At 49.8% G+C, this 252217-nt stretch overlaps 10 protein-coding genes across 21 annotated transcripts; 7 read left to right on the top strand and 3 right to left on the bottom strand.

Annotated features, from left to right (window-relative positions):
• Positions 1–1151: 1151 nt before the first annotated feature.
• Positions 1152–12150, top strand: NAGPA (N-acetylglucosamine-1-phosphodiester alpha-N-acetylglucosaminidase). The gene is made up of 12 exons (XM_082772221.1): positions 1152–1495; positions 1631–2116; positions 4609–4748; positions 5298–5406; positions 5708–5836; positions 6682–6890; positions 7919–7966; positions 8380–8508; positions 9669–9800; positions 9992–10052; positions 10552–10797; positions 11559–12150. Exons 1-11 carry the CDS (start codon positions 1365–1367, stop codon positions 10754–10756), a joined length of 1779 nt encoding a protein of 592 aa, XP_082628347.1. The 5' UTR covers positions 1152–1364; the 3' UTR covers positions 10757–10797; positions 11559–12150.
• A 2320-nt stretch (positions 12151–14470) lies between these two features.
• Positions 14471–52497, bottom strand: SEC14L5 (SEC14 like lipid binding 5). Of its 3 annotated transcripts, XM_082772220.1 has the most exons (17): positions 52372–52469; positions 50005–50108; positions 48019–48094; positions 33130–33279; positions 32884–33015; positions 30952–31080; positions 30037–30256; positions 28130–28242; positions 23066–23255; positions 22330–22418; positions 21747–21817; positions 20886–21057; positions 20110–20244; positions 19581–19718; positions 19226–19471; positions 18631–18809; positions 14471–17481 (listed from the first exon to the last, which is right to left on the bottom strand). In XM_082772220.1, the coding sequence occupies exons 3-17, from the start codon at positions 48079–48081 to the stop codon at positions 17376–17378; spliced, it is 2133 nt and encodes a 710-aa protein (XP_082628346.1). In that variant the 5' UTR covers positions 48082–48094; positions 50005–50108; positions 52372–52469; the 3' UTR covers positions 14471–17375. The 3 variants fall into 3 exon arrangements, with proteins under 3 accessions (XP_082628346.1, XP_082628344.1, XP_082628345.1); XM_082772218.1 differs by lacking the exon at positions 50005–50108 and having other exon boundaries at positions 52372–52497; XM_082772219.1 differs by lacking the exons at positions 50005–50108; positions 52372–52469 and adding an exon at positions 49250–49322.
• A 5962-nt stretch (positions 52498–58459) lies between these two features.
• Positions 58460–98569, bottom strand: LOC309883806 (syntaxin-binding protein 4-like; the record flags this gene model as incomplete). The annotated part of the gene is made up of 22 exons (XM_082772187.1): positions 58460–59244; positions 60040–60097; positions 61377–61507; positions 62452–62501; positions 63676–63792; positions 64106–64294; positions 64521–64586; positions 65090–65182; positions 65805–65932; positions 66892–66988; positions 69157–69254; positions 71398–71470; positions 73103–73256; positions 73676–73782; positions 73975–74116; positions 76460–76580; positions 77323–77408; positions 83785–83859; positions 84259–84328; positions 85052–85147; positions 88792–88865; positions 98502–98569. 22 exons carry the CDS (start codon positions 98567–98569, stop codon positions 59139–59141), a joined length of 2199 nt encoding a protein of 732 aa, XP_082628313.1. The 3' UTR covers positions 58460–59138.
• Positions 98570–105023: 6454 nt separating this feature from the next.
• On the top strand, positions 105024–127810 carry PPL (periplakin). Its single transcript, XM_082772453.1, has 22 exons — positions 105024–105195; positions 111577–111676; positions 111905–112059; positions 112449–112569; positions 113034–113159; positions 113363–113404; positions 113512–113673; positions 114620–114727; positions 115140–115235; positions 116126–116248; positions 116914–117060; positions 117542–117693; positions 117969–118066; positions 118644–118801; positions 119560–119738; positions 119820–119958; positions 120846–121039; positions 121626–121776; positions 122074–122157; positions 122599–122715; positions 123417–123509; positions 124140–127810. The coding sequence occupies exons 1-22, from the start codon at positions 105134–105136 to the stop codon at positions 126822–126824; spliced, it is 5292 nt and encodes a 1763-aa protein (XP_082628579.1). The 5' UTR covers positions 105024–105133; the 3' UTR covers positions 126825–127810.
• Positions 127811–128615: 805 nt separating this feature from the next.
• UBN1 (ubinuclein 1) lies at positions 128616–153499 on the bottom strand. The gene is made up of 18 exons (XM_082772402.1): positions 153476–153499; positions 152793–153204; positions 151275–151361; positions 150661–150756; positions 150233–150367; positions 149466–149569; positions 147249–147684; positions 144537–144607; positions 143105–143234; positions 142765–142883; positions 142148–142273; positions 141044–141187; positions 138079–138129; positions 136878–136920; positions 135304–136533; positions 133974–134226; positions 133561–133650; positions 128616–131050 (listed from the first exon to the last, which is right to left on the bottom strand). The coding sequence occupies exons 2-18, from the start codon at positions 153030–153032 to the stop codon at positions 130998–131000; spliced, it is 3408 nt and encodes a 1135-aa protein (XP_082628528.1). The 5' UTR covers positions 153033–153204; positions 153476–153499; the 3' UTR covers positions 128616–130997.
• Positions 153500–157286: 3787 nt separating this feature from the next.
• On the top strand, positions 157287–186481 carry TBC1D24 (TBC1 domain family member 24). Of its 6 annotated transcripts, none has more exons than XM_082772103.1 (10): positions 157287–157364; positions 160526–160561; positions 166679–166911; positions 168648–169680; positions 171600–171617; positions 176093–176251; positions 177210–177273; positions 180060–180155; positions 180586–180820; positions 182184–186481. In XM_082772103.1, exons 4-10 carry the CDS (start codon positions 168722–168724, stop codon positions 182336–182338), a joined length of 1686 nt encoding a protein of 561 aa, XP_082628229.1. In that variant the 5' UTR covers positions 157287–157364; positions 160526–160561; positions 166679–166911; positions 168648–168721; the 3' UTR covers positions 182339–186481. The 6 variants fall into 6 exon arrangements, with proteins under 6 accessions (XP_082628229.1, XP_082628228.1, XP_082628233.1 ...); XM_082772102.1 differs by having other exon boundaries at positions 157287–157367; XM_082772107.1 differs by lacking the exon at positions 171600–171617 and having other exon boundaries at positions 157287–157367.
• Positions 186482–194665: 8184 nt separating this feature from the next.
• ATP6V0C (ATPase H+ transporting V0 subunit c) lies at positions 194666–205237 on the top strand. The gene is made up of 3 exons (XM_082772101.1): positions 194666–194915; positions 203357–203540; positions 204407–205237. The coding sequence occupies exons 1-3, from the start codon at positions 194840–194842 to the stop codon at positions 204609–204611; spliced, it is 465 nt and encodes a 154-aa protein (XP_082628227.1). The 5' UTR covers positions 194666–194839; the 3' UTR covers positions 204612–205237.
• Positions 205238–211390: 6153 nt separating this feature from the next.
• AMDHD2 (amidohydrolase domain containing 2) lies at positions 211391–219370 on the top strand. The gene is made up of 11 exons (XM_082772385.1): positions 211391–211713; positions 211861–211997; positions 212770–212909; positions 213301–213355; positions 213751–213963; positions 215016–215104; positions 215340–215484; positions 215741–215848; positions 216536–216604; positions 217200–217301; positions 217697–219370. The coding sequence occupies exons 1-11, from the start codon at positions 211631–211633 to the stop codon at positions 217783–217785; spliced, it is 1230 nt and encodes a 409-aa protein (XP_082628511.1). The 5' UTR covers positions 211391–211630; the 3' UTR covers positions 217786–219370.
• A 400-nt stretch (positions 219371–219770) lies between these two features.
• On the top strand, positions 219771–227110 carry LOC309883804 (UPF0488 protein C8orf33 homolog). Of its 4 annotated transcripts, none has more exons than XM_082772184.1 (7): positions 219771–219913; positions 220956–221033; positions 222379–222511; positions 222697–223433; positions 224915–225005; positions 225129–225275; positions 225412–227110. In XM_082772184.1, exons 3-7 carry the CDS (start codon positions 222499–222501, stop codon positions 225606–225608), a joined length of 1185 nt encoding a protein of 394 aa, XP_082628310.1. In that variant the 5' UTR covers positions 219771–219913; positions 220956–221033; positions 222379–222498; the 3' UTR covers positions 225609–227110. The 4 variants fall into 4 exon arrangements, with proteins under 4 accessions (XP_082628310.1, XP_082628308.1, XP_082628309.1 ...); XM_082772182.1 differs by having other exon boundaries at positions 222376–222511; XM_082772183.1 differs by lacking the exon at positions 220956–221033 and having other exon boundaries at positions 222376–222511.
• A 1319-nt stretch (positions 227111–228429) lies between these two features.
• On the top strand, positions 228430–251150 carry LOC309883780 (uncharacterized protein). Of its 2 annotated transcripts, XM_082772134.1 has the most exons (5): positions 228430–229691; positions 242366–242414; positions 244947–245037; positions 247783–247833; positions 248958–251150. In XM_082772134.1, exons 1-4 carry the CDS (start codon positions 229323–229325, stop codon positions 247820–247822), a joined length of 549 nt encoding a protein of 182 aa, XP_082628260.1. In that variant the 5' UTR covers positions 228430–229322; the 3' UTR covers positions 247823–247833; positions 248958–251150. The 2 variants fall into 2 exon arrangements, 1 of the variants encoding a protein (XP_082628260.1); XR_014318515.1 differs by lacking the exons at positions 242366–242414; positions 244947–245037.
• Positions 251151–252217: the final 1067 nt, after the last annotated feature.

Raw genomic sequence — 252217 nt, 5'->3', positions numbered from 1 at the left:
CTTTTACCCTTCTGATTCTCTCTGCAATCCCACTGGGGAAGAGCAAGCGAGTGGATGTGTGGGGTTCAGCTGCCTACCAGGGTTAAGCCACAACAGCACCAAATGCCTTCAACATCTGCATCCCACCGGGTTCTAACACATGTGTGTAATGAACAATTTTCTGTGACTTTGAGTTTGCTGATCCCTCTTTGCTGATGGAAACGCAGATGCCAAGAGCGGACAGAAGCCTACAGACAGAAACATTTGCTGTTTTATCTTGCCAAGGCAAGATGAAAAATCATTGTTAGAGCTGTGTTAAGAATCATAGAATCACAGAATCATAGAATTGTTTACAGAATCACAGAATCGCAGAATGACTGAGGTTGGAAGAGACACGTGAAGACCATCTACTCCAACCCCCTGCTGAGCAGGATCACCTGGAGCACGTTACACAGGATGGCATTAGGTTGAAAAGACCTGCAAGACCATCAAGTCCAACCATTAACACTGCCAAGTCTACTGCTAGCCCGTGTCCCTCAGCACCAAATCTCTGTGTCTTTGGAACACTTGCAGGGATGGAGACCCAACCACTTCCCCGTGCAGCCTGTTCCAATCTCACCGAGAGAGGGAGTTAGGAGAATACAATAAATCACTGACCTTTTAGAAAAGAATTTACTAACTTTTAGAAAAGGGGGAACTGAGAGAGAAAGTTAGGGGAATCTTATCAAGTAGAGGTAGAGTGACAGACAGCATGGAACCAGGATGCTCAAATTAATTATAGCAAGAAGCCTTGGGCCCGTTTACCAAGGTCAGTCTCCTAACAAGAGTGTGAGCCTGTCTTAAGAAACTGGTCCTGCGGATGGACAAGAGCCAAGGAGCAACTGAGTCTGTGCAGAGACAAGAGGTCAAGGAGCAGTGATGAGAAAGAGTCACCAACCTTCATCCCCACCACCCCCGATGACTGCTACCAGAACACACTGTGCAGTGCAGATGGGAGGAGCTTATGGAAATGACTCCTTGGGACTAATTTTAATACGGAGCAGGGACAGGTTATGAATATGTATAGGCGTAGTGTGAAACTTCATGCATATGTGACTCCTTGCTGCATATAACCAAGGCAAGTTTCCACGCCAGGAGCGCACCACGTTGTCGGGACCGCCCCCGTGCTGCCGGCACACACCGCTCCTCCTGTACCGCTTACTGACCGGGGAGCCCTTCTCCGCAAGTCCTCGCACCCCTTCAGTGACGGATCTTCCCTTAATCCCCCACCCCGGTGCACCCCGAGGCCGTTTCCTCTCCTCTCGCCGTTGCCCCTCCCGCGGCAGCGCCGTCCCCGGGCCCTCCGCGCCGCCAGGGGCCGCGCTGCCGCCGGGCGCCCCCCGAAGATGGCGGCCGGGGCCGGGGCCGGGGCCGGGGCTGCGGGCGGGGACCGCGGGCGGCGGCGGGCGCTGGGCCGGGCGCTGGCGGCGGCGGCGCTGGCGGCGCTGGGCTGGCTGCAGGCGGCGCTCGGCCACGGGTGAGTGGCGGCCCCGCCGCGCTCCGGGACCGGGAGGAGCGGGGATGGAGGGGAGGGGACGGAAAGCGGCGGAGCCCGGGCTGCGAGCCGAGCCGAGCCGAGCCGAGCCGTAACGCCCGGGCGCTGTCGTTGCAGGGCTGCCCCCGGCCCCCGCCTGCTGCAGCCGTACCCGGCGGGGCGGCACGGCCCCCGCCACCCGCACCGCGCGGTCCGGGACTGCCAGCCCCTGCGGCACGGCAACGCCACGCACGAGGCATGGCCCGCGGACAGCAGCAGCCAGCTCCCCGTGGCCACCACCAGGCCCTTCGTCTCCTACGTGCCCTCGGAGGGCGACGACCGCCGGGTGGTCTACGGGCACTTCACCTTCGTCAGGAACCCCCGCAGGACCGTCTCGGTGCTGGAGCCCGGCGGAGAGGGCGGCTGCCGGGCTCGTCGCAGAGCCCCCGTGGAGGAGACGGCGAGGCTGGGCGGGTGCCTGGTGGCCCAGAACGGCGGCTACTTCGACATGGAGACGGGCGAGTGCCTGGGGAACGTGGTGAGCGACGGCAGGCTGGTGAGGAATGCCCACGGCCTGCAGAACGCCCAGTTCGGCATCCGCAAGGACGGCACCATGGTGTTTGGGTGAGGACGGGGCTGGCTGCGGGGTGGGAGCGCTGCCCAGGCACTGCCTCTGTGGCCTCTCGTGGTTATCACAGAATGGGAGATCCTTACGGGGCTGTGCTCCATGAGGTTAGGGATGTCCTGCCTGCAACCCACTGAGCTCCCACAGACCCTGTTGGCTTCCTCTCCTCATCCTGTGTGTGGCTGCTCTTCACAGGAAAAACGTGTCTTACTGTTCAGTGGAAATCCTGACATCTCCTGCAGTGCCCGTGTTCCGCTGCGTTGCCCTTCCTGAGGTACCGGGGTAGTTAAAGCCCCTTATGAGCGCCAGGGCCTGTGAACACGAAGCTTCTCCCAGTTGTCTGAAGAAGGCCTCATCCTCCATTTCCCAACCGGGCAGGATGAGGCAGGCACCCCCCATGACATCCCCTTGTCACACTGCCGGTGCTCTAATCCCGACCTGTAAGGTCTCACCCTAAGGTCTCTGCTAGCTTGTGCTCGGTGCCTAGGCAGAGCTCCGGGCGTTCCTGCTGCTCTCTCCTGTGAAGGGTTGCTGTGCCCCACTTCTGCTGCCTTCCCCGGGTTCAGTCTTATCCTGAGGAGCCGCTATCCAGCATTCCAGTCGCGCTATCCCACAGTCTCTGTGATCCCAACAAAGCTCTAGCCCTGCAGCTGCACTGGCCTCCAGTTCCCTATTTTGTGCATTTAGCAGTTTCACATAGGCACCCGTTCTGATTCCCCAGGAAAGGGGTGAAAACTTCTCCTATGAGTCCTCTCGGCACTTCCTTCTTTGTGTGCATATGGTTTAGATCCCCTTCAGGCTTTTTAATTTTTTTTGTTATAAGGGCTTTTGTCCATGTCAGCCTGCAGCCATTGCCAAGCTGATCTATCTCTTCCTTGCTCGACGGGGCTATCATCTTCTCGCTGCATCGTTCCTGGTGTAAGGCTCTCCTCACCGGGCTGGCCAGCCTCTATAAAAACTGCTGTTGCCTCACTTGGTCAGCTGGGTGCCATCTCTGCCTGTCAGTGCTCAGAGAGGGTCCTGTTGTTGTAAAAGCCACGTTCCTGCTGCCAGTAGCAGCTGTGCTACCACTTAGGCTTGGTTTCGCAGAGCTTGCAGCCCCTTTCCTGCTGTAGGGCACTGACCCTGCTCCATTGGTGCAGAGCTGTGGGAGCAGGAAGAGCTCCCTCCCTCCTGGTGCCAGCACTGAGTCTTCCAGCCTTCGTCAGCGCAGGGTTTGCCAGCCCGGTGAGCAGATTCTGGGTGCTCCTAGTGGCATGGAGGCTTCAGTTCCTGCAGGTTGTTGTCTGTCCATCTCTCTCTCATCACCCCAGCTGCTGTGCAGCGTGCTGCCCTCCTCCTGTAGCTCTTTGTCCTGGCAGCACAGCTTCTCAACCAGTCCATGCCAGGACAGGGAGAGGCACCCGGTGTCCCCACAGCCTGAGGCTGCAGCGTTGCATTCCCCCTCCACAGCTCAGAGTGAATCCAGGTGCCCGCTGTGCCAGGGCTGGTTGGTGCAGGAGCTGCGCCCTGTGGTGTCCCTGCGTCTGCCCGGGTGTGCTGCTCTCGGGGAGCTTCTGGCAGTAATTTGGACTGTCAGGGCCGTGGGAAGTAGTCCACAGCTCTCACACCGTGCTGTGGTCAGCAGGACAGCGCTGGGCACGCCGTAACCCCCAGCCTCGCAGAGATGTTCCCTCCACCACTTAGACTGGGGTTAGGCAACCGCAGGCTTTACAAGCCGACAGCTGGCTATGCTCGTGGTGGTGTGCAGTTTGATCAGCTGTGTTCATTTTGGATTCTCTTCCTGTCCTTAAAGGGATTTCTTTCTGCCTGTTTTCTATTCAGGTATTTTCAGTTTCACTTTTTTACAAAATGGGATGCTTTATTCGGCTACAATCACACACTAAAACACCAAAAGCTAAGCGTCCAGCTCCCACAGGACATGTCTGGAACATGTGCAGCAATTAGTTTTACATCAAAAGCTGTCAGAGCTTACAATGAGAGTACAGCTGCTCAGCTTCAGCCTTTGCAGCTGTTCTGTGGGTTGCAAACACCAGCCAGCATCAGATTTTGATGAACCAGCTGTGGCTCAGCACCCTGATTTCTGAGAGAAGCCTGTCCCTTGGGAAGCATCCCGGTGACACACGGTGCCTGAGCTGTTAGGGGTGCTCCCACAGACCCCTGAGCACTTGCCAATGGCTCTGCTCTCATGTTCTGCCAGCTGCTTTCTGCCCTTTTTATCCTGCCTCGGGTCCGCTGGCCACGTTGGTGGCAGGAGCCGCGTTGTGCACAGCGGCCTGGGGCAGTCAGATCACCCACAGGGGCCGTGTAGCACTAGAGGGCTGCCGAAGGGACGCTCTGCACTGCTTGGCTGCTCGTGTTGGAGGCAGCCAACAGCCACTCAGCCACCTCTTCCCCTTCTCCCTGCCTCCGGAGCCCTCTGGCAGCAGCAGCAGCTTTTACCTAACGCTGCCGTGACTGGGGGTAACTCCTCCTGCTCTCTCTTTCCTAGTTACCTGTCCGAGGAAGATGTTCTGGACCAAGCAAACCCTTTTATTCAGCTTGTGAGTGGAGTGGTTTGGCTCCTGAGAGACGGGGAAGTGTACGTCGGGCAGAGTCAGAAGGCTGAGTGTGATGAAACTCAGACCACAGGTGAATACCGTAAAGCTTCAGCCTGGGCATGGATTGTCTTGATGAGGCTGTTGGAAGGCGGTGGGAGCTCTGGGAGCTGTTGTCTAGTTGCAGTATTTGCTGCTCACTTAAGAGGGCAACATCTTTTCTGTGCTGCTTTACCCGAGTGTGTGGCAGCTGCGGTACGAGTGCCGCAGTCTGCAAGGCAGGGCTGTGCTTGCCTGTTCGGTGCTATCGAAGAGAATTTGCTAAGGACTGTGAGAAGTGGTAGCACGTCTGGTGTTAATGCTTGTCCAGAGAAACTCAAAGCAGGTGCCTCCTGTAGGACATGAATACTACAGGCTTCTGTGTCCCCTTCCTTTGTCCCTGTGCCAGGCAGAAACCTGACAAGAGTGTTTCTAGGCATGTTATTCCTAGATGACTCGGATAAACAAGAGGAACCTGGGCTGTGTTCTCATTGTGTTTCAGTTTAGCTGTGCCCCTTGCTGGGAGCTGTTTTGCAGGCAGATGTGTCTCAACAGCCCGTCCTGTCACCCAGCTGGTGGATCAATTATTTCCTCTCCTGCACAGGAACCTTCGAGAAGTTCATCAATGTGATATCAGCCAGGACTGCGGTTGGACATAACAGTCAAGGGCAGCTGGTCTTGGTTCACGTGGATGGACAGACGGAATCCAGAGGGTAAGGCCAGGGCTAGGGTGGGCCCTCAGGGGAGGTGCAAATTCACTCTAAATTCTGTCACTAGAGCTGGAGGGACTCTGCAGCTGCCACTGACGTGTTCTAAGGCAGAGAGCTGCAGAATTGAAGAGGTCATTTGAAGGCACTGCCTGCTGGTTTGGTGCTAGAAGGGCAGAGCCACGGGGTGCTACCTTCAGGCAGCGAGTGGGATGGGAGAGCTGCCGAGGAGAGGGGCCGAGCTTCTGGCACAGCAGTACCAGGTTGGAGGGCGTGAATGAGCAGTGACAACCGTGTGCTTTTGCAGGCTCAACCTCTGGGAAATGGCTGACTTCCTGAAGCAGCAGGGAATCATCAATGCGATCAACCTGGATGGTGGAGGGTCTGCAACACTAGTCCTAAATGGGACCCTCGCAAGCTACCCGTCAGAGCACTGGTAGGTGCTGGCTGCATGGGAAACTGCGCAGCCCCCGTTAGCGTGCAGAGCTTGGTCCTGTCCCTCTGCTCTGCTGGGGATTCAGTCCTAGCACTGCTGGGAGTTCACAGTGTAAAGGCAAGTGGCAGGTTTCCTGGGAGAGTGACTCTAAATTTAAAGCAATTAGTAACTACCTGTATTTTCCACTTCGTCATCTAGGATTAAAGTTTAGCTGTTTTCAGATGTGCAGCAAAGCTGTGTGAGGTGATGGAGTGGCCTCACATAGGAACTGGGTCTGAAAGCAGCTCTTGACTGAGGAATTTGCAGTTGCATGTTGACCCCAATTTGCAGAGATCTGTCAATAGCTTATTACTATGGAAGAGAAATGCTGACCTGCAGACCCTGCTCTGCCTCGTGTCAGGGTACCTAAAGAATAATTTATGTTAGATTTAGGTTTTTAGCTGTTTGACTGCAAACATGAAGTGATTGAAAATTCTGTTTGCTGTCTGGCAGTTGAAAGCCAAGTCTTGCTATTACTGCAGTGATGTCCCTCACTTAAAGGCGATAATGTTCTGATAAAGGCATATTGAACACAAAAGTTAGGAAAGCAAGGACTACTTACAAAGAGGCTTTGCTTACATGTTGCTTTTTTGTAATTCTGTATTTGAAATGACTCCTGTCCATTAGGAGTTAATACTGATGTAAAACGCTGACCCAAATCTAAATTTATATTTTTCCATTACTGACATTCTCCTTTGCCAGTGTGAATTGGGATGAAAATCTGTGGTTGTTACCAGCCGGTTTCATGTAGGGCTGGGAGCAGCAAAATGCTTGTACACCTTATGGGATCCATCTTCTGTCCCCAGCTCCTTTGACAACATGTGGCGTTGCCCTCGGAGCATCTCGACCATCGTGTGCATCCACGAGCCCGCCTGCGAGCCCCCGGACTGCAACGGTCACGGGGACTGCGTGCAAGGGGAGTGCCGCTGCGCGGGGGACTTCTGGAGAGGCCCAGCCTGTGACACGTTGGACTGCGGCCCTTCCAACTGCAGCCTGCACGGCACCTGCACGGCCTGTGAGTCACCGTGGCACTCAGGGGGTGGCACTCAGGGGGACGGGGCTGAATCGCTCACCTGGTCAGAGCAGTCATGCTCGCTGTAGTACAGCTGTCACATCCAGAGTCCCTTCCCATCGTGGGCTGAAGGGCTGATGCCATTTGCCAGCAGCAGCAGCTGCTTCCCTCCCAGCAGAGGCTGCCCGTGTCTGGGTGCCCAGGCTTCTGGTGCCGCAGGTGCCAATCCCCCTGCCCTGGCTTTGCGAGCCTCCACCCTGGCCATACCTTGTGGTGCACGGAGCTGTTCTTCCCCTTCCCTCTGGGCTGGAGGCAGTCAGAGCACACTGCCTCTAGGGAACAGCAGCACTGCCAAGCTGGGACTCAGATTTGGAAGCTAGAGCTGTAATAGGGCTTCACTTCAAACTCTGTCTCAGATTCCCTTTTTGCCCCCTGGGCTTGTGCTCCTGGTTTTCTTTGTAAATGAGATGTCGGAAAGGGCAGCATGTTACACTGCATGACAAATAATGCAGCTGAGTTCTGCCCCCTCCTTTTGTTGTTCCTTCCCCCCCCATTTAGTTACCCCACATCTCAGTTGTTACAAGTGCAATTGCTACTCTTCTGTAAACCGGTCTTGAAACCAGCAACTGCTGTAACGCACAGCCCTCAGCTTCTGCTCTTCTATACCTGCTCAGTCCATTTCTCTTCTACTTCCCTGGTTTAACTCACAGCCCAGTTTGCACCAGTGAAATGACTGGGCAGAGCCCACTGGGTGCAGGTGTTGCCAGTAGCTGACCCAGAGTTCATATCTCAAAATCCAATCAAGCAGGAGGTGTTGGGGAACTGCTGTGTGGGGCAGGTGTAATGGGTGGGGTTCGTACCTGACCTCTTTGTGAGTTCAAAATACCTCATCTGTGGGTTCCCTGGCAGAGGCAGCCCGATCTCACGTTAAGAGGCCACCCCAAGAAGCAGAGGCTCCTAATTTTGAGTTCCTGCAATTTCGAAGTATTTCTGTGTTGTTGTTAATGTCTGTTCTGTTTGTATTTGCACAGCTGGATGCCTGTGTGATGCTGGCTGGGTTGGCAGCAACTGCAGTGAAGGTAACACTGATTTCTACTCTATTCTAATTCTTTGTAGTCATCAGGAGGATAGCCTGAACTGCTTCCTCGGGGGCTGGCTGCCTGCAGTAGGGGGGAGGTCCCTAATACTCTTTCCAAGAGAGAGTAGCAAAGGGTGAGGCTACAGCACGCTCTCCTTTTTTGTCAGTGTGAGCTTAACTGCAGCCTGAGACTCTTCAGATGGGGTTGGTGTGAAGCCCTTTGCAAACTGCCCTTTTCCTGCCACTTGGAGTCACGGTCCCCGGGTGAGACATGCTGCTCCTTGGGCAAGGCACAGACTTTTTTCTGAGCAGCCATCAACATCCTGGGCCAGTGAATGCTCCGGGATGTAACATGGGGTGAGACTGTCACAAACACTTGTAAAGCCTGATGCCATCTCTGCTTGTCTCCTGCAGCTTGTGCAAGTGGTTTCTACGGGGATGCTTGCACCCAGAAGTGCCAGTGCCAGAACGGTGGCTCGTGTGAGCCCGTGCACGGAGCCTGCTCTTGCCCAGCTGGGTACTATGGCACCAGCTGTGAGCACGGTAAGGGCTGCTCTGGAAAACAGCCTGGGCTGGGGAGAGGCCTTTTTTGTTGTATTTGAGCCACCTCATGTAGGCAATTTAAGTGTGAACTCTGCTGAACAGCATTAGGCCTCAGCTTCACAGCTGGAACACAACCTGCTAGCTCTTAAGGGCTCGTCTGTCCTACCTGAATTGACTAAAAAGAAAAGGAACAGAGAGGAGACATTTTCTTCATCATTAGACAACTGTAGATCCCTGTTCAGTCTCTGCCCAGAAAAGCTGCATTGCTTTTTTGTGTGTATAGCACAAATAGCGCCTGCCCTTCCCTTGGAGGTGCTGCACCAGGCCCTGCCCACAGGTCACGCTTTGGGTGATCCAAGTCAGGGACTGTGAAAGGCTCTAAAGGTCCCTGCTGGCTCCTGGCCTTGGAATTCCAGCTGTGCTTGTGCTGGTGATAACTGAGCTGGCAACATGCTCAGTTGTGTAACTGCAATTTTTCTGAAGTACTGGAGGCTCCTGCCTGAACAGCCTGCTCTGCTGCCAGGACAAGTTAATTGCAGCGTGGGTGTAAACTTGTGTGCGCAGTTACTTCAGTGAGGCTTTGTTCTCAGCCTAAGAACGCTCAGCTAGCCTGAGCCCTGTTTTACAAAAACCTCCTCCTAGAAGTAAGCAAAATAACAGTCATTAACTTTGAGTTCAGCACTTTCAAGCTGATGGAGAACGCAGAGTGGGGAGGTAGAACAGCTTTGTCAGGCTGCAGGAAGTGTGGGGGCTTTGAAGCTGACTATTCAGCACAACTGAAGAGCCTGCTGGCTGCCTGTGCTCACACAGAGGTACCTCCTTCCCTTTAGGAACTGGCCACTGCCCCCCACCACCTTTGCTTATGAGCCAAACAGCAGACCCGTAGCTCAAAGGTGGCAGGGAGAAAAGTGCATTGAAAGCAACAATGCTGGAGCCTGCTGTGGTGCCAGAAGCACTATGAATGCCTCATCTGCTATGTGCAGGGGCTGAGCCTCTCTTACAGCTAAGAGTGTGTCCCTGGTTCCTGGCACCCAGCTGGTGCAGCTGAAACAGGCACAACTGAGCTGGGGGCTAGGGGGAGCTGCAGGGTGACAGGCTGGATGGGTTCTGAACACACACAGCTCTGATAACAACCAGCTTCTTTGTGATACTTTTCCTAGCATGCCCCATGGGCTGGTATGGGCCCAACTGCCAGCAGCTCTGTGCCTGTGAACACGCCTGTCCCTGCGACCGAGAGACGGGCAGCTGTAACATCACCTACGACTCGGAAGTACAGGACCAGCTAAACAAAGGTACCTCTGAGTGCACTGGAGTGGATTATTATTATTATTTTTTTTTTTTAAGTATGTGCCAAAGTTGCTCTTCCAACTCATGTTCTGTTTGCTTAGTCAACAGGCTTGCATTTCTATTACCTTAGCTAAGCTTATCCTTGTTCACTGCAATTTTAACCCCTCGCTAACTTTCTTTCCTCTTTGTTTTCCAGCTGGGCAGTGTTTGGCTTCCCACAATAAGGAAAAGAGCAAAGAAAAATTCTCTCTGTCAGAGTAAGTGTGTAATACTGGTCACGAGTATACACACACACACAGTAATGTAAGGCAAAGCACCAAAACCTCGTTGTAAGACAAGTGCTGAGCTGAAGCCACCATCAGTGACAGTTCGTGAGCTGAGCCCAGTGCCCAGCAGCTCGCACAAACAACCAGCCACCTTTCCTCTCCCACTGACACACTGTGCCCAGCAGAAGGGCAGGGACAGATCCTCCACCAGAGCTCGGCTTTGGTAGTATTACTGAAGCTACAGCCTCTCTGCAGGCACTTTGGTCGTGCACTAACTGAGGGCAAAGCCAGAACCACCCATTAGCTCTGGCTGCCATAGCAGCCTTTCAGAGCCTTGCACAGAGCCTGCTCTCACCTGCCTGAGAGCACAACTGTAAGCTTGAGATGACAGAGAAGGGAGTACAAACCTTGAGAAATCATTTGCACACAGGGAGCACGTGGGAGTGGGTCAGGAGATGTTGCTTATGTGGATTTTTCTTTCATCTGATAGAAGAACCTGGATCTCCCTGACCTCTGTCTTGGCTCTGCTTCTTGTGATTAGCACCATGGGAAACATAGGCTTCTTTCTCAAGGCCAGATCAGAGAGGCAACGTGAAAGTGATGATTATCTCTATCACCCCCTGATGGAGATGAATGGAGAAGCCAGTCATACCTCCACATCTGCTGCCTGTGAGACAGAAGATACTCAGGAATAAATTCAGACACTCTGTTAGAGTCCCAGATGAGAAAAGAAGAGGTATGGTACTCTGCATTTCGGAACTGACTGTTACATTCTGACTAGACCTAGAGTGTAAAACCGCTGACAAACCCAAGACGCTTTTGTCTGAGGAACACCCTTGCTTCTTTGCTCAGTCCTGCTGAGTCCTAGCTTCCCTCCCCTCCCCAGCTGCTCTGGCTGGAGCAGATGGGATTGCATCTGGGATTTGGGGTCCCTAGCTGCCATCAGTGGATGCAGGGTGCAAGCAGCAGACCAGCTTCCACACACACAAGGCAATTCCACAGCTGCAGCAGAAATGAAGCCAAGGGTATTTCAGAAAGGTCCTTTCTCACACAGTGATGTAGTCTGTCAGTATTTTTAAGATACAAAATGAAATGCATGTTACCTCTAGCATAAAGACAGGCTTAAAGATAATTTGGTCTGTAACTGTCTGCATTTCCCTTCTAAGTTCAGACTTTCATCCAAAAATGAAAAGTTGTTTTAAAATGTTAGAACAGGTGCAGCACATGGTAAAACCACAGCATTTTTCTTCCTGGCCCCAGTGGTAGGCTCAAAGGCTGACACACAGACAGGGCTGTGGCTTTCTTGCACCTGACTTTCTTACCTGCCCTATGCTGACAGCAGGGCCAGAGCGTTTTCTTACTGAACCCCTAGTCCTAGGACTAATCTAGCAGGTGCTTCACAAGCACTGAATTTCCAATAGGTTCTTATTGTGTAGCAACACGACGAGTCAATGCTGGTTGAAAAGCCTCATTCCTGTGTTCTCTCCTACCTCCCAGGAGCAGCCTGCTCTGCTCAGCTGCACGGCCCAGCCGGCAAGGTACCACAGCCTCAAGCTCTCACCTGGGGAAAAGAAGAGGAGGCAGCAGCCTGAGCAAGACACTCCTGAGCTGTGCACTGGGCTCACCCTACCCCAGCCCGTTCAGCGTGTGCTTTCCCACCACCGGGCTGCCCTCAGCCAGCGGTACAGTCCCTCCAGCAGCCTTGCTCCTGGCTGCCAGAACTGCCCGTCCCTCCTCAGAGGGGATGGCAGCCATCAGGGGCTGGGGCCATGATCGGTACTTCAAGCAACCCAAGATCCTGAACATCTCAGCTGGAAACTGGATGTTTTTATTTGAACATGTAATTGCACACTGAATTAATATGAGTTTGCTTCCATGTGAGGGGAAACTAGCCTTTAACATGCTACTTTAATGCTGCAAATTGGGTTTTTAAAGCCTGTCTGAGCCTGAATGTTTTTAAGCACTCTATTTTTATCTCTTCAAGCAAAGAATATGTAATTTTTGTGCCACTGCTGGCATCAAATCAACCTGTAAACTGAAGATTCTATTATTTTTTTATTTACAGAAGACAATTTGCCACTTGAATAAAGTCAATTAGTAATAATTGCCTGAAATGGGAATTCTTGATGCTCAGCTGCAGAAGGCAGAAATGATCCTTGCCCAGTTAATCTCAGTGGGCCATTCAAAGCCATGGAGCCCTCTTCATTTTCAATAACTATCTATATTGCAGGATTATGTGTACTGGCTTACTTTGTGGTATAACCATAAACAACAAATGGTGGTTCTACAGGAAAAAGTAAAAAACATTTTAGTTATTTAAAATTTTAAAATAACTGGATACAAATAAGACTTACCTTTGTTTCTGTGGGTACTTAACTAGAGTAGCATGTGCTAAAATTTTCAGAATTTACCTCAAATTTGAAGAGTTGAATTTCATCAAATAATTAGACGTGTTCTTTTGAGTTTTGTTTTTAATTTCCAACATACAGAAATGTACAGCTTCTACCAGAACCTACAAATACGATAACTAAGTACATTTTTAGTATCAGATTTGTTGTCAGGTAACACATTACAAAGCACTCTGCATTTTGCTAGTGTGCTCTTCAAGAATGCTTTTTTGTTGGCTGAGAAAAATCAGGACCTCAGTACATAAAAACAGACAGGTAGGGGGAGAGAAAGGAAGACACTGCTTGCTAAGAATGTTAATGCCCATTTAATTTCTATGTAGCTAATAGCTTGGAAATGGATGTCAATGTCATTAAAAGCCAATGCATGTCACACAATACCAATTTAGCCTTCCAAAAGAGAAATAATTAGGTATAAGATTCATCACAATCGAGTGCTGGAAGAATGTTAAAGCTAATAGCATGCAAGAATCTGACAAATGCATGTCAATTTTAGTCCTTAGAGTCTAATAGCTCAGCTTCTTCCATTATTTGGCTCACAGTAGAAATGCTTCAGATGTTAAAGAAGTACAAGCTAGTAAAATATATTTTGAAACCAGATTTCTCTGCCTCTAACAAGCTGGAATTTGCTACCGCGTCAATACCCAACAGCTTTCACACCTGAGCTGAATGGTCAAGTTGGGCTCACCAGGCCCTACCAGTTCGGAGCTGCTCTAAGTGTTACAGCTTTCAGATGACTAGTTTATGGCATTTTCAGAATCTTTAATGAAGGAACCAAAGATGTCAAAAATAATTCAGGCCTTCTCCAAAGCTCAAAGCATGAACCAGAGGGTTGTACCACTTACTATAAAGAGCTGACCAAAGAATGCAAAACTCAACAGTATTTCAGTTATTTAGTTAAATTTGAATTTATAAATTCTCATTAAGCTGATTTTTCCCCCATTACTGAAAAATGTGATACAACCAAACTGGCTAACCACAAGTCTGACATGAATAAGGCTGCGTCTGAAATTGCAGCAAACACATCTGTGCAGCCAAAGCGACTGCAGTAACTCAATTTCCTCAGGGCAATCAGGATTACTCTCTGCCCCCCAAAATCAAGGGCTCAGGAAGCCATGAAACAACGTGGACCTGCACTAAGTGCCTTCCTGCTGACGATGTAATAGCATGTGGCATGCCGGTTTTCAGCCTCACCCTTGGCACGCACAAAGTGGTAAAGAAACCAGCAATGCTGCTTTTGCATCCTGCTGGACTAGAGTCTCCTGCAGTCCTTTCACAAGACCAAGCTACCTGAAACACCAAAACATTTAGCCAAAACGCCTCAGTCACTGTATTTCAGCTTTGCCCTGAACAACAACGTCTGTCTTTAGCGCGATCTATGTGCTCTGTCTGTCCTTAGTCCTACTGGGACAGAAGCTAGTTAAACAGCAGGGCAGGGCAAGCCTGGAGAAATTGCTAAGAATAGAGGTTTCACATATGGCCATATTTAGTTGTAAACGACGGCGCAGCACTGTGTGCCAACATCACCTACAGCGCTGTCTCTCTCGAGACCTTGCATCACACGTTACACATGGCAACAGCCCTCTGAGGTAGGCATTATTTTCTGCATGTGGAATATCTGAAACAGGGGAAAGCCCTCGTTTACTGAGGAATTTAATTGTTCAGCACCCACCTCGTTACCTGAACACAGCCCAAGCTGACCGCACTGAAGAACAGCCGCAGGGGTGCTGCTGAGGAGCAGGGGGTCCTTGCTGCACCTCCAGCTCAGTGCCCAAAGCTGGAGAACGCTTTCAGGGTCCTGGCTTATGAGAATTACAAGGAGCCACTGTGAGCAGAACCCAGAACTCCTCTTGGTCTCAACTCACGAGAGACTGCTGTGAAGGAAACAGAGCATCTTCTTTTCTAAAGCCTACTGTTTTTTTCTTTTCTTTTTTTTTTCTTTTTTTTTTTTCTTTTAAGAAGAAAAAGGGGTTTTAGAAAAAATCTGCTTCTCTTGCATCTGCAATTCACAAAGCCAGTTAAAAAAAAAAACCAGAAACAGAAACACAGCACAGTAGCCATAACAGAAGGAAGGGAACTACAGCCTGGATGTTATGTCAGCATTCAGGGGAAAGAGAGGACAAAAATCCATATTGGATTATTTTAATCTTTAGCTAAGTAAATTGGTAGGTGAAATAATCCAGGCAATTTTGCTTGAAATTGTCAATGGAGAGATCACAAACTGCTTCTCAAGCAGATTTGTGCAGCAATTTCCTGTGGGACAGGAGCAATACTACCAAATGAAAAGCTATTTCTTGTGTCCACAGAGCCAGCAGGAGGGAGCTCTCTGCAGGAGCAGCCCCTCATCTCTTCTTGGCTCATTCAGAGACCTGCCAGAATGCACCAAGTTCTAGATGCCTCCCCAGCAAGTGCTAAGCACCTAAACCTTTCACTGGTGGGAGGAGAACAGCACATGCCATGTTTTAAGATTAAGAGAACCCAGTGCAATGGGAAAGATTCTTAATCAGAGGAAAACAGCGGAAACACTAGAAACAGGAATGTTACCACCATGGGACGTGACAAAATCAAGTAAGAACCAAGCCATAAAAAGATGAAATCCTGGAACAGCCCAGGGAAGGAAGGGCTGGGTTTGTTCATGCTGCTTTAGGAACCAGTTTGAAACTGCATTTCTAGCACCAGAAATTATTATTTCTGCAGGATTTTACATTAAGGATACACGCATGCATTTTAATTCCAGGACTCTTGATTTTCCAGAGCAAAGGTAGAACTTCTCCCTCTTTGTGTTAAACTACAAGTATGCTGAAATATCAAAAATTGGATCACCCGGGAGAAATGGTAAAGCCTACAGAACAACTGGGGAATTCCCTGCAACCAGAACTTTCCTAGGGCCTGCATAACTAAGTTACCTGTTCCACTTTCACACTGAGATGCAAGGTGGGGGACTAATTTCCTCAGTTCTGTTCCTTTAAAAAAAAAAAAAAAAAAAAAAAAGCAGCTTACAGAGGCGCATCAACTTCATCTTTTGTTCCAGTTATTGGGATGCTTTTCTCCTTTTTCAGTGCCTGGTGCTTCAAAATCAGCAATTAAATAAAGAAGCAGGATTAGAAGGAATTACTTTACATATATGTTCTCCTTACCTGCACACATTTATCAACCTCAATATAAGCTTGGTGAGAGGATTGTATTGAGTAGCATGGTCATGGATACTTGAATGGCTGTGCTGGCAAAGAAACTACACCTCCACTGCAAGTTGGGCTTCAATCCTGCCCCAGCCCCACAACCATCTGCACTGTTGCCCAGCTTTGGAACTGGACACACATTTAGTTCAGGCCAGCCTGAGCGATCCGTGCAGCGGTCACCTCCAGCTGGTAGGGATGGGGTCTCTGCACAGCACTGCTGGGTCCCAGAGCAGACATCGGTCTGCATCACAAGTCCCACGTGTCTGCTAATTGCAAATATCGCCTAAGTGCAACTCAGTATTTGACACCTTTTTTTTTTTTTTCTGCCTAAACAAAAACACAACTTCTCTGCTACCCACCCCGATAAATCCATCGCCAGCACCTTTCCTGTGTCTGTTCTCTAGCATAATCAGTGGAGATTTCTGACAAACACTGTAGTTTTGGCATGTCATGACTGTCATGAAGATGCACCATCTTCTCACAACTCGCAAATGTAATGCAATAATCACTTCTTAATCCTAGGAAACATCCATGTAGAGCCCCAAAAGCTTTGGACTCTAACTTGACCTTGCAGGAAAAGATGACACAGCCCTTATCCCTAGTGCGATGTATGATACAGCCCTTTACACAAGAATATCCGGCAGTCACAAAAATTAGAAGTAGAAAGATTCTTGGGAGTGAAGACAATCAGTAATTCCTTTCTAAAAGGGAGTTTGTCTCACTAAAAAAAGTGATTGGATTTAATAAATACTCACTTTTCAAATTATAAATAAGTTAAAAATTAACTTAAAATAAGCTAGTATTTGAATAAATATGTTTCAGTAAGTGCTTAAATACATACATGCTTTTCTTCTGAAGTTTTCAAGTTAGCTCACATTATAAAGACTTCTTTAATACTGCCATAAAACTTTGTGCCTTCAGGAAATAAAATATTGCTTTTCTTAGCCCTTTATAATTTGATTCAGTTCCCATCTACTCTGATGAGATGGGTCAGATCTACCTATTATTGCTTGTAAACCTGAGGAGGAAGGATAAATAGTCTATCTTTAAGAAAGATGCTGCTTACTTGAGGCAGGTTCTCTGCCTATACTTTCTAGAAAACAGTTTTGATTTTTGTGTCTCAGTGGGTTAAAAAAATCCAACACATTTCCTAATAGCATCCTGTCAGATCGGAAGAGGTTTTAGGTTTGACCTGGAACTAGTTTCTAAAATATCCTATCTGTATTAAGGTATTTACAGTTTGCTTCAAGTCCCTGCACCTGAAATGCCCGCTTTACTTTCTGATGGGTAAGTGGTACCCTGGGCACCCAGAAAACTAGATTAATTTTGCTACACGTGAATAATCTAGTCCTACAGATCAATCAGATAAGGCAACATCAGTCTCCTCTACCACACACAGGAAAAGGACTGATTGGAAAGAGCCCTTTAGAGTTCAGTAATAACGTGGGTTCATGCAAACTGACATTCATCCAAAAACATGACCTATGAAAAAGACTACTGGAGAAGTAGGCATCTGATACAGAAGTACTACACCTGCCATGTGAGTGCTAAGTCTTTGTCAAGAACAGCTCCCAGAAGTCACTCGCTGTCCAGCAGCTGCTGCCTGTGATCACACGAACGACTGCCTCAAGGCTCAGCCCCTGCAGGCTCTTTGGTTTGGTGCACAGAGCAGCTCTGGGGCAGCCAGGAAGCCCTGAGTGGTTTTTCCTTGTGGCGTAGCCTTGTCCTTGCTATCTGGAAAGATGGGAGCTGCTCTGGGACTGGTTCGAAGATGTTGTGGCTCCACTCAGCTGGGAAAACCCGCTGTTGCAAGATTCCAGGCTTGACATGGATCCCCTGGGATGGGACAAAACAGATGTGCTTGTTAAGGCAGGCAGCTATTTCATGGATAACTTTATACGTCTGACAGGAGATAAACCTGCTCTTTATAACGCTTACAAAAGTATTTTATTTTGTCCCATCGTTTTCATTGTGGTCTCTAAGAATCTCAAGGTTCCTCTGTGTCACAAGGAAAAGTTATCACAGACATCATTTTGCTAGCAAAAGGCATTATGACTTGCTTCTTGCAGTAAACATCAGAGTACAATGCATCTGGTCTCTCTGTAGGGCTGCACACACAGGTGCTGAGCAGAAAGGAAAATGAGAGAGCATTCCAAACACAGCACAGCTCAGTGAATGCAGCCACTGCAGCCAACCTGGGACCTCCAGCCTGCTAAGCATCAGAATCACAGCTCCAGCACCATTCAGTCTTAGTCTGCAGTCACAGCTGTGGTGAATTGAGGCTGTGTTGGCAGGATCTGAAGACTGTTTCCAATGCAGTTTATGCAGGTAGGGCAAGGAGGAGCAGGTTTGAGTGACTGGAGTCAGGAATTTTCTGCTACTCTGAGTCAACAGGGTCTGGCCAGGCCACATTCTCAAGGTGACCTGCTCATCTGCAAGCCTGGTCTACCTAACCCTTCCTCTGGCTCCTAGGAAAGTACTTGTGAAGTATTCAAATTACTGGCTGATCTGAGAAGTACTTTTTGCATTAAAGGAGACTAGAGGCTACCCTGCAGAGGTTGATGTACACACTTATTGAGAAAGCATGCTTCAAGTCACAACAGACATCTTTGTCAAATGCCAAATGAGATATGAATGACATAGTTAAGTTACTCAAAAAGTATCAAAAAGTTAATCAGCCAAGCACCTCCCTCACTTCAAGTAGCTGTAATCAAGAACTGAAGCACAAATTCTACTGGTGGAGATCCAGCCAGCGGCCAGACATCCAGCAAAGAGGAACCTGCTACAAAAGAGAAACCTTATTACCCACCGCACTAAAGGAGACTCTTTCCATGTAATACCACCAAGTTGGTGTCCATCTAACTTCTTATCAATGAAATATGCACCCTATAGAGGTCACTGGTATCTGCACGTTTAAAGTCACACTCAGTCCTCTCATACGGCTTCTCTATTGCAGGTTGTACAGTAACACACACGTAAACCTACCTGAAGTCCTTGGATGCAAGCACTTCATAGTAGTATATAAGCTTGCACTTATGACTGGAAACTTGCAGAGAGGCAAGAACATCATCCACCCGAGGGAGGCTAGTGCCGGAACAGGGCAGAGGACCATGCATTTTCCACTGGAGAATGTAAAAGCCGGGCCAACGAGTCACATGAGATCCCTGGAAGGAAAAGAGCACTCCCAAGTGATTACCAGGCATCTTATGAAATAACTGAATGACTTGACAAAAGTCAAAAGAAACTACTGACCTGGAGGTGCGTACATCATTCAATTCATTTTACATACCTCAGCCACAGCTCTGTAATCCTAGGTGTGTTTTTTTCTTTTTCATTTTTAATGTTATCTTCAATTAGCTTTTTATCACAGCTTATGGAATCTCTTTCCAATGGCTCAGTCTAAACCAGAACTGCCGTAGCAGTCATTTTCACAGGGAATTCAGAGAATGATTACCACAGCAACCGCTTCCAAGCTAGACATGATTTCCCATCCCATCGATTCCTTCCCCTCCCCACCACCAGATCATTTTGGAGCATACTAGGATTGTAAGACCCATGCCAGGGCCCAAACACATCTGACCTGGATGCTCTCTCCTTCCCGACAAACCAGCGGAGATTCCATACGACTGTAATCCACGCCAAGGACCCACGTCTTATCAATGAGCTGCACGTTGTCCCCAGCAGTAGAGGTACTTGGTAACGTGGCTTCTTTATGACTTGTTTCAGGAGCTCGTTTGGAGTGGAAGAGGCTGAACACCACATCTCCCTTCAGGATGTCAAAGTCCCAAGTGATCACAGACTCCCCTTCCAAAATCTCCACGACTATCTAAAAAGGAAATACAACAAGCACGAAGTAAAACATCAGGCATTCAGATGGCAGTCAGCATCTTCCTACCTGCTCTACAAACACGCTTTTTCCCTACAAAGGTTTGTACCTCATGTGGAGCTCCTCTGAGGACGCTCGCAGAATGATAGATAGTTTCTGTCCATAACCGGATGTGATCTGCATTTTCTGTCTCTTCATCTGTTTGATAAAGTGACTTAGGAACGAGCCCACCTTCCGGAACAGTACACTAGGAGAGAGAGAGACACAAATAAAAGAGAGTTCATATTAATCCAGGGGTTAAAGTACTGAGTCAGCTGAACTCCTGCCAGCTGTTGGACACTGAGGATAGGCACCTTAACTTCGTATAAGGTTTCACAGTGGGGCTAAGTTTTACTTGAACTATGATCATTTCTCTAATCAGTCTTAGAGAAATTGAAAAACTTACCACTCACTTTACTGAAAAAGTTACCTGTACAATGGTTTGTGGTAACCAGAGCAGCGCTACCCCAACCAGAACAGAAATTCAAGAGTCTTTCAGAAGGAAGCAGGAGGCTGGTGGGGTGTGTGTGTAGGAAGAGGGGATTTGAGGGAGCTTGACCATTGCAGATTTCACCTGCACAACAGGAAGGAAAACTCACCATGCAGTCTCCTCCCAGGAAGTCTGGGATCACCTCTTTGTCCACATAATCTACCAGCCCTCCTGGACCCTGGTAGTTATTCCCACTGTAAATAAGGAACTTCTGCCTTGTGTTCTCATTGATAAATGGACTGACCTGCAGTAAGTAGACAGAGGACATAACTGTCACCAAGTGAAGTTAGAGGTAATGTTGAGATACAAACTAGAAGACTGGAAGGCCTCATCAGTAGGAACACAGGCCAGCAGCAGGGTGGGGCTCTGCAACTCTGAAGTGCTCTCCCAAAGTAAGGGATAACAAATAAAATACTATATCCCCTGACATTTTCTGCTTCAGATGAAATAAGTTTGCAGTCATCACGTAACACACTAACCTCACGAGAAATTTATCAAGCACATTCTTACATTGCTATAACTGTCAGCAAGCACTAGGAAGAACCATATTCATTACTTTTCTCTTCAGTATCCTCCAACATAAGATTAAAAGAATCATCTTTTCCCATGAACATGAAAACCCACCCACCACAGGTTACCACTACTGCACCAGGATGAACAGTTTGGGTCCCAAGTCCTGCCCTGGTAGAATGACAACCACAGGATCAAATACACAGCCTGCTCTGTAGCAAAGCTGTTGCCTTTTCAGACCAGGTACAAGCTGCTTGGTAGCTTGTACCTTTTTCACTCCCTAACCCTTTGAATAAGCAGAACTTACGATTACTGGATGATTGCTATTTGTATGTGTACAACTGCTTATGATCCTGCAGTCCAGATTTCACTCACCAGAGTCCAGAGTACAGGAAAGACCCTGGGTGCTCGCACTATGAGGAGTCTGCCCAGAGTTTCGGGGTAGTTGTCCTCTACAACCTCAATGATTCGAAGCAGGGCCTTAACTCCAGGCCGCCAGAGATGCCGCATATTTAGGCCTTCCAAGTCCACCAGACATGTCCAGGATCTAAAATAAACATGAAGAAAAAGACCAGTCAGAATCTTTCTTACACAGTGGCTGCTTAAGAGCCACAAAACTTTTCAGTAACATCGTGGCTTTAGCAAGATCTAAAGGCAGCTGAGATTTTTATTTTATTTTAATTTTATTTTTTTTTGGAGATTTCCCTCATTGGCTAAATGAGGGAAGCAAGCAGTTCCAGTAAAGAGTAGATCTCTACTCAGGCAGCACACAGCCTGAATCCAGTGAGCTTCCAAGTACACTGGATCCAAGAAAAAAAAGATAAAACAGATATTCAACCTTGAAGGTAAAAGCTATCAGTGTGGAAGAGAGTGAAGGTATACAGACACATTGCTAAAAAAAAAATATTAAAAAGTATATTTTAAGGTTCTGGATTAAAATCACTACTACAGCAAGGTTAAATTCATCTGAAGGGGGACAGAAAAAAAAAAAAAACAAAAAAAAAAACAGAAGAAAGGAGCAATACTTGTTTTCAAATGAAGCTGTAGAATTTATCTGCATTTAAGTCTGCTATACAAGATACCCCAAAGCCCAAACAAGAACAGCCTGTAAGACATGCACAACACTGCTCTCTGCAGTTTAAACCTAAGAACATCATCTAAAACCTTCACAGAATCATCATCTTCACTACATTCATTCCAACTTGGTAAGAATACAAGAAAACTGACTATACTAACGTGATGGGGCGGCCAAATAGGTTGGTGTTTTCCTCACACCTCTTTTGTCCTTCCTCATTAATTGACAAAACCTGAAATTAAAGACAGTATAGACTGGGATTAGCCTGAATGTGACTGAGGAAGAAAGGAGAAACCCAAAAACCTGTAAAAATACGCACCCCAGAAATATACCAGTTTGAGAACTTGCAGTGTGCAAAACAGTAAGTCTCTATGTGTTTGGAAGAAAAAAAAAACAAAACTTCTTTACTGACAAGTTATGCTGGACATACAAGGTAGAGATGTTGACAATCTACAGTGAAGTATAAGAGCCTCAAGGTCAAATGTTATTAGCTAAGCTGCATGGAAAATGGTCATGGAAAGCTTACTGTTGAACTGCAAACTATCAGAGAACATCCTTCTGGCCCATTTGTATGATTATAAAAATTTCACTTCTGTATCCACAGGAAGACAGAGAAGCTAGGACATGCCAAAGACACTAAGCCAAAGGTATAACGCAGGTAGATTGCTGCTGCACTACAGCAAGACTTCTAAACACCCCAAGGGAAATACAGTTCCTCAAGTGAGAAATTAATGTAGATCTTACATGTCGCAGCAGTGATTCTTCTCCCAGGGCTTTCACCAAACCCTTTGTGTCCATCTGGCCAAGCCGAAGAATGTAAAGTGGTCGTCCATCTTCAAAACAAACAATAAGGGTTTAAAAACAATAACAGAACTTGAAATGCCCAGAGATGTAAAGGTCTTCAGTGCATGCAGGAAAGCAGTATGCACGTGATTATCCTAACATGCCTGTTGTGAGCAGGGATGTGTCATATCCCTGCAAGAGAAACTGTTTAATGGGCTGCTAGGACCATTGACTAGACAAAGAGTGTCCCGAGTGATAAGACACTGTTTTTGTTTTTGGTCATTGGTATTCTCAATTTAGTGAGGCCAAAGAGCAACACAACCAGAATGTCTAGAGCTAGAATCTGCCCTCACATCAAGCACAGGAGGAGAAGCTTCCACTGCAGACAGAGCCATGTAGTCTCCCAGGCTGTCACTCTAGTACCTTTTACAAATGCCACATTAAATATTTCAACAGGATAAAAATCACATCCAAAGCCCATCCTATCAAGGATATGCTGCTTTGCACTAGTTCTAGTCTGCCTGATTTGTGCACAGAAAATACGGTAACTACAGCAATAGAGAATGGCTTTTTACAGATGTTACAACTCCTTTGTTAATGTTTAAAGCATCAATACAATCTTCTCCAAAAACAGACAGGTTACTTATAAGGTCTCATAATGCAGCCACATTGTAGAATCAGTGTAAGTGATTCAAACCTCTGTCTTGATAATGCCATCCTCCAGTGTAGTATTCATCTAGGAGGGCTGGGGGTCTCCAGGACTGTAGGATGTAATCCACCTGGTATTGCTTTCTCCAGGACAGCGACTGACAGAGCATTTCTCGAGCTTTGTCAATGTTGAAGTCACGAGCCCGTAGAAATCGAAGGATATGCTCATCTTTGGGGATCTGAGAGAAAAGAGAAATTGTAAGGATCAGGACTTGTACCACTGCTCCATGAAGCCTGCAGAGCACGCACCGGTTTTAAGACAAAGATCAAACATACTTTCCTTCTCCCTCCCTAATCCAACCCAATGCAGCAGATAGTGATAGGAGCATGAAAGCAGTGACTAATTCATAGAATCATAGAATTCACGTCCCTTTGAGAGAGATGGGCTTATTAATTTATCAGAGCATTGCACATGCACACACACAGCCTGTGAGAATCCCCTGCATTAAGCAAGCTGATGGCCAGAAGCCCCAGCAAACTCCGGGCTGGCTAAAGTTTCCCTCAGCTACCTGTCCACAAGGACAAACAAAACACTGAATGGAAGTAATACAGCTGCAAGCTTACCTTCCTGTGGGGCAAATTAGCAAAGGGTGAAAAGCATTTGTAGGTAACACATTAACCAAATTAAGCACGTGCTGTTTGGAGGTGGGTCACCACTGTACAGTCTTCTAGTGATCACCCACTAGCACCACATTTGAGGCCTCTTCTCTGCTTTGCTGCTGGTGTTGTTTGAACAGAAAAGCTTTTGACTCCTTCCACAGGCTCACCCCATCCCGTTTCACTAACTCTTACCAAAAGAAACAAATCACTCAAAGTCACAATATACCCCCTCCCAGTTACTCATCCCAACACATTCAGGTCAGTAATTCTAGCACCACAGGCACAAAACCCTTCCCAAACCACAGCTGCAGAATGGATTACTCCAACCTCCTTCCAAATCCCTTATCCTTTTCCCTTAGCTGAAAACCAAAAGGAAACCAGGCGGTACCACTAGGTAGCAGGCAGTATAACAATAATTAACGGATCTCAGAAAATTGCCAAATCTGACTAAAAGCTTGTCAGGTGTGAAAACGGATGGATTCTAGTTGCATGTACTGTTGATTTCTCTTCTCAGTCCCTTCACCCCAACTCCCCCAAAAGTATTTGGCCTCATTTGCTACATCAAGTTTCCATTAAAAATTTAAGTTCTGTAGGGCTAGAATAGTCTCCGGAGCGTCTGTACCGTGCTTAGCACAATGCCAGCCATCTGAGCCCTGCTGTAACACAAAAAAGCGTGCGTTCAGGAGTCAAAGCTCTTTTGTTTGCTCACTGACAGGCTCATGAAAACAGAGAGCAAAGAAGAAAGCAAAGCTGCCAGCAGCGTTTCACAGGCTGATATGAAGCTGCAAGGGTTACTACGAACTGATTCTGTATAAAGGTGGGTAGAGCTCAGGCAGCCTAGAGCCAAGCCTAGAAGAGGAGATGGGAGCTCAGCGGTGGACTTGTCAGTACTAGGTCAGAGGTTGGACTAGGCAATCTTAGTGGTCTTTTCCAATTTGAATGATTCTATGGTGAATGCTGTTCAGCACAATGCTCTATTTCAAACACTTTGCAAAACTGCGTTTGTATGTCATTGAGAGAAAAGGGGCATCTTTTCCAAATAGGATCTCAGATGTATTTAGAAGAACATCCCCCAAATTTTCTGCATCATTGTAAAATTAAAGACAGCAGAATTTTCCTTGGATAATTGACATTTGCATTTCTGCTGTTCAGAGAAAGCCATTACTCACAAGACAACAGACAAAAAAACCTTCTGTAACAGTCCTGCAAATCCTATAAGAGGAAGGAGAAGGGTTGGCAGTTACACAGACAGGTTTCTTACTTTCAGTGGTTTTCAAACCCAGTCTGCACATAACTACAGGTAAGAGGCAAATTCAGCACTTATGGAACAGAGGTAGGGATCTCTGAGGGGACTTAGCCTACTCATGATAGAATTAGTCTCTTAATTATCTTTGGCCAACCAAAGCAGCAACTCCCACCTGCAAGAAAACAAAGTTTTAATTTCAGCCTTTTGTTTTACTTACTAGCAAATTTATACATACTGATCCATATGGCACAAAGCTATTCATTAATAGCTTTAAGTAACTGCATTTTTAACACTATTTGAAGATTGTGTCTTCAAATATTCAGGTTTTTTTTTTTTTTTTTTTTTAGAGCAATGATAAATCTGATTATGGGAAGGGACAAGGATCCAGATAGTGAAATAAAAAGATAGAAGAGGACAAAAATAAGAATAGACAGCTTCCAAGAAACAGGAGATCTACAAATACTTTTTGATAGAGCAGTAAGAAAATCTCTGCTCCAAATTAAAAAAAACAGGATGTCACAGCATGATAACAGCCTCTCCAGAGAAACTGCAAATGATGTAGGACGAGCTCCTGATTCTGTATTATTCTAACAGGCAATCTGTGATTTAAGAGAAGCACACAGGTGAGCAGGAAGGGGGTTTAAGAAAAAGCATAAATAGCCAGCAGGATCCTTCCCACTTGTTCAAGACCTCGTGGGGAACAAAGCCTACACAAAGGGTACAAGGCAGCTGCCGGCTGTCACAAAGAGCACTCAGCAATCAGCTGTACCTTGCTGAGGTACCGAACTCAACAAGCAGCTGTCAGGAGGAACAAGAGCTTGTGCAGTTCATGGAGCTCCAAGCTCCCCGAGAGGCTATTGTTTCACTTTACTCATGTGCTGTCGCTTTACCTTTTCCAGCTTCCATTCCTCAGCCTCTAAGAGGGGAAAAAAACACCCACAGAACAGAACAGGCAAACATTTAGAACATGCTTTGTCCATTTGAAACCGAGACCCTTTTAGATCACAGGCATGGATAAAGTCTCACAGTTGCTCTCATCTACGGCTCATTTTCAGCTGGATACCCAATAGCTGAGATATCTCCTACCAATCACACAGAAGTCCATGCTGTTTTACTAGACAGGTCACTGTAGACCTGAAAAAAACGTGTCCTATATTTCAGAGCACAGCTATGCCTGGGGATCCCTGCCCTTTGTTTTGTGTCTGCTTGTTGCCAATTCCCTTTCATCTGACAGCAGGTTGAACTGGGGGGAGACACAGATCACAACCAATATTTAGTAGAGCAGTAGTTAATTAAAGTTGTTATTAGCAGATGATAATTCACACAGATCACTCACACACTCGCAGTTACCTGGCTGGTTGGGACACCAACCCCAGCTGTTTACTGAGAGGCAGAGCATCCTATCAATGTGCTACCAACTTGCAGGTAGGTGTTCAGACAGTCCCTTAAGGGGTCCTTTGTTCTACTGTGTGTGTATATACACACATACATATCTATACATTCATTCCCATAGTCTTTGATGATATCAACCACCAGTCTCCTGGACATGGCCCACGTTATACAACCTGCTGTTGATGCTGCCATATTCCAGCGGCCTTAGATTTGACAGGTGCTTGCTGTTCTGAATGTATCAGCTCTCACAGACTGAACAGCATTGCTAGTCCATGGAGACTTTCAGATACTCAGACTTTCACACTACCTCAACTGTTCTTCTGTCTTTTGGTTAAACTGTTTTTCCATTCACAGGTACAAACAAAACCCATAAGCACGCTCACACAAAGGGATTTTGTGGCACACTGGATTCAACAATTTTTTTTTTTATTTTCTACGTGGGTGAGAGACAGGAGTCTTTTCAAAAGAAAACAGGGCCTTAATATCATGCTTAAATTCCCCATACTCAGATGAAATATGCTCTCTTTGCTTTGAGAAAGACACAGCAAAGCATTCAGAAGTGCTGGCAAAGCTCCTTGTAAACAATTGCTTCTCTTGGAAAGGCCAATTTGAAAAAATAAAGTCTTCCAAAGCCCATAAATGCAGAGTGGCACCTAACCCATTCTGTGTGACTGACTGAGTAGTTATCCTTTAGGCCAGAAAGCTATTACTACTGAAATCTCATCTAGCTGTACTCCATTTTTAAGGGGGATCACTTGCTCCAACTATCTTTTTCCTGTTTTCCCCTTTTCCTATGGGCTCATTATCTACTCTGCCCACCCAATTACTCTGTTGCTATTCTTGGTCCTTTCTTCCTTACCACACAATCTCTCTGCATCAGTAAAATCTGTGGTTACACCTCTCTAAAGACATTCAAGCTGCTCTGGGTCTTTTCTCAGCCACATGCCCCTTATTGTCTTGCCCAATACAGGGACCCCCTTTTGACTGAGAGGAGCCCAAGCAGCTGCTGAACATTACAGCTGCAGCAGAGATGCATCTACCCTACAACAGCCATGCTGCTTTTTTCAGGTAAAAACAAGTTTTCACCTATACTAGGTGGCCAATTCTAGCTGTAGACACCTCAATCCAGTGACCTCAGCTCCTCTATTTTAGAGGCTTACACAACATACCTCACACCACAAGGTGAGATGGTCTCTGCGTCCTGAATTCCGTGTGGTTTTGAAATCGTACATTTTGATAGAGGAGATTAAAACAAGATCAGAACAAATTCTGCTCAGAAGAATTCAGCCCCTGGCTGTACAAGCTGACACAACCTGCCTGACACAACACGCAGAGCAGACTGCTGACACGCAGTAACAGAGCTAGGTGTTACCAACTGCCTCACTGATCAGCATCTGAAGACGAAGGGAGAGGGGCTGCACGATCAGCACAGCTAGCCGCATCTCCCACCCCACCCTGCAGGGCCTGGGGATGCAATGCACCCACACCGGCCGGTCTGGACAACCAAGCCCTGATCAGTGCCTACTCAAATACTCAGCTGAGCCACCGTGCTCTGATACCACAGTGCAGCCTTTGCAGTACTGACAGCACTGCAGCTGTACAGCTGTAGTTCATGATGCTGCTGGATCCTGCTGCGAGATCACACAGGCTGTTCTCCACCCCATGCCTTTTACTCAACCTTGCCAAAACAGTCAAGTCTCAACACACAGATTATCCATGACCCTGAGTTTTACTGTAGGCCTTGAAGGCAAAACAAGCTATAAGAACAACTGCATTCAGGCTTCCGAAGGGGTGCTCTCTGCTCTATCTACCCACCTTGCCTTTGTGCGTTTCTTGAAGCCACTGACGAAGACGGATCAAGCAACTCTCTTGCATTGGAGTCAGCTGGCCCAGATATCGCTCAATGTAATCAGCATCCAATTTGTCAGCTGGAGGAAGAAAAAAGAGCAATTCAGAGGAGACTTGGCATAGCCAAAAAGGAGATAGGCAGTTATTTCTACACATCAGGTTGCTTATGACTTGCACCGGAAAAGCACGAATGCCCTCATTTTAGCTGCCTGAGGGAAGCAAGCAAGCGAGTCTCATGGTGATTAGGGCATAAGGACACAGACGGTGTGTGAGGAATCAAAGCCAGATCGCTCCACTTGTCTCTCAGAACACTGATTTCATTCAACCCTGACTACTCCAGCAGGAGCTTTTAAAGAAATATTGTGAGCTCTGGCACTCATCTCATTAAACACTCCAAGGCCTGGGTACTTAAATCCCCCCATGTCCTAAAGATCTCACTCACAATTTCAGTGACAAGAGGCTAAAAGGCAGCTATCTGAAAATTGAAATGTTATTCTGCTTATGGACACCAGAGGGAAAGGGAGAATAATGTTAACATTTCCAACAGCAAGGGTGGTTTTTGGCATGAGGATGCCCAGTGCGTACCAGTAGCTCAAGGTTCCTCCAGCTCTGAGAGACAAAGGACAAGGGCTTTGAGCCTGCCAGCATTCAGCGATAGCCACAGATGTGCTGTCCAAGGTTTATAAGTGCAGATAAGGCTTGTATGTGCAGATGCCAGGAAGGACAAGATGGCACCCAAAAGGGAGCAGCACAGGCCAGTGGCTGTGCTGGAGGCATGCAAGCACATGAGAAGGGCTGGGAGGAGGACCTCTGAGCTAGCTCTGCCTCATGCAGGATTTTTTGGTTTTGTTCTTTTTTTGCAGCAGATACCATTACGTGCAGAATAAGGACTGGACACCCACAGGATACGCTGCTTCTGACTGATAATACAGAAATTATACTTGGTAAGCACTACACACCCCCACAGAATCCACAGAGCTAGCAAGCTGAGGAGCAGACGCAGGGAAGTATATTCAAGTTCGTGAAGTGATTAAAGCAGAAATAGAGCTACGTTCCTCTTCTGCTAGACAGGATCTGCCACTCTTAGATTAACTTTAATCTCAAAGCACAGAAGCATTTCTCGTACTCAGCTTCCCTATGGATTTGTATCCTGTTTACAGAGGAATTCCAATAGAGAGAAGTCACAAGAGAAGGCCCAGTGAGACTAGAGCCCTGGAAGGTTCCAAATGCCAAGCTTTTTCTCTGAGTTACCTTCAGCTAAAGAAGCGCTGTCTGCTTCTGAGAAATAACAACTATTTCCAATATCACCAATCTGAATCAAAAGGCTCTCCTTTTTCTGTCAGAGAAGAACCTTTAGTTTAGAAGATATCTTTTTGTGTGTTGATTTGGTGATAAAGTTTGTTTCAGACATTTTGGGTGAGAAACGAGTTAGGCAATATCATTCCATGCATTTGTCTTGGATTAATATGGGGAGAAAAACAACAAAACCAACCCTCAAAAACATTCATTTTGAAACAGACAAAGTATTTAACTACGAAGTCACTTACACTGTACTCATGATACCTTTAAATTTCTCCAATTTAAAGTATAAAATGTTTTCAAGATCAGACCAAGCTGATTTTTTTTCTGAACTCAAAAAATACCCGTACTGCCTATACAGTTTTTCTTGGCTTTTCAGTCTGGGAGGGGAAAAAAAAAACAACTCAATTGTTTGTTATTTTCTTGAAGAAAGAAAATAATTTTCTCTCCTCCCCACCAGCAACCCAGAAGAAAAGTCTCATGCCAAGAAAATAAAAATAAAAATAAACTCATTAGTCAGTGATGCTCGAGGCATTTAGATCGCCAGCAGCTGCTACTGCCAGGACACTGCATACCATCGGGGCTGACAGCCTCTGCTGGAGGGCAGGAGCTGCCAGTTTGCTCTTTGGTAGTTCCCCGAGCTCCAGTCTCAATGGGCACAGCATCAGCATCGTATCCAACTGCTGGTGCTTGCTCAGCCGCCTGTCCACACACAGCAGGAGGTGTCCAGCGAGGGATGAATGTGATCCCTTGGGAGATCAGCTCCTTCAGGTAATGCTCAATCACTTCCTTGCCCTGAAAGGGGAAAAGCTCACATTAGGAAAAATGCCCCATCTCCTTGAAACCAGCAAGGTGCAGCAGGGTCTTCCTCAGGCTAGATGACTAATGGTGGTAAACAGAATGGAAAGAGTCGTCTCCTCCCACGTGCATGAACCTGTTGGAGAAATTTCAGAATGAAAGCACTGTACAAACAGTGAATTACAGCACTGGCCAGGTGCATTGCAATGCAGTGGATGCAACCACCTTTATGACATTTTTATCCTGTTTTCCTGCTACCTATCAGCCAGCCACACTACTCCTCTGCAGCCCAGGGGAAACAGCCACCAAAATAAGTACCTCTCCCACAAGAGGCTGGAGAGGCAGCGTGCTGACTTTTACCCAGAACTTTCTCTTCCTGCATGAGAACAGTGTCCTCAGTGTCTGAGGAGCCTGGCACCACAGCATCCACTGCAATCCTCCTCTGGCACAGCCTGCTCCTTCTCCTGCACAGAAACATTTCAGTGAACAGATTGTTTTTGCTCACCACACACTGTTTTTTTCTTTGTTTGTTCTACTGAGCAATTTCTGAGACATAAGAGAGGATATAAAACTCCAGCAGGTCTATTTTACAGAAAAGAAAACTGAGGCACACAGAGCAGGCTTTTTTTTTTTTTTTTTTTTTTTTTTTTTTTTTTTTTTTTTTAAATAGCACAAAGGGAAGCTGGTCTTACCCTCTTGATGTTTGAAGTGTACTGTTTCATGGCAATTTTTTCCACTGTGCTTTCAAAGCCAAAAAATGACTTGATGTCGAGAGATGCAGACTGTTCAAAGCAAGTCCACTCTTCATTCTCAGGGTGAACCTAAGCCCAAAGACATACGCAGGGTTGGATGGTAGCAGGTACCTCACATTATGGCAGGGCCATTGCCCTAGTAATGAATAAGCTGTTTAATCTCCAGAGCTATGGAGGGAAGGGTCAAAAGAATCTTCCTACAGGGCACTGACAGACCCACATCTAACAGTCTGACTAATTCTTCCAGTGTAACAGAAACGGGTCATGAACTGGACTTGTGAACTTTTGTGCTTAGAGAAGTGGTCTTCACACACACAAGGAAAACAAGCTTAAAACCCAGCACACCTGAACAGTAACATTACCAGCAGAAGCTCTACTAAAACAGCTATATATATATATATATATATATATATATAAATATATACATTTTTTCTGGTTTTGGACTGGGAACTCAGCCACTGAAAGTCAGTTTTACTCCCCAAAACACGCATGGCAGACTTGGGAGTTCCACTGTCGGTTCAATGTTCCCCTTCCCCTGGGTTACCCCTACATATGGTTACAATCTACAAAATTGTAGACTTCTAAACTTAACCCTTTTCTGAGGGGCCCTCTTCTCTGTAGGTGCTGCTGTTCACAAACTGGCACGAAAAAAAAATCCAGTCCACTCTTAAATATACAGTGAGCTCTATAAAGGACAAATCCTCCAGGGAAAAATACTAAGCAGCTGCAAGAGAAGGATCAAATTTCTACAAGTTGCCTGAGAGAGCATTGCAGAAAAGGAAAGATGAGAATAAACCTGCTTCCGGTGCATTCTGGCAGGGAAAAGGGAACTGGTAAAAATAGAGCAGAGAACCATCTTGAGGATGCAGACAGCTAGCTCCTGCTCTGTTCCAGGAAAGCACTACCCTCAAAGCCCAGCTGTTAACGTTTCCTTCCGAGGGACTCAAACCGGAGGCAACACAGCCAAAATCAGCAAGTGTGAGTGTCTGAGCAATTCCTGAGTTGACCTGGCATTGATTCAGAACTGTCAGTGCCTTCCACAATGATGGAAGTTTGATTTCCTATCATTTTGGGGAAGCCCCATGTAGCCACCAACTGATCTATGGCTCAGGACCTTTCCCCCCACCCAAAATGGGAATAACTTCTAAATTATTTGCCTTGCTTGAAACAGAAGCTACTTACAAGTTTTGCTTACTCCCAAGAAGCTGAGCTGTTATCCAGTTGCCAAGAGGGCAGGTAAGTAACAGGATCTGGACTTTTGTTTAGGGAACAAAAACCACTATCTGATTGCTTCCAGAAACAGGTGAAGCTATTTAATGGTGACTGATCCCTAATAGCACAATTAGGATGAAATGACACACTGTTGCTGAAGATACCGCCATAAAGCAAGACATCCCAGGCCATAAATAACACTCAAGACCTTTCCCCAGATATTTAGGGCAAGAAGATCATGATAAGATGCTAAAACTTTGACTTACTTGCTGGCAAGAAGTTAATTACCAGACTTCTCTGGCAATTTAGGTTTCCTCTTAAACATCCAGATCTAAATATATGTCCAAGCTCCAGAAAATTTTTAGCAACCTGAATTTCAAGCTGAAAAACTCAGGGAACACTGTCAATTCTGAAGCACCAGCCATCTTTTCTACTCTCACTCTAGGGCTTAACACTCCAAACACAGAGTCAGTCAATTTTAGGAAGTTTCTCAAGCCCCACAAAAGCACTGGAAGAGGCTCTCTAAAACCTAGTGGCCTTACAGTATCTGACTGTTGTGTTGCAGCCCAGTGTTCAAATTCACTCAAACAATTTCACCCTGTATGTTAGCACATGACTTTCAACACCTTCTTCACAGGCAAACAGAAAAAAGGCACTTACTGAGTAGCTGCACGTCTCAAGGACGACAACACGGTTGGCAAAAGTCTCATTGTGGGCTTCAATGCGGAGAGTCCGCTCTTTCCAGTTCACTGTGTTTTTCTGTATGAAGAAAACATACTCCACGCCTGCAATCTGAGAAGGATGAAGAACCAAATATATTTAAAAAATGGAGAGAAAGGACAGCCTTAGGAATCAGTAACAATCTGAGCCAGCCAACAACATCTCCACCCCTTATGTTCAACTTGCCTTCTTTAGCAGCCTGGGAGCATCCACATTCAGTTTACAGCTCCGTTCAATGATATGTATAGCTCCATCGTCACTCTTGGATTCGTGCAGGATTTCACTCCCTAGGAAGACTGGAATCTCCGGACATGTAGGAAAGCGCTTTTCATATGCCTGGAAGTGAAAACCGTGTAAGTTGCATCTCCTGGCCAGATAAACTTTAACTCTCTGAATTACTTAATTCCCTTACAGTAAGAGTCCAACAGATGTCTTTCTTCTCTGAGAAAAAGGGAGGTAAGTTAAATCAAAACACATGTAAACAAAGCTGGCACCCACTTGTGTCAGTCATCTTGCTAAGCACATCTTAACATTTCTTTCTCAAATGAAGTGGAAATAAAAGCCTATCATTAAAAAGTAGTGGGAAGGCAATCCTAACTTGAACACTAGGTATCAAATCTTCAGTGATCATAAGCAAGTCCAACTATGCTGATTTCTGCTAGTTAAAGACCCAGAGATGACAGAAGTCAAGTCAGATATATTGCCTGTATGAAGAAGCTATTTAAAATATTTAATACTCCTGTGCCCTAAAAATGTGACGTGTTTTGTTTAATGGTTCTAGCAGCTCCAAACTACCAAGGGTAAGAACACCAATTATTGGCTACTCATTTGCCTTGATCTATCCATTTCTAAAGTAATTCTGTTCCTGGTTCTGAAACCCTCCTTGATTTAATTGACTCACATCCATCTGAAACCTTTTATCCAAAGGTTCTTTAATAGCTCTAGCAAAAACAAAAAACAGTTTTCTATCGTACTTGCAGCAAATTAAGTTAACTTGCATAAACGTTACCTATTGTTCCTCCTCTTCCCCAACTTCTCTCTGCTTAGGAATCTCCTTATATGGCACGACTTTTGCAGGATGGAATATTTTACTTTGATTTAGAAAAAATGCCTTGCCTGTTGAACTGCTATCCTAAATGTAGAATTGAAGCAATACTGGTAGAAGCTGTAGAAGCAGCCCAGGATTCAGCTACAGCTGTGACTGGAGGAGAACCTGTGGTCTCTTTCCATGGCATTATCAACAGAGCTGGATCATTTTGGTCCTAAGATCTTTGATCATTCCACAGACGATGGAATAACCTCTATGAACTGCTGCCATCTTCCCATCTTCTGTAAGATGCAACTGTGTTATACAGCATGTAATTCTCTCATGAGTATTTATATTTTTATCTACCATACATGAAAAAAGCATTAACATGATAATGATTGAGATTGGCTCAGTTGTCAGCACACAGAGAACACAATGGGCACACTCTGGGGTGGCTGCATTCTCTATTACCATAGCACTCTGAAAGGCTGATTGCCCCAGTATGCATTCATGTACCCTGGTTCTGGGAATAATACCTGCTCTTAAAATAGCTCAGGCACTTAAGGACACATTCCACATCTCCTGATCCTAGACCTCTGAACAGAACAGAAGTTATTTAAGATTACCCAATCATGATAAAAGTACAAGCAAAATACTAGCTGAAGTTCTGGCCATAAACAAAGTACATACATATTTAAAATATCCTCTCCAATACACCAAGTAATATTCTGCTTCCTTTGCCATATCTGCTGAAGATCTTTCTCTGCATCTGTGAGACCTCCACCAGTGCTTTTCCCTTCTGATCTCCAGAAAAATGAAAGCTCTTTAGGTGAATATAAAACTTCCCATAGCAAGTGACTGTTTCCAACACCAGTCCAACTGGCTCCACGCAATGAAAGCAAACCCCGTGCTCTAAGGAGCTTAACTGGTTATGATGGAAATTCAGACGGACAAGATGGATGCTGGGCCCTGCCAAAGGATGCTTCCAGCTATCTGCTCCTGGTGTTCTGCCCTTCCATCACGGGTCAGAAAGGTGCACCCCTTATCACCTGCTCCCCAGTGCCTGCAGTCACCAGCACATTGATCTGCTCTGGCCAAATTCATACTTCCTACTTCTACTTCTGCATGCCTTCTCCCAACTTCCCATCCTCTGCACGCCTGCTATCCCAAGGTCAGTCTTTACCCTCTTTTCTAGCATGCAAAACGAGAGTCTCTTCAGGCCGCCCAGATGACCCATTTTTCATCACTAGAGTCTATTCATACAGTGAAAGCTGTAAACACTTTTGTAGGCCACTGAGATACCAGAACATTTGGCAACTCGTTTTCAGTGACTGGAACTGAAACCTCCTTACGCGTGCCATTAAAGAAGTGTTGCTGAAAACCCCAGCCTACGAGGAGGCTGCCCCAGTTAACCCCATAATTTTGGGAACAGCAGCTAGTGCAGAGGCTAGAAAACATCTCGAGCACCAGGAGCTGACGTGGGAAGGGTTCAGGACTGTCGGGCCATCCAGAAGAGCCCTCATACTGCCCGCGGGGCCTACCACCTCCATCCACAGTCCAGCTCCTTGCCACCTCAGCTGGTGGCTGCGGGCACATGGGTGCCACGGGGTGGTGCAGCACTAACCCTAAGAAACAAGGGCTGGGCCAGCACCACACATTCCTGCAGGTCAGTGGTAAGGCTGGCCAAGGTTTTCTTGCCCCAGATATTCCAGATTTCTCACAAATTTAAGAAATGCAAAGCAGCTGGATTGGAAGAAAGGCTCAGGTATGGTGATCTCAGCTTCTCTTCCTCCAGTCTTTCAGGGCTGTGGCTGTGCCACAGACACGTGGGAAGGTACATGCGGAGAACCAAGAGATGTTTTCCCACTAGGACAGCAAACAATCAAAGCACGGATAACCTCCAAAGGCCTCACTGCAGCAGTTTCACCAAGAACACAGAGCTGCAAGTGCCTCCTTGCCACTGAAAGACCATTATGGCAAATTGAAAGCTCCACAGAACACCTTTGAATCCAGGCACCTCTGGCTCTCTTTGAAGGATGAGGCCACTGGTTTCAACACACAGCTGTCACTTCTTCCACCAGGTATGCACTTGATCCCGCTGAAGACAAGCTTCCCAGTAAACCATCATTAAATCCAGCAAAACCAAAATCAGGCCAACTATTAACACAGTGCAGTCAGTCCCTGTCTCAGCTGAACATCTGGAGAATGAAAAAAGGTCAGGGAACAGACATCCATGCCGAGCCCTGGTGATATAACTAATTTAACAGTGCAAACCCATCACCTGCATAGGTAGAACATGCCCATGTTTGAGAATGAATCCCCTTTACACATTGATATTAAGTCCTTTGCTAATCTTCTTTGCACAACAACAACTCTAAAAATACAACAGGCCAAAGATGCCTGAGATCACGTGAAGGACAGCTGAAGCACCATGCTTCAGTCGCAAAACTTACACTGTTAACATGCTGAATCTTTCACCACTGAAGAGAGTGAGCTACCAAGAAAGAACTCCATCTCTGGCACCCAGCATCTTCTCAGCAAAATCAGCATCCATACACAACAGTATGTTTCTGCTCCAGCAGAGAAGTTGAAGGAAATCAAAGACATAGAAATATCTTAATTTTTTCTGGCAAGTACCAGAACTGGTCATTATTTTCTCCTCCTCCACAGTTGTGCAGAGTGCGAGGTGAATGACAGAAGATCATTCTGTGAAAGGCACAGAAGACTTATTATTAGCTTGTTTTAATACCTCAGCTGCTGAGCTGCCCGCGCGTGCTCTTGCCTTCTTGCTGCTATAACTCTGTGCTGACTTGTGTATCGGAGCTGTAACTTGTCTTTCCCTTCTTTGCTGAGGGAATTACAGCAGTATTGTGCCACTACTTTTTCCTAAGTGCATGCCCACTATATTTCTTTAAGACAGCCACCCCGATGACTTAAGTCTTGAACAGCAGCAAGTATATATTAAAAAAAAAAAAAAAAAAAAAAAGGCTCAGTGAAGCCATTCCCTCCCCTCTAAATCCTTCTGGGATTAGCGTTGATAGGCAGAACTAGTGAGCATTTTGCGTACCTCCTGCAAATCCTCCCACCCAGTCGAGCCAGCACATCAGCCCATCAGCCTGAATCCTGACTTGGGCTCCTTTTCTGGCACAATCACTCTCTTCTGTTGACTCCACACCAGACTGGGCTGAAGAAAGTCCCCAGGCACAGCCACAGGAGCTGTCTAGGCAAGCCAGAGCACAGCACACACCTGGTAATCCAAGCAAACTCCCTCAGCATCCCAGTTTACAGTAATTCTTTTTTTTACAGGTTCAGATTAGGACATTCTCCTAACCCCCGAAACAACCACTTCACAAGAGCTGGTGGATCAGGCCCACTGATGTCCTACTCTAAATCAAGCTGTTTTCTTCCAGTTTTCTTGCAGAACTGTTTCAAAAACAGTGCAACGCTGCTCTTCCGTAGTGGACTGTATATATAATCCAACCATTCAAGTGTCATTTAAACCATTGTAGTCGCCTTCATCAGATTGAAATTACACATCATTAAATTTCACAAGAGGCTTGGTAAAGCAAAGGAATTTGGGATCTGTTTGAACTCTCATATTATGGGACCAATGGTGTGGCAGACAAAAATCACCTTCATAGTTTTTGTCATGAGAAGAGAACCTATGAGAACAACCCAAAGAAGTCACACTTAAGCGTCCTGAAGTGTTGGGCAAATACTCAACAACCAGTATAAAAAAAAGCATCTGTGAAAACAGATTGCCCTGGAGGTCAGCTGGACACCAAACGAGAACAAGTTACACATGAAAACAAGCATTAAAATCAAAAAACAACATTCTAAAGCCTCACCACCACAGAGAGAAGGGGAAATTTCCATTCTGGACTTCACTGGACTAATCCCCTCCTCCAGAGCATGTCCTCCACCTTTCTAGCACCAAGGTGTTAGAGACACCAACAGTGCAAGCACTGCTGCTCCCCTCTCCGGTTTAATCTCCAGTAGGTTGACAATGGCTATATCACTGCTGTTTCCTTTGTGATCCAGAGTACTACAGCACATAGCCAGAGGGTTAGATCTTTCATAACAGCTACTCCTGTTTCTCCTCTGCAGGTTTCAACAACCTTTTAGCAAGTGACCTTGAAATCAATTATACAACAGAGGCCTTAGGAATCAAAAACAACAGGAAGTCCAAGCACTGAATTACTGCATGAAACGAAACACCTTAGAAAACAAACTCTCCTGCACACCAACAGGCTCTTGCTAGTTTCTTCCAGCCCAGAGCCTGCTAGGCCCAGAGCAGTTCCCATGTGCTCCAGAACCACACAGCTGTTGTTAGATCTGGTTTCTTACCTTAATATCCTAAAGGAAACATTATCCTCTTAGTTTAGGAAAGAAAACTGAGGTGGATTACACAAGAAGTCAGGAGCAGGGTGTATACAAAGCTCTGACTTTCTCCCCACACCAGGCACCTCATAGAGCAGTGACTCTTCAGGCTTCTTGGCCATACACACCAAAGAGGTGACTGGTTTGGTTCCTCCCTATCAGCAGGCAAGCCTTTAGCAGAGTAAATAAAATGCTTGCGTGCTAAATGCTGCTGTCCACAAAATCATACAGGAACATATCGAGTTATGTTGGAATAGCAGTTGGCAGGAAGATGTGCATCTTCTACTTGATAACTGGTGCTCTACACTGGCTAAATGGCTGTCTTTTTTATTTTATTTTATTTTTTAAAAACTGGTGGGACTCCTTAGTGACAGCTTCATGGATATCTGCTCTTTCAGATTCAGGCAAGAGCACAGAATTGGAAAAACCACAGACTGACTCTTGTAGGCCAAGCTGAATTCAAGAGGGATCTTCAAGAATATAAAACCTCAGCTACTGGGGAAAATTATGTGGTATAGAATGCATGAAGGAACTAAGCTTTTATCCACTTGATGAAGACAGAACCTGCCACAGTCAATACCAAATGAATAGGTTACAAGTAAAAGATTTCCTCCTTGCATTAAGACCTAAAACACTTCAAACTTTCATGATCAGGGTTTACATTTGTATTACTGAGGTTCCTCAACATCATGTTGCAGCCATGTACAGTTTGCCAGGATAAAGTAAGAAAACGTGCATCTATGTTCAGATGAATGGGGAAAGAGAAGAAGACGTGACATCAAGCTTTGATCTACACGCTTTGATCTACAGGTGTCCAGATTACCATCCTTTTGAAAAGAAATGCCAAGAGCAAGATAAGACCCCTTGTCACTTCTAATTTGAGCAGCTCTAATGGTACATAATTATCTCTCTCCAGATTCAGGTATTTTCAGATTATTGCCTTCTAGTAGAAAAAGCAATGATTTCATACAACAAACCATCCTACTACTTAGCCTAAGTGCTGGAAGGAAAACAAAGGTCTGTCTGGTGAATACACACACAATAATCCATTTGCTTCTTAATCGCTAGAACAGATATGTGCTTCTTGCGAGCTACAGGCAGCACAAAAATCCCACAACACATGGAAACAACTGGGGGGATCAAATGGATATTTGGGGTACAGAAATGTGCTGAAGTCAGGGGAAAGGGGACCTCCCTTTGAAGAGGTGTAGAGCATCTGCAAAGTAGCATAAAAATCTTTTGGGGCTGATAGAAAGCAATTTTGCTAGAAAGAAATTTGCCACAAGTCCACTGGACCACAGTTACCCAGGCTATGAACATTGGCCCAGTGTTCTGTTTCCCTGGACTACAGCCAATGGTTTGCCTCATTTCTTCAGATTTTGCTGAAAGAAACAATTCAGGGAGCAGCAGCTGTCCATTACAATACAGACACAACCGAGTGACATGGCAAACCTACCGAAACCAGGACACACATTGCAGCTGCACAAAGCTCGCTTGGGAAATTACCACCGTGCCCGACCTCCTGTCTGAGGAGGAGCAATATCCCATTGCTATTCTGCTATAGTGTTCTCCTCTGCTTACCAGGGAAGAAGGTTGGTGGTGGAGCACTTCAAGTCACAAAGAGCACAATGCACTGGCCTTTACAAACAGCCATGGAAGCAACGCCTTATCCAGGAATTCTTGCTAGCTGGCTGGACACGTTTGCCATAGCCCATTGTGGAAAGAGACAGATAGACTGAGCTAGGAAGGCAAGGAAGCAGACATCTCGGGTGACTAACACCTTAAAGAGCAAAGCAGAACAATCAAGTGTTACATCACACGCACGCTGCTCAGTGAATCACCCCAAATCAAAAAGGCTGGCTCGCAAAGCGATGCCTAATGGCTGGCAGGGCACTCTGTTGTTGCCAGAAGCTTCTGTAAGAATTTACATATATCAGCCATAATTCAGAGTCAAACTTGGACAGGTCATCATGCTTAACAATTAAAAAATTGCTGGCTGGGATTTAACAGTTCTAAATTTTCTCACCTATTTTAGTCCCTGCTCAAGAGTTTTAACTTCTGTACTTACACATTCAGAAGACAGAAGGGTCTTCTTGACACTGCTGTAATACAAGACAGTGGTGACACCTCTATCTGTGCTGTCCCCTTGTGCTATGCTGCAGTGCCATTGAACGACAGCTTAGTTTACAGACTGTGCTCATCAAATTAAGCTTGAGAAACCACTCATTCTTCTTCAAGGCAATAAGCCTCCATGTTGCAGTGGGAGAAGTTGATTAAACAAAAGAGGGACTACCCTGTTCAGATTCCTTGAATGATCGAATTACTTAAGTCATCTCTCCAAACCCAAGCATGGTGCCAGCACCATCCGTTCCTGTGCCATTCTTGCCAAGCAGACAGAGCCTTAGCACTGGCAGTGCAGATTTATCAAAGTGGACTTGCGTGACCCCCTCAACACACACTAAGCAGGCCAGGGTACACGGATGTTGCCAGCGGTTCTCCAGAAATCCAAATAAACTCTTCTTCCACTCGCTTCCAGCAGCTGTGGTATACAGCATTCACCATTCTCTATTTGCTCAAGGGGAAATGTCCCACACCATAATCTCAAGAGAAATGTCAGCTCTTTAAGTCAGCCTGACTATTGCTCACTCTCAGCCTGCTTAATAACAGGAGGAGGTGGTGGCAGGGCACAGGGACTGAACAAATGAATACAGCTGTGAAGAATCATCCCAGCTGACACAGGAATCATTACTTTCAGAATTCTTTTGCCAAATGCTTCTCAGCAGTAAGATGAGGGGATATTTATAGTGCATCTTGACAGCATGGCTTCAAACCATCAAGTCACACTCAAGCATCGTGTCTTGAGTCAACACTAGATCCTCTGTAAGCACATAAAATGTTAACCCAGTAACTCCTGACAGTCACAACAAACCTACCTTCAGAACACAGCCAAAAAAAAAGGGAAGGAAAGCTGCCTTCCTTTAAAACATTGGCATGGACCATAGTTAGAGACAGACCATCCAGATCCAAAGATGATTTTGCCTGCACTCGATAGGCAAGCACTATGTACCTAACCATCCTGCTACAGTGAGTACATTTATCTTGAGAGGGGGGTATCCATTTCTTACTGACTGCCCAGATGGCTGTCGGGACATTTCATGGCATATACGACAGGGACTGAGCATCAAAGAGCAACTATTTAAAAATATTTCCCACCTTGCACTTTTCTCAATCTCTAGGGTACCATCAACCAGAAATACTGTTTCCAACACTATCTGAAATCTGTGTCATTATCTATGGCAGCAGATTCAAAGGAGCCTTTGAGCACTGGGCACTCAGGCTACAGACTGCAAAGCTCTACCACGTGTTACCCGCAGCTACCCAAGGACACAGTGGGTAGCAGGCCGTTGCAGGCACTCCCACGGATGCTGTGCCTAGAGCTCCCCTCCAATCTTTTCAGCTCCTCTGCACAGCCCGCTGATCAGCTGCACCATCGCCATGGCTTCAGAGGGATGCCAGCTGCCAGAAGCCGCTCTGCACTCCCTGCAGCAAGCGCTCTTCTTTTTCCAGAGTTCACGCTTGAAAGCGGAGGCTACAAACTGGCATCACAGATTTTGGTTAAGATTCTACTTTTCTTTATTTAAATCAGCCTGTGGTGTTGCTGGATTAATGACAGTGTCTTGGAGCTCCAGATGGGGAGTCTGTAATTACAATTAAATATATAGGAAATCCCAGTGTATTCTGTGGTGCATCTGTGCTGCAGGCACTGTAAGACATTGCACTGTAGTTGACAGCCAGTCTGCACATCTGATGTGGCAGAGATGGCAGCAGCCTTTCTGAGACCTGGATGGGCTGCGAAGACACACATTGAACTTGTCACACTAAACAAACCCTCAGAGCTAGCATGATTCTTGCGAGACATCATTCTGCTTGTACGTTATACTGGTAACCAACGTGTACTGCAAGCTGTTTGGGCCACATTGTGGTGTCTACCTGGCACAACGATTCTGTAAGAGAATCACAGCATCAGTCAGTGAAATACTGAACCCTTTAAGACACCACAGCATTAGAGAGCAGAGCATCAACAATGTATTAGGATATAAACCATCTCTTTATACACTCGATGTGCTAAATGCGACAAGAGAACAGTCATTATATAACGCTACTTAAAGATCTAGCATCTTTAATGCAACACATTCATACTGAAAAGGTACAAATAAAAATAATTTCAAAAAGGTGTATGGAAAGGAATGGTAGCCATCAGGACCTTAATGGCTAGAACATTCGTACAACATTCAGTTTCCCCCCCACCCTTAATCCTGACAGCTAAAACAGCAAGGAGCTGCTTTCAATTAGGCAGCGTACACAAGCCTCCCATCACTGTTGGCACTAAAGAATACCAGAAAGTGAAATAAAGAATGATGCATTTTGGTTTTAGTTGTACTGGATGTTTGATTCTTGCACATTACTGTGGGCCAGACCTTCAACTGGTGCGAATGAGCAAAGCTTCAGTGGCTGCAAAGCATCTTTGCCAACCTGTAGATAGTCAGTGTGGACAAAGCTGAACTGCTGGTGGATTATTTGGGGGCAAGAGCAAAGACCCCTGCCAGACCCAGTAAGTATCAGCAAGACTGGCCCAGCAGGGTTGGGGTTGTGAGAAAAACATCCTACACAAGGACCACAGATGATTGCTTTTGACGGGCCATGACCCTGTGCTAGAGGATGAGAGTAAAGATGATGGAGAAGGAAAGTTTCTGCTACTGATTCCATGTGAAATGGTTTCTGAGACTAAAACTGCAACTTTTGCAGCCTGCACTAAAATCACCAGCCAGCCAACACTCAAACCATACTAAGAAGTAACAGAAGCATACGCCATCGTGGTTCCCTTAACTTGACCTGGAATTCTTTATTTTTCAGGTAAGATAAATTAAATGTAAAGAATGCTTCATTGCCACTAAAACTAGAAGACAAGCACAGAGCTGCTTGGAAGTACACGTGGCTAGACAACCAAGTTTCTACATGCAGACCAACACAGAAGGGAGATCAGGAGCTGCCACCTAACAGATTAACTTGAGAGATACCTGAGATAGCAAATGTCTGTGTGACAAACGCACTCACTGCTCTCCCATCCAAAACTAATGCTACACGCAGCTTTGTTGGAGACAGCAGCAGATGAGCCCTAGATGGAAGGGCACCACTCAACCTGTAGGATAAACACACCACTGCTGTCCACGAGCACGTTTTCCAGAGAGCAGGTTCTCAGCTGCTCGCATGTCCACACGTGCCGTGGTAGCCCCAAGAAACGAGGCCATACAGAAGGGAGCACTGACTTGCACCATGGGGCTCAAGAGCAGTTTGGTCCTAAGCACAGACCACAACTGGTGTAATGAGAGCAGATGCTACTGCCAGCTTCCAAACACGATCTTCGTTCTGTCTTTTCAAAACCATGACATTTTCAGTAAGAGTAATAAGCTACTCAAAGGTTGTAAACACAAAGCTGATATCCTGTATGCTTGAAGTGTGAATGTCAGATTACATGCGTACACCCACATATATACATACATACGGCCTTTTAGCTCTTAAATAAACCCAGTCTTTAACCTAGGAGTGTTCTGTGTTTTGCAGAGCTTTCATTTCACAGAAAAGATAGAATCTGAGATAATGAAGTGATAAAAGTGTGATTCGGTTGAGGCTGTAAAGTCTGCCAGCAGAACGTTACCTTTCCAGGACCTGCATCTTGCACTGTTCCCTTGGCAAACCACTGTGCAGAAAGAGCCCTCGCTCTGAGCAGAAACCATAGCCTGAATATGAAGTGCATCATAGATGAGGCAAGAGGAACAAATAATTGACAGAAGTGCTGTCGTGAAGCTTGTCATTTACAGCACTATTATGGCGATTCAAACTATACAGCAAGTGCAAGACCACATAAGAGTGGGCAGGTATTCCAGATCTGTAGCATTAGGAACTATCCTAAGCAAAATTAGGGTATGCTACAAAGTATTGAAAACCAGCAGTGTAATGGGCTGAGTGCAATACTAAAATTAATAAGAAAGAAATCCTACTGCTTTCAAAGTCTTAAGCTACCTTACCTGACCTAATAATTCATTGGCAACAAATATGAGAAATGCAATCTCTCTTAGCCTTGTTTCCTGTACAACTATGCATTTTAGACTTGCTCGCACAAATCAAACTCATCTCCACATGTCAGCGAGGGCTCACAACAATTTGCATCATCCAGATTAAGTTAACACTCATGAGCTATATGGCAGAAATACTTCTCCTTTTGGATCTTTCCCTCTTTATAAAATTCTAGTATAAAACGTTTAACATTAAAATTAGAACTACTACCCCAAGAAAACAAAGTGTGTTACACTTAGGGATTTTTCTGGCTCTAAAATGAAATCTGAGAAACACGCAAATTCAAACCTGCTGATCTAATTGAGGATAAGACAAGATCAAGTCCAAAGATGTGTGGACAGCCCTTTTGACAGAACAGCTCCATTTAAAATGAGAAACAATAGGGGAAAAAAAAAGAAAATGGAAATGAAAAACATGACAAGCTAACAAAACGTATCATGAGTCAAGGTACTTTTCAAGTATAAAGGATGAAGATGTCAGGCACTGGTTATAATTTGAAGAGCACAATGCTTGTGATCGTTTAACGCAAGTGCAGATTAGGAACAAAGCACACAAAAATGACTTCTGTGAATGACAGATGTGAAAGGATCATCCTTTGTTTAAGAAGAAGAGAAGAGTCTTCCAGTAAGAGGAAGAAAAAAAGGTTCAGAACTCCTGAATGACCGGGAGACTCATTAGGCTGATTCCTCTTTATTTTCTTAGATGCACAAGACTGGCAAAGATAGCAAGAAGGGGAATGCAGTCTGAAGGACTTGGAAGACGTGTCAAATCTGCTGCCTGCAAATGCCCAAATGCAAGCTGCAGAAGGGTTAGTAACCAGCAAATGCAAATGTAAATCCATAGCCAATTATCCAGAGATACACAATAACACAGGTATTAACAAGTAAAAGCACTGGCTCTCCTGTCATGCACAGCCCCATGCTGTCTAGAGGATGAGCTGCACATACGTGCACCCTGAACAAGCCCCAGCAAGATAAATCATGTTCCTGATGGCAGGGCTCAACAAAAGGCATGGGAAATGCTATGCGTTTTAAGGGCAGGATGCAATGAATCATTTGGCTGCAACCACCTTATTTCTCAGAACCTCACAACTGAACGAAGCACACGCAGGCTGTTTACTACAGCAGTGCCCCAACGTCAGAGGCTCTGGGGGAAGAACACTTTTCCTAACAAACACTACTTAGCTCACAACACACCCTGTGCAGACCACCAGAAGCACGACCCTCCCGTTACACAGATCAAGCACAAACACCATCAGGTTGAAGAGTGCATGGGGACCCAGAAAATAAGGAGGTGAGCTGAGTTTCCCCACACCATCTTTGCTCTCTTGCCATTAACCACGTTATGACAGCACAGCACTCCAAAGGTTCGCAGGAAGCATTTGAGGGGAAAAGATGAAAGCAGCTGAATGTAAGGTTCCCAGCACCGAGGAAGCTGCTGTCAGATTTCTGGTGAGGCAGATTAACAGCAATGCCATGTGCCGAGGAGCAAAACAGCTTCACTGCACGCCCACACTCCCTGCAAAACTTCCAGCAACTGACAGCTAGCACCTGACAGCTCTGAAATCTGCACTGCCTCCACACAAAGGGAAGACTCCATCCAAACACATCTAATACAATAACGAAGGCTGCATCCAGTTCAGCCAGTGTGGACTGCCACTAGATTCAACCACTCTTTAGAGTTTTTATAATGCCAGTCTGCATAATAAAGCAGATCCTGCTGCAGACATGTGATTGTCACAGGAGATTAGAGTGGGACTAAGGGGTCTATACTCAGTATCCTACACTACCACAGTCCTTTGGGTGACCTTGGACAAGTAACTTAATCTTTATAAAGACGACTAATAACTTTGCTAAAGTAACAGGAATTTGAGTTTCTGTACTCCTCACAGATGACATTTACAATTCCATCTTTGAAATCCCAGGGAATTTTACATTCTGTCATGCTGAAAAACCGGGAGCAAATAAAACTAAACCACTTGAAAAATAAACCCATCAAACCCTGGCATTTTGCTAACAAGCTTACAAAGGATTTGTCTAGAGACAGCCCTCCTGTATTAGCAGCCAATCTATCGAGGGGCATCTGGTGTTAGGGTTATCCTGCTAAGACGGACAGTGAGAACATGGAGAGGTATACACAGAGCAGTCTACCAGCATCTCCGTAACAAGTACTGGTATCTTATTCTAACACAGAACGCACTGGGAGAGCAAAAAGCACAGCCAGAATAGTTTCACTAAGATGAACATCAGCCCCAGCTGCAGCACTTCTAGAGCATGTGGCTGGCAGAGCTGCTAGCAGACACGGCAAACTTGGACAGGACTGGAAAGAGAAAAAAGGGGAGGAAACTGTGGTGTGGGAGCCCACCTGTCAGAAAGGAAGCATTTACTTTGATAACCAGGTAGCATTAAAGTGAACAGCACCTGCTCCCAGCTGAGAGACAGCTGCTGCCTTTGGGATATGTTATTCACACTTAGGACCGAGCAAAGAATCTCTCTTCCAGTTTTAACTATTGAATTTGAAGACTAGAGACTGTTTTGGATAGAAAAAAATCTTATTGCACTTATTTCCCAGGAACCCAAAAGAGGCAACACTGTCAAAAGGAACACAATGTGTTACACCAGGCTCTCCTTTCCATTCAGGGGAATGATTTCAGATACCCACAGGCTATACCTTCCTCTCTTCAAAACGGGATTCCTAGAAGACCAAAGAAAACTGGTATCCTTGCTCAGCAGGGAAGAAAAAAAAAGTGTCAAATACTAAGGCCCAGGGATCCATGCTCAGTGCAGCCCTTGAATTGCAAGGAGCAACCTTTCTGAAGTATATTTGACTCACAAACGAAAGAACGGTAGAAAAGTCCAAAACTTTAAATGCCACTGAAATCGTACCAAAGGAAGCTGCCATGGTCATGTAGCTTTCTGCACAACTAACCAGAAAACTACAGCCCTCGAGCCCCTTCTGGAAATCACAAATCTTGGAGATCTCTCCCAACATTTCAGTGATGAGGTGAACAGGGAAGAACAATACGGAAGACCTTTTCCAAAGATTTCTAGTTTTTAAATCAAATCAGGAAGCTCATTGATTTAGAATGGATTTCTTCAATACATAAATCCTACAATACTGACTGGGTTCAGAACTAGGGAGATTCTGAACAGAATGGCATTTGGTGATAATGTAAAGGTATCTGGCAACAAACTGGCCACATCTACCTGAACATCACAATTTTTTCCTTTTGTGTGAAAGATCAATTACAATAGTGGTTTTTTTGTTGTTGTTGCTTTCTCCAGTGACTAAAGTGTTTCTATTAAAATATTGAGATATAGATTATATAAAAAATATCTATAAAAATAATTCTTATTTTTCACAGAAAAATAAGAAGGGACAAAAGACTGAGAGCTAAGCCTCTGTTCCTGCAATGTACCCACATAAGGTTGCCACAAGGATACGCTGGCCAAAACTGCAGTTCCCCACCTCCCACTGGCCTGAGCTTGCAGCCCGTAACAGCTGGAGAAGTAAAAGTGCTGAGCGTTACTCACTGCCATGACGAGCTCAAAAGGATATTTGTAGACTCGAACTGGGGACTGGTACTTCTGCACCATTTTTACCACACACCTGTAAGACAAATAAAATTGGAGAATTTCAGATCCCTCACATCGAACACCACAATACATTGCAGCAGCTTGCACAACCGGACCTTATGAGAAACCTTAACTCTCCTGCAAGCAGGAGGAGGAGACACACTGGGTGGATGGGCTGCCCAGCCTCACTTTGCAGGTTGGTGGCAGACAGAGAAACAAAAGCCCCAGCACTGCATCCCACGGGCAGCAGCATCCTTTGCTGCTTCCCAGCACTACTGCAGTGACTTTGACAAACAAAACTTCAAATAACTAAAGCACAAACCAGAGGTGCAAAGCCAAGACCAGTTATGCTCTGGAGAAGGAAGCCTCTCTTTGGGGCCTTGCAGAAGCTAAACGGCAATTTTTCTCCTCCTTTCCCTTTTCTGCATTATGTGTGATATCATTATGCAAAATCCCTTTTGTTGAAAGTTTCCACGGCTTCCCGTATCTTGGCATTTTAAATGCTTTTATGCACAAAGTAGCATTCAGCTGTTTTAACCCGCTAAGAGAAAGGAAAAGGAAACAGCATGCTTAGAGAACACGCCTGACGCTAAGCTGGCAATCACATCCCACTGCCTGGATGCCCACTGCTTCCAGCTGAACCAAGGCAATAACTGCATGCATGGAAACAATTCAGTTCTCGGCATTTCATTTCTCCTAGCCACCCCTCACTGTTCTCATCAGGATTCCTCCCTCATACTCTTCTGCTGGGGTTTTAACCCTCCAATATGCATCAGTAACAAGCATCTCAAGGAAGTACATAAGTACAAATAACCTATAGGCTGCTTTCTGCAACTCCTTTAGGGTCCCTTCCACTGCTCCCATTAATGCCATCTACAAAATCCAAAACGCAAGAGGCCAGACAGCTGGTTTGAGACGCTGTGCTGCTTCCACCCCACTCAAATTCCACTGCTGAGCAGACACAGCCCTTGGCAACATGACGCAGTGTGGCACTGAACTCGACAGTCCGAGCATAAGACAACTTATCCCTGACATTTAAAGCCAAAAACCGGAGGTGAAATATGACTTAAAAGGCAAATGGCAGTAGATTCTCCTCCAGTAAGACTGCTACAAAATGCTATTATACACTAGAATCTAAGCATTAAGCAAGGGAGAGAGGGAAAAGAGGCTTTAAAAAAAGTTTGGGTACCTGAGAATGGGGAATGTTTGTAGAAGCAGGGTCTCACAAGCAGACAGTTACTCTGCAGAGGATCGCGTTACCCAAGCAGCACCGATCGGCACTCGCTGGGTCTCTGGGAGTCTTACCAATACCAAGCCGGTCCGTGCAGAACAAATAAATGCGGAGAGAAAGCATCAGCACAGCATCCACCTCCAACTGAAGCGAGCGGAGCAGGGGCAAGCAAACACCCAGGAAGCCCGGGCTGCTATCACGTATCAGATACCCGAGCCAAGAGAGGCACGGGGCACCTTGTAACGCAACGCTGTAATATGATTATGTAAGCGCGATACCTACGCTGTGCGGGAACCTTCTGAGTAAGTGCAAATATAGCAAGAGAAGCCTTGTCACAGGTATTTAGCTGTCATCTCGCTCCCCGTTCTGACCTCGCCTGCTAAACTGGGAACTCCGGCAGCACTGCAGGAAGGGGTCAGAGAGTGGGGCAGGAAAAAGCCTCAGAACAGCCCAGAGCCACCCTCAGCCTGGAAACGGAGTCGCCAGCAGCGGGCCAGCAGGGTGGCACAAGCTGTCCTTGCACAGCCTTAACCACGCTGCTTGGCCCGTGCTGTTCCTCCAGCAGCTGCAGTACCGAACTGCCCCAGGTTTACCACCCCATGCTTCTCCAGCCGAGGGAGGTCTGAGCAAAGGGGTCAGTGAAAATTACACCCCAAAAAATAATGGAAGAAAGACAGCTGATAACTCATGCCTGCCCTAGAAGCCTTCCATACCTTAGGAAAGGTGCACTGGCAGACCTCCTATGCTCTCTCCTCAAAACAGAGCTGTGAGACAGTCATTCTGCTTCTCAAAGCAGGAGGGACCCTAGCTATAACTCCTAGAGGAAAAAAAAAATAAATAAAAAGGCAATGAAAGTGTGGAAGTTTGCCACCCCGTGCACAGGGATACAGGTAGATGATTAGCAGTGAAAATGACATAAGATTTTCAGGTGCTCCCAGTGGGTAGATGAGTCAGACTCGCTAAAGACACGCTTCTTCCTAGAGCTTTTAGATCTGAAAGGAAGATATGTTTTAAAAGTCATTTTGAGTACTTCACTGAGATGATGAGCAGGTACGTTCAGCCACCTTGCAGAGAAGGCCAAAAAGCAGCTATGCAACTACAGAATACATCTGCTCCTTAAACGTCCATCCTGCCACTCCAGCCTCCCCAGCAGCCCAGGCCACCTGTTCTGTATTTACACCTGGCTAAAAGCACTGTTAGGAAACGTGGCTCAGCTAAAGAGCAGTGACTCCGTGAACCACAGCCCCATCACTTCCAACCGTCAGTCCACACCTAGAGGCAGACCTGTGCCACACACTGGGCAGCACCAAGGAAGATCACGGTCTCAGCCAGCCGAGCCCAGCACAGTTTGGAAAACTCAGGCTGGAGCAGTCAATGCACGGAAACAACGCATCTAACCCACCTTCACCCACCTCAATTAGACACTTGTAGTGTCTCTAGTGCTTCAGATATTGCCCACCTGGACACACAGGACAGCGGCAGCGACCCCACTTCACAGAGCATCCTGTGACACTGTGACAGCGATGCCAGCAGCACGGGGACTCGGCAGCCTGGGGCTCCCCGCAGAGCCCAGCTGGCCCACATGCCCCTTTCGCTACAGCCCATGCAGCAATTCACAGATGAACCAAACCCTAGAAGGCAGCGAGTTAATTATAAGCTTGAGATGCACCAGCTGGCATTGCACCAGGGGAAGGAAGGCACGGATGGGAAGGACACAGCCCCTGACCGCACACACATTTCCCTGCTGTAACTGTGGCAGCATTTCGGGGAAAAGGTGAGTTTCTAACATAGCACGCGAAGCCATCGCTACGAGTTAGCTAAGCCTGAAGACTGGGAGGGCTCCCATGAGGAACACGCACCACAACACACGCAGCTGAGGGAGGAGAGGCAGTGCCATAAGCTGCATGCTTCCACTTTATTTAGAATCATCCACTATGCACCTGAGGGATTTTCCATATGCTTAACTTTTATTCTGTTATTTGCAAGGGAAGCATACTTGACAGAGTATGGCCAAATGGTTGGCTGGAAATGACAAACTGGGTTTATATATTAAATATATGTAAAACCCCGAATCAAGCCCCCAACCCCTGCTTCTCACCAAGGCTACTACGAGGTCATTCAGCTCCTTCCACATTAGGACCGCCTGTTGGATGCTGAAATTCAGCAGCCAGGGACTTCACTAACTTCTCCCATCCATGGTGGCTTCTTTTCAGGTGGAGAACAACTCAGTAGGGTTGTTGTGGTTGTTTAGTTTTTTGTGTGCGTGTGTGTTGTTTTTCTCGTTGTTGTTGAGGGTTTTGTTTGTTCGCTTTGAAAAAAACCCTGCTGAAAATAGCAAGGGTTCCAGACTTCCTCAAATTGTATTCTGACATGCGAAAGGCAGCCGCAGCACCCAGCTGAGTTGACATTTACAGTTAGAGAAGTGGGGCTCAGTGGGGCTGTAGCCTTTTACCCCCCGCTTCTCGAGCAACACTGCGAGGAAGGCGTGCGTGACACCTCTGTGCCTTGGCTGCCTCTCGCTTCGGTGGGTGCTGTCACCGCACCTTGTACCACAGCGGCTGTGATACGAGACGGCAGCAAGCTGCAGGATGGCTGTGGGAGCTCTTTGGCATGAGAGTAAGTTCTGCCCTTTGCAGCTTGAACCAGGGAAGCAGAACACGGAGCTGTGCTGTGGTACGCTTCCACTGCCTTTTAGAAGCCAGCACCTCCTCGGACAGGACCTCACCTTGCTGCCCCCCTTGCTGCTGCGGGGCCGAAGCAGCACGAGGGCTGCGCACCAGCAGCCTGGGCACCTCGCAGGGCAGCCCGGAGCCCTGCCAGTGGCTACGGCCAAGCACAGGCAAGGCGAGCATCCGAGGCGCACCCGCTCGTTGCTCACAGCACACCGAGGAGCGGCACCTTCGGCCGGGCAGGGGCGAAGGGAAGGGATGAGCGGCGGGCGCCCCGCTCCCGGAGCGCTGTGAAGTTGGCCGCCCCCTCCGCGCACGCAGCGGATCCGCTTCGAGCCCGGCACCTCCGCACCTCCCCCCCGCCCCCCCCAGCGGCCGCCCGGCATCGGCATCGGCATCGCCCCCGCTTACCGGCGGTCCCCCGGCGGTCCCGGCGCTGCCCGCAGCGCTACCGGCCCCGGCTGGCGGCGGCCTCCCGGCCCCGGGCGGGGCTGCGCGGCGGCGGCGGGGCTGCGCCCCTCGGGGAGGCTCCGTGGCCCCGGGGGGGCGGGCGGGGCAGGGCCGGCATCTTGGGGCGGGGCGGGGCGGGCGGCTCCGGGGCTGCCTCCCACCCGCGGGCGGCTGCGGCCCCGCTCCCCGCCCGGCGCCGGCACCGAGGGACCGAGCGCGGCCGCGCCCCGGCCCCAGCCCCAGCCCCCACCTCCCCCTCGCGGCCCCGCCCCGCCGCGCGGCGCCGCAGAGCGCTGTCCATTGTGCTGCGCCCGGCCCCGCCCGTTCGGCCCCGCCCGTTCGGCCCCGCCCGTTCGGCCCCGCCCGTTCGGCCCCGCCCGTTCGGCCCCGCCCGTTCGGCCCCGCCCCCTCGCCGTGGCCCCGGGTTTCTCTTCCCCTCACGCCCCATTAAGGCTCGGGGCTGTGCGGTGCCCAGTGAGGGGTGTGCGCAGGGAGCCTGCCCTGAGCTGAGGGCAGTGGCCGCACGCTGTGGGCTGTACGGTCACGGTGCTGTGGGGGTGCGTTTGTAGCCTCCCTCATGCCCCAGGGCTGTGTGCTCAGAGCTAACATCCCCAGGGCTGGTTTCGCCCTGAGTTAAATGGTGCTCAGCCAAGTGCCCGTGGGCTCCGTTCCCACCTCCCAGCCTCTTTTCCTCAGTTGTTGCACACGAGGAGGCGTTCTGCCATGACCCTTGGGGAGGCTGCACACAGTGAGGGGCACCACGTACTGGGGTGCCTCAGGCACGGCACAGCTAGCAGGACAGCATGGCACAGGGGTGCTTGTCCCGCCCTGCTCTGCCTGGTGTGGCCTCACCTTGAGCACTGTGTGCAGGGTTGGGCTCCATGATGTGGGAGGGATGTAAAACTGTTAGTGAGTGTCAAAGGAGGGCTAAAACATGGTGAAAGGCCTACAGAGCAAGACCTGTGAGGAGCAGCTGAGGTCCCTGGGTTTGCTCAGCCCAGAGCAGAGCAGGCCGAGGGGAGGCCTCATGGCGGCCTGCAGCTCCCTCAGGAGGGGAGCGGAGGGGCAGGCACTGAGCTCTGCTCTCTGGGGACAGCAACAGGACCCGAGAGGATGGCATGGAGCTGGGACAGGGGAGGGTCAGGCTGGGGGTTAGGGAAAGGTTCTGCACCCAGAGGTGGTCAGGCACTGGGACAGGCTCTCCAGGTCACAGCACTGAGCTGCTGGAGTTCAAGAAGCATTTGGATAGCACTGTCAAACATTGGGTCTAGTTTTTGGGTGGTCCTGTGTGGAGCCAGGAGTTGGATTCGATGATCCCTGCGTGTCCCTTCCAACTTGGTGCCACGCTGGGATGGCAGCAGCAGCTGCTGAGCAGGCACTTGGTCCTGGAGCAGGAGTGCAGGGCACCCAGAAGTGGAGGAGAGGATGTGGGAGACCATCCCAGGAATGTTTTGCACCTTCAGAAACCTCCTTTCAAGATCTCCCAAGGGACCAGCTGACACTTTGCAGATGTTACTAAAAACATCTCATCACATGTTTCTTTTCCTGCCTCCTTATCACTTCTAGCTGTAGAGCATCCCCTTATCTGGGCAGGCATTTCAGGAAGCTGCAGACCTATTTCTGATCAGTAATGTTTCCTGAAGCATTCTACTGTCTCAAGCTGGGGGGACCAGCCTGACACTGCTCTGTAAACAAAGATCCCACAGAGCCCTCAAATGGCAGAAGGCTCTGAAAGCTGCAGCCAGAGCAGCCAGCATCTCCTAGGGGCCTGTGCAGAAGGTCTGGGCATTGAAAGCCACAGAAGTCTTGGATAACTTTATAAAGTTATCCAAGACCTGTGACATCTACCTTCACTTTATGCTTTCATAAAGCTTTCCCATTCAGGATGTCACATGTTCAGAGAAATGGTATTCCTCTTCCACCTCTATTACTGTCAAATTTCCTTAGAGAAAACAGAGGAAACAAACAAACAAAAACCACAAACAAGTAACCAAACAAAAAATCTCCATTATTTCCACCCTCTTTCTACAACACCCCTGCCCATTGCTACTTCGTGGCTTAATAGCAGGGCATGTATGTTCTAGCCATAAAAACAGGTCAAGATTTCGGAGAGTAACTTCCTGCCCTCTCCCCTGCTGGGCAGCCTTAACTAGAATTCTGTTTTTCCAATGTGTGTTTGTCTCCTGGTGCTAGAAGGTCACCTTGGCATTTTGCAGTTTTGGTAGGCTACCTTTCTTCCAACATAGAGGCAAATCTCTGTTGGCATTCCTAAGTGCCCCGAAGCCTCCGCATGCCAGCTTGCCACCCTTTTACCTGCAGGGACGGGCTGCCTGCCTCAAGGGCTGGCATTCAGCCCTCAGTATTTCTCATGGGAGCTGCTCAGATAGAAGTTCTCACCCTCCAGCAGCCCAGCCCTGCCAGTCTCTGCGGTTAGAAATAAGAATGTCCCCCAGGAAGGATGTCTGGTCTGTAGATACCGTTCAGCCTCCACTTCTGCCATTACCGAGGGCTTTTCACTGCAAATTCTCTCTTCCTCTAAACTTTCCTGCCTCATCTGTGGGAGTAAGTTGGAAAAAAAAAAAATAAAAACTCAGCAGAAATTCAAATGAGGAGGTGCATTGTGTGAGGAAAAGAAGAATTTGCAGGGATTGTTTGTGGTATTGTTATTCCTATTTACTTTATTATGAAAGCAGCTGGTCTCTGAAGGAGCTGCAAAGGAGGTTTATGGCAGTGGTCTGCCTGGGAGGGGCTGGCTTAGACCACGGGTTACATGCAGGAGAAAGATCATGAAAAAGTGGCATATGACGGACAGCCCAGCCCTTTCTGCATTGGCGCACTAAGTTGCTTTCTAGCCCTCATTCACATGTGTTTAACAACCCTTAGAAAATCAGCATTGTTTAAACATTAAAGTGTCTCTTTAAAAATTCAGCAGCGAAGTTCACCTGTTTTTTAGAGCCATATTTACAGCAGTGTGGAAGTGCATCTCCCCTCTCTAGAACTGGGCTTCTGTCCAGCCCGTGTCACTGAGTGGAGTGAAAGAGGAGGCTCAGCAGCCTCCAGTGCTGGGCACCACCACGCCAGCCTCCCCAGCGGTGCTCAGAGTCAGCCTTCACCTTGCCGTGGGAAGCACATCTCTGCAGAGATGTCTTTTAGCACTTAGCCTGGCTCTGTTTCACAAAAACCAAGCAGAACTTGGGCATGTTGTTTTCAGAGTCAGCAGAAGTTAACATCTTGAGGCTTTATACACTAAAAGCACAGATCAGCAGGACATCATAGCACACCAGTTTCCAGATCCCTTTGTGCCACAGGGTCAAGCCCCATATTCTGTGGGGCCCTAGGGCTTTTCCTTCCTTATGCCACTCACATAAGCTGATGCTGCCAGCCCCATTTCTGTCTGGTGCAAAACTGGGATGAAATGTGCTGCCCAAGGTCATGAAGTGAGGTGGCAGAGATCACTGGCAGAGATGAAACAGGAGATCTAATGAGCTCCAGTCCAGCACATCTTACAGCAGATTCAGTTACCTTACCCATCAGACTGCAGATAAACGGTGTACTAATGGCTCTCAGCTACATTCACCTTTCAAGATACTGCCTAGGTGGCCAGCTGCCCAACCTCCCCTTTTTCTGTAGCTGTTAAAATAGATGGTCAGATCTAGTTTGGGCTTATTTCATTAGGGAACAAGGGCTCCCAACTGCTGGCCCACCCTTGGGTAAGAACTGAACTTCTGCTTAACATAAGAAAAATGCAAAATAAAACCATCACATCAGGGATATTTAACACCCAGAGCTTCCAGAGTAACAGCTGACCCCACTGATATTCTTTAGGTCCATCTTTATGAGTTTATACACTTGCAGTGTATTGAATGTAGTCTGTTAGGTCTATGTACAGGGACAGCTTACATTTCCCCTACTGGTTTATAAAATACTTGCCAGTTTACATTTTAACCACTCAGTAAGATCTGATACCATGCAGGAATCGTTTTTATCAATACTCCTCCTCACTGTTCGGTCATACTGGTGTCCTCTTCCACAGATACAGCATGCTGTGACTGCAGTAGATCTGCAGAACCTTACAAGCAAGTTATAATATTGCAAATGAAGAAAGAATTCAGCTTTCTAAGAGTACCAGACAAGTCCTATGTAAATAAGACGAATCCTGTTTAAATGACACATTCTGTGACTTCCCTTCCTGTGCTTTATTCCTTTCCATGTTTCCTTTTTGCCTCTTGGTAGCTCTGTGAAGAGGTGTCACCCCGCTACTTGCTGAGTTCTGCCTGATCACACTTGCCTAGGAGTAAAGCATGACACAGGTTTGTTATTCTGGGTCACCGAAATCAGCATCACCTCCAGGAGCACAGCTCTCGTCACATCTTAGCTTTCAACATTTCTCTGAAAAGGTAGCAGTTAGCAACAACGCTATTAATAGGAGTTTGGAAAGATTTCTGTGCTTGAAGCAATGGCAAAAGGAACGTGGTGAGTTCAAAGGAAATAATGGAAAGCAGCTAAACTGTATGGCTGCTTTGCCAAGCACACTCGATGCCAGGATCTCTAGTGGCCGATAGGAACATGGGTGACTTCTTTTCCAAAGAGATTGCCAGTAGGCTGTGGACACAGGATTATCTGGGCTTTGTAAAAGGTTAATATCTTCACAGCTCTTTTGCTAGCAGACAGCTGAGGATACACAAAATGCCCTGGGTCAGCTTCACACTGTTCCCAACCTTTGCCATGTGTGAGCATCAACTGCATTATGTTTGGGCTATGTCAGGCTTACCTCTGCAAGGCCAAAACTCAGCACAAAAATTTTATACAAAATCTTCTTTCTTGGGTGATTAAAACATGAATCACTTGACTATGGAAGGAGCATCAAGTACATTCTCTTTCAGACCACAAAACTGAGCCCTGCTGGGACAGGATTGTTCCCACCAGGCTGGGCGGTTCCAGCCCTCAGCTCAATACTCATATTTTGGGAAAATCCCATGATCATTGGGATCAGTAGCAAAATTCCTGTTGAGTTCCACAAAACTAAGGTTAGGCCTAAATAACTCTGTTTTTCCCATAACTTGCTTCTTTCCCACTAGGTTTCTCAGGTGCCGTTGGGTGTATGTAATGACACAACACAGCTGAAGACCTGCTACTTCCGAAAATCTCGTTTGTGCTGTGCTCTGGCAAGCATGGTGAGCAGTGGCTGGAGACATCACCCTGGAACGGAGCCTCCAGCCAAACTTTTGCAGCTTTTGAAGACATGTTGCTATCAGCAGATCAGTATCTGCCACACAAACCCCAGGGGAACTGGAGATGCTTTTCCAGAGACAGGGTAGACCAAACTGGTGAGACTGGGTTTGGCTCTGTGCACCTCTTACCTGTCTTCTTGCAGCTTTGCCCTACCTGTACAACATGGGATGAGAACAAGGCCGTAGGGGCTGAACCCACAGGTAACACCAGTAATCGCTACCGTTCCACTGAAAAAGAGCACTGGGGAACAAGCTGTTAACCACAGGCTATCCTAAAAGATTCATATCCTTTAAAAACATCTCCTTCCTGGGAATATTCTTGTGAATGGTCCAAAGAATTATGTTCCCTTTTAAAAGACGTCCTATAATTTATTTTCTGAAGCATTTCTTCAAAAGATTTAATAAATCATGAGCCATTATATCAAATTTGACCAAAATTTCAGACTAGTTAGTTATGTGACTGTGAGATTCCATCACACAGGTAATGTTTTAGCAGTGAGGTGATAAGAGTATAGTAGATATTAACATTTTAGGCTATAAAGGACCCACATGCCTTGAACTCCCACAAAGGAAAGCTGAAGTAATTGTAAAGAGTCCTGTGTAAGAGCTAGAATGCATCCCATTTTCCTGCAACTTCTAAATGCACTTTGCTGTCAGCTGCCAGAGTAAGAGGGAATTAGAAATGGGTATTCCGCTCAGAGGCACTGGACACAGGGACTGCAATCAGAACCCAGCTCAGAAAGCCAACACCTTGCAAGCAGTGTGATCATTTTATTTGCCAGACCTTGTGTTTGCCTCAGATCTCTACCGCATTCTTTGCTAACCACATACAAGCTTGCATCGCACGTATCTAATTTCCAAGTGATGCCGCGGGCCGTTACTGAAGTCTGTTCACTGTGTCCTTCCCGGCGCTGCGGGGAGCGCTCGGTGTTCGGCAGAACGTGGGCACCAGTAGCACGCAGCCATCTCCAGCAGCTAGCTGGGACGGTGCTTTCCAGTTCAAGCACTGAAGCTGAGATAAGCTATACAAAAAGAATGAAAAGAGAAGTACCTATCCTGAGACAGCTAGGACACTACAGATTAAGCTGCTTTGATTATAGTCACTAAATGTACTTTGGTTTTTCGTATGAAATACCAAAAGGAATCTGAGTCCCTTGGGTAAGTCCATGCTCCTCTTACTACCCAGGATCCAAGCTCTAAAAGGCTGCCAGTGAAATCCAGGCCTGTGTAACCTCTTGAGAATATTTTTTTTCTATAAAGCTGCAAAACCAAGAGCAAATAGCCTTGTACAATAGCTCAGAGGTAGACGCGCAGGGGAGGATGCTGAAAAAGTCTTGGGCGGTTAGTCAGGAAGAATCAGTCTTGCATTAGAAAGCTTGTTTCTCTCTCTGCTTTGCCTGGAAGCTGAAGCACCCATTTCGTGTCCTTGCCATGTCCCAGTGCAGCAGCCGCGTTACAAGCGGTCGCAGATCTGAGCACGAGCAGGTCACGGGAGATCTATGTCGGCTTCTCAGGCAGCTCCTTGGTGGGACTCGGTGACTGCGGCTGGTCAGCCTTGTTCTGGCTCGGAGGGGGGGGCCACGTGGTCTTCTGATGAAGATGGCTGAAACAGAAATGTATGCTTCTGTAAACTGGGGGAGGGATACAGAAGATAACATGAAGACAAGACTCGTCATTGAGTAGAGAAGAGAGGCAGCCATGGATCTCTCACGGCTCTTTGATTGTACTGGCCGTCTGTTTTGCCTGAAAACGCTTTTCCTGACTTGAAATGAAGGCTTGCAAATGTCTGCTTTATAGCTAACAAACCCTGCCTGCAGATTCTAAGGTTCAGTTAAGGCAATCAGCTAAGACAGTGGTCAAGCCTCAAAGGTATACTCTTTCAGCAGATATTTTCAGGGCATGGCTCTGTTAAACATAATTCACTTAAGAGGTTTCAGAAACAATCTTAGAAGACTGGAGACCCAAACAGAGCCGTGCTTGTCCCACTCTCCTGGGCTTGGACCTCATGGCATCCTAACACCATGACAAAAAAGTCTAACACATTCATTGAGGATTTTTCCCATGCTGAGAACTCAGTGGTCTTGAAAAGTGCCAGTTAGACAAGCCACAGAACCATAAATTCCCATCTGGCCTGAAGAAAAAAAAATCACACTTTAGAAAACAAAACAAAGATCCACGAATTCACACTGTACTTCATTGTGCTGGGCAGGAAGGCTCTTGCTGTCTAGGAAATGACTTCTTTCTCTGACATGACCATCTGGAGGCCTTGACTAGATTATCTGGTTAAAGGTTGTCAAGCAAAAAATTTGATTAAAAAAAAAAAAAAAAAAAAAAAAAAAACACACACAGGAATTCTTATTGTGTCAAAATTACAGAGCAAGACAGTTTTGACACCTACTCCTTGTAATTTGGGATTCCTTCAGCAGGCAGGCACTGGTCCCTGTCACATGGCGAAGCTGCAAATGTAAGCACACAACCAAGTGAAGGGTTAGAAAACACACCCAGTGCAAGTATCACAGCTACATTATGATAACATGCATTTAAATAATGCAGACACACTGGAAATGCTGACACATTCATCTATTAGGTTTAATCCTTATAGGCTACAATTATTTTCCTCGTGTCTTGTGTTCTGAGAAGTGGCAACGCTGGACTGCAGCGCAGGAAAGGCCACGGCAGTATGGCTGGGTGATGAAGAGCATCAAAGAGTAAAGGCTGGGCATATATTAGGGGTTGTACGTTCATCCTGTGATGAGAAGAAGGAGAAGATAAGCTCTTCTTTTGCAGTGAAAGAGACAAGTGGGGTCGAATAACTGCTGCAAGAAACGCTTATGGCTCACAGAATAATCTGAGAATCCCAGACTGGGAGGTTATTCATACTGCCATGGATGCTATGTGCCTGATTTCCTCCCATCCACAGCCACGGGAGTGGGAGGCTGCCTAGGCTGATGGATTTGTACACCAAGGAAACGGGGAGATTACCATGCCCCTCTGCTCAGCGCTGCTGCTCTCGTACCTGGATGGTGAATGCAGGTTTGGATCCCCAGTTCAAAGCTATTGAGAAGCTGGATAAGGGCCAGCAAAGGCAGCCCTAGGGCTCATAACCTGCAAGGGGAGCTTGGGGAGGGCTGAGGAAGCCTGGCAAAGGGGAGGCTGAACGGCAGTCTTGCACCACCCGCTCCTACTTCAAGGGCAATTACAAAGACGTTGGAGCCAAACTCTTGCTGGCAATGCAGACAACATAACTGGGGGCAACAGCCACAGATCGCACCTTGGGGAGTTCAGACTAGACGTTAGGAAAATCTGTTTCTACATGGAGCATAATGCAGCTCGGGAACACATTATCCAGAGAGGCTGTCAAGATGCGGCTGGCTAAAAACCACTGTAGATCTAATCTAGTGTGGGTGATGGTCCTACAAGGAGCAGATTTGACTATTGTTCTCCAGCAGTCCCTTTCGTAGCGTTTCTGTGATTCTTTAAACCATTCCTCTTAGTTTCTCCTGGGTAAATGCCTTTCCTCTGGCCCTTTTGACTCCTTATACCATGAGTCTACTTGTCAGATTCAACTACGAGTCGTATGGGAACATCTCAGCATGAGAGAATTAGGAGGCTTCTTGGGAGGCTTAGCTGGTATAGCAAACAAGTACGGAGGGTGGCAGAAGCTGTAAATAACACTAAGCAAGCATCCTTCAGACTTGCTTGGATTCAGGTTGCTCTAGTTAGTTTAGTGCTTACCATCCTTGTTGGAGAGGATTGGTGCTAGCAGTTCTTTAGCTTCTGACAGCAAGAGGTCAACAAGATCTGAAGATGGAAGAGATGTATCTGAGACTGCGTCTGTTTTATCCTCTTCTGTTTCACTGTTGACTCTTATAAATATGGAAAGTGCCATCAATACTTCTATCATGGAACAGTCATTGAAAATCCTGGCCAGCTTCTTCTGAAGGATACTCTACGTAAATTCTGTGCATTCAGAGGGGAATTGCATCTCGATCTCACGGCATCACTGAAGAGTCTATTTTAGGCACACTTGCATTGTTGTGTTAGACAGAAATATAAGATATACTATCAACGTTTTTTGATTGTTTGTTTGTTTTTAGAATTTCTATTTCTTTTTAGAATTCTTCAAATTTTTTTTTTCTTTCATTATCACAGAAATAACCATCTTGGAAACCTAACCATTAAAAAAATTGTTTTCCCTTACCATCATTCTTAAAAATCAGCATTTTTTAAGAGTCAAGTCATTATCAACAATACTGTGACTTTTCAACAAATCAACCAATTTTACAAAAACAAACGAAATACCACCAGAGTTCTCACAACAGAGTTCTGATACAGTTTTTGCAAGTGATAGGAGATAGTTTGAAGGGGAGTCCAAAATCCTGAACTTTACTTCTGTAACCAGTCATGTAGTTAAGAGTTGTGTTAGTTCTTTGCTTACACTATTAGTTTCTGTAACTGCTGACAAACAAGGCCATGGTCCTAAAGCCAAAGACTGACTTCTAGTAGGAAAAGCAGGTGAGTCACAACTCTGCTTCTTTGAAACAGCTTGCTTAGGGGCTCTGCTAACAAGAGCAGCTTAATCAAAGGAGTGCTTCACCTACTCATTCCCCAGAACAGCCTGAAACAGAGGTGAAATGTTCCCAAATACCAATTGACCTGTAACATCCTGATCATCTTTTCCCAATAGTTTCATTCCCAAAGTGACAGTATTTTTAGAAACTCTAGGCAGGTTATGTGTGAATCACCTTCCCCTGAGAAAGGTCAGGAAAGGAAATGTTCCTGTTTGCAGTTCCCAGAAGCCATCTCCTACCTTTTCTCATCTGGTAAATGACTGGGTGTGCTCAAGACCTTGTGAACGTTCTGCCATAAAAGAAAAAAAAAAGGGGGGGAAAAAAAGGTTTCAAACTTGTAGGAATGAATAATTCCTGAGAACAAACCTCATGGATTTTTGCTGCTGATCAGATTTAATATGACAGTAATCAGCTTCTGCTTATTCATTGCCCTTGAAGCGAATATCTCAAGGCCTTTTGCAACACAGGCAACATGCACAGCCTATGCAAATATACAGACACATCTGAGTTATGCATTTTAATACCAACATTAAAGTATACCAAATGCACCATAAAAATACTCTTCCAAAGAATAGTTTTGCACGCTACATTTCAGCAACTCCATGGTTTCTGGATTGTACTTGCACATGTAATGTCTCATAATGGTTAGTGAATGCTCAATCACTACTGAGCGGTGTATAAAAAGAAGACATTTTATCCCAGTAGCCAAAATCCTGTGATGTTTGCCCCGAGGACCAAGCCAAATCCATTTGCAAAGTCCAGCCCCAGACTGCATACACCCCAGTGAACACGCCTAGTGCTGGGGGTCTAGAGGCATTTTAATTCTTCCTTCTCTGAGGCAGGGGGCACAGAAGCCATGCTTCCTTTCTCTCCACTGTTTTCTATTGATCTCAAGATCTCCTGGGACAGGTTACTAGTAGCTGTAGCAGATACCAGAATCCTAGTGCTTCCCATGCCAGCCAGTTTACTAACTACATAAGCTTTGTACAGGCAATAAAGTGGAAGAACAGACAATTAAAAGGCTAAAGCAATTCTGTATGTAATTTTGCAGGAAATCTAGGTGAGGGGAAAGCACTGAAAGAGCAAAACTACTCCTTGAGTTCACATTGGCTGTGCAGGGAAGCAACTGGCCAGCCAAAGGGAAGGACAAAATGCACGATTTTGACTGTCGTGTCCAGAGGAGTTCCCGGAGCAGCAGGGAAGGGTCGGTGAGCTGGGGACAGCAGAGCCACAGGGCAAAAGCTGCACCACACTGTTTACATGGCTCATGGGTAAAGGAACATGCATGAGCTTGTTCCCTGGTTTCTCCTAACCAACAGACAGTGCCTTGTTAGCATGAGAAAGAATAAAAATAAATAAATTTCTTGCTTCTGGACCAGGAAATCAGTTGGACTTGCAAAATCCTTGTTAAGGTAAGAGGCCACAGTGCTGCCACCAGCACCAAAGGCAGCTGAGTACATCACCTGCACAAACAGGAGCAGTTTCCTATTGCAGATCTCCAGGCGCTTCCGTGAGACTTCTGATTTCCGTAACTGGCCGTCAGCCAGGGACAACTGTCTTTTCAGTTCCAGGATGTCCTCCTAAGACAGGGCCAGAGAAGAACAAAAAGGAGATGATGACACTCCAGCCTTGGCTTTTGGAAACATCATCTTACGGCATTTGCTACAAGCAGAAAACCACAGTCCTCTTGGAATGGCTGGTGGTAATCGCACAAACTATAACACATACCCAAAGACTGTGCTGGCCTTGTTGTCATACACGACAAATAACATATATGCTACGGTCATTTTCACCTTTAAATGAAGGAGATAGAACCCCCAGAAGAAGGGTCAGCAGGGTAGGCTTTTTCCCCTCCCACCGGTCTTTTCTTCACAGACGCAGAGGTTGCATTACCTCTATTTCAGCCACATGTTTTGCTTTCTTCCCTGCCAGCTGCATCTTCAGTTCTGCAATTTCGGCTTCCAGCAAGTGGATCACTTCCTCGTAGTCCTGCTCTGCGCTGTGAGCCTGCCTCTGCACAACCTCAGCCATCTGCAGCTTGCTGTGCAGCGTTCGGTTCTCGGAGAGGAAGCCCAGGGCTTTCTGGAAGCAGCGAGAAGTTGCGGTGTATGCGCCACGTCCCCCTTGGCCGCCAAGCACCAAACCCACCCTGGCAGCCTCTGTGTCCCAGGGGTGGGTCCCAGCTGGAGGCTGGGACACAGGCAGGAAGAGCCCCCACAGCTCAGCCTTTCCAGGTCAGGGACAGCCTGAGGGTGTTGAATTAAAACCAACATCATGAGACACATCCAACAACCAGCTCTGCACTAACCTGGTTCAGCCGCTGAAGCTCATCTTCCATTGACTTCTTACTGTTTTCCACCTCTTTCAGGAGAGCCTAGGGAAAATATTGTCACCAGATTAGAAGCAACAAGCAACAGGACATCCTCTAGAAGATGCCCTGCTCTTTCAGCTCCTACCCCCAGAGCAATACAGATGGCAGCAGCCACGTGTGCTCTTGCCCTGTTGCTGCACTTGGTGGGCTGCGACCTGCATGTGTGCAGGGTCCCCGCTGCACCCAACCACAGTGCTGGCAGCTGTGCAGTCAGGTGCATCTGTCAGCCATGGGCTTGAATTATTTGCATTATAAGGTGTCACAGCTTTAAATGTACTTCCTCAGTCTCAAAAAAAAAAAAAAAATAGTGGCTGCATACTCTTTAAGTTATAAGCTTTTGTTTGAGCTTGAGAGAAAGCTGGAGGTAAGGAGAGGAGTGGGTGGGAGCCTGCTTGGTGCAGAGGAGACCCCTCAGCAAGGACAGGCCACCCCACAGCCTCCCATATGACCAGAGAGTGCCAGCAGAAGGCACCAGCTGAGGGGTCTGTGGGGAGGAGAGGATCCACCTTTAGCCGTCGGACTTCTTGCCGCAGGTCCGTCATCTCCAGCTGCAGCTGCTCCAGCTCCTCGCTGCCGTTGCAGCTGAGCGAGTCGAGGGTCTGTGGGCCAGAAGGCAGCGTTAGCACCACTCGTGTGCTACCAAAACCATGGGGTAGATTGCAGACCTGCTAGATCGCAGGTGTACTGCTTTCCATACCCAGAATAACTATTAATCTTGGTAAAGGTGTTGGCATTTTTAGGATTGGAAGGCACACTGAATAATTCAGCTGAAGGATTCCCTCCCCTCACCCACCAGAATTTCTGCCTCTGATCCCTGACATAGCTGGAATAGCTGTGCTGCAGTGAATTTTCATTTTGAGCCAAGTGAAGTTAGTTGGGATTGATTAATTATGGCTAATTCTCCTGCATCACTCTGAGTGACATAGGCTGTTTCCTTCACATCACCCCATAGGTGGTGGTGTTGCTTTATTAAAACAGAGGACTCTTTTACATAATTTCCTATAATAAGAATGATTATGGGATCCTTCTCCCTTCTTTGTATAACTCAAGAACAACCAGAACATGAGAATATAGCTTTTCCCTTAGAATCCCATGAATTTATGTATCAAGAAAAATAGTGTTCTAAGCAACGCTGCACACCTGCCCCTGCACAGCCCCACAAAAATCTGCTTCCCCCGGGGACGGTGCAGCCAGGGCTGCCTGAGAGCCAGTCCAACTCACTGGGGAGTGAAACGCCGACGTGTCCAGCAGAGTGGCCACCTCATGCTGGGTGAAGAGCACAGAGCTGGAATCCAGGCCGGCCTCATCCAGCTCGTCCTGCATCACGTCCCTGAGCGCTTGGAGGAGATCTGCGAGAAAGAGGTGGCTTTTGCAGGGAGGGGAGAGAAAAGCACTGCTTTGGGGGGAGAAAATGCCATAGGTTTGGGGAAATCCCGACCGACAGGCAGAGCAAGTTTAGAGATACCAAAGAATCTTCTCTCAGTTCTTTGATGGTCCCAGCAAGCTTAAGTAAGTTCACTGAATGAGAGAATCACAGAATGCTTTGGGTGGGAAGGGACCTTAAAGCCCATCTGGTTCCAACCCCCTGCCATGGGCAGGGGCACCTCGCAGCACACCAGGTCGCTCAAAGCCCCATCCAGCCTGGCCTCGGGCACTGCCAGGGATGGGGCATCCACAGCTCCTCTGGGCAGCCTGGGCCAGTGCCTCACCACCCTCATAGGGAAGAATTTCTTCCTAATACCTAATCTAAATGTACCCTCTTTTACTTTAAAGCCATTGCTCCTACATTGCTGATAACCATTACCAGACCGTTTTTTTTTTTTTTTTTTAATAGTGAAAAAATGTCAAATTGAAAAAAAAATTGTACTTCTAAATAACAAACCAAACAAACAAAAGACAACCTCCCCCACATATTTGCAGTTTTCACTGTTGTTCTCAGAGTTCTAAAATTTCAATCCCTAGCGCCATTTCTCTGACCCATGTCACCCACCTGCCTGCTGGCATTTCTCATATTTTTGACTTAAACCAAACAATCCAAATCAATGGCTTCAGCACTGCAGGGGGGTATTAAATGGACAAGTCTGAACATCAGGATTTGTTCTGTATGGAGGAGAGCCTCGTGCAAGGGGCCGCATGGGACACACGCAGCCTGCACCGAGGACGGGAGGTGTTTGTGACTTCCCCTAACTGCCTGTGAGCAGTGCCCAGCAGGGAGCTTCTGGCCGAGCTGCTGCCTTTCAGCAGGTGCCTCTCAGCCATCAGGAAAGCTGCACAACAGCTCAGAGCCTGCTGGCAGCTGCCTGCTCACCTCCATAGGCCACCGTCCCCTGCGAGTCTGTGGTCAAAGTTTGCCGTAGCTGCCTCTTCTTCTCCTCTGTCACCTCCAAACCGAGGTACTGCAGAACCTGCAGCAGGAACAATGAACGTTTAATAAAAATAATAAAAATAACTGCATGAAAAACACCGCTGGGAAAGCACTGCTGTGGAGTAGAAAGCAATGCTTTCTCCTGGAAGCGACTCTGCAGGCATCACCTGCTGGAGGAGCAGGCTTGGGCTGGACTTCCAGGCTCTCCTTTCCCACAGCTGCACAGAAATGCCTGTTCCTGAAGCCAGGGACACGTTCGTGGCCCTCCAAGAACATTTTGTACAGGCGGCAAACAGATTTGCAGCTATTACAAATGGGCAGGAGCTTTATCAAAGCCTGTGGAGCTGCAGCAATGCTCAGCTGCCAGGAGCTCGGCCTCTCTTCTTTCTGCCGAGGAACCGTGCTTGGGACCGAGCAGATAAAAGCTGTTCACGGGGTATTTCCTGCGGCAACGGGAGACATTCAAACATTTTGTCTCTCACTGTACCTTTTGCTCCCTTACTATGCATGATGCGCTGACTTCTGATACGTATCAACTCAGCCCCTGGGCGCTGCACAGAAGTGGCTAAACCTGTGCAAACGCCACTTGGTGCCGGCGGCAGCAAGGAAAAGGCTTTAAAAGCCAATGTCAGGCTCGGCAGAGAACCTGGGAACGGGCCAAAGCTAAAGGTAGAGCTCTTTCCCTCAGCTGCCGCAGGCTGCACCCACAGCTCCCCCTCGCAGGGGTCCCCCCTGTGTGTCACCCCCCACCCAGGCCCAGGGAAGGGAAGGGAAGGGAAGGGAAGGGAAGGGAAGGGAAGGGAAGGGAAGGGAAGGGAAGGGAAGGGAAGGGAAGGGAAGGGAAGGGAAGGGAAGGGAAGGGAAGGGAAGGGAAGGGAAGGGAAGGGAAGGGAAGGGAAGGGAAGGGAAGGGAAGGGAAGGGAAGGGAAGGGAAGGGAAGGGAAGGGAAGGGAACCGCCGCAGGGTGGCAGCAGATGCCCGCCTGTGCCCCGCACCGGGCCGTGGCCGTGCCCCCGCTCCCCCAAAGCCGGCAGCACCCCGGGGTGGGGGTACCCCACGCACCCCACAGCCAGAGCGGGGAGCGCGGCCCCCTGCGGGTGCTCTGCCTTTCACCGGGGCTTTGGGTGAGCAAGTGGGCAGCTCTGCTCCTGCCCTCGGACGGTGCCCTCGCAGTGAGTTCTCCTCCAAAAGCTGGCAGCCCTGCCTGGAGCCCAGCACTGCGGCCACCCCCGGGAGCCTTCGGCCTCTCCTCTGCCCGAGGTCACCCAGCAGTGAGAGCAGAGCCGGGGGCTGGGGGGCTGCTGCCCCCCCAGAGCTCCCCGCATACACGGTGCAGCCCCCGGGGCTTCTGAGCTGCCTGCAGCACCCACAGGTGGCCGAGGGGAGCCGTAACTCCCCCAGACACCCCTCGATGCCACGGTGGGGATGTTTCACTACGCCCTGTTCTCCCTTTGGAGTTCCTGAGGCTGGACACATCCTCCAGCAAACTCAGCTGAGACTTGGTGATAAACACAGCTTGGGCTCAGCTGCGATGCCTCTGTCTCAATGATTAGATGCAGTAACTGCAGCGTGTGAGCAGCGTGATTCCAGGAGGGAAATCAGTGCTCAGGGCACTGCACAAGGAGCCCCTGCAGCCCCCAGCACGGCCCGGCTGGCCTCATGGCGAGGAACTGGGCAGCAGCAGGCCCTGCTCGGTGTAGGGCACCGTGCACAAATTAGAGCACCGAGCAAGTGCAGTAGCTTTATTCAGCCAGGCTGATTCCCTTGGACTATTTCTATTCAGTTTTGCACTTTGTAATCCCTCCGGAAAGCAAGTGACCCAGTGACCCCAATGCTAATACCTGGCGCTGCCCTCCCACGCTCCACTGAGCCACTGGGGCAAGTGGAAAGGTCTCGACCTGTTCCTGGCTCAGGCCTCCAGCAGGACCCAGCACCCCGGGCTGCCTGCGGGTGCTGCTCCACCAGCGAGACCCCCGGGGGTCCCGGTCTCTTTGTGGGGGCACAGCCACAGCAGGGGCAGTCACAACCCAACAGACAGCCACCCCTGCTGGCGCACAGACCCCCAGGTCCTTCGTCTGGTGAACACGCTGCACATTGCTCCCCAGTGCCCTCCTCCTGGCCTTCCTTGGTGGCCCCGCAGCTCTTCCACGGCAAAAACAAGGCAAGGAGACCACTGGGGGAGCACCCTGAGGAGAAGAGGCCACTCACCAGGTCCAGCTTGCCGTCCTTGAGGCGGATGTGGGGGTCCAGCGCTACTCTGGGCTTGGTGCCTGCAGCCACCCCCTGGCTGGGGGCTGAAGTGGGCGCTGAAAAGCCAGGAGGAAATATTAATGGAAGAGTACTTGGGTAAAGGAAAGAGGGCAATTTGGGGCAGAATATATCTGCATAAAATACATTTCTGTGCAACAGAGCAAAATCAAAGAGCAGGATATTTTTTAAATCCGCGCCTGGAAGCCCAAAGCAGGCCACCATGGAAAAGACTGGACACTGGGGGAAAGACAAACCCATGCTGAAACTGGGCTTCCTCCTGGCTTAAAATGGGGAGTTTCACCTGGGGACCTAGGAATGCCGAAAGGCCACTGTGGAAATTTCCAGTCAAGTTTTTTGGGGTCTTGGAGTCTGTACTTAAGGTGATCTATTTAAAAGAAAACATAAATCTGCTTCTATCCTGTCTACTTTAATTGATTGAGCAAAACTGAAAGCCAAGTAGCAACATCTTAGAAAATACAGCCTTGGCCTTTCACAACACCTGTGGAATAGAGAACTGAAGCATTAAGAGCAATGAGGAAAAACATTGGTGCAAGACTTCTTCCCTCCCTGAGACTGCGAAAAGCCTTGAACCCTTTTCCCCAGCTGTTGGGGCAGATTATTGGGGTAGGAGCTGCATGCACTGCGAGCCACAGAGGGAGCCTGCAACAAGCACAGCTGCAAGGTTTTGGTGAGGGGAGGAAGGGCAGCTGCTGCACGGGCTGAAGGCTGTTACAAGAGGGGAAGAACCAGGTGCTGACAGCTGGCTCCTCCTTGCTGTCGCTGCCCTCAGAGCTCGGTGGTGCAAAGTGCAAATCCCACTGCCATGCCCTGGTGCTTGTGCTCCTCCATCCCTGGAGGAAACCTGCAATTAAGTCACGTCCATAACAAACCGTGCCATGCCCTGGGAAAAGGGCTGGCTCTGGAGGTACGGGACGGCTCCGCTCACCCAGCAGCCACCAGCCCAGCACAATCCCTCCCTCTTTGTGCCAGTGGCACAGGACTGGCCCAAGGATCAACTCCTTTCCCCTGCTTGGGTTCTGCTCTACAGCCTGGGACCCCCAGTCCTGCTGAATGAGCCTGCCTCTGGCCCACCCCAGCACCTCTCACCCTCCTTGGCCGCCGGGCAGGAGCACGGTGAGCAGCAGTGAGGTGCTGCAGACGCGTAATCCTCCTAATCCTGGCATTCATCCGCTCTGCTAATGCCAGCAGCTGGGAAGCAGGAAGAGGTAATAAATGGGGCTGCTGGATTGGCCACCAACACTTCGCTCCCCACGTTCAAGGGCAGAGCTGTTACCCTTCAGTGCATGGCTAATCAGGATTAGATCCACGAGGCTCTGCTGTCAGCTCTGGGCACACAGATATCCAGGGCATCCGCTGGGCACCCACCGACAGGCAGTCCCTGGCCCAGGCTCCAAGCCTGGCTGCTGCTCTTTCAAAGCCGGCTGTCTGCTTTCATGGATGACAACACCGACACAAAGCCTCCCCAGCATCTCACATTAAAACAACAACCCAAAAAAAAAAGTGTAATAAAATCCCTCAGCTAAGTCAGGAAGCAATTAGATCATTGCTATATTGCCTCAGTGGCCCAGGGCCCATCACTGGGTGCTCTGGCTGTCTGTCGGTGGTGGCCACCTAAAAGCCTCCCTGAAACCAAGGCTTGCTGGGGACTCACTGACATGGTAAGGAAGATCCTCCAGGCAGAAGCAATGACATCTATAAACAATTTTCCAGTTTGAACAACTGAGAACAACCTTAATGCCTGTACAATGCCTGGGGCTGCCATGCACAGTACAACCATCAGGAACTCACTTTTTTCCATACTGTGTCTCCAAGGGCCCCTCGTTCCCAGCAGATGGGAACGTTATATGCAAGGAGACCTGCTGGATCTTTGCACATGGACAAAGATGCTGCTGCAAATGAACTACACACTGAGCATGGAAAAAGTGCTGTTTCCTATTTCCAGTCCTCCAAATACCTTAGTAAAGAATTTTGCTATTATTAACCAACATGGACATAGTTATTACCTGTTGAGTAAACCACCTTCCCTCTCTCCCAGTGGGATGAATGTCATAACCGCACCATTAGATTCCACCAAAGTGGTATAAATACTGATCAAAATTAATTTCAGCATCCTCAGCACTGAGGAGCCAAGGCTGTGTTAGCTGCCTATACAGACAGAACCACTAGCAGGACTCTTACCTGAGACAGTAAGCTCTGGTGGGCAAATGTCTGGTGACAAAGAAGGCACAGGAAAATGATTTTCATGTCTATTCTAGAAAAAAGAAGACAAAAGGACACAGAATCTAAGCAGAAACTGTTGGTGTAAATATAGAGCAGAGCACAGGAGATCAGGAGAGAGCAACCCAACTGGCCTGCAGGAAGCAAGAGCACCCCATGTCCCCGTCCTGGCTCAGGGACAGGCCAAAAGAGGCTCTCAAGGGACTTCCCGCAGCTCTGGGTGCAGGTCTGTCCCTGAGCCAGCTCCAGATATCTGGCAGACAGAAAACCTGAGTTCATTGTTACTCTGAGAGCACAGGTGAGTTTGACTTTGTGAGCTCTATCTGTAGAGGTCCTCTCTAAACCTCTGTGTCCAAAACACCAGTGAGTTCCTGGTTCTGACCATGGCCAGTTGAGTTATTTACCGAAAACACCTCATTATCAGAATGAGAATGACTGGAAGCAGAGATGGGTGCCCACCCTTTCTGAAGTACCAGGTCATGGGCTGAAGCACAAGTGAAAGGGGAAAAGGGTCACAGTGTAGATAAACTGAGCCCACTGAGACAGTGTGTCCATAGCTGGAATCTCAGAAAGAGAGGCACGGAGCTGATGCTGAGGACAGACGGGTGGATAACATGGGAACCTAAACATTCTTTCCCTGATGTGGAGCCCTGACCTCAGTACAAGTTAAATTCTTCAACAACAAAGTGAGGAAAGGAAAAATTTAATTCCAGTCAGCTGTGTGATTTCGTATAGGTACACAGCACTACACAAACACACCTTTCTGCTGGATGATGAACAATCTCTCCATACTACTCACATATACATGTATATGAGTAGCCTATGTATGTATAGGCTAAGGCTGACTTTCATAAACATGTCTGCAGCCTGGCACACCCAAAGGCAACATGTACTTGCCATTTCTGCAAGTCAGTGTCTTCACAGGGTCTGGAAAGAAAAACCTTTTTTGGAATGATGCTTGTACAAAAGCAAACTCCATCCAGCCTTGTCCTATGGAAGCTTATGGGGAAAAGGGCAGAACACACACCAGGCATTGCAGCAATCCAGGAAATGAATGACAAAGGCACGAAACCCGATCACAGGCCTAAATTATTGTGGGAGTTGTGTGGTTAAATCCTGTCTCACCACGCACAGCTCAAGCCCTCGCCTCTGCAAACACAACATGGAGCTAGGCTACACAGGAAGAATGAGCCTGTCTTATCATTAGGCTGGTGAGGAGCAGACACGGGCTGCTCAGGAATGCTGTGGATTCATCCTCATCAGAGGTCTTTAAGAACAAAGAGTCATTCCTGCCTTTGGGTAGGAGACTAGATCAAACCGACTCCTGCGATCCCTTCCAGCCCTGTGGCTGTGTTGAATGAGATGCAGGTTGCTATCCACAGATTATTTTTTTTAACCTGAAACGTCTGAAACGTCTGAATGCAGGCCCTGGAGATGAAACTCCTGTCATTTAGCTCCACCGATTCTTCGCTGTCTCAAACCCAGGACAGAAAAAACTGTATTTCAGATTTAAAACACCTGGCTGTAAAATGAGGCGACATTCATCAACATTGCAGACTTTCCACAGCCCAGAAAGACTACTACAGGGTCCCTAAAAAAGAGTTTTCTGATCAAAGAGAGATCACAGGACTCATGTCTGTGGTCTTAGACATGAATTTCAGCCTACCTCTGGGGACCTCACGTGGACCTTCAGTCTGCAGGAACTCAGACCATTTCCCACAGCCTTTGGCGGTGGCGACGGGATGTTGTTATGAACTGACAGTCCGGGATGTAACCGTCCCCGTCCAGGAATAAAGGCCACTTCTGTGTTTCCCTCGTGTCTTAAATGAACAATAAATACAGGACATTTGATTAACCAAGAAAGTATAACTTAAATTTGCAAAATGTTCATTCCCACGGTTCTTTCTCCAGGACAATCTCACTTAAGGCCATGGAACCTGCACCAGCATGGCTGGATTACCACCAGCCGGGTTGCTTGTTTGGACTTCAGCTCTTTTGTGGAACTCTGGTAGACAGTGATAGCAGATGTATGTGAGGACCAGAACAATGTGAAGGTCTTCATTACGCTTCAGGATGATCCAGGCATTCAACATTTCCTCGTATCACAGCCATCTCAAAGTGCCATTCAAAACTAACATGCCTCGTGCCTCCTGAAGCGAAACTTTGGTATGACACAAAGGGTTTCTGCCTAAGATTCAACATCACTGTGATGATGACAGGAAATACACTACACGCCTACCTGAATTTGGCTTTTGTAATGATTTTTCTGGCCTCTTCAAGTGTGCTGCCCACCAGGGAATCTCTATTGATAGCAATTAGTTGGTCACCAGGTCGGAGCCGGCCATCCTAAACAAAGAGGGAGAAAGTCAGAGCACTGGAAATGAATATCCCTCTGCCCTACACCTTCTGCAACAAAAATCTTTGTTAGTCCATATAATGCATTATTCATCTATTCTTAGAAAAGCTGCTTCAGAAGAACTACAACTTCTAGGAGAAGTCCCCATTGCAAAGTCACTGGGGGTTTCTCCACTGACTTACCTTGTAACAGTCACCATCTGGCATAAGCTCTTGAATGTAAACCATGGGACCATCAGGTCTGTTGGATCCACCACTGATTGTCAGCCCTAAGCCAGAAGACTTTGCTATAGAAATGCTCTGGATTCCTGATTCAGTAGAGTAGCTGCAAGGGAGAGACGTTAGCAGGTGACTCGAGGTGACCTGGTTTATTTTGCCATATCTCTGAGCAATCTCTCCTTGATTTTCTTTCCCTGTATGATCTTCCTAATTTCTCCTAGTCTTTTTTGCCTCTGCATATCTTCTTCCACCCAACCTGTGAAGGAGAAGGTGAGGGCTACAGTTTCTTAGCAGACATTGTTTGTCATTAGGAAGATAATTGGCTTGCTTAATCCCAAATGTTGGGGAATACTTGTTTTCATTTAGGAAATAAGAAAGAAGAAACTAAAGTCTTAGCTAGTATATATTTGGCATCCTTGTCTCTACAACAAAAGGAAAAAAAAGGGCTGATGTAGTTATTATTCCAAACCCAGCCTAAATCACCAGAGAGCAATTTACAGATTGGTCAACTATTAAATAGCCAATAGCAAAAGTCAAAGTGAAGCTCAGGGTACACAGCTGACTTTTCATTTCAACCACGGTTTGGACTCAAAACATTGCAAAATGCCCTGAGAATCAAGCCTGTAAACTTCCTTATAACAATAACTACCACACTGAGATCTACTTTTATGGCAGTGGCACAAATGCCTCACCCAGCCAAGGCCGTGCTGAGAATGGGGCAAGAGCGAGGAAATTGGAGCCTGCCCCAAGGAGCTGCCTGCTGAGCAGGACCCAGCAGGGCACTGAGATGGTGACTGCTCGTGACTGTGAAGGGAGGGGGAGCTGGCACTTACAGCAAGAGTTTGTGGGCACCGGGATTTTACTGACACCCTGCGGACTGGGGGAGCGACTGGGCGGCACCACACCAGGGAGGCTTTGGGAAGGATTCGGTTGTGTCTGAAGGTCATTAAGCCTTTTCTTTGTTATGAGCCAGGTGCAGGTGGCATCTCTCCTTTTCAGTTTATCTCCACAGCAGCCACTCACCAAGCGATCTGCGGTTTCTGGTCCTCTGTGTGTCAGCTGGTAGCTTCAGACACAAAGATATTCCTGGGCATTGCTGGCACAGAGCTGCCCCGTGCTGCTCAGCAGTGCCATCCCCAGCGCTCAGCACCCCAGCGAAAGAGCGGTGTGCTGCCCGTGCCCTGCCACACCGACAGCAGGCCACGCATTTATGCACCATGTGTCTTAGGCTTATTAAAAAACAGAAATACGGACCCCCCCGGAGGGGGTTAACCATAGAGCGAGGATGCCTGATTTATCCAAACCAGCTGCCAAGGAGATGAGCTGGCCTCTCCTCCGTAAGGGTCTCTCACTCTGTGCAAGCAGCTTAAACCTCTGGTGCCAAATATTTGTCCTTTGCAAATCCCTAATAAAGAGCTGATATTTAGCAAGAGGATTTACTGGTTCTGCAGCGAGGCCTGATTCTCTTTAGCAGAGCCTTGGCTTGTTTACACTGGCAAAGGAAGAGAAGCTGTGGGCCCTGGCGATGAATGGTCCCAGCTCCAGTGCCGTTAACACCCTTCACGTCGTCCCTCTTGCAAAGGGCAACCCCGCGCACCCTGGAGATGAGACTCTGTGGAAAACAAGCTCTGCCTGCCCAAACCTCTGACCCTGCGAAATATGAAAGGGCTGGATGACCACATGAAAACACATACTTCATGAGCCATGGTGTCTCCAGGCAGCCACGGCTCACACCAACGCAAAGGGCATCGGGAAACGTGCTCCTGAGTCACCTTCTGGTGGCACCAGTGACCTTGCAAAGGCACCCAGCTCATGGTGTGATCTGTGGAGGTGGGGGAGCACCGTCTCTGCAGCTGGTGGCATAAAGCCATGTTGCAGAGGGCAGGGAGAGGAGCAGCTGCGTGGCTGACCACCACCCGCACACACCGACTGTCCCAGAGGGGGAGTTTTCCGCTTTTGGGGGGCGGGCTTATCCATCACAGCAAACTGCTGCTGTGATGAGGACACACAGGGGACACTCTGGAGCAGACACATTAACAGTGAGCCATTGTGTTGATGCCATGGTATAGAAGAGGTAAGGATGATCAAAGCAGTCCTTCAGACCAGTATTCACTGTTTTTCTCCCTAAGACATTGTTAAGACATTTGGTGGCATCTTCCTAACAGACCAGTGGTCTGGAACACCTCGCTGTTTGCCACACACACAAACTCCTTAAAGAGGACACGTTTTAGAGGGGCACCCCCTGCTTTATGAAGAGCAAAAATTCGGAAGCCAAGCACAGAAAGGGCCCAACAATTGGCTACTAGCTGCTCACCAAACCTGTTGGATACAAGCCTTTGACAAAGCGCGACAGGCAGCTTGCCTTGCTGGCTGCTGAGGGCAGGTCTCAGCAATTCCTGGGGCACGACACCGCGGCACAAGGGGGCCCGGCCGGCACGGCTGTACGTACTGCGTGTGGGGTGTGTGCGCTGGGTTGCCGATGAAGGGGCCATGGGAGCTGGCCGGGCTCAGCAGCAGCGGGCTCTGGGAGCGCGAGGAGGAGCCTGAGGATGTGCTTTCCAGGTATCGACCTGAACAGCAAGGTCAGAGTCAGTCCAGAGAGCATGCACACTCCAGCACCACCCTCCTGCTCTGCTCTGCCATCAACAGCTGACACCGGCTTCCTAGCTTTTTGGGGAAAGACCATGTGTGAAAGGCATCAGCATGTAATTCACGGAGAGGACACCATTAGCATCCTCAGCACATGTCCAGCACATTGCCACCCCTCTGCCACAGGGGAAGGGCTGGCAGCTTTCTGGGTTGCTGACCCAGACCTTCTTTCCCCATGCACAGGTGCTTTGGCATTCTGGTATCTGGCTTAGGTTAACCTTGTTGTGTCTCACTAAGCATTTCCCTTTTTTAAATGAAAATAATGATAATCAAATGAACGATAGCTGAAATGCTTTGAAATGCACTGTAGAAAGCTGCATCTGCAGAGATGGGTATTGCTGGCAGCCCTGTATGTTAAAGTGGAGTCTGGGTATCTGGAAGTCTGTTCTGGCCCCAGCTCAATTCTCCCTAAATTCCCCAGGTGGATGCTGGCTCACTGCCTCGCTCTGCGCAGGCACTACCAGCCGTGTTGGCTGCTCCATGCCTGTAAATGCACTCAATGCTTTCAGTAAAGAGCAGGACATTGCTTCCTTCAACCCAAACCAAATTAAATCAAATCAGAACTCCTTCAAAATAACAGTGGGATAAAGAAAACTCTCTTGGCAGTGGGATAAAGGGGGTTTCGGTTTTCCCCAAGCACCTCCACCAGTGACCAGTACTCACTGCTGCCATGCAGCACTGGTGAGCTCCGTGCAGAGCCGGTGTTGCTCTGGGAGCCAAACTTCTCCAGCAGCTCTGAGAACTCTCTCCTGGAAAGGAAAACACGGGATGGTCACCAGCTGCTGCACAAAACCATTCCCCACCCCACTGTGTGACAGCAGCGCCTTGATGGCTGTGACTTATTACTGAGTCTGTAGGGCTGGCTCCCTCCAGCAATGGGGAGCAGACTGGAGCTTTCTCACGCCTGAACCCTGCAATCTCAACAGGTTGTGCAAGGCTTAAGGTCAATGATCAATCTCATGACTGAGGATGCTGAACCAGCAGAGACATGCTAAGTTTACAGATACTGAGAGCAGAGGGTCTTCTTAGTAAATTCAAGTACAGGGAGGAGTCACAGAATCACAGAATATCTCAAGTTGGAACAGACACACAAGGATCATTGAGTCCAACTGCTGGCTCCACACAGGACCACCTGAAAAAAACAAACACGATGTCTGACAGCATTGTCCAAATGCTTGTTGAACTCCAGCAGCTCGGTGCTGTGACCACATCCCTGGAGAGCCTGTCCCAGTGCCTGACCACCTCTGGGTGCAGAACCTTTCCCTAACCCCCAGCCTGACCCTCCCCTGTCCCAGCTCCATGCCGTTCCCTCGGGTCCTGTCGCTGTCCCCAGAGAGCAGAGCTCAGTGCCTGCCCCTCCGCTCCCCTCCTGAGGGAGCTGCAGGCCGCCATGAGGCCTCCCCTCAGCCTGCTCTGCTCTGGGCTGAACAAACCCAGGGACCTCAGCTGCTCCTCGTATGCCTTCCTCTCTAGACTCTTCACCATCTTTGTAGCCCGCATTTGCTCAGTCTCTAACAATTTTATGTACATTTGATAATGTGGTGCCCAAACCTGCATTCAGGACTCAAAGTGAGGCCACACCAGCACAGAAGAGAGTGGGAACGGTGGCCCACAAAAGTTTAGCATTATCCCTCTGTCTTGATGTAACCCCCCTGCTTCATATATTACCTCACGGCAAAGGAGCCACATCCACAACATCTGGAAGCTGCTGTGATACTCAGGAGCTTTCATTAATGCTTTGCTCCCAGGTTGAGTTTGATTACCGTGTAACAACCCAGAGGTGTTTAGTCCTCCCTAAGCCGTAATCACTAGCACACAAGAGGTGTTGCTTCACGACCTTCCTCACCAAGTGAAACACGCCGAGTTCTTAAGCCATTAAGAACCACCATTAGCCATGCTTACCAGCTCCTGCATCATTTCTGTAATCCTTCTTTGAGCTGCTGTGAGCCTCTCACATCCGTTTGGATGAGGAGGCACGGAAAGGGGATGCCACGGTCAAGCACCAGCCTCACGCGCCCATCCCTGCCATGCTGGCTCTTTGGGCAATGCAGCTACCACTCCTCTGCATATGTGCAGCCCTCTCCCTTCATAACCCAACGCTTCCAAATCAAGCCAACCTTCAGGCAGAGAAGTCCCAAGGATGACTAATTTCTTACAGGTGTCATTACGGGAGAGACCCTGAAATTGCTGCTTCTCTGGCAGCAGCAGCATTAGCTGTCCACTTTGAAGGCAGGCGGGAATTCCCATGGGAAGGTGCCCTGTCGATGCCACAGCCACATGAAAAGCCTGGCTACGAGGGCTAGCTCTCACGCTTGACAGTCGGTCAAGCCCAGGACAAACCTGCAGGAAACCAGCCGCAGCAGTTTCCTCACTGAGGAGCCTGCTACTGCACACCAGCAGACATTGTGTCATCTGCATACTTTACTGGGACAGATGTTATATATTATTGGCTAGATTAGAGTCAACAATATTAAATGATGAGTGAATCATCAGCTCCTTGGGTTCCTGCTGGAAGTGCTCTCAGTAATTTACGTCTTCCCATTTGCAACCAGCTCATTAACTAACTTCAAAGAATTATGCCTGCCTTATCTAATATTGCCATCAAATGTATGCCTTATTTATTCGATTTAATGCTAATTTTAAATCCATGTATCACACAACACTTAGTGGAATGCCTTGGTGAATCCAAATATTTTGCATTGACATTGTTGTCTCTATCAACTAAACCTATGTCCTTAAAAAAAGACAACAGCTTTGTTCAAAAACCCCACCATCTACAAAGATATTCCAGCTGACAGCTTCATAGCACTAGACACTGGAATATGTCTGAGCACTGGAAAAAAATTAAGCTTAGAAAGATCCCATAGCAATAGGGTGCAGTTTCCTGTCCCATGGTTTCCTTGGGTTAAGACTTGGATGGCTCATCAGAGTTTTCCCAATTTGCCAGTGAAATTTCTACAGGTCATTCAGACTCCCATTTCACTGGTAACTCACGTGGTGATGGAGTTATCCCTCCATAACCTATTGCAATGGCAGGGCTGACTTGCTGGAAGCTAATACGTTATTTCCAGTGATTACCTAGCCATCCGCAGCTGGGTTTTTGTTTTGGGCTGGGTGTTTCTGTGGTCATCTATTGTTACATTTTCCACAGATAATAATTCGTCAGAGCATGGAACAGGTTATGAACTTAAAACAATGGTTAAAAAATTCTTAGTCAATGCAAATGCAACTAGTCCAGCAGCTCCTGTGTTCTTTAACCCTGCTAAACAATGCAGCCCCAATCACCAACCCATGCTGTCAAACCTTTTGCTACAAGCAAGGGCAGGCAAGGCTTGGGCATTCTTTGTTGTTGTTTATTTTGAGTTGTTAAGGTCATCCACAAAGCGAGGCAGCGTTCATCATTGTTTGCTGCGCACCGCGACTGCTCGGCGAGGGACAGGGTGATGACCTGCGTCACACGCTGCCCTTCTGGCTCCTGCTTTGTTGGTCAATACTGCAAGCAACAATTCCACCGAGGACATAAACACATGACTAACTTGAAGCTTATCCCAGCAGCAAGCAAGACACTTTCTGGTGTGAATCTCCCAAGAATTAATTTTGTGCTCAGTGTTGTATTTGAAGGAATTTGCGAATGGGCAGATGATGCCCAAACATTACTGATTAATGAACAAGTGCACTGGAAGAATGCTAACAAGCTTTGCTTTGTGCTTTCAGACGCTAAGAGACTTCAGAAGTCATCTTTAATATTTAAAATTTGTCCCTTATTAAAATATTCTGAATTCTCAGGTCTCTACAAGTCTAAAATGCCCAGCTTTATTTCAAAAAAAAAAAAAAAAAAAAAAGTCATGGGGCTGTATAAGTCAGAAAGTTCATCTTGACAATCCCTTCTCCAGCTCTTTTTCATTAAAGTAAAACAGTGCAAGGGCTGGAGCATCCCTGCAGCAGAGCTCAGCCCTGCGGTGTAGGGTCAGATAATGGGGCTTGCCAGCAGTAGCCAGCTGCGGCCGACTTTGCTACAGATTAAGCAGTAGGAGGGGGTCAATCTTCCTGCAGAATATTGTTGTTTTATCTCATAATACCTTTTTGTCCTGCCCTTTTGTTCTTGGGAGAACAAAGGGCGAGTCTGACATCAAAGGTTATGCGACAGCACCGCGTCTGGAAACCTCAGCCCTGTACCGCGGCTGGGGAGAGAGGAGCCTGTGACACCGGGTGAATTAATAGCGTGCCTCAATAAACAAAGCCTGCAGGGCAGCGGGAACCCCGAACCCCAACCACTGCAAGCCTGATGCAAGCAGCAAGCGCAGCAGAGGCAGATTTTCTCACACCCAGCCCACAGCAGATGCATCGTTTACAGCTCCTGGGTGGGCGACACTCCACAGTGGTGGCCACAGGCACGGAGCCTGAGCCCATTCCTCCTCTGCACCCCAACACCGCTGCTGGGCTGGACTTTGCCATAAATGCCTGGGAAGCAGCAACCTGCACACGTGCATCACAGCTCAGGGGTGAGTGGGTCCAGGTTTTCTCTCCAGGAACAGCTAAAGACCCAAGGATACTAGGCCTGCAGGAGTCAGTGCTCGAACAAAGCAGGCGCTGAAGCTGCTTCCTATCTGTGGTGGCCCATGGACGTCACCCAAAGTGACACAGCAGCATTGCTTCGCTGGCTGGATGAAGGGATTGCCTTGCACCAGGCTGGGCAACAGCTTCAGGAACTGCCTCTTCCTGCATATCAGCTGTGTGCTTGCACACAGGCAACCTTCCTTGACTTCTTTGGGTGCAGGATTATGAATTGGCAATGTTGCAATGATTGTACGTGTAGATGTATGATTAATGCAGCAGCCCAGTTTTGACAAGATGACTGTGCGTGCCGTGCACAGATGCGTGATAAAATGCTAAATACGTTGCGAGTGCGAGGAGGTGCAGCGCAGGCAGGCTTTCTCACAGCGACAAACCTGAAAGACCAGGACAATATCTGCGCAGCCCATGGAAACAAGGCACTATTGTAACTTTCAGGCTGAGAATGAATAAACAATAATTACGCGTATGCAATAAAATTATCCTCATTAGCCAAAGATGAGCACAGATGAAATCGGATCTTCCAAACCCAGCGTGTCCAGCTCTGAATCTGAATTTTCTGCTTTAAGCCCTAGCATTACTGCAGCGCTCTGCAGCATGTCTGATGTGCCAGGCTGAAAGCATGCATCTTATACATGCCAGGACTGAGTTCCATTAACAGCACAGGTAATTGGGGCCTATAATTAACATCAGGGACAAATAATAGCCTTTATAAGTCAAATTCACCCAAGGGCAACCACAACAAAATGCTACTCAGCTGAGTCATTGGGAAAATTGGCAGGCAGGGTGAATCTTCTTCCAAACCCAGAGCCATCGCCTTTCCTCCCCAGCGTGCCTTGTCCACATGGGGCTCATGCAGAAAACCTGCACACAAACAGCTGCCAGGAGGCTGGATCGTGCCCAGCACCCTGGGCAGGGGGCTGTCTGCTCACCCACCTGCTGGAAAGATGGCCTGGCATCATAAAATAAAGACAAACATAAGGGGGAAAAAAAGAAAGAAAAAGAAAAAAAAAAAAAAAAGAGAGAGAGAGAGAGAGAGAGGAAAAAAAAAAAAAAAAAAAAGTAAAAAAAAAAAAAGTAAAAGAAAAAAAAAAAAGTAAGAAAAAAAAAAAGTAGGAAGCAGAAAAATCCTTCCTCCTTTTTCCACAGCCCTTCATCCTGGAAATATGTATTCATGTATTAAAGGCTGCCAGAAGATTGGGTAAGTAAAATCTCTGCAAATCTTAATAATAATAATAATAATAAACTCATTACTTCTCCACTGTCCCTCCAGGTAACCTTCTGCAGATTTAACAGATAAGCAAATGGAGGCCAAGCAAATTGCTGAAGGTCTGCTGGTCCTCGGTCAGGTTCTGTGCTGCCTTGCAGGGAGGCTGGGGGCTGCCAACGGATGCACGTGAGCCACAGCCGCAGCCAAAGCCACGCGTGCAGATATTTTAACAACCATCTGTTGCAGTTTAAGATGTTGGGAGGTGAGGTCGAGGTGCCTGAGCAGCTTGGAGCAGGCAGACACAGGTGAAGGCAGGACGCCAGGCGAGCAGCGAGCTGTGCGTCCTTCCTCACGCCAGAGCTGGGCGACCTGCTGGCTTCACCCAGAACTTCCTCAGCAGCTGCTAAGGGACTCACAGCTAATATAATAATTTGAGATGCAATTTCCACTTGAAGAGCACAATATGGGTAGGTAAAAAGCATCATTAATACCAAATACTTCTTCCACCAGAATATTACTGCGTTAAAATGAGCCTCATCCCTGTCATTACAGTACGCTCACCAGCCCGCTAAGGCAGTGACGCTCCACAGCTATTGGTGGATAAGAAATGAAACCATCATCCCCGACCCTAACGGGATGCAGGTACATTGAGCAAGTGACCGCAGGATCTGCAGCCACCCACGGCAGCACCAAGCCTCACGCCACCAGCCCTCCCACCCACCACGGCGCCTGGGCTTCACCCACTCTCATTTCAGTGGTTCCTGGTGCACCTCAGCTTTCCAGAGGTGTGCTTCTAGCCAAAGGAGGAGGGGAGATCCAGCACATTGCAGCGAGTCTCCCTGGGGATGGGAGCATCTAATCCCATACCTTAGCTTCCACAACCCTGCCCTCTCCTGTGAGAACATCATTGTCCCACAGCTAACTCCAGCCACGACCAAACTGAACACTTTTCTTCTCCTTTCAATGCCCCCAACCACCTCTGAAGAAAGCAAGACCTTACAGGGAGCAACCACCCATCTTCCCTAGGAGGAAGAAATCCATATAAGGCAGCTTGAAGGAGACCTTATCTCCCATCTAGCTGGAAAAGAAAGGGAAGATCCTGCTGTCTCTGCACATCTCCATCCAGAGCTTTATGTAGGACATGATAAGCCATAGGCAACTCAACACCACCCAGCAGTGCTGAAGGAGCCTTCCCATGCCTGTGCCACCCTAGGCCAAAGACCCTTGGCCACGTCTGTCTCCACCATGGGCTTTGAGCCCGGTCAGCTCAAACGCTGTCCAGTTGTAGAGGTGCCAATGAGTGCCACCACCACCACCACCCTTCCCGGTGTGAGAAGCCTTACCTGGCATCATCGTCACGGGCTATAAGAAGGCGCATGTGGCTGGTGGCTGACGCCGTCCGCAGGATGTCCACGGCCCTGCAGGACAAGAACACAACGTGTCAACGCCAAGGGGCTTTTTTTTGGGGTGGGGACCATTACTGGGCTGGATGGCTGTGGGGCAACCCTTGCTGTTAGTGTGCAGCCTTAGCACACTGTGTGGCGGTGCAACGCGTAGCGCCCTATTTAAGAGAAGGTTTCTCACAGATACAGGTGGGTTTGCTGCTCTGTTTTCAGAGAGAAACTTCTCATCGATAATTTCATCAATAATTTCCATGTTGGCCCTTGCAAACAGTGCTGGATGCAGAAACCCTTTGTTTGCACCAGGGCACAGACAAAGCAACACCCCAGTATCCTCCATTCAACCTGCGGCCCAAACCACTTCACAGAATTATACAAAACCGAGAGGAATGCGAGATTTCCGTCCGGATACGGTACCTCTCGCTGGTAACCCCAATTAGGGAATCTCCATTGACCTCCAGGATCTGGTCTCCTGGCTGCAGGCGCCCTAGAAAAGAAAACTAATGGATAAAAACTGCAGAAAATACAGCTTGGAGGGACTTGGAGAGGTTGGGCTGTTCCTGCCTTTGCCCAGAGACAGGATGAAATATGCATGGGTTGTTCTGAGATGCTCATCAGACCTGTTTTTCAAGATGTCCGTAGATGAAGTATCTACCACGGCCCTGAACACACTCTGCCAACGTCAGAGGCCTCCCATGCTATAGGAAGTTACAAAAGTAAACACAAAAATACCATAAAACTTCTGCTTCATTCAGTTTGAGGTCAGGTAGGAAAAACCACGAGTGGTTCCACCTGCTCTGGATTTATTTTTTCTTCATCAGATGGAAAAATAATGTTGTAACATTTGGAAAAAAAAAAAAAAAAAAAGGCTTAAGTTCCAGAAGGTGAACTCTGCGGACCCTTGCCTAATGCCTGCTGGTAAGTCGCTTTGGGGCTGCACGCGATCCTGTGCGGCTGCTGCAGGCAGCAGAGCGCAGCGAGCTCTTTGTGCAGCAGGGATGGAGCTGGGGTTAAAGCCACAAAGCAATCCTCTAAGTGCTGTGGAGCCCAGGGGCAATGCAGCCCTTCATCATTACAGTGATTATCACAGTAAAAACCAGCCCCGCTGCTGGAAAATCTGGGAGGAAGCACCCAAATGCCCCAAAAAGCAATGTATGGAAGTACCCTGTCTTCTGGCTTTTCTGCTGATCCCCCTCCATGTTTCACTCACCGTCAGCATAAGCAACACCCCCTGGCAGGATCCTCTTGACATAGACTCCATATTCTTCTCCGGTGAGCTCCTTGATGCCGCCGATCACCTTAATACCTGGGGGAGGAGAAACGCCCGTGGCACAAAGGCACGAACCAGGCAGATTTGGGATCTAAGGCTTGTTGTAAACCGCTTTTGTGGCAGGTCCTGCGTGCCTCCTGTGCTACACCCGCGGCAGAAACAGGACGAGGCTGCTGACGCAGCACAGAGGCCAGAAACATCTGATAACACCTGCTCCGTGTTACAGTGATGGAGAACAAGCTTTGGGGAACGCATGGGCAGGGAGTGACTGCCTTCCCACAACCCAAAAAATTCATCGTTTGCACTTAAATTGGTCCGTGCTGGGAAAGGAGGCAATTCTGCTGGAGAAGCTTCAGCTGCCATGATGAGCCCCATTAGAAGTTGTTGTGGGAAGGCGATGCTCCACTACATCCCCTGCAGCAGCCACTTCTGAGCACCATCTGAGCAGCTCAGAGGCAGGGATGTCCCTTGGTGCCCTGCAGCTCCCCAAACTCCATGGGTGCCTTCACCAGGGGCTGGCACCACACGGCTGTGTCCCTGCTGCCGTGCATAAGCTGGCTGGGAAAGGCGCAAGAGACTTATTTGCCCGCTGTCATTAAATCCCACTTCGAGGATGCAGGCTGCAGACAGAAGGATTAAAAAGCCTGGCTTTAATTAACAAATCTCTCCCGGGACCCGCCAGTCAGGCATTTTGCTGCTGTGGCTGGGAGGGCAGGCTGAGGACAGTTGGCACCGCACTGGGGACATGCCCCAGGGCTGGCCCTAGCTCAGGACCACTGGGGACAGTGGCACAATCTCCATCCGCTGCTCCCCTTCCAATATAACCTAAGCCCTGCACTAAGGACTCCTGTTGTTTTCAGCTATCCTAGGGAAAGGCCTTGTCTCTCAAGTTGCCTCGTGTTAAACTCACTGAGGCGGGTGGCAGAGAGCCCCCGGGATGAGGATCGCAGCGGGAGGGCCCAGGGGCCCTGCACCACGAGCACAGGCCCTGCACAAGGCACAGCCCCAGCAGCTCCCCCAGTGCATGAAGGGGTGAGGAGTGATGGCGTGGGTCAGGCACATCCCTTGAAGGTCTGCACCTCAGGGGGGGGCCAGCAGGGACAGCACCCAACAGCACCGTGACGTCTGTCGGTGCCGGTCTCCTGGGCATCAAGTGAATAATGACTCATTTCCCTTTTGTGTCCGCACATCAATTGTAATAATGGCTTAATATAGCTGAAGTATCTACAAATCCTCCTTCATCCCCAACAATGTCAGGAGAAAATCCGATCTTGTTATTAAAATCAGCGATTACTCACAGCATCGCTCCCAGCCACACTCAAACTTTGACAGGGGGGACAAAACCAACGAGCTCCTTCTCTCCCCTGTTGGCAATCCCGGCAGGCACTGCTGCTTGCACCGGGAGTGCCCCTGGGTGCAGAGGTGGTGTGGGGCAGTGGGACCGTGGGTGACAGCACTGCCCTGTCCCCCATCCCCTGCTGGTGCCCACGGGGGTACAGGCTCAGGCTGTTTGCTGCAGTCCAGAGCAGGCACCTGTCTGTTGTCTGCTTCTCCTTGGGGTTTTGTCTGGGAGTTCCACAGCTCGGGTAGCGTTCCTGGGAGCCTTCCTATTTTATAAATGCCTGTTTCGATTGAATTTATATCTGGGACCCAGTTTAGGTAAATAACGGCTCTTTAATTATCACAGCATCAAAGTCCCAGTATAATGCGTATTAAGTCATACTTAGGGCCAGATAATCTAGCCTATTTTGGATCCCTCTCTTTAATCTTTCCTTTCTGGCAGAGGTCCTGGTGCTGATGCTGATGTCTCCACTCATTTCTCTTTTGCAGAATAAAGGTTTACAGGGAAATTCCAGGTGGGAATGCAATTTGCACCAGCCAAGACGGAGTTTTCTTTGGATTCCTAGCAATAGTATAAGTTTCCCCAAGATCCTTGAGCTTCCCTGCTACATCTAATCCTGCTCCCACTAATGCCGGTGTCACAGTTCTCAACTTCTCAGCCCTATAATCTCACCTGCTCCCGGCTCGCCGGGCGGCTCTGTGCCACGGGTCAGGGGTCTCCCAGCTAATCTGGTTGTTTAGCCCAAATGCCATCATCCCCACGGCTCCTGGGGTGCCAGGCATGTAGGCAGCACAGGTTCTGATCCCAAACTCTCCTCCTCCCAGCTCCACCACCCTCACACTGAAATTTGCCTGCTGGGGGATGCTGTCCCCGCCAGCACAGTGCCGTGGTCCCAGCGGTCTGCACGCAGTGAGGCTGCCCGCTTTGCGCCTAAGCCAGCAATGTTCAATTACATTTCCCGTAATCCCTCTGTTGATCCTGCAGCCCCAGCCAGCTCTCTCTGTCTGGAGGAAGGGACAGATTGCAGGTGAATCTCTCTCTGCCTTGTCCTAAGGAGATGAAGGTCAAGATAATGGGATCCTGGCGTTTCTGAGAAACACTCCTTCATCAGCACTTCATCAGCCCTTTGACGGCTATTCTTTAATTCCAAGCTCCATTCTGGGAGCCGCCAGGTAACCCCTTTGAACTCCTGCCCAGGTCCACTTGTGGGTTTCCACACCAAACCACGGAGAAGCAGAGCCAGGGCCAAACGCTGACCTGCCTCACCAGCCCCGAGCAGACTGATTCTGCCCTGCCAAGCACCCGCAGCTGGGTGGAAGAAGCTGGCACCAGGCATAGGTGCTCACAGAGGAACCTTTTTTCCAGAATGTGTTTGTGCCTTCCTGCATCATTGTGCCTTCCTGCAGCATGGTTCAAGACCCAGCAGAGGTCTGAGAGACCCTGCAGAGACCCTCAGGCACCAGCAGCTGGAGAGGAGCTGTGCAGGGACCCAGCGGAGCAGCTTGTGGGGGGCTGTGACCAGTCCTTAATGAGCCAATCTAACCCCACAGCTAAAATCCCATCAACTCAGCCACAACTGCTTCCTGAGATTAAAATATTCAGAGAGCAAAGGAGCTTCCCCAAGTTCCCATGGGCCTTATGAGTGGGTGATCAGAAGAGAGCCAGGGAACTGCAGCATAGAGCCCCGTTAGCCAAGAGCTGGGAGCAGCCGCTAATTAACGAGTGGTGCCAGGAAACCTGAACTTGTTTCTCTGGGGAGGAGGAATTCCTGGGACAGGCCCCCAGGTGGTCACCCAGATGGTTATGACCCTCCTCTCTGTGCTTTGACGTCCGGTGCCCTACCAAGTTTGGCTGACTCACTCTGTGCTCGTGCTCTTACTGTGGGCCAGGGTTTCCGATGGGATCCCACCTGCCCTCATAGAGCCCAGGCCCCAGGAAGGCTCTAGCACCTGGCAGGGGCTTTCTGGGAGCCAGGACACCAGCACGGGCTTGGGAAGTGTACGGGATTTGTTTTGTTAAGCTGGAGAAGACAGCAAGATCTGCAGAAAGCTCTGAAAAGCCTTCCCCTCCACCCTGCTCAGCCCCAGCTCCAGGTTCCCGTGCAGCCCTCAGCACTGCAGCTGCTCATCACCAGCAGGAATTAATTGGGATTTTGACCTTATTTGAACCCCCCAGCTGTGAAAGGTTCTATCAGAAGCTCAGCACAGGCAGACACAAGAACTGGTATTCCCATGAGAAATCGGACTTCAGACAGAGGACAGATCAGGACACGGACCCTGGGGATGTGCGGGATGCTGGAACTTCCCCCAGTGTGGGCATCAGGGGGCTCAGGACTCACCCAGCCCGTTGGCACAGTCGTAGAAGTCAAAGCAATGCATGGTTCGATCCATCCCGTACGGTCCCATGAGTGTCCTGGGGGAGAGAGGAGAGGCATCTTCCTGAAGTGGGTGATGACAAAGAGCTGTCCACCTGCGTGCCAGCGCCGCCTCCGGCCCCGCAGGGCTACCTGGAGGTTCGGGCTGAGAGTCAGGGCTGCGTGTTAAGCCCACCCTGGCAAAAAGCATCCCCCCTGCCACCCCCCCAGGGTTTATACAGATAACCGAGAGAATATGTGCAGGGCTGGACATCATCCTCCCCACCCAGCAAAGCTGATGGACCTGCCTGCGATTCATTACCCCAGATTAACAGGGCCGGACAGCTGTCCAGCTGGGTGGAAGTGAGATCAGGGCTAGGACCAATGTCCCGGGAATAAACCCGTTTCACAGACACAAACAGCCCGTAATGAAGAAAAACAGGCCACATCTACTCCAAGTGCTCTGTACCACATGCGGGGTGGCCCACGGGGAGGCAGGGACCATTTTCCACATCTCCATCCCGCCAGAACTGGGGATCTACGGCCTGGCCCCAAGTTTCTGCCCTGCCAGGCTGAGGGTGGGAGCTTCTCCCAAAGTGGGCAGGAGAGCAACCCAAACCTTCGCTTCCCCCACGCCAAGTCACATCCCAGCTGCTGTTTTAGCCAGTCTCCCTCCACTCCCTTCTATTGATTTTTAAATCTGGTTTAATAGAACCCAGCTTTGGGGAAGCCCCACTCCAGGCATCGCTCCTCCTCCACAGGGTCGCCCCAGGAGGACCAGAAGACCTTGGCACGACAAGCCCAGAGACAGGCAGGGGTCTCCCAAAACACTCTTCATTCTGGAATTTAATTTGCAAGAGGAAAAAGAGTTTCTGAACCAAGATCAGGTCCCAGATCTTCACTGGGTGCAGCTGAGAAGGGACGATGAAGCAGGGCAAGATGCATTCCTCCGAGCACAGCAAAATGGGATGGAACCTCACAGACTGCTCTTACCAGCCATACAAACACCACTCACAACATCCAACCATGGGCCGTAACGCCCACCTCTGCAGCTCGGGCTGGAAGCTTTTTATCCATGTTACAAACCACCCCCCTCGATATTCCCACATTTCAGCTGTTCAGGACACAAGACAGCCATACGGCCCCACTGCTTTGCCAGAAAATGGTGTTTGGGGTTTCCAGGGAGCCAGCCCAGCCTGGCCCCAGCCACCCCCTGGGATTTTCAGCATGAATCTCAAGGAAAACTCTACCATGAGCAAAGAGAAACAGCTCAAACTGGGCTGAAAGGCAGGGCGAGGGTAGAGGCGGCAGCGAAGCAGGTGCCTACCGGTGCCACCAAACCTTGTCCTCCATCCCACGAGCCCCAGCCCTGTGCTGGGGGGAAGCCTGGGACCCCCCCACATCCCCACCCTGGCCCTCTACGTGCTGTCACCTGCTGATGATGATGGCTCCCTTGTAGAGCACGGAGACAGCAGGCATCTTGCTGGCAGCGGCAGCCCAGCCCGGCCGCCCCGATTTGGCAGGAATCCGTCAAAATGATGCGAAACGGGGAGGGCGGGGGTCACGTGGTCGCCCCGTATGCATGTTAATTCCACCCAACATTAACACAGATCAGCTAAAAACATCTCCAACTTTAGATTAAAGCTTATGCAAGCCAAGCAGAGCCAATGCTGCCCATTGCGAGCGCCTTCCTGAGCACAGGGGCAGTGAGCTGCCCCAGCCCCCTGGAGGGCTCCCCACACAGAATTAAAACAATGGGATCGTTGTCTGGGTACATCCTATTGTTCATCTTCTGGGAACATCCCCTCCAGGGCTGAAAGGCAGTGATCAGCGCAGGACACGCATCCTTGGCATCCCTAAAGACTTAAAATCCCTGGCGAAGCTTTGGAAGCAATAACAGACTGTAGCACTCAGGGGTTTAGTTGTGTTTTTTTTTTTTTTTTTTCCTTTGCATCTTTTCCAGCCCACAGCATTTCCTGCTTAACGCGAGGCGAGTTGAGCTGTTCCGCTGGCCATCAGGAGGTCAGAAGCAGGACCTGCCCTTAAACAGCCTCTTCTGCCCCGTTTCCCCTTGTGCCCCCAGCCACAGCGGGGTGACCCCAGAGGTGGGACATGGCATCGTGTCCTCCTGGGCCACGAGCACCAGGTTGGGTGGGACAGCACACGTCCCGCACCCTGGGACAGCCCAACTCCATTAATGGGGTCACCCCACAGCATCTCTGCACGCTCCAGGCCACCCTCGTTAATTGGACCAGACCTTAATAACTGAACATCGGTGCACACCAGTCCAGCTCATCCGTGGACCCGATACAGATGTGTTTGCTTAGGGCTGCAGACTCTGCCAGATGTTTGTTTGGACACGGTGCTTTGGATGTTACTTCTCCCCCACACGAAGATGAATCTGATGGGCAGGAGCCCTCACTGGGGCCTCGTGCTGCCTTGCCCAGGGTCAGGGAACTTGCAGAACAATAACCGTGAAAGGCTCTCCTGTGTTTTAATTGCTGTTTTACTTTTGTTTTTTAAATTACTTCCATCTTGGGGAGTTTATATGAAACATTAAAAATTCAGAGCAGACCTTCAGCTGCCAAAGCACTCTAGAAATCTAATTTCTTTATCCAAGTTTTGCTCTTGCAGCTAAAGGATGTCTACTGGACACCAAACACAGCCACCTCTGGTGTTTGCTCACAGGCACCCCTCCAGGGCAAGGTGCTCGCCCCACACCTGTGAAAAGGCTTCAGCCAGAGGGACCAGGAGCAGAGGGGCCGAAGCACAGCACTGCTTCCCAGTCTGCCACAGGGCCAGGGACTGGGAGCCCCACTGGGCTCCCCAGCGATGCCCTCACATCACCCCTCAGACCAGGCCCGGGGTACAGAACACCCAAGGGTGTGCTCCACAGGGGTCTCCTTGCACCCTGCTGCTCAGAAGGGCACCAGCCCACCCATCCCACCAAGGTCCACGTGCCTGTCTCTGACCCTAAAGCATTCGGCCTAGGACAGCCAGGTTTTGTGGCAGGGCAGACACGTGAATTCAGCTCCTTGCAGCACTGCCGCCCTGCGTCCAGGCCTGTTCCCTGTCCATGGGGAGCTGTCCCACACCTTAGGAGGTCTTTGGAGACTTCTCTAATGAATTAATTCACAGAATTAACCCCTTGGCTCACAGTCTGAACTGTCCCAAATCAATGCTGACGAGGCAAAGGGGTGGCACAGGGGGCAGTGCCTGCAGCGCTGAGCAGACCCCTGTGTGTGCACGTGTTTGGGGCTGGGATGCTCAGCAGCTTCACGACCAAATCCTTCAGCAGCCATCACCAGACCGCCCAGTGCCACCAGCAGCACCCAAAGCCACCCCCCTCCTTCCCAAAACATCGCACCAGCTGGGCTGGGCACCACAATGAGCTGCAGCCCGACCAGGGCTCAGTTTTATCTCCAAGCCCTCAGGCCCTCACTTTCTCCAAAACAGGCTGGTGCTGGGAAAATCAGCAGACTCTGGTGCTGCTCCTGCTGGTTAACATCTGTCCTATCTAGAGGAGAAGTCAACCCTAAACCACAACAGAATAGCTTCAAAAGTTTTTTTAGTTTAAAGCTTTTGCTCCCATTCAGGAAAGATTTATAAGCCACGTGCAGCGTGCCCCAAGGTCCTGATCCTGCCCCATATCACTGGTGCTGAAGGCAAACACCCCGCTGACAAAGGGAACGCACCCTCAGCTCAGACCCAGCTGGGCATCCCAGAACAGCCCAGGCTTCTCATCCCAGGAAGAACTCACATTTCTCAATAAGCAGGTGAATGGAAGGAGCACGAATTCAGTACAAACCAACATCGCAGGGCCAGACAGCCTACAAACGTGTGCTTTACGTCCACATTTTAGTCTACTGCTAGAAAAAGTGAGTTTTGGTGGCATTGATTATTGCTATATAAAAGCTTTTTGCTAATAACAATAATAATAATATCCAAAGCTGAGTGAAGATACATCCATCAGCTTTAATTAACGCTTACTTGCGTGCAGGAGTGGCTGAAGCAAAGTGGAAGCAACAATAAGGCTTCCAGAGCAGAGCCACAAGACAAAAAACACCGAGGGCAAAACCCAGCACAAGTCAGGCATGTTCCTGAGGCATTTTTCTAACAGGTGACGATGGGGAGGGCTGGGGAGAAGCACAGGACACAGCCTCAGCTGTGAGAGCCCTGTCCCAGGCGGTGCCACCACCTCCTGTGGGGACAAGGACACAAAGGACGGGCTGGCTGCGCCCTGCACCTTCCCCAACACCTCCAGCTCTCACACCTTCTCCAAGGCATCTGGGGAGGGAAAAAAAAAAAAAAAAAAAAAAAAAGAGGGGAGGAGGATCGCTGCACAGAGCACAATGATCAGCAGAAGCAGCTTGTCCTCATCATGCAAGCCTCTCTGTGCCCCTCCTGCCCAGACTACAAGAGAACAGCACCTACAGGGACCAAGCGCCTCTGGACTTCCAGGTTTTGATGCCACCAGCTCCTCGACTTTCAAGGCAGACCTTTTAGGGCCCTTCATGAAGGCAGGCTCTGTGGGAAGGACGTCCTCTCTCTTCTGCTTCTCTCCATCCTCAGTTTTCTTGACAGCACATTTTAAGTTTTAAAGTCCTTGGATTTTTTCCCAAATCCCAGTGATGTAACCCACCCTGTGCCTGGCCCAGCAGCATGCTGCCAGAGGGGAGCGAGCTGCCTCGAGGGCCTCCCTCTGCTGCCCGGGGCAGATTTCAGCCCTGTCACTGCAGAAAACAGCATTAGGATCTGCAAGATGGAAGGGGTGGGTTGGGGATGCAACAAAACCAATGAGAATTTCTTTTCCATCTACTGGAAACTCACGAACAGATGCCATCCTCTGCTGTGTGTTACCCACCTCTCCTCTGCAGTTTGAGGAGGACCTTCTGGAGCACCAGCACACGGGCACTGAGCCCCTTCCACATTTCTCCCTTCTGCCTCCTCCCTTCCCTGCCCAGCACGAGCACCAGGAGGACACAAGGTGGCAGGAGGGGCAGAAGGGAGCAGGATGTGGGCAGTGGGACCCTAAACCTGGGCTGCAGCCACCCCGTCCTGCGGCCAGGTCAGCCCGGGGACAGGACAAGGAGAGGGCACGAAGGTGCCAGACCTGGGGACAGGTCACCGAGCCAGCAGGGAGCCTCGCTGCAGGGCTTAGCAGAGGGACGGGATCCGAGCAGGTTTGTGTGGGTGGGAATTAAAGAGGTGGGAATTAAAGAGAGGCAGAAAGCTGTCCTTCAGCAGCAGCAAAGTCCGAGGGCTTCAGGAGGCAGCAGTAAGAAGGTCTGACATGGGAGAGGGCAGCCCGTGGTGGGATCCATGTCCCACCAAGCCCAGGAGCCACCGTGGGAGCGAGGGATGCTCGGGCAGCTCCCCAGAGAGGTGCTATCAGGCTCTTGCTTAATGAAGATCCAACATTTGTTTCATGACAAAACAACATTAGCGTGGGCTGAAGAGGAGCTTGCATCTGATTAGACAACAACCACATTGCTTACAGGATCGGCTACAAAGTGGTGATAACAAATCAAACAAAAAGAGATAATCAGCTGCTGTAAAGTTGAGAAGCAATCGCACGCTGCCCACCGTCACAGCATCGCCCACGCCATTTCCATAAATATTGCCCCTGGAGCTGTTTTGAGCAAACTCAAAGAAATCAGGGATGTTCACAGGCAAGCCTGAACAGAAACACGCTGCCGAAGTTACTGGTGGAGAAGTGCCCAACCTCCCCAGCTGCAAGCAGCCCCCGGTGCTGGGTGTCCCCCTGGCGCTGGGTGCCCCCGCCACCCAAGGCAGGAGCCTCCCCGCTGGGTGCCCAGCTCGGCCCCAAACAGTCTGAGATCCAGCCAGCAGCTAAAAACCCCAGTGCTCTGAAACAGCAGACTGGGAGGAAGCTGGAGGTGCTTTGGGAGCTGCAGCGTTCCACGAAGACATGCTTGTGACCAAAAGGGTGAAGAATTTCCTCAATGGCAGGGCTCACATGGGTCCATGCAGTGTCCCAGCTGGGGCTGTGGTGCCCCCATGGCGCACCGGGAGGGCAGTGACAGGTCCCAGTGCCCCAGGGACCTGCAGCCCCCTGTGAGGCACCACACAGCCCCCAGCCACCCACCAGCACTGGGAGGATGCTGTAGGGCTGCTGCGAGCTCAGCGTGCTGACACAGCTCCCCAGGCCCGGGTTTCACACCAACCTCCCCATCCCATTGCCCAGCAGACCCCAGGGCTCCTCCATCCCCTGCCCCAAGGCACAGAGCAGGGAGGTGGTCCTGGGGGGCTTGCCCAGCCCAGTGGTGCTGGGTCACCAGTCACCAGGCCCAGCCCTGTTGGAATCAAAGCCTGGCTGTTTGTCCAGTGATGGCGAAGCAAGCAGTTCCTAAAACCAAGAATGTTTCACTGCTTGATCCCTCTGCCCGCTGAAGGAAGAGCCTTAAGCCCAGGCAGGACGCGTTGCCTCAGCCTTAGAGGAGGAAAACCCCCGTCCCCCAGGGGGATATAACCAGCAGCAGCCCCCATCCCGAGGGCAGATGGAGGGGCAGCTCCCCTGCTAGCCCAGCTTCTCAGGTCTTCAGCTGCTTCTGCCACCCTCCCCTGAACTTCACCCCACTCATCCGCACCCTTCTTGGCCAGCGGGTTTCTTTTCAGCACGGGGGACTCATCTCGGTGAACTCTCCCTGATGTTCCCCTCTATGGGCAGGGGCTTCCAGAGGGAGCTGGCCCCACCTGAAGACAAGCAGCGAGGCAGTGCAGGTGGGGCATTTTGGGGGGATGCTCCTCTCCCTGAGCACGTGTAGCCCCCTGTGTGAGGCACGGCTGCCAGGCACCACCAGGACAGACCCTGCGCTTGGCTCCATCTGACGAGGAGAACATCCCCGGGGCTCCCACCCAGGGGTTGTTTGCAGGCTTGAAGAGGCCAGAAGGACTCAACCACGGGCCGAGCTCCCCCCATGGCCATGCAGCTTGCCCCGTGCTGCTTCAAAGCGCTTCGGTGGAGGGAAGGGCAAAAAGGTCTCTCTAATTACCACGTCCTGCAGCAATTAGGGAGAGGCCGTTCCAGGCAGCAGCCAGGTCCCGCCTGGTCTGGTGAAGCTTCCTGGGGACGATGTTTGTGTCGGGGCCTCCCGGCACCTGCCCCAGCCCCCAGGCACTGGCCGGCCAGCGGGATGCATGCCACGAGGCTGCAACGAGCTCACCCCGCTGTCGCTGCAGCAGGCGTGGCGGTGGCACCCCGCCTGCCTTCCTCTTCCTCACCACCCACGGGACAAGGATGTGCTGCTCCCCTGGATGGGAGCACGGGGATTTGTGCTGCAAAGCACAGCCTGGGCCTGAGGAGCAGCTCACCACCCCAAACCCACACGCTCACAGGAGGTCACGAGCCCTGCTGCATCTCAACACACTGAATTTCATCAGAGGAGGAAAAAAAAAAAAACAAGGTTTGCCCAAGCTTCAGCTGGAAGGCAAAGCGGAGGCCAGCGGGAACCCTTCAGCCACTCCACTGCAGGCAAATGGGACCTGCAAAGGGTTAACAGGATTATGAGCCTCCCTGCCTTGCTAAATCCCCTCGGTCATAGGATTGGACTGGTTGTAAACTTATTAGCAGGGGAAGGATGCTGGTGGCCGAGCAGGCGGTGGAGCACTGCCACCCCCCCCCCCACCCCGGTGCAGAGGAGAGGGGAATGAATTGGGGAAGGACGGCAGGAAACCAGCCCGAGGGAACCCCAACGCACCCCCAAGACAGGAGAGAGAAATAAAGAGGGGAGGGAAGCAGCTGGCTGCTGAGAGACGGGAAAGCAAAGCCTTTGGGGAGAGATTCCCGGTGCGGGTCATGCCACCGAGCCTGGACTGCAACAGATGCTGGAGGAGATGCAGCCCTGGCAGCTCCGTGCTGCCAACAGCAGCTTGCAGAGGGCTTGGCTCCATCCTCGAGCATCCCCGTGGTCAAACACAAAGCCTGATCCTGCACAAAACACCTTCAGCAGGGCTTTCTTACAGCCCCTCGCATCCCCTGGAGAAACAAAGAGAGGTGGGAGATGCCGGCAGCATCAGCACCAGGTCAGGGAGCTGAGAGAGGAGCTGCCGGGGCCGCCACCGCACCGGCTGACGTCCCACCACCACACCATGTGTATCAAATCCCTATTCCAAACTCCGCAAAATTAATCTTTTAATCAGCGGCCATATTTATCGGTGGGCTGGGGAGGTGTTATCTCCCCGCCATCTGCTCGCTGCAGAGCCCAACAGCCCAGCCCCGGCCCCACGCAGCCGGAGCTCGCCGCACGCAGGGTCCGGCCCCACGCACAGCTCCCCATGGCCAGGGGCACGAAGCTGGGGAAGGTTTGGACCCAGACCCCAATGAAGGAGCAGATTTCTCATGGAGAAGACAGCTTTTGATTGAAGAAAAATAATAATAATAATAATAATAATAATTTTGATCTTGATGGGCAGCCCCACAGAGCCGGGGGTGCTGTGGGACGGGGGAGCTGTGCTGCCCTGAGCTCCCCACCCTACTGCAGCCCCACTGCTTCTGAACCCAGGGGTGGCACCAAGCCGGCAGCGCTTCCCCAGACTCACCCTGCAAGGTCAAGCCCGTCCCATGTTACCACTTTCCATCCAGCAACGGATTCTGCCTTTTCTACACCCAAAAGCAGCAGGGAAGCATCAGCTCCCGCACAATGCCCCAGGGAGCCTCATGGGGGAGAAGGAGCCATCACCCCAAGGCGCTGCCCTCACCAGCCCACCCACGTCCCCCACGGGGTGCTGCCACCCCACGCACCCCCCAGCACCCCTCATCCCTCACCTCAATAACCTCCTTCAGCAGGAGACGGCTCGTGCCCCAGAAACATCCACGGTCCCAGTTGCCTGCAGGCTCTCCATCCCCACGGGGGACGCCTGGGCTCGGCCAGCCCGAGAAGCCTCCACGGGAGCTCGGGGTGGCCCCAAGAGCCCAGCGAGTCCCTGCTGGTCTGGATCCGGCCCACTGACCCCCCAGTTAATCGGCTAAAGCCGCTCGCTCTGAACCCTGGCCCTGGCTGCAGCGGCGCTCCCGCCGGCTCCCGGCTGCCCTACATAGACATCTGCAGCCGCCAGCTCCCGGCCCCCGCACCCAGCCCAGCACCAGGCTCAGATCCTGCTCCTGCCGCCTGCCCGGAGCCCCTGCCCCTTTTCCTGGGGGGCTGGAGGGAGAACACTGCAGCTCTGCCCCCTCCACACAACATTTGGGGCTGTTGCAGCCACCCCCAGCCCTGCCCTGCCCCTGCCACCGGTGCTGACCTGCCCCACGGGACGGGCGCGCTCCCTCCAAGCCCAGCACCACAGGTACAGAGAGGAAGCATCTGGGTGGGAAACCCCAGTGCTAGGGCTGCAACACGAGCATGAGCATCCACAGGCAGCCCTGGGTGCTCCCCCCCAGCTGCTGCATGCAAAATAAATCCCCTCCCTGCCCTCACCTGGTGCCGGCCTCACCTGGTGCTGGCTGCTGGGTGCCCAGGGGCAGCATCACCCCTGGGTGCTGAGGCTCTGGTCCTGCCCTAGCCCCATGGCTTCAGGATCCCCCCGCAACCCTCTGCCCTGCGGAGAGGGACTCCCTCCACCAAAATAAATGGAATGAAACCCTAAAAAGCCACGAGGTCACCGAGCACATCCCTGCGTGGGCTTAACACCGCTCCCTAAAACCAGTGAGCCAACCAGCGCGGCCCGGTGCTTACCAGTAGATGAGGGAAAGCCCATCGAAGCGCTCCAGGTCACGGCCAGGGGGCTGCAGGTAGGACATCATCCGGGGCCCTAGGGCTGCCGCTGCCGGCTCCCGCTGCCCGGGGCCATGGGCTCAGAGCGCGGGCGGCCGGGCGCTCGGCGCGGCTCCCAGCTGCCGCCAGCCACATCTAATCCCAGCGGGCGGCCATGTGATCGCCCCTCTGCCTGCTCCCCCCTGATAAACCCCGCTGATGCCTCTCACTCCCCTGCCCACGGTGGCTGCTGCTGCTGCTGCCAGGAGCTCTGAGCCCCCCCGAGGGGTCCCCAGGGGCTGAGGTGCTCAGCGTGGCATGGGGTGGCACGGCATGGCATGGCACAGCACGGCACGGCATGGAGAGCATCTCCACGAGCAGCAGAAGCACAGGGTGGGTGCCAGGACCCCTGTGCTGCAGAAGCCGGGCAGGATGCATTTTGCTGCCCCCCACCCCAGCTCGCTGCCCCTTTCGCTGCTCGCTGGGCCACGCAGTCATTGTAATTTCACTGCTGGCACCCGGTGTTTCACACGGTGCTCAGCGCGCCGAGCGCCTTAAAGCCGATTGTCAGCGTCCCTGAGCTGCATGAGGACTGGACAAATGTGTGCACCCAGCACCTCCTTCCAAACTGCCAAAAAAATAAATAAATAACAATACCTATGTTATTCGGGGCACAATTGTTGCGTGTTTTGTCCCCCCGTTAAAGGTTGTTGGGTTGTAACTGAGGAAGCAAACACCCGGGGACTGGAAGGAAGAGGCAGAGAAGACCCAGATGAGCCTCCCCGTGCCACCTGATGCTCATGCAGGTATTTTGTTCCCCTCCCTTCAGCAGGGAGGCGCAGCCAGCCCAGCCCAGGGCAGCGTGGGCCGGGACCAGGCGAGTCCTGGGGCTGGGAAACGCGGCTGCTGGTCCCTGGGGACAGCCTGCGGGTGCTGCTCTCGGGTGCTATCGAAGCAGCCCGGAAGAAGACGGTGAATTAAAGGCTTGTCCCGCTCAGCATCCTTTTCGGGTGACTGTGCAGGATGTGCCCGAGCCAAAAGCTTTCTTGCCTGACAGCTCCCGGCTCGGGGACAGGTGCCCTGGCAGGGTGCATCCCCCGCCCAGGACAGCCGCCACTGCCAGGGCTTTGTCACCGTGCACCCGTGTGGGTGGGAGGCCGGTGGGGTGCCCTGGGTTACACCCACAGGGGAAACCTCCCCGAAGTTTCTGGGTGAGAGGCGCCACGCCTGGCACCGAAATGTGCCCGGTGCCCTGCGTCCCTGCCTGGCAGGCAGTGTCCCCAGCGGGATGTGGTGTCACCCTGACACTGGCCCTGCTGCCCCCCTCCACTGCTCCCCAGATCCTGCAGCCAGGAGTTGGAAGGAGAAGCTTTTGGTAAAATAAAAAATAATTAAAAAATAAAAATAATAATAATAATAAAAAAAAAAAAAAACACATGCCAGTCCATGAGAAGTTCAAAGAACTGTCTTCTTCTGGGCTGCTCACTGCCAACCCAACCTGGCAATGCTTAAAACCTGCCCTGGGATTTTCCACTCTGCCCAGGGCCATCCCTCTGCAACACTTCCCCAGGCTGGCAGGGACATCCTGGGGACAGTCCCCTTGCACTGGCTGGGACATCTTGGGGACAGTCCCCTTGTGCTGGCTGGGACATCCCGGGTTCAGTCCCCTTCCCACCAGCCAAGTCGGGCTTTGCTCCAAGCCTCACACAGCCCCACATGCAGCGGGCAGACAGATGGACTCTGACCCTACAAACCAGTATGGGCAGCGGTGGGCACCCAGGGAACAGCCGTGCCACCATCGGGGTTCGCTTGAGGTCCTCGACCTCCCCAGCCCGGGGACCCCAGGCGGGGCGTGGGGTGAGCAGCCGCTCCCAGGGCTGTCGCAATTTGGGGCCGGGCGGTGCCGGGCATGCTCCCCGGGACCGGTTCCTGCAGCTGGGAGGGGATGGGCGATGGCAGCAGGGTTTGCCGAAACCGCTCGGAGCGCGGTTCGGCGGGCGGGCGCAGCGGGTGTCGGGGTGCTGCGGCCACTCGGGGCCGGGCTGGCCTCCCCAACTCGCCCGTCGGGATTGTCAAAGGCAGCGTCACCCCCCTGTGACAGCACCCAGAGCCCGTGGGGACGGCGACACCACCGAGGTCCTGTCCTGGTGCCAGTGGTCCAAGGCAGCCGGTGTCCTGGGGCAGCACCTCCACCTGCCTCCTCGCAGGGTGCCCGCAGTGGTGCCCCAGGGATGCACCCCACCCACGGCCCCCCCAAAACGTGCCGGGGAGCAAGGTGCTGCCCTGCCCCGTCCACCCAGCACTTCCTCGGTGGCGGAAGCTGAGCATTATCTCCCTCGCCCATCAGAGGCAGCTGCTCGTGGGTGCACCCTGTGTGCACAGATGCAAACGTTACACCCCGGAAATTCCTGGCTTTTACATCTAAGGCCTGACCTTTCCAGCATCTTCTCCAGGGCTCAGAGGCACAGGGCTCACCCCTGGGGTCCAGGGCTGCAGCACCACACAGAGGGGACACAAGGGACCCCACACACGGAGTCATTTCCCCTCCTCTCCCCCCGATCCCCATGCATCCCCCTCTGAGGCCACAACCCAGTGCAGAAGCCCCCAGCCCCTCCTCAGAGCCCGCTTGGTGCCTGGCACGGGTGGCACCGGCACCCTCTGGTCCCCCTGCACCCAAAGCCACCCCCCCAATGTGCTCGGGTGACAAGGTGGGTCCCTTGCTCCTTTCCGAGAGGGCGAGGAAGAGACGAATTTAATTTATTCCCTGCTGCATTTTCAAGCCAAATGAGTCAGAGCCACAGCTACACACGCTGCTTTGTTTTTCTTGGCTGATAGCATTTGCTTTTGATTCATGTTTGTTCAATATTTAACTCTCGTGGTGACACTTGGGCTCAAACCAGAAAAAGCCACTTCCCAGCACCACCCACGCTGCCAGGGCAGGAGCTCTGCTTCACACGGGAGCGATGCACTTGTTTCATTTCATTTGCTTCTTGCAGCTTGGTAAATCCCCGAGCTTGCTCCTGCGGGCACCACAGCAGCTCGGGGCCGCGAGCCCCACGGGAGGCTCAGAGCAGCGGGGCTAGGGAGCGATTTTGGAGCAAAAGCGGCCTCCAAGGGGGCTGAGCGAGGTTTCGTCCCGTGCTGGGCCAGTGAGGAACGGGACCGGCCGCATTCCTGCCCAGGTGGGAGCCGGCAGGAGGGAGCAGCACGGAGGTGTCCTGGTGCCCTGCAACCCCGCACGGGAACTCCCTGCAAGCCCACAGACACAAAATGGCTCGGCTGGCTCCCCCGAGCAGGGCTGTCAAAAATTTCCACCCAGAAAATAAACGAGGTTTTTGGCTGATCCAAATTTTTGTTTTGTTCCACCGAGTGCCTCAGCTTTTGGAAGAAATTTCCAAATATTTTGGCCCCTACCTCCTCATCCTAAGCAAAGTCCTTCAGCCTTGGAGAAAACTCTGCATTGGGAAACACCACCAAAAAGCCCCCCAGGGCTGAGCACCTCAATGGGGGAGCTGGGTCCCCAGAATGCCTCAGAACCACAGGATGTGCTGGGGCCACACAAACTTTTGGGGTGCACAGGGAGGGAGAAGCCACTGTCATGATGCTTCACTGCTGGCTTGAACCCCCTGAGACCCAATCCTTTCCCAAATTACCCATGGGTGTGCTTGCATGGCATGGGGTAGGATGGGGTGAAATGGGCTGGGACAGGCAGCCCTGGCACTGGTGTGTCAGCAGGGGACCAGACAGCGGCAGCCAGGAGCCGCCTGTCCCAGCCAAGCCCCACTTTCGGGGGGCTGGTGCCCACCCCCCACCCTCATCTGGGGCTGGCGGTGCCAGGCACGGCACAGGGTGGAGAGGCGAGGGCTCGGCAGGGCGTGGGAGCCGCTCCGGAAAAGGGCTTGCCAAAAAATGCAATCGCATTGCACAAAACGTGCTCCTCTCCCGCTCCCCTCCCGCGGCGGTGGCTCAGGAGCTTCTCACCCCGGTTAAATCGATAGTGCCACGCCGCTGCCCCCACCGCGGCGCTCGGAGCACGTTTCAACCCGCCCCGCGGCACAGCAGGGACCAAGCCCTGTCCCCAGCTCCTTGATGCTTGAGGGGTTTTGGGGGATTTTCCTTTTTCTGCCTTTTGCTCTCACCAGGACCCTGGGGCACTCCAAAGCCTTCCTGAGCACGAGCACATTCCCGGTGTCCCTCTTTGGCACCACCAGCTCCGATTTTGTCCTACTGGTGTCACCTGCAGCTAACACTGGGAGCTGGTGGGGCACGGGGCTCAGCAGGGGCCAGTGCATCAGCCGAGCAGCAGAAGGGCTCGTTAGCAAAATGAACACTGCATTTTGGTGGGCAAAAAGCCTCAGGGGGATGAAACCTTGGCACGGGGGGTGCTGTGCTTGGGCAGCCCATGCTGTGCCTGGCACCATCCGGAGGCAGCGTGCAGCGGGCACGGCAGCGGGCACATTGTGTGTCCCCACCGGCAGAGCTCGGTCCAAGGCATCCAAAAAGATTGCTGGAGCTGCGAGCACCCCAATCTGCGGGTCTCACGTGAAGCTCAGCTCTGCCAGGCCCAGGCGAGTGGCGCGGGCAGAGGGCAGAGCAGTGGGCTGGGAGCCCGTCCCCCCCACGCGCCGTGCGGTGCGGCTTTGTGCAGCACCTCTGATCCCGAGCCAGCACCGAGGCAAAACACCGGGGCAGTTTACACAAGCCCCAGCTTTCCACTCCGGCGGAGTTTCTCGCCGCCCGCCGTTTCACCGAGCAGCTGCAATTTTGCAGCTCTCAAGGGCATTCGCACACAAAAATGAGCCACGCCAGAGATGTGGGGAGATTAGGAGGATTAGTGCTGCGGAGCTGGCGCAGGAGGCGAGGAGGAGGCGCAGTGCAAAAACCCTCCGGTAGGCAAAGGGATTTCCCTGGAAGCCCCCGGCTCTGCTGAGGGTGTCGGAGCCCTCGTGGGTTAAGGACACCCTCGGTTTAAGACCAAGGGGTCTCCAGGGGGCTCGCAGCTGGGAGAGGAGTGACCGCTCCCCGTGTAGATGCATCGCTGCATGATGGCAGGGGTGCACGAGCACCAGAAATCATCTCGAGAGCAAATAAAGGCAGGCAGGACTTCATGTAGTTAAATACAAGCTGGAGGACGGGGTGACTGCCACCTCTCCTCCCCCTTAGTTAGGGGTGGGAGCTGGGGCAGGGGACCTGGGCACTGCCTGGCTGGGCACAGGGATGGTCCCAGCCTCCGAACAAACCACAGAGCGACCCGCAGCACTTGGCAAATCCCCCCAACATATTAAAAATTAAAAATAAATAGGGAAATCCTGATCTGCTCCTTGGTGCAGGTAGGTTCTTCTCCAGGCCTATTTTGCGCCCCACGGCCCAGCACCTCTCCCAGGAGGAGGAGGAGGAAAAAGAAGAGGAGGAGGAAGGACACAGCCAGCGTGATCCAGGCTCAGCCAGGGGCGCAGGCAGCGTTGGTGTCCCCACCTGCAGAGACCCCACACAGCTCATCACGAGGCACCGCAGCCCAGCACCTGCAAACCCCGCACCCCAGGGATCTGGGGAGCATCCACCTGCCCCATCCTCACCCCCGAGCAGCCCGGCCACCCCCCAGCACTTGCCTTGTGCTGTCAGCGCCAACACCCAGCCCGGGGGGGCGACCCCAGAGCTGTGCAGGGGCTCCTGGTGTGCCAGGAGGGTGAGCGGAGGCTCCGGGCTCTGCCCCAGCGAGCGGCCCCGCAGCCGAGTGACGTGATGCGAGCGGGGGATCGGGATCAATAGGTCACGGCGTGCACTGATGTGCCCCCAGAAAGAAAATCAGCGGAGGATTTGGGGATGGTGGGGAAGATACAAGCATGTATTCAGCCCTTTAATCCCACATGGGCACAAAATCCCGGGATAAAAAAGCCAGAGCCGTTCCTAATTGCTGGCTGCTGTGTACCCGCAGGTGGGTGAGCAAAACCTCTTAGGTGGCCGGGGGGCAGCCACCCCAGTGCCCTCCTGCCTGCTGCGTGGGCACAGCCCTCGGGGAGGGTGCAGAGACCCAGGGCACCCACAGCCCCGCTCAGCGCCCTAAGAACAGCAGCACCCAGTGGTGCTGGGGGTGCTGAGTCCCAGCCTCCATCCCCAGCCCCTCACTGGGAGGGAGGCAGGGGCTGCATCGATGGGAAGGTGGCCAGGGGGCGAGGGAGGGGATCGTGCCCCTCTGCCCCTCTCTCCGAGCCCCCCCGCAGCCTGCCCCCAGCACAGGGCATGGGCGGAGGCCACGAGGATGCTCAGAGGCCGGAGAACCCCCCAGGAGGAGAGGCTGGGAGCTGGGGGTGCCCTGCCAGCGGCTTTCGGGGGGGGCTACGGGGAGGCCGGGGAGGCTCCCCGGGGGAGGGGACCGCGGGGACAGGGCGAGGGGCCACGACGGGGAGCCCCCGCCCGGCCCCGCCCCGGGCCAGCCCCGGCCGTGCCCCTCGCCCGCCGCCCCGGGAGGGCAGGAGGCAGCCTCCAGCCTCCTTCCAGCCTCCCTCCAGCCCCAGCCTCCGCCCCGCCTCCCGCCGCCGTCCCGGCTCAGAGCCTCCCGGCGGCAGCGGGCCGAGAGCTGGCGGAGCGCGGCGGCGGCGCCGGCCGGGGACGCGATGCACTCGCTCTTCAGGAAGCGCAACAAAGGGAAGTACAGCCCCTCGGTGCAGAAAAAGAGGTGAGCGACCCCCTGCCCCCCTCCCCTGCCCCGCCGCCCGCCTGCCGGTGCCGAGCTGCCGGCCCCGGGGGGTGCTGAGAGCCCCGCTTGGGGTCGCGGCCACCGGGGCGCCGAGGTCGGTCCCCGCCGCGGGGCGGTGGCTGCTGCCCTCCCCTTGCCATCAGCTCTTTGGGCTGGCGTGGGGACGAGGATCGGGTGTGCCGGGCATAGAAAGGAGCAGGGCTGGACGTGCCCGTCGGAAGGACGCAGTTAAAATAATAAAAGGGAGCTTCTCCTCCCCGCGAGGACGCACGGCCGCGATCCACCGCGCGCTGGGGCAGAGGGGACTCTGCCCAAAGAGCTTCTTGGGATCGATTTGGTGTTGGGATTGATTCGGAAGATGTCAGGTTCGGTTCAGAGCAGCAGCCTCCCTGTTCCTCCCTGCACCAAGGAGGGGTCCCCAGAGGGGACGGTGCTGCCCTGGCCTGGGAGCCCAGGGGACCAAATGGGTCCCCTCTCTGGGGCCAGGCTGGCTCAGGGGTTGCCAGGTACCCCGTCCCAGGAGGAGAGGGGCGGCCCCGAGCCCCCGATCCCACCGCCGGAGGAAGGTGCGAACGCCCCGCTGCGTCTGCGGAGGGCTTGGCAGGGAGAAGCACCGTGCCTGGGCCCACGGCTTGGGACCCCGAGCAGCGTCGTGGTGCCGGGAGAGGATGGACGTGGGCACCTGCCCCACCATCCCCACCCCTGGGCTGGTGCCTGTGCCCTGGGGTCCCCGGCTGCCAGCTGGGGTCGGTGCCCGCAGCCGGGTGCGGTGGAGGTTGGGGCTCGGGAGGCCGCCCGCCCTGGAGGCTGTGGGGCAGAACGAAACCTCGTGTTTCGGGCTGGGTTGTGCCAGCTGGGGAAGCAGCACGGTGCTGGGGCTGGGCCCCCTCCCTCCCTGCAGCCGGTCCGTGCTTCCCGAGTGTCCACGCACAGCCGGGGGGGGGGGCTGCGCCCATTATCCCCAATTTGTTAATTCCTGCGTTGGAGTTTACAAACACCTGGGAGTCCGGGGAACACTCCCCGCTGTGGGGAAACATCCCCGCCATGGGGAAGCCGGCGTGGGACCGGTTGAACCACTTGCAGGAGAAGGCAGTGGGAGAGGAGCAGCTCCCGCCGCCCCGGCCCGTGCTCCAGGCGCTGCCAGGCTCCCCGCCAGCGCCCGCCCGTGCTGCTGGAAGAGCCGAGCAGGGCTGCCAGCAGCAGCCGAACGCCAGGCTGTGGAAACGGGAACAGGCATTTCAACACCGTGCGCGCCGTCCTGCCTCATCCTGTGTTCGGAGAGGGGCTGTGGGGTGGGCGAGAGCTGAGCTCCAGGGCAGGGGACGAGCCCCGAAGCACCGCGGGGGCAGCACGGCGCTGACCGAGGGCTGGTTTGGGGAGCACCTCCTGCAGTGGCTTGCACCCCGGCCAGGAGCTGCTGTCCCCGTCCCTGTGGCTTCCCCAGAAGTGGCATTAAACCCTGCAGAGCCATGGAGAGGCAAAGATGATTTGGGATGCTCAGGGTGAGCTGGGCTCCCTGGTGTGCTCGGCCTCGGCAGCACCCATTGCTCCCAGAGCACGTCCCCAGCACCCAGCACCCTTCCCTCCCCCACCGTGCAGGCGATGCTCCTCAGCCCTCATTTTCCATGGTTCTGTCTTCCCGATGCACAAGTGGACAGGACCAGGGCCCAAGTCCCTACACAGAAACATCCCCATCCCCTCTCCATCCCTCCAAAAAGAGACGGGAGGCAAGGGCACCATCCCCAGGAGCCTTGTGAGAGACCCAGCTGCCGGGGCTGGATGTGCCAGGAGGGGCAGGGCTGGGGGTGCAGCATGTAAGTGACTTTTATAGCTAGATAAAAAAGCATTTTGCTGGGTGAGCGGTGCTTGGAGGAGCCAAGCGCTGACCAAGTGGTGGTGCCGGTGGGGTTGTCCCACGCCCCTAGGAAGGCAGGATACAGACGGATGGGGGAGCCCCCCCAGTCACCCTCCCTGGTACCCTTCCCATGCTCTGAAACCAGGAGGTGGGCTCCTCTCTTCCGTGGAGAGCTCGGGAAGCATAAAACACGGGGTGGCTGCGGGATCCCAGGAGACCCAGCGCCCTCCTGCCCGGCCCGGCCCTACCTCGGGGCTGGTGCTGGAGGCTCGGCGGAGGCCCTGGCTGCGGGGCTGACACCGATTTCTGGAGGCTGTTTTGCAGGGCTGGAGTCAGCAGTAATGAATAGACAACCGGTGAGTCAGGGAGCTGCTCTGTATTTATAGCGCAGCGAGCCTCGCCATCGCCTGGCCTATTTTTGCTTTAATTTCCATGCACATTACAATAATATATCGCCATTAATTCAGGGGAAGATAAACATAAGAGCAACAAGCTGGGCTCAGCCTGGCAGCCCTGCTGTCCAGCTCCGCCCTGACGTGTGCGCTGCTCCCAGCTCTGTACCAGATTCCGATCTCTCCCAAACCAGCGTTACGCTAGCTGAAGCCCGGCCCCTTTGTCCTCTGCTCCACCACAACCCCGTGCCAACGCAGCCCTGAGCGGCCCAGGGGCATTAAGGAGGGGACACCGCACACGGGGGCAGCTGCAGCCTGCGGAGGAGGCTGGGAGGGTTTCCCAGCACAGCCCCCAAGCTGTCAGCACAAACGGGAGCTCTCCCGGGGACCACGTTCATCCAGCGCAGTTGAAACTCCACAAAATGTCCATATGAACACCCTTAATTAGGGGTGTGGGTGAGCTCCCCTCCTCGTTTGAATAAGGAAGGAATCAGAGAAGCCAAAGGGGCCACCAGGCCGGCTGTCACCCTGCCCACGTCCAGGCACCCGCGCCACGGGGAGGTTTGCTCCAAGCAGCTCCAAGCAAAGGCACAGCCTTGGAGGGGGAGAGGGGAAAAAAACAAACAAACAAACAAAAAAAAAAAACAGGGGTCACATCACTGCTAGGGAAGGGGGTGCAAATTTCGGCACAATCAGAGACCTGAGCGGGTGCACGGGCTTTTGCTCGAGCACCTCGGTCGGGGTTTGGCAGGCAGACCTTGAGCACCCTAAAGGAACTGGGCGTTGGTGAGCCGAGATGCAGCCCTGAAAAGCAAATGCAGACGGTGTTTCATGGTGGGCTGCGAGGCTCGGGAACGTGCTGACAAGGCGAGAGGCTGAATGTGTTGGTAGGGGGCGGTGGGCAGTGACGGTCCAGGCTAGAATTTGTCTTGGAAACCAGTGCCCCTCAATGCAGCCTCCCCGGGAGGAGTTTTCAGCAGCCAAGTTTCTGCCTCCTCAAAGCAATCACCGTATCGCTCTGAAAAGCTGGGGACAGGGGGTCCCCTGCTCCACGAGATGCTCACGCACCCCAGAGGAGTCTTTGGGCTCTTTCCACTGGCACTGCAGGGGAACACCGAGCACCTCCAGGCAGCTCTCAGTGAAGCTGGAAGCCTCCCAAGCCTGGTGAGCCACAGCAGAAACATCTTCTCTCCCTGAAGAGCAAGAGAACGGCTCCAACGCTTTCCCTGATACAAGTTTCATCAACAGATGCTCGAGTGTGGAGCAGCTGCCTCCTCCCTGCTCCCCAGCTGTGAGAAACCCGGAGCAAACCCTCCCCTCGCCCTGGAATCATCCCCGCTCCTTTGCCCTGGCCAGGCCATCCCGCGGCCTCTCTGAAACAGCAACAGGGCTTTTGTCAAACACAGCTTTTCATGAATGCTATCATTTTTTCCTTTGTGACCAGAAAAGTCCTTGGAAATGTTAAAGTTCTTCAGAAATGGCAAAGCCAGTTTTTCCAGGGATTTTTTTTTTTCTTTCTCCTTTTTCAGGACAAAGCCCTCACTGTTTGGGCCTTGCCTCACCTTTTTCTCTGCAGGCTCCTTGCCATGCCCAGGTCCCGGGCACCTGGGCCAGGTCCCCTGGGAGGTTTCTATCACCTTTCCCCCTCCCAAAGCCCCAGCAGGTGCCAGCCCTGCCAGGCTCTCGCATGAACTGGAGACAGCAAACCTCTCCTGCTGCCTGCACCGGGTAAGGCGATGCCTGGAGAGCAGGGTGATGCCCACATCGCACCAGAGCGTGCTCCTGCTCGCTGCAAGCAAGCGCTGCGGAGCCTCTCTGCATTTCCTCTTCCCTGCCCAAGCACTGCACCTGTACTTCAGCAGCAAGCTCTGGATTATTGGGCAAATCGTCCACCCTGGCACAGGAGAATGGGGCACATCTCACCCCAGTGCATCAGCCCCATGCCAGCTGTCCCAGTGGGGCCGTGAGGATGCTCCCGGCAGAGGCGGTGCCCAGCTGAAGGCTGACGGCTGGGTCCCGATGCAGGAGATGGGCTGTGCTGATGCGGAGCCCTCTGAGCTCTGCGGTCACCAGATCCCCAGCAGCAGCTTGGAAAGCCTCGGCTGATGTGCAGCATTGCCACGGATCCCAAGCCAGCCCTTGCTTAACGTTATGTCCTTCATACAATTTGGAAGCTTCTTCAGCACAATCAAAACCAGAGCTAGAAAAGCTCCGAGCCTCTTCAGTCGGTTGGGATGGCTTTTGCAGCCCCGCTATCAATCCACTCAAACCCCAGAGATTCATCCCCGGGCTCTCTCAAAGACACAGGGACTGCACCGGCCTCTGCGCAGCCAGGCTGCCAGCACGGGGTGAGCCGGGACCCGGCAGCAGAAGCCAACACTCGCCCTGGCAAGCAGCGGTGACAGACACAAGCCACCACCCCGCTCAGCACCATTCTGGTGATGAAGCTTCTATAAAAAGAAATATCAGCACAAACCCTGCCCACGCCAGAGCTTCTCAGGGAAGCGCAAGCTTCCGTGGATCTGTCAAACAGCACCAGCCTGCAGGGGCGCGGCTTCAGGTGGGGAGGAACAAGCCTGGGGCTTTTTTTTTTTTTTCCTATTGAAAAAGGCAGGATGTGTGGCAGGCACCTGTTCCGAAACTCAGCACCAGTGCTGGGAGGAATTTGGACAGACCCGGCTGGCCAAGCTCTTCTTCCCCAGCGCCACATCGGAAAGGCTGTGAGCACCGGAGTATCCTCACCACAACCATGTGTGGCCCCTGAGGACCCTGTACTGTTCCCAAGGGCACATGTCCGGGGATGCCACCACGAAGCCCTCCCCAGGGACTGGCTGCTCACACTGTGCTGGGGTGGCCGAGCCCCCAGGAGGGACCAGGGGCTGCTGCAGGAGCCCCCACGCAGCCGGGACGCTGCGACCCTGCCTGGACCCTGTCCCCCTGCCCTCCGGGGAGCAGCTTGTGCAGGAGCCACAGGGCTCCTGTAACGGCAATTAGCATTTCCAAGCGCCGTATAAAGATTAATTCCGCCACCATGTAATGAGGTCATTAAGGCTCATTATCCCCACTCGATAAATGATTGGGATCGGAGCGAGCCAAGGCTTCAGCGATGGCTTTGGTCCACAAGGCAAAGCAGGCACAGCCAGGCTGCAGCCAGCTGTGGGCTCCGCCAGTGCTTGGGGGCACAAAACCGGGTGCTGGTGCTGTGGATGATCACTGGCCCAGCCCCATGGGGCGATGCCAGCAGCTCTGCGGGGGAGATGCTGCGGTGCTCCAGCCCCAAGTGCTGCTGCTCTGCCGGTGGGGCGCGGAGCCAGCCGGGACCTCGCAGCTTCTTGGCACGCAGCGATAATGCAGCCCAAGTGACAGAGGAGATGAAATGTTTAAAATAACCACGGCAATGAAAACACAGTGGCACGGGCCGTTCCGTGCATTAGCAGGAGCATTTGCTCCAGCTCAGCCGTCTCTGCTGGGCACAGTTGGCTGGCCCCACGCAGTCCCTCGCTGATGTGAAGCAGAGCAGGCGGCCGGCTCTGCACCTTGCCAGGGAGAGGCTGGCACCCCCCTCACCCTGCGCACGCAGAGGAGGGAAGGAGAAACCCTGCCTAGCAGGAGGTGAAGTGCCCAAGCTCAGATGCAGCCTGCGCTGCCCCGTCCCCTTTTATTTGGTGTAAATTCCGTGCACCTCTTTGCAGAGCAGATGTCTCCAGAGGGAGGCAGGGCTGCTGCAGGCAGAGCGCTCCGTACGAGTGCTGGGGAGGGCAAATGCTGCGTGGAGGGGCTGGGGGTGCTGGGGCAAAGCGACTGGGGACGGTGTGTAGCTGAGCCCTGCGCTGCGAGCGGCCCTTCTGCTCCTCGTGCCAAGGGAGGGTCGGGCTTGGCAGCGGCATCGCTCCCATTGCTGCCGCGCTGGGAAGGCCCCGGCCACCGCCCCCCTCCTGGCAGAGCGGCGTTTTGGAGTGTTTTGGAAAGTGTTGGAAAGGCAGCAGTGAGTCACGCGCAGCTGCAGCGCCGGGCGGGCTCGGCTGGCCCCCGGCCATGTGGCAGGGCCACAGCGTGCCAAGAGCAGCCCCCCATGGGGCGACGAGCTCCTCTCCCTCTCCTCTTCCTCCCCAGCATCTCCAGCAAAGAGCTGACCGAGCTCATAGAGCGCCTGCAGAAAAATGCTGACCAGGTGGAGAAAAACATCGTGGAGACCGACTCCCGCATGCAGAATGTGAGTACGAGCCGCGGCCCCACGCCCACAGGCTCCTCCAAGCACGCAGACCCCCTTGGGGGTGGCAGAAGGGACCCAAAATTTCCTCCTGCCCCCCAGCCACCCTGCCCAGCGCTGCAGCCCAGCAGCATGGGTGGGGGACACCGTGCCTGGCACCCACCCCACAGCGGGCTGGATGCTGCCACTGTCCCCTTTGCGATCGTTTCTCCCCCCTCTCCGCCTGCCCAGGACTTGCACAAGATCAAGGCCTGCCAGCAAGCTCAGTACAAGGAGCTCACGGCTCAGAAGCTCACCGAGTCGGACAAGCTGCTCTACGTGCTGGATGGGGACGCGGCCATCGCCAGGCACATGAAGCACCCCCAGGGGGACATGATCACAGAAGAGTGAGTACTGGGGGGGGGCACAGCCCTCTCCGGGGACTCGGAGAGACAGCAGCCCCCACGCACACCCTGTGGCCGTCCCCGGGCACCTATCGAGCTGGGACCACTGCTCTCCAGCTGTGGATAAAGTGCTGGGCAAAGCACATTGGGGCGACATCTGCCCCCTGCCCCGAGCTGGAGGCGTTGCTGAGAGCCTTGGCATGGGACAGGCACGCGGAGCCTTTGCCCTTTTGCTCCCCAGCTCATTGCTCAACGCCTGCCCAGCCGAGTTACTCGGCCAAGGTCCCCAGGGTGCTGCCTCTGCCGGGGCTGGCAGGGGATGACCTCCAGCTAATGGCAGGCCCGGTCCATGCCCACGGGCTGCATCCTACCTCGTCCTTCCCTTCCCGCAGCATCCGGCAGCTGAAGGAACGAGTGGCAAACTTACGTGTGAAGCACGACCAGATCTACAACTTCTCCCTGCAGCACATTGAGCCCCAGGTCAACTGGTCCACGGTGATCGAGGAGAAACAGGTACTGAGGGAGGCATCAGTGCCCCTGCCTGGGGTCTTCTGTCCCAGCGTGTGCCTGTTGGCTCCCATCCTGCTACCACACTGCTGGTTTCCCAGTAACTGCCCGGCGGTCACGGGAAGGCTGCTGCCAGGGCCCCCCTTGCCTTCTCCTCCAGATGCTGGAGGCTCGGCCTCTTCCCTGGCTTGCCACCCCCGAGCCTCCACCTGCTTTGGTCCGTGGTGCACGGTGGTTTGCAGCAGCGCTGCTGCATCACCTCCACCTCTCAAAACCCCAAATCCAGCTTGTGGTGCTGGGATGGGGGAGCACAGCCCATGCCAGCCTCTGCGTCCCTCAGCACAAGCCAGCAGAGCCTGTCCAAGCCCAGCGCCGCTCCTGTCCAACCTCTGGTGGCCAAGAGGAGCCAGGTTGTGGCCACCATGCCCCATTGTCCCATCCTTAATTCCCCCCCCCCTTGTGTGCTGCAGGACGCGCTATGTGGCAAGGGCTTCGGGACTGACCTGCCGCTGGTCAACAGCCAGGTAGAAGAGCACAACATCTTCCACAATGAGGTCATGGCCATCGGCCCGCACGTCACCAAGGAAGGCACCAAGGTCAGCTCGGCCACGCCGTGTCGGGGTGGGGGGGGACAGGCAGCTGGGTGGGTGCCCAGCCCTGCTCCTGACCTCGGAGCTGAGCATCCTGCACCGGCCCTAGCTTAACGAGGAGGCAAAGGCCATAAAATCCCCATCCCCATCCCTCACACACCCTGCCTCAACCACCCTCCTGACTGTCGCCTTTCTCCTCCTGTTACCAGGAATACGTGAGCGACCTGCAAACCAAGTACCAGAAACTGCTGGTAGGAGACCCCTGGGATGGGGGGCTGGGGAGGGGACGAGCCCCTTGCAGCCGCGCTGTGGGGTGGGGAACGGAGCGCGGGGCTCAGCTCTCCCCTTACCCTCCCAGGCCAGCTCGCAGCAGCGGCAGCAGGACCTGAACGCGCTGCAGGACTACATGCAGCGCTGCACCAACAAGCTCTACTGGCTGGATCAGCAGGCGAAGGACCGCACGCACTACGACTGGAGTGACCATAACCTGGACTACCCAAGCCGGCGCCGCCAGTACGAGGTGGGTGCACGCTCACCCCTTCTGCCTCGGTTTCCCCACTCCGTCAGGGAGCACTTCGAGACCTCCAGGGGACAGAGCAGTAACGCTGGTCCTTGCCTCCCACCAGAAATAAAGCAGAGAGGGAACCCGGCAGTGTAACCACTGTAGGGCCTACTTACTTATTTTCCCTTTCACTGAATAACACTTAGTTTCTTCTCCAAGTCTTCTCTGCCTTTACGAGAGAGGTGATGTTTATTAACATCACTCCTGGGGGAAAATATTGCAAATTAAATTCTATCCCCGGTCTGTGTTCTGTTAGCTAAGGTGTTTACTCACAGCACCTATTTGTCTATTCAAAAATGCCAGTGCGTGTGCGTGCCTGAATTTTGCACATGTAAATAATTACATATTTGAGTAATTCTGTGACATAGGACATACATTACACACCTGTGGTGGGTGATAGGGGAATGTTTTATGAGTTCTTACACAGAAGAGTGGGTGTCTCTTGCACATCGTGCCACTGCCAGAAGAAATCACGTTGTGACAAACACTTCCTGGTCTCCCAGAGCAGGTTGTTCTCCAGGCAAACAAGTTGTCAGACACGAGCCATAATCAAAACTTAAAATGGGTGGAAGGAACCAGTAATTTCAGCACTGAGTTGTCACGATGCTCTCCTTTAGCTCAGTGTTAGCTTGGCAAAAATCTCACCTTCAGCGACATCTGCAAGGAAAGGAAAAATGAAAGCTGCAGTAGGGGAACACCGTGCTTTTGGTCTTGTTCGGGCCCTCACAGCCAGGACTAACCCAGGGTCCCCTCAGAATCATAAGATCATTAAGGTTGGAAAAGCCCTCCAAGATGGTCCAACCATCCCCCTACCACCGTCACCCACTAGACCATGTCCCTAAACCCCACATCCAACCTTCTGCTGGTGTGGGCATCAACCAGCACCCCGCCTGTCTCCTTCCAGAACTTCATCCATCGGAAGCTGGAGGAGAAGGAGGAGGCCATCAACAAGCTGCACGCGGACGGGGACCAGCTGCTGGCCCAGAACCACCCCGGCAAGAACGCCATCGAGGTGAGCGCTGGGGCTGCTCTCCAGCCCCCTGGGGCACTCCAGCGTGGGACCTCCAGCGGGAAATACCTGCATGTGTGTGGGGGTCTGGGGGAGTGGGGAGAAAACCCAGTAGCTCTTCCCACCCTCCCCGTTCCTCTGGCGATTGTCTTGGGCTAGCCTCAAGGGACAAATTGCGTTGTCACATTCCACCTCCGATGGCAAGGTGGACATCAGGCTGTGGGACCTGCTGCCTCCTTCCCCACAGTCCCATCACAGCACCCCAGCTTTGGGCTAGCTTTATGGCATTGCTGCCCCAGCTCTGAGCCAGGAGCCTCTGGGGGGGGCTTGCAGCCCCTCGGGGTCTGGTTGCTTGGGGCGGGTGCTGCTGCTTTTGGCCTGTCACACGAAGCACTGAGGCCGCGCGGTGTTACAGGCGCACATCGAGGCAGTCCATGCCGACTGGAAGGAGTACCTCAACTTCCTGATCTGCGAGGAGAGCCACCTGAAGTTCATGGAGGACTTCCACAAGGTACCAGAGCCTGGGGGCCACGAGGCGCTGCTGGGCCAGAGAGATGCCAGTGCAGTACTTGCTTGGCCACAGCTCCTCATAGGATCATTAAGGTGGGAAAAGCCCTCCAAGATCACCCGGTCCAACCACCCCCCTACCATCATCACCCACCAAACCATGTCCCTAATCACCACGTCCAGGCTTTCCTTAACACCCCCAGGGACGGTGATTCCACAACCTCCCTGGGCAACCCGCAAACCACCTCCCCACCCTTTCTGAGAAGAAATTTCCTCCAATTTCCAACTTTTGCCACCTCGCCGCCCCCCGGGAGCGGAAGGGCTCTGTGTGGGACCTGCACCTGCAGCGCTGCCTGCGGGGAGCGCGCGCGAGGGCCGGGTGCTGCAGACAGATGGCTGCCCGATAAACCGCATCTGGCAGCCGGGGAGGCTCCGCGGGGAGCAGGTCGGGCCGGATTCCTCTCCCACAGCCTGGGCGGGTTGAGGACGTGACGAGGCTCCTGCCAAGGTGGAAGCGGGGTGCCCAGCCCAGGCACTGCCTCTCGTGGGCTCCCGCTCAGCCCCCGCTGGGAGAAGCCCCCCGTTCTGCGCTGGCACTGGGGACAGCACCACCCTGTCCACCTGGAACCCAAATGGAAGGCGGGGAGGGCAGGGAAAGCTGCACTGAACAATGCAAAAAGCAGGCTGCCCCATTATTTTTGCCTGCAGCAGTCTTTCCCTAGCTCCCCTGTCGCAGACAGCAACTCCTCGTCCTTCTCCATGCCCTTGTGAGGCTTTTGCTGCCCACACCGCCTGGCTGGGGCGTTCCTGCTGCGGGCACCTCTGGGCTGTGCCTCTGCTCCAGCAGGGGAGGGATTTTCCGGGGATTTCACCAGGGATTTCACCTTTCAACAGTTTCAGAAAGATGCCAAGGACGCCCAGGATCTCTTGAAGAAGGTGGATACAGACCTGGACCAAAAATACAGCCCTGAGTTCAAGGACAGATACCAGCTCGAGTCGCTGCTCAGGGAGCTGGATGTGAGTACTGCTGGAGGCAGGACCAGGGGGTGCCGGAGCATCCCCATGACACCCATGGGTGCTGGCCCTGCCAGGGCAGGCACCCAGCCCTTGCTGCTGCCTCCCTGTGTCCAGCTCTTCCCCCTCCTTGAGCTCGAGATTGCCTCTCCCACAGCAACGTAATTGCTCACTGGGCTGGTTTTTATTTGTTCTCTCACTGAGCCGGTGCTCGTTAAGGGCGGGAGCATAATTAGACCCGCTGCTGGAGGAGCTGGTGGGATGAGCTGTGGGGTCACCTACTGGGACCTGTCTGTGCTGCAGCACATCCCGGGGTGCCAGGAACCCCCCCTCTCTTCCCAGCCCAGCAGCCGCTGCAGGATACCCCCCTGCACAGCCAGCTACAGAGCAACCCCTGCAGAGCCTTTCCAAGGGGCTAATTAGAGCTAATTGCTGGGGATGGGGCTATCCATAGACTACACAAGCAGGGGATGCCTGTGGCTGGTGCCACAGCACGGTGACCACACAAACACAGCCCCCGTCCTCAGCCTGGCCCTAAATGCAGCGGGGGGTCATGCTTGGCAAAGGACCACAGCAGCCATGGTATGAACTCTTCCCCAGCTGGGAGGGTGCAAAAGCTCATCCCTCTCCCTCCTTCCCACATCTCTTTGGTTGTTCCTCCATGCCAGGACCAGGAGAAGGCCTTGGACAAGTATGATGCCGTGGTGCGGTCGCTGCAGGAGCGCAGCCAGCACGTCCTGCCCCTGCGGCACCGCCGGCAGCCGCCACCGCAGCCCGTCCCCGTGGAGGCTCTGTGCGAGTACGAGGGCGAGCAGGTACCAGCCCGCCGGGGGCTTCTCGGGGGTGCCGGGGCCAGAGGTGACACCCGGTGAAGGAACGGGCTCTGCAGGGACAAGGCGAGCAGGTTGTGCAGCTGGGGAGGAGCGGGATGGGGCCGGGGGAACGCAGAGACACGGTGCTTGTCACACCCCCTCCCTGGTATTGCGACAGCTCGGCCCCATCACATTCCCACACCGGGATGGTGACGACATCCAGGCGTGTTTCTGACCAAATTCACTCCCAGCACCATCCCTCTGGTGCAGTCAGGGCACATCCATGTCCCCAGCACCCAAGGGTGCTGTCCCTGCATGTCCCGGCCCTGCTGTGAGCAGAGGCACGGCTCAGAGCCGGGCACTGCAGGGAGGGAGCAGCAGGGCAGGAGGTCTCTGCACGGGGCAGATGCTGGGTGGTGCCGCGCGTGGAGTGGGGTGGGAGGCACATCCTGACCTGTGGCCACTGCCCGTTCCTGTCCCCTAGGGCCAGATAACCCGCGGAGCCCACTACACCCTGCAGAAGAACAGCGGGGACGTCTGGGAGGTGACAGACAGCACTGGAGACGCCATCAGCGCCCCGGGCGTCTGCTTCATGATCCCCCCTCCGGACCCGGAGGTGGTAGCGCTGGCAGACCAGTACGTGCAGCTCAGCCAGGACAGATCCTTCTGCTGCCACCACAGCCTCTGCCCTCCCCATCCCTCCATCCACATTCCCCTCCTCGGGGGGGGGGCATCCCTTTGGAAAGTGTTCACAGGATCAAGGGGTGCAGGCAGGCACCTCGGCTGCCCCCCTGCCACCAGGCTGCAGGGCACCCCTGGTTGGGTTTCACCCCCCACCTCCGCAGCCAGGACGGGTGCTGGGGGGCGAGGGGCCGGCTCTGACCCCTGCCCCGCGCTGTCCCGTTTTGCAGAATCGCTGACAGCTTCGTGAGCGTGAAGGAGAAGACTGCCAACTGCAAGAACATCCTGCAGCAGCGCTACGAGGGGCTGAAGGCCGACAGCATCGGAGGTGCGGCTCTGCCTGGGCAGCCTTTAGCTCATCCCTCCCCAGGCACTAGAAGGGGGGGGCTCTGCCTTATCCCCTCAACCACCAACCCCGCGATGCTGTGACACTCATCTGCCCAGGAGATGAGGGTGGAGCACAGCACGCACACACACTGCTCCAAACCCCAGGATTAGAGCAACATAAAGGTTGGAAAAGACCTTCAAGATCAAGTCCAACCATGAGCCTGACCTCCTGAGTCTGATGCATAAACCCTATCCCTTAGTGCCACCTCCACTCATCCCAAATACCTGCAGGGAGGGGGACCCCACAGGAACAGGACAGCCCCGTCCAGTGCTCCCTTGGGCTCTTACTGGTGGCTGGTTCACACCCATGGCTGAAATGTTGGGCTGCTGCTTGGTTGTGGTGAGAGGACATCACCAACAGCTTCCCCCCTGTTCAGGGTCCCCAGGCAGCTAGGACACGTGTGGGGCTGGAGCAGCCAAGTTGTGGTCACAGCGGGCAAGGAGCCGAGGAGGACATGGGTTTTGTTCTGCATGGTGGGACTGAGCTGGCTCTAACCTGCTCCCTTCTCCTCACCCAGACGCTGCATCAGTTCAGGGCCGCCAGCTCCTGGCAGGGCTGGAGAAAGTACACAGCGACCTGGACAAGCTGGAGAAAGCAATCACGGCCAACCTCCGCCCGCCCCTGGAACAGAGTCGGGCTGTGCAGGACAGCACCGAGCGCTCCAAGGACCTGAAGGTATGAAGCAGGGGGGTGGTGCTGCACAGGGACCCTGCTCCAAATGCCAAGGTCACCCCCAGGGGGCTCCGTGGTGGTCTTCAGGGTGCTGTAGGTGCTCCTGGAGCATGAGGGCATGGAGCAGTGCCACCACCACCAGCAGCTAAAGAAGAAACACAGCCCAAACACTTAAGCTCCAGGGCACTGCTTCTCCCTGTGCACAGCTCAGCACCTGTCCCGCTAAACTCCAGTGCTGTAATGTCCTGCTGCCTTCCTCTCCTCCTGACCCCTAATTAGGCCAGGCTCCCTGCCACAAACCTCCCTTGTTTTAGGAGGAAATTCGGTTCCTGGTTACATCACCGGCCAAGGGCTGTGTCAAAAGCCAAGTGCCACCACAAGTGAAAGCAAATTGCTCCAACTGCCTACAGCGCTCTGCTGTCCAGGCGAGAAGTCATCCTTCAGGGCGCAGAGCCCAGGGATCCAGATGAGCCCAGCACATTTCCAGCAGAGCTGGAGCTGCTGTGAACCAGCCCCCCCAGCCAGAGCTGCCTTGTGCCAACACTCCCTAAGTGCTAGCAAGCTTGCCCCAACAGAGCTGGATACAAACTCGGATAGAGAATATCCTCGTGCTCTCCACGGGCTGAAGGGCACCGGCCACCAAATGCAGACCTCAGCCCTGCCCTCCCTTCTTGCATCACACGGCTGCAGGTCAGCCGGTTTCTGCTGTAGCCACCAGGTCCTGGTTCAGTTGCTACAGAGGTTGTGTTTTTCTCCTGCAGAACATTACCAATGAGGTCCGTCGCATTGAACCAGAGAAAATGAGGAAGATCCAGGAGTGCGAGGTGTTCATTGAATCTGTGCCGAACACTGGCAGCGCCACCTTGGTGAAGAACAAGGTGGAGAACACCACCAAGAAGTACGAGCGCGTGGTTCAGCTGCTCAGCGCCGCCCAGGAGAAGTAAGTCACGGCCTGAGCCTGGTATGCTGCAGGAAACTGGTGCAGGTGTGCTTCAACACCTTTGCTCTTGTGTCCATGCAGAGTTGAGGTGGCCACGCACCTCGAGAAGAGCCTCCAGCAGGGTCGAGACCTGCTGTCCACGTATGAGAACAAGCTGGTGACAGATGACACTGTGCCAGAGGATTTGCGCGTGATAGATCGCAAGAAAGAAGAGCTGCTGGTGAGTGCCATCTCCAGCCACTTTTCTACCCTATTGCTGTGCTCCCCACACAGAAACACCTTCGGAGAGCTGTGGGAGTTGCTGCTCAAGTCACAAACGTGAGGCAGCAGGTGAAGGGACAGGCTGCCCCAGCTGGGACCTCACCTGACTGCAGCGATGCCCACAGCCGAGCAGAGGCAGCTTCTCCTCGGGTTTCCTGCCAGGTGTAGCTCAGCAGGTGCTCCCATGGGAGGAGAGGAACCTATGCAAAGACCTTAAACACAAACCGTTCCCATCCCCAAAGCAGAAAGCAAATGCTGGTTGAGTATTTCTGATTTAACTAATGGGCAAGCAGAGAAGCAAAAGATATGGTGGTCTGGGGAAAGCAATGCAGGGGCCTGGTACAGAAAAGGGCTGGACCTGTCAGCGTGCTGGGAACAGTTATCTTGGAAAGGAAAACCTGTTGATCTGGCAATCCTTCTGCTAGAAAGGCCAAGAACTGGGCCACAATTTCACATCCTTCTTCAGCTTTTTCATCAAGGCCTCGTGTTTAGACTGGCATGCAAGGGCTTTCACAGCTCCTTCCGGAGCTGCTGCACCCACAGGCACGGGGTAACCCAGGGGACTTGCAGGAGGAGCACCCAACGTTTCACACACAGTATGCTTGCTTCTAAAGATTAACAGAGAAGGGAGAGCTCACTTTTCTCCCCAGCTGGTTTACCAGGCAGCTCTGCTTACAGTTCAGCTCTAACTTGCTTTTCTCCAGAACTTGCAGCACTGCTGCAGCTCAGCCAGTCCTTAGCATCATCTGCAGCTCCAGCACAACAGCTTGAGTCGAGGGGGAGCAGTGATGAAAGTCTGGCACTTGTGCAGCTCCAGAGAATTTCTCTCTCCTGCTTTTTCCACAGGCCATGGGCTCCGAGCTCCAATCCAAAAGGTTCCTGCTCAATGAAGCAGAGCAGAACTTGCTAAGGACAAAGACGTGCTCCAACACCCTGGCCAGCAAGTTCCAAGAGCACTGCCCTGACATCGAGCGGCAGGAAGCAGAGCTCTACAAACTCAACCAGCGCTTCAACAACCTCAGCAAACAAATTGACCACAGGTAAGACTCCATGACAGCATCTAGCTAGAACTGGACCAGCCTGGAGAGCTGGGATATCTACAGTAGAGCAGCATCTGGAAGAGGCATAGCACAGTCTAGGAACAAGCAGTTGCAGAAGTGCTTCCAGGGAGGACTAAGGAGGAAGCAATAAAGGCTCTTGGCATGCACTGGGTAGGTGTGGGCAGCCTCTAGGAGGAAGTGCTCTTGCAACAGAGATGGGGACTTTGGCAAGAGCAACTGCATTGGCCACTGTGTGGATGCAGTAAGAGTGCCTGAGCTGTCATCACCCACATCTGCCTCTGCCCGGATCATGTCACATCTTGTACCTTCTTATCTCACTAAAGGCTTACACCCAGTATTCAGCATCCTCCTCATTCTCCCTGCGGTCGCCCCGTGACTCCTTTCTCCTTTGATTTCTGCTTCCTTTTATACCAACCATGTGGCACCAATTCCTGCAGAAGAGTGGGGTGGAGAACGACTGGCTCAAACCTGTGTCTTCAGGGAATGGGGGAAGGGGAAGCGGGACCTGTTTGCAGAAGACAACAGATGTACACTAGCACTGACATTCAGCTGATTTCCCCTACAGAACGCAGACCCTACAGAAAGCCAGGAGTGCCTATTCCAACTACCGCACCAACTATGACAAGATCAACCAGTTCCTTTGCAACATACCTAACTACGAGCCGCAGGAGACGGACAACATCCAGCAAGTGGAAGTGAAGCTGAAGAACCAAGTGGTAATTCTTCACAAGAGCCCTGGGCTACATGGGGGAGAGGAAAAGGAACACAAAAAGATAATTAATAGATTTAGACAGCTTCTGCACATAAAATGGAGAAGTGTACAGTCCTGCTGGCTTTACCTATTTTTACATTGTAAGGTCCCATTCTCCTGTCTGTGACTTGTTTGTATGTAGCAAGGCAGCTCTAGGAGGTTGCAATTCTCAGTGTTGTAATTCCAAAGTTAACCCTCACAAAGGCTTAACAAAGCTTTTGGGCTTGGCATTCCCTCTGACATGCATCTCCACACATCCTAGGCGCTCCTCGGTGACATCGCAAGCAAGGAACAGGAGGTGCAGAAGGTCTCCACCACAGCTCAGCAATACCAGCAGGCAGTGAAGGTAAGAACTGCAATTCTGCCAGTGGGAGAATTCTTCACGTCCTACAGAGAGCTGCCTAAAGAAGGCTTATGAAGCCTAGTGCCCTTGCCCAGACAGCTGAGGAGCCAAACCCAGGTGATGTGTGCTCTAACACTGAGACAGCCTGGCCGTAAGCCAGGGTTTGCTGCCTGTGAAAGGAGGGTTTCCACTCCACGCCCACTATCGGTGCGGTACCTGGCAAGTCTGGGCACACAGCTCCGGTCACTGGGCTGCAGGACAGGCAGCACCCGCCTCACACCCTGCCAGGACGTTCTGCCAAAGCGCTCCAGGTCCCCCCGCCCTCAGCAACTCGCCCAAACCCTGGGCCAAGGGAGGACGTCCTGAAAGTCAGGGTCCAGGAGGGATCCACTCACGAAGGGGACCCAGTAATCTCACCTTTCTCTTGGGAACCTCTTCCCGCAGGACTACGAGCTGGAAGCGGAGAAGCTACGGTCCATCCTCGACCTAGAGAGTGGCCGGAACGGGTACACAAGCAAGAAGCCCAGGCTCCAGTCTCCAGCCGCAAAAGTAAAAGAAGAGGTAACTAAGCAGTAGCCTACAGAGAGCTAAAGCAGATGACAGCTTTATAGGACCAACAGGGATTTTTCAAAAAATTGTTTTACAGTCAGCAGCCTTGGCCCCATAGGGGACTGCGGGGGAGGGCAGAAGACCAGGGGAGGAAGGAATTTTTCATTGTTCTGAGGCCATTGATTTCTGGGGATGGGGTGGCTGGAATGATGGAGGGAAAACACCAGATTTAGCACTTCTTTCTGAAAGGAAGCACTTCCTTTTCCACAAGCCAAAATCCTGAAAACATTTCTCCACTCAAGACTTTCAACCAGGGAGTGAGATGTTGCTGCCACAGACAGCATCCTAGAAATAAATACTTATGGAGAGGGCAGGCCACAAGCCACATATTTACGCTGGATCTGTTTGTGTAAAACCCATCTCAAACTCATCCTGCCTATCGAGGCAAGCAGCGAGAAGTGTCCACCTGGTTCTTCCTTGGTTGGATCTCTTTTTGCAAGTCTCAAGTAGGAAATATTCAGTCTAAGGAGGTGAGATTACTGTAAGTGTGCACACGTGAAAAAAAACCACCCATACTCCCCCAAAGCTGGTAGGAAGGGTTTAGAAAAGCACCCAGCGTTACTGCTGTAGGGCCTGGCCATTGTTTCTGTTCAGCAAGTCTTGACCAAACACCTCTGGCTCCAGCTTGGCTGAATGCATCTTTTTTCTCGTAGGAAGCTGTTCTGGCAGCCAAGTTCACCGAAGTAAATGCTGTGAATAAACAGAGGCTGCAGAACCTGGAATTCGCTCAGAACCTCCTGCGGCAGGTAACTGAGGGCCAGCCAGCACGTGCTGCACGTGGGGAGGCTCCAGAGGGTCAGCGTGCTGTGGCTATTGGCTTGGGTCTCTGCTTGCAGCTGGTAGATGGATACGACACAGCTCCAACAGGCTGTGGCAGCGTGATCCTGAAAGAATATTTGTGTACACGATATACACGTGTTTTTGCTATTACAAGTTGAACTGGAAACAAATGTAGCTGGATTTCCTGCCCCAAAAGCCCATCAGCCAGCAGACTCAATCAGTTTGCCAGGAATTGGGCACACGACCTCTCTGCATTTTCCAGTCCCCACAGCAGTATATTCCCCTCATCCTCAGAAGCTCCATGTCATTTTTAACACTTTCTTTTTGCCCAGGCCAGAATTTGTGTCCCTCATGGCTCAAAGCTTTGCTCTGTCAGCAACTGGCATCACTGAGAGCAATTTTCAGGCTGGAAATCCAGAGAGCAGCTCAGGAGAAGCCTGTTTGCCAACGTGCTCTGTTCAGTGTTGGCAGCAGGCAGCCTCCATTAGCCCAGATTAACATCCTCCTGTGGTTTTGTTACAGGAGGCACAGAAGATAAGCACCGAGTATGATCATTTGGTAATATTAACTACACGCTTTTTTTCTCCCAACAACAGCAACCAGATGTTCAAGTAACACAAGAATTTGTCCAGACCAAGAAGTCTGGAAGGCCCATGGAAGAAGTCTGGAAGTTGAAGAAAGAGCTGGAGGATGAGACGCAGCGTCGGCAACAGCTGGAAGCCGAGATCAAAGCCATTCAGAACAACATTGTCCACCTGCAAAACCAGAAGCCCCAAGAAACAGTAGTTAAGAAGGAACTGGTGAAGAAAGTGCCTGACCCCCAGCTGGAGGAGAGCTTCCACAAGCTGCAGCAAAATCTAGCAGAAGAGCAGCGAAAGAACCAGGTGCTCCAGGATGAGCTGGAGGCCCTTAAAATCAGGCTGCGTGTTCTGGAGCACGAGAAGAGAGAAGGAGGGCAGGAGTACATAGTGAAAGAGGTGTTGCGCATTGAACAAGACAAGGCTCAAGCTGATGAAATCCTGAGGCTCAAAGAAGAATTGGAAGAGCTCAGGAGGCAGGAAGGAACCAGAGAGAACGAGGTCAATATGCTACGCCAACAAATCGCTGTGCTGTCCAGCGAGAAGAACAAAGAGCAGGAGAAAGTAACGGAGAAAGAGGTGCTGAAGCTGCAGAATGATCCCCAGCTGGAGATGGAGTTCCGGATGTTGCAAGAGAACAAGCAGAGGGAGAGTGCCCTTAGGCAGAAGCATGAGGAAGAGCTCAGCTTCCTCCAGGAGAAGCTCAAACGCCTTGAGAAAGAACGGGCCATCGCTGAGGGCAAAATTACTGTCAAGGAGGTGCTGAAGGTGGAGAAAGACCTGACCATTGAGAGAGAGGTGAACGAGCTCCGGCGCCAGTACGAAGATGAGAAATCCAAGGGTCGTTCCAACGAGCGGGAAAAGGCTGAGCTGCTCAGGAAGATCCAGCTGCTGGAGGAAGAGAACGCCAAGGTGGTTGTACAGGAGAAGGTGCGTGAGATTGTGCGCCCAGACCCTAAGGCTGAAAATGAAGTTGCCAACCTTCGTTTGGAGCTGGTAGAGCAGGAGAGGAGGTACCGGGGTGGTGACGAGCAACTAAAGAGCTGCCAGAATGAATTGGCTGCTCTGAGGAACAGAGGGCCACTGGTAGAAGTCAAAGAAGTCATTAAGGAGGTCATTAAGTACAAGAACGATCCAGAAACTGAAAAGGAGCTACAGCGACTCCGCGAGGAAATCATAGAGAGGACAGGAGCAATTGAGAGAGCTGACCTTGAGATCTACCAGCTGAAGCAAGAGATCCAAGCTTTGAAAGATACCAAACCTCAAGTGCACACAAAGGAAGTTGTTCAAGAAATTCTGCAGTTCCGCGAAGACCCCAAGACTAGAGAGGAGGTCGAGTCCCTGAGAGTGCAGCTAGCAGAGGAACAGATGAAGCACATTGACCTGGAGAGGGAGCGGCTACTCCAAGAAGAGAAGGTAAGGCAGAAGGAGGAAGAGCTTTCCCAGGTGAAGGAGAAAGTGGTCCAGCAGGAGGTAGTGAAGTACGAGCAAGATCCTGCCCTGAAAGCTGAAGTCAACTCCTTCTCGCAGAGCATTGAGAGTGAGCTGAAGCAAATTGATTCCCTCCGTGAAGAGCTCCGCAAGCTGCAGAGGAGGAGGTCTGAGCTAGAGCGTCAGCTGGAAGAACTCGAGAAAGAGAGACAGGCCCGCAGAGAGGCAGAACTGGAAGTGCAGAGGCTGAAAATTAGGTTGAATGAGTTAGAAGAACAGGAGAGAGAAACAACAGAACGAGTAACTGTGAAACAGAAAGTGATCCTTCAGCAAGATCCCCAGCAAGAGAAGGAGCACTCCCTCCTCAAGCTGGAGCTAGAAGAAGAAAAGCACCGGAGACAAGTCTTACAAACTGAACTGGAAGCCCTAAGAAAGAAGCTTCTTTCTTTGGAGAAGATGGAGGTCAAAGAGAAAGTGGTCTTTTCAGAGAGCGTCCAAGTGGACAAAGGAGACACGGAGTATGAGATTCAAAAGCTGAAGAGCAACCTGGAGGAGGAGAGCAGGCGTAAGAGGGAGCTAGATGCAGATATCAATAGGCTTGAAACCAGGCTGTCCGAGGTGGAATTCAACAACTCTAAGTCGTCAAAGGAGCTAGACTTATTAAGAGAGGAAAACCACAAACTACACCTTGAAAAACAGAATCTGCTGATGGAAACAAGGAGACTGCAGTCAGAGATTGAACTCACGGCAACAGAAGCTCGGGATTTGAGAAACATGACCCACATGGACAGTGGAATAAACCTGGACTCAAGATTCCAAGCTCTGGAAAGAGAGTTAGATGAGCTGAAGCAGTTATCCAGAGAAAAAGATGCAGAGATCGAGCAACTCCAGAATCGCCTCAAGACGGTGGCTATCAAGAGGGAACAGAGAGAGAACCACCTGAGGCGCTCCATTGTGGTTATTGATCCCGACACAGGCAAGGAAATGTCTCCAGAGGAAGCTCACGTGCTTGGCCTCATTGAATGGAGCCTGTTTGTCAAGCTGAAGAGCCAGGAATGTGACTGGGAAGAGATCTCAATAAAGGGTCCCAATGGGGAATCCTCCGTGATCCTCGACAGGAAATCTGGTAGGGAGTTTTCAATTGAGGATGCCTTGAAGAGTGGAAGGCTGACCATGGCTCAGTACAACTGTTACCTCAACAAGCAGATGTCGATCCAGGAGTTGGCAGTCTTGGTGTCCGGAAGCAATTACACAGCGCTCCCTCCACTCTAGAAAGTTTTCTTAAAAGCAGCGAGTCAGAGCCGCGCCTCTTGTTAGACTACCAGATCACTGCAAATCCTTGCCCTCCTCTGCGTCTTCCGAAATGCTAGAGCCTCTGTCCCAGCCATGCTATGAAGCCACACTGCTTGCTGTCATATGCTGTGGAAAAGCACCGCCAGTAGTGGGAAACACATTTGGCAAGACTACAGCCAAACCTTCTCCCCCTCTTCAGCCCTACCTAATCACTCAGCCTAACAAAAGACAAGAAGTGAAGTACCTGAAGTCCAAAGACTCAGCAGAACCTGCAGTTTCTTCAACATATAGTCACGTAGTCACATAAAGAGCTGTGTACAGCAGACATAAGAGAGACTAAAGGTCAAGATGACTCCGAGATGACCAGCAGGAGCTGGTTGTGTCAGCTACATGTTGGTAAGCCAGGCAGTTTCATTGTGGACATCTAAGTGATGAGATCATCCCCGGAGAAAACCGGCTCTGTAAACACAAGGCGCACCGTACATCTCAGTTCCTTATCACCTCAACACCACCTTTTTGTTCACCTAAGTGCCGATGCTGGTGGGGAAGAGCGAAGCAAAGCACAGTAATTTGATGGCGTCAGCCCTAGATCCAGGAGGAGTATTCGTATACCAAGGAGTTCACCAAGAAGTACATGAAGAGCCGGCAGCGTTGCCGAACACAAGATGCTGGTGTAAGTGTAAAGCATGCAACTGTAACCAAACGCAGAGTGCCTTCGAAACACAGTTGGCTTACCTCATGGCAAAAAGCCATTTGTGCTGGTATTTTACTGAATAGAGGTACATGCAGCTACACGTTTCATTTACTTGTGTAAGGGAATGGGAAATAGAGGGGAATTCTATTTATAGTACGAAATAAAGATGCAGTGGTTCCAATCAGAAGTTTGTTTTCCTTTATTATGGCAGTCTCTTGATCTTTGGCTTTGCAGGAAGATGTCATTTCAGAGTCAGAATTAAAAAAAATAAAAATAAGACTGTCCATTTCAGATGTTGACTCTTTCCCAAGAGGGAAATTGCTGAGCCAGCATTAGCTGGGACTAATTAGCAGCATGAGATGGTAGCGAACTGCACCAGCAAATGGGACTGCAGCTACAGGAAGAGAGAATTATTCAGGGACAGGACCAGAGGCTTCCATGTCTGGAGCACACTTGTTTCCTTTTTCTGAAGTTCTGCTTTACCAGGGAACACCTGCCCTCCCTTCTCTCCCTACCAAATTCTAGGCATGCAGATGATTTAAAAAAAAAAAAAAAATTATACATTATACCACCAACTCATCCAGTGAAAGCTCTGGCAGATCTGTGGTCCTTTTTAACCATGCTCACGTCCAGCTCTGCCCACGTCTCAGCCTGTAGTTCTCATGCAATGCGCTTGCTTGCGGTAAGTCCCCCCAGAGCTCAGTACCTGAGCCCCAGCAAACTCTGCCATCAACAAAAACAGCAGCAAGCACATTCACTGCGGACCCATCTTGGCTGTGGGGATTAACACAATTATTTTACCTCTGTGAATGAAAGGACCATGCAGGATCACATCGTTGCTCCAGCAGATGTTAACTTCAAAGCCACCAAATGAGAGGGCCCAGTTCTACCACCACAGTGGCTACAAACGGAGCTGTAATTTGCTTACAAAAAGATGTTAGCTGAAAAGGTAATTAATTCATTAGGCACTCGAAACAGATGATCAGGAGATGATCACCCAAGCTAAGACACAAATTCTTGAAAACAAAATCATGAAACCAGAGGGAAGGAGATGGAAAAAGGAGCATTTTGGAAACTTTGAAACAATTTATTCAGTTGCTCTGTACAAGATTAACAGTTTTCATACCACCCCCACCATCTTCAGCAAGACAGTCCCAACACACACAAAAAAATATAATAGTAAACCGCAGCTCTTACACCCAAAAGGAACTGCCATACTAAGTAAGTGCCATGGGAGCCTCGTCGCCCCACACTGTCACGAAGTGCTGCAAGTTGCCCCGTCAAGGCAGAGGTGCCGGACTCCTGGCTCCCCATCAGCTGTCAGGTCTCTGCGTGGTTCTGCCTTGCTGCGACTCTGCTCAATACCATTCACTCATTCATTATAGCATGTAAAGAAAAAATATCCCACAGAATTTCCACCAAATAAACATTTCCCTGAGGCAAGAGGCTTCGCTAAATTCCTAGAACGAGGGCATTCTGCTCTGGCCACGCACATGGGTGCCTCCCAGCAGAAGCATTCAAGTGAAAGCAAAGAGAGGGAGTAGAACCAGTACCTCGGGTCACTCGCTGAGTCCCTACCCTGCCAGGCGTTTGCGTGCTCTTCCAGATACCATGGGAAGTTGAAGGTGCAAGGCACCTCTCAGGATTAGGCCTTCAACGGGAACCGTGCGACATCCGCTGATCGGAGACCATCAGTAACTGCTGTGCTTAGTTTTAGTAACACAAGTTCTGTCTTTGGCTCTTTTGCTACAACCTAGGTATTTTCTGTAAACAAATTTTGATTCTGAGCTGCATTTTTTTTTTTTTTTTTTTTTTTTTTTTAAATACAAGCAACGCGCTGATCTTGGGAAATGACTCATCAGCTCAAATTGAGAACAGTCCGTCATGGATCTTACCAGAAATGGGGAAAATAAAAGCAGGTATTTGCTGGTATACTCAGTGTCAGCATCCTTCCCCAAAGCCCAGGGAGGAAGGCTGCAAGCTTTCGCTTGAAATACCAGTAAAGTTTATGCAGATCAGTGCCACTACTGCATGTCTCAGATGTGGCTATAGGGGCCTGAGAAAAGAGACTGGGGAGAGCAGAAAACCAAAAGCCATAAAGCTCACTTGGAACCACAGCCCGCCTTTAGCTACGCACAGTTTGAAAGGGTGTGCTCAGGGGAGAAATATTTAGGTCTAAGAGTTAAAAAGATTTAAAAAATAGTAATAAAAATGACACACCCCAACTCCAGATGGTCCCCATTCCTGCAGCTGTGACAAGCACATGATTCTAGTGCAGAAATCATCAAGGAGAGCAATGTTGTTCTCTGGGATTCGTTTGAATAGTAGTGACCTTGGTTAATCTAGATCATTCCCTCTGCCCACCAAAGAGATCATAACTGACGACCCTAGGAAAGAATGGCTTTAGGGGAGGGTCTGGAACCCGCTTGCACAAACTCGGATAAGAACTGGTGCTCTTGCTGGATTTGGTACTGTGTTTGCAGTCACCAAGACACCATTGGAGTCCAGACAGTGCAGCTTTTTTTGATGTGCAACCATAAAAAGCTCTATTAAATAGAACAGAATACATCTTAAATACAGAATGATTAAAAAAGGGTTGAGGAGCACACAAAATAGGGCTGAAATGTGTGTTACTAGTCCATTCTTGCTCCACCATAAAAGGCACTGGAATTATGTCTTCCTATACATGTGACATGCTGAGAAGTGTCCCATTCAATCCAATGCATTCGATGGCAATGAAGATAAAACTGAGCAGGAAAAAAGCATCCCTTTGGAGGAAAAAAATCCAAAAACCAAAATATGTAGAAATCTTAATGTCCATGAGTGCATCTAGAAATGTCTCTTTTGAGAGTCCTCATTCTCCTCTAGAGGGGAACATCAGGTGGTTCATCAGATTCACCACACAGGAAACGTTAAGTCTTCCAATTAACTGTAGCACAGCTTTATAGTACAATTGAAAAGTCAAGTCAAATGTCTTCAGAAAGCACTGGCAGCGCTAGAATTATCCAAGTAAATCCAAAGCAGAAGAAAGAAGCACCTTTCATACCCTCCACTGGGAGACCAAGGAGGTAACTGGACTTGGAGGTACTTGGCAGACGCAGACACAGGTGGGTGGAATCCACCAGCACCGGACTTCCTGCAGGAAAGCCGAGCCACCCGAGTTCCCCTGCGTGTTCTAGCTTCGTGCCAGTGCCAGGGAATGCGTGAAGGGCAGCAGCAATAAAACAGTGCTACAAGTGCTTCTCTCATTAGGACATGGCTCAAGGTAGCCCTTGGTGTGGGGCTTCGCTCTGAAAGCCTCTGAGCTAGCTCTGAAAGCCTCTGAGCAAACACACCAGTGAGCTCCTCATTGCAGTTTAGTCTCTCCAGTTGTCACGAGAAAAAGACGCAGCCGGTATCCATGACCTGGTCCTCTGGGTTTGATCCTATGTGTGCTCTAGCTCCCCTCCTCGCAGACGTCACAACTTCCGTTGCTGTGCGTTGGACCCTTTGCTGTGAAGCTGAGAAGCATCTGCAAGAAAATAAAACCAAGTGGGAAGGGGTTTCAGCATCAGCTCCGTGGAGCTGCGTGCAGCCAGGGTGGCAAGATCTCTGCACGGAGAGATCGACTTTCCCTTTGCAGCCCAAAGAATCAAGGGGTGGGAGAATGGTGTGTGGAGATATCTGCAGCCTGGGAGCAGCCCTTCCTCTGCACCTAAGCAAGAGTCACAGGAAGCACCAAGGCCTCCTACAGCCTCCCAGCAAAAGCACCACAGCACAGATTCAGATTGCTGTGCTGACTCTCCCGGCAGTCTATGCCTTTCTCTAAAAGCCACGCTACCGTGTCTCCCATCTAGGGAACTACAAATACAGGGTACTTGCCACCTAGCATCTGAAGTTGATTTGAAATTTAACCATTAGTAGACCTTTGCCGTTGTAATGAAGGCCTTAGGTACCCATTGATAGTAACAGGAGTCACAGGAATCTAACCACTGGAGTAAGAGAAAGGAGCAGATGTGAGGGGAAATGAGAAAATGCAGTGAACAGAAAAAAAGTAAGGAAGTTTAAGGTATAAGAAGTTCTCCAGGAGCAATTAAAACTACCGTCAGACTATGGTGAACAAATGGGTGTACTGAGATGTGCAGTCAAGCAGCCGTAGCACCAAGCAGAGCAGCAACAGCTTCTTCTCCAGGACAAGGACAGCTCATTCCATGCAAGATCTCAGTCCCAGCACAGGTATTCCTAAAGCAAGCAGTCGGAACCATTGTCACAGCACCAGCACGCAGGCACCTCCAGCAGCAAACGCAGCAGCGACACCACACAAGCACACGTTGGATGCTCCCTGCTCAAAGGCTTTTTGATGAATGCTGGTACAAGCGGTCACATAAGACATCAACACTTGCTTGCATTTGTAGCTACCTCGCATCACACCCACGTCCTTGCAGCTTTCAGAGCGATACAGCCCTGTAATATGTTTTAAGACGATGGTGGCCACTTAAACGTCTACTTTGATCTTCTGCGAAGCACCACGGTTGGTAATATTGCCCGAAGGGACAGCACTAATCTCAGTCCTCAACATTTATGTGAAAACACCAGGTGAGGAAGCAGGTCCCTGCAGAAGCTGTCTCAATGGTCGGTTTGTCCCCACTTATTCCTAGTCACACTGCGTGCTTGCAGCTCTCTTGGCCCTAAGCCCTGCCTAAGAGCAGCAGTCCATCAAAAAATTCTTTTGTTTTGAGCCCTATAAGCAACAGGGAAGTAACCACTCTAAATTCCCTCAAATAATGAGGCAGGGAACACCTCCCAACTGACACAGAAAACATTTCACAACCCTGTTTCAAACAGAAATCAATCATCTCACTCTCCTGAAACTAAGTTCACAACCAGGAAGAAGTCCCTCACACCAGCGATTGCTGCTGGTGGCTGCTTCTTCTGCTCCACCATGGTGGAGAGATGGAACAAGTCACATCAGACAAGTTTCAGCAAGAGAAGCAAAGGAGATAACTCTTTGAACTTTACCCAATGCACAGCAGTGTCTTCTTTCTCCAGCCAGCACACGCTGTCCTCAACAGCCAAGCGCCAGGAGACCGCGTTGCCTCCAGGAGTTCATCCACAATGCCTCAGGGCTACGGCATTACAGTGGCACATCCTCTCCCTGACCAGACTCACGCTGCCCAATAACACAACCGCAACAGCAGTGGGTACTAAGCCAGTGATGCTGAACGGCACTGAAGAGCCAACAAATACTTGATCAATAAAGCCAAAATAACTGTAGCAACTACCAGCAGCATAAGCAACTCCCCAGACAGACAAGCCCAATCTGGTAGCCCTACACTTCAATTTTCGGAATGCTGAACTTACTGCCCTTCCTTCTCTCCTTCTACTACAGCACTGCCCTGTTTCACACTCACAGCCCACCAGGACACAGCAGGCAGGACCCCATTTACGAGCAGAGGTGTTCTTTGGAAATCTCTTTTATGCATTAGCTCTGCGGGCATCAAACTGGGGCGGGAGCAGGCTTAGCTGCAAAATCATCACATCACCACCAAGTGAAGCAGTCTGCATTCACACTACAAACCTGTGAGGGAGATGTAGGCAATTAGCTCAGCGCACAGATACAGGACATTCTGGTCTGACACATTTTATATAGGTCACCAGTGACAAAACTCCACAGAGCCAGAATATTCAATTCTGGGCAGTCCTGGCAGACTGTGCATAAAGAGGCAGAGCTTTAATCCTAGCAGAACAATCCTTTACCACGACACAAGCAGCAAAGCCAAGCACCTCCAGGAACCAACACTTGCTCTAAGCACTGAGGGCTCCTCGTTTTGGAAGCACACGAGCTTGCACTGGCTGACAACACAGTAAAGGACACGGAGGGCTACGCCTAGCTTTGTACCGTGGGGAGGCCGGAGGTCTCAGCAACGACCACACCGGTCAGACAATGAGGGCAACAACTTTGCTTTCACCCCTGAAGTCCTCCTGCTGAGATGCAGGATGACTCACGGCGCAGAAGACAAACAAGAGCGTCTGACAAGTTACCTGGCAGACTTTGCGGTAAATGAGTGGACAGGGCAGAATGTGGGAGTGGCGCTGCATGGTGGGGGCTGGAGTGCAAGCCAGCTAGAAGACCTAGAGAGAAAAACAAAGAAAGGAGAGGGGAAAAAAAGAACAAATACACATCAAAGACAGAAATGAGCAGAGGAGCTGCAGCCGTTAGAGCCTATAGCTTAGTTTCCAGCTGTTGAGACTTCTGGGCTAGCTACAAGGATGTGAGGATGTGCCCAAGGTTCTCCAAATGCAACTGCTAGAGATATAAATGGATGAACTACAGCACGAAGCAACAGCAAGAGAGGTGAGTTCGTCTGCAATGGGTTAACACAGCACAGCACTGCTTTTCTTGTTACTGGACAGCACAGGCACAAGTAACACACATGCATGAGCAGTACACTCACTGTGGCCAAGGCCATGGTGGAAAGTTCCTGGAGCAGGTCCTGTAACTATTGCATCCTTTGATACTCCTGCTTTCGGGGAGGAGTCTGAAGTGAAGGAGATGACATGAAGAGGGAAGGTATGAATAGGAGAGATAATACCTAAAGGGGTGGAGCTCAGGGCAGCTGGCAGCTTTGGATTGTTGGACTTGTAGGATGGAGACAGTACACTTAAGGAGGAAGAACTCGTTAGCAGCACAGCTCCACTAGTTCCTTTCTGAAAAGCAACAGAAAAGGTCAGTCAGGAGGGGGAAAACCAAGGCATGTCAACATTTATACTTGCAAGAAGCATCTTCACAGCCGGGGCCCGAGAGCTGCCAATTCTTGAGGTCACCTAGAGGCATCCAGGACACTAAAAATCCAGCTGCTGGATGCTATTGTCTTCTACATGTGACCATATTGGATTTGAGCCTGCTGTTCCTTTACTCTGGAGCTATGCCTCCAACAGGCAGAGTACGTGGCTTTGAGGCCCATTTAAACATATCCATCAAACTGCTCTCCTCCTTCCACGTGCCACAACAGAATGCAGACACGAGCAGCTGACAACAAATTAATGCAACTACATTAGGAGTGTCTGCAGATGAGAAACAAGGCCTGCACATCATTAAATGCAGTGGCTGAACAATACAAGTTTGTATAGGCACCCCGGGAGTCTTTCCAAAGACAACATATCCCACTGAACTGTCAGACCCAAACATCGCTTCACTGCTTGTGGGGGTAACTGGGGAGCAACAGAAAGTGGACGAATATAGCTGGGCAGGCACTGTGAGTTTATAGCCCAATCCTGTAGGCTGTTTATTCTATACATCAGTAGTAAAAAGTGTCCATAATAATAAAATCACTTGTGATAATTTAAGTAAGGTCAAATTAGCAGACCTAATTAAAAACAAATTGGTAATTATAATTTTAGTTCACGCAATGGCTTTAGCTCTCATGGCAATTTGCTTTACTGCACTTCCTCCTGGCCTAAACAGGAACATTACTGTCCCCATAACAGACTGTGTCAGGCCAAGAACACTACGCAGCCTGTCCAAAATCTGCTGCCTGGAAGGTACCAGTGCATTCTGATTAGCTGTTACTTTAAGCTGAAAATAAGAGCTTGAATTCTGGATCACAGACCCATGGCAAAGGCCAGGTCTTCCTAACCTAAGCAGCCACGGTCCACAGAATCATTCAAGACTTCCAGGAACTTCTTTTGAAGTCCCCAATTCAGGTCTCAAGTTAGGAGGCAGCCTGACGCAGCGCAGTGCCTTTCCTTCCTGACATTAGGCTAGGTCAGCACGTTCTTGCTTACCGGCACAGAGGTAGAAGATGCGGTGCTGCTGACAACAGCTGGCTTTAGGGAGGAGGTCAGCAATTTGGCCACTCCTTGAGTGCCCCCACTAGAATCTCCATTTGAACCTCCAGGAGGCGCCACCAGAGTCAGCTTCTGCGAAACAGACGTCTTCTTCACTGAGGAGCTCGGGGACGGGCGGCTGGACGCCTGGCTTGAGGAAGGGGCCTGCACAGCGGGCAGCAAGCTCCCCGAGGAGCAGCCCTGGTTTGCAGATGCTCCTGATGAGGAGCTGCTGGAAGAAGCCCCATGCTTCGAGAGGGAACCAGAAACAAAGGGTGATTTGTAAGATTGTCCTGAAGAACTAGAGCCACTTGAGTGCTTTCCTGTATAACTGAGAGACGATGAGGATGAGCCTGGGCTTTTGTGGGAACTGCTGGAGTTTTGGGCACTGCCTGGGGAGGCAGAGGAATGGAAGCTCTGAGCTTTGGTTGATGATTTGACCTGCTGGAGGAGAGAGCGTTGGGGCAATGGGGAGGAGGACTTGGGATTCTGCAGTTTGACGAATGGAGCCGGGGAGGTGAAAGTTTTCTGTGGCTGGGTGCTTGAGTGAAAGACCTTCACCTGAGCGCCCGGCACTGGGGTGGAGGTCTGAGGCCCATGGCTTGGTCGGACCAGGCCGTGATGTTTCTGTTTAGCCTGGTGTATGTCTGAAAGGATTTTGCTGGGTGAGGCTTGGCAAGAGAGTTCTTTGTAATTAGAGTTTTCTGTCTTTTTGTCTTGAGAGGTTTGGCCCAATGCCAGGGCCTGTTCAGCCAGGAAATTTAGAGGAGACTGGAGAGAGCCAGCAGGGGATGATGTAGGGGCAGGGCTGGCTTTTGGAAATGTCCTCTTCTCCTCTGACGACGCAAGAGTTGGGATCTTCTCCGGAGGAGCTTTTGGAGCTCCAGAAAGAGTAAAGTCAGGGCTCCCTCCCGCTCTGCTGTTAAGCGCAGCCAGTTCTTTAGAGACTGCTTCGAGGGAGGTAGTAGGATTATGAATTAAGTCTTCATCCAAGGAGTCATCCATGAAGGCAGCAGGAGTACCAGTGCTGCTGGCTGCTTGGGTTGCCCCAAGGGACAGGAGTTCTCTGGTCTGGGCGCTGATACCCAGACCTCCTGCCTGGCACTCTGATGACAAAGATAAGGTGTTGCTTGAGTGCATTGAAGGAACAGAAATAGAGATCTTTTTATCTGGTTTACAGGAGGGTTCCTGGAACAATATGACAACAGAAAGCAGAGTCAAAACAGAGGCAGGGTTTACGGCTGAAAAGGGAAGGAAAGGTTCCTGATTTTGGGATGGAAGGTGCAGTACCTTTGGGACGAAAGGCACAGTAACTGTGCCTGCTGGTCCCCCACCTCCCTCCCGACTGGTACTCCTGCTGCCATCAACTCTAGCTGCTGTTCCAGTTTTTCCTCACGCCCAGCGCAGACTAGTGCTGTTTAAGAATACAACTTCCTTACACCTGATGCATAGATACACGGCTTAAAACAGGATCTGAGAGGGCAGTCACTCGACTACTGGGAACCATGAGGACCAGAAAACGCAGAACTCACCTTCACCTTCACCTTGGTAGGCGCGATAACTTTTTTCTTCGTCCTGTTTTGAGGGAGAGAAAAGAAACAGGGGCTCACTGAATGCCTGCAGGGAAGCATCCTATTAGGGAGCACACTTGGGCCCTGTTAATGACGATCCACTGAGCCTTTTGCAAAGAACAGAGGCAGCATCTCGGGTTGCTAGGATTCAAAACCATATGACATTTGTTGCTGCTCTAGGAAGCCCCAACTCCCACACAGGGGAATGAATTAGGGAGCGGAGCAGAGTCTCTGAAATGGTAAAGGAGCAGTGAAAGCACTCAACAGACACATCCTGCACCAGCTGCAGGGCCAGGAGCTACTACTGGAGCCCACCACTATACCAGTACCCAGAGAGAAACTGATACACAGGCTATTTTGGAAAAAAGCTACACATTTCTTTTTGGTTCCCAGAAGAAGTCAAGGATGCAAAAGCATCTGCCAAATTCATGGAAAATAGATCATTTGGTCTGGTCAGATGCAGTCTCTGGTACAAGACATCCCTGAACAGCTGGAATGACAGGGCTGAGGGAAGGATGACTACACTATTTCATATTCTTTCTCATACTTCCCCTCATTCATCCAGTGCCAAGAACAGGACCGTCTGTCAAACAGACATCAACCTAACTCCGTATCATCGTCTGTTATAGACTGCCAGCAAGATCCATGAGACCCTTTGGCGTTAAAGCACCTGCCCAGCTGGATTCCGATGGCTCTCTTGATTTGCCACCCATAAGCCTGTTTCTCCCACCTTTACTAGCTTGAGCTCATCATATCCCTCCTTCAACCAGGCAACAAGAAAGAGGGAATCCAGAATCCAGGGAGGACTGACTGAACAGGTAGCAATAATCACAGTGCTGGCAGCACGCTCCTTTTTACCTTGATCTGCCTCCCAAGGCCTAGCACAGAGGCCCGACTCCAGTCTGGTGAACAAGGCCAGGAGGCAACCTGGCTTCAAAGCTCTTATCCTTGAGCCTACTCTAAGGCTCAAGCACCTCAGGAAGGCTGTTGTTGGGAGATGTCACACACAAACAACTACTCTCCCTAGACCTCCCCAGATGAAGCAGCGCCAAACTATTTGATGGGAGCCAAGTGAGTTCAGGTGCTCCTGCATGATCCACCCAGGCCCCAGGGAGTGGAGTTCACCAGTTATCACTCTACAGGAATGCTGCGCGATACTCACAGGACTGATGTGAGGTGTCCGTGTACACGCCTGCTCTCCTTAAACAGTGTCCTAAGAAGGGAAGAGAGCAATGAGAAGTGATATCCAGCAAGACCCAGTAGAGCAGCTGGGATCACTGGAGACAGAGCTGCACAGTACAGCAGGGGACTTAGTGAAATTAAAACCACAGAGAGTAAACAAATATTCATCTGCTTTCCAGGAAAATCCTTTTGAATACCCCCGCTCAATTCCCTCTGGGGGGAGCTATGCTTGTAGGCGCTGGAAGGCCGTTAAGGCGGGCGTTGGAGAATAACTAAGGAAAAAGCTCTGCCAGCCTAAAAAGCTGACAGCCAGCTGGAGAGGCAGTACAAGTGTTCAAGCTGGGTGTTACTGCTGCCAGAGATTATCCAAGAGCTGGCAGATCATCCAAGAGCTCTTCACCAACTTCAAGGGAGAAAGGTTTCCTTTCCCTGCCTCACGTACAGCGATATGGATGAGAAGCCTTCACACTTCACACTGCTGTTGCCTTGGCATCCCCAGCAAACTGTGGAGGTGACTTCTTAAATTAGCACAGCCATTTCCGTAGCAATTGTCTAGCCACGACCAATAAATAGAACTAACAGACCAATAAATAGAATCCAAAAGCCTTTACTACTGAAGCTAAGTAAACCAGAATCTTACACAAGCACTATTTCTCCTAAAACAGCTGCCACTCAGCTGCTTTCTTAGATGTCAGGGTGAGAAGCTTATGAATACCCCATCAGTACCAACACGTGGAACATGCTTTCCTGGCAGACTATTAACATACTGAATATACAGACTTTTGTCATCCTTTTTATCTTAAAGCACACGTATTTTAACCTTATATTCTATTTGTCACCTTTTAGTGCTAACCAGGAAAACAGAACCATGGCAGGGCCACTCTGAACTCGTACACAAAGTTGCTACTCTGTCCATCTTCAGGCTCCTATTGAAGATGAACTTCTGTGCTCACAGTGACAGCAAACCAAGCTGATTAATCCAGAAAGGCGTTTATAATTCTCTTAATGTTGCCAAACCCTCCCCTCCATTTCTGCCTGGATAGCAGACTAGCTTCTGTCTTTAAACCACAAAGTCCCAGGAGCAGAAACCATTGTCCTTTAGCCACTGGAAAGCAACCAGGAAAACCACTTCTCTTCAGTCATTCTGTGGTCAGCTTCACTGGAGGGCTCTCTACACCGAGTCTTGGGGGAACACAAATACGCTTAAGAACAGTTTTACCTACAGCTCCAGGGAAAAGATTTTTATTTTACTTTTTTTTTTTTTTTTAATTCAAAAAAAGAGATTTTTAAGCTTGCCAAGCCTGGACCCCAAGCTGGCAGTATCTTCATTACCTAAGGAGTCTGCACCCAGCTCCTAATGCCATCGTTCAGCTCCCGCGCTGAGCGACACACCACAAACATGCACAATGCTGTACTTCATGTGCACATGCAACTGCAGTAAATGGCTATGGATTCTTCCAAATGGAGCTGTAATTTGCTTCTCACACTTACTGCTCTTAAGAGCTGGTACCCATGAAACCCAAAAAGCAAATTCAGCAGAGAAAGAAGACCCATCCAGCTGTTTAAGATAAGAGATTCCAGCAGTTGGACTGTGCTTGTTTTAAAGCCAGTGAGCAAAACGAAGCAGGCCAGAAGCTGATGACAGTCCCAGCAGAACGACTCTGCAATTTGCATGGCTCTCTGCAATCGCTGGCTCAATGGCATGGATGATGGAGGGCATGAAAGAGCAGGAAACAGCAGCGAAGACACGGGATGGGGTAAAGAAAACCACACCCAATTCCTACTTACTCTGTTGACTCTGATGGTCTCCTGAAAGTCCCAAAGCCGCTAAAGCTTTCTGCTTTGCTTTCTTTTGGGAAGGTCTAGGGGAGAATTCCCCAAGGGTCTGAAAAGATCTCGTCATACCGATTCAAGAAACCACTGGCCAGTCCACCTCACCTCAGTGCCCGTTCTAACTTGAGACTTGTCACACCCAGGGACATCCACCAGAGGTCAATGCTGGGGCCAAGACCACTCAACAGCGTCGCTAACAGCCTGGACAACAGCAGACTGTACTCACAGTAAGCCTGAGGGCGACACGAAAACAGGGTGGGAGGCATTGGAGGGCACGGTTGCCATTCACAGGGACCTCGACAGGCTGGAGAAAGGGGCCAACACCACCTTGTGAAGCTCGACAAAGACAAACGCAGAGTCCTGCAGCTGGGATGGAATAACCCCAAGCAGCCACGCAGGCTTGGGGACAACTGGCAATGCAGCAGCCTTGCAGAAAAGGACCTGGGATCCTTGCAGACAAGCAGAACAAGCCACTGCTGCACGGGTGTACTGCTGAAAGCTACCTAAATACTGGGAGCAAGAGCACAGCCAACAGTTCAAGTGCTTATTCCCCTCTGTTTAGCACTTGTGAGGTTACACCTGGATACAGTGTCCAGTTTCGGGGTCCCCACAATACAAGAAAGATGTTGACAAACTGGAGACAGTCCAGAGCCACTGAGATGGCTGAGGAACACGTGACATACAAGGAGAGGTTGAGGGAACTGGGTTTGCTCAGCCTGGATAACGCAAAGACCAAGGAGGGATCTAATGGAATCTACTACCTAAAGAGCTTTGGGGACAGGGAGCCACAAAGAAGACGGAGGCACCTTTCTCAGAGGCACTCAGTAAAAGCAAAGAGGGAACAGTCGGTTCAGCACAGCAAGGGGAATTCCGATTAGAAACAAGGAGAAGAGATTCATGAAGAGTGAAGTATCAGAACAGTGGCCCAGAGATGCTGTTGTAATCTCCATCCATGGAGACTTTCAAAACTCAATAGGACGCAGCCCTGAGCAATCTGACCTAACTTTGAAGCTTTGAAACTTTTGACCTTCTTTGAACAGGGGTAGGACTAACCACCTTCAGAGGTCCCTTATGATAAGGAATCCCTGGAGTACAACATGATTCTTGCTCACCTGGCCTGCATCCAGCCTTTTGGCCAAAGGGGCTTCACCTCTCCATCTAGGAAGGTCTTCACATAATCCTCCAGAGACTGAGCCTTATTCTTGTCAAGCTCATAACCATCCAACTTAATCTTCACCAAGTGGCAAAGCAGCTCCCTGAAGAACAGGAAGATTTCAAATACAGTTACTTGGATTAACTTTCCCCAGATGGAGATCATTCTGCTTATCCAGGGCTAGATGAATATGCTAAGATGTGCCTGGCTTTGCACAAGTATTCTGGATCAGACCGTAGCCAGCTGAGCACAGGATTCGAGTCCGGGCATTCCAAACACCTTGCTAATAAAGCTAACCCTGAACTGCCTCTGGAAGAAAGAGGCAGGGAATGGCACATTTCTCTGTAGGTGTGCACACAGACAGATGTACCAGAGGAAAAAAGCCTTATACTACACCTTCCCACTTTAGTATCTTCAAACAGCAGAGGTGGTAAACGAGTGACAGAATTACAGGTGTCATTTAACAGCTGCAGATCCAAACCCCTCTGCAGAAGTTTCTGCTGAGAGCAATGAGAAGGCAGAAAGTGAAGCCCTCTTTGTTCTAAATGAATCTTTTATGGAGCAGCACCCCAATTTGTTACAGAATAAGATGAAAATGACTACATGATTGATTCTTATTTTATCCTTTGTCACTCTCCCCTTCATCCAGCACTCTGTTCTTTGTCAGACCCTTGGGTGGCAGGGGCAGCAATCGCCGTAAGCTTTAACTGTTTACACAGCCAGAAATCTAATATTGTTTAAGAGTCTAGTCAGTAGGATTTCAGCAATTCAACCAAGTTACTTCTTTTCCCAAAAGATCTGTCCCTCTTTTTGGCCCCCGCACAGAGGCTTAGTGCTTCTCTCGGAGCTGGCCTGTACCTGAAAATGGGTAAGTTTTGGGATGTGTTTAAAGTTGAGATTTAGTAACCGCAATAGTGGTTTCCACAAACCTCCAAGGTGACTATTACTAGAAGCCGTTAGTGCTGCTCCTCTGAAACCAAGATACAAATATTAAAATGCATTATTCTGCGCAGCTGGAAGTGAAGCAAGTCACAGGTTGCCTTAATATCTAAGTTATGCAAACCTGATTTCATTATTCCATTGAAATTTCTTTCGTGGTCCCATAACGCGTTTTCCTCCCTTTTCTTCGTCATCGTCATCATCAGAGCAAACTCGATCTCGCTCTTTGTCCTTTTCCTCTTCCAGCATTCTAAAACAGAGATGAGAACAGTGTGGAAGTCATTGTCCTGGCTAATTCAAAACCAGGATAAATCTCTGAACAAGACTGTTCAGAGGTCTTGCTAGTCAATGATAACAAACTCCCAGAAAAGGGCCTAAAAATCTGGCTTATGGTGCAAGCCAAGCTTCATGCTCCATGTTGAGAAACTTCCCAGTACTATGTAGTAGAGACCACAGGTCTGATCCAGCCTGACTGTGCTCAGGCTGCCATCTTTCTATAAACAGGCCCGGGCAGAAATGAAACACTTCAGCCAAGTTCTGATCCCATCAATGCTGCTGTAGGTGGCATCAGTATAGATAGTGCAGAGAAGACAAAAAGCTTAATTAGGCCAATTAATGCCCATCAGCAATTCTTGAATAGAGAACGAAAACAGGTGGTAAACTTCATGAGAGCAGCCTACAGGTCCCAGGGAACCTGCCGAGGAAAGCTACAGATGCTTAACAAGCAAACAGTGAGCTTACTTGGCAAATTTGGCCTGAGTATGGGCTTGGCATTCCTCTTGGTACTTAGTCATCTGCTCTGGCATGACTCGACCAATGGCTTCTTTTAGCTTCTGCAGGGGCTCCTTCAGTCGGCCACCCTAGAGCACATCACAAAGCAGACTGAGGTTCTGCGCTGTGTTTCAGCCACGACACTCAAGCCAGCAGGACAAGACCTTGCCAGTTTGGAACCCACACCACCAGCCGTGGAGCCTGAAGCATGCTCACATGGAGGACAACAGCACATTACACAGAACAATTCTGCTCTGGAGATCAGGGTAACATGCACGTGAGATAAGGCTGTGCTGCCAGATTCACTCACCTGCTCGTAGAGATAAAGCTTACGGGCACGCTTGACTAGAGTGTCCTTACTGCAAGGTAAGAATGCAGCCAGGTGGGCGTACACCCCGGAGCGGATCTGGCTGTTCAGCTCCCGGGTCTGCAGCTCTATGCTGAAGAACAAGACAAACACAACGTTAACCAGGGACCTGGCACGGGTCCTCTAAGCAACTAAAATGCAATTGTGGTGCAAGGTGGGAAGCTGAAGGCAGGGAGAGAGGGAGAAAGTACAAGCCAAATTACACGACAGTTCATTACATTTTAGAATCAATGGGCTCAAGCCCTTTATCCCAAGCTATGCCTTTCATTGTAGCTTCAGAGTATCTTAAAAAGCAACAAAATACGTCAGCAATCTCACTTATTCTGCATTTCATCTTGGCAGCTGAGGAGTGGGAACATCAGACAATGAAACGAGAGGCACACAGTGCTTCTGTCAGACACTACTGTGGTCTACCTCCGGATAATATAGAATCAAACTTTATCCCTCGGGCTTGAACTTACTTCCCAGTGAACAGGCTAGACAGGTCAGTACATGTCAAACCCATCTATGCAGTTATACATAACTTAAACTAGCTTTTTAAGCCACCTCTAAGCATCAGTTTCCAGTGTAAAAACTCCTAACTGATTCTACTGCCAAGTTACACAAATTCTTTTAAATCACTTCTGAAAACAGCTGAAATTATCAGGCTTAAACCAGATTAGGAGTGTTTGTGCAGTCAGCACTGGAATGCTAAAAGGTGATAATCACCACTTGAAAGGAGAAGCAAACAGACTCAGAAAATTCCTTCCAGCAATTCCCTCCAAATGTCTTGATAAACCTTAAGGAAAATTAAAGCCTCTGTTTAAGCATTACACTGAGATGATCACAAAGCTGTATGCATTCCTCCATCTTCTGCAGGCACTTGAAGAAGAATGAAGCCATTGTCAACAGCTGTGTGAAGCTGCCCTGGCATGCTACAGTTCTACCAAGATAGGAGCAGTAATAGAGTTCCTCCAGTTTGCACAGAATGCCAGTGGAACACAGCAGCCTTATTCCAGTTTAAAAATATTCCATACAGCACAAACAGCAAAGAATATGCCTGACATCTCTGACAGGAGGAGGTTTACTGTTCTTGTATCATGCTGCAATCATAAGTCAAGTGAAAAAAAGTACACAAATATCAAGCATTATCTTGAGAATGAGAGCTACAGAGATATATCCTGCCATCTTCTTCTACCTTAAGTACACACATTTCGACAAAGCCATTCCTCGGAGACATTCATGTTATCTTAGGCATGCTCTGTGTGGAAGACCTGTAGGAGGACACCCCCGCACCTCCTGTTAAACCTGCTCCTGACTTTACCGGAAAGTGATGCTCTCCAGACACTCTCCTTTCCCCACACCAGCCCCACTCCTCTGCCCTGGCAGCACTTACTCCAGTATGATGTTGTTGATATCCTGAGTGAAGAATCGCTGTTTGCCTTCTCCTTCTGCAGCTCTGGCAGCCTGGAAAATAGCAAACACCACCAAGTCATCATCGTTTCGCATACAGATACAGGCAGGCACAAACAATCAAATGTTTTTTTAAACTACTTCAAAACCACTACAGAACAGGACAGCTTTATTTCACTGAACTCTGCACCAGCTCCCTGCTGGAGGTGGACTAACAGCTGCCCCAAGGGACAGACTGTTGGGAGGTTGTGTCCTTTCCACTTAGGCCTCTTCAGTTCAAGCCCAGCTCCACCACCTGAGCTGGTGCAGCCAGGCCTGCCCACGCACCCTCCTCTTCTGGATTCTCCTGTCTGGATGTGCTGGCGTTGGATACAGGGGGGCTGGGACAACGCAGTGAGCATTCCTCCACTGAACAGGGCAAAGGAGACTGCTTGGTGGCAGCCAGCTTCCTTGGCATAATTCCCATGGGAAGAAGGGATGGATTTAGGACAGGGTTTTAACTTCTCCCTGGAGCTGTTAGATTAAGTAATACGAGCACAGGGCTTGTCCCTGGAACAAGAAAGATCATCCCGGTCACGTTTAACGAGGGGCGGGGACACTCATCACCAGGCTTTCTAGATCAGTGTGGACACCAAGCCAAGAAACCAACGGAAAGACTAGTAGCCAAAGGGGAAATGTTAGTTCCTATCAACACCATGGAAACTAAAAAAAATCCTGTTCGGGAAGCTTCCTGAGCTATGACTGCAGCACACACAGCATTGCCCAAAAAATCACACCCATGAAAAATATGTCCAGCGGGAAAATAATTCCAGGAGATGAATGAGATGGCAGAAAGTTGTCACGGAGCTTTCAGCCTGTTGACTGCAGGAGAACTGATGTAAACAAAACTGGGGTTCGCCACAACAAAACGCATCAAGTTACTGATCCCTTGCATGGGAAAGGGAACCAGGAGAGACGGGCGTGATTTTGAAATCCCCTGATTTAACGCTTCCATAGTCAGGCTGGTAAGCAATGAAATTATGCCCAGAAGGCACGTACATTCCTGCAGCAATCTCTGTCAGGTCACAGGAAGCTGGCGATATCAAAGGAGAAGGCGCAATGCTAAAAAGGCAACCCTCAACCTGAAAGTTCCTTTAGGAAGGGGAGGGTTAAAAATCAAACCAGTTGAAGCAGAAGAGGAAATGCCTGGAGGCTCTGGTTAACCCCTGAGGCGCTCCCACCTGACGGGAGGGAAGCAGCAGGCTCTCAGGCAGAGCTGTGGCACCTCTCCACTCCCACCCCCAACAGAGTTCACGTCCTGAAGTCCTGACTGACCCACAGGCTTCAGTTTGTCACTTCTTGCCTTTTGTGCTCGCCCTCTTAACAGAGTCCAGCAATGAGACACAGCAGCAGGAAGCTCTGGGGACAGCCTGCTATCACCCCATCCTGCAGCAACGTAATCATTAACTTGGTATCACAGAAGCCTCTGCAATAATCTCCTTTGAGTCAAATGGAGTTCAGAAGCAGCTGTTTCAGTGTCTCCCGTTAACAGCACAACTAGCAAGTAGCAACATCCACAGAGCCCATTCTTTTCATCAGCAGTGCCAATACTTACTTCAATTCCTACTTCTCTTCTGCCCGCTCGTCACCACTCTTACCACGCTTAAAATTTCTCAGCAGACCAGTTATCTTTAACAGAAGCTAATCTTCAGTAACAGGAGTTATTAAGCAAGAGATGCTTCAATAACAGGCACTCTAAATCGATCTGCACCAGATGGCAGAACACTGCAGAGCTCTACGAGTACTGTTTAGGGCTTAAAATCAATATTTATAAGGAAGCCTAACAGCAGGAACCAAACAGGTCGGCATTTGTTGACAGGCTGATGGTGACAGCCAGAGAACCCCCCAGTCAGGAAGTGTACTTCTCTGGCATGCCAGCAGAGGGATCCCTGACCAGCTCCTAACACTCCCCGCTCCTCCAGAACTGCTTTCCGAGGCAGGTTACGGCATTTTTGGAGAAGATGGGTGGTCCCACAGAAGTCCAGCTGCAGGAGGAACTACAGGCAAAGATGCTCACCCTTCCTAATGTGTTCCACTCCCTCAGCAGTGCTGCAACGCTGGGAAGCTAAAGAAGGGGAAAGAACCCAGACTGTCAGCAAGGAGACTCCAGCCCACGAGCTGCCAGCAGTACCGGTGCCTCACCGAAGGCATCCATTTGCATTACAGGGAAAAAGAGTTTTAGCAAATCCTCCAGCCCCCTCTGCAGGGCTGTCCTCACACTGCACAGCAGGTAACGCTTTCCAGCTGCACCCATTTTACACAGAGAACTCTGCACGCCCCTTCAGAAATGCTGCCCTGCTCATCACAGCACATAACGGTGGGATTTATCCCTCAGCCCCATTGGTTCACGTTTTAAGTCCGTTCACGTTAACCTTTGGAACTATTGCATCAACCCATACTTAACCAAGGGAGGTAAAGAAACCACAGTGACAGCTGGAATCCTGAGCGCGGTGAACTCAGACTACACCAAGGCTGAGGACCAGCGCTTTGCCTCTGGCTGACACGCCGGCGTTCAGGAAAGCGCCTTGGCCATAAAAGCAAACCGAGTGACAGAAAGCTGGGCTCCTGCCTGGCCCCACCGGGGCGTGCTCTGAGCCTGGGTGCAGAACCCAGCAGAGCTGCCCCCCGCCAGCAGCCAGGCGGCCACGTGCTGTACCTGAGCCAGCTCCTTGATGCGTTTCTCCAAAGGGGCTGGCAGTCCTTCCGGGAGGGAGGGCGGCTGCTTGAAATCCTGCTCCAAGCCTGTCCCAGCAGGATCGCTCCCGTCCTCCACGTCGTGAAAGGGACTTCCCTCGGGGGACTCGCTGAAGAGCCGCTCCAGGTCGAGGTCAGTCAAGGAGTCCATGGCCGTGGCTGCCTGCAGGAGGTCGCTGTCACTGGCGTGGCCGAAGAGCGACAGCAAGGGGTCAGGCATTGCCTCTGCCTCTCTTGGGGTTGGAGGCTCTGCTGGTGGAGTCACCGCCTTCTGTTCCTCGTCTTTTTTCTTCTGAGCTTCCTTCTCTTTCTGAAACTTCTTCAGCATCTCCTTGACGCTGAGAGCTCCGGAGTATTTCTTCTTCTTCTTCTCCTTACTTGCATTTAATGCTGTAAAGCTGCAAACAAAGAAGGGAAGAGGAGAAGAAATTAAGAGAGAAATAAATAAGATCAAGAGGAACAGACAAGGATACTTTCATCCCAGTTCAGCCACATGCACCAATGCTTTGGGAAGTCATAGCCCTTCACCGATTACACCAGGAAAAATAAACTATTTCCTCTTCAGGCCATACCTAAGAGTTAAGGATAAGACTGGAGGCCTGAAGCCTCACTGGGTATCATGTGCCCAACAGGACAAAGTATTTTCATTCATTCCATCACATCTCTCTTCTCCAGTAACTTATCCACCAGGTGTTCACTTAGCCAGTTTCATCAGACTTAATTTTCAGTTCCTCGTCTGTAACCTGTTAAGCTTTCCGAATGCACTAGTCTCAACTGCTGTATCAGATTTAGTCACTATCATCTATGAAACAATAATTAGGGAACAAAGATTTATGCTGTTTAATGTAACTGCCCTCAAGCACATTATGCTGTAGGGGAGGAAACAGTAGTCGGAAACTACTCGGGGGTTGGAAACTAGCTGGGGACTTGGGATGCGTGTGACACTGCTGTTCTGCACACTTCCCTGCCTCTCAATTTGACAGTAGTTTCGAGCTCTATGTTCCATGTTTAAGGCACACAGCTGCTTCAGGGCTGCAAACCACTCTCTCCATCCATTACCCCCACTCTACAGATCCCAAAGTAAAACTCTTCTCAACTGTGCAACCTGAATTTGAAGGGAAACAAAGATTCATGCAACGGGCTCACGACATGCAGCAGCGCTGATACCAGGGACAGGAATGCCTCAGCACAAGACTCACTGATGAACGAGCCCCCTCTCACTGCAGAGCTGATGGAGCTCAGAACTTCCCCAGCTGGTTATGTTCTTATTTAGCCATGCGCACTGTTCTAGAAAGGATGAATTGGAAACGCACAAACAACTAGTGCAGAGGAACCAAAGCAGGAGTGTGACAGCAGCTTGAAGCTTGTCTGTGCTTGAAATAGGGCAGCAAATTCCCTTCCCTTGTTCCTAATTAGGGAATCGTACACTGACTGCTGTGTCAGACATGGTTTGGTGCTGCCAGAAAGCAAATCCGTGCAGGAAGAAGGGAATCCAAAAGAACAGTTACGGGAAGAAGGAAAAAAAATAGGAGGAAAATGTAGCAGAAGACACAAAGGCAGCAGCCATAAATTGAAACAAAGAGGCCAGGCAGACCTGAGCAAGTACAGACCAGCAGAACAGTCACTCCTCGAGACAAGAAACACCACTCAGGTTTATAGCCCCCAAGGAGAGAAACTACAGAAAATCTAATCCCTCATCCAAGAAATACTCTGGGCAGGAGTACAAACTATTGGCCAGCAATAGCTGCAGCAGACATCTTTCCTTCCTGCTCTTGCCATCCACGGCCTTCTGACCTCTCTCCATGCCGGCCTGACACTCACACAGCTCTGAGCTCACACACTTCCTTCCTGCCTTTCCTTTCTCAACTTGGTCCCCATATTCATTACCCCCAGCGCTCTCCCACATCTGTTCCCACCAGCAGTGCCCAACCTGAGCTCCAAGAAAGCAGAGCCCTTCAGCTCCGTGCCCCTTTGCTGTGACAGTCCTGTTGTGGAGCCGTGCTCCTTCCAGCCAGGAGCTGCCTTCTCCTGACGCGTGAAGCACCAGCAGCTCACCCATCAGCTGAACAGCTCACAGCCAAGCTGCCCCCAAACAACACGTGCTGCTGCAGCGCAACAAACACCACCTGTAACCCCAAAGCAAAGTGTCAGGCAGCAAGTGTTCCCTGTTCCTCCTTACCCGGCTTTTGGGAACTTGGACTTTTTTGATTTCTTTTCCTTGTCATAAGAATCGTCTTTCTTCTTCTTCTTCATTTTTTCACCTCCATCTTTCAATTTCCGTTTCTGGAAAGGATTAAAACCGAGTCAGAATCAGAGCGTCTCCTGCTCATGGGATTGGAGCAGCAGCCCCAGTCTTTGGGCCCTTTGCCAGTAGGGTGAGAACAGCTCCTTCCTCACCACACACAGTAACCCAAACCAAATACACAAATCAACACAGTTCTGGCACATTCCATCTTCAACATTTCACAGTGCACCCAGCTCTTATGCTAGAGATCCTGTCAAGAAAGGTGAAGGGATCTCAAGTGCTCCCCGTCTCCCCTTCCAGCCCTGTGAAAGCCTTGCTGTTTCTAAACGACACCGCCACAGCACAAAAGCACTGGTTTCCCAGGGAAGCCCCCAGCACCCCTCAGATGAGAAATCCAAAGCGCCTCATCATTCCCCCAGCCACAAGCCCCTCTGGGGTGCCAAGAGGCCGCCATCATTTCTGCTCTGGGAACCAGGAAACTCCACCAGTAGCCTCATGCACGCCAGACAAGCTTCATTTTACCATCAAATATGTGGACAGAAGGTGATTATGAAATGCTCATCTATGAGGCTGCAGCTCCCTGCCTATTCTGTCCACACCAATTCACAGGTCTCTCTCTGCTTTGAAAGAGAACGCTCTTCATGCAGCAAACCCACTGAGCTCTACCAGAGGGAATACTCCTAGAAAGCTGGCCTGCTGACCTTGGGAGATTTCTTCTTTTTCTCTTTAACATAGTCGTCTTCAGAGTCAGATGCTTGCCGAAACTGCAGCGTTCCTGAGTTGATGTAGAACCCGCCGTATTTTGTAGTCAGAGAAGCCGGAACAAGCTCATCGTACTGGAAGTAAGAGAGAACAATCTATTGGCACTGTAAACTTGTGTTCACAGAATCTCTTTTGTTCTGTACTTGAGCTGCTTGGAGGATGGAGTGGGACTTGTGCCCCCCGAGGAGCAGGTCGGGCTGCAGACACCCATGCTAACTAGCGTTCTCCTGTCATGCAGTTGCCCCAGGAGTCCTCGTTACCCAGCCCTGGCACACTCCCTGCTCGCACTGAGCTCATGTTCTCCCAGGTGCCCGCCCAGCCCCCCAGGCCGCTGTTTCACCACCCCCACACCTGCCCGAGTACTCACTGCTTCCGAATTATCAATGAAGGAGTCGGATTCGTCGTATCCATACCCCATATCAATCAAGTCCTGAATACGGTCCTTTCTACGTCTCTTGCCACCCTAAACAATAAGAGATGGATGGTATGCTCATCTGCTGTTCTAAGCACCGCGGGGACAGCCCTGCTACAGCAGACTGACATTCTCTCCAGTTTAGAAAAGAGAACGAGCTCTGTTACTAAACCAGCGCTGACCCACTTCACGCTCTAATCTAAGGATACAATTATGTTTTAGGCCTTATCACAAATATCAGAAACAGTGCATCCAAACGAAACAAAATGCTGGCCCAACACACCAGCCAGCTTTGTGCCAGCAGACTTTGTTACTTTGGGTCTGCTCCCCTGGAAGCTCTCTGCCAGCACAGAGGCTGACAGTTCTTCATACCTGCTGCAGAGCCAGGCAAACTCTGCGCTACGAGCAGCGAGCACGCACACAGCATGCTCCAGCCACACTAACAGACTGCACAAAGATGGGAACGTAAGAGCTAGCGACTGCTGATTTCTGTTAAAGCAATTTTGGCCAAGAACTGAACAGCGTTACCCACCCGAAGGGATAGCATAATATAAAGAAGAGGAACGTACATATTTTTCTTCAAACTTCCTAGCAAGAGCCTCTGCTTTATGCCTCTCCTTTTCATCATCATTGAAGGGATCAGCAGGGTCCTTCCTCTGCAGAAAGAGAGACAAAACCATCAGAATCCAGTCTGTCACCCTGCCACCCAAACCCATTAGACGTGCATTAAAAGCATCACGACTAGAACACGCAGGCAAAAGCTCAGAGCAATCAGCCTTCAGTACAGTATCCTCAGAGGCTTCTCAATAAGGTTCAGAATAAGGCACCTAGAAACAAGCACACCGAACTCTACTGGACAATAAAAGAAAAAGCAAGTTTCTTGGAGAAAACAATAACCCGTGAAAGCGTAACTAAGGGTCTCTTCTCTCAACTTGGGCTTTCACAGAAAGAAAGGAGAGGATGACAAGACAGTACCCTGCCACTCATCTCCAGATTCTGTGTAAATCCCTCTGTTTGTTTTTCTTTATTTAATTACTGCCGTTCACCAACCAACAAACAGACCTGGGGGCATCTCCCTTCCCTCTCCCACCCGCTCTCAAGCTCACACAAATGAGCTTTAGCAGGCAGAAACAAGAAGAGCTTGTCCTTACCCCGTTCTTTACGGGATGAGATTTCTGCAGTTCCTGGCTGTGCCTATGACACCCACAAGCATTCAGGACCTCACTGCAGTCTCCGTATTTTGGGTGCCCTCTCAATTAGTCCTGTACCTGTCTCTGCTTCTCCTGTCTCTCAGGAAAACAGCACAAACCCTCAACTGACTGCCAGCCAGAACTGAATAGCAGCAGCGAAAACGAGCAGAGCCCAATCAACTCTCCTGAGCATCACCACGCTGCTGCCAGAAGTGGCAGTGACAGTGCTGGAAGACTGAGGAAACCACAACTCCCCCACGTCAGTGGAAAAAGCAAGGTTTTCTTCATAACTACACAACGCAGAAAAATGTCCATAACACAGAACTGCTGGGTGCTGTTGGATGTTTGCATTCCACTGCACCTGAGAAATGACCCCCAGGGGGCAAGCAGAGCTGTCAGGCAGCACCTGAGAGCACCATGGCCATCAAACGGGAATGGATGCCGAGCGCCGCAGGGAAAGCATTCATGTGCAGTAAAGCCAAGTCCCCAGAAAGGAGACAGCCCCGTGCTGCGGAAATATCCCTCTTTTTGATGCTTTTTGTAAGATACCCTTAGCTTCCTGTAACCAGGTACCAAAACCACTTTAGATCAACCAAGCAACCTCAAACCCAACCAGCACAACACGCCACACTCTGCTGCCAGCACATCAGCTTTCTGATGTGCAGAGCCAGTGCAGAGAGAGGAACACGACAGCTGTCTGACAACAGGATCCCATAGCTGGATCCCAGCTCCACGTCCTGCATGGTGTCTGACCGCTGAGCTGTCATTTCAGCTCTCAGCACCCCACAGGTAACACACCACCACCTCTGACAGCAGCATTAAGAGAAGAACACCGCGAAAGTCCCCAAAGCCTTCAGATACAACCTCAGCTTTGCCACAGGCCGTGTAGACACTCACCTTTTCTCCTGCAGAGCCACCCTTGCTTTTCGCTCGGAAATTCTTGACGAGATCCGGGTAGAAGAACTCCGGACAGCGCTTGTGGTCCGGCTCGAAGAGAGTCAGCGTGATCCGCACGGACGTCGGCTGCTGCTCCGCATCCTGGGGCTGCTCCGAGTCGTCCTTCCTGGGCTTCTTCAGGAAGCTGCCGCTCAGCGGGCCGTGCAGCGTGGTGAAGGGCACCCTGTGGGGCTCCGTCATGGCTCCGGCCGCCCCTCAGCACCTCTCAGGGCGTCGTTCCCATGGCAGCGGCCCGGCCGTGCCCCAGCTGCACACACACATCGGGAGTCCACCAGCGGGGCAGGAAGGGGCAGCACGAGCCGGGAGAAACTGGGAGAGCCAAAGGCTGGGACCGCCACAACACCGCAGGGCTCTGAGGGGGCAAAGCGGGGTCAGGGCCAGGGGAAGGGAAGGGCAGCGCAGCCCCTCACAGCCCCCCCCACCCCCAGCTCCACCTCAGCGCCGCCCGCCCCGCTCCCCGCGGCCCAGCTCCGCGCCGCGTCCCGGGCCCGGCCCCGTTCCCAGCCCCGTTACCCGACCGCAGCCGCAGCACCAGGACCCCAGCGCCGAGCAGGGCCGAGCCCGGGCCCAGGCAGCGCCTCAGGGCTGCGCCTCACGGAGCCGCCCCGGAGCCCCCCGCTCACCGTCGCTACCGCCGCCGGCCCCGCTCCTACGTCACAGGCGCGGGGGGCGCTGCCTCGCGCAGAAGCCGGCCGGCGTCACAAAGCCGCGCGCCGCGCGCCGCAACCAATCAGCGCCGCGCCCGCGGTCACGCCTCGGGGGGGAGCGGCACGTGACGGGGGCGGGCCTATCGCCGCCCTGCCCGCCTGCCTCCCTCCCGGCAGCCCCCGCGGGGGGGGGCAGAGAGCAAGATGGCGGCGGGGGTGGCGGAGCCCCTCGCAGTCGGCTCCGTGTCGTCGCGCCTGCGGCCCTGCGCCGTCCGCTGCTTCCTCCGGCACCGGGAGAGGTGCCCGGCGCTGTGCCCGGAGCTGGGGCCGCTCAGCCGCGGCCACCATCGCAGGGTCCCCCTCACGCCGCAGCGGCTGCTCCCCCTGCTCGCAGAGGTGGTCAGCCCCTCACCCAGGTTAGCTCCAGCAGCTGAACTCCCTCGTGCAGGTTCCCTTACGGTCACCTTACGGTCACTTACCCAAGTGGTTGTAGCGGCTTGGCAAACCGGGGCGCCTTCACCGTTAGCTGTCCCACCTGCACATCTCCAGGGCACGGGAGAATTGCCCCTAGCAGCACGTTTCTGCCAGTGAAAGCGAAGCTGAGGGGCACGGAGAACAGGCTCACAGCCCTGCTGGCACCAGCCTAGAGCTGCCCCCTCCATTCTCCAGCTCCCCTGGCAAAGAAGTGGAAGACATGATGGGATTCTCCAGGGTTTATTATTATTAAAAAAAAAAAAAAAAAAAAAAAAAAAGGATGACTTATGGGAACAAACAATCTGTAGGCTGCAAACTACTGCTTGGAGAAGGCCCTGAAGGCAGGAGGAGCTCTGCCAGAAGTGCTGTGTGCTGCAGTCAGGCAGCTGAGCAGAGCTGAGCTCAGAACGTCTCAGCCCACGTGCAGCAAAGCCCCAGGAGCCTCGCTCCTTCAGGTTTCACCACGGCTGTTCCGCAGCACAACACACCAACACTGTCCCTGCCCTTACGCTCTGGCAGGAGGCTTGGGGGGCTCAGAGAGTAAAGAAACAGGCGGTGGTGTGAAAATCAAAAGGAACGGTGGGAAAAGATGGGACAGAGGAACACATTCACGTGGGTGGCTCTGAGGCTCTCCTGCAGCAGGTCCTAACATCGCCTCCTGACACAGGAGCCTGGCTGAGTCCTCGGAGCCTCTTCCTCCTCCAGAGGCCACTTGCACCCTGCAGGCAGGGGACACGTGAGGTGAGGAGGGTCGCCGAGCAGGGTCAGCCTTGGTCAGCAGCCCCTGCACTGATCCCACGGCAGCTCAGTTCTTTAAAACCCTTTGGTGAGGAACCTCGCAGATGCAGGTGAGGACAGGGATCACATCACCCCACAGTGACCAGCACACCTCTCCCCGTGGCCAGAAGCGCGCATCCTGCACCAGACAGGGACAAGAACAGGGCCCCGCAGCCCTCCTCCTTCCAGCTCCGCGGCTGCTTGTGAGGTGGGTCAGGCCACCTATGTGTAGGAGCTGCCAGTTTCCGGCAGCCCTCTCTTCTGTAATAAATTATTTATGTGCTGCAAGTGACTGTCAGTCTGGGGTTCACCTTGTTTTTATGTTAGCAACTGAAATTCTGCCTCCAGGCTTCCCCCTTCTTTCAGGGGAATAGGTCCTGTGAAGCAGGTTTGGAATCGGATAGCAGGGAGCAGGAACCTAACAGGAGGGTGAGATAAAAACTTCATCTACCATAGGCCAGGCTCGGCGACAGCCACCAGAGGTCACCACTGCCGCGTAAAGGCGCCCAGAGGGAGCTCAGGTCTACCCACAGGCTTCTGCTGGGAGCATTTTGACGGGAGAAACTCGCGCCGTGGTTTTTAGGGTCCTAATTGGGGTTATGTGATCCACGCCGCTGGGCAAGCATCCCAGCATCTTTTCTATGTGACACGCAAAGGATTCACGTAATTATCCCACGGTAATTCCCGGTGTTACCCACAGGAGGTCACACTTTGCCAGGCTTATCAGCTTTGGATGCAACCAGCCCTGTGCAAACAGCATCCCTGCGGGACCAGCAAAGCCAGAGCTTCAGTAGCCCAGCTCAGGGTTTGGCCAATCCCTTCTGCACGTCCTGGACTCCTCTGACAGTGCTCCGGCCACTCTCCTACCCCCTGTAAGGGTGCCGGCCCCTCTCCAAAGCTGTTGCACACCCGCGGGGACAGCTTTCCCACCTGATGGCCCATTCCACCTCCTCAGTGTTTCCTTGTTTTTTATTTTCATTTTCCCTTTTCTTTTCCCCATCCAGCCATCCAGTCCCTCTGTTGCCACTGACAGAAAGACTCCGTTACATCCACACATGCCTAGACCATACCCCTAGCATGGTTTCATAACAAAATGAGGTATGTCCAACTGCATGCATTGCTGTTCAAATATGTTCCAGGAAAATGAGAGGCAATGTGGAAGAGCATCACCATGCAAATAAATGGTTCAGCATCAGCTCACCCATTTTCAGGCTTCAGAAACACAAAATAAAAACACAGTCAAGAGAAAAACTCATAGGAAACCAGGTTTCACTGAACACTGTACTCGTGGGACTATTCATTTTGCACCACATGAAAGTTCTCCAAAACTCAGGGGAGTTGTTGACTGGCAGCCCTATAACCCAATATCTCTCATCAATCCCCAGAAAGCCTTTGCAGGCTCATTGCCCTTGGTGCAGTCACTGGATCTTGCTCTTTATTTGAGTTGCTGCAGTGCTTGGAGCCTGAGCGTCCCTTGGTTTCTGTAAAAGCTGCCGGCAATGAACATCTTTCTCCAGGAACAAAAGTAGATGCGCTCAAACACGTTCCCCATCAGCATTCAGCCAGTCGAGCATGGTTTTCACCCACTCGCACGTAGCCACAGACAGCACAACAGCTTGGGAACAGGGCACTGAAGGTTATTCACGTGGCCGTGCAGTCTCCACGGCTTTAAGGCAGCTCACGGCACCCACCCTGTCCACACCATCTGCCATTTCTTCACCATCTACCGCTCCACAGGCTGCTCTCCCCTTCACGCACACAGCGCTCCCCTTCTGACAGATCTCCCTGCGCTGACCTCAGCTCTGTGCCGGGGTCTATCTCCTGGAATCCAGCCCCCTGTGGCACCTGGGTGAATGGTAAAACTATCAGGCAGCGCACAGACTTCGGTGACAAAAGTGTCCTCATTGCGCTCCTAAAATCTCTCTGAAATCACCATGGAACATCAGTAGATAAATCTGAAGAGAGCCTTCGATAACTTCTGCTTTTTGAGCTGTTCCCACAGCTCTGGGGGCTCCCCTTTGTGCCCAGCATTTTGTTGTCCCCTCTGGGCCTTCCTCGCAACCCCTTGTGCCTCCCACCAGCTGGAGCCCTCTCGGGGAAGGGATTTGTTATCTGCTTGGCAAGAGCCTGCGTTGCACGCCGGGTACGTTTACAACGCCGTATAAAAGATTAGAACTTTATTGGCCACTGAGGCGTGCCGAGTTAATAATCTTTAACGTGGTGGCTATTTATCCAGCCGCACACAGCACGCTGCCGCCGAGCCGAGCCCAACAGCCACCGCAGCCACCCTGCGGCTTAGCAACGAGCCGGTCCTGCCCCGGCCGTCGCAGGCTCGGTAGGAAACCACCCGGCCCGGGGCCGAGCCCGAAGCGCCCCGCGAGGAGCCCCGGGGCCGCGCCCCCCTCAGGGCCGCCTCAGGGCGGTGCCGCCGCCTCGCGCCCCGCGCCCGGCACGTGCCCGCCTCACCGCCCGCCCGGCGGCGCGCATGCGCGCGCGCGCGGCCCCCGCGGCGGCGGCCGGCCTGTGCGCGTGCGCGCGGCGCCCCCCGCGGTGCCCGCGGCCGTGCAGGCTGGGGGCGCGTGCGCGGGGCCTGGCGGGAGCCGCGGCGCTGAGGGCGGTGAGGGCGGCCGGGGCGGAGGGGGGGGCCGCGTCCTGCCCGGTGCCAGCCCCGAGCACCGGCGGGTCCCGGGAGGGTCCGGGCGGGGGCCGGCGCTGCTCTGGGCGTGCTGAGGGCCGGGCGGGTGGCAGCGCCAGCGCCCCGCTGTGCGGCGGAGCCCCCCGGGTGGGTGGGGGGGGGGCGGTGGGTGTGCGCCTGAGGGGTGCGGAGCCCTGAGGGGTGCGGAGCCCTGAGGGGTGCGGAGCCCTGAGGGGTGCGGAGCCCTGGGGTCCCGCTGCTGGGTCTGGGTGTCCCCGGGGGCTGCCCCAGCTGTGACCTTCTCACCGCTTTATTTTCATGCTGCTCTTCAGCGAGGGGCTGCGTGTGTGCTGGGAGTTGGCTGCGGGGATGCCGGGGCTGGCAGAGCCTTTCCCACTTGACCCCGAGCTCGAGGCCCCTTCCATAACCTGACCGGGTGCTGCTCAGCCCCCCTGTGCCAGCACACGGGCACACAGCGGGGGCACAGCCTGCGGCCGCTGCTCCAGGCCCTGGCGGTGTCAGAGGCACCGGGAGGGCCGGGGGCCTGCGGGTGTGATGTGGGGACAGGGGGGGCTCTGCACGGAAACACTGCCTCCAAGCTGGGCTTGTGTCCGGCTCTGTAAGGAAGCTGGGGCATCCGAAAGCTTGTGTGGCGTAACAACAAGCCAGGTAGGATTGTCAGAGTGTCTGGGAACGCTCAGGGGATGAAAACAACACAGATCGCATCTAGGTGTCACCAGAAAAAAGAATTCCTTGTTAGAATCTCCTTCGTTACACAGCCACTCATGGCTAGGTGGTGTTGCCATAGGCATCTATCTTACGATGGTTGCTTTGCAGAAGCAGCACTGAGAACTTGGTTCGAAGGGCTCCAGCCACGTTTTATATCAGCTCTTTGTTGCTTCCAAGCAATGCATTATACTTCTGTCCTTTGTAATTTGTAAAATAGCTGTGGATAATATTGCGCAATAGCTAGCTACTGACAGCCTTTGTACTGAATGGCTTTTCTTTCATTAATATTTGAAAAATTGCAGGTGTTTGTGTGGCTAGAGTTTGAACACTAGGGGAAGAGCCTTCTGCTTCTCTTTCTTGCTGTTAATAATTAAATGTTGCCAAGTAAAGTTTGTAACAAGCTATCTGTGGACTTTCCACATTCAAGTGCCTCTGCTCATCCTAACTCTCCTTCTATTGTAGCCCTTTGTTTCTCCCCTTGGTTTTGTTTCTTCGTTCTGTTAATTTGAAACCTTGAAACAGCCTCCCCGGGCCTCTGATCAGCTGTGTCATTTGGGTTGTTAAAGTAACCTGAAAGAAGTTACACCTGCACTGAAATTTTTGTATCCAGAAATTCAAGGCAGGCAAGCGTTAAAGCAAACCAGTCCACGCTGCTTGTGTCTCTTGCTGCCTCCAACATCAAGGTTATTGCGATCTGATAATACTGCCCTGGCATTTGTTTAGGTTGTAAGGGCCTCTGCTTCGGTGCTGAAGCTGGATGGAGTTAATAACAGGCAAATTATTGGCAACAGACCGTAGATTTTGGTCCTTGGTGTTGTAGCTCTTTAAGTTGCATTCTGCTCCACCCATGAGGTTGGAGGGGCTGTTAGAGCTGCTTGTGTTAGGCTGTGTGGGTACGTGCTCCGAGGTAGGTGGGTATATGGTAACGCTTGGAGTAGGTGAGCTGTGATAGTGGCCTGAAAGAAGCATTGCTGGTCTCCACTTATGGCTTTGATTTGTGACTGAGAATTAAAGAGCTAAAATTTGTTTTGGAAGTCTGATGTGTTCATCTGGGGATGCCTTTATTTGCAGGTATAAGTGGAATATTTGGATATGTTTGCATAGCACATACCCTGGGGACGAGGGCTTGCAGTGGAGTTCATTTAAGTAACGCTGGTCGTCAGCCATTTAGTTCCCTTGTACCTGACCAGGCAGTCACGCGACCTGTCTGATACAAAAATAGGCAGAGCTAATTGCACTATATTAATGATTGACTTGCTTGGATTCTGTGTGTATGGGTGGGAGGGCGTGCTGGAGGCGTCCAGTTGTGGAATCAGCTGTTTCTCTGAACTAACAGATATAAGCGCTCTTATCTGCGTTGTTCATGCACTTAGGCTTCACCATATCTCATTTGTTCTCTTGTTTAAACTTCTTGGGTCAAAGGACAGCTACCTGAGCTTCCAAATGTTGCAAAAGACCACGCGTTGTTGATTCCCACTGTCTCAGAGAAAGAGTTTGATAGCCTGACTGTTTTATCGTGCTTGGTATGGACACGGCTCTGTTCTGTTACCAAACAGGTGTAACATCTGTGTGGCTACACCAGCGCTGGGTTATTTTGTTAGAGTTTTCAGGAGAAAATGACTGAAGGAAGAAATACCTCACGTAAAAAGATGCTCTCATGACCTGATTTTGCAGTCATTAAAAATGCTTTATTTCAAAATCTGCTAGGCTGAATATAACGCATTTGAAAAGAAAACTAATGTTTATCAAATTAATTCCAACTTTCTTACCTAATAGGACAAGAGCCTGGTCTAGTGACCGCTATCAGCTTACTAAGCTGATTTGAACCTGTGCTGCACTACGTATCTCCAGAATATAGTTATTTTGTTTCAGAACTGGGGATCTTAAGCCTAAGAAGATAAATACTGTAAGCTGTAGAGCTGGTGTTCTACACCTACCTATGCAGAAACTACTGATGTCCTATGAGGAGAGATGCTCTTCAGAGATTACAGGAAGGACACCAAATTCTGTGTTAAACAGGCAATTTCATAGATCAAAACACTGGGGAGCACTGCGGGAGAGCTGGGGCAGAGGAGAACCAGCAATAAACCACAAAGGGAACATTGGCTAAAAATATTTATTACAAAGGTGCCACAAGCAGTAATCCTGCTTGTGGTTTGAGAGACTGAAATGAATTGTTTATGCTGTAAGCACTTTAATAGTATGGTTAATTAGCTGCTGCTCTCTATTGTGAGGGTATTTGCCCCCTTGTTCTCCATACTACAAAGGCAAATATTGGAAGCCGTGCAGAAGTGCAGGCAGATTGCTTTTGTAGTTACAGAGGTCATCGGTGTACCTGATGCATGTGAGTGCTGCCCGTCGCATTCTTTTTAAACGGTCTAATTTTATTATTTTTTTCTCCTCATCAACAGAGCTGGCAGAAGATCTACATGAAGATAAGTTTTGCGGTAAGGATTAATAAAATTCCTTCAGTCTGGGGGAAGGAGGGGTTTACGGGTGCTGTTTGTCTTTTTTGTTTGTTTTTGTTATAATATCTCACTGTATAGAGGGAATGTTTGCTTTCTAATGTAATTCCCCAAGGGGACAAGATTCCTGCTTTACATCTCAGTATGCCTGTAAGCCCTCTCCTCCAGCTGAGAGACGAGCATCTGTGGATTCGTGCAGTGACATTTGGCAGAGCAGACATCAGATACTTCAAGTCCCTTTAAGTTTACTCAGGATAAGCGTGTGGATAAGGAACACCATCTACTGCAAGGCGACTCATCTGTCCTGTGCTCTGAGCCCTTAGCTGTCTTAATGGTCCTCTGACAAGGCTAGGCTTCCCAAAACTTTGCCCCTCTTGTAAAACCAGAGATTAGCGATCTACAATAATAGATTAAAAACTCAGCAACCAGTCTGTGATTATGAATGCCATTTATTTTTGATAAAATACGGTCGCAGTAGCTTGGGAATGTGCAGTGATTGCTTTTACAGTATAAAATGCTGTGTCTGTACCTTTGCTGCTTCAGGACAAGTGTTGATGCTACTCTTAGGATTTTCGTAGGGCATAACTTTTGAAAGACTACAGAAATGAGAGCAATATATTGCTTTATTTTAAGTTCCCTGGAATGTAGTTGTCGGCATTCTGCCCGAGATTAGATCCTCCTTTAATTCTAAAGTGTATTTAGAGCTGGTTTGGTGTTGGTGTCTAAGTTTTCTCTTGTGTGCAGGATAATCTACCTTTTGTACTAGGGTACTAGATTATTGAAGCTTTTATTTTGGGCAGTTTTGGGAAGAAGGAGAAGATACAGAGGTTTACAGAGCTGGGAGAGAATAGATTCTTTATAAATTGACAGCTTTAACTTTGTAATTTTCACAATGCTTATGTTACTGTAAATCAGCTCTTGTTTTCCCAGAGGAAACCTCTATGCCTTTAGCACTTGCTGCAAAAGATAATAAAGTAGTCTGATACGATAAGGATTTCCTACTCCATTTTCAGCTGCCAGCTGAAATTGTGGGGCTGCAGAACTTACCCTGGAATTAACAAGTTCTGTTGATAGCTGCTGGTGTGCATGGCGTGCACCTCCCTGCTTGCTTACTACAAAGGCAAAGAAGCCATGCAGCAATTTCTATAAACGCAGAGTAAGAGTTGTAGCATCACGGAATGGTTTGTGATGGAAGGGACAATCACAGAATCAAAATCATCTCATTCCAGTCTCCCTGCCGTGGGCAGGGACACCTACCACTAGACCAGGTTGCTAGAAGCTCTTTTAGTTTGAGTGTATAATCCAGTCCCTCGGCAGGTATAAAGGATCAAGTGCCTTGAATATTCACAGAGCTAATAAATCATAATCATTTTAAATCACGTCTTGCTATATGAGACTTCTTATTTTCACTGGGGAGATATTAACGGGGTAGTTATCGACATGGAAGATTACACAGCGGAAGAGGTAACTTGTGTAGGGACTTGTGTGTTCGATTAGCCCAGGGTTGGTTGCTCGTTCAGCTGCCCAGCATCTAACTTTGGTTTCCTTTAAGCACTCTGTGACTGCTGGACTAAAGCTTTGCATGTTCATATATTGCACTGGGAGATCTTAAATCAACTTAAACACATTCTGTCATTTAAATTGATAGAAAAGTTACATTCTTGTAAGTTTCCACACCGATATTTGTACTGCTTCCATTAAATTAGTTTTGTTTTGTTTTAAAGATAACAGGAGTTGGGTCATTGATCTATTACCTTGATAGACTTTAAATGCATACTTCATATTTTGAAACTTCTGGTTTCAAAGTAAACATTTTAAATGAGTAACACTTAATTTGTTGTATAAAATAGATTTGCTGCTTAAATTCAGTGTTTTGTTTTGTGTGTGTGTTTTTTTTTTAAATGGAAAATTCTCCCCTAGATGGTTCTCATGTCTGTAACGACATAGGCAGGACAGAAGCTCCTTGTCTATATGTTTGATAACACTTGCTATCCAGTACCCTCTTACAATGCTCTGTTCTTTACCATTTTGCCCCCTTTGTGGAACCATTAGTCTTTTCTTCTGTTCCTTTTTTTTTCCACCAGATTTTTTTTTTTTTTTCAGACCTTTGTGTTGTTTGTTTTGGGAGTGTTTGGGTTTTCTACCTCTGTGGTATCTTCTAATAAGTACAGCTCATGGAATCAACAGTGACAGGAGATGGGAATGAGGGGTTGCTGTTTTCTGTTGAAATGTTTGTAGATATATGGCCTAGACATTCTCTTAAATATAAACTACTGTCATTTATTTATCAGACCAGAATAGATTGTCATGTTTCTGAACTTTTTATTGTAATAAAATGCATGATTGATTAATCAGAGATAATTAAAAGTCCCTGTTTAAGAAGACAATGTTGCCTGTGTTTTCATTAATAAATGAAAGCACGAGATTCTCAGGCAAACCTTCAGTGACTGTGCTTCATCTGCAATGGTGATGTCCACAGAGAAACCATTGAAATGCTTAAAATGATTTGCTCTGCAGCTCTTACCAGTGCTGTCAGACACTATCAGGTCTTCAGCAGTTTCTCAGGGAAGTCAGAAGTGAGTGCTCATTTTGTGTCAACAGGTTTCTAGCCTTTGTCCCTAAAGAGCATGAAAAACAATGGGGAGCAAATATCTCAGCCCCTATTGCGACTGATAAACTAGTGCTAGAGCATTATCCAGAAGCAGGAGCCCAGCTTATTCCGTGGACAGTGCCTAGGGCAATCCATAAAGAGATCGAACTGCATTTAACCTCATCAAAGCAATCCATTGAGCTCTTGTGTACTCCACTAAAGAGGATCGTCAATTCAGAATGCATCAGCATGTTCCAAACTGCTTTCCTACGCATGATGAGCTGGTTGTGTTTGGCTTGTTCTGGTGCTAAATGGAGTGCTTAATTTTTAGCTCTGATATCTTCCCAAATGGTTTGTGGAATGGGAAGTAATTGAAGCTGTAAATGTCACAGGGGATGGCACTGTGATGTCTGGTCTTGTTTCCAGATCCATGTAGCAGAGATGTCAAGGTATGCTGCTGTAAGCTTGGGCTCAGAGAAAACTGCAAGATGTACCAAAGTACTGGGGAAGAAAGAGTGCCTGTTGGTCAGCATTACTTTCTTGCTGCATTGCTTTGTTCTTCTATCGGATTCGTTGGTATATAAAGCAAAAATCTCAGATGTGATTCAGTATTGCTCAAGGATGGGAAATCATCTACTTAGGATTTGGGGTTTAATTTCCTTAAACTGGAGTGAGAACTAATGGCTAGAAATTTCAAGGAAGAAGATTCATCTGTTCATGTGCCTTCTGCATGGGTCACTTTAATGAAAAAAAGTGGACTTGAGCCTTTTCTCTGGCTGCATCACTACAGCATAAACAGGAGACAATGCACTGCAGCTCCAGGAGGTTAGCAGTAATCTTTTGTTGTACAGCAAAAGAAAATACTTGCTTTCTGTTAGCACATTATAAAAACACGTGCCAAAATATCAGTTTTCAGTATCTAGCTGTTCTGTACAGTGCGTAGCAAAGAGCTGTATCAGAGGTGTTTGAAAAGTGATCCTCATTAAAATCAACAACTGTGCATGGGTAAGTTGAAAAATGTTCTCAAAGTTTAGGTTTTGTGTTATACAGTAACTACACTGGGTGCATGTAAAGTATCCTAACAAGCTGTTAATCTGTTGTACAACTTTCAGAAGGCAAAATTGTAAGGCTATTTAAATAGGATAGGGATCAAGGTTTTCCTGATTATAATTTTTTAAGGAACTTTCCTGTGTTTATTAAAATCAGTACCAAGTAGTTTAATCTCGGGTTTTAATCAAAGCTGGAATTTTTAAAATCAAGCATTTTAAAAAAGTTTAGAATATAAATATTTCACTAATGTGGATATATGCACTCTGGGTTTGGAAGGAATATTGGTACTCCACATTAGTTCTAGTTCAGGTATTTCAGTTTGCTGATTCTTGCATTTGGGAAAGAATCAAAAAATTGTTTACGCAAATTATGTATTTGATTATAATTGATTGTTTTATTATACAAATCAAAAAATTATTATTTTAATGAGCTGGAAGTAGAGTTGGTTAGTTTTGTGATTGAAATATTGAAATGCATCTTGCAAAACTTACTAGGTTGCTTTTGTAATGAAACTTGCTAAAGTTGTCCCTAGCCATGTTAGCTTTAGCAGTGTTGTGACCTTATATTCCCTTTGATGAAGGGAAGTCATAATTCAAATCATTTATTTTCTGACTTATGCATTTTTAGATGCTTTCATAGATTATTTTTTTCAAAGGCAGTATCAGACTTTTGACTATACACAATTTTGCTTCATTGCTCTATAAAATTCAGTGCAATTTTCAGATATCTTCTGAAAGTAGCCTACACAACAGTGGGAAGAATTAAGGGGTGGAATGGAAAAATGTGGCTGGACTGGCAAGCTTATTTCTTAAAAATCATGCCAGTTCCAGTTCAATGGTCATTGCCTGGTTTTGAATTATAATGATTATTTTCTTCAGAGTTTTAAACTTAACCTCGGAAAATCTTCTGTCTGTACTGCAGCCATTTTTGGTGTATTTTCAATATGCTTTTTTCTACTTCTCACTTGTTTTTAATTTGCACTTAACTGAAGAGCGAGAAGCTCCATAATACACCAATAGATCCAACAATCTCAAACTTGTGTGGTGGTTGCTACTAAAAAAGGGTGGTGTTCTGTTCTGTGCTAATTCTTACTGTTTTGTAGAAGTCAGTCAAATTAGAAAGGAGAATGGGGACATCTCCTTAAAGGAGGTGTATGGAACTGTCAAGCTTTGCCATTGTCATGAGTAATGTAATTGGCTTTGCTAATTTTTAAAACCCTATTACAATTTTGTCTTAAGAGGTACTTGAAAGCATTCCAGTTCTCCGCAGTTGAGGCGCTGTTATCTAGAGATCCAGGCAGAGGATGCTGCTGCAACGTGGTGCTAACTTTCGTAAAGTTACTTTACCAAGAGGGAAGGAGTTGTGTTGTAATAAGGAGATATAAATGAGTCTCAGTACCTGCAAAAGTGGGTGGGACACAGCCCCTGACCAGCTTGCTCTTTGCTACTGGAAATGGGACAGCTTTTGCCTGCTTTTACCATCAACTCAGAGTTAAACTTTGCTCTTTATGTGGTTGCCAGAAGAGAAAACTTGTACAGAGGGACAGCTGGAGGAAGATTTTGAAGGAGTGGGAGGAGGAAATGACAAAGGCAGGCTAGAACTTTTCTGAAATTTCTTGGGCTCTTCTCCTTAGCAAGTAAATACTCCCAGTTCGAGGCCTGCTGGCTTGCAGTAGCTTTTGGCACAGTGTCGGGAGCTATGCACCATTACGCTGAAGCACACTAATTCTGTTGGTTTTGCAAGCAGTTAAGATCTGGTCATGCTTTAGCGGCCTCGACAATGCCTGTTTGCTTTTCCTGTCTTTTTTTTTCTTGCAGCTGTCTTTTTTTTTTTTCTTGCAGCATTTCGAGCTCTGAGAAGCACAAGCAGCCTGACCTGCTTGCACAGCTGGAAGACTTCTCTCAGCCAGTGTGCTCCAAAGTTCTGTCAGGTTTCCATCCCCTAGCCACTGACTTCAGTGAGCTTGCTGAGGAGCATGCACTCACTAAATCAGTTAGTTTCTGGAGAAACTTCCAGAGGGAAAGATGACATGCAAGCTTTAAGCATGCCTGTGACTCTGAATGGTAGAAAATAGCTATGAATTCATATGAATATATGATATGAAGTGTGTGAATGATAGAAAAAAAAAAGAGTAAGGAGAGAGAAGAAAATTTATAGGGAAAAGGACAGAAAAGTTGTAACTCTGAATATCTTGTAAGTTCTCTCATGAGATGGACATTTCAATTAACCCTCCCTAATGTAGACGTAAGTGGTTCCCAAAAAGTGATGGCAGAAAGGGGAAGCTGTTTCATAGTGGAGACTCCAGCAAGTACAGGATCGTAATGGTTTCTGTGCTGAAGTGACCATGAATTGTATGGTTCAACTTCCTGTACTTTGCTCCCTCCTGAATAGAAATATAATTTTTCTCCACAAGGGTATTGTAGAATTTCAATTAAAGGTAAGTCTCCTGTGTTTCCCAGGTGGAGAATGACAGAAGAATGTTAACTTAACAGAGCTACGTCGACCCTGCAGTGGGCTGCTATCCCACCGTTACTCCTTTGCTGATCCCAAAGACGTGCTCACAAGGAAGCACTGTTCCTACACACCATAATGCAGCCTGCTTTCAGGTCTGAAGTGGAGACAACATGCTGCCTCCTTTAATTACAGTCTGAGCATTAACTTCATATGTGGAAGAACACAACAAAAAGAACAGGTGAGCATTTCTTTATTGTTCTTACGTTCTACAGTGTAATAGATGACTCCCCCAAAAAAACTGTTTATATAAAATCTGAAAAAATATTTGGAGGGAAGGAGCCATCCAAAAGGCTTCCCTGTGTTGCTGACAACCTTATTAAAGAGAAATTAAATTTTGGAGTTTCAGCGCGTGGTTCCAAAAAGAAAAAAATCTTAATTCATTTTTAGCCACGATTTAAAACTATCTAGATTAACTGTATGGCTGTCCAAGCTAATGCTCATTGTATGTTCTGAACTTGAACCAAAATGTTTGTTTTATCCTCCTGTAGTGAAGTAGGAAGGATGAGTCATCTGTCTTGATGGTGTGTCTGCGATGAGTTTCAAATCCTTTTAATGCACTTGCTATAAAAAAGCCCGTGGTCTGTGCTAGTAAATGTTGAGTTCTATGCATCGTCCAGTCTGTTGATACAGGAATGACTAAAGGTTTTCTGGAAGCATTTCAGTAACTGTTGTTGTTGCTTTGACCTTTGCACGTAATGCCATAATTGTACAAATCAGTTTCACGGCCCTGTTGCATTTTATAGGGCTCAGCTGCCTTTGCAGAGCCTGCAGCATCAGTGGGGGTGTGCTCCCTAGCTTTAACCCGGCACTGAGGGCACATTGACAGAGATGTTCCTGCAGTGGACTAACTTGTTGCCTGCTGTCACTGGTGTGTTTCAGTGGAAAACTAGAAGGGGAGATGCGGTGAATTAAAGCTAATTCACGGATGGGCATTAGTGGATGCTGTCTGCTGGGACACGGGTGTGCTTTGAAGCTGGAGTCAGCTGGTAGATCATGTTAACATGTGGTTTGAGGAACCAGAGGCTAGAACCTGATCTTTTAGCTCTCACTGCTCTTATTATAGTCTAGTGTGTTTTTAAAATGGTCTAATGTTGGTGATAGCAGGCCCTCTAGAGGGTGATTTGATCATAGAAATGCATACAAAATCAGAACCAGAAGTCCAGTGCAGTGCTAAAGAGGATTAAGAATCACTTTCATGAAGCTGTTTTAAGCTGCAGTGAGCCTGTACTCCCATCAGAAAGGGTGGTTCTGCTTTGTCACCTTTGCACTGGCACTAACGTTGACATAGGTGACCCTACAGCTGCACGTCTTGCTTACCAAATGCAAAGGAAGAATTGTACATCAACAAACCAGTCTCTGACTGTGTGACCACATGAGAGCCAGTACCAGCATAAAGGAGCAACTAAGAGCACATGGTTGTGTCTAGCAGGAGGTCAGCGTCTCTTTTTACTGGCTGCACAGTCTTGGAACAGTTTACGCTGCTTGCGAAACTGCACAATTTTAGGATAAATAACAGTTGCTTCCCCAGAGAGTTAGGAATAGAGACTGCAAACTGGACAAGCTGTGGATATTTCTGAGTGGGATGTTTCTCTCTGTAAGTAAGAATTTAATTTAAAGCTTAGTTAGGAAGTTTAGTTAGGAAGTTGAGTTAGGAAGTCTACTTCATGTGCAGATGTGCTCAGAATCAGTCTGTGGGCTGGCCATTGATAACAACTTTGATATGAGTTACTGACAAGTACGTAATGAGAATGGAAGTGACGTTTGGCTTAAAAATAAAAAATGCTTATATACTTTTTGCTTTAGAGAACAGCTTTGGCAGTGCGAGAACAAGTTGCATGTATATATGTGTGTTCCTAAAGAAAATGGGAGATCGTCTATTACTCAAACTTTTTTTTTTTTTTTTACTTCTTTCAGGAAAATCTGCAAGACATTTAATGATGAAATAGTCTCAGTTCTCATGATTTTTCTCATATGCTTCTCCTCAAGCCATGGATGAATACAGCTGCTTTGTGGATTGGGACAAAATGGATGTTACTGTCCAGAGCCAGGACGCAAAGGACCTAACCTGCACGGAGTTCCAGGAACTCAAGCAGCTGGCCCGACAAGGCTACTGGGCCAAGAACCATTCTCTGAGAGCCAAAGTGTACCACAAGCTAATTAGCAACATCCCGTGCCGCACAGTGACCCCAGATGCAAATGTTTACCGCGACATTGTTGTGAAGATTGTTGGAAAACGTAACAGTAACTCCCTGCCACTACCAGAGTTTGTTGACGACAGCCTCGTCCCTACGTACTGCTTGAATGCTGAAGGCATTGGGGCAGTCAGGAAGATTATTTTGTGCATTGCAAACCAGTTCCCAGACATATCGTTTTGCCCAGCGCTGCCGTCTGTGATAGCTTTGCTCCTTCACTACAGCAAGGATGAGGCAGAGTGTTTTGAACAGGTTTGCCGCATCCTTGCTTGCAACGACCCTTCCAAGCGGCTCATCGATCAGACGTTCCTCGCCTTTGAATCCTCGTGCATGACTTTCGGGGACCTGGTTAACAAGTACTGTCAGGCAGCACACAAGCTGATGGTGGCAGTGTCTGAGGACGTGTTAGAGGTATACTCTGACTGGCAGCGGTGGCTCTTCGGAGAGCTGCCCATGGTATACATTGCTCGGGTCTTCGATGTGTTTCTGGTGGAGGGCTACAAAGTTCTCTATCGTGTTGCGCTGGCTATTCTGAAATTCTTTCACAAAGTCAGAGCTGGGCAGCCCTTGGAGTCTGACAGCGTACAGCAGGATATTCGGGCTTTTGTGAGAGACATCGCGAAGTCAGTGTCTCCAGAGAGGCTTCTGGAAAAAGCCTTTGCTATCCGCCTTTTCTCACGGAAGGAGATCCAGCTGCTGCAGATGGCCAACGAGAAGGCTTTGCAGCAGAAGGGCATCACAGTCAAACAGAAAAGGTAGGGGTCTCCCCACAGGTAGTCCGAGTGATCTCCACAAACCTGACAGCCCAAACAGTCCGCTAGTCTTGCGTGCCTGGTGGAGGAGGAGAAGAGCTCTGCTGGTGCATGCTGATACCTCTGCTGACTTTTTCCTGTGGGAACTTAGAAAAAGTTATCAGCCCAAAAATTAAGCATTGCTGGGACTGAACTGAGAAGTGTGATGGATTCATAATTACCTTTTATGGGTATATGTTGATTGCAAATATTGCAAATTTCACTTCTGAAATTTGTGATACTCACAGGCTGATTTTAAAACAAAAGACATTTTATTAAAGCTGGAAAAACACTGGTAACTTACTGGGAAGAAAAGTACCCAATCAAATATGAAGGTTCTTAAGATGAGATTATTAGTATAGAACATGAATTTTGTGCCATCCAGTACTGTGAACTCAGGTGCTTCTTTACTGTAAGTAGACAAACACTGTCTGAGGTGGGAATGTTTTCCTCGCCTAGGGAGTTTATTTTATAATAGTGGAGAAATAACTAAGTCTTGTTTTACTTTTAGTAAAAGTATTTAGTAAAAGTATTTTTACTTTTAAAAGTAGTTTGACCACAAACCTTCTGAAAATCAAGGGCATAGTAACCATAGGTAGGAGATGACTAATTTTGTGACAGGTACACATGCTATCTGAAATTAATTATTTTGAAAGAACAACAAAAAAGGAAAGTGAGGATACTAATCCAAAAGATGATTGCATTATCTCTTTTTCAGAAACAAGAGGAGGAAAAGCCCGCTGGGAGCAATGGACCAATGAAATCTTGGTCCATTATAATAGGTAGCCTTAATAAAAGCTTAGCGAAGAGACCTCTGCACGTGTATATCTTACAGCCAGTTATGTTGCTGAGTAAGTCACAGTAGTTGCAAGTGTGTGTGTTCTGTAGTATTGAAATAGCCTTACCCAATTCTAGCCTACAAGGTAACTTACACATTAGCTGAATTTACACGTACATCGTATGCAGAAAGTTATCTCCGTGAACCCGGCAGTCTTTTCTGAGGGTTTGTTTTTAGATTTACAATTTGGTTTACACCTGGCTTGTGCTTTACCTTGCTTTTCTCTTGGAAGAGACTGTTCTGCCAGTCTCAAATGTGCCAAGGCGCTGAGCCACTGGAAGGTCACGTTGGGTAGAATTCCAATCATTGCATTCAGGACTTGCAACAAGCAGTACGAACTCTTGCAGTTTGTGTATATTACCTTTCATTCGTGTACTGAGGTTCAGAAGAGCTGTAATATCCTTTCTGAATATATCAGTATATTCGTCAGCAACAGAGTGAGAGTTAAACAGAAGATCCAGCTACACTGAATGTTGTAGAGGCATTCTCACTCAGAACAGTGGTGCCTTCAAAGCAAAATGTAGTAAATTTATACCCAAGTAAGTCCAGTAGGAATTACCTCAGCAGGCAGAGTTGCTAATTAAAAACTTTTATCATCTTTACTTTTTCAAACATACTTCTTATTCTCCATTATCTGGGTACTGCTGTGAACTAGGCTCTATTTGGATCCTGGTGTACACAGATGCAGTTGCTGGAGAAGAGCTTTTCTCCACTGCTCAATAAGATGAAAGTTTTCTTGTCTGGATAGATGTGTTTGGCCTGTGCAAGTAGTTAATGAATTATTTTACAATCAAATAACTGAGCAGGCAGCAAAAGGGGAAAAAATAAAAGGTGGAAGATAGAAAATATTTTAACCTAACCTGTCATTTTTTTTTTCCTTTTGCTTGGTGATTCAAATCAAACTGTGCTTTGTTTCTTTCCAGGCTCCTTACATTCACTTTGCCATGGATGTAGAAAATCACTGATCTGTTCTATCTTTTTTTGTCTTTCCTTTTACGTTCTTCTTCTGTCAATTGCATACCCACTGCACCCCTCCTGTTTGCAGTGTGGCATCTCCAAAAAGGTAGGCTCAAACACTCAAATCTTTGCACTTTGCTCGCTTCTTCTGTCTTTGATTGGCTGCTAATTTTTTTTTCTAATCTTGTCACTATTGCTAATGCTGGGGCAAGAGAAGCAAGGCAGCAATTACAGCATCAGATTGCTGCATAACATCTACTGAATACACTCTTGCAAAGTTAGTTCAAAGCACCTGCAGAGTTCTAAGATCGGAGTGTGGGGGAGGAATGGATACAGCTGGTCAACACAGCATTTTTGTACAGCAGTACAAGTCTGTATTTTTCAGGACAGAGAAGCTTGATGTTAATGATGGGATTTAAGTTATCTCTACACTGGAAGAAAAATTGGGTATTTTGTTAGCTTTGTTTAAAAAAAAAAAAAAAAAAAGGTAACATCCTCAGAGTTATAAGGTACTGTTCCATGTCCAAGCCTGGTATGTGCTGTTGCAGTTCACGTAAGGCATGCTCAATTATTTCCTACTTTGCAAGCTTTCCGCAACTAATTGGAAAGATGTTGGACGGAACCCAATTTGGCACGCTCCTACAAGTGACTTGCCTCAATTTATACTACATTGTATTTATTTTTCTGTGGGTAGCTTTTTGAATGAGGCAAGATGACTTTTTGCTTGTGGGTCAAGAAGGTCAGAGTTACTCAGCCATACAACATTAGTGCTTAACTCAGTCATTCATCAAGTCTTGGCCTGGAAAGCATTTCTTAAAGAACAAAAACCAGTGGATTGTAAATATCCGATAAGCAGAGAACGAATAGAGGCTGCCCTGTGATTAGTACCACGGATGTGTGGGTCTCAATTAATGCTTTTGAAACGATTTTTTTGGCCTTGTTGCAGGTGCCATGGGTTAACTTTAGTGAGAGATGCACACTAACATTTGTACTAATTTCTAAAAGCCAGTTGGAATTAATTTCCTCACGTTTTCATGTCTGAAAGAACACCTTAAGAGGAAACTTGTCCAAGTGTGTTTCATATCATATACAGTGGGTTGAGGATTTTGTCTCTGAAAAATCATCTGTTTTTTAATTCTAGCCAAGGAAATCTTCAAAGTTCATATATTATTTTACCTTAGTTACAGGATTCCGGAAACAGCAGAAAGCCTCGATTTCTGCCAGGAAGCACGGAGTTTGGATCTGAGGGGACTGATGTAGGTGCAGGGTGTCTGTTAACGCCAGTCTCAACACAGGATTATGTTTCAGTCTTACACACCTGCAGCAGCCATTTTTGCCTGAGAAGCATATCGCTTACAACACGTTCATGTCCTAACCGAAATTACGATGGCTTTTAAAGGTTATGCAGACCCAGTAAGATTTGACCCAAAACAAAGTAGAGCAGGGAGAAGTAATTTGGTGACTCACAGTTTGGCGTGTGGTATTTGTAAGTTATCTTGGAAAACACACAAGACGTGGCTGCTGTGACAGCTGCTACCACACAAAGGCAACACTGGCTTTATCTTCAGGAGCTCTGAAGTCTCGGAGGCGCTTTGTGTTAATGATATAGCTGCAAAAATAACGTTCCTTCTAAAGCTGCAAATCAGCTGGTTTATTAAACACTTAAATTTTGTTAATTTCTAATCCTTTACTTTCCTTCATGATAATAAAAACTGAACTGTTTTTCTAATGCCAGCAATTAATAGAAAGTTGCCATGCAGATCCCAATAAGTTAATGTGAAGGATTGAGGAAAATACTGATGAGGGGTAATACCTCAATGGGTGATGCACATCTCAGTGCAGTGCCAGGCCAAATTCAGTGTTCTCTCAGGCAGTGGCGTTTTTGTTTTGTCTTGTTTTTGCTGGATAATCCTGAAAGGCCTGTGGTGGTGGTGAAGGCTAAACCTGATTTTCAGCAGCTGGTACAGACCAGAGCCTCTTTTTACTTAGCCAACTTGAAAATCAGCTACCCTCTGAGGTGATGGTTCTCAGCATTGTTAACGAAATGCTGCCAAAGAATGAGAGAACAAACACAGGCTAGTTGCTTGTATCTCCAGTTGCAATTTGCTGAAAAGCATCAAAAAAATGAAGCAGCGCAGGATTTGGTTTTGAGGGGACCGATGGAGCTGAGGGCTGTGTACTGGCACTGGTGTCAACACGGGACAGGGCGTCCAGTCTAGGCACCTACAACTGTGATTTGACTGGGCAATAAGTCATTGTATTTCAAGTACTTAAGTAAAGCAATACTCTAGGTTCCACTCATAGAATGGTGACATGAAATAGAAAATGATTCATGGTGATAGTCAGGAGCCAGCCTGGAGTACTTTTAAATGGCCAGGTGACTGTTCAGTGCTTTTTAGCAAACCAGAAGGATCTGTTTGTAACGGAGATATTCCACCTACGTGGAAAAGCTGTAGGAAGACACGGGGTACTGACAGTGACATGCTGCTATGCATACTGCTGAAACACAGGGCTGGAGGGGGTGTGGGCAGGAAAGTCCTCACCTCACCGGCTCATGGCAGCCAGGAGAAGGAGCAGAGGTGAAAGGCAGGCACGCTGCAGTTGAGAGCCTTTTAGGAACCAGCACTTAGGTTTGTTGCCCAAATAGGTCTATGTAAGTGTGAAAAATGTACTGGCTAAGCACAGGAATAATTACGAGGGTTGTTATTTGATGTTTAGTAAGTTTGTTTAAAACTTTGTATATTTGTTACTAAGTCTTAGCCTGTTTATAATCGTTATTTTTTCCTCCAGAAATGCATTGTAATAAACTAATTAATAGCCCTGCATGTTTTTTAATTCCTTGAATGTGGGAAAAATCTTAATTTCTGATGAACTAAAACCAAGGCTTTGTTTCTCAGATCTGTTCATAGTGCCACCAGTCTTTAGCTGCAGACCAGACAGGACCAGGAGGGCTGAGACCAAAAGTAAGGTTCTGAAGATGTGGGTTCAAGTCTTGAGCTGAGACCTAAAGTATTACTCTGAAGGTGTGGGTTCAGGTCTCTGCTCAGACCTTGCAGCAGACCAGTTGATCTCTCCTGTGCCTCAGTTTGCTTTGTTTAAAAGCATAAATAATATCCTAGTCACAGTGATATACTCTAAGTTTTAAAACCCACTAGTACTCGTAGGCTGTTTAAGTAGGCATCCATACAAGTGTCTGACTAACTAAACAGTGCAGGGCAAGAATGCAAGTAGTGACTTAGTTCATGTTGTTAAAGGAAATGCGAGGCTTTTAAATGACCTAAGAAGTCATCTCATGAGAAATGTTGGTGCTAAGGCAACTATGCTAAATTTCCATAAGCATTTCCCAATTTCTCCTGGCAAGCACTGCTTTAAAGTACGGTGAAAATGCTGATTTCTTGGTACTACAAAGGAAAAAAAAAAATAATTAAAATATATATGCGTGTGTAATTTTGGGAGCAGCTAAGATATCCAGATATGTGCAGATATGCAGAATTGAGGTCCTCTTTATGTTCCACAAAGAGAGAAAAGAAATGCAGAACTGTCAAAAAAAAAAAAAAAAAAAAGGAAAATACTTGCAACTCTTCCACAGACTGAACCCTTGCAAACTAAAACTTATTTCAACTAATTGCTCTTCAATAACTTAATATCTTGCATGAGTTTATATGTCACTTCTAACATGTACTTGACCATCACACTTGCATTTTAAAAGACTTTAACATCAGTCGCGGATGCAGTAACACTTGTTTAATCCCCAAGCTCTAAGTTTGTGTGCTTATTTAATCTAAGAAATGAAGGCTGGTTGAGATGTTACTCTTTTTATTACCTTAAAGTGTTTAAAGGCTAAGAATCAGTTTTCATAATTGTATCAGGCCTCTTGGAGAGGAAGCGGGGAGGTTGATTTCTGGTGTGAGCTGCTGGCATTCCCTTACTTTGTGTGTTCAGATTCCATCTGCAACCATGAGGCTAGGAGCTTCTTCACTTCTTAATGAAGTAGAAGTCATTCGTAATGAAATGTTTCCAATTGGTGGAACTTCAATCCAAGCCAAATACTTAAAGCTTTTACAAAGTTGTTTACCATGGTAATAGTGATTTCTCTAAGATTTCTGAGGGTCTTAGGAATTCCCTGATTCCACAATACAGGCAGCACCTTAGAGGGGAAAAAAAGTGCTACCTGTTTATTTCAGACCCTGACTATAGGGATTTTGGTGCTAGTATTTAAGTGTAGAGATGAATTAAATAGCAAAAGTAATTTGTTCATAATTTAAGGTCATGGTCAAGCTAGCAGGCTCACCGTCATGTCCTTTATATATACAGATGCAGGCAACAACAGCCACGCAGAAGTATTGCTCAAAATATTCCAGTAAAACCAGATCACTAGGTCTCAAGGATTATGTTAAGCTGCTGTAGTTTATGTTCTTCACTATGTCATGGCCTTCTGGTCCCATGGGCTGGAGCTTTGGACAGTGGCATACCTGCTAGGGTCGTTAGGTGTTCAGCTCTTTGCTTCTTGCCATCAAGTAATCAAAGACTGTTGGTTTTATTAAATTATTGTTTCTCAATGTTTTATATTGTGTTTCTCAGACAGAATGTGCACTTGGCAGTCCATGCTGAGAACTTCAAGTCTGAAATCGTCAGCGTGAAGGAGATGCGAGATATCTGGTCATGGATCCCAGAGCGCTTTGCACTTTGCCAGCCCCTCTTGCTCTTCACCACCTTGGAACATGGCTGTAGTCTGAGCAGGTAATTATAACTTTCCCCACTCCTCTCTACTGTAGAGCAAAAAAGAGAAACCAATGAACTGTTCACTGGATTGACATACAAGCCACGTCTTGTCAGAACTTGATCTAAAAAGTAGTATGTGATGGAATGTAAACGTAGCAAATTCCTGTTGGCTTCAGCATTTGACCAGGATATTTCGTTTGCCAGAATGTGGAGAGTCATTTTAAGCTGTCAGCAACCAACTGGAAAAATCAAACACATCAGTTAAGAATATACTGCTCTGAGACTGGTTCATTCCCTACTGGTTATAAATTGTTTAACTTTTTTGATGGATCTGTTTGAATATGCTTGTCCAGAGGGAAATAAAGGAATTGGAAACTGGAGGTTCCTCTACAGTTTCCATTTAATCTGTTTGTTCTAATTAAAGAGAGATAAAATAGACATAAATTCTGTTCACAATTGACACTCAAGACTATGATCATAGAGCTCTTAATCATGACATCTCAAATTGAGATACCAAGGTGGGGCACTGACATAGCGCTGTGTGTCCATGAGGAAAAGTAAAAGCAAGCAAAGAGAATGCATCATAATTATTTGCTATGAAAACAGAAGGCTCCTGTATTACAACCATCAGTCCTCAGAACACAACTTCCTTTCTTTTTTTCTTTCTGTTGCCTAATGTAAAATAGTATAAAATGCTGCTGTTGCGATAGGTAGCCAGGTAGTCATTCTGCAGAGGCATGAACAGCTCTACAGAGAGCTAGGTAGAGGAGAAAGAACTGCTTGGTAATGTTTGCATTCAACTGTTATTTGCAATGGACTGTGGAAAGCATCTGAAGGAATATGCATAGGCTTCAGCTATCTCTCTTTGCCAGGCTATCAGTTGAAGGAGGAGGTGGTGTGTATTGTTAAAGTGGGAATGAACTGCAGTTGATAATGGTAGTTGAGCGCTTATTTTTTTTTGTGCTCTGCACTTCAGGTTCTATTCTCACAGTGAGGGACATGAACCAACTCTTCTTCTCATCAAGACCACAGCAAAGGAGGTGAGTGAGGTAAAACACAACTGATGAAATTAGGTTTTAGTCAATTGTGCAAGGTTATTGCAACACAGAACAGTCCATAATGAAATGGAGAGGCAAAGGACGTGGAATTGCTTTTTGTTTGTTTGTTTTTAAATGGTGCATGCTTTAGTTTTTACCACTTCCTGGTTATGGGACTATAAATTCTTGGTTAAGTCTTGCACCCTAGGTCTCAGTCAGTTATTCTAAGTAATGCGGGATGAGGTACTACGATAACTCACTGAGATCTCAGACAGACTCAGTTACAGAATCTGAAGGAGTGGCTGCAGAGGTGTGTTCAACTCATGGTTCATATGGGATATATTCATTTTCTTCAGGATACGAGGAGAGAAAGTAGCAGAATTTAAATGCTATGAATAATACCAGACTAAGATGATCAGAGGGCTGGAGCACCTCTTCTGTGAAGAAAGGCTGAGAGAGCCAGGGATGCTCAGCCTGGAGAAGAGAAGGTTTCAGGGGGACCTCATTGTGGCCTTTCAATACTTAAAGGGCTCTTATAAAGAGGATGGAGAAGGACTCTTTAATTGGGTAGATAATGATAGGACAAGGGGGAATGCTCTTAAACTAAAAGAGGACAAATTTAGACTAAACATTAAGAGGAAGTTCTTCACTGCTAGGGCAGTGAGGCACTGAACAGGTTGCCCAGAGCAGCTGCGGATGCCCCATCCCTGGAGGTGTTCGAGGCCAGGCTGGATGGGGCACTGGCCAACCTGATCTGGTGGGTGGCATCCCTGCCATGGCATGGGGTTGGAGTTAGGTGATCTTTAAGGCCCCTTCCAACCCCAGCCATTCTGAGATTCTATTCTGTGATTCTACATAATCACAGAATGGCCGAGGTGGGAAGGGACCGCCAGTCCAACACCCCTGCCGAGCGGGATCACATCCAGGCGGGTTTTGAATATCTCTAGAGAAGGAGCCTGCACAGCCTCTCTGGGCAACCTGTCCCAGCATTCTGTCACCCTCCCAGTACAGAAGTGCCCCCTCATATTCAGCTGGAACCTCCTGTGCCCATTGCCCATTTGTGCCCAATTCGTGCCCATTGCCTCTCGTCCTCTTGCTGGGCACAACTGAAAAGAGACCAGCTCCATCCTCTTGACACCCTCCCCTCAGATATTTATACACATTGATGAGGTTTCCCCTCAGTCTTCTCTTCTGGGCTAAACAGGCCCAGTTTTCTCAGCCACTCCTCTGAGTTTTGTGTAGTCTGCAAACTTGCTGAAAACGTGATGTGAAAACAAAAGCATTAGCTTTATCTCAAGCTTTAAAAAAATAAGTAAAAAAAAAAATATGCATAAAACAAGAAAGCTTCACAGAACCTCAGTGACCACACTCAAGTACCCTGTGTAATGAATGTCTGTTCTCTGATCTACCATGCTAGACTTCTGAATGTTCTGTGTATAATGTCAAGCTATTCATACAGTATGGAGGATTATATTTCTGCTTGTGTTCCTGCAGGATAACTACCCATTAAAAATCTCCTGTTCTACTCTTTTTCACATCTACCTAATGCTACAGGTTGTTTTGTAGTTCTGTATACTGTTCCTGGCAGTGCCAGACTTACTGACGTGCCGATGGCTTATATGATCCCCATTATATCTAAAGGGAAGAAGGAAAGTACATAAGGTGTTATTTTGCTTCTTGTCTTGGAGTATGTTACAAAGTCTAGCTTTAAGTGATGCTGTTCTCATAGTACAGTTAGTTTCTTACTCCTAAAAAAAAAAAAGTGCACACGGTTCAAACAAAAAAAAAAGGAGATAAGTGGCAGGTCTTTTGGTTGGTGGGGATTTTTTTTTTTCATGTTTGCTTTTGCCAAGGGACACATTCTTTTTATTACAATCTTTGCGTTTTGGAAAGAGGAAAACTAGTCTTCTGTTTTTGCTAGCTCTCATGCATTCCATTATAGCAGATCAAACGGCATTCTAGGCTTTTTGTTTACTTCATGCATGTGCTTTTATCTATATAACAGAATTATTTTTCAATACTTTTGTCGTAGGAGTTGTGTTTGTAATGCTGGTGGAAGGTAAACAGCAAGTGTACCTTGAAACGATTCAGTTTAACCGTAGTTCTGAAAACATGCAGTATTGCTTTCATCTCATTCTTAGAGATTCATTGCTTGGTCTGCCTCCACGTGGCAGTGATGCTTGTTGCTGGTAGTGAGAAATTCTTCCAGTGTGAACAGGGGAGCCCACAGAAGAACTCAGCCACGTAGAGCTGTTTTTCTTTATCAGAAGCTAGCAAGCTCCATGCTGTTCGAATAGGCTGCTTTAAATATCTGAGCTAGTTTAGAATTGACCTAACTAGACTGATTTTAACCTGCAGTTTGAAATGGAGAGAGAGCCCAAGACTACTATTTGCTAGCAAAAAATAAAAAATTAAAAAAAAAATCAGCCAGAATTACTCATACTGTAACTTGTGGTGATACTGTTGCTTTGGGTGCCAAAATGAAGCAGAAATCAGGATTTACAAATCTGGAGTGATTTGTGTTTTGGTAGCTGGGATTATGTTAGAACACTTTTCCTTTAAGGCCCATGAGATATAAAAATAATTCATGAAACACTTGGTATTTGAAGGGTACTCTGTAGATTAAAGCATTTTAAATCTATATATAAGTACTTGTGCTGTCTTAATCCACTGTTCTAGAAAGTTTCTAAAATTAAACTAAATAGAACCTTCAGTTCTGGACTCTGAAATGTTGGTGTCGATTGGTTTAACACGCTTCTTCGATGGAAAACCCTTGCTCTTTGCACTAGGTCTGTGGTGCTTACCTGTCAACTGACTGGAGCGAGCGGAGACGAGGTGGGAACAAGCTGAGTTTCTTTGGAACTGGGGAGTGCTTTGTATTTAGGGTGAGTAAAATATTGTTGCTACGCAGTAGCATGGCAAAACACTGTACGGGTATAAGTAACTCATGCTTTTCTTCAAGCTGAAGGGGCTGGATTATATGCCCTGCTAGTTTCTAAATCGACTGAGCTCTTAATGTTGAGTGGAAAAAGTTTTACTTCTTGGCTTTGTGGTAAGACATTTATTTCCCCACGCACAGAGTATTTTCTAACAAGATATATTAAGGTAACATGGGAACCACTGCATCATTTCTTCAATCACTTAAAAAGCAAAGGTATAAAGAAAAATGACATCTGACCTAAAACACAGTTTGGTCCAATCTTCACTTTGGTGCAGGTAGACTCTAAGGGGCTTGAATGTTGTTTTCTCTGCAGAGCTTTCAGCATTGTGAATGTTCATTAATTTAAAGTTTTGCTTTTCTCCTCACCTAAACAGCTGCAACCAGAAGTAGAGCGCTATGAGTGGGTAATCATAAAACACCCAGAACTGGCCACAAGTGGTTCTGAACCAGAAAATCACATCTCACCAGCTTCCAGCAACCTTTCATCCCGTAGCCTTCCATCAGACCCATCAGATCGCCTTTCTCCTTTCTTATCAGCTCGGCACTTCAACTTGCCTTCCAAAACAGCTTCCATGTTCATGGCTGGCAGCAGTGAATGCATCATTATAGGTAAGTCAGTATGAAAACTCAAGCATATATCTGACCAGTTCTTCCTGTCAGGTTTAGATAAGAGTGTCACCTATGTTTACCACATACACATTTCAGTATTGCTGCAGTTAGAGAGAAGTGGCCAAAGCCTGATGTCATTACCCAACCAAACTTTCCATGGGAAAACTTAAACGCTGTGCATTTTAGAATAAGATCTTTGACAGTAAGTCATAGTTTTAAGCACAGCCATACCTTCATCCTGCCTAGTGATGAGAAATAGTTCTTGAAGAGGATCTTAGTTTATGCTGAGGCCTTTGAATCACAAGGTGAAGTATAAAACATGTTCATTCTTCTGGAACTTTATTGGATCTGTGATGCTGCTGACTTTGGCAAAAGCCTGCTTAGTAAGATTGTCACCTAAGGGAGTGTACAAGCAACAGGTACAGCTGTAGTTTTTCTTTTCCCAAAGAGCTTCACTTGGCACTTGTTGAGAGAGCAACTAGTCCACTGATTTCATCTGTATCATCAAATGTCTGCCAATTTCCCACTTAGCAACACGTGCTGTAATCGACCACAAGTTGGGCTGCTTAAGTATCAGCTAGGCTAGTGAGAACTTGAGTACATTTGTAACTGAATTGGAAATCACTTATATTGATGTGTCACAGATAATTGAGTGATCTTTACTGTTCACTATAGGTAGTAATAAGAGAAATACAAGCTTGGGCAGTAGATACATAAAAATGAACAACTCCAGGTGTAGGCAAGGCTTTCAACCCTTTTGATTCTTCAGATGGTTTCTGTAATAATTCTTATATGGTTGCCCTATAAGCAGTAGGGAAATCCTTCTTTTTGTTTTCCTAACACATTTCTGTTTAAATCTGTTTCACTTTACTGCATCTCTGACTATAAGCTCTGTGAATATTGACATAGATCCACGGATAATCAAAATCCTGTTCACTTTGATGTGTTTTCTAATGATTAAGAATTCCAAGCCAATGCTGTTGCCTATGGATCTTGTTCTCCTCCCAGCTTTGTTTTTGATTGCTAAGTTTCTGCAATTTTCCTTCACTGAGAGAAAATATGCAGTTGATAGCTTTCACGATTCTCCAGCAATGAAAAACAAGCCTTAAAGGCAGGCAGTTGAGTCAGTATTCTTGTTCTTACTGAATTGCATGAATTAAAAAAAACAAAACAAACAAAAAAAAAAAACCACTATTCTGATATTGTCATTTAAAAGCTATGCATTTGATCATAGCTGTTATACCTGAAAATTGCAAGTAAATCCCATTTAAAGCTTCCAATACTTAAGTCGTTTTCTTGTATAGCAGTTTCACATCCTAAGAAAGGTAAAGACAGCTTTAAATTCGTCCTTGTCTCTTCACAGGAGGTGGTGATGGCCAGGCTCTTTATCTGGATGCAGACCTGAACCATGGAAGAACCAGCCACTGCAATACTTTCAATAATCAACCATTGTGTTCTGAAAGCTTCCAGATCTCTGTATTGGAGGTGTGGGGCTTCAGGGACACCATGAATGGCTGACATGACTATCGTTATTCAGACAGCTTTTCAGTTGTCTTAGGATTTCCAGGGCAAATTCTAATGCAGGAACCTAGTTAGACCATAATTACCTGTGGGCACAGTGTTCCTTAATAATTACTAAGCAGTGCACTTGAATGCAGGGCTTAGTTGTTTACTTTTATTTAAGGCAGGTTAAAGTGAAGTGATGTTCCTGATTAACTCCTTAGCTCATTACCTCTAGATACCAGATCTGGCTGGATTCAGGCGTTGATATTAGGTAAAAGTGAAAATGGAATGATTTCAAACCATCCTAAATGTATACAAGTCAATATCGCAGGACAGTTTTGCTGTTCAATGCAATTCCTCGGAGACACTGAGCTGCCTGAGGTGTACTGTAGAGCTGTGTGCCACTGGGAAAAGTATCTGGCTTGAGCCAGTAATATCAAACGTCCTTTCACAGGAATATTGGAGACCTCAGATTTGACAAAAGGCATAAAAAAGTTCATAAAGGCGTGACAAAAGTTCATAAAATCATTGCCCTGCTGTAAACAGACATTGTGCAGACAAATCATGAGCTATTATCAGTACCATTTCATGAGAAAGTTATGAAAGTCCTTAATTCTCAAAGGAACTGTGATTGCTGGTTACCTTCCTCCTTGTACCTGAGCCCTTGATACATTCCAGCTGCATCTGTTTGAGGAGGCTGCCTCTGAAGAAGGCACCCAGACAGGACAATCATATCTCAGAGGCTGGATTCTTGTTTACATTTCTATTCCATATCAGTATAATAATTTCAGTCTGACTTGTGTTTAAGGCAGCTGAAAGCCTGAGATTATGTGCAGTGCTTAGACACTTCTATTTCTTTGTCTTTTGTGAAAGCTGAAACGAAGCTTTAAATCTGAGAATAATTGTGCTGATATCACTAAATGTTTGGGGAATTAAACATTGGCGTGCAGAAGGTTAATGCACTCTCCTGACGTTAAATGGAGGAATGTGGGAGGGGAATCTTCTATGTAACACTGTTCTGGGAGTGAACGAGTTTCCCAGGAGAACTCTAGGTGACACTGTTTTGCCATATCATGAGTCTTCCCTGTGATGAGATTCTAAACAAGGTAATGTTCTTTTGCCATCTGTGCTTGGGTCAAGGGTGGTTGATGCAAAGAAGTTTTTGCTTATTCCTGAGAATTCAAGTGTGCAGTTCTGTTCTGCAAGCACGCCTCACACTCTGTGATATCTGGAGGCAACTGCTGACTGTCTTTATCTAACACTGCCTGTATGTACTGCAGAGCCTCTCCCACATGAAGCACAAGTACATAAATATCAGTGGATAGTCCAGAGTGTGCCACAGGGTGTTCTCAGAACTTCCATGAGAGATTCACTAGTAAGGTGATTCACTACTATGGGTGAAATGAAGGGATAAGAGAAGTGAGTTTCTTTCTCAGCTGTTCAATCTATTGGAGTGGGGAAAATGTTCTTACTACTTAATCTTGAAGTTCATTAAAGGGAAAAACTTAAAAGTTGTAGTGGTAAAATCTCAGCTGGGCTCATCAGAATCATGTTAATACTCAGAGGCCACAGGTCAGTCAGGGTGATGATGTTGGCTTGCTTATCATGTCAGCAATGAAATATGTGTCTCGGTAGATTGTTGCCACTTGTAACGTCAATGAACAAAATTAGCAAAAATGTGAGTTTCTTCTTATGGTGCCATTTTGAGTTTTTTCAAAATAACCCCTTGAAATACTAGATTGCATATACAAATTTACGACATCTCTTGCACTGAGTATATCTGCTATTAGATTATTTCATACTGCTTGAGAGTAAGCATGGGTCCTCTTTCCTGCTTAGCATTCAGTGAGTTGTGCCCAGCCATTGATTCACGTGCTGCTTGCTCTTTTCTGGGTTTCCTGTAAGCTTGGTTGAACTGGAAGGGTTGATGTAATCAGTAATACTTAGAGGTATTGATGGGAAGGGGCTTGAACTTCTGGCTTCTTACAAACATAAACATTGACTGATGCTGCCGTATTACTTCTTTTTCAAAGCTGGCAGTATCATGTTGCACTCAGTAATATCCCACAGACTTCCTCTGACAAAATAAAACACTTGGAAAATGTACCACGTTTGGTAGGATTTCTTGAGTGTAGGTGGGACTTCTTAGCTTTGTCCATATCAACTCCCTTTTCAGCTCACCTGTGAAGTGCCCTTGCATGAAAATAATAGCATTAATTTTCAACTTGTCAAGTTTTTGGAAATTCCCTGGAGCTGTGTTTTGGCAGGATTTGTGTGACTTCAGTATTACACCCCAAATGAATAGCTTTTATGTGCAAAATCTCTCCTGCAGCTGGTGGTGGTGATGTGACTTTTCTCCCTCTGTTCTTGCTGGATGCAACCATGTCAGTAAAACCCGAGTGCTGTACCATGTCTCAAGCGAAACACTGTTCCTTTCCCTACTCTGTTCTTAGTGCACTGATGTTTGGGTGTTTGAAATCAGAAATTACTCGTAGTGGGTCAGAAATTTGTCATAGCATATTAGTGTGAGAATTCAGGGACTGGTGCTAAAAGTCAGTGAGATTCAGACATCTGAGTCTCGAGTTCTTGTCAAAAGTCAGTCAGTTCTAGGACTCCCTTATATCAAATGAGAACAGCTAATTTGGTACCAAGTGATCCTCCTCCTGCTGCCTGGTGATATTCTTATCAATCTTAAACCATTGCTGCAACGTGTGCTTCTTCAGTCCTTGTAGCCATCTCTTGCAGACATCCCGGAACACTACTGCATTGTTCTGAATTTGAATAACCTAAATAAACAAGAGGCTGCAATAATCTAGCAAGAGGAATTATACAAAGCTGTGTCATCTTCACACATTCCTTTGGTCCAGTAAAAATGAATGTTTCTTTTCAAGTGCAAATCCTCGTGTGTGGTTTTCATTGTTTGCGAGACATCTCAGAGGAATAGCCCTGGGACTCGACTTACCAGTAGCGAAGAGGCTTTCTTTTTTCTGTGTAGTTAATGGTTATTGCTGACCAAGTGTGTATCAAAGCCAGGTAATTAAGCCAACAGTTTGTATGTTACATGCAAAACTCCAGAGGTGGACTGCAAACAAACTGCTCTTGAAGAAAATGGGACCCGTGGGCACCTTATCACAAGGTTAAAGCTATCTGAAGGTCCCCCAGCTGCAGAGTGTTTTGGTCATGTTCCAACTGACTGTTGGAGTGCCCTCCCTCGTGTTTGCAGTCCTGTTGGCAGCCAAGCACTCATGGCACTGGATAAACTGTTCAGGGTGAAGCTGGAGAGCTGCAGGCTGAGCATCAGCTTCCACAGTTCTGCAAGAGCAGTTTGCTTTCCCTAGAAGCTGTTTTTGCTTTGTAGTATTCTGCTGAAGGCAGAGAAGAGCAGAAACTCCTGACATTAGAAACTTGCATTTGTTTGTAAGTGGCATTGAAGCTGTTGCCAGGCCACAGGAACTGTTTCCAGCTGCTAGCCAGACTGGGCAGCCTTCCTCATGAGACCTTGAAGCTGCGGTTCCTACACTCTGATGCACTAACTTTTCTGATGAATTGCGTTAAGGGGAGAGGGAAGGGGAAACCTTCCCTGTCGTTGTCCCGAGTGCTGTACGGAGCTCCTCATAGCTGAGATGAATGCGTGTTACTTGTGTGATGTTTTTCCTTCAGGTGAGTGGGTGTGCTGCTGAACTGCTTTCTGACCCAAGTGTTAGAATTGCTGCCCTGCGTTGATGCTGGTTTTGTTACTGTGAAGAACCTTGCATTGTATTAAAAGGTGTTTGACTGTGGAAGCCACTGGCTCTGTTCTTCAGCAAAGCTGTCTGTGGATTTTTCCTTGTTGTAGACCTCAGAGTAAGCGATATGGTAGAGAAATAAACCTCTGAGCGTGTTCTCTCATGTGAACTCTTCACAATGATGAAGCCTGGCGCAGTGAACATGCAGTCTGTGGACTGGCTTTGGAGCTTTCACAATGCTTCCAGCAGGATCAGGTGCCAGACTGGGGAAAAACAGGTTGGCAAATTGTGGAATGAGCAGCCTTCCCTTGGCTGAGACTGAAGAGTGTTGTGTCCCAGCCCAGCTCGTGTTTAAAATGAAGTTTAGAGATGTCTTCTGTTCCCCAGCAGTTGACTCAGGCCAACCAGTAACGCACAGAAACTCGAGGAGAGTTATAAAGCAGGTACGTTTATTGCAGCGCTGGGCGCAAGGGGGATCGCTCCTCCTGGCTTGCACACCAAGGGTTACTACCAGGGTGCTTATACTGATGGGATATATATTTATTCATTTCATATATACAGATTCATTTTGCTTCCCCCTGAGTCTCTTGCATATTCGTTAGGTGTCAGAAGAACCAGTAACATAGGTAGAGTCCTTGGGTTGTCATCCCGGGTACTCTGGTGGTCTTTTGATGAAGGCCAGATGGCCTCGCTGCTAAACTTCTGACTTCTTTCCTCTCATTTCTGACTTTTCCTTTCATTTACAGACTGCAGCAGTCCAAGCCAGTTTTTGCTGGTTCTATCACCTGTGTGCAGGAAGTCTTCCCTTATCTTTTAGGGTCGTCCTGTTGATATTCCCTACCTCAGTCCTGTCCTTATGGTTTAACAATATACATCTGTGTTGGCTAAATTTGCAAAATCAGCGTTGGGTGACTTCTCTGGATCTGCTGTAGTTCTACAGTTAACCCCTCAGCATCTATTTCTCACTCCACCAGCAGCACCGCTCCATCCTTTGCATGTGAACAGTGTCATTGCCTCAACTACCGTCCCGCAGCATCCAGGTCAGCCGTGCTCCCTCCAGAGGCTGCACCTTCCTGGTGACAGCACAGAGCTGACTTAGCAGCCGGCAGGCAGCTGGATCAGGGAATTGCTTGCTTAAAACCAGTATTTTTCTCTTGATGGCTTGGTTTTAACCTGGATCTCTTCCCTCCCGGTGTCCCTGATAACAGAGCAGTTGCTTTTTGACATGGTTGAAGAGGTGCTGCTAGTTAGCAGTGCTGATTGGAACAAATTTTCCTGTTGCTCTGCGCCAGGTCTTCAGCAGTGCCTTAATCATTAAGGCTTGTGGGAACTCCAGCGACTTATTGGTAGAATTGGAGGATATCAAGGTATTTCATGAGCAAAGTGTCTTTGCAAACTCCCTACAGGGGAAAAAAGCTGTTTGAGCTTCAAGTGAAATTCCCCTAAAAGATGGGTTTTAAGTGAAATCACTTGTCAGGTAGGAGTTGGGTTTTTTATTTAAAAAAAAAAAAAAAAAGAGAGAGAACATGGGGGCCTCCTCTGCTACTGTCTGTGGGTGTTTCCAAGAGCAAAGCTGTGCTCTGGGGGGATGCAATGTGGCAAGGAGGGTTTGCTGAGCTTTCAGAAACAATTTGCGTTGCTCATGCCAGCTGCCTTGTTCACTCCGCGCTGCAGTCGGTGCTTTGTTGCAAAGAAAGCCTGTGGCCACTAGAGGTTCCCCTGCGACTCACCATGTAGGAAACACTGCTTCCTTCTTCCCTGCCTTACGCACGACTAAATTTACAGGCCCAAAGTCCCAGAATTTAGTAAATGGAGATTACCAGTCTTCTTCTTTTTTTTTTTTTTTTTTTTAAATATGCAGGAGCAGGGCAAATGGGTGTGAAGCAGGCTTTCTCTGGATAACCATGATTTCCAAAAGTGAGCTTAGCATTAAATACCACCATTCACAATTTTTACAACTCCATGATAGACCTTAAGCTTAACACCAAAAGTGCTCAGTAGAAGGAAAGTGTAACTGAGGGAATGTGAAGCTGAGCAGTGTGGGCTCGTGGTTTAAGCTTCGCAGCTACTTTAACCTGTGCGGCCTTGCACCTGGAAAGGGAACTAAATGCTGGATGCATCAGACGGTGGGAGCTCCTTGTCGTACCTGGAGGGCTTGATGAGGTGGAAGTTGTGGGTGGTAACTCATGGGAAGGGAAGTTTGCATCCCAAAGTTGGAGGAGCCGTGCCTCCTGGCAGGCGAAGGCTGTCCTCTGTCTTGCAGTGGTGCTGCCCTGTGGGAAGAGCGCGATGCCTGCTAGCGCTGCCTTTCTGTGGGTTTTGGACGCACGACTGTAATCATGGCACAGGTATCTGCTTCCTTGGGAGATATTTTGCAGCCAGCTGGTGGCACAAGAGCCAAGAGTGAACACAAATAAAAGCTCTGATGCTTTTTAAAGCACCCTGCTGGGTATTTCCATCCCTGCCTTGCTGCCACCCTCCCCAAGTGCTGCTTTTGGTTGCTCTTCCTCTGCGTGAGCAGTGGGGAGGGTTGTTGTGATCCAGCCACTTGGCCGTGGTCTGCTGTCTCAGGCTGCTTCCGACTCTGTTTTCAGACCGTGCAATGGGCTGATCAGTGAAACTGAACGTGGACTTCAGCTGGGCGATGTTGGAGAGAATTCGGCCTCTGTTTTGTTTCTGTTGTGCAAGTATAGATAAGGCTTCGGGACTGTCCACGCTGTCACGACCTGATGCATGCCTCCCTCCTGCTGACTGGGCTCCAGTTCTGTTTGCTTGGTGATTCACCTCCTTTTTTTATGGTTGAGTTTTCCTCCCAAAGTCAGTGGCTGTGCCCTCCATCTGCCATTGACTGACTTTCTGCCTGGTCTTCCAGCCCTTCCGTGCTCTCACGGCTGCATGCTGTGAGCAGCCAGCTTGGAAAAACCCTGTGGCAGAGTACAAACCCAGTGTGCCAGCAGCCATGCCTCATTCCCCTGGCTGCAGAAATCCCTCTCTGTGCCACAAACAGAAGGCAGAATTTTTGACCTATGCTTGTCCCAGACCAAGCAGCACCAGCGTGGGCTCCACCGCTCGGCAGAACAAGCTGGCCACGACTGGCACTGCCTTGCTGGTGGAGGCTGAGGCACAGTGCTTCTCTTCACGCAGTGAAACCCTGCTGCCCTAAAGGCCTCTGGGTTAATGTGGAGACCCTCTTCTGCCTCCTCATATCGGGAAGCTCTCTGCTGTGCTGTAGGGATTACCCCAGGTGGTCAGTTCCTTTCAAGAACTGGTGTGGGGGCTGCTGTACCAAGCCTGTCTCCTGCAGCAGGCTGAGCATGCCGTGTTTTAGGGGACTGCTCTTGCTGGGGCTCTGATTCAGACCCAACAAAGACCACCAGCTGAGTTTGGTTGCTCAGTATGAACCTTGCAGAGCAACAGCTCCTCCAGCCTTCTTCGAGGAAGGTTTAGGGCTAAAACTTCCAGCGTTTCTCGTCTGGCAGCTGTTTGCTGGGCTGCGTAGGAGCATTTTGTCCCGTGATCTCCTGCTGCTGAGCTGTGTGTGCTCTGTGGGGACGGCCCTTGGCAGTGTGGGGGCAGCTCCTGCCTGCACCGGCAGCACAAAGCTGGGAGCCGGGGAGCTCGCAGAGACGCGGTGTCCCAGCACCCAGCGGTGTGGCAGCCAGCCCATGGCCACAGAGGTGGGGGGGATTTCTGCACAGCCCCTCCTGCCCCCCAGCACCCACAGGAGCTCTTCCACATGCTCCGTGCAAGGGGTGCGGCACCAGCAGCTGCTGCCTGCCCTCACTGGGGGTACGTGGAGATGACCCTCGGGGGACCCTGGAGCAGGGCAGTGCGGGCGTCCCTGCTGTCCCCACAGCCAGAGCACCGCTGGACCCTTCCCATGGCCCAGGCAAACGGCCACAGCGTGGGGCAGCACAGCCGGACAGCACCGAGCTCACCAGTTAGCTGCCTTAGCCATTCCCAGGGGACAGAAATACTCCTTGACTTACATTCTGCTTCAGAGGATCTGCCTTTTTATTTTTATTTATTTTATTTTTTATTTTTTTTTACCAGCTGCCATAGCTAACCCGCTAAGTTTTGCTGTTTCTTACGTCGCCGAGTAATCAGTCATGGCTGCTAAGGTGCAGTGTGGTCTGTTACTCCTCTGGGGTACATAAAGGAAAATTGTTCTTCAAGGAGCTTCACTTGCACTGCGGGATCGGGATGTGCACCTGGGCCAGTTCCCCATTCAGGACCTTGCCTCCAGAAGCAGCAGTTTGCCTCGAGCAGTGCAGGACTCTGCCAGGTTATAATTCTCAGTGGTTTTGAGCGTGCGGATCTTTTTGGGACAGCTTCCTTTGCTAATGAGCAATGTGATTGTGTGCAGAAATTGCAGAAGTAGAAACCACAGGGGGAATAACTGGCTACCAGAGGCAATTCGATGAACACGAGTTTGACACGCCGGGGGGGAGGTATGGGCAAGTATTGGAGGTTTCCAAAGAAGAGTCAAAGCCCCTCTCCTCCTGTGGTGGTTGCCCTGATCACATTTAGTACTCCGACCGTTTTGGAGCTGCTCAAATGAGAAATTCTCTCCAGGTTGCCAGGCTGTGTTTGGGAAGGGAGCTGTGCTGTGCTCTCCTTTGGCAGCAGGCAGCAGCCCAGGCCCACGTCCTGTCCGTGGGGGCCTCCAGCCAGTGCCTGCTCCCACTCCTGGGCTGCCCCAAGGGGCTGTACGTGAAGAAAGAGCATCTGGGACAAGCCAAAGGATAAAAGGAAGGGCAGGGGCTTGGCGTGTAAGTCAGCATAAACAAGGTCCTTTGGCCTGAATTGCGCCTCATGACTTCTGCTGTGATTCCTCTCTGGTGCAGCCAGAACCTGCTTGCAGGGGCTGGATCTGTGTTTCCTGGTACACAAGGCAAGGGGACGTTCTTGGCAGCATTGGCACTAGCCCGTTCTTGTTCCTGCCCTTACACTGGTGGTTTTTTTTTGAGGCAAAGGATGTGTTTAGGGGCTTAATGTTTAATCTGCAGCCTGCTATAGCCAAGAGGACTTTCAGAGGTGAAAGGGAGCTGGAAGCTTGCTACACGAGGCCCTTGTCCTTCCCAGCAGCTGTGCAGAGCTGGCCAGGCCTGAGATCTTGGGAAGCGCCGGGATGTGAAATCTGGGGCTGAGGAATCGTGTGTGCGCCTGGTGTGTGCATCAGCGAGTGTTACTGATTCACAGGAGGCAGCCTGAGCTGGGGAGCTATTCCTGACCTGCCCCTGGGTCAGCTGAGGGGAAAAACCTCGCTGTGGAAGAAACAGAAAATCTCCCTGTGGGGGAGGAAACCTCCCCATGCTCAGCTGGGTGCAAGGGGTGCAGCGGGACAGCCGAGGCCCCCGGGAAGGCTGGGGGAGGAAGCACAGGCAGCTCTGCCTCCCAGCAGCCAGAACGTGGCTGAGATCTCCTCAGCAAAGGGGCTCGGAGCGAAGGCAGCCCCTCGTGTTGCTGGGCAGTGCCAGCAGGGACCACCAGGCCCCTCTCCCACACAGGGCTGAGAGGACGGGCCCAGTGCCATGCCAGGCTCCTGGTGAAGGCCTTGAGGGCCAATACCAGCACCAGCACCCTGCCCATGGGGCTGAGCTCCTCCCCTGGTGGGTGTCTGAGGGGCTCCAGGCCCCCCATGGCACTGCAGGCCCTGCTCCCAGACTGTCTCCCGTCGGGGGCATTTCCCTCCCTCCCCCAGAAGAGACAAAGGAGTCACAAAGCTGGGGTTGTTCCTGCTGGGTTTGATCCCATTTCATAAACCCCAATGCACCCGAAGCCCCACACATCTATTTCAAACATTAATATTGCTGCACAAAATCAGCTGCTTTTATTGCTCTGCATATGATGTCCTTCAGTTTCTGCACTGCACTCGGGATAAAAAGAGAGGTACAAGGAGGAACTGAGGGTTTCCATGCATGTCCCGTATTTCCACTGAGTCTCCTCTAGCTCTTCCCCTTTTCTGGACAGATGTCCCCATGTGATCTTTTGTCATCCGCCTGGCTTTACCCCTCTCATTCACGTTTCCTGAACTTTGCTGTCAGCTGTGTCTCCTTGAAATCACAGTGGTGGATGCAGCCGTGCTTTTCCTCCCTGAGCAAAGAGCCCAAATTTGATATCTCCCTACAGCTCTAAGGTGAGCTGTGCCTGCTGGACCCACGTTGAAGCATCCTGGGCTGCAGCAGAGGGCTGGGCTTTGGAAACTCTGGCACCAGCCAGAGCCAGAGCTATGGCTTTGACGTTGGTGAGGTGAGCACATCCTGCAGCTCCCCTTGGAGGCACAGGGTCACTTCTACCAAATGTCATTTCTTGGGTGTTTGTCCCTTGAGGGCTCTCACCACCAGTGCTGGCCGCAGCAGGACTCAGCTGCAGCTCTCCCAGCGGTCAGATAACCCTCCTCCCGCACCCTGACGTTGTCTGCGCAGGGTGCTGGAGGAGAGGAACTGCCTGGGAGCAAGATGTGAAACCCAGGAAGCAGAACTCAAAAAAAAAAAGAGGCTTGCCCCCTCCAATTCCCACATCCCCCTCCTCCAAGCTTTGGCACGGTCCCGTGGCCTCTTGGCAGACCTAGTGGCTGCTGGCAGAGCCATCGGGTGCGGAGTTGCTGGGAGCGAGCCCTCGCGGCCTCAGCCTTGGGTGCTGGCGGTGGCTCCTTCAGCAGAGAAAAAGAAAAAAAAAAAAAAAAAAAAAAAAGGAAATACTGGGCCAAAAGAGAAATAACAAAACCAAAGGAAAACACTTCTCTGTTTCAGTTTCTCTTTGCTAAACAAGAGATAACCGAGCGCTGTTTGACTTGGCTCCCTTGCAGCATTTTGTTTGGGTGCTCCAAGCAGCGAGGACACAGCTGGGAAGGCGGCCGGGGAAGCAGGCACACATCCTTTGCTCAGCGGTCAGGTGGGACTGCAGGGCAGAGCTGGGCAGCAGGAATACCTGTGATACCTGTGTCTCCTGAGAGGGGTTTGGGGTGGCCAAACGAGCCACCTGTGCTGCATTGGACAGAACTGGAGACCGCCCGACACGAGCAGTGCCACGCAGCTTCCACCAGCAGCTGCGGTGACGTGGGGCCGAGCTGTATTTCCTCGCCACACCACCCCCAGGGGCTGAAGGGATGGGAGGAACAACGGTGATTTCCCACCTGAATTCACCCACAGGGCAGCAAAAAATAATCGTCATACAGAAAAGAGAGAAAACAGTTTTTAGCAGGGCAAGAAAGCAGGATGGGGATCAGTTCGTTAGGCCCCAAGTAGAGGGAGGGAATCCCGATGTGCAAACCGCCCCAGCCCTGGCAGACCCCTGGCAGAGAGGGGAGCTGTGCCCCCAGGACATGGGGCACAGGGAGCAGCTGAGGACGAGCCCACAGGAGCACCAGCCCCCAGCCCCGTGACTCCACCATGTGATTTTGGTGAGATTTGGGTGAGACACCACGGCAGACGCTGAATCAGGGAACGCTGTGGCTGGGTTTGCCCCCTTCCCAGTGGCTGAGGGTGACGGCCCCGCCACCAGCCCTGCCCTTCCCTCGCTGCTGGCACTGGCTCAGCTCCATGACCCCTTGGGACCCGTCCCCAGCCCTGGCCGGGCTGCTGTGAGCTGAGCTGGGGGCTCCTGGTGAGCCTGGGGCATTTTTAGGACATTAGCACCAGGTCAGGTGCTGCCCCAGGCAGTGCCTCCCCTCCATGTAGCCCACAGCCACACCATGTCACCAGGGTGCATGCAGCCAGGGCTGACCTGGGCTAGGCATTGCTAGGCAAAAAAAAAAAAAAGAAAAAAAAATAAAAGAAAAAATGTCCAGATTTATTAGACGTGTAGTGCTGGAGAACTGAAACCCGGAGATGTCACCTGAGCCACAAGTGAGGAGCATGGAAGGGGGGTTAGGGAGGGACAGGAGGGCAGCGTCCCGGCCCTCTGCTCTGCAGGGGCAGCTCGCACGCCTTCCTCCTGCAGAGATTTCACCTAAACCCTACAGGTTTAGGGTTTAACCCTGTAGGGTTTAGGTGAAATCTCTGCTTCTTGGGGCCCTGCCCGCAGGGCGGCGGCTCGGGGCACCCCGCTGCCCGCTGGAGATCCTCGCTGGCGCTGACAGCGCTGCCCTGGCTGAGGCACCGCGGGGCGCGGTGGCGGTGCAGGAGGCGCAGGGCGGCCCCGGGGCCCCTTTTCTGCCCCTCCTGCCCCAGCCCAGCGCCCGGGGCCGCGCCGCGCGCCCAGGCGGCCTCGAGGACGCGCCCGCCGCGCGCTCCCGCTGCCGGGGGCGGGGCCTCCTTCAAGCCCCGCTCCCTATGCTAATGAGCGCTGACTCACGCTGGGACCGAACCACCGCCTGGAGGGGGGGGGGCGGAGAGGGAAGGGGGCGCCCAGCGGCGGCCGCAGAGCCCCGGGGCCCTGTGAGGGACGCGGCGGCGGCAGCGCCCCGGGGCCGCTCCCGTTCCCGGGGATCGCTGGGGAAGAGCGGAGGGGGGTGGAGGAGGCGGCGGGGCGGCCCCGCGCGGTGCCCGCGTGGTAGCGGCCGGGCGGGGGCGGCGTGAGGGGGGCGGCGCGGCGCCATCTTGTGCTGCGGGGCCGTATTTAGGGCGCGGCGCCCGGCCCCGCCGCGCAGTGCCCACAGCGCCCGGCCCCGCCCCGCCTCTCCCCGCCCCGCCGCGCCTCCGCCATTTTGTGGCCGGCCGCTGCCCGCGGAGGACGGCGCCGCAGCAGCAGCAGCAGCGCAGCTCGGCCTCCCTCCCCGCTACCCGCCCTCCCTCCCCGCTCGCAGCCTCGCCTCGCCCCGGCCTCCTCCCCCGCCGCCGCCGCCGCCATGTCGTCCGACAGCACCCCCGAGTACGCCTCCTTCTTCGCCGTGATGGGCGCCTCGGCCGCCATGGTCTTCAGCGGTGAGCGCGGGGCCGGGGGGGGCTGTGGGGGCTGAGCGGGGCCCTCCCCGCACCTTCCCCCCCCTCTCCGCGGGGTGCGCGCGGGGCCGCGCCGGGCGCTGCGGGGGCGGCCGCGGCCCCCTCCCCCCCTCCCTCCCCCTCCCTCCCCCTCCCCCGCCCCGAGAGCGCGCCGGGGAGGGGCTCGCGCCGCCCCCCCCCCCTCTCCATCCGGGCACCCGGCAGCGGCGGAGGGGTCTGCGCGCGTGACGTCACCGCGGAGCCCCCCCCCCACGTGACTGCGGCGCCGGCGGGGGCGGCCCCGGGCTGCGGCCTCGGCACCCCCCAACCCCCACCCCCCCCACCCCGCATCCCGGGCCTGGCTGCGGGGACCCTCCCGGGGCCGTGCGGGGGAGCCCCCGGTGCGGTGCCACCTGGGGGGGCCTCACGGGGCTGCCCCGGTGCTGAGGGATGCGGTAATAGCCCCACAGCCATGGGGTGAAGCGCCTCTGAGGAGCTGCTTGCACTGGCTGCCCCCACCCACCCCCAGCCAGGCTCCCAGCTGAGCAGGGGAAGCGCTTGGCCTCGGAGCCGGCTCTGCCTCGAGCTGTGTGTGTGCTGCTGCTGCCCGTGCCCTTGGCTTCTCTCGCTCTAAAGCAGCCCCTCAGAGGGTAGGTAGATCCGGAAGGCGAGCCTGCAGAAGCTGTTCCTGGTTGAGTCATGCGGTAGGTCAGGCTGTGTGAAGAGTGAAGTGTACAGGAGGCTGTAAAATGTCCAGGGGCAGCTGTTCAGCTGTGCTGGTGCTGGTGGTGTGGACCGGTGGCTGGTTTCACCCCAGCGGTGTTCATGGCTTGTCGCTTGCCATGGAAAGGCCTGGCTGGGTGTGTCGAGTCTTGGGTAGTGCCCAGCAGCAGGATGCAGATATCTGGGGCTGATGGCAGCTAGTGGCCTGCTGCCATGGAGTTCAAACACTGTACTCGTGCCTGACACATCAGGGCTTTCCTGAGAACTGCCTGGAGTGCTATGGAAGCCAACCTGAGACTGCTTGACCTGCCTGTCAGCTGGTGACAGCAGCAGAGGAATAGACCGAGTTGGTTGTAGGAGAAAAATGAAATGAGAGTTGGCAGGTGAGTGCCTTCGGTAGTGGCGGTGATTAAGATCTTCAATGACTGTTTCCTCAAGGCAGCTCAGTATTTAATTCCTCTCCCAAAATCCTACTGGGAGCAGAAGAGCAGCGTGCGGCCTTCCAGGGGCTTTGTGCTGTTTGCTTCAGCAGAAGGCACGGTGAGGGCCGCAGAGATGAGTCAACGTTCTGATAAAAATCCAAAGCCTCGCTTGGCACATCTGAGCTAGAAGTGAAACCACCCAGATGCTGCAGGTTTGGTGAACGTTGTATTGGGAGGCTGCAAGTTCAAGAAGGGTGGTGCTGGGTAGCTCTGGGTGCTGAAGCTGTGCTGCTGAGGGTTTGGTACCTACAGTGCTGCTGGTACGTGACGGCTCTGCTGTTGCAGAGTCAGATGATCCTCAGAGCAGCAAGTTGGAGCCGTTTGGTCTCTTGTTGGGGCCTAAGCACATCTGGTGAGCTCGTTACTGGAGGAAATCTAAATGGAATGCAGATACTGCTGATGCAGAACTATTCCTCAGTTGTGAACATAACTGAATTGCTTGTTTAGTGAAGTAACTTGTTTAAGGAAGTTTGGCATGGGTGCCAGCACGGGGTGAGCTGAAACTTGCCGTGTCATGCAGCTTTCTGGGTTGGGATGTGGTTCCGTGGCATGTGCTGATGCTAATTGAACTGTTCTAAAAGCAAACTTCAGAGCAAGGACCCAAGGCTGGTTGGACAAACAGCGCAGAAGCAGCTAAAGATGGGTGTTAACTGGCTCGGTGATCACGTCTGACTCACGGATCTAAAGATCAGATTCTTGTGGGGTTTGGATTTCAGAGGCCTGTTTGTAGTAAACATGGTGAGTTTCATACTGTCCGGGCTAGTTTGATGTGAAAACAGGCAACTTCAGGCAGTGCTGTTTGATGTTTGCACATTAACAGCTGATGCTACAGAGATAGCAGAACTCGTTCTGGTCAGCCAGTGCTGATAGCAGCTCGGGAGGCTGAAGGAGGCTGCTGTGACCTTGGCTGTCGTGGAGCCTGCTCACTCACCGGCTGGTTCCAACCCGTTCTGGTGGCCGGGGTTCCTTTATTCCCCATGTGCAGGACACAGAGCTGGCTCAGTGTCAGGCGCTGTTGAGTGATCAAATTGTAGAGGCTTTTCCATGTGACTTCTGCTTGCCAGAAATGAAGAAGCACGATGTTGGGAAAAGCTGCCTGATGCTGTGCGTGCTGAGTCTCCCAGGAGGATGTGGTGGCCTGGGCTCACTGCTTGGGGCCCCCAGAATGGGAACTGGGGTCCTGCTGGGGGGGGGGGGGGGGACATCAGCTGCCGTGGGTGCTGGGTCAGGCATCTGCAAGGCTGCTGATGAAAGGGCTCTAGCCAGCGGTGTTAAGGTCCATCCTGTGTCCTGCTTCACATTGCTGCTGCATATTTAACAAAATACTCTATTTTAAACTAGGGACCCCAGTGCTGTAGCTGTTGGCAAGCTAATTAAGTGGCCGTCCCACCCGTGCATACCCCACCCCCTGGAATGGCTGGCTCAGAGCAGCACTCCTGCTGCTCACAGCCCTGCGCAGACTGGCTCTGGAAGGCTGCGTGGCTCCAGTTGGTACCCTTGAGGGCAAATGGCACTTGTACGTCCTGAAATGCTGGCTCTTGGTGGGAGGGGAGCTGCAGTAAGGATGCGTGGACCTCATGGAAGAGGAGCTTGCAGGCTCCTTGGGTGCAACTTGCAGGTAACAAAACGAGATGGCAGAACAGAGGCAGTCTCCGTTCCAAATCAAAAGAGCTCTGAAGGCCGAGTGGTTGGGGCAGGAGCACTCAGTGGGTCAGGGCAGCTACAAGTTAGGATGTAATTTCCACTCAGTAAATTCTAGGGTCTGGAACTTGGAAATCAGATCTGGCATCAGTACAAACAGAACCAGTCCTTAACTATCGGCTCTGCAAGACCTGGCTGAAGCAGGTGTTGTGCTGCTTGTGCTTTGTACATGGTAGGATTCCTGTCTCATCCCAAAGGCACTGCAGACTTTGAAGCCTGGAGGTGTTTGCCCCCTGGTGGGAGCACGCAGAGCAGTAGCAGTGGAGATGACTGCCAGGTGCCTCAGGACCTGCTGGTCAACTTCCTTTTCCTTCCTAGAAGGAGCCTTTGCGGTCTGTCCAGAGTCCGACTGGTTGCAGGCTGAGAAACTACAGCCTGATCAAGCTCTAGGTGATTTAAAAAATAAAAAATAAAAATGTAGCTTCACAGCAGTGTGCTTCTGTCTGCTTGCTGCCTTCACAAAACAGCAAAGCACAACCTGCTGGGCTTATTCCCTTGCAGTGGGGAGCACAAGGCCGAGCTGGTCGGGCCACGTGCGTGTCTGAACGTTGCTGAACACGCTTCGGAAATGAGGCTTGGGAGCTGTGGATGCCTCCTGTGAGCGGCTGGTGTGAGCTGTGAGTGTTCCTCCAGGCTGGTACGTGGGGCATCTCCGCAGCCAGCACCTGCAGTGGAGTGGTGCACCCCGAAATGGGTCATCTGGGGGTTGCAGGAGGGCTGATGTGATAAAGGAATGTAAGTAACGAGCCACCAGGCCTGCTGCTGGTGGCACCACTGTGCCCTGCTGCTTGCTGGAGTAAGTCAGTGCTCCTGGGGGAGGTTAGCTCCTACCATACCGATTAAAAATGCTCCTGGCTTCTGTGTGGTGTCGCAGACTGCACGCAGGACCAACTGCAGAAGTCCCAGCTCCTCGGGCAGCTGACCGGTAACCCCTTCTTATTTTGGGCTGCTGCTTCTGCAGCAAAACCATGAGGAGCTGTGACTTGAAAACACTTCAGTTCCCAAACGTGCTGAACAGGAGCGATTGCCTGTTAGCCTTGCAGGCTGATTCTGACGATTTTGACAGTGCTGCAAGCTGCTAGCTCTGAGCTTACTGGAGTCTGCAAGGAGCTCTGAGTGCTTGGTGCTGGCTGGCAGGAGCTCAGTGTGAGCTGGCAGGGTGTGCTTGCAGCATCCTGCGCTGCACCGACAGCAGCGTGGGCAGCAGGGCAGGGAGGGGATTGTGCCCCTCTGCTCTGGGCCCCAGCACAAGAAGGACACAGAGCTGTTGCAGCAGGTTTGGAGGAGGGCCGTGAGGATGCTCGGGGGCTGGAGCTCCTTTGCTGTGAAGCCTGGCTGGGGTAGCTGGGGGTGCTCAGCCTGGAGAGGAGAAGGCTCCGGGGAGACCCCACAGAGGCCTCCCAGCCCCTGTAGGGGGTTATAGGAAAGGTCACAGTGCGCCCTCTTTGGCAGGGGTGTAGTGACAGGGCAAGGGGGAATGGTTTTAAACTAAAAGAGGGTGGATCTAGATTAGATATCCAGAAGAAATTCTTTACTCAGAGGGCGGTGAGGCCCTGGCCCAGGCTGCCCAGAGAAGCTGTGGGTGCCCCATCTGGGCAGTGCCCAAGGCCAGGCTGGGTGGGTTGTGAGCGACCTGGTGTGCTGGGAGGGGTCCCTGCACCTGGTGGGGGTTGGATGCAGGTGACCTTTGAGGTCTCCTCCAACCCAAACCATTCTGACTCCATAAATCCACGTGCCCTTGCGTGCTTAGGGGAGGACAGGGAAGCACAGCCTCCCTGGTGCTGGAGCAGCTCTGGAGCTGTAGGATGCTCATCTCTCACCCCGTGATCCCTGGGGACGGGCTGTGGCCCTCAGCCAGCGAGGTCGGGGTGTGTGCGGGCTCAGGTGCTGCTCCTGTAGCTGCCCTTCCTGGGGAGATGCAGATGTGCGCCTGAACAGCTTTTCTTCAAGGCGTCCATGGAGTGTTACTGTCACCTGGTGCAGAGCTGTGGTGAACTTGGTGTGGAGACACACCAAGCACACCAGTGGGGAAAAAATGGAAACATTTCATTTGAAAATGACTGAGTTCCTGGAACGGCACAGCAAGGGCTGTACTTGACCTGGGTGCAGCCTCCTGCGGAGTTCTCCAGCTGGCTGACAACTGCTCGAGGATGAGCAGGTCCTCAGGTGAAGCCATGCCTCCTGTCTGCTTCAAGGCAGGGCTACCCGCTGCGTGTGGGAGCCCCTCTGATGTCGGCTAATTATGACAGGCTCCAGAGGCAAGCCTTTATCCGGGATGATCTCTCAGATTTCCGATTGCAGTGCCGCTGTCTGGTATCACTGCAAGTTTGACTTGTGTCACTCGCTCACTTCCAAATGCAAGGAAATGCAGCTCATTCACGTGCTGGAAGCCTTTCCTCTGCCCCTGCTGTGTGCAGACACCTTCCCATGGTGGAAGCCGCTGGCTCCGAAGGGACCCGATGGTGCTGCGCTGTGTGAGGCTGCTGCTGCCCTTCTGTATGCTTGGGCTGAGCACGGGTGGGTTCGTTGCAGCTGCTGAGGCTGCAAGAAGCGATATGTCTGCAAGGGGTTCTTGGACTTGAAGGCTACTTACAGTCACTGGAGGTGCACATCTGTCTGCAGAAGTTGTCTGTGTGTGCCTGCAGAGCTTCCCAGAAGCAATGTAATTCTCTTGGCAGTAGCCCCTTCCTTACTGAGGGGATGTCACCTGAGGTGACGGGCAGCTATCTTAGCTCAAGATTACCGTGCTCAGTGCGTGACCTTACCGAACGTCCTAACTGCAGCTACAGAAGTTGGTCCCATTACTTCAGCAACTCTCTTCACACCTGGCTTTCTGGGACTTCAGAGAGCAGCCTTCAAATTCATCCACCGCGTTCTAGCGGTGTGCGAAGCGCATCTGCTTCCAGCATTAGCAGGTGGCAGGGGGTGTGGAGCTGGCCGAGGTGCCACTGGGTGGAAGGAGGTGGGGCTGTGCTCCGGGAATGCAGTGCTGCTGTAACAGAGCTGTGCGAGGAGCGCTTCTCGGGCTAGTGAAGAGTGAGCTGTAAGGCAGTGGAGGTGCAGCGAGCTCTGGTGTAAGCCTGCTGGTGGAGATGCTGCTGAACAAGAAGCCGCAGCTGTGCCAAGCTCTGGGGCTGGGTGTGTGGCGTTTGGCCGTCTTGCTGGGACTGTAGTAGCTCTTCAGCACCACCCCAGAATTCGAGCTGTGTGACAGCTCGCTGCCCTTCATATGTTAATGCATTTAAATGCAGTGAAAGGTGTAAGTTGCCTGTCTTGTAGAATTGGGAACTGATAACTGGGAATTAACAAGCTTGCTTTGATCATCATCCTGCCCCGAAAGCCGAAGCAGGCTGGCTTTCTGGAAGTGGTGTTACAAAACCAGCTGCTGTAATCCATTGCCACATGAATGGCAACGCCTCTGTGTAACTTCAGGCTGGGAGGAAGTAGTGACTGATCTGGTTTCGAGTAGTGAACTTTGCTTCTCTTGCAAGCCTTTTCTCTTTGTGGAGAGAACTAAAAAAGGTCAGGTAGAGAAATGGCCTCTGCCAAATGCTTTGGTCTGGATGTAGACAGTCTGAACCTTGATTCCCTTGGTATCCAGCCCCTAGGAAATACTTCTCCAGAAGAAAGGCTTCCTAATTCCAGCTAGAGTAACTCCATAGCTGTCCTAAGCAGTAGAATCATTGATATTGCTGTTTGACTTTATACGCTTTTTTGGGGCTTAGCTTGCATTTCCAGGTGAAACTTGTCTCGTGGTTTTGGCTTGTGCTTCCAAAAAAGCTGCAGAATTGGAGTGGTCTAGTCCTGAGCAGCTTTTTACATCTGCCTCCTTTATAGCTAAGACTTTAAAAGGAAGAGGATCCAGGCTACAGGAGGCTAAAGAGCTTTGCTAATGCAGAACTAATTTGTAGTTGATGAGGCTTTCTGTTCAAGTCTTTGTAACTAAAATAACTTCTGGTAGTGAGTCCTGTGTTACTGCAGCAGTAGAACCCTCATTAATCTTCTGAAGTTTTGCAATGCAAAGCAAGGAGGATTACTGCTCAGCTCTTGGCTGCATGAAGTGGCCTCCCAATACTGAGAATTGGGGAAGTGCTTAGCCTAAGCCCTCTGAATACCTCAGCAACTCCTTTGGGCCACGTGCGACATTCTGCACTTGAAAACTGGTGTAAGAGGCAGCAGCAGGTCTTCGTGGAACAGCCTCTGCTAGAGAAAACTCAGTTCTTAAAAGTGATGGACCAGAGTTGCATATAAGAAGTCCTGAACAGTCCAGGCACTTGAAATCCCTGTAGATTTAACGCTCTCCAGTGACCTTGGTGAGCAGGCAAAAGAAGTTTCACTGTAGTTAAACAGGACTGTTACCTTTGAATGTCAACCTGGTGGTGTCTGAAAAAACTTTCCCTTGTAAAGAGCTGGTTGTGCTGCTTCAAGCGTGGTTGTGGATGGCTGCGTGCTGTCTCCTGGGTGGCAGTGAGTGCAGGTAGAGGTTTCTGAAATGCTGCAGCATGTGGCTGAAAGAAAAGGGGTCTTCCTGAGTAATCCAGAATCACAGAACGAGGTAGGCATTGAAGCTCTTGTGAGACTGGTATAAAACTTTCAGGACAGAAGCTATTTTTTGGGGTAGTACTTCGGAACTCTTGGTTCTAGCAGCTCTCACCTAAGGTGACAAGCCTGTGTTCTGCCTTGAAAAACAAGCTTTGGGGTTGTGTGTTAGTGGCTGCATGTTCAAATATCTGTCAAGGTGATCAGCGGGCCTCAAGGCTAAGGTTGTTGTGACCATCCCTAAGCTGTGAGCTGTGCCGTTCTGTTCTGTGGCTCCAGCGGCTGCAATCCTGAATCCTTCACAGGCTGGGTGTGCATGGAAGGAGTCCCTTCAAGGGCTGAAGCGCAGCAATAATATGAGTGTTCATTGCAGCTTCAAAATGTTTCTGATGGAGCTGAAACTGCACGTTTAACTCCAGGTCAGAGCACCGACCAGATGCCTTTTGTGGTAGAAAAGGCCCCGTGAAGGATAGCACAAGGCAACTTGTTAAACATGGGCTGATTTCTTAAATGCACCCAAAGTATCTCAAAGTTCAGCAGTGGGAAAACCTACTTCTGTCAGGCAACATCCCCCTGCAGTAACAAGACACTTTTTTTTTTTCCCTCTAGTTCAACTGAGCCTCTGCAGTCTGGGTGCTGGGAGGGCACAAATGCTGAAGTAACGTGTTCATATTCAGACCTTGGGATTTGGCTACTAAATGGGGAATGTGTCTGCAGGGGTGTGTGGCTAGCCTCACGGCAGGGTGGCTTCTTAGAGGATGTTCTGTGGCCAGTGGTACTTGACTGGCACCATTTTGTTTATCTAGTTCCAGTCTGGGACTGGTAAGTCACTTCCCCATCCCCTAAGGGAGTATTCCCGTCTGACAAACCAAGCAGTCAAGTGACTCTTTGACTTGCACAATCCTTCCTCTTGCTGACCTCGGCTGTCCTAATGCTGCAGTGTAACAAAGGCCGTGTTATTTGGGGACCTGCCTAATGTTTTCTTTTTTTACCTTCCAGCCTTGGGAGCCGCTTATGGAACCGCAAAGAGCGGCACGGGTATTGCAGCCATGTCTGTCATGAGGCCTGAGCTCATCATGAAGTCAATTATTCCTGTCGTCATGGCGGGTATTATAGCTATCTACGGCCTCGTAGTGGCAGTCCTCATTGCCAATGCCCTTTCACCTTCCATCACACTATTCAAGTAAGTTATATCCCTGTTGGTGTCACTGAAGTCTGTTCTATCAATATTTTGCTGCTGCTGAATGGGTAGATTTTGCTGAAGACCCTGGGAGGACTGTTAGCACAGCTGGCTGTAAATCCGAAATGCTCCTAACCCGAGCTCTGCAGTACAGACTGGATTTCAGCTGTCCTACGCAGGGCCTTAGCCTCACGGGTAGTGGTGTATTAGCTAACATCGTAACAGCAGGCAATATCACTGCAAGTAATGTCATGGTTTATGGCTTGAATGAAACTGTACAGACAGTCTGGGGATAGGAGGGTGAGTTTGTTTCGTGGTATCAGATTCTAGAGCTGGAGTGCACACGTTTTTCCAGGAGTTAATGAAGGTCTGAATAGCTCTCCTGTTGCCTGGGAAGTGCCAATGAATAATTAACAATGCTTGCTGCTTTACATCTTGGTAAAGCAATCCTCAGGCTGTACATCGTACCTTCGTACCAGCTATAGTCTGAAACTTAATCTCAACTTCTGAGAAGAGCTGGAACTGGCGTGGCTGTCAGAGCAGAACAATGCTTCTGTGAGGCCTAACAATCGGTACCGATGCCGCTGAATGAGCTACAGCAGGTGAGCACTGTGTTTGGCTGAGCAGTGAGCCTCGATCCAAGGTAGAACAGGTAGAAAAGGTCCTTTGCAGGTACCCCTGCCTGGAAAATCAGGCTGTTCTTGTCTGACATACAGGAGGGGTTAACATGTATAACTCCTGCAGCGCAAGAGGCCTTAGAATGACCTGGCTGTGCTGTGGCAGAATAATGGGGCGGGGAGTTTAGCCTGAAGTCAGAGGGTTGGGTGTCCTGTTGCTTGCCACTGAATCTTTCCTTCTCTGTCCCACAGGAGCTTTCTTCAGCTGGGCGCTGGCTTGAGCGTGGGCCTCAGTGGGCTGGCTGCTGGCTTCGCCATTGGCATCGTGGGCGATGCAGGTGTACGGGGAACAGCGCAGCAGCCCAGGTTATTTGTGGGCATGATCCTGATTTTGATCTTCGCTGAAGTCTTGGGTCTCTATGGCCTCATTGTTGCCCTTATCCTCTCCACAAAGTAAATGTCGCAGTATGATGTAAAGAGATGTAACAAATCAACATTTAAAGCTCCAGAATGAAAATGGTTTCTCCAATGTGTACAGTTGTCCCAATTTGGTAGTTGATCTCTTGTAAATGCGCAATGTACGTTAGTGACTCGTCTGTCCTGTGTGTATTTCAATATTAAATTGGATGGGCTGCTCCAAGCCTGTTGCATGGCTTGGGGTGGCCTGCGTGCAATTTTCCACCCATTGCTGTTAGTACTTTATGTATAAATATGAACTAGAAATGTAATTTTTCTCTTCACTGGATGTTTATTTATAAAAGACTTGACATGTTCATACATCTATGGAGCAAGGATTTTCAATTTCCCATGCTATATATATTAATCTTATATATAGGTAGATTACACTGTGGGGTCAATTGTAAGTGCAGAGAATTCCTTGGATGTAACTTTGATTCTAAAGATTGCTGTAGTGTCCTGGTATTGGAGTATGAGAATTTCGTGTTTTATTACAGCAATTGTCCGAAACACTCCCGTGTTTCAGTAGTAACTGCGTATGCTCTGGCATCAGAGTTGTGCACCCAGTGTTGGGTTACAAACTTATACCATGTTTCCAAATAAAAATTCCTCACTACATTGCTGTAATGACTCCTCTGCCTCTGATTTAATGCTTTAGCTGCTCCTTTAGGAGGAGGAGGGATTCCCTGGAGGGGAGGCAGGTTCTTTCAAGTGACTGAGCACTGCACCAAGAGTCATGTCATCAACTGCTAAAGCATTCCCTCTTCGTGGTCAAAGAGCAATGACTGCTGCTTCCAACTGCTGCACAGGGGAGCACTTGAGAGCAGGAATGCGAGGCTGTTGCAGTGCTTTCCCCCTGCCTGCCTGGTGCATTTTGCTCTGTGTTGTACGGCGGTGCCGTGTAGCTGACTGCAGCATGACCTGACCAGGCCCAGTCATGGCGCAAGGGTGCTGGCTGAGGCATGTGACAAGGAACGGGAGCTGCCAAGGAGCTTGTAGGCAGCTTGTCCTTCTGATTGCACTGCAGAAACTTGGCTGGATGGAAAGCTGCACTGTGAGTAGCAATTGCTGCTGGAGTACCTGAACAATAGTCTCATCAGCAAAATGGGTTCATTCAAGAACTCGTATTTTTAACTTCCAAATCAGGAGCATTCAAGCTGAGAAGTTCTGCTCTTGCAGCTAGCAAATACTGAAGCAATCTCCTCTTGCCTTGGGGATATCTGAATGTCACAGCAACACTGGAGCAAACACGGGAGATGCGTTGGAGCCATGGCAATTGTTCCAGGTTGTGTTTGGGATGTATGTCACCTTAATCTTACTTGCATAGTTTGGGGAACAGAGGAAGCTTTTATTGGTTCTAGCCAAAGTGTTGTTAAACGTAGATACTTAGAAATACCTTGATAATCAATGATCTGGCTGGGCAGTGCTGCACCTCGTGTATACCTGTGTAGGAAACAGGTCTGAAGTAATGAAGAGCTGTGTCCAGCTGTCAGAGCTCTGGGAGCGACTTGGGTAACACAAATACAGCTTCTAACCTGGTGGTAAGTCACACCTTCAGAGCAGCTTGTCTCTAGCCTAGGGACCACTTGGTAATATTGTTGGTTATCACTAATTATTAATCAATTAACTGGTTTGTTTCTTAAAAGGATGGTGTGAATGCACGTAATGTGCTGTCAGCTGCTGGGCTTGGGGGTGCTCCTGCTTTTATGTTCAGAGTGGCTTTACTTGGTGACAGTCCCAGCAGTGGTACCGTAGTGCTTTAGGGTGCAGAGATAGTTGGTTTGTGGAAAATCCTGGAGTTCTGAAGCATTGGATGGGAAGGGGAGAATTTCCTCAGTTTCCTGATCTGAATCGTGTTGCTCACTTTTTCCTGAGCAAAAACAGACTGTAAAGCTTTACCTGGGCATTCTAAACATTTGTGGAAACTGTAGCATAATGCTCTGCAGTGAGTGTCTTCCTGCTACTTCTGCAAAAAGTTCTGGCTGAGCTTGCAGCTGGGAGGCCTGAAGGCTGGATTCAGGCTCTGGAAAGCATGCCGCATACGCTTCTGTCTTGCAGCTCTGCTCTGAGGAGTTGCATTGTGATTGTGCAGCAGGAGGGGAGGTGTGCCTGGCTGGGGTGCAGCTGTTCGAGAACTTCTATCTTCTTTAGGCAGGACTAGCTGCCAGCCTTGTCTTTAGCCAGATTGGGAGAATATGAGCAAATGTATTTGAGAATAATTAAATGGGGGTAGTTCTCATCTCTGTGAGGGGGAAAAAAAAGAAAAGGTAATTTAAAGGCACCATTCTATAGGAACTCCTTAAGATCCCAATGTCCTGTGGTGCCGCAGTGGCAGTTAATAGGCCCAGAGTGGTGATGGATACTGAGGTAACCAAATGTAGGTAAAACACCCTCAGCATTTTGATTTGTGCCTTGGGACATCAAGCCTTCATTATTATTGTAAACCCATGCGAGTCCGGAGAAAGGCATAAAACAAAATTCATACATAGGTGAAGGACTGCTGTGCGCTGAGTACCTGCAAATACACTGAGCACGATTACCAATCTGAGTCTGTAGCCTTGGCTGAGCATTTATTTTGCAGCCATGTTCTAGGTCCTCGTTGGTGACTCCGAAGTGAAAGCTTACATTTCAAGTCCTTTGCTGGTGCTACTGTGTCAGCAAATTTCTCAAGTGATTCAATAAAAACTTTCTCAAAATTTTCTTTACTCCAGAAAATTGCGGACCTCTGAGTTCCTTTCCTGCATTAACTCACATCCAGATCCGTGCATTTCCGTGTGCGAGGGATCGGGTTGGTTTGGAAGAACAGAACAGGCAGCCTCAGACAATGAAATGACAGTTTGTAGAGTGCCTGATTCAGAAGAGGTGGTGTCTACCAGCACATAAATAGTTCCCTGTAGTGTGGCAGATTGCATGCACTGCAGAGTGAGTCAGCCCTGCAGTGAGAGAAGGGAGTGGGATGGCTCTGCAGCAGCAGAGGGTAAGCGTCCCTTCGCAGTCAGTTCAGGCTAGGTGAGGTGAGGAATGCCTGCTGTCAGATGCTGCCAGCATAGTTAATGCCTTCATAGAGCTTGCCAACTTTTTTCCTTAGCTTTCATACTTTTTTTTTTTTTTTAATTACTATTATTATTTAATGCTCTATTTTAGAAGCAGAACCTACGAGATTGGTCAGTGACTGCTTTTAAGGCTACTTCAGTAACCTTTCAAATGCATCTGAAAATTAATTGCAATAAAGTAACTCCTGTTTGGAGAAAGCCCTGTTCTTCTCCCATAGGTACCAAGGGAACCCTGGGGTCGGTGCATTACAGGAAATTGGGAACGAGAACACTGCCCATAATGGTGTAAACCAAGCCAGGCAGAAGGATATGAATGAGGAGAAAGCTGGGCTTGCAGTTCAAGATCTGTGTCCCATTTACGATTTGTGTGACGTTGAGCAGTCTGCCTGCTGGATTTTACAGTGAAGTGGAGGCAGAAGTTTTGTGTCAGTTACCTGAGTTCGTGCAGCATCCAGCTTTGCTCTGAGGAGGGAGGGTAATGGGATAGCCTCAAGCCACAGAGGAGAGGGTGATAACCACCTACGCCTAATGGTTCTGTCTTCCTCAGGCAGGCTGAGGATCAATCTTAGGAAATCCCTGAAGTTCCCAGGATTGGCAGTGTTTCCAGCTGACGGATGCAAACAGCATCCCTGGTCTGTGTGCATTAAGACAAATTTCTCAGAGCTCTTTGTGAATACACAAAAAAAAAAAAAGGGAAGCCAAGGCTGCATCTCCACAATTGCTTCTTTCAGCAGCAGAGCTAGCGTAAGCCCATCCTCCTCTGGCACCTGTACCTTCTTTCATAGCTGTAGTGCGTGCTCCCCTGCTTCTCCTGAATGTGCTGGTACAGCTTTTCATGTGACCAGGCAGTGAATCTGATTTGGGAACTGAGCCAGGCTAAAAATAACTCAACCTGGAAAAAAAACGTTTTGCTGAGGAAAAAGCAGCGAAGCTACAGTTTGATTCTCTCAGCCTATTACTGGGCCAGTGGAGAGAAAGAGCATGCGATTATAAGAGGTGGAGTGTGCAATTTTGGTGATGCAAGACATGGAGAATTTAATACTGAGGAATAAAGGGAGAGCATCCAAAAGGTTAATCCTTAAGCAGGACAGGTGGGTGACATAAAGTTGGGCCGGGTGACGCACCTACAGCACCGATGAGGTAAATTTCCACACCTGTCACCTCAGTACAGGCTGTTCTGTTCAGCAGCACGAAAGATCCAAGCCATTTTCTACTATTCTGATTCAGTGGTTCGCTTCTGGCTTGTGTCCTAGAAATTTTGCATTCATTTGTCACCAAAGGCTTGGTGAAAGTGTGTCAGCAGGGTGGGCCGTGAGGCAGGATCTTTTGTTGCGGACATTGCTGCGTCTAGCAGTATTTTCATTTACCTCTTCCACTGCTGAGAAAAGTTACTGTCACAAGTCTCTTAGCATGTTCATTCATATGAAAATGCTCTGTTTGGCTACAGGCAGTTTGTGCGCTGGATGTGCCTTTTGACATGCATTTTAGCTGCTTGGAAGGGGACTTCTCCCCCTAAAGAGTTATTTTCTTAAATAAGCAGGCCTGAGGTTCAGTTTTATGTTCTAATCTTCTGAGTCTGGAGTCTCTTTACCTCTACTAAAGCCACAAATCCCTCCCACTGACGTACTGCTGGTTGTCCCTGGCAATGGATAATTTTAACTGTGACAAGTAAAACCTGCCTGAAGCCATTCCTAGTCCCAAATTCTCCAAACTATGTTGTGTGTAGTTGTCTTGGGCTAAACTAACATCATTCCTGGTTCTCCATTTCCATGGCCCTTACTGGTATCCTACTGCCAGTAAAAGGTAGCTTCATCATGTGGACTGATAGGGAATAACTACAGCATGAAACCTCATCCAAATTAAATCCTGGCTAGACAGGAATGTTATGTTCAGGCACAATTACGTTCCCTGTCACGTATCTTCTCAGTGTGGTTCATAAGAGGAGCTCACATCAGCACCTTGCCTAGACACAGTCTAGATAAGACACTTGTCTCTGCAATACTGTGGGACACCGAACTAGGCAAACACTAGAGTGAGCGCTAGTTGGATGCTGCTGCAGCAGACAGTTGCCCACGTGGAGCAAAGAGGATGGAAGGAGAAGTGTCTGCAAGCAGACATCTAGAAGTACTTGGTTGGGGAAGCTACTTCAATTAGAACAAAGCATAGTACTTGCCTTTAACGTTCTGAAGATAAACATGATTCCCTTTCTACCCACGGAGACTGCAGACATCAAAAGGATCGCTGGTGGCATGGTCTGCTGGAGAGAAGTCGGGGGCTGGCGGTTAGAGCACAGAATGAACATTGTCTTCTCCCCCGGCTGCTGCTGACTTGTTGAATGAACTGAGGAGCTTGCCTACAGCAATGCTGTCAGCTTAGAAGTAACTTTTAAAAGAAATAATGACTTACATGTGATTGTTATTTTTTCCTGAAGCTGGGACTGGAACAATGAAGTGAGGGGCTCCAGAAGCCTTACTTTGCCAGAGCCAATAAAGAGTTTGAATTTCATTTTGTTGGTGTAATTATTTTGGCATACTCTTGTGCCTAGCCGGATTTCCAGGCAGGTAAGCACTTTGCAGCAGATTGTCTGCCAGCTGTCAGGGGCAAGGATCGGCTGATCTTTCAGTGCCTGGTGCATCTAGCAGGCCTGCGTCTGCCTGGGGTTGCCACTCCAGAAGTAAATAACCAGGAGTGGGATGCAGCACGGCCTGCAGCATTGCTTCATCGCAGTGAGTGCAGCCCACCGGCCCCACGCAGCACAGCGAGCCTGCTCCAGGCAGTGCCGTGTGTGCGATGCGCTGCGACAACGCAGAGCGCTTCCTCCAGGCAGACTCATTCCCCAGGGAGAAATGAGTCAACTTTAGCCATTATATCCAAAGTTAGTTAGTCACAATTCACAGACTTAAAAGCCATTAGGCACCGCTAATTCCGCTCATCTGACCTCCCAGGCCAGCGAACTTTGCCAGACAGAAAGACAAAAAGGTGCTTCAGTACGGCATCTCCTCAAAGGCATCAGTGTATGCCAGCTGCTAGCTCAGCGATGCTGAGGAGCACGGACAGCACCGAGAGCTGTCAGCATGTGGCAGTGAGGACAGCAGGCAGTGCAGGAGCCACATCACGGCTCCCTGCGGGCTGCAGGATCCTCGGCTGGTAGCTCCATGAGCTCGTGGAGGTAAAGGCAGCGGGGGCTTTGATCTGTGCTAGAGCTGAGCACTGGTTCCTTGGGGATGTTCCTCTAGACCATCCTCTGCATGGAGATCTAAGCGTATCGGGATAAACCCAATGCAGAAGATGCTACCCCAGATGTTTCTAATCTGAGTATTATTTGTGTGCAGAATGCCAAGAACAAGGTGACGAGGAGACGGCTGCAGTGAGTGCGAGCTGTGACGAACACCCGGGGGTAGGGGGGCGGCGGGACGGCAGCGGGGGCTCCGTCAGCGGGGAGGGGGCTCCGCTGCCCCCCGGTGCCCCCCCCTGCGGGCAGCGCCGTCCCCGAGCACCCCGGCCCCGGGGGCAGCGCCGTGTGCCCGGAGCACCTCGGGCAGCCCCCTCCCGCCCGAGGGGAGGCAGCGACCTCCCCAAGATGGCGGCGCCGCCGCGCCCTTCCCGTGATGGCGGCCCCCGGGTGCCGGTCACGGGGCGGGGCGGGGCGGGGCGGGGAGCTCCCGTTCGGCACCGGAGCGCGGTCACGTGACGGGCGGCCGGCGGCGCCCCCCCCCCACCCCCCCGCACCCCTCCCGCTGCCCGGGGCGCTCCGTGGCGGCCCCGCGCCCTCCCGGCGCCATGCGGGCCTGCGGGGCCGGGCCGGGCTGAGCGCGGCCACACGGGAGGGAGCGGCGGCACCGGGCACGGGGCCGAGCCCCGGGGCGGGCCGTGAGGAGGCCGGGGCAGCCCCGTCCCGCCCCGTCCCGGCTGCCCGCTCCCCCCCTCAGGGCTGCCCCGGTGCCAGGCCGGCCGCCCCGTCCCCACGATGCCGTCCAACAAATCCGTGTCGGACGCGCCCATCGCGCAGTTCACCAACTGCCGCATCCTGCGGGACCGCCGGCTGCAGCGGTGAGTGGGGAGCGGCGGGGGGACCGGCGGGGGGGGGCTCAGCGGCACCTGGCGGCCCCCCCCGGGCTCCCCGGGGTCCCGGCGGTGCGGGGCTGCCCCGGGAGGAGCCCCGGGAGGGGCGCGGTGCCAGCGTCAGCCTCCCCGCAGGGAGGACCTGTGGGTGCGGGAGGGGAAGATCCTCAACCCGGAGAAGCTCTTCTTCGACGAGAAGGGCTCGGCCGACGTCCAGCTGGACTGCAAGGGCAGCATCATCGCCCCCGGCTTCATCGACGTGCAGATCAACGGTAAGGCGAAGGGACGGCGGGCCCCGGGCTGGTCTGCCCCTGCTCTTCAAACCCTGCTGCCCACCACACAGCGTGTTCCTGCAGGGCACCAGCGACCTGAGGGAGCTGGCAGCCACTGAGCTAATCATAAAGAACAGTTTTGCCCGTGGCTGCTGCTGCTGCTGTATCACTGATCCGCTTTGGATACGCGTATTTTCAGCCCGGCTTTCCTCCCTTTCATCAGTAGTCCCTGTGCTGGTAGTTTGCCTACCTTACGCTGCCAAGGACGCGTGGAGGATGGAGCAGGACTTCCCAAGGGATCAAACCGTACCTGCAGTGGCTCTCTCCTGGGTGCTGAGAGCTTTGTTCTCTGCTAGAACATGTCAGAAGCTAGATCCTCTCTTTAATGGGAAACACTCAGATTTTTCTCTTCATCAAAATAAAAAGTTGGTGCTTCTTGCAACACGCTGTGATTCTGTAGGGAAAAGCGCTCCAGTAGGATGGCGCTGGCTGGATTTGTGCTAGCAGAGCCCTGGGAATGTGGGGCAGGACGAGTGCTGGTGGAGCTCTTTGCCTCCAGTTCATGCCCTGTGAACTGAGTGGCTTGCTCAGGTCACACACAGTTTGTTTTGGTCACACACACACACACAAAAACAAAACAAAAAAACACGGTTTTGGGTTGGGAAACTGGGTGTTCATGAGTCTGGTCCCCCGCTAGAGGGGAGGATCCGGGCAGCTGCTGCCTTTCTGCTGAGGAGGCTGCAGCTTCATCTTTGTTTTGTTCATGGTGCAGGAGGCTTTGGAGTGGACTTCTCCCTGGCTACAGATGACTTCAAATCAGGGATTGACCTGGTCAGTCAGAAAATACTCTCCCATGGAGTGACCTCCTTCTGTCCCACTTTGGTGACTTCTCCTCCATCTGTGTACCACCAGGTGAGTGACTTTCTCCCCCTTTCATCCTTGGGGTGATAAAGAGCCAAGGGCTGAGGCTGGTACCAAGAGTGGAGAGGGCTGGGGATGGTGAGATTGCAGAGCTTCAGTGACCGAGACAGCTGCCATGGTGGAAAAGCTGTGGGCATAAGGAGTTGGACTCCAACCCCAGATTTCTTGCCCTTAACCTTTAGACCAGTGAGGCGGTGATGTTTTCCAGGCCAGCAGGTAGCTGCCCCACTGCCTTTCATGGTGGGGCTTGCAGCTTGCTTCTTCTTTGTGGGCTGTTTGGCCTTTTGTCCCCTTAGCCCAGCTCTGTGGGGACCCAGGGTTTGGGTTGCTTTGCCTGGCAGGGGTACCGTGGCTGAGGTGTCTGACAAATCCCTTTCTCCAGGTTCTCCCTCAGATCAATGTAAGAAACGGTGGAGCCCATGGAGCAGGTATCCTGGGTAAGTGGTCTTGCCGCTCGCTGTCCTCCCTGGAGCTACTCCAGGAGAGTGTCACTTCCCCTGATAAGAGGAAAGAAGCCGCTGCAGGAAGGCACAAATGGGGCTGGAGCTCTCTTGGTTGGGGGGATACACCGGTGGGCACAGACCTGCTCTCTCCCTCAGCCTGTCCCCGGCCGTTGCTGTGCCCTCTGCCACCCGCCCTTTTGGTTTCAGCAGAGGGATGGCTGTGGGGCTGTGGGGCTTGGCCGCTTCCAGTGCTGCGTCTTTTGTCGTACTGATCTCGTAGTTACACGAGCTGTGTTTTGCTGTTGGAGAAAGGCAGGAGCTTGGCGCAGGCAGGGTGGACGCAGCAGGTTTCTTAGCCCTTGGTGGTGACTCTGTTTCTGTCTGAGCAGGGGCCCACCTGGAAGGACCGTTCATCAGCAAGGAGAAGAAGGGGGCACACCCGGAGCACTGCATCCGCACCTTCGAGGCAGGTGCCTTCCAGGACCTGCTGGCCACCTACGGGTCCCTGGACTGTGTCCGGATCGTCACCCTGGCCCCGGAGATCAAGAGGAGCAGCGAGGTGATCCGTGAGCTCACCAAGCGGGGCATCTGCGTCTCGCTCGGTAAGGGCCGGGGAGGGGGCTTGGGGGAGCTGCTGTGTCTGTGCCGCGGGCAGCCCGGGGCTGGGGTATCCCTGATGGTGTCTCCGTGTGGCTGGGCTGGGTGGCATTTCTTTGTGTCACCCCTTCCCTGGCCTGTATGGAGGACACAGACGCATCACAAACGGGGACCTAGGCTGGTGCTGCAAATCTGTTGCCCTCTGTATGGCAAGGGCCAAGTGTCATTGACTGGAGAGTGCTTGCAGTTTTGCACATGTGCACTGGTGCTGGAAAAACAGGAAATGATAGAAGTCTTCCTTCTTTTTTTTTTTTCTTTTAAGCCTTCAGTTAATAAAGATATAATTCAAGGCTGACTACGTGGAAAGGTTCAAACTCTGAAGTTCAGCTGCTTTAGGCCTTATTTGACAGGTGAAGTTGTTTTCCAAAGGTTGCTGTTGAGTCGTGATAACTGTTTTTCAACTGGAAGTGTTGGAGACCTCTCCCTCTACTGCATTTTTATAAGTTTTTTGGGGGATGAAATTGAACCTTAATCAAGAAGGGTATTTGTGCAGAGCCTCTCACAGGCATGTAATGAGAAGAATCACAGAAAGACAGAATCTGTTTGCAGGGGGATTTGTTCACATTAGATAAGCTGCCTGTGCTGGGGCAAACAGCTGTTCCTGAGTTGTGTTTTATTGATATATTCTTTCTTGGAAAGTGCCTGCTGGTTCCCGGCTCCTTTGACACCTCTCCTCATAAAGCCTTGAAATACCTGTAGGCAGAAGGCACGTCCCAGGGCCTCCAGCCCAGCCAGCAGGCAGCTCTCTGCAGTGCCTGTGGGAGCGAGGCAGTGGTGGTGGCTGTTGTGAGCAGTGAACCTGTTCATGTGAAACACTACCAGAGGCTCCCATGCTCAGTCAGACACCTCTGCAACGAGGCTGGCATCTCAGACCCAAACACAGGTGGGAGCATCAGAGCAGAGCCCTAGTGACGATGCATCTTTACTCCTGGAAGTCCCTCTGGGGAAATAAATGGAGCGGTGGGCAGAAGAATCACACGGTGGTCTCTGTTCCCAGGTCACTCGGTGGCAAATCTTTCCCAGGCTGAGGAGGCCGTGCAGCACGGTGCTACCTTCATCACGCACCTCTTCAATGCCATGTTGCCGGTGAGTAGTCGAGGGCGTTTGCCCTGTGCTGGCATTGCTTTTGGTGCTTTCTCTCTTGCTCTCCATCAATGCTTATTCTCATGGGCGTGTTTTGTACCGGGCCTTGCAGTGGGGTTTCACTGAACACAGCCAGGCAGCGCTGGGTAGAGGCAGCAGCTGCATCCCCTGGCAGGAGGGGTCTCAGCCTGCAAGGCCTGTTGACGTTCAGCAGTTCTTCCTCTCTCTCCTTGGGCAGTTCCACCATCGTGACCCTGGCATCGTGGGTCTGCTGACGAGTGACAAGATTCCTGCTGGCCGGAGGGTCTTCTATGGCATGATCTCTGACGGCATCCACACCAACCCTGCTGCCCTGCGCATCGCCCACCGAGCCCACCCCTCGGGTAAGCCATACCAGGCCCACGCCAAGTCACCAGCCTGGTGACAACATCCCAAACACTGTGCTGTCTCCCACGAGTGCTACTCTTGCTGCCTGAAAGAGGCCATTGCCCCGTGGCGTGATCCACTGGCCCACTTGCCTCAGTTGGAGGTGGCTGGAGGCATCTTGCTCCCTCTCCGGGAGGGTCCGCGTGGCGCAGTGCTCGGGGCTGCGGTAGGAGTGGCCTCAAAGCTAGCACAGCATTTGCTTGCCTCCCTCAGGCCTGGTGCTGGTGACGGATGCTATCGCTGGCATGGGGCTGGCACCAGGTCGGCACACCCTGGGCCAGCAGGTGGTGGAGATCGATGGGCTGAACACCTACATTGCAGGTAAGTGCCTTTTGCGACAGAGTGTGGCATGGCACTGCCACTCGTGCCCGTTCCTGGAGAGCCCAGCACACCTTCCGGTGCTTGTCAGCGTGAGGCAGCACTTCTGCCACCTTCCTGGGTTTTGTTGCCTGGTCAGTTAATGGCTCTGCTGTGACTTTGCCTTGGGGAGAATGAGGCACCTTGTGAAGATGGGAAATGCCCCGTCTGACTGGAGTGAGGAGGAATCTGACGGTTTTTAGCTGTCTGCAAAACCTTTGAATTCATTCTTGTCCAGTGGTATGGATGCTAGAAATTGTAGCGGGGTCAGGAAGGACAGAAAGATCTCGTGGATAGTTATTGTCCTTTGTATTTTCTGTAACTCCACCGCTTCTTGCTAAGTTCCCTAATCTGCTGGCAGTTAGAGACTGGGAAGATATTCTAAGGAAGGGTTGCTCTTTTGTCAGTTTCCTTCCTCTGTCTTTGGCAGCAGCTGCCTGTGTTGTGAGCTGGGGTTTCACCTAGTCCAGCTGGCCTGACAAGGAGCTGCAGGGTGACATCCCGGTAACTCCCTCTGCGCCATCAGCACAGGCACTCTCACCTCATTCCATCACTCGGCAGCAATGGCTGAGAGACCTTCAGCTTGCTCCTTGTGACCCAGGATTTCTACCCTTTGGGGTCCTGCTCAGCGCTGTCCTGTTCCTTTCCCAGGCACGAAGACCCTGAGCGGTAGCGTAGCGACCATGGACGCGTGTGTGCGACACTTCCTAGAAGCCACAGGTAAGCGAGCCTCACCCAGAAGCTGTTACTTCTTGTGTCGGCTTGGGAAGAGCAAAACCTCTTCCCAACTGTCTGCCCAGCCAGGGAACGTCCCCTCTTGCCCGAGACGTGAGGAGAAGGGTTGGCATCAGTGGCGCTCTCCTCAGAGATGAGTACCTTTATGAGGGGAGGTTTCCTCTTAACCTGTGGCACTAAGGTGAACTGCCCTGCTCTTCCCTAACAAAGGGGCTAGAAGTGAATGATCTCCCCATACCCTAGATAGTTCCCCTCTTCCTGCTGTCTCACCTAGGGATCTTATCTGCTCCCTAGCCCTGTGCTTACGTGACAAGGGCATTCCAGTGTGTTGGGTCTGTGTAAAACCACCACATCCAGCTCCTCCTGTTTAGGGGAGAAGGAATAAGACCAGGTATTAGTGCCCTGTTGTGATAGGAGGGGACAAAGACCTTGGTGCTGGCAAATGCACTGGGGCTTGTGCGTGGGTTTGGTTACCCAGATGGGTCCCTGACATGCTACCAGTTGCCTTAGCCACGAGTTTGGGGCTGCTATGGTGATGGGGCTGTTTGCTGCCCTAATGCCTCCCCCTTCTTACCCCAAGGGTGCTCAGTAGAGACTGCACTGGAGGCGGCATCTCTGCATCCCGCCCAGCTCCTGGGGATTGAGCACAAAAAGGGGACCCTGGATTACGACTCTGATGCAGGTATTGGTATGGGGATGGTGGTATGAGGGCTCATGTGTGCTGGAGCAAAGCAGGGGCTGCTGCGAATGCTGGCTTTATCTGCCACTGCGGTGGGGGATCTGGGGAGACCCACCCTGCCCAGGATTTGCTGTGGAGTTTTGCTCCAGTGTTTTTTTTTCTTTTGGGTGGGGGTGGTGCTTCACAAGCCCTTTGGAGAGGCCCCTGCATCTCAGATGAACAGGGAGCAGAGCAAGGGTGGTGCTCCACTGCTGTCCTGCTGCCGTGTTTGGGGTGGGAAGAAGGTTCCACACCCAGACAGCCCTAGAGCCCAGCTCTTTCCAGCCAGGTTTGGCTGCCCCAGTTGCCCGCCTTCTGTTTCTCTGACAGCTGCTTCCTTTCTCTCCTATCTCTTGCAGATTTCCTGATGCTGAATGACAGCCTGTATGTGCAAGCCACGTACATCGCAGGCGAGGAAGTCTGGAGACAGGATGTGTTAGGCATGTGATGCTGGGCTGTCCTGGTGCCCTCCCGAGGCTCCCTGGCACTGTGATTAGCAGCTTTGGTAACCCCTCCCTCCCCCCCCACTTCTCTTCTTTTCTTTTTTTTTCCTTCCTTCCTTCCTGCAACTCCCCTAAAGGAGCCTCATACCAAAGAGCTGTGTTTTCCAGCACAACCACTGCTTCCAGAGTTACAGCCATGCCTGCAACAAATTTGTTGGTGCTCAGCTGGTGGAGTGGGGAGAGCAGGCAGGTCTGTGCCAGGAGGGATTGTTGGTCCCTGGAGTGACCTGAAGGACTGCACAGCTGTCCTGTGTGGAGTCCCCAGACAGAGGTGCTCCTATCGCTGTCTTACAGTGGTGTGAAGCTGTCCCAGCCTTTGCACTGTTTTATACAGCACACACTAACCTGCCTGTGCCCCAGGCAGGCTCAAGCCATGTCCATGCCTCTCCATGCCGTTTGCCTTGCTCCTGGGCAGCTGCAGCTGGCTGGCTGTCAGTGCCGACCAGCTGAGCTCACAGCTCTTCATGTCAGAAGGTTGCTATTGCCTCAGCAGAAGCTGAGGACCACATCCTGATCCACTGGCACTGATCCTGCGTTGTGCATCTTCTGGAGCAAGGCTGCTGCAGCTCGCTGACTGGTGCTGTTGTAGGGCTGTCCATCAGTGTGGGCTGAATCCTCAGGGCAGAGATCAAACCCAGGAAAACGAGGCATTGCTGGTCCTTTGTGCCTTTTCCCTGCATGGGCATTGAGTCCGCAGCATGTGGTTTCGGCTGGAGCCATGGACAACATCCTGCCCCGGAAAACACCGTTCCTTCCAACCCTGCGTGCTGGCTGGGTCACCCAGCCGTGCCTAACAGATCCCGGGCATCATCTGAGGAGCTGGTGCGTTCCTCAGGCTGCAGGGAGGACACTTCTGCTTCAGGTGATGCATCCAGGCTCTTAGTGAGGGGCTCACATGCCCTCAGTCCGGCCTGGGGTCTGAGGGAGATAATCCTATGGCTCAGAAGGGAGGAAAATTGCAGAGTGTTTCTGGCATTTCAAGACAGTTGCTGATAGCTCATAATTCCTGTGCTCGTTATTATCTTCTTCAGTACTTGACTGTCAGTTCTTTTCCTGACACTTGGACACTTCTGTGCTGAGACTGATGCTGTTTTCAAGCCTTGTGACCGGTTTTAGCCCCTGCCGGGCCTCCAACCACCAAACAAATGTGTTGTTTTTTTTTGTAGTGAGGGGGTGCTGAGACAGGGGCGAAGCCTCAGCGAGCACGGAGGTTGTGAGGCAAGACAGAAGCCTGGGGAGGGCTGGTGGAAGCGTGCGGATTTTTCCAGTACTTTTTATAACCTTTAGAAGTGGGAAGCGCTTTTGGGGCAGCTTTGGGCCTTGCAGGGATGTCTGGCAGCCTGGGGGGATTTCTAACAGCAGCTGCCCCCGGCCTGAAGCAGGGAGCTGTGGGGCACCCGCGGTGTGCTTTGTGCGGGGAGCTCCCGTCTGCTGCGGGACGAATTCCGGGGTGGGGGGGAGATGCAACCAGGTGTGTAAGGCTTGTGGTGTTTTTTTTTTTTTTTTACACAACTCAATAAAAGGAAACCTAAAGCAGCCGTGGGGCCGGACGCTGCCTGTACGCGCCGCCCCTGCGCGCCGGGGGCTGAGGCGGAACGGAGGCGCCGCGGCCTGGAGGCGGGCGGGCAGCGGGGCGGGAGCGCTGAGGGGCGGAGGGGCCGGGACAAGGCCGGGCCGGGCCGAGGTGAGGCCCCGCGTGGGCCCCGAGCAGCGGCCGCTGCCCCCCGGCCGGGCTCGGGCCGCTGTGAGGGGCTGGGGGCTGCGGCGGGGCTGGGCCTGGCCGGAGCTGGGCCTGGCCCGGGCCGGGCCGCGTGGGGAGCGGCGGGGGCTGGGCTGGGGCTGCCCGCGGGTTGTCCCCGTGTTGCGTGGCCGCCTCGTTCGTGTGGCGTGGGGAGGGGAGCGGAGGGTGACAAAAAGCGAGAGAAAGGGAGGGGGAGAGAGAATCCGAGCGGTCACACAGCACGCCTCCAGTGGAAAGCCAGAAAACGTGGTGGTGGTTGGTGTTTTTTCTTTTTACCTGCTAGTCCGATCTCTCACAGACTTCAGGAAGCAGTCTCAGGATCCATTCTGCAGGTGAGATTTGTGCTGGTTTTAAGCACTGTGACCCCCCCGTCCCCAGGGGCAGCCGCAGGGGGAGCCGAGCGGTGCCCAGCAGGAGGTGGGAGCCTCCCCCCACCCGCAGCTCAGCGTCAGCCTGGGCTCTGATTTAGCAGAGATGGACACTTTCTGTTGCCTGTGCTCGTGTTATATGGGATTTGTTCTAAATACAAACCAACAAACAGCAGTGAACTGTACGAAGTATCGGATTCACGGGTAACTGGTGATAGGACCAGAGGGAATGGCCTCAAGTTGCACCAGGGGAGGCTCAGGGTGGAAATGAGGAGACATTTCTGCTCAGAAAGAGCAGTCAGGCGTTGGGATGGGTTGCCCAGGGAGGTGGGGGAGTCACCGTCCCTGGGGGTGTTCAAGGAGAGGTTGGACGTGGTGCTTGGGGACAGGGTTTAGTGGTGACAGTGGTGGTAGGGGGAGGGTTGGACCAGATAATCTTGGAGGGCTTTTACAACCTTAATAATTCTGGGATTCTGGGATGTAAACAGCTTCGTATTTCATTTCTGTGACTTTAATTCTCCCTGTTTCTCGCACAATAGTTTTAGATTAGACATTAGGAGGAAATTCTTCACTGCTAGGGCAGTGAGGCACTGAACAGGTTGCCCAGAGCAGCTGTGGATGCCCCGTCCCTGGAGGTGTTCGAGGCCAGGCTGGATGGGGCCTTGGCCAACCTGATCTGGTGGGTGGGATCCCTGCTGTGGCAGGGGGTTGGAGTTAGGTGAACTTTAAGGCCCCTTCCAACCCCAGCCATTCTGTAATTCTATGATTTACTGTCTAATTGCTTGCTGGTTGGTTCTTCTCCAGTTCTACTTCTGTTTTTCAGTCTTAAAGAAATGCTGTATTAGTACGTCTGACCCTCAAACACTGGGTTTATTTTTATGAAGCTTGGTCCTCATCGTTCTTGTTTGAAGGAGAAATTACTTTAAAGATAACATCATATAAAATGCTTTTCAGGAGAGCACAGTTTTATCCAATCAGTCCAACTTGTTAATATATGAATTTACAGATCTTGCTTCTGCCAATGGCCAGGGGAGAAGTGTGGTTGCCCTTTGTAAGGTGCCTTGCTGAGTGCTGTGGATCCGAGGTAATTAACACGTGCCCACTCACCGTGCTTGAGCAGCAGACTGCTTTATTACACCAGTGTCTAGTGCTTGGTACCCAGTGTCAAGGAGCAGCAGGGAGGGTTTCTAGGAGCCCAGCACAGTGACAGGGCAGGCAGAGGCAGGGACTTGGCCAGAAGGGGGCCCATTCTCACAGCACCTGACAGGAGAGCAAAGCAGGACTGCTGAAGGTAACCACGCTCTGCCTAGAGTCCAGATTGCCAGAGAAGTCTGTGGTGATGGGGTAGATCCAAACTCTAGCCAGGAATTTAGGTGTGGATCGGGGTCAAGGTCTGGATCAATGAGGTGTGTGGCTGCAGCAGTGCTGCAACATAGCTCAGGCAGGCCAAGCATGAAATCTTCAGTTTAAAATAGCTCACAAGCGAGTGAGGAGAGAGCTTCCCTTGAAGCTTTTTTAAAAATTTTTCCTTTGTAACAGCTCTTATTGGTAAACAGTACTTGAATGCAGCCAGCAAAAGTCTTTGATGTAGGAGGCATGTGTGCTCAGGGCCCTGACACCTTGGTGCTGTGAATGTACACCTCACTTTTTTGGGTGGGCCCAGCCCCATTGAGGTGTTTCTGCCTTGTAAACGCAGGGTTCGTAGTCCCTTCCTACCATGGGACTCTCAGCATTAGATCTGCAATGTGCCTGTGAGGTGTCCCTCGCTTGGAGAGTCCTGGAGAAGCACTGCAGCAAAGAGGATGTTTTTGTGTGTGCCCATTCCAAAGTGCTGGTCTCGTACATCAAACTTTTTGTGGCTTGAAATGTGTTAGACAAGCGCTGGAAGACAATGCCCATACAAAGTTCCCAAACTGAGGTCCTTGGGGCCCACTGGCATGGAAGAACCATGCTTTCTAGAGAATTGGACCTAACACAAGGAACTAATGTTACTGTTGTGATGTGGGTGGGTTGTATGAGAGTCAATAAAGATTCCTTTCTCGGGTGTACTCACTATGCAGTCAGATCTTTCCCAGTTTTCCAGAGAATCCATGTTCTTGGATTTCTCAGTCGCTGTGGGAGAATGGATGTTAAGCACTTGGTAGCCTCAGTGCTGCTAGTAGTGCTGCACGGTACGCTTCATCAAATGTATAATAAGTAGTTAAGTTATATTTTTTTTTTCCTTTAAGGACATTTCATGGTACTGTTTTAGCTTGTAGAAGCACTTGGAGCTTTCTTTCACTTGAATGCCTGTCACGAGTTAGCTAGGGGTGATACGAACACAGAACACGTTGAGAGGGGACCCAGCCAGCGGTGTCTCACAGGATGTTTTTTATGGCACACTGTAACCTCTTTGTTGTTTCTCTCAATCTTTTTCTTGCATGCAGCAGAAGAGACGCAGCACACACCCAAGGTCCTGTGCTTCCGTGGGACTCCTTTTGTGAAGGAGCGAGAAGTGATGAACGGCGCGCTTGGGGTTTAGCGTCAAGATAGCCAAGGACTGGAAGAGCATGGAGAAAGCAGGTGAGCTCAAACAGTCCCTTCAGGGGAGGGTGAAATTTGGTTCTTTCTTCCAGATTTCCTATCTCGCAGCTTGTGGTTGGATCGCCTCTCTGTGGCAGTACTTTTACAGAGGGAGTTGCAGTAGCAGTGGCATCCCCATAGCAGTAAACAGGTGTATTGATAGTAACATTCTTTTTCTTCCCTAGACACAAAGGCTGGTGATGTGGAAGCACAACAAGGCAACGGGCAGGCTTCGGATGGTGTGGCATACAGGAAACAGTCTGACCAAATCTCTGAGGCAAACCCAACGTGGTCCATGTCACCTGACAACAACTTCCGATTTGATTTCACACTTCCTGAGGCAGACCCAGAAGCCTCTGGTGCACTTTTGGAAGCAGTCCCTGGTGCTGGTGGTGCTGAGCAGATACAAACCAGTGTAAGAGCCACTGAGCAGGAGAACTGGAGTGGAGCTCTGCATTCTGTGGACTCTGAACATGAATCCAAATTTGCCTTCAACTTTGCCATCCCAGATGAAGCAGATGAAGATTGTCCTCCGGAGCCAGTAGTTCCAGCAAGCCAACGTACAGAGGGTATGGCAGATCACGAAGTGCTGGGTGGTGCATTGCCTGCTGAATCAGCAGAGGTGCTGCAGGTTACAGCCCTGCAGAAGCCTGAGTTGGCTCAAACTGCAGGTAGTCCACCCAAAGAGGACAAAAGCCACCCCACATTAAAGATCCCCAAACCAGAGAGTGCTCCTGGAGATAAGACAGTGATGGAGAAATCAACATCAGATGGAGCTGCGCAGAAGAAGAAAAAGAAGAAGAAACAAAAACCTTCTGTCAGTAAAAAGGAGACAGAAGAAACTGAAGTCATCAGGAAGACAAAGACAGAAGCTAATGGATGCCAGAATAAAGATGCATCCCACCAGGATGAGACTTTGCAGGTATTTAAATATTGATAAGATCCCATCGTTTATAAAGCCTTCAGTAAAAGAGACAGTGTCTGTGCAGAGTTTAACAATCAGTGTATTGCCACGAGATGATATATGAAAGACGAGAGTTGCTGCTTGCTTGGAGCAGCTGATTTCTTCCCCTGCTAGTCAGTTAAGAACCCAGTCAGTGCCAAGGAATGCAGCGTTCCTTTGTTTCAGACCTGTGCTGAAACAGTTGGTGTTTAGACTTGTGATAGCTAATCCTGGGAACCCGAGTGCCACATTTTCTTTAAAACAAAGCATGAAAATACTGCAGGTAATTGTCCTCAGTTAGTGCCAAGCTGGTGTCTGTGGGTGTTAAAGCAGGCACTGCACCCCCAGCTTCCGCACTGTCAGCTGTCACGAATTACATAAGGCAAACAGAAAAGTTGCTAGCTGGTGTAGACAGGGCTGTGGCAGGTCCCAGTGTGGACCTTCAGGGAACTTCAAAGTTCCCACTGTGAGGCACGGCCCAGAAATAACTGAAGTTGCAAGTTATGTGTAAACGCACCATTAAGATCTTATGATCTAAACACATCCTGAGATTTCCTAATGTTCTGCAAAGGTCCAGGTCTCCATTTTATTTTTCTTTTCAGCATCAGTGTAGTTAACAAACAATTAACAAACAATGCCAGCTGGGCTATACTGACATACAAAATTGCAAAAGAATTGCTTTTGTTAATATTGTGGACTGAAGCTTTCCATCCAAAGTATTGCTTACCAACAGCCTTACCAGTAAACAGTGCTGAGTATCAGAAAGGTAGGAGAAGATGATGTAAAGCCCTTCCCGTCCATTGGAAGGATATTGTTGTAAGGAAAAGAAGGAGATAACATAAGGGCTTTTGTGTTTACGTGTACAGTACAGTTAACAATTGTTTCAGACCTTGGGTGCAGCCCTGGTTCTCTCCCTTTCTCTGTTCAGTTAGCTAGCAGGCTTTATGTGATAGGGCTTGGCTCCTTCCATCTTCGTGGCCTTCAGCTCCCTAGTCTTCATGCAGTTCTGGCTGAGCAACCACAAAGGAGCTGAGGCATCAAGACTTCGCTTCTTATTTTTTCTATTACTTACTCTTTGATTTCAGGCAGGTTTTGGGGTAGTCTTTATTGTTGTTTTGTTTTGTTCATGCTTATTCCTCCCATCCGTAAGTTGAATTGACAGCTTCTTTCGTGTGAAAGGGCCTGGCCAGCTTTGCAGAAAACTGTCATCTGAATGGCAGCCAGGTGTTAAATCCATCAAACAAAGGCAAGGAGTTGCAACAAAACATTTGTCCAGTGCTTTAAGTTTACCCACTGAAAATGTAGAGAATAGGGAAAATGTATGGAAGCCTATAAAGTAATCACCAGAACCAGAAATTTTGGATAGTCCTGCCTTTATGCAGACTTTTGTGTGTGTGTAGCAACTGCTGCTGGTTTTTGCATGGTTTGTTTCCTCATGCACACTGTTCCGTGTTGTATAGCAGTCAGACGACCGGCTGTGGAAGGAGGTGGACTGGTGTGCTGAACAACTGGAGCTTGGCCTGAAGACACAGAAATCCACTCCAAAGCAGGGTGAGCATTCAAGGGAACGGGAGATCTCCCCTGTGGGAGGGGTTGGCAGGCAGGAGCCGTGCAGCAGGGGAGGCCCCGTGGGGTGTCTTAAACTGTGGGTTGTTTCTCTTTGCACTGCTTCAGCCGAGGAGGCTCTCCGTGCAATCAAGACGCTGCGCAATGACAAGGCTCCGCTGGTGAAGAAGCGTCAAGTCATGAGAACCCTTTTTGGAGACTACAGGAAGAAGATGGAAGAGGAGCGGTGCAAACAGCTGAAGCTCATGCAGGCAGGTAGGAACACTGGGCACACGGGGGGAAATGAAGAGGAAAGGACTTCACTCCTGTCCTCCACATAGCTCTGAAGAGCGGGAGCTCACTGTATTAGATGACTAAACATAACTTCCCGCTGTTTTCTCCCCTCTTTAAGCTGCAAAATCTGCCAGGATCATGGAAGTGGAGGAAAGCATCCGCAACAAGAACTGCCAGGTCGTCAGGAAGCGCTCTGGAGTGTGTAGGAAAAGCCAAGATTCATCAGGATCCCCTTCAGAGTCAAATGGGACACTTAATACAGGCTCATTCAGATTCACAGCTTCCCAAGAAGAGTTTCGCTTTAATTTCTTCTAGAAAATTAAAGCTGTGGGTAGAAACTGTGCCAGATCTCCCATAAACTTAAAAAGGATGCTATGCAATAGAAAATGTTTTGCAAGAATCTCTGAATTTCCTGAGGAAAAGATTCTCTTTCAGAGTGCCTTTAGACAAAACAGATCTGCCAACCATGCATGGACCCCAAGTCTCAATTCTACGCAGCAGTCCTCTAGCCTCACACTGTAGAAAGGCACCTTTGCAAAGGTGCCTCTGGAAGGAATTGGTTTCCTTCCTGCAGAACTGACATTAACCTAAGAATGTCTTTTATAGTGGGAGATTTTCCTGTTCTCCTGTTGCTTTTGAATAAAGCAGACCTTTTACAGCAGATGAGGAAGCAATCTGTACAAAAGGGAGTGCTCTGTAATGAAGATCCAGCTTCTGTGAGGAAAAAGGAGAAAAGGTGGTGTAAGGGCACTGGATATCTGAGTGCTTCCATGTAACATCTGTGTGAATGCAGCTCCTGGTAGCGAGGAAACACAGGGCAGGATGTGTAAATAATCGCTGCCATCTACAGAGCACAAAAGTTCAGGATCTTGGGGGAAAATGAGTGAGAATCATCCTTGCTCGTTCATCTGTTTAATTGACAGGTGTTGACTTAAAAAAGAACTGTAAATGCTGATTTAATCCAGTTTAGGGATGTCAGGGCAGTTGTTTCCAGACAGGGAACGATTTCTGTTTCTGCAATCAGGCTCTTGTCACTTAGGAAAGATGAACAATCGGTTCTTAAAAACAAAACAAAACAAAAACCCCCACCAACTTTACTTTGTAAGTAGCCCAGTTACAGACAGCAGTGACTCAGAGGATAAATCAGCGGTATGCTAAACCCTGGGTGGCAGTGAAATGAACTGTGAGAGCCCAAAGGTTCTCTTGCATTTGATTTGTATTAAATTCTTGCTTTATGGACAGTATGTCTCCAGTGTCTTGATACTGCTTCAGCTAATGAACCGATCTCCTATGTTCATGCAGAAAATCTTCTCCACTCAGCCTAAAAAAGCTGAAGGAACAGAAGTTCTTTAAAAGGAAACATGGTATCAGGTGTCCCTAGGGTGCTGTGCTTTCCGTCCTTTTTATAGTCCAGTCAGTCATCCTGCATGAGAAGCAAGAAATAGAAGTGTAGGCAGATTCCAAGGTGTGCTGAGAGCTACAAAGATGGTGGAAAACATTTGCTGAGAAAGACCTCAGAAAATGATGCTGACTTAAAAAAAATAAAATTACTAAACTCTGATGCAGCCACTTGCATCTGATCCTTTTTTTCTTTTAAATATGTTACATATTGACTGCCTGGGCATAACAAGAAAGTGAATGTGAGTAACTTTTCCAATGAGTAGAAACATGGAGAGAAGACTTAAATAAAACTGGAAATGAAGAGGTTAGCTGATTGTTTTACCTGCTAGAAAGCACTGCTGTTATTTTGACTGTGGAACATCACTATACAGTATTTTCTGGATTTTCAGGATTAAATATATAAAAGCTGAATTGTTTTCAAACGTTTAGTGTTCTCATTGCATTTTCTATAATTAAGCAGCATCCTGTGTACGACCTTGGAACTGCAACTGTTTCCTTACCTAGCTGGCTATGCAGAATATGTCTGGGAAATAGTTATTTTTCTCCTTTTTCTATATAAGGCTAGAGCTGATAAAATATTATACATTCCTGTGCTGTGGAAGGCTGCAGGAGTATTCTGGGAAGCATTCTTACACAATTGCCTTGTTCTACTTTTCTTTAGGCATTTGCTATTAGAATAGAAATACTAGTGAGATAGCCGTTTGGTGTAACTTAATCCAGACAGTTTATCTCCAAAGAGGGCAGAAAAAAAAAAGCATTCTAATATGTGTGAGGCTGCTGTGGTTCTTCAGAGCTCTTCACATAATGCTGGCTTGCAAAGCCAACCCACGTTGCTTTGTTGGAGGACTCAGAAGGCAAATGTTGATCAAAGCCCTGCATTGCCCTGAGTGCCGCGCTTGTCCTGTGCACTTGAGTGTAAGACCAGAAGTCAGCTGGGTCAGTTCCACAGGTGGGCTGTGTAAGCTTTGTAATGCTTGCTGCATCCCTGCTGCATTATCATTTGATTAATTTGAAAGGAAACAAACAACAGTATTAGAAGTTAAGAGATGCTGTTGGTGCTCTGTCAGCTCATTCCCCTTTGGAGAAGTCATAACACAGCCTTAATGACATTTAAAAATAAAATGTCCCCTCTTTTTAACATTGCTTTCTGTAGGATTTCGGTGACATTTATGATTTTCCTATCATGTCTCACTACAGCGGTGTCAGGTCTGTGATGCATGTGGCTAGAAACATGGTCTATGCCCTAAGGCATTAGGAGTGTACAGCGATGGGGGAGAAAGGAGAAGTCCTTATCTGCTTGGAGTTTTCTGTTCCAGTGTTCCCAGTTTAAGAAAACATAGCTCAGTTTTGGTAGAAAACGTGGCTTCGTTCCGATTGCCTGTCTTTCTGCATCCCTCTCTGCAGCCTTACGCCGTGCACCTGAGGTCGGTGTGAAAGGGGTGGCTGCAGCTGTGGTGTCTGCCCACCTACCCGTGCTGTGACGGTCCCGTAGCGCAGCTGTTCCAGGCCCTGGCTTGTGGCCAGCAAAACCCTTACAAGCTCCTCCAGCACAGTTCTCAGGAAAAATGTAAAGATGAGGCAAGCTGGGAGTGTAAAGTATGGCAGTGCAATCAGTGAGGCCATGAGATGACAAGATGCTGTAATTTTTCTCAGACCATTCCTTCTCCTTACCAAAGCAAAGGAAAAGTCTCACTTTTGGGAACAAATTGTGGTGGTGTTTCTGTGGCAGGTTGAGACCAAGAATGTTGACACACCAAGGCAGCAGCAATCTGGGCGTGAGCTCTGCTCCTTTTAGGCTTGGCCTCCTCATCTGTAAAAAGATCCCTCGGCAAAGGTTAGGAAATGCAATCCCCTTCCATACAGACCCTGCCTCTGGTGGGCTGAGTCACTGGGAGCAGCCTACAAAGGCTCTCCAAGAGATCCCCACAACGTTCAGCTGAAATCATCCCAGTCCTGAGACTCCCTCTCCCAACGCCAGCGAAGACAGAAGGAAGCCAACAGAAGCAGTCCCACCGAATCTGTAACTCGAGTGCCTGATAGCTCCGTCCGACAAGTTTTTTGAAGAGTGCTGGGGGTGGACTGTGGAACCAGCATCTAATGACCCCCAAAGGATAAAATATTCTGTTATCTTACTGAGGGGAGGAAAAGAATCAATCATACCTTATTTTTGCTTTGAATTAGAAAGAAGCAAACCTTACCATTTCAAGCAAGACAAGAATTCAAACTGTAAAAGAAGGGAAGATTTCTGAAGAGCGATAAGCACCTGACCTGCAGTTTCTTAACAAAAGCAAGGAGAAATTCTGCAATAAGATCATACGGAGCAGTGACAGATCTTTCTGCTGAAGCTATTTTACTCCAAGCACAAAGCTGCTTTCTCTGCTTTGCTTAGAAGTGTTTTGCTGTTGGCTGTGCTGCTTTCATATTTAGAACTGAAGGAAAGTTTGTGAGCCACGCTGCTTTAGAAAACTTTGACATTAAATTGCCACAGTGCTTTAATTACTGGCAGCAGTTCTTTTCTGTGGTTACTGAAAACTCTAAAGGAGTGACCATCTGCTGCGTTTGGCACGTCCGTCTGTTTCCCTTTGAGTGCATCCACAGGCACTAGCCCCTGCGTGTCCCACCGCCACGATGGAAGAAGTCTGGGTTGTGTACCTGTGCCTGATCTTGCTTATCGTGGTGCTTCTGCTGATGAGGCATAACCCGCATTTGGAGGAGGCCAAGAAGGAGAGGGAAAGCAAAAGCCCTCCACCATCCTCTTCCTTTTTACCCAGTAATGTTGGCAAACAACTGGAGCACACCCAGGAAGAGCTGGAGCACTATCTGGAGAGGCTAACCCACGTCTTGTTTGACTCAGAAGCCAGGAAAAGGGATGGCCACCATGACCAGAAATCCCACCACCATCAGCACAGAAGCGCTGATGCTAGGTCTGAACCTAAGGAGCACTCAGGAAAGGAGGCAGTGCACTCGCAGTATCTGTCGAGCCATACAAGGGTTCAGGTATGAGGCCCATAAAAACCTCCAGACCCAGCCAGACTCAGAGCTCCTGGCTGAGGTAGCAAGGTCTGCTGAAATGCGTAGCGCATGAATTTGGATGGGGAAGAGGTGGGGGGGGGAAGCCTCGCTGGTTTGAAGTACAATAATTCATATTTTTGCACTGTGTATTTCAACACGAAGCAGCACTGGGATATAGCTGCATGTGGCGCAGCTTGTAAGGACGTTGCATGTGTCAGATGTTAATTAGCAGCTATGCACGTGTGTGTACCTATACCTAGATTACATTCCCTCCTGTGTTAACAGAAACAGCTTTCATTCCTTATTTTAAGAAATTATTAGGCAAATTTCCAGCTGTTTATCATCCCCTTTTCCCACATACAGTGGTGTTTTGCCACTTTGCTCACTAAGGATGTTGCCCAGCAGGGCACTGGAGCTCTGCAGACACCTGTCCTAGCCCGTGGGGAACACATGCTATTGAGCCACTGGAAATCCGTGGGTAATTTTTCCGCTTTGCGTGAAGATCGTGCACATTGTACTCTGAAAACATGAATGTTGCTATTGGCAACCTGCAAATTTCTGTTCCTTGGCCAAGACACTTGTTTTAGGGAATGGAACAAGATGCATGCCTTTATATTTTTATCTTTATCCTCGTTGCAATACATCAGATTGTGCCCTTGAGATGACAGAGTTTCATGGCAGCTATGCAAGGCTGTGTTACTTTATGCTAGCAGCTGTTTGTATTCTTCACCCTTGAGACACATACCTTGCAGTGCCCACACCCCCCTCTGCCAGGGAGCACGTTCTGGGGCTAGGTGGGAACTGCAGGATGAAGACTTCACCTTAGAGGGGAGAGTCAGCCCTTGATGTGGGTAACTGCACCCTGCCAAAGAACCAAGAGACAGGTTTCTTTTCTTAGGTGTTGCTATAAACAGCCTTTTTGGCGAGCCAGGCAGCTTCCTGAGAGAGTCCATTACGACTTCATAGTCTTCAAGCACAGTCTGAGCTATTTGGAGGAATCAGTAGGTCCCGCTGGAGGGAGAGGGGCAAATATACAAACTGTGAGACTTGCGCAAAATACATGGGCGGAGGAACTAATTCAAGTGGTTATTTACTTACAGGCACATTTCATTTACTGAAGTGCTATTAGTTTTAAATCTATTGCAGATCAGAAAATAGCATTTTTTTTTTTTCATATAAAAATGCATCATGTTGCAAAATAACATTAGTGGTTTGTTTTTTTTTCCTACTATGATTAAAGATGATTGTGGAATACAAATCACAGAGCGAGGTCACTATTTTTGTACAGGTTAAATAGTGCTGTTTAGCTTCAGTGAACATCCCTTTTTCTTTCACTGGAAAAAGGGCGTGTAATTGTTCCACAGACTTGATGCAGCAGAGGATCCTCCTCTGGACAGTCAAAAGCTTTAACATAAACACTGCTGTTACACGAAAAGAACATGGAGTGTGCAGAAGCAAAGTAACAAATTACTTTGTGTTATTCCCCATACTGTGTTTTGGAAGCAATAAGAAAGAAGTCCCAACCTGAACGAACACTTACCAGTAAGTTGTCCAGAATGAAAGGCCCGTTTCTGTTCCTGCTGAGGTAAAACGGAAAGCTTCTCAACCTTGCTTGGAACAGCGCTGGTGCCAAGACTGCTGGGGTTTCTGTGTACTGGTCATGCCAAGTATGAATGTCAGGACAGGTTCAGGAGCTGTGTCTGAGTAAGCACGTTTACACGAGTGCACGGCCTGATGAGGTGCAATCAGCTCATAGTGGGATCTGTGTGCATGGGAATGTGTGTGTGTATGTACGAAGGCTTTTGGGGCCCTCTCACAGGTCAAAGTTGATGTTTTTGCTCAGGAAGGGGATTCAGCATTCTCTTCTTTCTTAGCATTTTGTGTCTCTTTCAAAGTGAGTGTATCTTGTTGGAAGGTGCCAAGTTACGATCTCTGGAAAAGGAACTCCTCGGTGTTGTCTAGCAGAGGCAGGATGGCTTGCAGCAAAAGCTGCTTCCAAAATATCAGTCTCAAGCAGTCACATCCAGGATTTCTGCTTGCTTTACCTGCCCAGTTCTGAGAAGCCTGCAGGTCTGCTGGTGCTGCAGTGTGGAGGGACTGATATCACACCCTGCTGTGATGGAGGCAGAGAAAACACAACCTAGCTGGGGCAGGAGACCCCGGACAGCAGCACTCAGGAGCAAATCTGGAAATTCAGAATAATGTGACCAGTACTGGCAAGAGGCCTTGCAAATTTCTGAGGTGTATCAGACTTATTAAATGCACTCTGGATCAAGTCACAGACAGTCAGCTATCACTTTCGATTATCTCATCTTCTGCTGGAGACAGCTGTTCTGTCTTACAAATAGGTGTTGAAAAGGAGCTAGTGTTTTTTTTTGTGTGTGTGTGATTTGCTTTTTTTCATTTGTTTGGGGTTTTTGTCTTTCATTGCACTCATCTAAGCACTCTCCTAGCAAGCTAGAATCCATGTTTTCTTATTATTTTCTATTTGTTTTTACTTATGAATATCTTAAATTATTAAAAAAAAAAAAAAAAAAAAAAAAAAAAAAAAAATTTCAGATTTCCCTTCACTTCCCACTGATTCCCTGTTCTCATGGGAACTGAGCACTTTGCTCATTACAGCCAGAACAGAAGCAAGTGAATGTACTCAGAAGTGACAGTAAGAAGTGCAGGAGGATAAGACGGGTAAAGGCGGTAGGTGAAACAGAGCAATAAGCAGAATATTTAGGAAAAGATGTACTCAGAGGGTTTATTGCTTCATTAAACGAAATCAGAGTGGGGTTATTCTCAGGTTGTTTTCAGAAGCAATGAAAAATTAGTGGTGACAGATGGCAAAGAGGCGTGGGCTTCCTACATACTGGAAAAATAGATTGCCAGCCAATCTATGGTGCCATGGGTGGTGGAGCACATGTTCATGTTAGGACAAGGCAGGAGCTGGAAATCTTTTAGCATTGCCATAGATTTAGAAAACCCACAGTGCCATCTTTGAGCCACACAGTGGTGAAGGTTTTTATTTATAGAGCTGAAATCCTCTCAAGGCCTGCAATTGTGCTGCTTTCTAGATGCATCCGTGTCATTTTTTTCAGCATAAAGGTTTGTAGGAAGAGAGGATAGCTGTCATTAGACTTCTGGAGCTTATGTGCCTGAAAGTTTCTCTGCTGTTCCTTTTTTTGTTATTTTATTATTTTTCCCCAGCTGCATCATCTAGTCTAAGAAAAGGTAATCCACCTCCCAGATCCGTGTCTCAGGGCGCCCCTGGTATGCATAGTCCCTTACGGCACCACGGGAATAGATGAGGCTGGGAGGGATGTCCAGCAGCCAGCCTGGTCAGCTAGACCTCATTGCCCAGGATTGCGTCCAGGCAGAGTTTTAATAATTCTGTCTAGATAAATCCTCTACGTACATATGTATGTCCTCTTAACACAGTAACATTTGAACATTTATATACAAAAAAAAAAATAATTCTTTTGAAGTCTCTGCTTCTATCCATGTTCTCCTTCATCTCTGTATTGCGTCTCGCTCTCTCTCCATCTCATAATTCTCTAGCATACACTGTAACCCCCGCCAAGTCCCTTAGGCAGATATCAGGATGTGTATCTGAAAACAGAAGTTTCTCACTGTGCTTCAGCCCTGACTTTGAGTCGGGTACATTCCAAATAGCACATGAGACATGGTAAACTTCTCAGTTTCTCTTTAACATAGGAATGCAGCTCTGCCCTGCTTTTCCTTGCTGATAAGGAAGCCAAGATGTCCCAGCAAGATGATGAGAGGTTCAGTAGCTTTCAAGCTTATCATCTGTAGGCTTTTATTTATTTACAGGTACAAAATTTCCTTCTCCTTGAATCACTTTCCCTATCCTGGCAGCTGGTGACATTTAAGTAACAGCTATATTTGTAGTCTAGCAGATTAGGATTTTTTAACTTGCAAGATTTAACTTCCAGTTGGCTGAAAAATCAATTGTGGCATAGCTTCCATGTCATCCACAAGCTCTGCAAGAATCTAGCGTGTTCCAGCAGTTTGTAATGTGAGCCAGCAATCAGCGGTGTAGATGTGCATGGATCTGCCCCATATATTACAAGAGCAGGACTGATGGAGACTGAAAAGGAGAAGAAATTTGTTTAATCATTTGTTCTTTTTTAGCTGGTAGGAGGTTTTGTGGACTTGATGGCTGGGAGGTGACAGAAAAATATTCAGAGAATAAGTCAATATCGTCATCCTGCATTCATCCCCATTTTTAGGCTTGTTGAATGATTTCTAGTGTCAGTAGTAGATGTAAACTTCATGTTAAAGAAGGTAAATGGAGGGGTATAAATTGACAAATTAGCAGGATTATTAGAATGGCAGAGGGTGGAAATGTACATTCTTCTGTGAAATTTTGCTCTTGAAAGACTGTCCAGGCTTAAAGTTTCCAGGAGCTCTGCCCCACATTTTGAGGACTTTGTGCAAGTATGTTTCAACATTTGGGTTATTTGTAAGCTGACTATATTGCGTAGGTTATACATTCGGTATCGCCATCACGCCTTGTGATGAGGCATCTTTAACAGTGTGGCACTTACTCATTCAGCTGGGTGAGCCAAGATGACTAAAGAGGCTATGATCAACTCGAGAAGATATTTGGTTCTTTGGGGAAAGGAGAAGGGAGAGTTGATGTTATTCGAGGGAAAACCAATGAATGTTGGCACAGTCTTGCCAACTGTTGGTATTTCCTTTCCTGGCTATTCAAATAAGGCACTGTTGGTGAGAACGGGCAGACTGTGGAGATACTGCCGGAGTTTCATTCTCAGCCATGAAATGTCACTACCTGTTTCACTACCTAAATTTCACCATTACTACCTGTTTACTCTTTCACCGCTATGGTTAGGAAGGTCACACCCTAAGCACCTTGGTCATATCTGCTGCATCAAATCTGGGTATCATTTCAATACCTCTGTCCTTTGTTTCTAGTTGTTGTTCTTTGTAGTGAGTTTTACAGACCTCCAAAAGGCACAGGGAAGGTAACTGGTGGCAGCAGCAGAAGAAAATGACCATAAACAGGCAAGCAAGCTCTTACTTGATAAAATCAGTATGGTTTCATCCTCACAGTTAGCCATGACTATCAGTGCTCCCGTGCAGGTTCTCAGATCAGCACGTCAGTTTGTCCTCCAAGTTTGCTTGGAGTGTCGGTGTCCCAGCCCTTGACAGATAGGAGTCTCTTTAACTGCAAGGAAATTTTTATCGCAGTGTTCTCTCTGTACTCCACTCAAAGTGTTACCATATCTGGAACAGTACCCGTGCCAGCCTCTTAAGGTGAGCAGAAGTGACCTCAGGGGTATTCACACTATCTAACCTCAGACATTTAACTTAGGTGCCCTGAGAGAGAGAGGTGTGATTTGGAGCACTGAAGTTAGGAGCAAAAATAAAATGCCTAACGTAGCCTGGATTAAGGGTGTGATTAACCATGTTCCAACTCCCTTGCCCCTAGCCTGCACCACTCTGAAAATTCATGACATTGCCAATGAAAAATAAGGTTTGTGAGTGCAGACTTGCAGCTTTGGAGTAACAAAGTGCCATGGTGCCATGCCTGTGAGCACTTTTAAGAGGCTGGGCCTAAATCGTTAACTTGTCTAACTTAAGACATACATGGCAGGAGAAATCCTGAGCTCAAACTTAGGTGCCTACAAGTTAGATGTCTGAAGTCTGAGCTAATTAACTATTGCTTCCTCTGTAGACAAGGAGAGAAACGGGCATTCTCAGGGGTGACTTATTTTGTGGCTCAGCATTTCGGCTCAGATGGACTGCCCTAGCTGGGCAGTGAGTCCTAGCCCTCTTTATGGCACAGCACAGTGTGGGTTAGATATACTCAAGCTGGTGGGGGAAACAGGCAGTGCAGCTCTGCTGGGATGGTACTCTGCTCACACCGATTAGCTCAGCATTCTCCCTAGCAATTATTTTAAATCGCTAGATTTTAGACTGCTTCACGGTTTGCAGGTCACCATTCTAGAAGGTTTTTTGCCCATTTCCTGGGCTTTGCAGGTTCTTATGAGAGGGGCAAAAATGGCGAACAAATCTGCATAATTGATACAACCGACAGGTAACAAACAAACAAACAAACAAGCAAACAAATAAATAAACCAAAAAACAGGAATCTTCCCACTAAGTTCAGCGTTTTCAGGACATACTTTTATTCTGGAAAGAATACATCCCATTTAATCCCTGATTAAAAAAAAAAAAAAAAAATTAACAAAAAGATTAACAAATTAGCAAAATTATACTTTAGCCTTAAAACAAAATGCCTAATTTTTGGACAGGGTAGTTCTTGTGATTATTCTGTGGCTTAAAGGCAGTAGAGAAGTGGACCTTTAAAGGTTTTATGATGCGTTTCTGTTGTACAGTAAAAATAGTGCAAAGAGAAATCTCCCGATGGAAAGAGTAATAATAGTCCTTTTCAGTGATTCTGGAAGGAAACACTGGGATTTTGTTATTTCCTTTTTGTTTGTTAACACCCATTTACATTATCATAAGCTGCTGAACTGTTGCAGCTTTATGAATTTCTCCTTTTCAGCTGAGCTATCTACAGTGGCAATCGAGAGTTTTAGCTGAAATTACACCAATGTGAACTTTCTTATGATCTATTTGCTTTAGGTTGTTCAAGGAAATTCTTAGTTCTGAATAAATCTTTCTCAACATCAATAATAGCTAAAACACACCTGATAGACAGAAGGTTGTCTCCAAATGAATGCTTCAAGTATCAGCTTGTTGGTAGTGATTGAACACTGGCACCTGATTTTCCAGTGGCTTCTGTGGCATCTTCTGTTTTTCAGTCCAGTTGTTAGCAAACATATTCTTATTTCATTTTGGTCCCTAACAGAGCCCTGGCACAAGCTGTGGAGTGACCTGTCACTGTCCATGCCATGTCTTTTTTGTATACTCACATAAGATTTTACTCTCTAACACTGTTGATTTTTGTGCTTTTAAACAAGCACCAAATTCAATTTAAATTCAGAAAGCATGAATCTAAATTTCAAATGTGTCTGGCAGAAAGGCAGATAAAGAGAATATGGCAAAGGCTGTAAAGCTTGAAGGATGCAGAGAAGGTGAGCTGAGAATGGCAGTGACTGCAAGAATGAGGGATAGCCAGCAAAACTAACAAGCATCAGATTTAAAGCAAAGAGCCACACTCACAAAGCACATAGTTTAATTGTGAATTTCTGGCAAAGAATGACATGGAAATAAAATGTATTTATTGTTTTTAAAGAACTAAGTACATTCATAGAAGTTGGGGCCATGACGAGCTCTGAAATATTTCCATCCCTAGTTGCAAGAAGCCAGAATCATGAAAAGATGTCCTGCGTATCTTTATATATATACATGTGTATACATATATATATATACATATATATAAAATCCTGTTATCTTGTGTATGTAATGTCTTGGATTTGGACTGAAAAAGACTTTTCACTATCCACTTTCCCTCAGAAATTGGAATAATTGGTAAGTAAACTACTTCGTAGGTAGAATGGAGGCAGGGTATGGCAGGTGTATCGAACATTTAGCCTTTGCAGTCCTGCCCAAAAGGATGAGCTTCCTCAGTGCTAAAAAACATGTAAGGTGAACCTGCAGATACACCAAGAGAGGCATTTGTTCCAGTCTGCCTCACTTCTGATAAACCAGGTTTCAAGATCTCCTGGTCATCAGAAGGGAATTCAGAATGGCTGCTAGCTATCTAAACCTCAGTAATGAGCAATGGTATGAGCATTTGTAGTGACAGATTTACAGTTGATCGTATATCAGTCTGCAGCTCTGGGACAGCTGAAGGGCTTTGTGAGAAATGCTGCTGCATTACAGAGGGCTCTGAAAGACTACACAGGCCTACAGCAAGATGTGGAGCCAAGCTAGGCTGAACCCTCTGAGGAATCGCTATAAGCCTAAAAGTAATGTCCTAGACAGGTTAATGAGTTCCTTCTTCCAGTGGGTCAAAGATACAACTTGCTTGAGACGGATCAGTGGGACTAACTTTTCTGGATTTGGGAGCTAATGGTAAGGTAATAATAATTAATACTGGACTATTTTCAGATTCCTGGTCTTTGGTGAGTAGAAAGACTCAGGGCTCAATGGTCAGGGCTTAGCAGTTCTGGGTTCTGTTCTCCACTTATCTGCTTCAGCTTGGGTAAATCTCATTGTAGGCGTTATTTGGCAGAGCACTTTGAGGCAGCCCTCAAGACCAGGTTGGCAAAGAGAATAGCACATTCTTCAGATGAACTCTGAGGAGCCACCTGGGGACACTGCCAAGCATAAGGCCCACAGGTTGCTCAAGGGCCACCTGCAAAGCCTTTAAATGTGTTGGAGGTAGGTTGGAGAGTACACTGTGCTCCTGGGAAACACAACTGCAGCCCGCCTTCTGACAACAAAGCCAATTCGCCCATCCTTAAGAAAGCTGTAAGGAAAGAGCAGTATGTGGCTGCAAGAGGAGAAAAAATAATGGCTTGCCTAAGTCTTTTAACTCTACAGCCATTGTATGAGGAAGGTGAATGACAAGGAAAAATAAAAGCTTGTGTGCAGGTGCGGAGAGGAGAGGTGCCAATTAATACTCTGAGGCAGTAGAGGCAGTCTAAGGTGACTGAGACAGAAAGAAAATGATGAAAGGTCTTTCTAAGAAAAAACAGAGTATGCCTATGGCACATCGAGTTTGACAAAGGTGATACAGACATCCAAGAGATGAGGCCTTGGCGGAGACACCAAGATAAAGCATTGATATAAATGAAGTAGGTAGAAATCAAAAAATATTTTTGATTTTGTTCAGAGCTGACAGGAACCAATTCAAAAGTAGAGAAGGTGATTTTCTACTAGTCCAGTTCTAGCAGGAACTGAAAGAAAAGACTTGATGGCAGTGTGAGTACAGAGAGGACTAGAGGACTGTGAGGAATAGAGTAGGTCAGTAAACTGGAAAAGCAGATGAGTATGAAATGTAACCGGGCATGTGACTGAGGACGATTTGAAGTATTTTGGGTTAGAAAGCTAGATAGGACCAAAGTTTATGGAACAGGGTCTGTGTATTTGTGGACTGTCAGTAATGGTTTCATTAGGGACGGAAGAGAGGAGTCAGGATAAATTTGAGGAGTTGTGGGACAGCAGGGTTGAATGGAGAAGGTCAAGAGTAGCTAAATGAACTTCCCCAGACTGAACAAAGAGTGTTGAAGGCCATCTCAGTAGTAGATGACTGGACAGAGGGTTGCTAAATCCAGAAGACCTGCAGGGCGGGGAGAGCAGGGCAAGTCCAGAGTGGCAACAGGGGAACTGTGAGAAGTGACCAGGAAGAAACACATTGAGGGGAATTGCCCCAAAGTGGTGAAACACTCCATAGGTTTTATTAAAATTCCTCAACAGAGCTGCAGAAGCTATCCTTTTAGTCCACAGCAAGTCTGAAGATCTGTGTGCTAGTTTAAATCATTCTCAAACTGTTCTAAGCCATTTTGCGTTGAAACCAGCATAGGCCTTGGCTCAGCTGACTGGCAGTGCGCTAAGGTGCAGTCATTTGGTCTCTTGTAGGAATTCTAAGGAAGGATTGAGCAAAATCACCACAGCACTTTGGCTATGTCCAGTGGCACATCTGTGGGTGATTCCTTCAGTTCCTTGGCTGGCCTGAAACTGTTTCCATGTCTGCTCCTCATCAGACACCTTTTGGATTTAGAAAGCACTTCTGTGAGAGCTGGGATAGCTGTAACGACATGACATCTACATGTAGTTTGTTAAACCCTACAGGGTGTGAAGGAAGTGTTAATCCTGTGTGTAACTGTTTGGCAGCAGGTGTTGCTGTAGTTCTCCTATAAACTGTACCCAGGGGAGCTGGCAGTTTTGAGTTCAATGCCACCAGCACATCAGACCCTTTGGTCTGCTCCTCCTGGCTGCTTTTGCATGAGTCCTGCCCTCACACAGCGGCCTCTCCTGCTGAGTGGTGCCCCTGTTTTTTCTGTGCAGCTGTGTCAGTGGGCAGCACTTGGTTGCATTAGTGGAGCCAGCTGGAAAACACACATCTCTTGAAAGCTGTCATCTCTGGTTTGAACCCGTCTTTGTCCCAGTGTCCCCTCCACATGCTGCCATGGCCTGCGCTCTCCAAATGGCCTCAGCGCAGCAGCCAGTGGCCTTGGGCTCCTGCTCCCCAAAGCAGGTTTCTGCAGAATATGGCCTGCCTGGCCAGCACAGCATCGAGTTACAGTCAGGCCCCCACAGGAATGCAGGACCCTGCCAGTGTGACCTGTTCAGATATCCCAACCAACAGCAGGAGTCATTGACAGTCTTTAAACCAGAGGGGTCAAGTTAATGTCACGGCGCACCTTTGCCAACAGGAAGGCTTCTGAAAGTGCAGTCTGGGGGACATGGGAGGTATGTTTTTCCCGTCTGTTCTGTATTTTTCCATTCCTTTGTTTGGTTGTTCCATCCCACAGCTCAGCACTAACCTGCTGAGAAAACATCAGGTTTTGTATGCTGGAGGGCAGTAGAGAAGTTCAGGTGAGCCAACCTTTTCATTGGTTGCTCAGATGGTCTTTTGGGGTTGTTGGTAGCCCTGGGCTGCTAAAGGATGGGTAACAAAATACAGAGAGACCTCTGGAGGGCAGACAGTGCTCAACAAAGAGCCCAAATAGCAGTAAATCCATCTTTCAGGGAGGTCTGCACATTGAACAAGTTTTCTCGGCTCAGGTCCGGATCAGCTGCCTGGGCTTGCCATTTGAGTAAGGAACATGAGCCAGCTCCCATGCAAGGAAATTTAGTAAGCCACAGCTGTGCCTGGAGACAAAAGAAGTGGATTACTAGGAGCTGAGCTCAGAGGTTTATTTCACAGGCGTATGAAGAGTGACCCTGAAGGGTGCCTGCTTGCAGGAAAGCCCTGTCTATGAGCTGACTCGAAATGCAAACCTGCTGGTAACAGCACACAGGCTGCTGGACTTGCAGCTGATCCAGCATAATCCGAGGGCTAGGAAAACAATCTAACACATCCTTAATATTAAATACTAGTGTGAGAGCTCACAAGTCACTTGTATCCCTGGTTTCTGGTTCATAGCTCCAGCGTGGGGTTTGTTGATAAGCTGCAGGACTGTCCGCACCAGTCGGTGCTACTTGCAGTGAGCAAAGCAAGGGGAATTGGCTGGCTTCAGCCAGCAGACCTGCAAACTGACTCCCAGCCTCTTGTATGTCTGACACAGCTCTCTTCCTTTAATCACGTTCATTTACAGGCTTATGGTAAGGCAGGATGAGTACAGAACATGCAAGGTATGGTAAAGAGCCCAGAAGGTATTTGGAGATTGCTTTAACTATGATTACTGCGCTGCTTTCATCTTCTGTGTACCCAAGCACTGAGTCTTTCTGAGCTGGATCCTGTGATGAGCAGGGGATGGCAGCAGGCACTGCAAACAGTGTAATGAGAGAGGAGTCACAGTGAGAAGCTATCGACAGCAGGGGGCACAAAAAATAGCAGCAGATATAGTTGTGCACAGGATCAGAACGGATATATTACATTTGAATTAAATCAAAATAGAACTTTGTTCTTTTCTCCTTATGACTGTAAAAAATGGGTTCTTTATTTGATGCTTCTTTTATTTATTTTTTCTCTCTCTAAATATTTTTCTTAGTACTTAAAAATCAGATGCCACTTCATGATTTCAGTAGAATTATTTCCTTTGTTATCCCAAACATCAAAGGATCAAATAATCCAGCACCTGGGGATCAAAGTAGTCAGTATTTCCACTGAGTATTTCCATTTCTGTGACCTCTTAAAGAAACCCATAATGTCATTTCACCCCATTCTATCCCAATTCACTTTTTTCTATATGTGCTATGTTTTCTGAATTTAATAGCTTAGAGGACACTATCCAATGCATTGGGGTATTTGCATGCACCATTCAGCTGGAAATGGGGAAGCCGTGTTAACACTGCAGGCATTGGTTAGCAAAGGGAAGGGATTCTCATTTCGCCTCAGCAGCAAGGATATGTTTTTTCAGTGCAGGAGGGTGAAATCCAGCTCCTGAAGACCTCCACATATCTGCCGGCAGCTCTGATGGGTGCAGCTGCAGGGAAGCATCATCTGACAGGGCTGCAGTGCAAATGGCTGTGTATCGTTAGGGTTTAAATCCTTTATATACAGACGTCTCTAATGTTTAGTTACTCTAAATGTATCAGTCATCATGTCTTCAAGAGTGTTTGCAGGTTTGGGAGCAGCTTTATTCTTTGTTGTTTCTCTGTGTGCACGTCAGTCACATTAGTGGTGTCTTTTAGAAGGATGGACAGTGGCTGTTTTTGCTCTTTTTCCCAAACTCTGGAGCGAGCAATACCAATCTGCAGTTATCTGAATGTTGCTTTTTTTTTAAGAAAAAAAAAAAAAAAGAGAGAGAGAGAGAGAGAGAATGACTTAGCTCTTGGGATGGTTGTGTAGCAGCACAAGTGAAGGACTTGCAGTGGATGGGATGGCGAGCACTTTGCCGGGTGGAGTGGCCAAAGGCAGCAAATTCTGCTGTTGAGAGCAGGAGGGTTCTGGTTGTGTCTTCATGATATTTGTGGTGTTAATCATAGTGATGACCAGGAAAGCCCCAGTGCTTAGTAACCTTCTTTCAGAGAAAAGGGACAAGTCAAGGGTTCACCCACCTGAGGTTGTTACTCTTTCTTGTTTGTTTTGTTTTGTTTCTGAACAGGAGAAAACCACTCCTCCTGGAAGCACTGAGAATATTGTGGAAGAGATTGGTGAGTTGGGCCAGACTCTCAGATTATGGCCAGAGAAATCTTTCTCCCATGCAGTTATTTGCTTTTGCCACTTCAGCCAGGAGTGATGGCGAAAACACTCGTGGCTTTGCCATCTCATGCATGAATATCTGCACTCCGAACTATTCAGAGTTCTTCCTAGTTAGCACCCAGAGCCCAGCTCTGAGTGCTGTGCATTGCCTGCTAGGCAAGTGGGCATTTTCCTGCAGCTAGTTTTTGAAGGAAAGCAAACCTACAGGGAAATCAAACAAAGGGCTGTCCCGGGGCATTGGTTTCATGAGGGGTTTGCAGACCAAAAGACTGTTTTCCTGAACACTGCGGTTATGCCTATAGGGTCCTAAAAATGGGATCTGTGAGTAAAAGCTGCTCGCTGTCCCACTGGCCTAGCAGATAGTCTGCAAGGAAGCGTGGCAGTGCAGCTGGCATGCTCTGGAGAGCATGGTCCTAGCCCTGACCCACCACAGCCAAGGACTCCTCAGAAAGCAGATGGCAGTGAGGGTCTGGGTATTTTTCAGTCTTGCCTTCCTTTTCCTCCCATTGGTCTCCTCCAGCCATCCACCCACCCATCAGCGGCTGCAGCCACACCACCGGCACCCACCCAGTAGCATCCCAATGCCCAGCTCTGCCTGCCCAAGGAGACCTGGCTCTGAAGCTCTTCCCTAAGCTTTTTCCTCTCAGCCTGATTTGCAAACATGTTATTGATTTCAAACCCAAATTTTATCTTCTCCCCTTACAAACTGACCCTTCCTTCATGTGAAGGCAATGAGACCAGAATTTGAGTCTTCAGTGAGCAGCTGGTCAGATGGAGGTGGGTTTTGCCAGGATGAGAGCTGAGGGGGGCTCGTGCTTATCCCAGCCCTTCTGCAATCAGTGGGTTTCAAAACAGCCCTCAACAAAACATAGTTGAGACCTGCTTTGGTGGCAGCTTTTGGAAGCTTTGGTTTGTTGCTTATGTCCACAATTGCAGCAAGTATTTTTGAACAAAATGAAGTAATTAAACCCATGTTTTGTTTTACAAGAAATCTTCTGTTGCCAAAAGACAAACATTTATTAGTAACAAGATAATCTTAGTGCAGATTCTGGTCTTACATGGAAAATATTTAAACTTTTCCACCTCCAAATCTACTTTTTTCTCCCTTACTTTCCCCCAGGTGTGGTTGTTGCCTCTTAGCATTTTGTGGGAAAACAGAAGTGACTCCCACGGGCCCCCTGCACTTGGCATCACATCTATGGGGGTGTGCTCTAGATAGACACAGTCACTTGTGATTAAGAGCATTGCCGGTGCAAGTGTTTAAATACTTCTGTAAGGTTAAATACTTAGTCCTATTGCAAACATCCTTGCAAGTGTCTGCCTTGGTTTGCAGCACCTATAGAGGATCTTTGAATCCCAAGGATCCACTCACCAAAAGCTTACTGAAAAACAGCTCTCTGATCTGCTAGGCCATATGATGAATGATTTGACCAGCTCCACAGCAATTTAGTATTGTGTGTGCTGAAGGGAAGGAAGCCCTCATAATTTTAATTTCCTCTGTTTTATCACACGCAGATAAATCCACTTCACCCACTTCCTTCCTCATTATGTAAACACTACAGATTTGTGTTTGGAAACCACACTTTCTTTATACACATACTTATGCTAAAGGCACACACACATACACATTTAACATAAGAAGCATGTATACCACTTCACAGTGGTGAAATGTGTGTGAACACAAGCACAGGCACAGATTTCCAGTTCACCAACTGGCAAGGAAGGGCCTGAAAAAGCAACGAGCTGATGGCAGCTCTCCAAAGAAGGAGTCATTTCTGGCCATTTTGGTTTGTGCTCTTCTGTGCTGTCTGAACCCATGTGAGAAATACAGCAGGTGAAGTGCTTCTTAGGAAAGCAGGAAGGATGGCTTCAGGTTCTGAAAGAGGGCATGCTGCACTCATGAGCGTATGCAGCATGGAGGAGAAGGTAGGCCAAGAGCTAGGCCATGAAGCCATTTGGAGACCACTGCTGCTATGAACACAAAAGGGCAGCGATCATGTTGGAAATTAGTGACTCCCTTGTGCTGGCTGTGTGGGGCCAGGTGCAGTCCTGATTTCAGAAGCCCCTCCTCGTTCTTGGAGAGTGCATTAGCACTTGTCTCCTGCACTGTGCAGTGGTTGTGAACTTCATGAGGACGATGTGCTGGGTTTCCAAACATACTACTCAAAAAGAGGCACCAAACTGAAAAAAAAAAAAAAAAAAGAAAGAAAGAAAGAAAGAAAGAAAGAAAGAAAGGAAAAAAAAAAAAAAGTATAATCAAGCTTGAGATGATAAAGGCATTTTCAACCAAGGATAGAGGGCTCCAGCATAGCTTTCACAACTTTTATATATGAGATTCAGCACTCGGGGTGCCATTCCTAACCTCTCACAGTGCCTAATCCCCACCAGCAGCTATTGCCAGACAATCCCCTGGCCCCTAGGGCCTGCTGAAAACTGGAAGCAGCTTATCAACAGAGGTCTATCTTTCTTTGTCCTGCTTCCAGAGCAAGCGGTTCAGGAGACGGTAGACACAGATCTCTATATGAGCAGAAGACAGCGCCCGACTGCTTCCAGGAGATACCGTGAGGGTCACCGGTAAAGACAGTTCTCCATGAGCACCCTTGTTTTGGCTGTAGTTGTCCTTGTCACCTCCTTCCTTTCTTTCCTTGCTCTTCTGGACTCTCTTTCTGCTAAGCTCAGCCGTGTCCTTTATGGGTTTTGGGATGAGAGGACAACTGTTGGTGGCTCTGTGGGGGAGGTTTGTGGTGGTCCCAGGGCAGAGGGTGCTGCTGCAGGAGGCAAGAGCAGCTGCAGGAGTGGGCTAGGAAAGGGTGAAGTTGTGGAGATGGGGAACGTGGTGGGACACAAAACAGTCCTGAGATGCTTCTCCTCGTTTAATGTGGGGCAGGAACTCTGGCCATGTGGGAGGAGAAGAGGTGAGGAGGAGGTAGCATCTTTTTCTTCCTTGGCATGGGCCAGTGAAGGGAGTTTTCCATGGGTGGCCCAAACCAGCTGACATGTCAGCAAAGGCCCCGTGTGGCCTCCATCATTCACTGTGTGCGTGTCTGGGGAGCGGGACAGGACCTTGTCTTGGGAACCTCAATGGGAATGGAGGGGTCTTTCCCAGGGCGTTGTCTCTGGGTGGCAGCTGGGCCCTTGATGGAGCCCAGAATCAGTATCCTGGTGGGCTGCAACGGCCCTGCCAAGTGAGTCCCTGGGGACGACACCGGATAGACTGCAACTGTAATGGTGGTCGTGCTTTTTCTGAGCTATCTGTGCATAGACAGTGGGAGTTGTGCTTTTGTGACAAAGAGGAAAGGGCTCTACTGTTGCAGAGCCCCTGTGCTGCAGGCTCATCTCTAAAAACCACCCATGCTGATAGGCTAGAGCTGAACAGCTGTGTTACAGTGGGCTCAGTCCAAAGTTTACCATCACCTAATTGACAGGAAAGGAAGAAATTACAGCTGTGGAAACTCCATGTTGGCTCTTACAGCCAGGCAACTGTCTGTTTAGTTTCCCAGCCACTTCAGGAAAAAGGAGAGCAAAGGGATATAGGGTTTCTGAGAAACAAACAAACAAACAAACAAAAACAGTGTGACTATCTGTGACTATCTTTTTATGTTGTATAGCCACTAAAAAGCACCTGCTTGGGATTTTTTCTTCTCTGTTTCAGTGGTCAATGCTTATGCACTCAGAGAACATTTCTATAACCTGCAGCTTGGGGGAGCTTGGTTTCATGCTGCAACACACCGCAGTAGTGCTCTCTGTCTGCTGTAACGCACGGTGTATAGGTGAATGTATGTGCGTATATACATGTAGATAACATGTGTATGTATTCAACTAGAGCATTCTCTGCTCACTTCCACCTGCTTTAGCATGCATTAATTTGTATGGGTTTCACAAACTAAATGCAGCTGAAAGTAGTTTACACATGCACATTTATTGTTAGGTATTCCCACAGAGGGATATTTGTGAAGCATTACCTGTATACCATATATGATGTCATATACAGTATGTGTTGTGTGCATAGTATGTGTATGTAGTGACACAGCTTAACCTTGCTTTGTCTCTGTGAGGTAAGTCATGCCAGATCCTGTCATGGCAATTTAGAGCTGACATGGAGTCCCTAAGCATCAGGTTATCTTGACAGCTGAAGTAACCTTCTTCAGGCACGCAAAGTATCTGCTGGTTTATAATTACAGCCCTTTCCTCAGCAGTTGCACCAGTGCTATGTCAGTTCAGAGGAAAGCGGGAAGAGGGTGATAGGTGTGGGACCCCGGTCAGCAGTGTCAGCCACGACCTGCCACGTTGTGGTGGGGGCAGCTCGGTGTGACCTGCTCCCCAGAGTTCTGCTGCAGGCAAAGCTGTGTCCTGGGCACAGTGCTGAGCCTCAACATGGAGCAAGGGTCTGGCCGCAGGGGCTCCATTGTGGAGACCCTCAGTCAGTGCCCAGGAGTGGGCAGGCATTCAGGCAGCTTCCCCTTCTTGCCTTGAACACGCAGCAGAAGGGGCAGTAGATTCCCAGAGCCCATCTTCTAGGAGCTAATGAGAAGGGAAGGAGACATCCCTTTCTGCCAGGGTTGCCTGTAGTTGAAAGCAAGAACTACTCATGCTTCCCAGAGTCAAGGGTTAAGAGTGTGTTCTGACCTCACTTTGAAGTAGGACCAAACTTTCAAGCACTCCCTGGACAAACAGTCTCAGCTTTTCATAGCTGAAATGCTTTTCAAGAATGGGCACTGGGCCCCTGCATGCTGGAAGGGCCTTTGACAATCTGATCTACTGTGGCTGCTGGTTTGCTCATCTGTACTCTGTCACAGCTTAGCCCTGGTCTTAATTCATCCCAGTGTAAAGTCCAGCATGGGACATTGAATTAATTTGGGTTTTACACCAGTGCAATGAAGATGAGAGTTCAGGCTGGAGCTGTCAGTGTACAGAGTTCTGCAGCTGGATTGGCAAAGAGCTGCCAGGTTGAGCTGATTCTCCTCTCTCCCCTTCCCTTCCTCCATACGGCAGCATCGATGGGAGCTTCACCCCAATCCAGTCTGAGCATCCCCAGGCTTCACTGGTGCCCTGAGCAGTGATGTTGAGCAAGTGGCTGCTGCAGGCAGCCTCCCACTTTGCTCTCCCCAGGGTTCTTGCTCTGAGCTGTGTCCTCAGGCCATGAGCAACATCAGCAGTGCTTACCTGCAAGCACTGGGCTGTGGACCACCACTCTACCCTAATAAAAGTGTCCTCCCCTGCAAAGGTGATGCCACTGTTTTATTTCTTCTCTTGTTCAAGATGCATTTGTATTTGCCTCACTGACTGCCTGCGTGTTTTTGTTGTGTTCTTTCCTTGCAGGCCTGAAACAACCATCCAGCCTGAGACCGACAGTACTTAGAGCAGTTGCTGGTAAGTGTCCTCACTCACTGCCTGTTTTATATAGCTCCATCAGCTAAAGGGGCCAGTGACACCCATCTGCTGCAATCATTTGGTGTGGCTGTGCTGCCAAGCCCCACTGAGAGAGGCCATCTCCCCTGCCTACTGCCTCTGCTGCCTTTTTTCCACACTGCCCAACTCCAAGGGGTCCCCTGCGCACACTGCAGGCCACAAGGGCTGGTCTGATATCCTGACCTCAGGCTGTGCTTCCTGTTACACCAGAAGTAAGGCTTGGGGTCCCATCGCTTTCTCCTGGCCTGCATGTTACTGCCTCCATGCCTGGACTTCACAGAGCCCTTTGAACCCGCTGCTCGAGTGCTTGAAATGGCTGCAGTTACATTCACCTGGTGTACAGCAAACTCCCACCCAGGGCCCAGCAAGGGGCTAAGAGATGGTGAAAGCTCCTGTGTTTGTCAAGGCGAACAGAAATCCAGAAATGTTCTTTGTCTCTATCCACATTATTGCCATCTGCCTTGAAGTGAAACTAGCCCTGTGGTGGATGCTTGCTCCTGGAGGGCAATTTAGGTGCACACCAGTACTGTCCAGTACCAGTGCAGTTGCCCCTGGGATCTCCCTGGCCTCCTGCTGCCACTCCACAAGGGTCAGGTTTTCTGTAAGACCCAAGTTACGTCTGTCAGACTTTCTAGTAATTTCAGATGCCTTGTGGCTTCCCCAGCAGAACCAGACTCCTGTGTTTAGGTATCTAAATTGTGCCCTGGCTTCATCACATTTCCCACTTAGACTTGCAACCGACGTGTGCCTTTTCTGCATGTGCTCTGGGTCTAGTACAAAAAAGGACTGCCCTTCCTCCACCATTGTAGGGATCCTGGCAGTCTGCTGCTTGTGGACAAAACTGGGAAAAAGGGAAGGGAGAGGAGAAAGCAGAGTCCACTGTCTGGAAAAGAAGGTCCTCCTCTGGTGCAGTGAGCACCAGCAGGGCTGGGTTTGCCTTCCTACCAGGCTATGGCCTGACAGCACTTACTCCTGCTGCTCCTCCTCCTCCTCCCAGTCTCTGTGCACTTCCCACTTCTGCACTTTGTTTCTTTGGGTACCACCTTCAGCCCAGCCTCATTATCTTTCCTTCTGTTCCTCAACAGCTCCAGCTTCCATGGCGTGTGGTGGCAGCTTGCAGAACTTAGTGGCATCGCAGCCCTCCTGGAGGAGACCTGGAGTGAACCAAGGGGTTTGGTGGGGTGGGATGGGATTAGGGCATCTTTATAGGAGTACCTGGGTGAGGGGAGGAGGAACACTTAGCATTGCAGTTCTGCTGTGGGTAGGGCAAAAAGCTTTCCCTGTGCCGAGGTCAGGTCAGGTACATTTGTTGTTTCTTGGGAATAAACACCCCATCTTGTTTGTGTAGCTGCAGTCTTAACTTAATCTGAAATTTGATGGTTGGAGACTGCTGCTCCACAGCAAGCCCTTCCCTGCTGCTCTCAGCAGCCACACTTTTCCACACAGCTGGTGGGCCTTGTAAGCACCACTTGACACTGAGAGAAAAAGCCAATGCCTAAAAACAGAAGGCAGAATCTCAAGAAACACCAGATGACTTGGCCTGGCCAGTTTTCGAGCACACCACTGCAGTAAGTGCCTGCTTCAGGCACTTGGCAGAATGCAAAGCTATCCCCCAACCTGAGAACTGCTGGCACTGACAGCTGGCAGCTGCCTGGCGTGACCCTTCTGGCTGAGCAGATATGGGGTTTGCACTGGTGACACCAGGGGCTGGCAGTGCTTCCTACCATCGGGGTGTCCAGACCAAAGCTGTTGCCTGCTGCTTTGGTTCAGTATCTGTAAACTGAGAGAGAAGGCAGAGAGCGTTGGGGCTGAGCACTGAAGCACTTCTTTGGAGCGTTTTCCCTTTCAAAGTCCCCTCCTGCTTGGCAGCGCTGGGAAGTCAGAGGAGCTGGATGTGACCAGTGACACAGGGAGGCAGTGGCAGAAGCTCAGTGTGGAAAAAGGGTAAATAGATCTGGTGGGAATGTTCTGGGTGCTGAGCCATCGTGTGTAACCTGCTATACCCCATCCACTGGCTTTTTCAGTCCTTTTTTTTGGCAATGGAAAGACTGTCCCCAAATATCATGCTACTGGGCTGGCAGACAGGCACGCAAAGGAACTTATTTGCTAACTGCTCCTTAGCCATCACTGTGACATGTACCAGTGAGAACACATGGGAAGCACGGTGCTGATGAATTTGGTCTGCCAAGAAAAAGAAAACAAAAAAACAAACAAACAACAACAACAAAAACCTCTCTGCAGATCTCTCCGTTTGTAAATTTGTAGTGTTCCAGCCAGCAATGAGGGAAGGAAGAAAGCTGAAGAAGGTAAATAGTGAGGGTTTCCTCAGGATTTCATCTGGAGTGGATGCAGGTGAGCAGCGTACAGGTGCTGAAAACAGCCTCCAAGCAGACAATAGCTGTCAGGGTCACCCTGCCTCTGGTGCTGTCCCTCCAGGCAGGGACACACCTGTTTGGTGCTGTCCCTCCCCTGGTGGCACACACAGCCCACAGGGGATGGCTGCAGCTCCTGGAGCTCTGCCCCAGCTCCCCTGCAGTCTTCCCAGGCCTTGACGTCTGATTCTGGGGCTGGGGAGCACCCTCTGGCTGGGCACTACAAAATTCTGCATGAGGATTTGGCATTGCCCCCCCGTGGGTGTGCACCCCCCTCACCCAAGCAGTAAATGTCTGACACCTCTCAGCCTGCAAGGGACGGGCCAGTCGCTCCACAAGTGCTTTGCTGGAAGTGGTGAGGTCTCTGGATTCAGGAGGGCAGTGCATGTTAGACTTGCTTGCAGCAGTAGCCTTAGAGACAGCACGCGCTAGGCGAGAGGTATCGCAGTGGCCGGCAGCGTAGAGTAGCAATGAAAAGGAAAGGTCCTGTTACCTGCGGGGGGGAGCTCAGGCTGTGGCAGCAGAGCAGGCGGCCGGGCAGTGCTGCTCCCTGCACAGGCTCAGAGCACAGCAGCTCCTCCACCTGCTCCTCAGAAGGTGGTGGGTGTCCTGCGGAGACGTGGCCAGGCTCAGCTCCCCGTGGGCTGGGGCGCAGCCCAGGACCTCGCACCTCCCACGTTTGCGCAGGCGCAGCTGGAGCCTGGTGCACAGCGTGGCGGCAGCAGCCTTGGGGATCGGGTACGGCTGCGCTGTGCCGAGCTGGCATTGCTTTGGGGTGGCCTGGAGGTCTCCCAGGGCAGCCTCCAGCAACATGTGCGTGTCTGCATGCGGCAGTCAGCTCATTCCTCGTGCAGACTGTGAGTGAGCAGAACAAAACCAATAAACACTGAGCTCCTAGCGCCTCCTGCCTGCTTTAATCAGGAACCCGAGCCTCATTGCCCATCTCTTCGCTTCAGCTCCCCACGCCCTCTCACTGCTCCACGTGCCTGGTGGCATCTCGACCACTTCCACCTGGCCAGCACAACAGGGCCCCCGTGGCCACAACAACAGGGCACATGGGCACAACATGGGCACAACATGGGTACAACAACAATGGCCACAACTGACCGCCCAGACACAGCGGCCACAGCTGACCACCTGGATGTGATGCCCATGGCCACAGGGAGCCCCTGCACCCCTGGGTGCTGTGGAGCAGTGGTGAGCACCCACCACCACGCACCCCATCACTACCACCACAGCCACCATCCTGGGTCTGGCTACATGCCATCCTTGGCACCCTGCAGCAAGGCCCGTCTGCCAAGGTACAGACCAGCCATGCTCCAAACCCTTCCTGAAGCAGCTTCCTCTGCTGGGGCTGTTTTCGACACTAGAAAAATGTGGCCTTGTATGTCATCTGAACTGTCCGTGTCTTTCCTGCCTTTAATAGCTCCAACCAATAGAGCTTATTCAGAATACGGGTAGGAAATTTGTTCTGACATCACAGCACGTTCTCCTAATGAGGTGGGTAAAAGTTCTGCCTGGCTGCAGACACAGCCCGTGGAGCTCTGCCTCAGCAAAGCTGTGCTGTGCTGGACGCTGTGCTCCGTACGCTGGAGAGCAGAGACGTGGCCGTGCCCAGCCAGCAGATACGGACACCCCTGAAAGCAGTGAGAGCCCGAGCTTTCCTCCTCGTGCTATGGCCCAGGGCCAGCCAGAACTGCTGGCCCTCATCCTGGCAGAGTGGACACAAAGAGATTTGCTGGGACACAAGCAAGAGGCGCGGCCCAGGCCCTGCCCCTCGCCTGGGGCCCCGTGGCTCCCAGCTTCCCCGAGCAGCCAGCAGAAGACCAGTTCAGTCCCCAGACCACCCTAGTTCTGCTTCCCCGCAGCTGGGGGCTGTGGGTGGTGGGGGCTGACTGGGAGGAAGGCACTTTCTGAGTGCTCAGACTGGACAAAGCGAGCCCTACGCAGAGGCAGGGGGCACTTGGTGTGGG

This window comes from Aythya marila (genome assembly GCF_965140915.1).
Source record: "Aythya marila genome assembly, chromosome: 15".
In the NCBI taxonomy this organism is placed as follows: Eukaryota; Metazoa; Chordata; class Aves; order Anseriformes; family Anatidae; genus Aythya; species Aythya marila.
Note: the sequence above shows the minus strand (reverse complement) of the source record. Positions and strands in the feature narration are given on the sequence as shown.

Coding starts and splice junctions, on each gene's coding strand:
- ATP6V0C (XM_082772101.1), top strand. CDS start 194,840: ATGTCGTCCGACAGCACCCCCGAGTACGCCTCCTTCTTCGCCGTGATG. Junction 194,916..203,356: donor GGCCGCCATGGTCTTCAGCG/GTGAGCGCGGGG, acceptor TTTACCTTCCAG/CCTTGGGAGCCGCTTATGGA. Junction 203,541..204,406: donor CCTTCCATCACACTATTCAA/GTAAGTTATATC, acceptor TCTGTCCCACAG/GAGCTTTCTTCAGCTGGGCG.
- NAGPA (XM_082772221.1), top strand. CDS start 1,365: ATGGCGGCCGGGGCCGGGGCCGGGGCCGGGGCTGCGGGCGGGGACCGC. Junction 2,117..4,608: donor GACGGCACCATGGTGTTTGG/GTGAGGACGGGG, acceptor TCTCTTTCCTAG/TTACCTGTCCGAGGAAGATG. Junction 4,749..5,297: donor TGATGAAACTCAGACCACAG/GTGAATACCGTA, acceptor TCTCCTGCACAG/GAACCTTCGAGAAGTTCATC.
- LOC309883804 (XM_082772183.1), top strand. Junction 223,434..224,914: donor ACCAGGATGAGACTTTGCAG/GTATTTAAATAT, acceptor CGTGTTGTATAG/CAGTCAGACGACCGGCTGTG. Junction 225,006..225,128: donor GAAATCCACTCCAAAGCAGG/GTGAGCATTCAA, acceptor GCACTGCTTCAG/CCGAGGAGGCTCTCCGTGCA.
- SEC14L5 (XM_082772218.1), bottom strand. CDS start 48,081: ATGGTGCAGAAGTACCAGTCCCCAGTTCGAGTCTACAAATATCCTTTT. Junction 33,016..33,129: donor CTCCCAGGCTGCTAAAGAAG/GCAAGTTGAACA, acceptor CATCCTTCTCAG/ATTGCAGGCGTGGAGTATGT. Junction 19,719..20,109: donor TCCTGGGAGGAGACTGCATG/GTGAGTTTTCCT, acceptor TCTCTCTCCTAG/TGTACTGTTCCGGAAGGTGG.
- TBC1D24 (XM_082772103.1), top strand. CDS start 168,722: ATGGATGAATACAGCTGCTTTGTGGATTGGGACAAAATGGATGTTACT. Junction 176,252..177,209: donor CATGGCTGTAGTCTGAGCAG/GTAATTATAACT, acceptor TCTGCACTTCAG/GTTCTATTCTCACAGTGAGG. Junction 180,821..182,183: donor CAGTGAATGCATCATTATAG/GTAAGTCAGTAT, acceptor GTCTCTTCACAG/GAGGTGGTGATGGCCAGGCT.
- AMDHD2 (XM_082772385.1), top strand. CDS start 211,631: ATGCCGTCCAACAAATCCGTGTCGGACGCGCCCATCGCGCAGTTCACC. Junction 212,910..213,300: donor CTCCATCTGTGTACCACCAG/GTGAGTGACTTT, acceptor CCCTTTCTCCAG/GTTCTCCCTCAGATCAATGT. Junction 215,485..215,740: donor CCACCGAGCCCACCCCTCGG/GTAAGCCATACC, acceptor TGCCTCCCTCAG/GCCTGGTGCTGGTGACGGAT.
- UBN1 (XM_082772402.1), bottom strand. CDS start 153,032: ATGACGGAGCCCCACAGGGTGCCCTTCACCACGCTGCACGGCCCGCTG. Junction 138,130..141,043: donor AAAGGCTGGATGCAGGCCAG/GTGAGCAAGAAT, acceptor TTCCCTTCTTAG/GACACTGTTTAAGGAGAGCA. Junction 134,227..135,303: donor CATCTTCTACCTCTGTGCCG/GTAAGCAAGAAC, acceptor GTTGCTTTTCAG/AAAGGAACTAGTGGAGCTGT.
- PPL (XM_082772453.1), top strand. CDS start 105,134: ATGCACTCGCTCTTCAGGAAGCGCAACAAAGGGAAGTACAGCCCCTCG. Junction 105,196..111,576: donor CCCTCGGTGCAGAAAAAGAG/GTGAGCGACCCC, acceptor CTTCCTCCCCAG/CATCTCCAGCAAAGAGCTGA. Junction 121,777..122,073: donor TGAAGCTGAAGAACCAAGTG/GTAATTCTTCAC, acceptor CACACATCCTAG/GCGCTCCTCGGTGACATCGC.
- LOC309883780 (XM_082772134.1), top strand. CDS start 229,323: ATGGAAGAAGTCTGGGTTGTGTACCTGTGCCTGATCTTGCTTATCGTG. Junction 242,415..244,946: donor GAATATTGTGGAAGAGATTG/GTGAGTTGGGCC, acceptor TCCTGCTTCCAG/AGCAAGCGGTTCAGGAGACG. Junction 245,038..247,782: donor AGATACCGTGAGGGTCACCG/GTAAAGACAGTT, acceptor CTTTCCTTGCAG/GCCTGAAACAACCATCCAGC.